The sequence below is a fragment of the Anolis sagrei genome, chromosome 7 (assembly GCF_037176765.1).
Source record: "Anolis sagrei isolate rAnoSag1 chromosome 7, rAnoSag1.mat, whole genome shotgun sequence".
Classification (NCBI taxonomy): Eukaryota; Metazoa; Chordata; class Lepidosauria; order Squamata; family Dactyloidae; genus Anolis; species Anolis sagrei.
In genome coordinates this window covers 27,988,973-28,274,313 of record NC_090027.1, presented here as the reverse complement: position 1 = coordinate 28,274,313, position 285,341 = coordinate 27,988,973, and the positions used below count along the sequence as shown (strand labels likewise).

The 285,341-nt window shown below is 41.5% G+C and overlaps 2 protein-coding genes and 1 pseudogene across 4 annotated transcripts; 2 read left to right on the top strand and 1 right to left on the bottom strand.

The window, feature by feature from the left end:
* The first annotated feature begins 57,676 nt into the window (after window positions 1–57,676).
* On the top strand, window positions 57,677–58,795 carry KCNJ1 (potassium inwardly rectifying channel subfamily J member 1). Its single transcript, XM_060787668.2, has one exon. It carries the CDS (start codon window positions 57,677–57,679, stop codon window positions 58,793–58,795), a length of 1,119 nt encoding a protein of 372 aa, XP_060643651.2.
* Window positions 58,796–60,235: 1,440 nt separating this feature from the next.
* Window positions 60,236–69,677, top strand: LOC137097529 (small ribosomal subunit protein eS4, X isoform-like; annotated as a pseudogene).
* A 10,868-nt stretch (window positions 69,678–80,545) lies between these two features.
* On the bottom strand, window positions 80,546–221,216 carry FLI1 (Fli-1 proto-oncogene, ETS transcription factor). Of its 3 annotated transcripts, none has more exons than XM_060787065.2 (10): window positions 220,843–221,216; window positions 216,544–216,646; window positions 132,104–132,315; window positions 117,500–117,657; window positions 111,165–111,368; window positions 103,581–103,649; window positions 85,176–85,241; window positions 84,659–84,721; window positions 83,859–83,906; window positions 80,546–82,175 (listed from the first exon to the last, which is right to left on the bottom strand). In XM_060787065.2, the coding sequence occupies exons 2-10, from the start codon at window positions 216,607–216,609 to the stop codon at window positions 81,646–81,648; spliced, it is 1,416 nt and encodes a 471-aa protein (XP_060643048.2). In that variant the 5' UTR covers window positions 216,610–216,646; window positions 220,843–221,216; the 3' UTR covers window positions 80,546–81,645. The 3 variants fall into 3 exon arrangements, with proteins under 3 accessions (XP_060643048.2, XP_060643049.2, XP_060643050.2); XM_060787066.2 differs by having other exon boundaries at window positions 216,571–216,646; XM_060787067.2 differs by lacking the exons at window positions 216,544–216,646; window positions 220,843–221,216 and adding an exon at window positions 187,999–188,588.
* Between the last annotated feature and the right edge of the window lie 64,125 nt (window positions 221,217–285,341).

The window sequence follows — 285,341 nt, the reverse complement described above, 5'->3', positions numbered from 1 at the left end:
TGTCATACAGAAGCTGAGGATGTGCACAGTATATGTGTGCATGTAAATGCTCTCTCCCCCCCCCCCCCCCGCTTTTACAAGTAAACACACAAATAAAGTAAAACCAAAATAAAAACAAACCTCCCAAAGGGTTTCTTTGGGATGGGAAGGTAAAGATAAAAACAGAGAAGCGGGGAAGCTGTCAGAACTAAAGTGACAGAAACCCATACAAAGCAGGAATTGTTAGGTTATGAAAGCAAAGCAGATTCCTTTTCATTTTTCTCTCTACATTAAGTATGAATGGATTGTTTATTGTACCAGCCATAGGCCACAACATCGCATAATATACAACCTTTAAAAGTACAATAAGCACTTAGAGTCATAGAATCATAGAGTTGGAAGAGACCTCATGGGCCATCCAGTCCAACCCTATTCTGCCAAGAAGCAGGAATATTGCATTCAAAGCACCCCTGACAGATGGCCATCCATCCTCTGTTTAAAAGCTTCCAAAGAAGGAGCCTCCACCACACTCCAAAGCAGAGAGTTCCACTGCTGAATGGCTCTCACAGTCAGGAAGTTCTTCCTAATGTTCAGATGGAATCTCCTTTCTTGTAGTTTGAATCCATTGTTCTGCGCCCTAGTCTCCAGGGCAGCAGAAAACAAGCTTTCTCCCTCCTCCCTGTGACTTCCTCTCACATATTTATACATGGCTTTCATATCTCCTCTCAGCCTTCTCTTCTTCAGGCTAAACATGCCCAGCTCCTTAAGCCACTCCTCATAGGGCTTGTTCTCTAGACCCTTGACCCAATTTGGTGTCGTCTACAAGCTTGATAATCATGCCTTCTAACCCTTTATCTAAGTCATTAATATAGATGTTGAACAGTACCAGGCCAATATAAATATTAAAACTTATTCCATATACTGGCTCTTTAAAATTATAGTAGCAGTGACATGATAGCAACAACAAATGTCTGATTTGTATCATCCCAAAATATCTCCATTTCCATTTCTAGCCTCCACTGTGGAGTTTACTAATTTAGCATGGACTTTTTGGGCTGCGACTGCAATGCAGACTCAGTCCTGAGCTTAGCTATTTTGATGCAAATAAAGACATACAACTCAAAGCACACACACAAGAAGCTCAATATTGTTTCTTGAAGACTTCAGCATTGTGCACCCGGTTGCCTGGTGAGGAATTCCCTTGAATTTGGTGGGCCTTACTTTAGAGTAAATATTCAGCTAGGAAAAGAGAGGTTGTCTTCCACCTGAAAGCCTTGATCCAAATTTAGTACTGGGTAACCAGTCATCCAGAATAATGGATAATGTGGATGCCTATTCGTAATGCTTTATTTATGTTATATATAAAATATATTCCTGTATTTTGTGTGTGCATGCGAAAATGTGGATATTATAATAGCTGACTCTATGGAAATGAAGGACTTTGGCTCAATAATTCCACAGAATCATGCTGAAGGACCTAGAGAATATCTAGAGAGAACACTATGACTATGTGCTGCTATTATTCTGTCAACAACATCAATATTCATAGTGATTTACAAGTCCCATGTTCAGAGATCTTCTCAGTCATCTAGAGCCCTGGTTTCTAATGAAGATGAAGCTCAGGCTCAAAGTCCTTGCTTAAGTTGGAGCTATCCAAGGTCCTGTTCCCAATTGATGTTGCCTTCTGAAATATAGCCGGTGTCTGCTTTGATAAGGCTGTACCCGCTTTGATCAGGCTGTAATTGGATCTTTCCTAGTGTGACCTGCCCCTGTTTCCTACTGGTTCATTTCCTGCCATGATCTGACTGCCATCAGATGCTACCAGCTTCCCCTGCAAACCTCAAATGATTACTGAATGGGATGCAATTCAAGTAAGAGGAAACAGCAGAAGGTGAAAGGATGGAGACAAAAGTTAAACAGTGACAGAATGTGTGCTATTTCAATTACAAATTATTTGGCTTAATTACAGTATAGTGCTGGGACTTTATGACTAGGGGATTGCAAAAGCTTTGAATGCATGGACATCTGCACAATACTCTCATGAATGCATAAAGGATTGGGTTTTTTAAAGTTGGTACACATAGAAATAGGGCACCCCAGTGGCGAGGTGGGTTAAAGCACTGAGCTGCTGAGCTTGTTGACTGAAAGGTTGCAGGTTCAATTCTGGGGAGCGGCGTGAGCTTCCGCTGTCAGCCCCAGCTACTGCCAACATAGCAGCTCAAAAACATGCAAATGTTAGTAGATCAATAGGTACCGCTCTGGTGGGAAGGTAATGACATTCAAAGAATCAAAGAATCAAAGAGTTGGAAGAGACCTCATGGGCCATCTAGACCAACCCCCTGCCAAGAAACAGGAATATTGCATTCAAATCACCCCTGACAGATGGCCATCCAGCCTCTGTTTAAAAGCTTCCAAAGAAGGAGCCTCCACCACACTCCGGGGCAGAGAGTTCCACTGCTGAACGGCTCTCACAGTCAGGAAGTTCTTCCTCATGTTCAGATGGAATCTCCTTTCTTGTAGTTTGAAGCCATTGTTCCATGTCCTAGTCTCCAAGGAAGAGAAAACAAGCTTGCTCCCTCCTCCCTGTGGCTTCCTTTCACATATTTATACATGGCTATCATATCTCCCCTCAGCCTTCTCTTCTTCAGGTTAAACATGCCCAGCTCCTTAAGCCGCTCCTCATAGAGCTTGTTCTCCAGACCCTTGATCCTTTTAGTCGCCCTTCTCTGGACACATTCCAGCTTGTCAATATCTCTCTTGAATTGTGGTGCCCAGAATTGGACACAATATTCCACGCGTGGTCTAACCAAAGCGGAATAGAGGGGTAGCATGACTTCCCTAGATCTAGACACTATGCTCCTATTGATGCAGGCCAAAATCCCATTGGCTTTTTTTGGCGCCACATCACATTGTTGGCTCATGTTTAACTTGTTGTCCACGAGGATTCCAAGATCTTTTTCACACATACTGCTCTCAAGCCAGGCATTGTTCCCCATTCTGTATCTTTGCATTTCGTTTTTCCTGCCAAAATGGAGTATCTTGCATTTGTCATTGTTGAACTTCATTTTGTTAGTTTTGGCCCATCTCTCTAATCTGTCAAGATCGTTTTGAATTCTGCTCCTGTCTCCTGGAGTATTGGATATCCCTCCCAATTTGGTGTCGTCTGCAAACTTGATGATCCTGCCTTCTAGCCCTTCATCTAAGTCATTTAAAAAGATGTTGAACAGGACCCAGCCCAGGACGGAACCCTGCGGCACTCCGCTCGTCACTTCTTTCCAAGATGAAGAGCATTAGTGAGCACCCTCTGGGTTCGTCCATTTAACCAATTACAGATTCACCTCACCGTAGTTTTGCCTAGTCCACATTGCATTCCATGTAGTCATGCCAGCCACATGAGATGTCTATGGACAACTCCAGTTCTTCGGCTTAGAAATGGAGATGAGCACCACACCCAGAGTCGAACACGACTGGACTTAATGTCAGGGGAAAAATACATAGAAATAGAAATTAAATGTTACAGTGTGGTGTTGTCCTTTTCAACGTGTCAACTCACCTTTAGTGTGTTTCATTCCATTCCTCCTCACATTGAGTTTTGCCTACCATTCAAACTATCAGACAGCATTTGTTGGACATAGAGTGTATTACTGAGTTGATTTTAATGATTTCTCTACTTATTTTTCCCTCCTCTTTTACAAGTGTTTATGTGTAGCACTTTGCAAATTTTGGGACTTCTCTCAACCCTGCTTGCATCCTGAAAATCAGAAGTAATAGGAATACTTAAACGAGGGGAAGGGGGTATCTAACACAGTTTTTTATGTCTCGTGATTCTAGTGTGGCTTCTGTTCATTTCTGGATCAGGCCATCTGAATTTTCTCCCCTGAAGGAATGCTTAATGGGTCGTGTTGTCACTCTTTATGTCCATGTTCATTTGCTTCATTAAAAGCAAATGAAAAATGACCTCCTCTAGGAGCCAGAGTTAAAGATGTGAACAGGAGCACTTTCATCAGTTCAGCCTTGAGCAACTCTGTGCATAATTAAGGATGATTTAAATGCAGTCTCCAAGCCAGGAATGTCTCCCAAGATCTGCCGGAGATTCTGACATGCACAGCCCAAGCCGCTTCTGTCTCAGATGGGAGGGAATTTAATGGGACTAGCAGAGAAACGTGTTTAGAGATGCCTTCTTTCCCACAACTGCATTTGCCTTACATATCTTTTATCTACTGCTAAAAGATAACAGAATGATCCAGAGTTGTTGTTGTTAGGTTCTTGTGGGTTTTTTCGGGCTATATGGTCATGCTCTAGAGGCATTTCTCCTGACGTTTCAACTGCATCTATGGCAAGCATCCTCAGAGGTGAGGATCACCTCTGAGGATACTTGCCATAGATGCAGGCGAAACGTCAGGAGAAATGCCTCTAGAGCATGGCCATATAGCCCGAAAAAACCCACAAGAACCTAGTGATTCCAGCCATGAAAGCCTTCGACAATACGTTGTTGTTGTTGTTGTTGTTGTTGTTGTTGATTTTGGAAAGCATCTACTATCTTTTTTTCTTTTAGGGAAAAGCTTACATATGCAGTACCAGTTACATTTGTTTCTATCCTATGTGTCCATCTCACAGTTCTGGTTGATTATGTAAATGAAAAACAATATCCTATATATTAGGAAGTAGCTCACAAGCTACGTATTTCTTTCAGATCATCATAACCAGAAACTAGAAAGGGTCATGACATTCATACTTTGGAAGATAATTCTGTAAAGTTTGGTTTTGTAAAGTTGCAAAAATTATTAAATGAGCAGAGTACAGTCTGACCTCCAAATCTGCAGAATCAATATACACAGTTTCACCCACTGCAGGCAGTTTCAGTCAATCACTTATTTATTTAGGGCCTCCTGTATAAACTACACCTTCATTCTTTGTTCCATTGGAAACAATAGGGTTCACATTTATCAGCAGTTTCCCATATCCACATGAAATCTGAAAATGTAAATCTGAGGGGTCATACTATATGGCTATTTAAAAGATGGTAGACAAAACTACCTGTTTCTTCTAATATTTGGCAACCTTTTACTGATGCAACATAGATACTATAGATTCCATAGTTCTGCCAATCTTTTTCTTTTTTGCTCCCCTTTTGCACTGTATAAATATCTCCCTCTCCTATAGTAAACATAAAGGTTTCCCCTTGACATCAAGTCTAGTCGAGTCCAACTCTGTGGGTGGATGGTCACCCCATTTCTAAGCCAAAGAGCCTGCGTTGTCTGTGGACGCCTTCAAGGTCATGTGGCCAGCATGACTGCGTGGAGCTCCATTACCTTTCTGCTGAAGTGGTACGTATTGATCTACTCACATTTGCATGTTTTGAGGCTGCTAAGTGGGCGGAAACTAGGGCTAGCAATAGGAGCTCACCCCATCCTGCACATTCGAACCACCGACCTTTGGGTCAGCAAGTTCTGTTTAGCGGTTTGACCCGCTGCACCACCGGGGCCCATATACAAATATTAGGTAGGAATTCTCTATGTTGTTTTGTGAGAATGCCATATGATGCTGACACTTGTCATCCTATTTGGTGATCTGCAATATGTTAATAAATAATAAGACCTAGAATTGAAGAAAGGACAATCATTTTTTTCAAATGTAGTTCTTGTTGGATTTTGCCAGCTGGACTCAGATGCTAGACATTTGGCATCTCCACTCTCTTCTCAGTTTTCCCTTGTGTTGCCTGCTTTACCCAGGTTTGTATTCTGCCAAACCTGTACTGGCAGCCAAAACCAGAATGTCTTCCTTTGTAAATAAGTGCTGTTTGTGCAGAGAATCATGATGCCATATGGAAAGGCATTGATCCAGATGCTAAAAAAATACAGTCTCAGTATGTCAACTGATGAAGAACAACCAATGTGCTTCAACACTTGCTCTTCTATAACTTTTTAGGGACCAGTGTTAAGTCTCATCATTTTTATACTGGGCACCGGGATTGTGGCACAGCTGGCTGAGTGTCAGTTGCATTAAGATCACTCTGACCAAAAGGTCATGAGTTCAAAGCCAACCCGGGTCAGAGTGGGCTTCCAAACAATTGTGTAGCCTGTTGTCAACCTTTGCAACCCGAAAGACAGTTGCATCTGTCAAGTAGGAAAACTAGGTACCACCTTGTGTGGGGAGGCTAAATTAACTAATTTATGAGGCCATAAAAAAAAGACTCCAGCAAAGCACTCCAGCAAAAGCATGAAGGGAATGCGGAAGTACTTCATCAGTGTTGCAGATGGACGATGAAAGCGACAGCTCCCCTGGCGGCCAGAAAAAGTTAAATAGCCTCTGTGTATGTCTGTATATGTTGTATGTCAAATCGGCATTGAATGTTTGCCATATATGTGTACACTGTAATCCGCACTGAGTCCCCTACAGGGTGAGAAAGGCGGAATATAAAAACTGTAAATAAATAAATAAATAAATAAATAAATAAATAAATAAATACTGTGACTTACAAAATTCTTTGTGGTGTCAAATGGCTTCAGGGTTAGTTGACCACAGGTGAAGTCTTATATATTACCATCCAAGTCAAGGTTGGAAAAGGTGTGTTCCTCCAAATGTTGTTGGATTGAAACTCTTGCAACTCCTATCAGCTTTATTCAGCATAGTCAAAAGTGGGAAATGCTGTGAATTAGAGTCCAACAACCTCAGAAGAGTCGTCTCTTCTTCACCCCTAATCTAAATATACAGAAAAATAAGACTCTGACTATAAATAGAAGGTCAGCTGCTGTCCTCCTTTTTGCCTTTTTTTTTTACTCGTGTTCTATCTTGAAATGGTCATATGACTGGTCAAATAAATAAATTAACAAATGCTATGTTCAGCAAAGGACAAGAGGGATCCTTTCACTTCTGCAGGAGTCTACCATATACCATGCAGCTGTGGACAAGTCTACATAGGGACCACCAAACGCAGCGCCCAGACACGCATCAAGGAACATGAAAGGCACTGCAGACTACTTCAACCAGAGAAGTCAGCCATAGCAGGGCATTTGATGAACCAAGCTGGACACAGCATATTATTTGAGAACACAGAAATGCTGGACCACTCTCACAACCACCATGTCAGACTACACAGAGAAGCCATTGAAATCCACAAGCATGTGGACAATTTCAACAGAAAGGAGGAAACCATGAAAATGAACAAAATCTGGCTACCAGTATTAAAAAACTCTAAAATTAAAACAGCAAAACAGCAGAGGGAAAACAATCAGGGACCTCTAATTACATCTCAACAAAAGATTGCTCCAGGCACTGCCAGGCCTTCAAATGCTAATCAAGGTGGTCAGTTGAAACATTCACCCCTAGCTCCAGCAGACAAGAGTTCTTTGCTCCACCCTGGTCTTTCCACAGATATATAAACCCACTTTCCTAGTTTCAACAGACCTCACTAGCTCTGAGGATGCTTGCCATAGATGCAGGCGAAATGTCAGGAGAGAATGCCTCTAAAACATGGCCATATAGCCCAAAAATACCTACAACAAACCATTATTATTATTGTTGATATTGTTATTGTTATTATTATTATTATTATTATTATTATTATTATTATTACAGGAGTGGATAAATCCATGTATGATATATCTACCATTTAAGTATTCACTTTATTGAATGTAGTGGTTTAATTTTTCAAGGCATAATTGTATTTTTTCAAATCATGCAGCTTCGAAACCATTGCTTAGGTGTATAAAACCACTGGGTCTGATTGACTTTGATTAATCATTCTCTCTTACATCACATAGTTACAAAAATAGGGGTTATCAGAGTAGAAAACGGTACCTCTTATGTATGCGGGCAAGCATCCTTTACCTTGACTTCCTTTGCTAAGTGGTTGCACAAAAGAACGGACATTATTGATATTATGAATGAGGAGGGACTTGATTTCACAATAAACAAGCACCAACTGCACTGAGTAGTTTGACTTTCCAATCCATATTATTGATTAAACCTTCCTGCAGCTAAGCACAGCTTTCCTGTCTATAACATCCTGTTGCCCTCTGGAGATGGGCTCTTTGCTACCTGTGAAATAGCTCACGAATCTTGATCTCAAAAGGGAGGAACACTGATATTATTGTCATTTATATATGTAATATCCATGAGACAACTGCTCATCCATAGCATTATTACTTTGTTTATTTATATCCCGCTTCTTCTCTCCACAAGAAGACTCAAAGAGGCTATATATTTGTCTGTAAATCGCTCAGAGCCAATTTCCTCCTCTTCTTCTTCCATATCAATAATAGTAACTGCATCAGTTTTGGAGCCTTTAACACTTACCACCACCATTTAATTCTTGCACTTTTTTCCTTTTAAATTTTAAATACATTAGTCAATTACCGGTTTCAGCCATCATTCTGTAAACGCCTCGTTCCACAGCCAAGATTTCACCTGCTTCCTAAAGGTCAGGAGGGAGGTGGCAGATTTAATTTCATTTGGGAGAGAGTTTCATAGCCGAGGGGCCACCACAGAGAAGGCCCTGTTTCTCGTCTCCACCAGGCGCGACTGCGAAGGTGGCGGGACCGAGAGCAGGGCTCTTCAGAAGATTTTAACGCCCTTGATGGTTTGTAGGGGAGAATACCATAGAATACCAGCCATAGTTTTTAAATGTGTTTTGTGCCACTGTTCAGTGTTTAGGCTATTTGTGTATGAGATTTATTTTAATTACTGGTATTTGTATTTTGCTTTGCATTGTAATAGTTATTGCTTGTATTGATGTATTGTGGGATCGGCCTCATGTAAGCCGCACCGAGTCCCTTGGGAGATGGTAGTGGGGTATAAATAAAGTATTATTATTATTATTATTATTATTATTATTATTACGTTCAGACAGGTAAACTGGAAAGAGAGAAGAGGTCTTCAAAGTTTTCCCTTATCAAACTTTCCTGCTGATTAATAAGTTGTACCAAATTTGCTATTCGTAAAACACTTTGGAAAAAATGACAATGTTATGTCCTCTCCTAGATTCAAGCACTTGTTGGGTTGCTGTTGTTGTTAATTTTCAACCCAAAGAACCCTGTTGGTAGTGAAGTTTAGTGTAAACCCATTTTGAATCATGGTGGAGTCTGACAAGCCGGCTGCCAGTTTTCAGAGGAAATCTAATTAACGGACTCATTAAATCCAACCTGTGAAATTAACAGCCTGGTCTCTTCAAAACAACCACTACCACCCCACTCCCAAAAAAAGAAAAGAAAAAGCAGGAATAGTAATGAAACACTCTGAGAGTTGAATGATTTGAGTGTTGAACACTGAAACACCGCATATAAGACCACAGTTCTGTGATGCTTCGGGAGTAGTAAAAATACCATGTGTAAAAGTGAAGGTAATAAGTGGGTTGGCTACAAGACTCTCTTGCTCTCACACAATGTTTTTAGATGGGGTGGACATATGGCTGATATTTACTCATAATGGACAAGAAGGTATGTTTTTTTCCTCTAGAAAGCCAAGACTGATCAAAGAATGCAAAAGTTAATACACTGGGAATGAAAGGCCAGAATCCTACATTGAAGAACTATAGTGTAATACTCCATGGATGGAGTCATGTATTGATAATGCCACAACACTTCAATGCTGCTGTTTTATATTTTATGTGTTATTAATTGTGCTTTTATCTGGTTTGTCGTATTTTATATTGTTATATTTTACTATAACCTTATTTTAATTGTGTTTTTGCTTTAATTGATTGTTCTGCATTTGTGTCTTGTGGGCATTTTGTCCCATATGTAAGCTGCCCCGAGTCCCTTTGGAGAGATGGTGGTGGGGTATAAGAATAAAGTTGTTGTTGTTGTTATTATTATTATTATTATTATTATATTATCAGTATTATTATCTGATACACAAACAGATTAGTACACAGAAAACAAGATCACATGTAGGACACTTCCCAAGTGTCTAGGACTGTGTGATATGTTGGCAAATAATGTGTGCAGATCCAAGTAGAGTGTCCTTTTGCAGCTGACAGATGTTAATTTTGTCAGCATCGATTGTTTTTAAGTGCAGACCAAGGTCTTTAGGCACTGCACCCAGTGTGCCTTTACTGGCTTGTGCCAGAGTCTTTGCAGTTTTAATCCTCATATCATGTATGCTTTTCCAGTTACTTCTCATAAATCCTGCTGTTGTCTGGAATTGCGACATTGATGATCCATACTTGTCCCCCCCCCCCCCCCCCCCACACACACACACTCACACACATTTGTGAGGTTAGGAGTCTTGTGCTCCAAAACTCTGTCAGTCTGAATACGGAAGTCCCAGAGTAGTTTGAAGTGCTCATTTTCCATAATAATAATAATAATAATAATAATAATTACATTTTTTGCACTGAATGGTAAATATCCAAAAAAAGAACATAACACTTAATGTGCAAAAGGGGATGTGCATGCAGCCATGTGTTTGCCTTGCTTCTGCATACATGATGGTGCTACTTGTGACCTCCATAAAACCTTGAAGGAAATGTGTGTATCTTGCATCTGGCAAAAAAAAATATGTCCAAATGCTTCTATACAGAGACGCAGCCCTTGTAAGACTCTCATAGAATTTGGAGTGTAGGCATGTGCCTGAGTTCACAACTCTTTCACATGCCTTGGGTATATCTTCATTGCACAGTACTACCACTTGCAGTTTGATACCACTGTAACTAGCATGGCTTCATCCTTAGATCTGTTGCTTAATGAGAGGCTATTTAGTCTTCTCTGCTGGACCAGAGAGTTCTAGTTCTCTCCCTTGAAGCACAGCACTAGAGGAGCTTTTGAGTAAAAAACTCAAAGTACATCAGCAAGTGACCAATCTCAAGATTTAGTAGGAGAGATCCATGACAACTGAAGTGTCTCAAACTGTTACATTAGTGTAATACATTACCAGTTGCTTCAAACTTTCTTTAGTTTTCTACTACTATCATTTCAGGTCGCTTCGTTGCTACTATTTTGAAACAATTAGGAATCAATCATTCTTGCTGATTGACTGCAAGCCCTAAAGAAACTAACTCACAGATCCATGGCATGAACTTAAATTGTACAAAATATAAATTGTCCTCAAACTTGGTCTCAAAATATTGAAAGCTGCCTTAGACACAACTGGAAAGTATTGGTTCCCATTCTGTATGCCGATTGACAGTAACTGTCAAGGAGTCAGACAGAGTGGATTTATCTCTAGAAAACGTTACAGGGGACTGACCTTCAGCTTTTTAGTATGCTGTGCACACTTTCTACTATCGAACTGTATGAATGGAACAGAATGCATATGGCTTGACACCATCTGTCAACTTGTGACGACCTCATGAATTTCATATAGTTTTCTTAGGAAATAAGTACTTGGAGATGGTATGCCAGTGCCTTCCTCTGAATGTAGCCTATAGCACTTGGTAATGGTATTCTCTCTGATGATCTTATGTCCAAGTACTAACCAGGACTGACTCTGTTTATCTTCTGAGAATAGACAACATCTGGGGCCTTCAGGATATTTGAACCGACTAAGCTATACAATTCTCCCTTTAAAACCGGGGTGTAAAATAGAAATGGGTTGCAATTTCCATCAGCATTAGCCAGCATAGCCAAGGATAAGGGATCATGGGAATTCCAGATGAAAAATACCAAAAGAACCCCTTGTTATCAGCCAAGCACATGACTCCATCTTGAAGCAATAAGCTGGTTTTCTCCAGCCAGTGTCCCTTAGATGTTTTAGACTGCAATATGTTGTTGTTAATTCGTTCAGTCATTTCCGACTCTTCATGACCTCATGAACCAGCCCACGCCAGAGCTCCCTGTCAGCCATCATGACCCCCAGCTCCTTCAAGGTCAATCCAGTCAGTTCAAGGATGCCATCCATACATCTTGCCCTTGGTCGGTCCCTCTTCCTTTTTCCTTCTACTTTCCCCAACATAATTGTCTTCTCCAAGCTTTCCTGTCTCCTCATTATGTGGCCAAAGTACTTCATCGTTGTCTCTTATATCCTTCCCTCCAATGACCAGTCAGCTTTTGTTTCCTGAAGTATGGACTGGTTGGATCTTCTCGCAGTCCAAGGCACTCTCAGAACTTTCCTCCAACACCACAGTTCAAAAGGATCTCTCTTCCATCGCTCAGCCTTCCCTATAGTCCAGCTCTCACATCCGTAGGTTACTACGGCGATTACCATTGATTTAACTATGCGGATCTTCATTGCCAGTGTGATGTCTCTACTCTTCATTATTTTATCAAGATTGGACATTGGTCTCCTCCCTAGAAGTAAGCATCTCCTGGTTTCCTGGCTGCAGTCTGCGTCTGCAGTAATCTTTGCACCAAGAGATACAAAGTCTGTCACTGCTTCTATGTTTCCCCCCTCTATTTCCCAGTTGTCAATCATTCTTGTGGATTGACTGCAATATACATCATCCTTATGCAGCAAAAGCTAACTACATTGACTGCAGATGACTGGAAGTATAACACTACGTATTTGAGTGCTGGCATGTCTGCTGTGGAGTATTTTCAAATGAGATGGTTAATAAATGTGAAAGAACAGGTGGGTATTTCTGATAAAATAGGCACATATATTCATTTCTGATCTTTCACAGTATAGCAGCCTCAATAATGCATATGACCTTAACACAGAGATTTAAATGCCATTCCTACATATTTGTTTAAAAATGTGTTACCTTAGATGTAAGCATCCTTCACATAACATACATAGAGGAAAGCCCTTTGTGGTTTTCTCCTCCAATATCCTGCCACACATTGATACAAAGGAGAGGGAGGGAGAAAGGGTTTGCTCATTTGAAAAACAAAACATATTTTTGTTATGTGACTTATATTAATTGTATTGCTTTGATTGTTTTGTTATTGCTTGTTTATTGATGTACTGTGGGCTTGGCCTCATGTAAGCTGCACCGAGTCCCTTGGGGAGATGGTAGCGGGGTACAAATAAAGTATTATTATTATTATTATTATTATTATTATTATTATTATTAAAAAGGCCTGCAAGTCACCTTTCTGTGAGCTCTTTTAGTTGCTGTTATTGTAAGTCAGCTTCCTTATATCCTTGAACTTTAAGCAGGGGCTGAATGTTGCTTATTCCTCCATTTTGGGTAAAGGACAAAACTGGATGCTGTTCCTGTAAATGCAGAAAAGGCAATACCACCTTCACACAAAGGCATCATGTTCCCCCTTGAAACCTCTTTAATAAGATTTGAAATGACTTTCAGTGTACAGAGAAACATTGACAGCAATGCAGAAGGAAAAATGCATGATGCAGATGGGGAAAGAAGGAAGGACACAGACAGGGGGAAAAAGTAATTTAGCCATACTCTCATCAGCAATCTCTCCCCTCCTCGGTATTCCAAAATCCAGACTTCTCAGGATGTTTTCAGACAGCATAATTCATGCATATAGTACCAAGAGGTAGCTGGAAGTTGGTATGTTTATGTACAGCTCTCACTTCATGTTGCTTTCCTCATTAAAGGCATATTTGCCTACAGAAAATGCAGAAATAGTTACTCTCAATCATGCCAAAGGGTTGCTAACCCCTGTAGCAAAGCATAAAACTTCCAATGGTAGTAGAGTTTTGGTCTTCCAGGAAGGCTCATTATTGCATGTAATTGTTTTTCTCTTGTATGGATCACATACTCTCTCTAACCCCTTTAAACCTTTGTTTTGCAGTTTGATCTTTATTTACCTGAGTTTCCCAAAGGAAGTTAAGCCTTACAGCAGTAAAATCACTAGAACAGCTCACCCCCCAACCCTCCCCACCCCTTTAATTCCTACCATTGCCTTCCTTGTGCCCAACTTTCCTGTTTCTCCTGCTACACCGAGGCAGTTTGGCCAACCTGTGATTCTCTATTGTCCTTGAACCATAACTCTCATGATCTGCTACTGCTGCTATGTCATGACACAGCGAAATCAACCACAACTGGATGTTGCCCATTGAAAGAAAGAATCCAAAACATTCCCAGTAAACACAGAACATGTAGTGAGCAAATAATAATAATAATAATAATAATAATAATAATAATAATCTTTATTTATACCCCGCCACCATCTCCCTGATGGGGACTCGAGGCAGCTTACTTGAGGTCAAGCCCAAACAACAAATTACAGCAAAATAAAACCAAAAATGAAAACAATAAACAACATAATTACATAAAACATATGAAATAGTCATCAGCTTTGAGGGTCATGGGACAGAAAGCCTGATAAAATGGAATGTAGTATCCTGGAAGACCGTATAGTATAGGGGGATTGGAGAACCTTAGCTTCCGATCTCTCTTGTTATTGGCTTTCCAGTGCCCCTTCCATACTTTTGCATAAAATCATCATCATCATCATCATCATCATCATCATCATCATCATCATATTTAATTACTTATTAATTGCCCTCCATCCAAGAATGCTCTAGGCGATTTACAGCTAAATTGTAAAAGATAAAATACATACATACAGAAATTAAAAATTAACAGAGATCGAATGCTCTAGTAAAAAGCCAGGTCTTAAGTGCTAGAGTAAAAGGTCCTAAGTCACGCATGGCTCTCATATAGGGTGGCAAGGAATTCCATAAGGCAGGGGCAGAAATAGAAAAAGCCCATCTGCGTCTGGTCCTTTCCAAGTGCACTTCTCTAGGACCCGGTATATAGAGTAAGTCACGTTGGGCTGGTCGTTGCGACCTCCAATGATGGGAGGAGAGACGGTCCCTAAGGTACGATGGACCCTGGCCATAAAGAATTTTAAAGGTCAGAACTAACATCTTATACAAGCCACAGTACTCAGTTAGAAGCCAATGTAAATGTTGCAGCACTAGTGTTATATGGCATTTCATGGGCGTTCTTGAAAAATCACACATTATCTGCTTTGAAGAGATTATATGGCAGTGTGGGCTCAGATAACCCAGTTTAAAGCAAATATTGTGGATTATCTGCTTTGATATTGTGAATTGTATGGCTGTGTGGAAGGGCCCTAGCATTTGATTACACTGAGGAGCATTGGGAAATTCTCGCTTCTTATGGGGTGGCAAAATAAGGACATTTCATTTGGGGGTCTAAAAATTATGGGGTTTCTTTTTTTGGTAAGTTAATAAACTTACATTTTCTTCCAAATTTTCTAATGATTTTGCAGGCTTTCTGATGATTAACACTTTTACTGCCATCTGCTGGGACACAAGATGTTAACATCTTGCTCTTAACTACGTATTGGGTCCATCATTTTTAAACATCCTGTATTTTGAAGAGCAATGCATTCAATCAGTATCAAATCCTCAAGTTACAGTGTTTACTATTTACACCTGGTGGATTAATTGCCTAAGCGACAGAAAGGCATGAGGTTGCTTTATGAAAGCAGATTTGATTTATAGTATATCTGAAGCACAAGGGAAGAAGATCTGTTATGCATGAACAATGTGTATAGAATAATGTGTCTTTGTGGAAATGCTCAGGTTTCCTATTGATGTATGGCAGTGGTTCCCAACCTGTGGTCCATGGACCACCAGTGGTCTTCAAGAACAAAAATATGGCCTATGGCTTCACCGTTACTACTACATTGTTGCAACAAAAGTGATTGATCTTATAATGTCGAGGCAATGGGGATGTTGGGAGGGGAGAGGCTGATTACCCACAAAAGGTGGGACAACAAGCCTCCTGACTGCGGCTTCTCCTCCTCCCTCCTCCTGAGCAGAGCCATTCCATGTGGTGTCTGGAAGTGGGGGTGTCTTGGTGTCTTTGTTTTTAGGCCTGTTCCTCAGATTATTTAGGGTGCTGATCCAGAAAATTGTATTGGATAGACTACATCAGCTCTAGATTATTAAATATAGTTTTCTGTGGGTGAGCAGATGGCAACTACTGGATGGCATATGTTCTGTATCTTTTTTTAAAAATTTTTTTTAACAATACAAAAAACCAAGAAAACAAACACATATTGTGCACAGACAAAACATTTACAATTCCCACCACCAACATGAGAATTGTTTTCTTTTACATTTTCATTCTTTCGAGACAATTGTTATATCTTTATCTTTATACATTTCCACCCTGTATACTATATAACATTTGTATCTTATTTCTTATGGCTTGATCTCCAGAAAGATTCATAATATACCGTATATACTCGAGTATAAGCCGACCCGAGTATAAGCCGAGGCACCTAATATTACCACAAAAAAACAGGGAAAACGTATTGACTCGAGTATAAGCCAAGGGTGGGAAATGCAGCAGCTACTGGTAAATTCCAAAATAAAAATAGATACCAATAAAATTGCATTAATTGAGGCATCGGTAGGTTAAATGTTTTTGAATAAAACTGTAAGTTAAGATAAGACTGTCCTCTGATTAAAGCATTATTTAAACCTTCTTCAGTGTAAATGTGTTTACATATCCTTCCAATAATAATAGAGTAAAATAATAAATATAATAATAATAGAGTAAAATAATGGAAATGTAATAATAACAGTAATAATAGAGTAAAACAATAAATGTAATAATAACAGTAATAATAGAGTAAAACAATAAATGTAATAATAATAATAATAATAATAATAATAATAAAGAATAAAATAATAAATGTAATAATAATAATAATAATAATAATAGATGAAAATAATAAAAAACCTTGACTCGAGTATAAGCTGAGGGAGGCTTTTTCAGCCTAAAAAAAGGACTGAAAAACTAGGCTTATACTCGAGTATATACAGTAGTTCTTTACCCTTGTCCATCTTTCTTCAATTTCTCTCATTCTATTTTCCTTAATTTTAAAATAATTTAATTTCACATTCATAATTTCAAATTCCATTTGCTCCACCATATATTGGTACCATTTATTTACTATCCATTTTGATTTATCTTTCCACCCTAATACTATTAGTGCTTGTGCACATTCTATTGTCACTTCTTTTATTTCCCGTTTCCTCTCTTTCCCCTATATGTTCTGTATCAGAAACTAGAGCTGATGTGGTCTTTCCAATGCAATTTTCTGAATGAGCACCACAAATAACCAAACCGAATCTAAAGTTGACCAAAAACTAATTTGAAACCCTTTTGGTACTAATGTTGGAGACTGGTTCCTGGTCAAAATGGTCCCTGGTCAAAAAAGTGTTGGGAGTCACTGATGTATGATGGCCCCATGAATTACACCGTTTTTAAAGTCAAGGAATACTCAGGGCCCTTTCACACATCCATATAATCCAGAATATCAAGGCAGATAATCCACAATATCTCCTCTGAACTATATATATATTTTTGCTGAACTGAAGTTGGTAATATACTAGCATAATTTAATGTTTTCTAGTTGTCTTAAGAAAGATATCAGTGCAATTTGTATGATAGAGCTTAGATTTGTTTGTCTATATATTTTTATTTCAATGATCACTTGAAAAAACTAGAATTTGAAAAAAATGACCTGAAAAATTAAAAGAAGTTTGCACAAGCAATAATCAAATCTATTAATGAAATTCTATTGAGTGTATGTGGATGATCATCAAAGTACAAGGCTTTAAAAGGGAATGAGGCAAATCAAAGGTGGATAAGTCTACTTCTGATATTAGTTGCTAGGGAACAGCAAGTGGAGAAGGCAGTTGTCCTTGTGTCCTGTTTTTGGACTTCCTGGAAGCATCTGGTCAAGCATTGCGGGAGACAGGATGTTGGACGAGATACGTTTTTGGTCTGAACTACCAAAGCTCTCCTTATGTTCTGATGTCCCAGTGCCAAAGCCAATAGAAAATTGGCTACTTTCAAGAACAAGTCTCTTTTATCTGAAAATGTGTTCCAATATCTCTGTGTACTTTTACGTCTGAATCAGCTGCATCAGATCAAAGTCCACAAACAGAGCTTTCATACTACTTGATTTTAACTCAATCATACAATTTTTCGATAATGGCAACTCACAACATCATACAAAAGCTAAATGGCACAACCTGGGGATCACAACCAGATACAGTGAAGACATCTGCCCTTGTGCTTTGCTACTCTGCTGCTGGGTATACATGCCCAGTGTGGAACACATCTCACCATGCTTAAACGGTGGATGTGGCTCTTAATGAGACATGCTGCATTATCACAGGATGTCTACGCCCTACACCACTGGAGAAATTACAGTTTAGCAGATATCACACCACCTGACATCTGCTGACAAGTAGCAGCCAATAATGAAAGGACCAAAGCAGTGGCATCTTTGGCCCCTCTCCTGTTTGGATAGCAGTCAGGATGCCAACATCTTAAATCAATAAATAGTTTTCTAAGATCTACAGAGATACTTGCAGGAACACCTCAGCAAGCGAGAGTCAAAAAGTGGCAGACTCAAACCCAGAACTTCAAGCCATGGCTGATACCAAATGAGATACTCCCTCCTGAGCACACAGAATGCTGAGGAACTTGGAAGGCACTGAACAGGCTGTGCTCTGGCACCACGAGATGCGGAGCCAACTTAAGAAATGGGGCCACAAAATGGAATCCATGATATGCAAGTGTGGAGAAGAGCAAACCACAGACCACCTATTACACTTCAGTCTGAGCCCTGCCACATGCACAATGGAGGACCTTCTTAAAGCAATACCAGAGGCATTCCAAGTGGCCAACTACTGGTCAAAGGACATTTATTATAATGCCAAGTTTTTAAACTTTGTGCATTTCAAATACATTACAATTATACCCTCGGTTCGCTACTGATATGATAAATAAAAATCTGCTGGGTGAGCTTAAAATCAACACGACTGTTTTAGACTCTTCTGCTGCATCTCCTATGGTATGGCTGCTTCTGATGGATTAGGACTCTTTAGGATGCATCACACACATAGTTGAGGTAACAGCTTTGAAATGAAAAGCATTTGAGAAGGTTTCCTTCATTGGAAGATACTATATTGAGATTATTTGAATGTGCCATGTTCCTCTCAATATTCCCTGACACTGGCTAGGCTATGATATCATAGTCAGGCCTATAGCGAGGGGGTGGTTTTAGGGGTTCAACCCCCCCCCCCCCCCAGAAATGTTTCAGATTTTTTTAAAAAACCTGGTTTACTCATGAATTTTAACTGGTTAACCAAATCCCCCTGCTAAGTCTATGAGATGCAAAAAATTAAGAGTCCCTCCAGAACTGTAAGCAGTATCTCAAGCAAATATTGACAATTTATTCACACTGTCATTACTTACAGCAATAGCCGATGTAGTGAAGCAACCAAGTTGGGGGGGGGGGGTGTTGAATGCTCTCATTAAGGAGGCCAGACTTGGTGGAGGTGGTTGACAGGGGCAGAGTTGTAGGCTATTGAAGGCTGCTCTGCCCCCTGCTGTGCTCTTTGCTTCAGCGTGAGCTAGGAGGCAGGTTTCAACCCCCCCCCCTGAATTTTTCAACCCTCCCCGAAATTTTCAACCCCCCCCCCCCCAAAATTGTCAACCCTCCCGGAAATTTTTTTCTGGCTACGGCCCTGATCATAGTTATTGTTGTAAGTAGATGGAGTTACTTGGGGACAGAGGTTAAGAGTGCATTTTGAGCGAATTTGCCCATTGGATTATTAGATGAGACCCATATCTTTTGGCATAGTCTGTGCTGTCTGCAATAGAGTTGGCATTGAGTAGTACCCTACCATTGTCCTATCTCCCAAGGGCTATCAAGCATTTGTATATAAGCCACCCAGTTCAACCAGAACAGGCTGTCCTTGAGCATTTACTATCCAGAAAGACATGAATGAGTTTCTCTCTCTATAGAAGCCACTGGTGACAAGAACCATATCTTACTCTGAGTCAGCTCTGTGTTTCTTTAAGCTTTTCTTCCATAGCAAGATGGAAAGTCAAAGGCAGTGCCTCCAGGCAGCATTTTAATTTGGTATGCATGTTTGTTTCAAGGATGAGAGATGTCATCTCCTGTTTGTCAGCAGCATGGAGTGGGGCATCAGCATCCAGGAAAGCCTGTTTTGTCTACAAACAATCCTCTTGAAGAGGCAAAGTAAACCAGGACTGAGATTGTGAATGAAAATCATAGCTAAACATGTGGGCTTAATTCAGTGCTTACTCTAGATATTTGACTGGCATAGAACCTAATGTAAACTTGGATTGTTAATGCCAACACTTAAAAAAAAAGGTCTGGTAGTAGTTGTTGTGACTCAGCTGGAATCACAGAGTGATGGTGTCAATGATTCTGATGGGGATGATGAGATTCAGAGTCAGGTGCAAAGCAAGGATGTTCCTGTGTTAGACAAGGAAGACCAGGACGCAGAAGTTCAGTTGTTTCCTACAGCAAGGATTGACGCTGAGGAAAGTGAAACTATTGAGAGTGAGAGCCAGGTGCCTGATGAAGGAAGGGAGGATGCAGGAAGGGAGGATAGTTCTCAGCCAGCTAACGAGGGATTTGACCTTGATGGGGCCGGTGGTTTAGGTCGAGCTGATCGGTTGGAATTGAAAGTGCGAAGGAGTGTCAAGATCGCCAGGAGGCAAGAGAGAGAGGCCCAGGGCCATAGGAATGCCTTCATGTTGTCCGAAGAATATTAAACAGACTGTTTGAATATGCCTCAGTGTCAGAGCAACTTCCTGCTTCAACCAAGAGACTTTGGCTTTATCTTGCAGCTTTTCATACTCATGTGTCAGGACTTTGTCATGTTCTCATGGGACTGGAGAACAAGCCCTATGAGGAGCGGCTTAAGGAGCTGGGCATGTTTAGCCTGAAGAAGAGAAGGCTGAGAGGGGATATGATAGCCATGTATAAATATGTGAGAGGAAGCCACAGGGAGGAGGGAGCAAGCTTGTTTTCTGCTTCCCTGGAGACTAGGACGCGGAACAATGGCTTCAAACTACAAGAGAGGAGATTCCATCTGAACATGAGGAAGAACTTCCTGACTGTGAGAGCCGTTCAGCAGTGGAACTCTCTGCCCCGGAGTGTGGTGGAGGCTCCTTCTTTGGAAGCTTTTAAACAGAGGCTGGATGGCCATCTGTCAGGGGTGATTTGAATGCAATATTCCTGCTTCTTGGCAGGTGGTTGGACTGGATGGCCCATGAGGTCTCTTCCAACTCTTTGATTCTATGATTCTATGATTCTGTGACTTTGCATTGCCTATGCCTTCATGGATCTTGTTTGCCTATGTTAGCTTGGATTGATCTTTTGAAAAATACTTTTGCTTTTTGAACTTTTTATCTTTTCTTTTAATAAAACTATAAAGACTACTGCTGGTGTGTTCTTTGGTGTCGTAAGCAAGGTGGTTCTACTTTGAGGTGTGACAGTACTGTTGAGACATCAATCAGGTTTATTCTCTATCATAAGCTTAGTGTCCAAGGCTATCCTTTGATGTCAACAATGGTTTGATTAGAAGCTATTATTTGTTGCTGGTTTACAAACTCTGGTTTATTTAAACTATGGTCTCAGAGGTACGGCTTGTCCCCAGATTATTTCCCCATTTGGGCTTCATAAAACGGGAGCTGAAAAAAGAAAGCTGACGTAAGAACAGGGAAGAAATGGGGGAAATCATGGGGTACAGGATATGCTTTAAAAGATGCATAAGATGGCATGGCAATGACCACACCAATGTAAGTCACCACTGGGTTGGAGGCCACTGATCCTTATATATATATATGGCTCCGGCCCAGCGTACCTGTCCAAACGTATCTCCTTCTATGTCCCACCTCAGAGTTTAAGATCTTCTGGGGAGGCCCTGTCTTGGTCCCGCCTCTATCACAAGTGAGGCTGGTAGGACGAGGGACAGGGTCTTCTCAGTGGTGGACCCTCGCCTGTGGAATTCACTCCCCGTGGAAATTAGGTCATCAACATCCCTCCTCTCCTTCAGAAGGAAGCTAAAAACATGGATATGGGACTAATTCTTTGGGTAATCTGGCAGACTGACAAGGTAATGATGACCAGAATCTGGAAAGGACTATGGTAATGCTGAATGGACTTACGGATTTTAGAACTCGGTGAACGTTGGCCACTAGATTGGCTTTTAGCTGTTATTGTACTAATTGAATGTTTTAACTATTGTGGTTATTGCTGTTATGTATTTTATCTGTTGAATTGTTGGCATCGAATTGTGCCAGTTGTAAGCTGCCCTGAGTCCCCCCTAGGGGGTTGAGAAGGGCCGGGTAGAAGTGCCCAAAATAAATTATATTTATTAAACCACTGAGCTGCTGAACTTCCTGACCAAAAGGTCACCAGTTCAAATCCGGGGAGTGGTGGGAGCTCCCGCTGCCAACTTAGCAGTTAGAAAACATGCAAATGTGAGTAGATCTATAGGCATTGCTCCAGCCGGAAGGTGACAGTGCTCCATGCACTCATGCCAGCCACATGATCTTGGAGGTGTCTGTGGACAACACCAGCTCTTTGGCTTAGAAATGCAGATGAGCACCAACCCCCAGGATCAGACAGGACTGGACTTAATGTCAGGGGAAAACCTTTACCATATATATATTGGTTAAAAAGTCTGTCCTGAAAGGCATTCCATTTCTGCTGCCTGACGGTAAGTCTCAATTTCACTTGAAGTTTTCTGTCTCTGGCTGAACTTGCAATGTAGAGAAACTTCAGTCATGGACTAAGAGGTTTCTGCAGGGATTCCTATGAGCTAAGGCTCTTGGCATTGCATTCACTCCCACTAAATTAATAATGGGACAGAGTTCCAATTTAAAAATCCTTTGATGTGTTAATTCAAGGCAGGGGTTGGGGACAGGGATGAAAGACATTTCCCTCAAGGGTAAGTAGATCCTTTTGCTTAATAGGAATCCAGGCCAGTCAGCTTAGGGACCACATTTGCAGTCTTTCCCCGATGTGTGTATTCCTTGGGCTAATGGGATAGTTCTTTAGGTTTCCAAAAGATGGAAGACATTGAAAAGAATGTACTAGAAGCCATAAACACTAATTGGTTCTATTGATTTTTCAGTTGTTTCACTTGTTGATGACAACACAAAAATGATTTCTTCTTTTGTTTTCATGTTGTGCCTGTGGGCTTCTTAGAAACATCATGTAGCTACTGTCGAAAACGAATGGATTTAATTTCAGATCCTACAATTAGAAAGTGTGAGATGATTGCTTCAAAAGGCAGATCCTGGGCAAGGAGGTAGCAGTGACATTTTCCCAGATGTTCCTCCTTGTTGTCCCTCTTTGGATGTCACACACTGGATATCATCCTGCATGGTGCTCATGGAGCATACATTTTTTAACTTTTTAAATGATTCTGTGTTTTAGCAATGTTGTAACCCACCTCCAGCCATGAGGAGAGGCAGGTAAGAAATAAAATTGTTGTGGTTGCTGTTGTCTTTGTTATGCTGTGAAGAGTCCTTATATAGTGCCTTGTCGTCTTCTGCTCAGAGAAGGAAGCCTTCCGTGTCTTACAATGCCCTCCTGACCATTTTCAGAGTGTCTGAGAAGCTTTTAGGACAGTGTTTTGCAACCTGGGGGTTGGGACCCCTGATAGGGGTTGTGAGGAGGGTGTCAGAGGGGTCACCAAAGATTATCATGGGGGTTCTGTGTGGAAAATTTGGCCCAATTCTATCATTGGTGGGGTTCAAAGAATGCTCTTTGATTGTAGGTGAACTATAAATCTCAGCAACTACAACTCCCAAATCTCAAGGTCTATTTTCCCCAAACTCCACCACATTTGGGCATATTGAGTATTCATGCCAAGTTTGGTCCAGATCCATCATTGTTTGAGTCCACAGTGCTCTCTGGATGTAGGTGAACTACAACTCCAAAATTCAAAGTCAATGCCCACCAAGCCCTTCCATTATTTTCTGTTGGTCATGGGAGTTCTGTGTGCCAAGTTTGGTTCATTTTCATTGGTGGTGGAGTTCAGAATGCTCTTTGATTGTAGGTGAACTATAAATCCCGGCAACTCCCAAACAACAAAATCAAAAACCACCCCCAACCCCACCAGCATTCAAATGTGGGTGTATGGGTATTTCATCCAGTGAATGAAAATGCTTCCTGCATATCAGATATTTACAATATAATTCATAACAATAGCAAAATTGCAGTTATGAAGTAGTAACAAAAATAATGTTATGGTTGGGAGTCACCACAACATGAAGAACTGTATTAAGGAGTTGCGGCATTAAGAAGGTTGAGAAACACTGTTCTAGGAGAAAAGAAGAGATATTACTCTCCCAAATATCTAATGAGTAACATCAAAATGCATCTCTAATGGCTTAGCTGATGATAGTAAAAGCTTTAAATATCATACTCTGGCATTTTGGTTTGTATCTTTTTGCCTTTGGTCCCACTGGTTACTGGAATTTGGTCTACCAGAATCTCTCTGGGGCTAAAGATGCTCCTTGCATCTTTAGCCTCCTTGTAGTTAGATCTTAGCTTGTTTCACCTAGATGAAGTTCTTTGCTTATGGAGAGTGCCAGTTGGGATTTTTTTTTTGTCAATCGAGCAAAGAATCAGTTCTGGGTTTTGGTCCAGGTTTTAACGGAGCTCTCCAAGGTGCTAAATCTATTTGGGAAGCTAGGGTTCAGCACTTTGGCAAGCTTCTAATGGACAGTATGCTTCCTGTCTTTACCTCCTGCTCATCTTCTTTGACTAAAGTGTGCCAAATATGCTCTGATTCTTCTTTCTCTGCTCAATGTAATGTGATTGAATTTTCAACTATTCTTATGCATGAGATAAAGGGCAGGCAGGGAGGAAAAAACAGACCAAAGCAAGATGCTTGTCTTGTGTTTTGTTTTATTGTTTGCTATACTAGCAGTTTTAACGGTGGCATTTGACGACCTTAATCTGCCAGAAGCAAAATCATGCTGACATTTCTGCTGGTGCAATAGAGACCTGATCCAACAAAGACCATGCCCTCAATTACGTACAGACGTTACCACTGGCATTAATGGGAAGTAAGACTGGGACCTCCATAAAAAGTCACCTCCCCAAAGATGGAGGTTTATGAAAGCTTCAGAATACATCCTTGCCCTCTATGACCGGTAGTGTTTTTTCAACTCCGATTTAAAGAAATCTGTTTGAAAAGAAAGCCTTTACAGATGGTTGCTGATCTCTTGACCTGTGTTTCACAAGAATAGGAGAGCAAAGTCTAGTACTGCTCCTCTTGTAGTCTCGTCTGGTAGCTTGCCAGTCTGGACTAATATCAGGAATACAATATCAGTGCATCAAGAACTAGATTGATCTGTAACTACATGTATCCACATCCATCCCTTGAGAACCTTTGATATTCCACTTTCTTATCTCTTTTCACTTCCTTCCATATTATTGTATTTTAGCATGTAAGTAACCTGTGGCAAGGCCGTTTTTTCCTGGCAATTTTGTACATTTACAGGTATCATAATGTTATACTATGTGATGATAAGATGTGGACATAAAATGAGCCGGTCTTCAATTGCTTTGCAAGGACAAAGGTGAGGAATCCTGGAAGCTCTAGTCCAACAAAATAACAATACAGGTACATTTAAGAGCATGGTCTATATATATATATTTTAAAAATATTCTTTATTGAAATTTTCATGTTACACAATAATTAAAATAGGAAAAGAATGGGGTGAAAAAGAAAAGGGGATAGTGGAGAAGGTAAATAATAGGGTGGGAAGCAGGGGGTTTGGGGAAATGGGAAAAGGTATGGGAAAGGAAAGCGTAGGTGGGTAGGATAAGAGAAAGCAAAGTATAGATTTAAAAGAAAAGATTCAAGAAGATTCTTTTTCTTTCCGTTTGACTTCCAGGATTCTTCGAGGTTGGTCTCTTCCTTTTCTTTCTCTCCTTCTTCTCTCTTCATCTCGTTGAATGTTTCCAAAAGGTAAAACCTGAATTCTGACTAGTATATGTTTTATATTTGTACTAAAATCTATCCAGACCTATCTGTCTGTTTTTTTATCTCTTTGATCTTGTTTGTTCTTATTTATTCTTGTTTATTTTAGATACTCTTTAAATACTGTCCAATCTGTACCTGTCTCTGCTATTCCTTTGCTCCTTTGTAGTAGGTAGCTTAAGCTAGCCATGTTTCTAACGTCCATTATTTTTCTTTTCCATTCCTCAATTTTTTGTAATTCTTTCTTCCTCCACAATTTAGCAAAGCAAATCCTGGCTGCCGTTGTGGAGAGAAAACTCAATTTATCTGTGTTTTTATCAATTTTCATATTTGTGATACTCAATAAGAATAGTTCCGGTTTAAGGGGTATTCAAATTTTCATTTTTTTTTTGTATTATGTTCTGGATTTCCTTCCAGTAACCTTTAGCTTTTTTACACTGCCACTACATGTGATATAGTGTTCCTTCTGCTGCACCACATTTCCAGCATTTAGGATTCAGGTTTTTATAACATTTACTCAATTTATATGATATCATGTACCATCTATAGAATATTTTTGACCAGTTTTCCTGCATGTCGTATGCTTTTAAATACTTTTTTTTCCAAATTGTTTCCCATTCATCTAGTCCTATCGATCTGCCCACATTTTTTGCCCATTTTACCATACATTCTTTTACTCTTTCTTCTTCTTCCGTACTCCACCTTAACAATTCTCTGTATATTTTGGATATTTTTTTCTTCCCTGCTTCCCAGATTCTATCCCATGTATTTCCCTTTGTCTCAAATCCTATTTTTTTGTCCTTCCCATAAAATTCTTGGATCTGTCTGTATTGTAGCCAAGTCATATTTGGGTAATCTTTTTTTACTTCTGGTAGGGGTCTCAACATTATTTCTTTTTTCTTCTTCTTTTATCAACTCCTTGTAATTTGGCCATTTAATCCACCCTAATTCCTTTCTTTGACAGGATTCCAACGGTGACACCCATGTTGGAGTTTTATTGTACATCCTTTTCTTATATTTATTCCATGTTTTGATAATTGTGGCTCTAATAAAATGATTTCCAAAATTCTTTTCTAATTTTGTTTTATCATACCCGATGTATGCATGCCAACTCCTTCGTAGATCAAAGCCCTCCAGATTCAAGAGTTTTTCCTTCTTTAATTTTATCCATTCCGTGGACCAAAGAGCATGGTCTATTATTGACCATGCTTTTAAATGTACCTGTTTCATGATTAGTTGTTCTATGATTTCATTTTGATATTTAATTTCATTTTATTAGTAAATGCTGTTATTATTCCATATTATGTACAGAATGGGTGACGCCTGGCTCGAGAGCAGTACGTGTGAAAAAGATCTTGGAGTCCTCGTGGACAACAAGTTAAACATGAGCCAACAATGTGATGTGGAGGCAAAAAAAGCCAATGGGATTTTGGCCTGCATCAATAGGAGCATAGTGTCTAGATCTAGGGAAGTAATGCTACCCCTCTATTCTGCTTTGGTTAGACCACACCTGGAATATTGTGTCCAATTCTGGGCACCACAATTCAAGAGAGATATTGACAAGCTGGAATGTGTCCAGAGGAGGGCGACTAAAATGATCAAGGGTCTGGAGAACAAACCCTATGAGGAGCGGCTTAGGGAACTGGGCATGTTTAGCCTGAAGAAGAGAAGGCTGAGAGGAGATATGATAACCATGTATAAATATGTGAGAGGAAGCCACAGGGAGGAGGGAGCAAGCTTGTTTTCTGCTTCCTTGGAGACTAGGACGCGGAACAATGGCTTCAAACTACAAGAGAGGACATTCCATCTGAACATTAGGAAGAACTTCCTGACTGTGAGAGCCGTTCAGCAGTGGAACTCTCTGCCCCGGAGTGTGGTGGAGGCTCCTTCTTTGAAAGCTTTTAAGCAGAGGCTGGATGGCCATTTGTCAGGGGTAATTTGAATGCAATATTCCTGCTTCTTGGCAGGGGGTTGGACTGGATGGCCCATGAGGTCTCTTCCAACTCTTTGATTCTATGATTCTATGTTTATTGCTGTAATGTTTTGGTATATGCTGGGCATTGACTATTTGCCTTTGTATGTGAAAATGGCTAACATAATGGTCCTTTTGCTGCATTCTTCTATCCATCACAGGACTGGCCTAATTCAGTCCAGGTCCAACCCAGTATGTTTGAAGCTAATATGATTTATAGAGCCAAGTCCTAAACATTCACAATGAGTCTGACTTTTGGAAATCAATCCATCGTAATATAATTTTGTTTCAGTGATCTTTTATTTTCTTTATACAATTATCGGTATTAGCTGAGTTTGACTTTATGAAACATAACATCTTGTCAGCTGCTTGAGACAAACAAAACAAACATTTCAGAGAGATGTTAGTTTTCATTTCTTATGTATTTTCAAAACTTTCCACAATGAAGACAACTTAACAAAACAATGAACTGAGTTTTATAACATAGATATTGGTTCATTCCCACACCTGTTTGTTTTTATACTATGCGCTTTATAATATGTACTATGTCCACAAATAAAAGAAAAATGGAAAAGTGTTGCTTATTATTTGGTTGTTATTTTTGCTGTAACAGCTTATGATGAACAGATTTTTAAACTGTATGTCTATGTCATTTCATATACGTATATTTATTTTGCATGTATTTATTTATTTTGGAACTGAATGTGATGTATAGTATATCCATTGGAATCATGGGATTTGCTGTTTGGTGAGGTTCCAGCACTTCTTGGCAGAGAAGGCTAAAGACTTTGTAAAACTACAGCTTTCGTAATTCCATAGCAATGAGCTGTGGTAGTTAAATTGGTATCAAATTGAATTAATTCTACAGTGGAGATGTACCTTAGAAAAATTTTAACAACAGCAGAAAAGGTTGGTTGACAGAGTATTAATGATTGTCAAATTTGGACATTTGGAGGGTATGTGGCAGCCTTCTTCAGACTAGGATGTCGCCATGCAGATTTCCAGATGCTGAATTACCTTAAAAGCCAATCGAGTTCTACACTGCTCTGAAAATAAATTAAGTTCCAATCTCTTGAGTGTGCAGGAGAGAGGGAGGAAGAGAAGCTGGTTGGAGATCTTGTCAAAGTATATTTCTGGTCCAAGATTTCAGATACGCCTCTGATTTTGATTAGCTCTCAATTCTCTCTCTCTCTCTGTCTCTTTCTGGAGCTGATAGAGGGTGTCCAGAAGACATATGACAATAGAAGGGCAGACAAACATGCTAGAAAGCAACCAATTTGAGGACAGAAGGGAAGTGAATAAGGTGCCTGATCGATAGTCTGATCAGTGGGTTGTTATAAGTTTTTTTGGGCTATATGACCATGTTCTAGAGGCATTTTCACCTGACGTTTTGCCTGCATCTATGGCAAGCATCCTCAGAGGTAGTGAGGTCTATTGGAACTAGGAAAATGGGTTTATATATCTGTGGAATGACCAAGGTGGAGCAAAGAACTCTTGTCTGTTGCAGCTAAGTGTGAATATTTCAACTGGCCACCTTGATTAGCATTTGATGGCCGTGCAGTGCCTGGGGCAATCTTTTGTTGAGAGGTGATTAGATGTGCCTGATTGTTTCCCCTCTGTTTTTTGCTGTTGTAATTTTAATACTGGTAGCCAGATTTTGTTCATTTTCATGGTTTCCTCCTTTCTGTTGAAATTGTCCAAATGCTTGTGGATTTCAATGGCTTCTCTGTGTAGTCTGACATGGTGGTTGTTAGAGTGGTCCAGCATTTCTGTGTTCTCAAATAATATGCTGTGTCCAGGTTGGTTCATCATGTGCTCTGCTATGGCTGACTTCTCTGGTTGAAGTAGTCTGCAGCGCCTTTCATGTTCCTTGATTCGTGTTTGGGCAACGCTGCGTTTGATGGTTCCTATGTAGACTTGTCCACAGCTGCATGGTATATGGTAGACTCCTGCAGAAGTGAGAGGATCCCTCTTGTCCTTTGCTGAACGTAGCATTTGTTGGATTTTCTGATCGGATCAGTGTTCCACAATCACAGTGTTGTTCTGTGTGTTAAATGATGCTCATGCACAAGAACAAAAAAAAAAAAAGGGGGGGGGGGATTCTACCTAACAGACTTCTCTCAAAACTGTATGTTCATTAGAAGTTGTGGCATTGCAAGGTAAATCTTGATTAACATATTTCTGATCAAACCTGCTGTATCTTCATGGGCTCTTTGTCTTGGCTGGCATCCAGGCATGCTTTGGGTGCCAAGACACCTGGTTCCTCATCTGTTGGCACATCTGTACATCTTATTCTTGGCATATTGAGATCTACAGTACTCAAATGCCCTTGATAACAATTTCACTTGTATACTTTTATTATACAGGGTTAGTCAAAATGCATAGGCCAATCTGCCATTCAATTGAATGGCTTATTGGCCTATGCATTTTGACTAACCCTGTACAAGTAGGAAGGCTGAGCCAAGGAAGATCGATGCTTTTCAACTGTGGTGTTGGAGGAAAGTTCTGAGAGTGCCTTGGACCGTGAGAAGGTCCAACCAGTCCATACTTCAGGAAATAAAGCCCGACTGCTCATTGGAGGGAAGGATAGTCGAGGCCAAGATGAAGCACTTTGACCACATCATGAGAAAGCTTAGAGAAGACAATTATGCTGGGGAAAATGGAAAGAAAAAGGAAGAGGGGCCAACCAAGGGCAAGATGGAAAGATGGTATTTTTGAATTGACTGGCTTCACTCTGAAGGAGCTGGGGGTGGTGACGGCCAACAGGGCACTCTGGCGTGGGCTGGTCCAGGAGGTCATGAAGAGCAACTGAATGAATAAACAACAACATACTTTTATTCCAATGTATGCAGGCATTGGTCTGCCTTTGATATGTGTTGTGCCACATTACTATTCTGCATGTTGGTCATGCAGTGCTTACTGCAGTTGCATGTATCTGTTGGAGAGGATTTACACTACGTTGGATTTAGGCCCTTGCGTGCTTACCTAGACTATTTGCAAATGATGCATGGTTCCTTCTTAGCTGAGAAATGGGAAGGATTGTCCTGTATCAGCTAAAATGAACTTCCTTGAGAGCTAGGGGCACTTTCCTGCTTATTGGCAGCAAAATATTACAATAATAGTTGGCCCAGGAATAATGCTCATGACCTCAGGAGAATGTTCTTCATTATTAGTAACCTTGTCTGTCAATGGCTCTTTCTTTCATTGGAATGATAAGCAAATTACCCACTGGCTTTTGCTCTCGGGATGGCAGCAGGGGAGCTTTTAAATTTTAATGGCAATCAGCTAACTGACAATCCTATGCGGCACGAAGCCTAAACGCGAGGTAAACGAAGGAGATGATTTTATATGACCTCCAGATGATGGGAGGAATGATGTTAAATTTGAGCCAAATGAAGCCACTGAGTACAGTCCCCATTTCTAATTTTCTCACAAAAAGCTTTTTTTAAAAAAAAGGAAGTACAATGTCCTCCTAAAAAGAAATTACTCTTTTCCAGTTCTGGCATCCTTATTCTTAGAAAAGAACATGGATATTTTTGGACCAAATAAAATTGCCCTTTTGAATAGCCTGCAATATATTTTGAATCTTCAAAATCATGGACATGTTTTTCACAAATACCATTGTTTAAAAATGTGTACAATTGGGAAAAAGCACTGTAATTCAATTGGAGAAATGTGAGCAAAAATGTATATGGTGGAAAGAGTACAGAAATAAGGGCTCCATTAAAGAAAATGTATGCCATTTTTTCCATGAAGGAAAAAAAGCAACATCTCGCAACCTAACATGGGTTAGAATGGGAAAGGAGGGAGGTTTTGGAAAAATCATCATAATCAACATTATGTGATATAAATCAAGTGCTAGTTCAAACTAAAGTACATTGACAATCTCAATAGGAACTTTGAATTCTGCAAGTTCCATCAGTTCTAATTGGGAGCAGCAATTGGTTTTAGGCTTGAGAGTTTTTCACAGCCGAGCTGGAATCCTCTATAGTGATCTGTGTTGAATATCTTTATATACAGTATAGTCTTGCTTTTTTTTAAAAAAAAATTTTTTTAAAAGGTAATACACCGACCAAATACATTGCAGACATATACACATACACAGACAACCCGCCACCCACAGTACAGTTATCCCTCAACCCACCCCCAGTGATACCCACCACCTTGGCTCTGGTTTCTCTTCGGATCATATAAATATTTCGCCTTTTACAATACAGTCTTGCTTATCCAACATAAATGGGCAACAGAACGTTGGATAAACCAAAATGGATAAACTCCTGGACCTCCCAAGGTACCTCTTGTCTGCAAAGACAACATAATACAATGACAAATGGGATGGCCCTCGATTATGATTTGGATTGCATTATTTTATTTGATGTTTTAATTTTTGACATTTTTACTGTTTGGATTTTAATGTATTTGTTCATTTTATTGATATGTATATGTGTGGCATTGAATTGTTGCCTTTTGTAAGGCCGCTCTGGGTCCCCTTCGGGTTGAGAAGGGGAGGGGTACAAATGTGGTAAATAAATATCATCTTTCTGTATCCAGCTGCTGGGAATAGGTATCCAGTGCCTGACCACTCTTCCTACATTTTCCCTTTAACATTATTCCCTGGGACCAGATATCTAAGGCTAGCAGAGAGGGAAAGAAGCATCAGAGTTTTCTACTCAGAGTATAATCTAAGTTCTCAGCCATCATTTCAGAAAACACAATATTCTGTTATAATCCTATAACTCTAAGTTCGCTTGCTGTCCCAGTATTCTGTTGAAACTCATGTTCTATCTTCATCAAATAATACATCAAAAATTAGATCACCACTCCTGCAAAGTAAAAGGTCATATCTCTCTTAGAATCTTGTTTTTGCAATATAAAAACTCAATTTCTCTATAAACCTTTCATTTTTCCTTTCTACCTGTGCTTGTGTTTTTATCAAATTGGTAAATTTGGATAAATCGACCATGTTCCAAAACGCCAACTATTATACAGCTCTAGATGTTAGATTAACTCTTTTCTATGTATAATTAATAGACTTGCCTGCTGCAGTTAACAGGTGTATTACCATCTTAATACCATTTGGTGCCACTATTCCCTTAACATATCAAATGAAAATAACATGATTGGCTGTAAGTTACATCCCAGAGTATTTTTTTTAATCCAGTTTTTACAGGAATCTAGTAATGTTTAGTCCTGGGACAAAGTAAAAAGAGATGGAAAATATTGGCTCTACAATACTTCCATTACTGTTTCATTCTTTTTCCATCCATTTGTTTCAATTGCTACACTAATGCAATGGAGTTGTAAGTTGTTTTCTCATGCATTTAACCTTGGAGTTCTCCCTCAACACCATCAAATCTATTTCAGACAGATTGCATAACATCTTCTCATTTTTTGTAACCCACAAGTGGTGTATATGTATGATACTGCCTACGTTTATTTCTCATATGAGCAAGTGTTCATGTTATGTCCTTTGCAAAGCAATTTAAAATCCCTGCTTCCCTGAACAATGATTCCTGGCTGTATCAATTCGCTAAGCAATACAGTGCACTGCCTTTTCACTATTATAGGATTCTGTTATTTGAGAAATGAATGGGGAAAACACAACCCATGTGCTTTTGTTCCAGTCTCTATTATTATGCATGCTATCCATATAATAAATGGAAGTTGTATTTGTTTTGTTTCTATGTTTATTTTAGAGCACTTCTCATTTCTAAGGAAAATACTTGATTGTTTTACTATCTCCTTGGTATTACAGTGGGTTCATAGTACTAACCTGGGGATCACAACCAGACACAGTGAAGACATCTGCCCTTGCACTACGCTACTCTGCTGCTGAGTATGCATGCCCAGTGTGGAACACATCTCACCACACTAAAACAGTGGATGTGGCTCTTAATGAGACATCTGCATTATCATGGCGTGTCTGCGCCCTACACCACTGGAGAAATTACACTGTCAAGCCGGTATTGCACCACCTGACATCTGCCGGGAAGTAGCAGCCAATAGTGAAAGGACCAAGGCAGTGACATCTCCAGCTCATCCCCTGTTTGGGTATCAGCCAGCACGTCAATGACTTAAATCTAGAAATAGTTTTCTAAGATCTACAGAGACACTCGCTAGAACACCTCAGCAAGCGAGAGCCCAAAAGTGGCAGGCTCAAACCCAGAACCTCAATCAATGGCTGATACCAAATGAGAGACTTCCCCCCTGGGCACACAGAGGACTGGGCAACTTGGAAGGCACTGAACAGACTGCGCTCTGGCACCACAAGATGCAGAGCCAACCTTCAGAAATGGGGCTACAAAGTGGAATCCTCGACATGCGAGTGTGGAGAAGAGCAAACCACTGACCACCTGCTGCAATGCAACCTGAGCCCTGCCACATGCACAATGGAGGACCTTCTTGCAGCAACACCAGAAGCACTCCAAGTGGCCAGATACTGGTCAAAGGACATTTAATCATCTACCAAACTCACAAATTTTGTATTTTGTCTGTTTGTTTGCTTTGTTTCTGTTAGAAATGTAATACAACTGTCTGGTTGCCCCTGACACAATAAATAAAAAAATAGTATCTTCTGGCATTTGATTCAGGGACATCACCTGTGGATGTTCAAGTCCTATAGTATGCAATAGAGTTGTGTGTAGAATTTGTTTCTACCATTTCATCCATTCTTTTCTCTTTGGGAGCACATAACAAGAGGCCTCCTCCCAGCAGAGAAATCAACTCGACATGAAAGTAAGCAGGAGCCAATAATCGTCTCCCCCTCAGTTTTCGTGATCACATGGCGCTCCTAACTCAACTGAGCTCCAGATCATCAGTTCTTCCTTCCCTGGGCCTCCTTGAAATGCCTCTTGGAGAGCTGTGTGGCTTTTGGTGCTGTTGAGAGAAAGCAGGCACAACTGCCTCTCCTTTAAACAGCTTTAAGAAGCATTAAATCCAGTCTCTCTACAAATAAAAGGTAAAGGATCCAGAAAGAGTGGTAACTCTGATGCTTTTAAAAATACAGTTCTTAATGGATAAGGACAAACAATCCCAGAAAGAGGGGTATCTTCAACCTTCCCAGGTCTGACCTCCTCCTCCTCCACCACCACTATGGAAAACTTTAGCAGCAGCAACAGCAACCAGGCATTTGGCAGCGTGCCCATTTTCAGGAGGCACTGGAAAACTAATATGGGGGCTTCTAGTTTCAACAAACAGAAACAAATAGCAATTCTACACAAATGCATAACCCTAGTATACAATGGCATAGTGAAATGGTGTCCCTTATATAAAATGGCAAACTCGGGGTTTCCTTCTTGGATTAAAAAAAAATCTTTGTGATGTAGATGGTGGAATCCATGGATGCAGAATCTGTGTATATGGAGGTCGACTGTTTTAGACCAAGAGTAGATAGCTCCATTGGCAACAGGATTGTGCACCCACTCCAGGTATTCATTGAAATTGTGAGTGTGTTGTCCATGGTGCTGAGCTGTATCATCAATGGTTCAGCACCTGGAACAGCTTCATTATAGATCTGCATCAAGGGTTGAGAGGATCCCTAGCTTCACTTATGCTGGAGTCACCAACTTCCACTGAAAGTAGACCACTAGATGTGATAGGAGTCAAACTCTGAAACTTCCAGCATTTTCAGCTAGCAGTCAGACAAGATGGGAGTTGTAATCCAATGAAAACCCACAGAGCCAAATATTTCCCACACCTGCAACTATGGAAAGCTGGGAGGCAACACATTAGTCACCTTAGCAGACCTCAGAGGGCCAAGCATCCCAACACACTGTACTTGCAGTCACACAAAATGCTCCCAAACTCACCAAAATACCATCCAGGAAACAGGGAATAGTATATATACTGCCTTGCCATATTAAAAGACTTCTTTTCAGCCATAAAGTAAGTCATTGTCCAAAAAGAATCCCTCACAAATTTAATCTAGAAAGGAACAGAGATCTCTCAACTAAATATGGACTCATATCTTATTGTGTGGCTCGTAGACAAATATAGCCTACGAACCACACAATAAGATTATGAGTAAACTGTATGTACATATATACAGTTTACAGTCCACAAACCCATCAGTGAACAAACAGTTGTTAATAAATTCTCCCATCTCAGGAGAAGTTCATTGTCCAAGATTAATATTTTGTTGTTGTTGTTATTGTTGTTTATCCATTCAGTCACTCTTCATGACCTCATGGACCAAGATTAACATATATGATTTCAAATAATATCCCTATCCGAGGGTAGTTTCTTTCTACACCTGTCAATTTGAAAGAGGTGATCTGATGCAGGTGCAATCAGATGGCCTTGCAAGACCTATTTATAGTAGTTATATTGAAGTGGAAACATGATCCACAATGCTGCCACAAACACTGGGATTTGACCCTTTGTTGTACTTTTTGTCATTCTGAAAAAATAAACTAAGTACAGAGGTTTTCAGTTTGATGTTATACTTAGAATGAACCTCACCCTGCTCTTTTAACTGAAGTATCATCTCCAGGTGAATTCCGGAAACTATATTTTTCCAAGCTCTGCATTTGATCTTGCCTATAAATGCCACCAAGAGTAGGATATTTGAAGCTTTATTTTAGTAGTCTAAGTCCTGTTTCAAATGAAATTGATTTAGAACTTCAAAAGGGAGTCCTCTCTCCACTTGGCACTACAAAGCACTTATTTTCTTGAGGGATTAGTGGGTGTGGATACATTTCCATAAATGTTTGTAGCACACTGCAATAAAGAAAGATTGGAGCTTAGCTGTCCGAACGCATCTCCCCTTATGAACCATCTAGGATGTTAAGATTATCTGGGGGGGGGGGGGTGCTCTCAATCCTGCCTGTCTCAGAAATACATTTGGCGGGATGAGAGACAGGGCCTTCTCAGTGGTGGCCCCTCGGCTATAGAATGCCATTCCTAGAGACATTCGATTGGCTCCCTCCCTTTTAACATTCTGGAAGAAAGTCAAGACTTGGCTTTTTGAGCAAGTGTTTGAAAATGCAGTGTAACAGACATAGGAATATGGAACAACTGGATGATAAGATTGGACAACGTTTTAACTAGGGGATGCAAATAATTTATGTCTTATTGATCTTGTTATGGTTTTATATTATATGTTAATGTTTTTAAATGTTTTTTATGGTGTCTTATTGATCTTGTTTTGGTTTTATATTATATGTTAATGTTTTTATGGTGTTATTGGGCATTGGATTCTTGCCTCTGTAAACCGCCTTAAGTCGCCTGCGGGCTGAGAAGGGTGGTATACAAATATAGTAAATAATACATAAATAAATAAATAAATAAACCAGAGTCCATGTGATGTTGTGGATAGAGTCCTGGACTGGGACTCCAAATGACAGTATCCATTTAGATACTAGTTTTCATTTAGATACTCTTTTAAGTTAGAGCATAAGATAGTCACTTTTTCCTTAATGTGACTTATGATGCCGGGCTACTATGAAGAAAAAAATGGGAAGAAGAGCCATATATATTGCTTTTAGGAAGATGAATGCCTAACTAATAAGCCAAATAAACAAACCAGGTTACCTTCTGGACAGGTCTTCTGGGTTTTCCCCCTTTAGAACTGCTTGACACCTTTGCTGTATCTAAACCCATTAAGGTAGCCACTCCCCATCCCTTTCAAAAAAATTACAGAATAAACTGTGCTCCTAATAGTGCCATTGCATATAGATGAGCTGGCAACCAGTTTGAACTAACACTTTGATTCATAAATACCAAGGAGGTCTTGAGCGGCTTTTCATTGGATGGAGAAAGCCGGTGTTCAAATCAGCACAGGGATTAAAGTTACAGCTTCCTAGGTACCAAAGGCTAGATCAGTAAAGTCAAAAGCAGGACGGTGGTGTCTCTTCCTTTCCTTGTAGAATTCCTTCTTGTTTGGTGACGAAGGTAAGAGAAGAAATTATCCGCTGATTCTTGATCTTACAGATTAGTCTTGGCACCACTCTCAGACAGGACGGGTCTTTTCGGAAGCTTCTGTTATCTCTTGCGCATAGACTGCACTTTGGATAAGTGGTTTTCTTAACTGCTTAAAATCTTTTTTAGATAAGGACTATGAAATGGGCAAATGGGTGGCCCAAAGATTGGGGAAGTTGCAGTTTTGGAATCTCCTTGCTAAGCTACTTTACAAAAGTGTCTTTTCCAAGCTTTGGGGTACAGAGTCATAACAATGTGTTGTACCTTGCTGTAGGGGTACATTCATTCATGTACAGACACAAATTTCATATGCAACATTGGGTCAATCCATCATATAAGGATGCTGCATGAATCAAACAGATGTCTTATCCAGAGGCTGGATGGCCATCTGTCAGGGTGCTTTGAATGCAATATTCCTGCTTTATGGCAGGGGACTGGACTGGATGGCCCATGAGATCTCTTCCAACTCTATGATTCTATGATTCTATGAATAATTCTCTAAATTGCTTGCATGCAAGTATGGGACATAAAACAATGTCAGATGATATGATATTTTTAAATCTAATTATTGGACCTTTTAAAAATTAATGTCTTTTGTAGTGATCATTCTGTATGAAACTGGAATTGAAGTATTTTATAAAAAAAATCAATCCTAGAGAGTTCCGTTTATATGTATTTTCTTCTATGTGTGGCTCAATGGAAACACAACTCCCAATTCTTTAAGACTTATAAGCAAGTTTGAGAAATTAATTTTTAAAAATGATTCACATTATTTATTATTGAACTAGCCGTCCCCTGCCATGTGTTGCTGTGGCCCACATGGGGGTTCTGTGTGGGAGGTTTGGCCCAATTCTATCGTCGGTGGGATTCAGAATGCTCTTGGACTGTAGGTGAACTATAAATCCCAGCAACTAAAACTCCCAAATGCCAAGATTCTATTTTCCCCAAACTCCACCAGTGTTCACATTTGGGCATATTGAGTATTCTTGTATAGTTTGGTCCAGATCCATCATTGTTTGAGTCCACAGTCGTCTTTGGGTATAGGTGAACAAAAACTCCTAAACCAAAGGACACTGCCCACCAAACCCTTCCAGTATTTTCTGTTGGTCATGGGAGAACTGTGTGCCAAGTTTGGTTCAATTCCATCGTTGGTGGGGTTCAGAATGTTCTTTGATTTTAGCTGAACTATAAATCCCAGCCACTACAACTCCCAAATGTCAAGATTCTATTTTCCCCAAACTCCACCAGTGTTCACATTTGGCCATACTGAGTATTCTTGTATAGTTTGGTCCAGATCCATCATTGTTTGAGTCCACAGTCATCTTTGGATGTAGGTGAACTACAATTCCAAAACCAAAGGACACTGCCCACCAAACCTTTCCAGTATTTTCTGTTGTTCATGGGAGAACTGTGTGCCAAGTTTGGTTCAATTAAATCATTGGTGGGGTTCAAAATGTTCTTTGATTGTAGGTGAACTATAAATCCCAGCAACTACAACTCCCAAATGACAAAATCAATTTTTTTAGTGAAGGACATACATTGGATTGTTAGGTGTCTTGTGTCCAAATTTGGTGTCAATTCGTCCAGTGGTTTTTTGAGTTCTGTTAATCCCACAAACGAACATTACATTTTTATTTATATAGATTACAATTTTTGCTTTTAGCCTAAATTCATTAAGCTGCTTTTAAAATGGGCCTTCATTATGTTCTATTTCCCCATGCCAAAAAAAGGCAACAAAACATTTTCTCAGCTTCAGAGTGCCCTTCCACACTGCCCTATATCCCAGAATATCAAGGCAGAAAATCCCACAATATCTGTTTTGAACTGAGTTATCTGAGTCCACACTTGGATAATGTGGGATTTTCTGCCTTGATATTCTGGGATATAGAGCTGTATGGAAGGGCCCAGAGAAAGGCAGTGGCAAACACAAGCAAACCAATCTTGCCAATACAACCCTGTTTGCCTTAAGGTCACCATAAAGAGTCAATGAGGGCAGATAATACTAAAATCAGAGAAAATACATCCAAGCCAGGACAATGAAAACAATACAGTTTTTCCATCTTTAAACAAAGCAGACCAAATGCAAACAGGTTCTGGCTGCAGTTTTTGTTTATGAGACTTTCAAGACTGACTGACCTCCAGCATTTAGGAAAGGTAAGATAATTTAGTGTCCTGTTTAAGGCCCAAGTCCAGAGCTGTGTTTGCAGTCTCAGCCATTCCATTCAATCAACTATTTGCTTCAAAGGTCAGATTACTGCAGACCGCTCCTTAGTCAAATCAAGGCAAAGTTGTTTTATTTGGTTATTTATTTATTTATTTATTTATTTATTTATTTATTGCACTTATTGACCGCCCCTCTCAGCCCGAAGGCGACTCGGGGCGGTGAACAATAACAAAGAAGACAGTGTACAGCGAGTCTAGACATACAAACCAGACAAATACAACACAACATATACTTATACTAAAATCCGCTTCGTCAAGTCCTGGGGTCATAGCCAAAATTCGTAGTCCTAATTCATTCCAGTGTCAATTAACTATACTCAATTGAAGGCCTGCTCGAAGAGCCATGTTTTTAGGCCCCTACGGAAGGCCATCAAGGAGGGCGCCTGTCTAACTTCAGCAGGGAGAGTGTTCCACAGCCGGGGGGCCACCACCGAGAAGGCCCGCTCCCTCGTCCCCGCCAGACGTGCCTGTGAGGCGGGCGGGACCGAGAGAAGGGCCTCCCCGGATGATCTCAAGGCCCTCGTGGGCTCGTAGGCCGAGATGCGGTTTGCAAGGTATTTTGGGCCGGAACCGTTTAGGGCTTTGTAGGATAAAACCAGCACCTTAAATTGGGCCCGGTAGCAAATCGGCAGCCAGTGGAGTTGGGACAGCAGAGGCGTTGTATGCTCTCTGCGTCCAGCTCCCGTTAACAACATGGCTGCCGCGCGCTGGACTAGCTGAAGCTTCCGGGCCGTCTTCAAGGGCAGCCCCACGTAGAGAGCGTTGCAGTAGTCGAGGCGGGATGTGACCAAAGCGTGTACCACCGTGGCCAAGTCAGACTTCCCAAGATACGGGCGCAGCTGGCGCACGAGCCTAAGCTGTGCAAATGCTCCCCTGGTCACCGCTGAAACCTGGGGCTCCAGGCTCAGCGATGAGTCCAGGGTCACACCCAAGCTGCGAACCTGCGCCTTCAAGGGGAGTGCGACCCCGTCCAGCACAGGCTGTAACCCTATACCCTGTTCGGCCTTGCGACTGACCAGGAGTACCTCTGTCTTGTCTGGATTTAGTTTCAGTTTGTTCGCCCTCATCCAGACCATTACAGCGGCCAGGCACCGGTTCAGGACTTCGACGGCCTCCTTAGTAGCAGGTGGGAAGGAGTGACAGAGTTGGACGTCATCTGCGTACAGGTGACACCGCACCCCGAAACTCCGGATGATCTCACCCAGCGGCTTCATGTAGATGTTAAACAACAAGGGGGACAAGATGGAACCCTGAGGAACGCCACAGGTCAACGGCTGCGGCGTTGAACAGGAGTCCCCCAATAACACCTTCTGAGTGCGACCCTCCAGGAATGACCGGAGCCACTGCAGAGCAGAGCCCCCAAGGCCCATCCCTGCAAGGCGCCCCAGAAGAATACCGTGGTCGACGGTATCGAAGGCTGCTGAGAGGTCCAGGAGCACCAACAGGGACACACTCCCCCTGTCTAGCTCCCGGCGCAGATCATCCACTAAGGCGACCAAGACCGTCTCGGTACCATGTCCCGGTCTGAAACCAGACTGTGCCGGATCCAGATAATCTGTGTCTCCCAAGAATACCTGGAGTTGTGAGGCCACCACGCTTTCCATGACTTTGCCCAAAAAGGGGAGATTGGAAACAGGCCGAAAGTTGTCCAATTTAGTGGGGTCAAGTGATGGTTTCTTCAACAGCGGCTTTATAATAGCCTGTTTTAGGCTCGCTGGAATCTTGCCCTCCCGAAGGGAGGCATTAACCACCACCGTTACCCACTGGGCCAATCCCCCTCTGGCCTCCTTAAGAAGCCAGGATGGGCAGGGGTCTAGGATGGACGTGGTGGGCCTCATTCCTCCAAGTATCTTGTCCACATCCTCGGGTTTCACAAACTGAAAAGAATCCAACAAAAACTGACAAGCAGGTGCTTGTGTCACATCCACGGAGACTGCATCTAAAGTGGCGTCCAGCTCAGAGCTATTGTGGCATTAGATCTGGCATCTCTAAAGTGATTGGGACTTTCTCATTTCTTAGACTCTAAATAATACAGTATACCTTTCTCTCTTAATAGAGAAGTCAGGGATGGTGAAAGCCACCATAACCTTCAAATGTACTGATTGGGCAGGGACAGTCCCAATAAAAAGTTACCACATTTGTCAGGTGCTTTTAAAATGTACTTGGGTCCTTCCATACAGCCACATATCCCAGAATATCAAGGCAGAAAATCCCACAATATCTGCATTGATGTCCCAGGTCTCAGCAGTGGCCGGGAGAGCTTTTGCACAATTAAAACTTGTGCGCCAGCTGTGCCCATTCCTTGGGAAATCTGACTTGGCCACAGTGGTCCACACTCTTGTTACATCCCGAATAGACTACTGCAACGCACTCTACATGGGGCTGCCTTTGAAGACTGCCCAGAAGCTTCAACGATTGGCAGCCAGGTTGCCGATCAGCTTCCGAGCACAATTCAAAGTGCTGGTTTTAACCTTTAAAGCGCTAGAAATAATATCATATGAAAGCTGACTGGCACAACCTGGGGATCACAACCAGACACAGTGAAGACATCTGCCCTTGCGCTGTGCTACTCTGCTGCAGAGTATGCATGCCCAGTGTGGAACACATCTCACCATGCTAAAACAGTGGATGTGGCTCTTAATGAAACATGGGGTGTCTGCGCCCTACACCACTGGAGAAATTACACTGTTTAGAAGGTATTGCACCACCTGACATCCACCGGGAAGTAGCAACCAATAGTGAAAGGACCAAGGCAGTGACATCTCCAGCTCATCCCTGTTTGGATATCAGCCAGCACACCAATGACTTAAATCAAGAAATAGTTTTCTACAATCTACAGAGACACTCGCTGGAACACCTCAGCAAGCGAGACTCCAAAAGTGGCAGGCTCAAACCCAGAACCTCAATCAATGGCTGATACCAAATGAGAGACTCCCCACTGGGCACACAGAAGACTGGGCGACTTGGAGGGCTCTGAACAGACTGTGCTCTGGCACCACGAGATGCAGAACCAACCTTCAGAAATGGGGCTACAAAGTGGAATCCACGACATGCGAGCTTGGAGAAGAGCAAACTACAGACCACCTGCTGCAATGCGACCTGAGCCCTGCCACATGCACAATGGAGGACTTTCTTGCAGCAACATTAGAGGCACTCCAAGTGGCCAGCTACTGGTCAAAGGACATTTAATCAACTACCAAGCTTCCAAACTTTGTGTTTTGTTTGTTTGTTTAAAAACGCAATGCAACTGTTTGGTCTGCCCCTAACATGATAAACAAATAACCTTTAAAGCCCTAAATAGTTCTGGCCCAGACTACCTGTCCGAACGTATCTCCTGCCATGAACCATCACGAAGTTTAAGATCTTCTGGAGAGGCCCTGCTCTCAATCCCACCAATATCGCAAACACGGTTGGTGGGGTCAAAAGACAAGGCCTTCTCGACAGTGCCCCCCGTCTGTGCAACTCTCTCCCCAGGAACATCAGGTTGGCCACCTCCCTCCTGTCCTTGAGAAGACATGTGAAGACTTGGCTCTGGGACCAAGCGTTTGATTAATGGATAGCGGCAACTGAAAAGAAGACTTAGGATATTCACGACATTGAATCTGCCTAGACTTGGATTTGGTTTTACTTGCATGTTCAGTCTACTGCCTAATGAATTATATAATGTGTTTAATGGTTTTTAATGCTTTAATTGTACTTCGAATTGTTTACTTGTTGACAGCATCGTATGGTGCTTGTGTGAAGCCGCCCTGAGTCCCCCTTCAGGGGGAGAACAGTGGGGTAAAAGTGCATGACATAAATAAATAAATTTGAACTGGGTTATCTAAGGGCCTTTCCACACAGCCCTATATCCCAGAATATCGAGCCATAAAATCCCACATTATCTGAGTGTGGATTCAGATATCCCAGTTCAAAGCAGATATTGTGGGATTTTCTCCCTTGATATTTGGGGTTATATGTCTGTGTGAAAGGGCCCTGAGTCCACACTGCCACATATTCCAGTTCAAAGCAGATAATGTTGGATTTCATTAAGCTGCGTGGAAGGGGCCCTTGTTTCTGTCTTCCCTTCCCACTTTCCCCCTTTTCCTTCACAGCTTACTTCAATTGTTTTAAATTATTTCAAAGTGCCAGATTAGTTCTTGCTCAATTAAATCAGCAGGATGCAGAGGTCAGGAAGGCAAACCTTGCTCCTTGGGTAAAAGCAAACTACTGCAGCCTCTCCAAGCTTACTGTTTTTTCCTATCTAACAACATTTGCCAGCTTGACCACACTGTAATGTTGCTTGACCACACCTGTCCTGGTTTATAATCTGTGAAGTATGAGCCATCAGTTTCATTTTCTCCTTCAGTTATTTCCTTAAAATCTTAAATAATGTCTTTCTATCCCAACCATGAAGAGTCTTTCCAAATCAAGTGTATGCAACATGTATTGGACTACAATTGTCATTTCCAACCTGCCTGGAGGTAATGGAGAAGATTGTAGCCCAGCATAAATGGAAGGGACCTGACCAGAGAACTTTGCCAAACTTTTAGTTTTGTAAATCATCTCATCCATTCCTATCCTTTACCCTCGTATATATGTGCATATGTATGCACATGCTTGTTTTGTATTTCTAATATCTTCTGCAAGCATAACTGATTTGCAAAACATTACCGATTTTCAAGCTACATTGAATGAGTTATTGACCTATTAAATGGGTCGCTCGTGTGAAGTGGCACATAAGCAAAAGAAATGTGAAAAGTTACTTTGCATTTGTGATTACAAATGGAGCCATTAATAATTTTGTACACAATGTACCAAGAGCCTCGAGTGGTTTGAATTTAAACAGATTAGACTAAATGCACCCGTAGTGGAATTTGGAAGGGGAAGGACTACTAATTTTTGCCCTTTTTGCCCTCAGTCCTTTCACATTGTTTGGAATACCCAAGCATGCTAACTATTTATTTATTTATTTGCAACATTTATATCCCAGACAAAAATTATCAATATAATTCCAGGAGGGGGTGGAAATATTTAAAGTGCTCCATCAGAAGGTCAAAACTTAATGGATTGGATCTAAATACCCCTAGCTGTGAATACAAGGAATGTCCAATTGTAGAAGGCACTCAAGTCTATCAATGCAACACTACCAAGGATGTTCTGGAATTATTTCCCAACATTTCTAAAGCTGTCCTCCAATTGTGAGGAAGAATTCTTGTGAAAGGATAGTTGCTAGAGCCGTGCAACTTGACATGTTTGAGCACTATAGCAAAACCTAGTGTTCTGATTTCTAAGGGGCATTTATTTATTTATTTATTTATTTGATTTTTGCTGAAATTTCAAAGTTGCTTTTTCAAAGAAAAACTACACAGCAGCAGAATTGAGGGAAGGCAGAAAAAGTAGTAGAGAGTAGAGACATCACACTGGCAACCAAGATCCACATAGTTAAAGCAGTGGTATTCCCCGTAGTCACCTATGGATGTGAGAGCTGGACCACAGGGAAGGCTGAGCGAAGGAAGATAGATGCTTTTGAACTGTGGTGTTGGAGGAAAGTTCTGAGAGTGCCTTGGACTGCGAGAAGATCCAACCGGTCCATACTTCAGGAAATAAGGTCTGACTGCTCATTGGAGGGAAGGATATGAGAGGCAAAGATGAAGTACCATATATTCTGGCGTATAAGACTACTTTTTAACCCAATAAAATCTTCTCAAAAGTCAGGGGTCATCTTATATGCGGGAGTCATCTTATACACCGGGAGTCGTCTTATAGAGTGGGTGCTGAAACTTCGAATCTGAAGAATTGGAGAATCTGTGGTTTCATGCATATTGTGGGGGGAGTTCAAAAATGGCAGTGGCCACATCCCTGCCATATGCAGTGACTGTATGAAAGCATTAAGGGCAATGCTGTACAAGTATGTTAGAAGAAAATCCATTCATCAGGATTAGTGGACTTAATGCGGTCCCGATGGTGAGGTGAACGGGCGCCTCACCGAAAAGGTGTAAGTGAAGGGCGGAGCAAGCTGCAGGTGCTTGGGGTATGGAAAAAAGAGATAGAGTGGTCAGGGCTCAGAAAAACACACCTCTTTTACCTGTCTGGCCCACCCTTGTATCCTATTACAGTACCTCCTCCTCTGCCTATCAGATCTCGCTCATGAAGACTGCAATGAAGCAGCACAGGCACCCATGTGTGAGATCTGACAGGCAGAGGAGGAGGTACAGTAATAGGAAATTTACCATATTGAAATCAAATCTGATGCTTTTTAAATTTTATTTGGTGTGCGTTGGAAGAGGGGTAGTCTTATATGGTGAGTATATCTCAAACTCTATATTTTAACTGGAAAAGTTGGGGGTCGTCTTATATGCCCAGTCAGCTTATATGCCAGAATATATGATACTTTGGTCACATAATGAGGAGACAGGAAAGCTTGAAGAAGAGAATGATGCAGGGGAAAAAGAAAGGAAAAAGGAAGAGGGGCCGACCAAGGGCATGATGAATGGATGGCATCCTTGAAGTGACTGGCTTGACTCTGATGGAGCTGGGGGTGGTGATGGCCGACAAGGAGCTCTGGCATGGGCTGGTCCATGAGGTCATGAAGAGTCGGAAGCGATTGAACGAATAAACAACAACAACAGAAAAAGAAGCCAGCTGGAAGTATAGCTATTGGATCACAACTGCAGAGATGTCTGATAGTGAGGGTGATCATCCTGGTTTGTGCTGCTATCCATGATCACGTGACTCCTGTGGGATAGTGGCTTCATGCAATAAAGTACCACGTTGGTTTAGGGTTCTGTGACCTGCTGAAACTTACGCAATCTCTGAGAGTATAATTCAGGAAGCTAAAGACTTTGTCTTCCATGGCCTTATGGAAGAGTCTGAGGGCCCTTCCAGACAGCCCTATATCCCAGAATATCAAGTCAGAAAACCACACATTATCTGAGTGTGGAATCAGATAAGGCAGTTCAAAGCAGATATTGTGGGATTTTCTTCCTTGATATTCTGGGATATAGGGCTGTGTGGAAGGGCCCTGAGTTAAATGCAAAAGCAGTGATAAAACAGAGGCTTCAAATAGATAGTTTCAGAAGGGATGAGGAATCACAATTGGATTTTATGTAACCAGTTGAGTTTTCTGCAGCAGAGCCCTAGTAATAATTCACTGCAATTTTAAAATACATAATGTTTGCCTTATTCAAGATCTGCAGTTTGGCAAAACATTTCATCATCTCCATGTCACCGGCACAAAAATATTTATTTTCAGGACCTACCACTAGGTTGTGAGACCTGCAAATTATACTTTCTTTGCTCTGAATTAATTTCATTTCACTCTTCCAATATAGCTGCATGACTGCAAAACTTCTTTGGGCCACATGGGAGGTCAAATGTGGTCTGTGGGCTGTATGTTGATTTATCATTGAAAATTTGCTAGGATGGGATATGGACACTTCTCCCCGGCCTTTTTTCACCAATCATGTCTAAAGAATAATGAGAAATTTTCTTGGTGACTAGCACACAGTGCCCTTCTTTCGGGGGCTCTGCTATTGACTATCTAGTCAAGATGGGATTTTTTGATGTGCTTGGAAAAAGTGCAGCGGTCACAAAGGCAAAACAGTGACTCACCTTTGCAGAAGACGTTCTGAGAAATTTGATGACACTCATTTGACAGATGCATCCTTGATTTGCATAGTATAATGCAGACTCATGAATTTACATGGTTGTGGAATGGAAAATTACAGGAATGTAAAGAAGGAAAACAAGATGTTTCCCCCAATTTCTTCTATAGATCAGTGATCTATGCATCTATTTCAGCTGTTGACTGTTGGAGAAGGATCAGATGTAGCATTTTTCATTTCAACTGCATGAATACTCCTCAGATTGGTACAAATGTCTTCACACCCTGAAGTGAATTCGGAACTCCATGTCTGGAGTTCAACCTTCTGACTAATAATAATACATATGAGAAAAAGAAATTCAAGCATAAATTTTACCAGTTAGTCTCAAAGGTGTTTTTAAGTTTCAGTGGTGGCCAGGGGAGCTTCTGCGCAATTGTGCAGTTGCGCCCGTACCTTGGGAAGTCTGATTTGGCCATGTTGGTCCACACTCTTGTTACATCAAGAATAGATTACTGCAACATGCTCTACATAGGGTTGCCTTTGAAGACTGTTTAGAAGTTTCAAATGGTCCAGTGGGTGGCAGCCAGGTTTCTCACCGGAGCGGCATACAGAGGGCACACAATTCCTCTGTTATGCCAGCTCCACTGGCTGCCAGTCTGCTACCGAGCACAATTCAAATGCTGGCTTTAGCCTATAAAGCCCTAAACAGTTCCGGTCCAGTTTACTTCTCTGAACGTATCTCCTTCTATTAACCATCATAGAGGTTAAGATCTGGGGAGGCCCTGCTCTCATTCCCACCTGCTTCGCAAGTGTGGTTGGTGGAGATGAGAGATGGGGCCTTCTCAGTGGTGACTCCTTGGCTTTGGAACTCTCTCCCGAGTGAGATTAGATCAGTGCCCTCCCTCCTGGCCTTTAGATGGAAAACAAAGACATGATTATGGAACCAAGCTTTTGACTAGTAAAGTAACACAGTACAAGAAGCAAATATGGAATATGTGCAATCAGCATTTGGAGTGGCCCAATCTATGTGCTTGGATCATGTGATTGTAATGTTTTTATTAGGTGTTTTAATTCTTATATTTCATGTTTTAAATGTCCTTTTACCTTATGAAGAATTGTCTTATTGATTTTATCCTTAGTTATATGGTGTTGATTGTGATTTGGTATACATATGTAAGGCATTGAATTTTGCCACTAGTTCTGTGTATTATTTATTTATTTATTTATTTACTGTATTTGTATACTGCCCTTCTCAGCCCTCAGGTGATTCAGGGTAAACAGTGTAAACTGTTTTGAGTCCCTCCAGGGGTGAGAAAAGCGGTATATAAATATTGTGTGTGTGTATATATATATACACACACACATATATATGTCTTCTAATGCTGAAATAGACTAGCACAGCTACAAATCATGCTTATTCTAACTGAGGAAAGCACTTGACCATTGTGGGAAAGGTATCTCCTAGCTTTTGGAGAATAGTTTCCCTTACTTCTGCTTTACCCATACACTTCTATTAGTGTTTGGTATTCTTTATTCACTTCTGGGGGTTTCAAATGCATTGAAGATTCCAAATTGAAAGAAGTGGACATTTCCAGGACTGGGAAATTTTCCCCAGTAAATGAAATGAGGGAAAAAAAAAGATTTTCAAGAAAGTGATCCAAACTAATACAAACTCATAAGTCTTTATCTCCCCACACTTTGTTTTCCAAATAACCTTTGTATGGGGGTGAGTTGCAGAGACACTGAGTGCTTTACAAGAGGCTGGGATCTGTTAATTTGTTACACTTCTTGATTAAACGTTTTAATCTCTTCCGTGCAAATAGCACTGTTACACAAAGATATGGATCAATGAATCAGGAGCAGGTTAGTGTGGTGGTGGGGGGTTTGGACTGGGATTTGGCAGATCCAGTTCCTAGCCCTAGCTGAGCCATGAAACTCAGTGTGTGGCCTCGTGCTACTCTTTCTCCCTTCCTCTTTCTCAACCGGATTTCTTTTTCAGGGTTGCTTTGTGGATCGATTGGAATGAAAAAGAGCCATTTACATCATCAGCCGGAAACAAATGTTAGGGTTCACCAGTGCTTATGACTCATGATGTCAGAATACAGTGATGCAAAAAAGCATATCAGACAAAACTAAAGTGGGAGCAGGGAAGAGGAACATGGGCACACGGGTGACTGCCTGCCGGAAACCAGCTGTACATGCTCTTAGATTGCCTTTTCCATGGTTCATCCCTTGCTAATGAGATGCATTTAGTTATTCATTATATCCTTGCTAATCTCCTTGAACAAACTGCTCTCTCTCTCAGTCTCTCTCTCTCTTTTCTTTTACTTCTGGCAATTCATCGGGACCTGTGAAGTTAATTATATAAAGAGCTAGACTTTTGTGGGTGTTCAAGTCTGTGTTAAAGTCAGGTGGTGCTAACAGAGCTTCTGCTCCAACAAGAGAAGACTTCATACTTCCTAGGGCTGTCAAGACAAACAGATGGTACCTAGAAAGTATGTGAGCAATTGCATTTATTTACTATCTAAGGACAGAAACCAGAGATCCCATGTCCAGCTACGTCAGCTCATCTCTACACTGTGGCAACACTGAAGCATCTTAATTCTCCAGTTGTTTGTGACACTGGTAGTAAGTAGGTACAGGAGGGATATTATTACTTTCCTGATACGATACTTATATTGTTGTAGCCTAGAATTGGATTGATTTTTAAAGCTGCCGTCCTACTGATTTATATTCCGTTTGAGCTTTCCTAAAACTCCTAGATCAGTGTTTCTCAACCTGTGGGGGTCATGAGGGGGTGTCAGAGGGGTCGCCAAAGAGCATCAGAAAACATAGTATTTTCTTTTGGTCATGGGGGTTTTGTGTGGAAAGTTTGGTCCAGTTCTATCAGTGGGGTTCAGAATGCTATTTCATTGAGGGTGAACTATAAATCCCAATAACTACAGTTCCCAAATGGCAAGGTCTATTTTCTCCAAACTCTACCAGTGTTCACATTTGGGCATATTGAGTATTTGTGCCAAGTTTGATCCAGATCCATCATTGTTTGAGTCCACAGTGTTCTCTGGATGTAGGTGAACTACAACTCCAAAAACCCAAAGTCAATGTCCATCAGACCTTCCCAGTATTTTCTCTTGGTCATGAGAATTCTGTGTGCCAAGTTTGATTCAGTTCCATCATTGGTGGAGTTCAGAAGGCTCTTTGATTTTAGGTGAACTATAAATCCTAGCAACTCCAGCATTACCAAATGACAAAATCAATCACCTCCAACCCCACCAGTATTCACATTTGGGCGTATCGGGTATTTGTGCCAAATTTGGTCCAGTGACTGAAAATACATCCTGCATATCAGATATTTACATTACGATTCATAACAGTAGCAAAATTACAGTTATAAAGTAGCAATGAAAATAACGTTATGGTTGGGGGTCACCACAACATGAGGACCTGTACTGAGGGCTCACGGCATTAGGAAGGTTGAGAACCACTGTTCTAGATCTTTTCACATGAGCTGTTGTAAAGCCATCCTATAATCTGAGTATTTCATTTTTTCTGCCTACAGTTACTGGAAAAAGATAGCAGCATACTTGATTGTGCCTATTAAATATCAAAGTCTGAAGTGGTTCCAACACTCCCTGTGGAGAGAACCCATCACAGTAGAATATGCTGGAAAATTTCCAGCTTTAATTATAAGCAATAGTCAGCTAACTGACCAATAGTCAGGCATAAAATAAGGCATTTTCTTGCATATCCTTATCAAGCAAGTTGGTATGTCAAAGGACACAAATAGGGAATTCCTGCTCCATATATGAGCAAAGGATATACAGTCGGCATGGTTAGGTTCGATCGGAATCTTCTTAATTCGGAATAAATTCGGAAAGATTTGCTTTTTGAAGAAGTTTTTAAGTTTTTAAGGAAACTGGAAGTCCCTTTGCCCTTCTGAAGCTTTTCCTGCCATTTTTGTTACAAAGTAGTAAGTGAGTCCAAAATGATTCAGCTTTTCCCCACTTCTGATCCCCGGCCTCAGCTCAAGCCAGAGAAGCCTTTTAAACCAGTGTGTATGAATTTTGTCCCTTTCCTCCCCCTGCTTGTGTCTTAAGCCAGAGAAGCCTTTTAAACCAGTGTGGATGAATTTCCTCCCTTTCCTCCCCCCCCCCCTGTGTCTCAAGCCTGGGAAGCCATTTTAAACCAGAGTGGATGAATTTCCTCCCTTTGCTCCCCCCCCCCCCCCGGCTTCTGGAGTAAAACAACTACTTTCAAGTAAAGACAACCCAGTGAAACAGGAAATAACACTATCAAACCATTAAGGAAGGATTCAGAAGTCTCTGAAGTTTCCAAAAGTTTTGAACAATTTTTTTCTGTGAAAATCATAATTGACTTTAGAATCAAACCACCAGCACACTCTACATCCAAAACGAATTTTGAACCCTTTTTTTAAAAAAAATATATCAAACAATCCTAATAAACGGATTTATTTTTATAGAGAAGTGATAATGGGTGACATTTAGCTAAACACTAATTATTTGAAAGAGAGAAGATGCCAAGGGGCACTCCTTTAAAACCAATGAATTGCAAGGTCAGTGAGACACTTTGTGCCCCCTTCTATCCAAGCAATTAATAGATATCTCAGAAAATCCCCTCCATGATGGCGAAGGAGGTTAAACTGCTAAGCTGCAGAACTTGCTGACTGGAAGGGCTGCAGTTCGAATCTGCAGGACAGGGTGAGCTCCCATTGCTAGCCCCAGCTTCTGCCAACCTAGCAGTTCAAAAACATGCAAATGTGAGTAGATCAATAGGTATCACTTCGGCGGGAAAGTAATGGCACTCCATGCAGTCATGCTGGCCACATGACCTTGGAGACGTCCATGGACAATGCTGGCTCTTGGGTTTAGAAATAGATGAGCACCACCCCCCAGAGGGTAGACTTAATATCAAGGGAAAACCTTTATCTTTTATAGAAAATGAAATATGACACGTGTGGGTTACTGTTTGCTGGCTGAAAATGAACAATAATCTTTACCAAGATTATATAACATGAGTTACACAACCTCTTTCTCAAAAGAGGACCGAAAACATCACATATAAACTGTAATGCTAATCTTAAGAAGGTTTTGAATTTATTCAAATCCTACTGATGTGAAGTAAGAAACATATCTAATTTTTGCCCCTATAATAGCTATATTTTCTGAAAGAGAGAAGAAGGGTGTTTGTATTTTCAACAGCAATGTTGCTAATCCCTTTCTGTCTTTGCCAGTGTTTCTGTCAACTGATAGCATTCTGTCTCCTGATAATACACTGGAGGAGCAGAAGCATTATGTGTTGGATTTAGTCATAAAAGATTCAGGCTTGATGTCACAATGGATGGGATTTGCCACGTTACTTTATCAGTCTTGCTCTAAGAGATCAAAGATTTCCTCTAGAAGGACAACACAAATACAAATCCCTGCAAGCAGAACACTAGTAAAGGGTAGTGTAAGCCTAGGCTAAAATTAGTTTCCTCTCCCTCTTCTGCTTGTTTTTCATTTGCAAGGAGTTGTTACATGAAAAGAATATTCTGCAATGACATCCTTATCCAGAGTTGAGTGAAAAACTCCATCCTGTCGTTCTGCTCCATGGATAGCATACCGAAGGAAGACATCTCAAACCCTCTGTTGTGACTCTGCATTGAAAGGGAAGATGGGGAAACGGGACAGTTTGTCATTCAGCAATTATTGCTAGTTGAAGGACACTTGATATATTATTTATTTATTTATTTATTTATGACATTTATATGCCGCCCTTCTCACCCCGAAGGGGACTCAGAGCAGCTCACAAGATATATATACTTTCCCCAAGAAATACCAGGCATTCTTCTGGATCAACAACAACAACAACAACACTTTATTTATATTCTGCCCTTCTCACTCCAAAGGGGACTCAGGGCGGATCACAAGTACACATACACGGCAAACGTCCAGTGCCATTTGTATAGACAGTACATAGACAGACAGCACAGAAGGAGGAAGTCACAGGGAGGAGGGAGCAAGCTTGTTTTCTGCTGCCCTGGAGACTAGGATGCGGAGCAATGGCTTCAAACTACAAGAAAGGAGATTCCATCTGAACATTAGGAAGAACTTCCTGACTGTGAGAGCCGTTCAGCAGTGGAACTCTCTGCCCCGGAGTGTGGTGGAGGCTCCTTCTTTGGAAGCTTTTAAACAGAGGCTGAATGGCCATCTGTCAGGGGTGCTTTGAATGCAATATTCCTGCTTCTTGGCAGGGGGTTGGACTGGATGGCCCATGAGGTCTCTTCCAACTCTATGATTCTTGGTGTTGTTTTGATGCCATGGACGGTTGGGCTCGAGTCCACAGGAGGTGCTGTCACTCCATCCTCTATGACAAAGAGCCATCAGGACTTCCTCATTCTAGCATTTTCTAATCTTTTTCTTTATGACATTGTAAGACACCTCCCCCGCTTTTAGCGGTACCTAATTTTTCTAATTACAGCTAAAGCTGTTTTCGAACTGTTTAGGTAAACAGTGAGCAGGGCTGACCATCCTGCTCATGCCGACCCAGGGCTTTGAACTTGCAACCTTTCAGTTGATAGATCTTATAGTTGCTGAGGATTTACCAGCAGTGCTAAACCTCTGACCCATCCACCCATCCAGTTAAAGATCCATCCAGTCCAGCTGAAAAGCAGGTGTCAAGGCTGCTAGATTTCTCTCCGCAAAAGTTGCAAATTGAATACCACTCTGCTGTGGCACAAATTGTTCAACGACCCAAACATTAAATCGTCAAAACCTCTCTAGATCCTTACTTATCACAGCTAGCAACCTTCCGGCATCATTGTTGTGTGCTTCCAAATCACTTTTGACTTAAGGTGGCTCTGAGAAGAACATCTCTGGGTTTTCTTGTCAATATTTTTTTATGTTTGGGGGGAGTGCCTTTACCTATCTCTGAGGATGAGAGAATGTGACATGCCGAAAGTCACCCAGTGGGTTTTCACGGCTGAGTGGGAATTCAGAGTTTGTATCACACTGAAACCACCGCACCATGCTGGCTCTCTCCCTAAAACGTGCAGCCATTTGTGCATTTCATGGTTCAAGCACTTGTGAGCTGCTGCTGTCCCCCTAGAATTGCTTGTGAGACACATTCTCTTTTTTTGTAGGGTGGGAAATAGGCTTCATCCTCTTCCTATGGCCACATACCTGTTTAAAGTTTAACTGGACCCTCTCACCTTAGTCCTCAGCAGTAGCATAAGGTCAGAACAAAAATGGCTGTAGGGCTTTTCCTAGCTGACAAGGAACACGAAAAGCTGCATAACTGGGCAACTTAAAAAGTAATACTCTGATGTGCAGTCAAATAATAAATTCTGGACCTGTTTCTCTCCTGGGCTTTAGCTGCATGTTTCAGGTGACTCTAAATTCTAACCAATTTGCTCCAAAGACAGCTTATTAAGTGTACCTGTTCCTAGGGGAATGGTTTCTCCAACCGGAAATGTGGCAGCAGTTGCAGGAATAGCGTGGAAAAATTGGGATGGGTTCCTATATTGCAAAAAAATAAATAAATAGAGCAATTCAATATGTTTATGTGTACATGTACGAGGGTTGGGTTGAATGAAAAATAATGCCTTCACCTTCATAACTCCTCAACAGATGACAGTACTGGTATGCAGCAGGAACTGGCTTGTTCAGTAGAGTCTCCTCTACAGTTCCATTTTGGTGGGAAGTCTTAGCATTGAATGGTTGTGTTGTTAAAGTGCAAAGTATGGAATCCTGCACAGATGGTCGGTCAATGTGACTTAAGTAACATGCAGTCATTGAATTCTTGACAGCAGAAGGTGTCGCCCCAAAGGGGATTCATCAGAGAATGCAAGCTGTTTATGGTGATTGTGTTGATGTGAGTCCTGTGCATTCTTGGGTGAGTAAGTTTAAAGATGTTGAGGTGGGAACATCTGATTTGCGTGACAAAGAAAGAGTTGGACGTCCTGTGACAGCAACCACCGAGTTTCACAAGCAAAAGAATTAGAGATTGATTCAGGATTATCGTCATATCACTCAGAGAGAAATTTCAAGCATAGTCGGCATCTCACAAGAATGTGTGGGTCACATTATTGCTTTGCTTGGCTATCAGAAGATCTGTGCACGATGGGTACCCAGGATGAGAGAACTGTGAGACGCTGGTTGCGGAAACAGAGTGTTGACTTCTTCTGTGACAGCTTCAGAAAGCTTGTTCATCATTGGCAGAAATGTATGCAATTGTCTGGAGGTTATATGGGAAAGTGAATAGTAGTAGTAGTTAAAGAGCACATTCGAAGGATTATTTCTGCGTTTGATTTATTAAAATATTCCCATCCAAACTCAAGTAATGAAGGTGGAGGCATTACTTTTCATTCAACCCTCACGCACGTGTGTGTGTGTGTGTGTGTGAAATAAAACAACTAGGTTAGAGAAATCTCACATAACTAAGCAAAGACATTTGGGACCTTTTAGGAATCCTAAGGTGAACTATTCTGGGTAAGAGTTGTTCAAGGAGGATTTGCCTTCCTATGAGGCTGAGAGTATGTGACTTGCCCGAAGTGCATTAACCCTGGGCTCCCAGAGTCATGGGCTGAAACCACTGCAATATGTCATTTTCTCTCTTTTTGCTTTCTGTTAATGCTAAGTAAGAAATTCTGGGGGTTGCTGCTTCTTACCTTGCTTGTCTTGGTAGATACACATGACAATAGTAGTATTCATTAGAATATAATCCCATTTATTCCCAACTGAAGCTGTATTATATATATTTTTAAATTTCAGACACACTGCTGGAATCCAGCATTAAAATCTATGTTTCTCCAGTTCTCCTTCACCATCTTCCTAATGCTAATGCTAACACCAACGCTAACGCTAATAACAATAATAATAATAATAATACAATAAACGTTGACAAAATCACCATCTATCAACTGCAAAAGACCACCTTACTTGGATCTGCGCACATCATTTGAAAATACATCTCACAGTTCTAGACACTTGGGAAGTGTTCGACTTGTGATTTTTTTCATACGAAATCCAGCATATAGATCTCGTTTGCTGTGACATACTGTTTTTTTGTGTCAGTAAAATAATAATAATCCTTTTAACTAATGGGTGGGGTGTTTGACATTCATTAAAAAGACTTTGTAAGAAGGAGCCTTTTGGTCAGAGGCTTTGTTAATTGCAATATGCTTGTACCACTTTGATAATTCTTTAGTTCAACACTAAATGTAAACATAAGGCTTCTCAGAAAAACATGTTCCCTGATGAGTCACAACAATCTCCAAAGCTATGACAGCATCTTGGAGACCATGGAAATTGATGCATAAACATAATATTATCAAAAAGGTGGGATTTCTATACATTAAGGTTCTGAAATAGGGATGGGGGGGGGGGAAGCATGAGGAAAAAACCAACATTAAAACATAGAAATGGTTTGCCACAAAAGGAGAGCTTTTGGTCTGTACGTGGGAAGGAAGCAAATGACCTTCCTCCTCTTCCTGTGACCACATGTTTGTTTAACATTTAACTAGACCTCCCTCCATACCTCTGAGCCATAATGTCAGTTCAGAACAAAAATGGCTGTAGGGCTTTTACTAGCTGACTAGGAACATAGGACACAGAATAATTGGGTAAATGAAATAGTAATATCCCTGTCTGGATCCAAATAAGACGTTCCGGATTTGTTTCATTCCTGGCCTTCAGCCATGTCTTTAAGGTTGCCATGTGTTCTGAAGGATCACGTTGCCATTCTTTGGGTTCAGCACTACATTAAAGCATTGGACCCCTCTCTGGGATGACTCAGAGGCCATTCTAAGTCTATGAGAACATTACAGAGTCCAACACATCACCTGCATCATTCATCGCCCTCACGTGATGGCTTGCATGACCAATTGGGTCCTTACAGATATAATGCATGTCATAGATCAAATATTTACACTGCCAGTGCTTATCATCAGAGATAATCCAGCACTTCACCTCTGCCATCATCTTCAAGCATATACTATAATAACTGAGAGCAAAGCATGCCATTATGTGACCTTCTTTTGACTTTTCTTTGTTTCTGCATAAAGTGGATCATAATGCATAACTTAGCTCCTTTGCAGTGGGGTCTTGAGGTTGATGTTATTCACATTTCTGTACCTTCCTGAGCTAAGTACCACTATGGAATGCTCCCTCGGGCTATTTTGCATTTGTTTCTTTATGTAGCTACTGGAATGCTTTCTGAATGGTCAAGCTCCTATTTGTGTAAAATATAAATACACACAAATATAACTGCAGGCATTCCTGATGTATGCTCTCTGTTATTTCTCTTTTACCTAGAGTGGTTTGTGGAGATGTTTAAATTCTTGCAGAAGAATTTTGCCCGTCATATGGCAGGGCACAAGAGAAGGCGATCACGGCTTGTATCAAAAGATGGAAGGTGCAACATAGAGTTTGGAAATGTAGAGGAACAGTCAAGGCTCGTCTTCTTGGTTGACATCTGGACTACTGTCTTGGATCTCCGGTGGAGGTACAAAATGACTATCTTCATTTCTGCATTCTTAGGGAGCTGGTTCCTCTTTGGCCTCCTGTGGTACGTAGTGGCATACATGCACAACGACTTGCCAGAGTTCAGACCTTCAAAGAACCACACTCCCTGTGTAGACAACATCAATGGCTTGACTTCTGCTTTCTTGTTCTCCTTGGAGACCCAGGTCACAATTGGTTATGGCTTCAGGTGTGTTACAGAACAGTGTGCCACTGCGATTTTTCTCTTGATTTTCCAGTCTATCCTAGGAGTTATCATAAACTCCTTTATGTGTGGGGCTATCTTGGCCAAGATCTCTAGACCCAAAAAAAGGGCAAAAACCATAACATTCAGTAAGAACGCCGTCATCAGCAAACGTGCAGGGAAACTGTGTCTCCTCATTAGAGTGGCCAATCTCAGAAAAAGTCTTCTGATTGGGAGTCACATCTATGGAAAACTCTTGAAAACCACCATCACACCCGAAGGAGAGACTATAATCCTGGATCAAGTCAACACAGACTTTGTTGTTGATACTGGTAATGAGAACCTGTTTTTCATCTGTCCCTTGACAATTTACCATATCATCGACAAGCATAGTCCCTTCTTTGACATGACAGCAGACACCATCCATCAGCATGACTTTGAGCTGGTGGTATTTCTAGATGGGACAGTGGAATCTACCAGTGCAACATGCCAAGTGAGGACATCATATATTGCTGAAGAGGTGCTATGGGGCTACCGTTTTGCCCCCATTGTTTCCAAGACCAAAGAAGGGAAGTATAGGGTGGATTTCCACAACTTTGGCAAACCTGTGCCGGTAGAAACACCACACTGTGCCTTTTGCCTCTACAATGAGAAAGATGCGAAAGCCAAAGCGAAGATGGGATACGTTAATCATGGCTTTATGTTGCAAGAAATCAATGAAACCAGTGACACAAAAATGTAACAGATTCAAGTTCTTACTTTTTGAAATAATTGTTATTTGGCCAAAATCTGGATTGTATTCTTAATTTTTGCACAGAAGAATCTTATGGTTTGGATGCCAAAGTAGTCTTGACCTAACCAGAGTTAGTTACATAGCAGGCAATTTCCTGGATGCTGGACATCGTGTTATATTCACTGGATGTATAAACACATGTGTTTATATTTATTGGAATGATACATTCAATGCAGATTTTCTAGAATTTTCAATCAAATGAATCAGGTCTGATAGTTTTCTATTTCTAAAAGGTTTATATCACTTGAGTAATTAGAAAAAAGGAGATTTTGGTATTGAGAATGATTAACAGATCGATTGATTATTGAGCAGCAATTATTATAATGGTGTATCATGACCTTATGGTAAAATGTTTTGTTAATTAGAAGACTATCCAAAATTAACAAGTACACATGCTGCCTTCTCAAATACTGTCTCATAGAACAATGAGGGAAAACAAACACCAGTATACTTCAGTTAGTAAAGTGGATATGTTCCTGTGTATTACTTCTTTAACAGACAGGATGATACTACAGGCAGTCCTTGAGTTATAAACATCTGACTTACAAACAACTCATAGTTAAGATCGGGGTGAGACAACGGGAAGTTAGATAAATCTACCCCTCAAAAGGAAAGGAAATTCAATCCTGAAATAGTTATCATAGGGAAAATGTATCTCAACTGAAGCTTTCTCAGCAATCCTTGTTTCCACAATGAGCCAAATTTTTCAAAATCCAATGATCACAGGGACAGAAAATGAGGTGAAATCTTCTGAGCGGGGGCACCAACAGCAACACAAACACTATAGGCAGGCCCGTAGCCAGGATTTTGATTCGGGGGGCTGAGTTTGATTCGGGGGGGGGAGGGGGGGCTGAGTCTGAGTGAAAGAGGGTCTACCCTAGCAAACCTTTTGTATTGTTACCCCAATACCCCCATGCATATGGGATGTATTGAGCATGGTCATCAGATCATGATATGAATAAACATAACAGTTTAAATAATGTACCAGTAAGGCCTTTTCGCAGACCACCATGAGAATTGGGGGGGGGGGGGCTGAAGCCCCCTAATCCCCCCCCCCCCCCCGGCTACATGCCTGACTACGGGGGTGTTAACCTTTCTCTATGCTATCCAAAGATGGGACTGCCTGTATTAGCAGAAATAACTCTTTTGCTCACTATCTGGTCCATTTGTTGAGGTGGTTCTCATATCTGTTGTAAGTTTTGTCTGGTGAAGTGGATCCAGGGGCGGTTTTTCCATTACGCTAGGTAAGCGACCGCTGAATAGTTTTTTTTTTTGCCAGAGGCACAAGGGCGCCTTTATAAATGCCCCCTCCCCTCGGCAACCTTTCTCTGCCTCCCTCTCCCTCTTGAAGGCTACACAGAGTCCGCAGCCTCCCTTCTGGCTCTGCGCATGCGCCCCACAGTTGAACAGGAAAGGCGGGCTCGTGTGTTTCCCTCCACTCTGTGCCTGTGTGCCTGCGTGCAGGAGGAGGCGAGAGCAGCTGTGTGCGAGGAGGCGCCCCCGTGCCTCCAGTTATTCAAGATGGGGAGGAGCAGGAGGGGCTCAAGGCCAGGTCAGTTCTAGTCACCTGCTTACAAGGAAAGGGCCTGTGGCTGCGAGGAATAGTGGGAGTTGGAGTCTTCCCCTCTGCATCCAAGAACTTCCTGGCCCCACTTACTGTTATTGTTATTATATTATTATTATTATTATTATCATTATTTTATTATATGGGGCAGAAAGGATGAGGGAACCTGGTATAACTTTGACTTGCTGTTGTTTGTGGGTTTGTTGTTGTTTTTGTTGTTGTTGTTATATGGGGCAGAAAGTTGTATTGGATCACACGTGGGACACTTCACAAGTATCTAGGACTGTGTGATGTATAGGTGAATAATGCATGCAGATCCCAGTAAGGTCGCCTTCTGCAGCTGGCAGGCAGATCATGATTTTGTCAGTGCTGATTGTGTTTAAGTGCAGGCCAAGGTCTTTAGGGACTGCACCCAGTGTGCCAATCACCACTGGGACCATTTTCACTGGCTTGTGCCAGAGTCTTTGCAGTTCAATCTTTAAATCCTCATATTCCAGGTTTTCTGTTTATCCCAGATTATCTGGCAGTGCGGACTCATATAATCCAGTTCAAAGCAGATAACCTGGGATCGGATCTTGGGTTATAAGGACAGTGTAGAAGGGGGCTAGGGACCCTTCCAGACAGGCCCTATATCCCAAGATCTGATCCCAGGTTTTCTGTTTATCCCAGATTATCTGGCAGTGTGGACTCATATAATCCAGTTCAAAGCAGATAATCTGGGATCGGATCTTGGGTTATAAGGACAGTGTAGAAGGGGTCTAGGGGCCCTTCCAGACAGGCCCTATATCCCAAGATCTGATCCCAGGTTTTCTGTTTATCCCAGATTATCCAGCAGTGTGGACTCATATAATCCAGTTCAAAGCAGATAACCAGGGATCGGATCTTGGGTTATAAGGACAGTGTAGAAGGGGTCTAGGGGCCCTTCCAGACAGGCCCTATATCCCAAGATCTGATTCCAGGTTTTCTGTTTATCCCAGATTATCTGGCAGTGCAGACTCATATAATCCAATTCAAAGCATATAACCTGGGATCGGATCTTGGGTTATAAGGTCAGTGTAGAAGGGGTCTAGGGGCCTTTCCAGACAGGCCCTATATCCCAAGATCTGATCCCAGGTTTTCTGTTTATCCCAGATTATCTGGCAGTGTGGACTCATATAATCCAGTTCAAAGCAGATAACCTGGGATCGGATCTTGGGTTATAAGGACAGTGTAGAAGGGGTCTAGGGGCCCTTCCAGACAGGCCCTATATCCCAAGATCTGATCCCAGGTTTTCTGTTTATCCCAGATTATCTGGCAGTGTGGACTCATATAATCCAGTTCAAAGCAGATAACCTGGGATCGGATCTTGGGTTATAAGGACAGTGTAGAAGGGGTCGAGGGACCCTTCCAGACAGGCCCTATATCCTAAGATCTGATCCCAGGTTTTCTGTTTATCCCAGATTATCTGGCAGTGCGGACTCATATAATCCAGTTCAAAGCAGATAACCTGGGATCGGATCTTGGGTTATAAGGACAGTGTAGAAGGGGTCTAGGGACCCTTCCAGACAGGCCCTATATCCCAAGATCTGATCCCAGGTTTTCTGTTTATCCCAGATTATCTGGCAGTGTGGACTCATATAATCCAGTTCAAAGCAGATAATCTGGGATCGGATCTTGGGTTATAAGGACAGTGTAGAAGGGGTCTAGGGGCCCTTCCAGACAGGCCCTATATCCCAAGATCTGATCCCAGGTTTTCTGTTTATCCCAGATTATCTGGCAGTGTGGACTCATATAATCCAGTTCAAAGCAGATAACCTGGGATCGGATCTTGGGTTATAAGGACAGTGTAGAAGGGGTCTAGGGGCCCTTCCAGACAGGCCCTATATCCCAAGATCTGATCTCAGGTTTTCTGTTTATCCCAGATTATCTGGCAGTGTGGACTCATATAATCCAGTTCAAAGCAGATAACCTGGGATCGGATCTTGGGTTATAAGGACAGTGTAGAAGGGGTCTAGGGGCCCTTCCAGACAGGCCCTATATCCCAAGATCTGATTCCAGGTTTTCTGTTTATCCCAGATTATCTGGCAGTGCGGACTCATATAATCCAATTCAAAGCATATAACCTGGGATCGGATCTTGGGTTATAAGGTCAGTGTAGAAGGGGTCTAGGGGCCCTTCCAGACAGGCCCTATATCCCAAGATCTGATCCCAGGTTTTCTGTTTATCCCAGATTATCTGGCAGTGTGGACTCATATAATCCAGTTCAAAGCAGATAACCTGGGATCGGATCTTGGGTTATAAGGACAGTGTAGAAGGGGTCTAGGGGCCCTTCCAGACAGGCCCTATATCCCAAGATCTGATCCCAGGTTTTCTGTTTATCCCAGATTATCTGCCAGTGTGGACTCATATAATCCGGTTCAAAGCAGATAATCTGGGATCGGATCTTGGGTTATAAGGACAGTGTAGAAGGGGTCGAGGGACCCTTCCAGACAGGCCCTATATCCCAAGATCTGATCCCAGGTTTTCTGTTTATCCCAGATTATCCGGCAGTGTGGACTCATATAATCCAGTTCAAAGCAGATAACCTGGGATCGGATCTTGGGTTATAAGGACAGTGTAGAAGGGGTCTAGGGACCCTTCCAGACAGGCCCTATATCCCAAGATCTGATCCCAGTATGATATTTCAAGCCTTGGGAAAAGTTTGAATGAAACAGAATTGAAGAATGCCTGTCAACACCTTCAAACTATTTTGGCTGATAGTGAAGACTGTGATGTGAATGGTGATGATCTGTTTGAAGAGCTACAAATATTTGCAACCATGCTGCCCCCTGGAAGTCATCCAGCTAAAGCGTTGTCTTTCATAACCAAACGTGGTTATGTGGATACTTTCCCAAATGTTTATCTTGCATTGAGAATTCTGTTAACACTTCCAGTATCTGTGGCCAGCGGTGAAAGGAGTTTTTCAAAATTAAAACTTATAAAAACGTACTTAAGATCAACTTTGAGTCAAGAGCGCTTGAGTGGACTAGCAACCTTGGCCATTGAAAATGGCTTGTTGGATGAAATGGAAACAGATATAATAGTACACGAGTTTTCAAAATTGAAAGCCAGAAAAATATCTTTTTAATTTTAGAAGTGTTCAAGTTTATTTATGTTAAAAAAAAACTGGATGTTAAAATATCCAGTCAAGTGAAGGGGCCAGATGCTGGCTGTGTTGCCACACCCATTGCAATGGTCCAGGCTGGCATGGCACTTTTGAAGGACAAGAGTTCGCTTTCTTAAAAAGGAGGTGTCTATTCTCCTAGGGCTGTGTTCTCCAAAACAAATCTGATTTACAGACCCAACAAGCATGGGTTTGAGTTCTCTGTTATTAGCAAGACCCTAATCTGAAAAATCTTTTGAAGAGACAGCATGACCAATAAACCTTTGTGTAGTACTTGTAGACCAAAAATAACAACAAAAACTTAAAATTGTTGCTAAGTTTAATAAAATATTTGCATTCTAAAAAAAGTTAATTTGTGTTAATTCTAGGTAATGTAACTATATGAACATAATGTTGTAAGTAAATTTCTGGTTTGTAAGGTAACTCTTTTATTCACCTCTACCTTCTATGTTTTATTTTTCAGTGATTGGTTGAGGGGGGGGGGGGGCGCCAAAATAATGTTTGCTTACCTTTGAAAATTACCTAGGGCCGCCTCTGAGTGGATCTCATTCTTTGAACGTTTATACCGAATAAAGCTTGCTAGTCTTTAGGGTGCCATAAGACTCTTTGTTATTTTTAGGTTCAATTTCAAGCCATGAGACAGTTTCCAATATTGACAACATTGTTATCAATGTTCAATCTGTTTCCTCCCCCCCACCCCCAAGATACATTCTTTTTATCTGCAAGGAAGAAGTGCCCATTCTGAAGTAAGTATATTTGTCATGAGTGAATAGAAACAAGCCTTGTTTTATTCCTGTGGTCATGGTGATGCTATGGTTTCAGTGACTCTGAAATGCTGAAACCTTCACTCACAGAGTGTTTCTTGGGCTATTTCTCTTTTTGTATAAAAAAGGTGGTGTAGTGGCAGGAGAAGAGATACATTAATTGTTAACTATGTGCTTCACCTGGAAGGAAGGTATTTGCAACTTGCAAGCAACTGTTGGGGAATCTGAGCTGTTAGGCTCAAAATAACCCTCAGTTGGGGTTATTCCTCCATAAATATATCAGAGTACCAGAAGTCATTTCTGATGTCACGAAGAGTCAGAAACGACTGAATGAATGAACAACAACAACAACAACCAGAAGTAAACTTCACAACCAGCATAAACTTACATGTGGTGAAACTGGGATAAGCTTCTATTCTTAAGATGGCACAAGATTGCAGAGTCAGAATTTTAGACTCAAAAATATTTATTGAAGTAAAAGAAATACATTCTAGATAGAAAACTAGCTAACTCACTTACTAAATCTTATCTTCTAAAGAAATGTAAAAGGGTAAAAAGTAAAAAAAAAAAAATCCATGCAGCTACATTTTGCCTAAAGAGAGAGCCAAAATGTGTCTGCACTGGAGGGAAGAAAAGGCAGAAGATACAATGGAGGATGGCTACATGGCCAGTCCAGGGCCAGCCCAGGGCAATAAAAATACCTTTTAAAAGGAAGTTCCCTCACAGAGATTCTTTTGCTACATCTTCAAAGGTGGAGGAGACAGTGGCTGGCAGGAAGAGAGAAAACAAAGCCCTATTGGGAAAACATGCATAGGAATGTGAGGGAGGAATCCCTCACCCTAATCCTATCTCTAATCTAACTACTCATTGAGGTCTGGAAGATTGATGACACAAGATACTTGTGCAGTTCAGGGATGAAACCTAACAGCAAGAAATGAATTATGCTTTGTAAATTATAGCGAAATATACTTTCTGTGCTCGATTATAATTGTACAAGCCCTTTTTTTTCTTACCTGGAAATTAGCTTTTCCAAATTAAAGCATTAACACCCTAGTCTCCTTCCTGAAAGTAACCCTCAAAATCTAGATCTGACATCATAATGAGACAGAACGGAAATGTACAGGAACTGGAAAGGGATGCAAATGATTGAAACAGATTGTATAACTGGAAAATTAAAAACTTTTACAGCAATCCGATTACAACCACTGATTATATTCCGCATGCGCAATCGGTGTTGAGTGTAATAACTGGAAAGGAAGCACTTGCTTAGCTCTGATGGGTGTTTACCATGACCTTGCTAATTAGATTATCCTTTGAATTTGAATAGGTTGATGCTTAAAGAAGGAAACCACCCTTAATAGCATTATTTCTTTATTTCCCTTTCTCGTTCCTTTTGCTATGACAAGACAGAAATGGCTGGGTTAACACTCCCCACCGCTGTAATAGTATTGTTGTAATTATGATACATTGGGTAAGCTTGATCTGGACTTGCCTTAAAAACTTCTTTTTACATTGCAGAAAACAGTCACATTTCTGCCCTGCTGTAACAGACTTGTGATTTTTAGTGCAGAGGAAGCCCTTTTCAGATCAGAAAGGGTCATGACACAATTTCCAAAGTTTTTAATCTAGGACTAAAGGCATAACTATGGCCATTTTAAAAATGTGTTACATAAATACACAACTGTCAAGGAGGGGGAGAGGTGTTAGCTATATCACCTTTTTGCAGGAAAAAAACACCAATAAACTTACCTCTCAACAAAAGTTTGCCCCAGGCACAGTCAGGCCATTGTATGCTAATCAAGGTGGTCAGTTGAAACATTCATACCTAGCTCCAGCAGACAAGAGTCCTTTGTCTCACCCTGGTCATTCCACAGATATATAAACCCTTTTGCCTAGTTCCAACAGACCTCACTACCTCTGAGGATGCTTGCCACAGATGCAGGCGAAACATCAGGAAAGAATGCCTCTAGACCATGGCCATTTAGTCCGAAAAAAACTACAACAACCTAGTGATTCCGGCCATGAAGACATACGACAATACACCAATAAATTCGTTATTCTTACATGCTTTCAAGACAATTCTGACTTATGAAGATCTTAAGGCAAACTTATTGCCACGTTTTCTTGGGAGAATTCGTTCACAGGCAATTTGCTCTTACTTTCCTCTGGGGATCTGATCCCAGGTTTTCTTTTTATCCCGGATTATCTGGAAGTGTGGACTCATATAATCCAGATTAAAGCAAAAAACCTGGGACCAGATCCTGAGATATAGGGCCAGTTTGGAAGGGCCCTGAGAGTGGGAAAGAAAGACTTATGGCCCAGAAGAAGCCCTTAGTGGGGCAGTCGGTTAAACCGCTGAGCTGTTGAACTTACTGACAAAAGGATTGGCAGTTCGAATCTGGGGAGCAGGGTGAGCTCTCGCTTTTAGGCCCAGCTTTTGCCAACCGAGCAGTTCAAAAACATGCAAATGTGAGTCATTAGGTGCCACTTCTGTAGGAAGGTAATGGCACTCCATGCAGTCATGCTGGCCACATGACCTTGGAGGTGTCTACGAACAACGCTGGCTCTTCAGCCTAGAAATGGAGATGAGTACTACCCCTCAGAGTTGTACACGATTAGCCTTAATGTCAGGGAAAACCTTTGCTTTTACTATGGCCAAGAAGTGTTTGAATCCTAACTCCCAGTGTCCAAATCCAACACGCAAATCATATCATACTGTCTCTCTTTGAAACATGTGTCACTTGGAAAACTATCTTCCTGAAGCCTAAATATGTAGCTTTATGCATACTTGATGCAAACCCTTTAAATGAATTGTAAGAATGCATCATAGGACACTAACAGGAGTGTGTTGATGCACATTAGGCTTCTGTGTGTCTGGGAGCCAAGCTGTGAATTACAGGTGTGCACTAATCTGTTCTTTAGGTTTGGTTCATCATGAATGCAGTGCTGTTCTGAGCTAGAAAAAAATATTAATGGCTACCAAACAGGCCCGTAGATTCGGGGGAGGGGGTGGGGCTGAGTCTGAGTGAAAGAGGGTCTACCCTAGCAAACCTTTTGTATCGTTACCCCAATACCCCCATGCATATGGGATATATTGAGTATGGTGATCAGATCATGATATGAATAAACATAACAGTTTAAATAATGCACCAGTAAGGCCTTCTTGCGGACCACCATGAGAATTTGGTGGGGGGGGGGGGCTGAAGCCCCTCAAGCCCCCCCCCCCCCCCCAGCTACATGCCTGCTACCAAGTAAACTAGGAAGAAACGCAACCTCTTCCCATGGGGGTCCTGTTGATTGCTCCTGCAGGAAATGCCTGCCAGTTCCAGCATGACTGTGGTGGACCAGAGAGCGGGGAGATAGCACATTCGAGGCAGAGCCCAACGGCCCAAGAACAATGAATGGGATTTCCTCTCCATCCAGAGCAAGCTCTTTGTTAGCAGTGAGATAAAAGTCCCAGGTCAGGAAAGAGAGTCTATCAGGGAAACACAGAATCCTGGAGGAAATCTATTCTGAGCTTGTCATGCCATGGCCATCAAGCGAAAGTTCACAGTTAGGAAGATGAAAATAATCGTAATCTTCCTGAACAGGCACGTTGGGATCAAGCCCGGTGGCCTGTGCCTTTCCGATCTCCCAGCTGGATGTTTTCTCTGTTGAATTCTATCAGTTGTAGGAGCTTTGAAGAAAATGTTCATTTCATATAGTAGAGACTGATGGCTTTTTACCAGTGGCAGCAAATGATTCCACTCAGGGTTTCAGTCCAAACTTTAAATGAGGTCCCCAAAATAATTTCAGCTACTTCCACAGACATTTAAAAGTCGGACTATAATCAAAGCAGACTCATCATTCTATTTGTGATGGATCCAAAAGTTATATGATTGAGCAAAGCCACTGTTGTAAATTAGGGATGGGCAACTGCAGGGGTCCAGGGATCAATCTCCCTTCCTCAATCCTCCTGCTGGCTGCACCCTCCCATTGGTGCTCCCAAATACTTCCTTTTTGTTCTGCTTCCTTCCCAAAATGGTGACTGGAAGTGATGAGGCATCATATCTTGTTGCCATTGCAGTCTTATAGGTCTTTTTGTCTGGAGTTTGGGCATTTTGAGGGGGCTCTGTGTAATTTTCAGACAAAAACCACTCAAATTCATATCAAAACAATAATTATTTGTAATTTTTTAAGGAGACTAGGTGGGTTTGGTGATTGCATGTAGTTTTGAACTATAATTTATTCAGATGTTTTAAAGACATGTAGATAGATTAATATGTGATATCACAACATAAACTTAACCATTTATACTCCAGGGATATATATTCTTTTAACTTGTAGGATCTGTTATCTGTTGTTGCTTGGTGAATACTGTTAATAAGGTTTCCACGTGGTGTATGGCACTAAGGGAGCTTTGCAGTTCACCGGATTATGCCAGAAGAGGTCAAGTACAAGCTATGCAAGGTCAGAAAGATCTTTGTGGGAACCAAGGGCATTCTGTACCTGGTCACACACGACACCTGGAGTATCCGCTACCTGGACCCCCTCATCAAGGTGAATAACAGATCGACCTGGAGTTGGGCAAGATCACAGACTTCATCAAGTTTGACACAGGCAACCTCTGTGTGGTGACTGGTGGAGCCTACTTGGCCCGCATCGGGGTCATCACCAACAGAGAGCAGCACCCTGGCTCCTTTGATGTGGTCCACGTGAAGGATGCCAACTATTATTATTATTATTATTATTATTATTAACTTTATTTGTACCCCGCTAGCATCTCCCGAAGGACTCGATGTGGCTTACAAAGGCCAAGGCCTCAATACACAACATAACAATAAAAAACCTAAAGCAAATTAAAAACAATTAAAGCAATATTAAACAACAAAACCACAAACAATAAACAATACACCAAAACACAATAAAACTGGGCCAGGCCAGAGTAATGGGTAAAGAATTAAAAGTGCTGATGTCACAGGTGGTACATAAGGCTTATAGGGTAAGTGCAGTGTGCGGCAATCTTAGTTCTAATAAAGTGCTTCTGGGACTTGGTATTGGAGATTTCCTATTCAGGGAAGGCACATCGGAACAGCCAGGTCTTCAAGTTCTTTCTAAAGACTGCCAATGTAGGGGCCTGTCTAAGATCTTTGGGGAGGGTGTTCCAGAGTGGGGGGGCCACCACAGAAAAGGCCCTGTCTTGTGTCCCCACCAAATGCGTTTGGAAATAGCTTTGAGACCCGGTTGTCCAACATCTTTGTCATTGGAAAGGCAACAAGCCGTAGATCTCCCTGCCCCATGGGAAGGGTATCTGCCTCACCATTGCCGAAGAGAGAGACAAGAGGCTGGCAGCCAAGCAGAGCAGTGGCTGAGTCCCCAAGCACAGGTTACAACCTTCCCAGAGCTTCCTCTTTGGCAAATAAAACCTTTTCAAAACTTGAAAGAAAAAGGTTTGTGATTAAATAAGATTTATTGTTATTTTTACTTTATCACTGAGGTCCATTATTATTATTATTTAAAAGACTGCAGACAATGACCTATTGCATTCCAGAATCTGGAAAACTTTTTCTGAACTGAGGGCGCTTCCAGACAGCACTCAATAATGGGTTTCAAACAGAGGCAAAAATCCCGAGACTTCAGAAGAGGTCCATGACACCAAATTGGGAGGGATAGCCAATACTCCAGAGGACAGGAGCAGAATTCAAAATGATCTTGACAGATTAGAGAGATGGGCCAAAACTAACAAAATGAAGTTCACTGCATACCAGATAATTCACCACCAAACTCTATATGAACTGCTATAGATCTAAGCACAAAGATAATAGAATTGCACAAAGTGGTACTCAAAGACCCTGGTTGATACTCTTACTATACATGTGAAGCACATCTAGACTAAGAAGAGAAGCAATTAGTGCAGGCTTGGCAGACTGCCTTTAAAAAAATCTTTCTATTTCAGTTGCCATTGATACAACTATGAAAAGTCAGAAATTCTTTGTAAATTTACAATAGTACAGTGCCTTCTAGAGGCCCTTTAATCAGAGATAAAATAGATTTAATGCCTGGGAGGGATAAAATGGTCTTTGATTGAAATCTGTCAATGTTTGGGGAAGTACTTTTTGGGACTTCAGTTTCAGTCCCATCTGTACTGCCATATAATATAGTTTAACTGAATAGAACTGGAGCCTATGCCGACTCAAACTGTGTTATATGATAGTGTCAATGGAAACTCCAAGAATTCCTCATATTGACAACATATTAAGAAGGGAGAATCAGTGAGCATGGAAGACCACAAAGAGGTGCTACAGGACTGGATAACATGACCGACTGGCTGTTTTTCCAGGATGAAACGGCCACCAGATGGCATATTGGTTTCTCTCAATAGCCATCTTTATTTATTTCATTTATTTCTTAGCTGCATTTCTATACTGCTTTTCTCACCCCTGGAGGGACTCAAAGCGGTTTATTACAACATAATAAATGGCAAATTAAGTGCCTCATATATATATATATATATATATATATATATATATATATATATATATCACATATCTAAATCAATAACATATAACTAGATTAAAATCATTAAAAACATCAAACATAGACATAAGCATGAAATGTATTGGGTTGTTGTAGCTTTTTCCGGGCTATATGACCATGTTCTGGAGGCAATTTTTCTCCTGACATTTCGCCTGCATCTATGGCAAGCATCCTCAGAGGTAGTGAGGTCTGTTGGAAATAGGAGGGGAAACAAACAGGCACATAAAATCACTCTCAATAAAAGATTCCCCCCAGGCGCTTCCAAGCCATTGAATGCAAATCAAGGTGATCAGCTGAAACATTCACACCTAGCCCCAACAGACAAAAGTCCTTTGTCTCACCCTGGTTATTCCACAGATATATAAACCCATTTTTCCTACTTCCAGCAGACCTCACTACCTCTGAGGATGCTTGTCACAGATGCAGGCGAAACGTCAGGAGAGAATGCCTCCAGAACATGGCCATATAGCCCGGAAAAACTTACAACAACCCAGTGATTCCGGCCATGAAAGCCTTCGACAATACATGCAACGTATTATTGCTGCAATTAACAACATAGACCCCTTCTCTCTCACCCGCCCCCCTTTCCCATCTCTCTCTCCATAGTGTTTCAGGTATCAATATCTTTAGCTACATGCATCTAGATACTCACTATGGAGGCATTTCGAAGCAAACTTTACTATAATTTATTTATTTCGAACGTTTTTACCCTGCCCTTCTCAAACCCTAGGGGGACTCAGGGCGGCTTCCAATTGGCAATAATTCAATGCTGCATCATAAAATACAAAATAGCAAATATAACAATTAAAAACATGAACATTAATAAATAAAAATTAAACAGTATACTTATGATCCATTTAGCTATTGCCAGTCTGGTGGCTATTTATCTAGCCATATGCTAATGATTACTCCGCTTAACTGATCCAAATCCACTAAGTCTTTTCTTATAAAAGCATAGTGTCTAGATCTAGGGAAGTAATGCTACCCCTCTATTCTGCCTGGAATATTGTGTCCAATTCTGGGCACCACAATTGAAGAGAGATATTGACAAGCTGGAATGTGCCCAGAGGAGGGCGACTCAAATGATCAAGGGTCTGGAGAACAAGCCCTATGAGGAGCAGCTTAAGGAGCTGGGCATGTTTAGCCTGAAGAAGAGAAGGCTGAGAGGAGATATGATAGCCATATATAAATATGTGAGAGGAAGCCACAGGAAGGAGGGAGCAAGCTTGTTTTCTGCTTCCCTGGAGACTAGGACGTGTATATCTTCAAACTACAAGAAAGGAGATTCCATCTGAACATGAGGAAGAACTTCCTGACTGTGAGAGACATTCAGCAGTGGAAGTCTCTGCCTCGGAGTGTGGTGGAGGCTCCTTCTTTGGAAGCTATTAAACAGAGGCTGGATGGCCATCTGTGAGGGTTGCTTTGAATGCAATATTCCTGCTTCTTGGCAGGGGGTTGGACTGGATGGCCCAGGAGGTCTCTTCCAAGTCTTTGATTCTATGATTCTAAATCTTCTCTGTCCCTTCCTTTGCCTTTATATTTCATGAGATCATTGCAGTATGTATCGCAGACAGGCTGGGAACTATCCCTAAGCAGAAGTTGAATCTTTCCCAGAGGGATAAACCAAGATTTCAACATTTGTGTTTTTTTTATTGTTTCCACTATACTGTGTAATTTTATGTTGTTTGTGGCTTGTGTGTCCTGTCATAATGCAGCACATGTATTTGTGTAAACAGAAGGAATTTAGCCTCCTGTGTTGTTATTTTGCAAACTGATATTAATTTTGTAGTATACCCTGTATGAATAAACATCAATAAGGCTAAAAATGTTCAAGCACCAACAACAACCACAACAAAACTTTATTTATATACCGCTCTACCTCCCTGAGGGGACTCAGAACGGTTTCCAAGTAACAGCATCAATACATACAAAGTAAACAACATAAACATAAAACCAACAAGGCAATATAAGCATAAAAATCACAAATATTTAAAATAATCCTGCCCGTTCAAGGAAATTTAAAAGTCTGGGCTGAGGCTAGTGCAATTTGTAGAGGGCCCGGGAAATTAGGTAGAGGCTATGGCTGTTTGTTTCTGGGGCCTAATAGGAGGAAGTAACCTGGGTAATTGGCAGAAAAAGATATGGCCATATTCAACGGTATCTGGGGCTGAGCTAGAACTAGGCGTTCTCAAAGGCTTGTTTAAACCACCAGGTCTTCAGACTCTTATGAAAGGAGGGGAGGGATGGGGTCTGTCTTATTTCTATAGGAAGGGCATTCCAGAGGCGGGGGGTCGCCACCGAGAAGGCCCTCTCTCTCGTCCCCACCAAATGTGCTTGTGACGGTGGTGGGAGCGAAAGGAAGGCCTCTCTGGAAGATCTTAAAGATCTTAAAGAAATTTAGGTGCCATAAATTTAGATTTATGGCTAATATTCTGAGCACCATTACATTACACACTCCCTTTAGCCCAGATTTTCTGTTTTAGGTTTACAAACTGTCAACCAGTGTATTCTGGGGGCTTATCCATAACATAAAATCATAGAGTTAGAAGAGACTGCAAAGCTCAATGTAGTCCAATACTTTGCCATGCATAAATAACCCCATCTCTGAGGTCATACATTCATGGGAGTTGCAACTTTAAAATGGTTTAAGCCTTCTCTGTCGAAGTGTGCTGGTGCCTCATGAAACTAGAAACCCCAGGATCCCAGAGCATTGAAACTTGAATTAATCCCAAGCTGCATCAATTCTACAGTGTAGATGCACCATGGAGTAAATCAATGAGTGGTGACAGCTAGATGATCTTCAGTGGTCCCCTCACCTGGTCAAGAGCAGGAGAGGGGACAATTACATGAGTGTGGTGCAGAGGCTAATATAACCCCTTAGTGCAGTGGTTCTCAACCTGTAGGTCCCCAGGTGTTTTGGCCTACAACTCCTAGAAATACCAGCCAGTTTGCCAGCTGTTAGGATTTCTGGGAGTTGAAGGCCAAAACATCTGGGGATCCAACTGCTAATACTTGGCAGTTGCCCACTCCTATCCTATAACTTCAAGGGTTTTATATATCAAGGAGCCCCCGGTGGCGCAGTGGGTTAAACCCCTGTGCCGGCAGGACTGAAGACCGACCGGTCACAGGTTCAAATCTGAGGAGAGGCAGATGAGCTCCCTCTATCAGCTCCAGCTCCTCATGCGGGGACATGAGAGAAGCCTCCCACAGGGATGACAAAAACATCAAAATCATCTGGGCGTCCCCTGGGCAACGTCCTTGCAGATGGCCAATTCTCTCATACCAGAAGTGACTTGCAGTTTCTCAAGTCGCTCCTGACACGACAAAAAATAATATGTCAAGGAAAGAAAGTAAGGAAGACATCTCTCAGCCACTTTTGCTAGATTCCCCAGGTGAACGTTTTTCATCCCATTAGTCTTGATACAAGTTCTAGCACCAGACACTGGATTTAGTTTAAAATCTTTAGCTAAAAGAAAGATTTAGTCCCTTCCCCTGTTATATAATGGTGGGAAATGCCTGAAGACCTGCTGGCTCTCAGTCTAGCTTACAGAAGGCGAACCTTGCGTTCAAGGAAGTCTTGAGCTGGCTATTTTCCCAACTGGCTAGCATTCCACTCTAGTGGCATCAGGCCTGATGGAATTGTTTAAGGTGGTTAAGAGTACAATATACATTTAATATTTCCTTCCCCTTTTCTCTCCTTTGCTAATGTGAAAACAAGAATGTGCTAAGACAGGAAAAGCCTTAACATTTAAAAAGTCCACAAAAGCCAGGAAGTTCATTGTCAGAACTGGGATGGGGGAGTCATTCCTCGATGCATAAATGTTAGACTACAAGCCCGCCGAGTCCCATATTGGCGCTTTGATGACGGCTAATGCTGGATGCTTGTGGAAAAAAATGTGTTATTACAGGCATATTTATTTGATCAACTGGTACGGGGAAAGAAAGGGGAGGGATGGAGCTCAGCTTTAGTAGAGCATGTGGTTTGCATGCAAAAGGTCCCAGGTTCAATCCCTGGCATTTCCAGTTAGGGTTGGCAAAGATTCTGATCTGCTAAATTGAGGAGCATTTGGCAATCAATACAGACAGGATTAAGGGACCAACTTCCAATCCCTGGAACCCATTACAGCCCACACATATTTTAATGCACTCAAATTGTCTCTATTTGGCACAGATAGTCTGGATTAATGCTCTGCCTTCCCACTATGTTATCAGCTAATAAAACGTCCCAGTTTCTTCCCATTCCTCCCACCTTCTGCCTTTGACTTCAGCTTCCTCATGACCATCTCATGCAAGTATCTCCCTGCCCTTTCCACACACTTCCCAAACAGTTCATAGATGAAGTACCACAGAGCTCATCATATGATGCAAACAGATACCTGTCTGTCATCCATGATGTTTTGTCAGTGAAGTATTTATTTACTGTATTTGTATACCGCCCCTCTCAGCCTTCCGGCAACTTGAGGCGGTTTACAATGCAAAATTCAATGCCATCAAAAATACAATTACAATATAAAAACATTAATATCAATAAAAACATAACAGCTGTAATAAAACATAATTCAATAAATACTCATTAAAACAATGTCCAATCCCATCTTGTAGTTGTTTCGTTCTTGTGTCTGTTACTCAGTATTCGCAAATGCCTGCTTGAATAGCCATGTCTTGGGTTTTTTCCAAAATGCTAAAAGCAAAGAAGCCAATCTAATCTCCATAGGAAGGGTGTTCCATAGCCGAGGGGCCACCACTGAGAAGGCCCCACCAGCAGTGATTGTGATGATGGCGGGACCAAGAGCAGGGCTTCTCCAGACAATCTTAAAGTCCTTGTAGGTTCATAAGGGGAGATGCGTTCAGACAGGTAAGTAGGGCCAGAACTGTTTAGGGCTTTATAGGCCAAAGCCAGCACTTTGAATTGTGCCCGGTGGCAGCCTGGCAGCCAGTGGAGCTGGTGCAACAGGGAGGTTGTATGCTCCCTGAGAGCCGCTCCAGTTAGCAACCTGGCTGCCATCCGTTGGACCAGTTGAAGATTCCGGACAGTCTTCAAAGGCAACCCCAAGTAGAGAGCGTTGCTGTAGTCTATACAGGATGTAACAAGAGTGTGGACTACCATGGCCAAGTTAGACTTCCCAAGGTACTAATGATGAGCCCCTCCCCTCATTTCAGTGATGTGGAGGAATTGCTGTACATAAGAATGGTGCCTTGAGTCTCCTCTAGAGTAACAGGATTGGGAGAAAAAGTAAAGAAGTCAATAGAAGTGGTATCTGTCTTAAGAATGGTGCCTTGGGTCTCTTCTAAGTGGATGGTTGAGGTGTAGGGAAGCAATCAGTGTGATGGGGGTAAGTAACTTCTCCATCTTTGTTAAAGTCAGAATCCCATGCAATGAAGACGATTCTACACACAAGAAGACAATTTCCCCACTTTACTCATTTTCCCCAAGCTTTATCTCATTGCTTCAAATGTAGTTTGCGCACAATTAACTCAAGAAGAGGGAAAGAAAAGGATTGAGTCTTGTTCATTCCCATAGGTTCAGGCAAAGGCAATATGCTGCAGCCTCTCCAAGTTCATTAATTTCCCCCCCTCCTCTTTATTACCTTTGACCATTTTGAATATACTCTTGGGTTGGTTGGGCACATGTGTTCCAGTTGGGCATTGTGTGGGAGAGTGTACATCCCATTTATGATATTCACGGGCAAATTGAGGAAAGATGTTAACGCTAATGGTAAACCTTTGTTTGAAATGAGTTTTCCTGCGTCATTGAAGAACTACCTGTTCGAATGTATCTCCTGCCACGAACCATCATGAAGTTTAAGACCTTGCGGAGAGGTCCTGCTCTTGATCCCACCACTATTGCAAACACGGTTGATGGGGATGAGAGACAGGGCCTTCTCAGCAGTGGCCCCCCACCTATGGAACACCCTTCCTAGAGTTATCAGATTGGTCACCTCCCTCTTGCCTTTTAGAAGGAAAATCAAGACCTGGTTATGGGACTAAGCGTTTAATCAGTGAGCAGCAAGTGGAAGAAGAACACACAACTTGTGACAGTGAATTGACCCGGACTGGTTTTTGGATTTCGATTTTAATGGATGTGTTCTAATTAATTGTTTTAATTTTTAATGTTTTGATTGTACTGTGGTTGTTTTTATGATGCTTTTGTTAGGTCGTCCTGAGTCCCCTTTCAGGGGGAGAAGGGCAGGGCATAAATATAGGAAATAAATAAACAAATAAATAACTTCTGTAGCAAACTGGAAAAAAATAAGTCCTTTAAAACAATCAATGCTCAATGCTATGGAATCCTGATGTTTGTTGTTTGGTGAGGCACTAGCAAGAAAGCTAAAGACTTTGGAAAACTACAACTCCCATGATTCCATACCAGTCATGATAATTACAGTGGTGTCAAACTGCATTAATTCTACAGTGTAGTTGTAGAAGGCATGTCGTCAAACTTGGGATTCTCTTTGATACAAACCATATGCTTTTGGAAGATGGCCATACAGCCTGGAAAACTCACAACAACCCAATGAGACCAGCTATGAAAGCCTTCGACAATACATGCTCTTACACTGAGGTTCAGTCCTTCAGTAATCTTCCTCTCAAAATAATTCCTGATAAGCTCTTAACTTTACAGATCCCTAAAATACAGTTTGAAGACAGCCACCTGGAATTTAATCACTTTGTCAATGAACTTGAATTAGCTAAGGAGACAGGGACATGCCTCTAGTGTAGAAATGATGGATGCTTATTTACATGATAAAAGTTTGTGATGTTTTAAACTCTGGAATCCTAGAATAAACATATGTGGGTGAGAACGCTATGCATTTTGGCTACAGCTGGGAATCTCCTCTCCCCCTTTTTAGAGACAATCACAGCCTATTGATATGTGTAGCGAGATCAAAATTGTGTGATCCCAGGAAACATTGTGCCAGTTTTGGAAAAGCAAATTTTAAGTGCTTCAAGAAAGGGAATATGGGTCACCTCACACTGGGATCCAACTTTATTTAATGGCATATGTTCTTATTTTATATATTTTTCATATCTTTTGGATTTTATTACCAACTAGCGGTCACCTGCCACGCGTTGCTGTGGCCCAGTCTGGTGATCTGAAAAATATAGTAACGAGAAAGTCTTGGTTTCTAATATATGTAATGTCGTCATGCTTGTGGCTAAACAGTATTTCTTGCTGTTTCTTTGCCAGTGTTGATGTGGAGATTGGCTGGTTTGCCTACTCTAGAACATGCAACATATCATTGTCCTTCTTTCAGTGTCTCTTTCAAATCTTTGAAACTGCATATGTGTGTGAATGGCTGGATGACCCTTTGTCAGGAGGGCTTTGATTATGTGTTCTTGCCCTGGTGAAGGGAGTTGGACTGGATGGCCATAAGACAGCATTTCTCAACCTGGGAAGTCAAGTCGCCGGGGGGGGGGGGGGGGTTCAGAAGGGTGACCAAAGACCACAAGAAAACACAGTATTTTCTGTTGGTCATGGGGGTCCTGTGTGGGAAGTTTGGCCCAATTCCATCGTTGGTTGGGTTCAGAATGCTCCTTGATTGTAGGTGAACTATAAATCCCAGTAACTACAACTCCCAAATGTCAAGGTCTATTTTCCCCAAACTCCATCTGTGTTTATATTTGGGCATACTGAGTATTCGTGCCAAGTTTGGTCCAGATCCATCACTGTTTGAGTCCACAGTGCTCTCTGAATGTAGGTGAACTACAACTCCAAAACTCATGGTCAATGCCCACCAAACCCTTCTAGTGTTTTCGGTTGGTCATGGGAGTCCTGTGTGCCAAGATTGGTTCAATTCCATTATTGGTGGAGTTCAAAATGCTCTTTGATTGTAGGTGAACTATAAATCCCAGCAACTACAACTCCCAAATGACAAACTCAATTTTTTTGAGTGAAGGACATACATTGGGTGTTTAGGTGTCTTGTGTCCAAATTTGGTGTCAATTCGTCCAGTGGTTTTTGAGTTCTGTTAATCCCACAAACGAACATTACATTTTTATTTATATCGATATGTGGTAACAATGATAAAGAATAAAGTTAAATGGAAGCAAAATGTATATAAATTTCCCAGTGAGACAGTTGTAATGGGACAATGCTACCCTACAATCCTAAATATAGTGAATGAGCATTTCTTTTCCCTGGAGAACACTGGATTTGTATTTGTGCAAAAAATAGATAAGATTATAAATCTTCTATACACATAATAAAAGTGAAAATACATACGTGTGTATGTGGCTGGGGTGTCCACTTCCACAGACAGGCTCCCCACTTCCACCAACAGCTTTAACCCACAGTGCTGAGGAGCCACCAAAAACCCTTACTCCAATGACATTTCAGCTTATAGCAAGCACCATGAACATGTAGCCCAATCCCTGCCCTTGTCCTCCCCAAACACCATACTGCCCACCATCCAATGAATGCTTTCATTTGGGGACTATTTCCTCCTAGATTTTACATGTTTCCTCCACCACAGACATCCCAGTGTTTCTTTCTCTCTCCATTAGCATGGAATTTGCATGATCCCGCATGCTGTCTCTCCCTTAACTCTTTCCTACTCTTTTCAACTCTGTCTGCACAACAAATGGAGCAGAACTAATCAGCAATTAAACATATTGGAGAGTTTGGAGGATTGACTCCGCATTATGGAAGTTGTAGTTCACCCTAGAATCATAGAATCAAAGAGTTGGAAGAAACCTCATGGGCCATCCAGTCCAACCCCCTGCCAAGAAACAGGAATATTACATTCAAAGCACCCCTGACAGATGGTCATCTGTTTAAAAGCTTCCAAAGAAGGAGCCTCCACCACACTCCGGGGCAGAGAGTTCCACTGCTGAACGGCTCAAGTTAAAGTATGGTGACCCTCACTGACAATGGACCTGGGCCACATTTGGCACACAGAAACCCCATGATCTAAGAAAATTACTGGAGCGGTTTGGGGGGAATTTATAGCTGTTATAGATATGGGATTTATAGTTCACCTGCAATCAAAGAGTACTCTGGACCCCACCAATGTTAGCCCTGAACCACACTTGGCACACAGAACTCCCATGGCCAACAAAAAATACAGGAGGGCTTTGGAGGAAATGCAACTTGTTCTATAGGAATTATAGTTCACCTACACCCAGAGAGCACTGTGGACACAAACAAGGATGGATCTGCACCAAATTTGGCACACATACTTGATATGCCAAAATTTGAATGCTGGTGGGTTTTGAGGGAAATTGGTCTTGACATTTGTTAGTTGTAGGTACTGGGATTTATAGTTCGCATGAAATCAAAGAGTACTCTGCACCCCATAATGATGGACTTGGACCTAAATTGACACACAGAACTGCTATGCCCAACTGAACGTATTGGAGGGATTTGATGGGACTGACCCACCATAGTGGGAATTGTAATTCATCCTGTGGCCAGAGAGCACAGTGAACCACGCTGATGATGCATCTAGAGCAAACTTGCACATTGATGGAGTTTTGGAGGGTTAATCTGTCATGGTGTGAGTTGTAGTACCCTCACAACCTTATGTATTTTGTAAAATAAAAAAAAGATTTCTTCTAACCCAGGCAATGCCGGGTACACAAGCTAGTAATCTAATAAAGTAAAGAATATTTTAATAAGATATAATTATATTTTAAGCAGAAGTTTCCCGTTTATGAAATTTCAATTCTCAGAATTCTTCCATTCTTCACTCCCAGGAGACACATCACATACATTTTCCTTCATTTAAGTTTATTTTTAGCAAAACAAATTACAAAGCTGTACCCCAAATGTACAGATTGAAAAGATGTACAAATTACATTTTTTTTTTAAAAAAAGAACAACAAATGATGGATTTGGTAGTTAAAAAAACACTGCATTTGTGACCGAGGTCAACTCGTTTCAGTTTTTTTTTTACTTTCAATACTGTGAGATATAGGTAAAAACATAACTCTGCATAATTTATACAGTAAGTTGCCCTCTGACTTGGTTGACCCTCTGAACACGGTCTGACAAACGCACAGCGTTTGTGAATCAGTTATGATTTTGCAACCCCCCAAATTCTGGTAAATCTTGGGGGATTGCTGTCATTTATATTAATTCCCCTTTGCATTCATAAGAATATCTGTCCTTGATGCATTACATCTTTTTTCCTTGTCTTGAATGTTTCTGCAGATCATACTAAAACCAGGTAACATAATGCATATTCTCAAAAGGTCCTTTCAATGCCCTTAATTAACCTAAAATATACATATATGTGTATAGGAATATATATTCATTTATTTCTTTTTTCCAGTTGAGAGAAAAAAAGACAAGCCGCCATTGGCTTCAAAGCTAAGATTCCAGTTGGTATCTCCAAACAAGGTCCTCATAATATCTGAATTTTCTCTTTCTCCCCCAAAACTTGAGCTGGGGAAGATACCGTTGACATTAGATCTGAAATGATCAAACAAACAAACATTTATCATCTAAGACTCAAAGGTCTTGGTCTTCCATTGCTTTCCAAAAAACTTGGATTTGATAACACGTTGTCTAAGAGCTGGACTGAAATATTTAACCGAGTCCTATAGAGCATATTAGGATTAGAACCAAACAAAATATATAATACTGGCCCATCGGAGAATCCATTTGCCCATCTGAGAGACAAGAAGCAGAACTACAAAAATAAAAAAGTCTTCTCCAATAATATTTATAATAAAATATTAATAACAATAATAATATCCAGTTTTCAGCTTTCTTCCTGACTAAACGGAGAATGTCCATCTGTCCAGAGATATCCATGAATGGAAGAAAACATCCAGTCAGATGAGAAAGGCCACCAAAGGTGAAAAGCATTTAGTAGTAGCTGCCCAAGTGCGACGGCATATGGGAATTGGCATGGCGCGGTACATTGGGATTTGGGTAAATGCTTCCTGCAGGGGAAGTCCAATATGGCGACGCAGCTCCAAAGAAACTGGAGGAAGTGACGGGCATGGAGGAAGCGTGTGGAGGCACAAAGTTCACTTTCTGCTGGTGCGTGTGATATGAAGGCATATAGGAAAGATCCGAAGGATATTTGTACATGGACGACTCAGTCGGGTGAGGCTGAAGTGCCTGGGCAATGCCGTGGAAGTCAAATTTATAGGCATACCGCTTGCCATGAACTTTGGTCATAATGTTCTTGTCATAGTAATACCGGAGGGCTCGGCTCAACTTGTCGTAATTCATGTTGGGCTTGCTCTTGCGTTCTCCCCAGCGCCGGGCCACCTCATCAGGGTCAGTCATCTTGAATTCTCCATTGGTTCCTTCCCATGTGATGCAGCTGGCATTGGAGCTGTCTGATAGCAACTCGAGGAGAAACTGCCACAGCTGGATTTGTCCACTCCCTAAGAGAAAGTTAAGAAAAAGACTGTGAAATTCTAAGCCTGCGAGGAGACAGGTGTTGTTATTGTAGTTGTTGTTGATGCCATTATTATTACTATTATTATTCTGTATGCAAGTTAATTGTCAAGGGCCTTCTAACTGTTGAGCAACACAGCCAGGGACCTTTCGGTGATGATTGCATATCTCTGCAACAGTACTCAGAAGAACTAGTCATAAACAAATACTTATTTGCTATGCCTGGTTACCTGAAAGTAATCTTTTCCCCCCTAGAAATGAAGATGAAACCATGTTAAGCAAGTGTGTTTACACTTCCCCTTGGAACTGAATTCCATAGACAATTTTTTCAAAGGAAACGTGTTTAGAGTTTGGGTGTAAGTTTTCAGGGTGTAACTTTTCAAGACTTATGAACCTTGGCATGGATTTTGGAAAGCCGGAGCTAGCCAAAATATATATTCAACAGTTTTTCTCTTCCTTTCTCCAGGATGAACACAGATGCATACGAGATGAACACCCACTGACATACACACACACACACACACACACACACACACACACAACGCTTTAGCTATTAGGAGTGTCCACTGTATTAAAAACCAAGTCTCGTGAAACAAACAAAAATCACCCTTGATCCTAATATTTTGGAAATATTTCACTGAACTAAAATAGGGTGAGAATGGTAATTAGCAGACATAAGAAGAGGAATCCAATGTTATTTGCTTTTTTTCTGAAACACTCTATAATAATATATTCTAGGATAGTGCTCGGTAATAACATTACAAAAAAAGAGTGCATGGAAATTAAGATGCAGAAAAAACTACGGAAAACTTCAAATCAGCAAATAAACAAATCCAACATTAAAAACATATGCCACATTACACTATTGAGCCCCCGGTGGTGCAGTGGGTTAAACCCCTGTGCAGGCAGGACTAAAGACCGACAGGTCACAGGTTCGAATCCGGGGAGAGGCAGATGAGCTCCCTCTATCAGCTCCACCTCCTCATGCGGGGACATGAGAAAAGCCTCCCACAAGGATGAGAAAAACATGAAATCATCCAGGCGTCCACTGGGCAACGTCTTTGCAGACAGCCAATTCTCTCACACCAGAAGCGACTTGCAGTTTCTCAAGTCGCTCCTGACACGACAAAAAAAAATCTGTGTTACTTAGGAGGTGGTTCCTAGAAAGTCTCCCTGAAGATATTCTAGCCTTTAATGTACTGTTGTTGTTGTTGTTGTTGTTATTATCTTGCTTTATCTCTCCCAAAGGAAACTCTAGCACTGCCCTAGCCTTACTACTATACCTATTTATTTATTTATTTATTTATTTATTTATTTATGTGTGTATATATCTATACAGCACCATCACTATGCATGACTAGGTCCTAGGACTGTTCTAGGACCTTGATTAAACTGCCTCCTACACTATCTCCTTAAAGGTGATTTAGATTCCAGTTCTAAAGACTGTGTTTTTTAATACAAAGATTTTAGTGGATGTAGCAGGAGATCCTGGGGAATCAAGCCACTGTGTTTTGCAGTATTTTTAAGTAACTTTTATCAATATGAAAAATAATCTGAATTTTAATTTTTCTAATGGGATCTGGAGGGTTTGGTAAGCTGGTGAAAACTGCCGACTTCTGATCCAGAATCCTAATCACAGAGTTAGTTCATAAATTGGTCAACTGACTTACCTGGATTAGCTAACCGACTGCTGGTGGGTCCTAAAATCTGGTAGGGATCTAAAACAAACAAACAATGTTAAAGGAGAGGTAACAAATGCAAATTAATACTTTTATACCTACTACACATGTTCAGGCTAAAATAGTTGTCCCTTGGATTTCCCCCCTAAATTTGACAATTTGACTATATCAGATGAAATAAAGTTAACTAAACACCCAATTCTAGTACTGGAGGAAAGTCTTTATATCAAGTAGGAGATGTTTAGACCTTCGGATGTTTTTACTAGTGCTACCATAATCTCTTGGAGCCCTCAGTTTGTTGACCGAAACTTCGCAGGTTCAATTCCAGGGAGCGGCGTGAGCTTCCGCTGTCAGCCCTAGCTTCTGCCAACCTAGCAGTTCGAAAATATGCCAGTGTGAGTAGATCAATAGGTACCGCTCCGGTGGGAAGGTAACGGTGCTCCATGCAGTCATGCCGGCCACATGACCTTGGAGGTGTCTATGGACAATGTCGGCTCTTCAGCTTAGAAATGGAGATGAGCACCACACCCCAGAGTCGGACATGACTGGACTTAATGTCACGGGACAACCATAATCTTTACCATAATCTCTTACCATTGGCCATGTCAATAGCAAATGTTTGCCTAGCAATACAATTGACAAGAATGTTGCTCCTGAGCCATTTCACGTTCTGCTGGGTCCTGCTTGCCTTTTTCATCACATCCAGGTTTTGTAGCCCGCAAATATTAGTTGTATTCCCTTCCCTTCCAAGTCAGGACTAGTGCAATTGTGTAAACATACAGCACCATTACCTGGCTGAGTTCGCTGCTGCTCTACATTTTTGCTTGCATTTTGTGTCCCTCCCAAAGGAGGACCTAGAGGTAACAGAGAAAGGGAGAGATATTGAGATGTTAAGAGAAGTAAGATGCAAGTGAGTGACATTTATTGTCATGTAAAATAGTCCAAGTGTTGAAATTTCATCTTCTTAAATATTTGAGAAGGTGGTACAAGACACCCTTAGGTCACCATGCTCAACTATATAGGAGAGTTGTTCATGGTGATTCCCATAAATCTTCTTCAACTTGAGTATCATTTCATCCCATTCTCCTGCATCTGAACAACAGGAGATGCCATGAGACTATTCATCCCTTGATAAAGCAAGACCCAAAGGGCAATGAGATGTCTAAGGAATCAACTCTTTCCAAGATCTCTGCTGTCGTTTAATTTGTGGTGGAAAGAACACCTTGGCCTGAAAGGTGTCATTGGACATGGCTTTGTTAGAAAACATCTGCCCACCAATCAAGTAAAAGATCAAGGTTATCAACATACTTTTGTTATGGCTGGAGTTCATGTTATTGCCCCATCCAGGTCTCCTAACTGCATCATATGAGGTGTCTAATAATTAAAATGAAAAGAGAGAGAAAATGAACAATAGAAAAGAATGAAAATAATTATGTTCAGAATACAATGCTTTGGAAAAAAGTAAAGAATTACTAGCTCTTTTCAATGGCTGAAAAATACCCACAACAGATAAAATTGATCTTTTCACATGCATTTTTGTAAATTCTTATTTTTTTTGTGGGAGGGAGGGCAGTAACCCACATGGATACAGCAGGCCCTGGTGTATATGAAAATGTCCATACAAAGAAAAACAGAATAGATTACCACATGTTAATTTCCATGAACATAAACATGCATGCATTTTCTTTTCTTTTTTAGTTTTATTTTATTTAAGTAGACATACATTTGCGTTTGTTGCATACAGTGCAATACTTTCTATCTATGAATGTTCCATAATCATTTATCTGATAATATATTTCCTTTAAGGGGTCACAGTCTACTATCTAAATCAGTGTTTCTCAACCTGGGGGTCGGGACCCCTGAGGGGGTCGTGAGGGGGTGTCAAAGGGGTCGCCAAAGACCATCAGAAAACATAGTATTTTCTGGTGGCCATTGGGATTCTGTGTGGGAAGTTTGACCCAATTCTATTGTTGGTCGAGTTCAGAATGCTCCTTGATTATAGGTGAACTATTCATCCGAACAACTACAACTCCCAAATGTCAAGGTCTATTTTCCCCACACTCTACCAGTGTTCACATTTGGGCATACTGAGTATTTGTGCCAAGTTTGGTCCAGATCCATAATTGCATGAATCCACAGCGATCCTCTGGATATAGGTGAACTACAACTCCCAAACTCAAGGTCAATGCCCACAAAACCCTTCCAGTGTCTTCTGTTGGTCATGGGAGTTCTTTGTGCCAAGTTCGGTTTAAATCTATTGCTGGTGGAGTTCAGAATGCTTTTTGATTATAGGTGAACTATAAATCCCAGCAACTACAACTCCCAAATTACAAAATCAATCCTCCCCCGCCCCAACCCCACTAGCATTCACATTTGGGCACATTGGGTATTTGTGCTCAATTTAGTCCAGTGAATGAAAATATATCCTGCATATCAGATATTTACATTACGATTTATAACAGTAGTAAAATGACAGGTATCAAGTAGCAACAAAAACAATATTATGGTTGGGGGTCACCACAACATATGGAACGGCATTAAGGGGTCACGGCATTAGCAAGGTTGAGAACCACTGATCTAAATAATACATATAAAAATATCATAGATTCTTACTTTACATCTGCTTCCTTCTTGTCTACAATTTTATTTATTTACTTACTTACAGTATTTATATACAATCTTATAGGATCATCGATATATATTTTTAGTTTAATTTTACATTAAGGTGTTGAATCATTGGTTGCCATTCATTAACGAAGTTATCTAATAGTTCTCCACTTAATAATACAGTTATTTTGTCAATTATCAGCATGTCTATAATATATTTTTTCCTATTCTTCTAAAGGAGGTGTCTCTGGGGTTTTTCAATATCTAGCATATACTATTAGAGCTGCCGGTGTTGTGTAAAACAAAATCTTTCCAAATTTTCTTTCTAATTTTTCATCGCGCATATTCAAAAGGTATATCTTGAAAAAAATGTTAAACACAAATTTCAAAACATGCATGCAATTTTGCCCAGGATAGATGGTAGGATTTCTTTTTAAAATGGGATTGTTATAGAAAACCAAACAGACATATCTACTAGGCCTGGGTAACAACGGAAAAAATTGTTTCTAAAATCGATTCGTTTTTTGAGGTTTTTTGCGTTTTGATATTTAAAAGAATTCTGAATTTTTTTTTAAAAAAAGTTCGATATTTACGAAATTTCGTAAATGGTAAAAAAATTACAAAACAATAACGAAACAATAACGAATCAATTTGTTAATGGCGGACGCGACTGCGCAATACGCTAAAAAACCTCCAAATGGGACAGGGGGAACTTCTGAAGCTTCCCTCTCCCTCTGTTGTTGACTGTTGGTGTGATATTATAATTTTTTTTCACTAATTAAACAAAAAGCAACTATAAAACTTGTCCCAGACATGCGGAAATAATAACGAAACGACCTCAAACCAATAACGAAACGAATACATAACGAAATACGAAGCATTTACGAAACGAATTGAAAAATTCGTTTCGTTTTTAATCTGCTCCAGAATGGTTCGTTATCGCTTCGTTAACAAAAAAATAATGAATTTTTAACAAATTACGAATTAACGAAACGAAACCGCCCAGCCCTAATATCTACCATCCACTTCTCTAAAGTAAGCATGTATAGGATCTGAAAATCCAGCTCTGAAAACAGAATGTGTGCACCAGATGGATTTGATCTCTTCCAACCCAAAAGGTCCATGAAAAAACAACTAAGAATTTCCCTGATAAATAAACATGAATTTTCCCCACAGGGAAAAAAACACACATTTATGAATCATCTGAATCTAATAGTTATTCCTGAGGACTAATATCATGAGGAGTGACTGGATGAGCCAATGTCTTACTCAAATCAAATTCGGATAAAGCAAACCAGATCCCAACATTTTCCCCCCATGAATAGACAAGGCAGCACTGAGAATGGAATTTTAAACTTATCTTCCTCAAAAATCATATTTGGGATGCTTTGCTTTTCACTTAGTGAATGATGGACAAGACTACATTGCTTGCTATGGCCTTTGGTCCCTAAAGCCAGGCATTTGAGACAGTTTTAACTGTGTGAATATTTAAAATCACCTTTAAGGAGCCTCACTTCTAACTTTTCTCTCATTGCAGTGCACTGGCAACATTTATTCAGATCTTCAAGACAGATGCTATATCTGAAAGCCTATGCCTAACAGCACACACATATCTTTTTCTGAGGGTATTATAGATATTGTTGGTGTTGTTATTTTTGGTGTTGCTACAGATATTACTATTTATCCTTTTCTTCCTCTGAACTAAAGAGGTCTTTGCTACTCCAGTATTATCTTCAAAAGAGCCTTTTTATTTCATGTCACTAAAACAGTGGATGTAGCTCTTAATGAGACATGCCGCATTATCACGGGGTGTCTGCGCCCTACACCACTGGAGAAATTACACTGCTTAGCCGGTATTGCACCACCTGACATCCGCTGGGAAGTAGCAGCTAATAGTGAAAGGACCAAGGCAGAGACATCTCCAGCTCATCCCCTGTTTGCATATCAGCCAGCACGTCAACGACTTAAATCTAGAAATAGTTTTCTAAGATCTACAGAGACACTCGCTGGAACACCTCAGTAAGCGAGAGCCCAAAAGTGGCAGGCTCAAACCCAGAACCTCAACCAATGGCTGATACCAAATGAGAGACTCCCCCCTGGGCACACAGAGGACTGGGCGACTTGGAAGGCGCTGAACAGACTGCGCTCTGGCACCACGAGATGCAGAGCCAACCTTCAGCTACAAAGTGGAATCCTTGACATGCGCGTGTGGAGAGGAGCAAACCTCTGACCACCTGCTGCAATGCAACCTGAGCCCTGGCACATGCACAATGGAGGACCTTCTTGCAGCAACACCAGAAGCACTCCAAGTGGCCAGATACTGGTCAAAGGACATTTAATCAACTACCAAACTCACAAATTTTGTATTTTGTCTGTTTGTTTGCTTCGTTTCTGTTAGAAATATAATATAATTGACTAGTTGCCCTGACACAACAAGTAAATAAATTTCATGTCAAAAACATTGTATAAATAGGAATAAAACTAATTTAATAGAGGGAGCACAAGCGGCTAAATAATTTTAGATGGAAAACTAGCAATAGTGACTGCATTGTTTGTAGCTTTAAACAGTTCTTCCTCTGTGCATGAGGCAGGGCATTGTGGGCAAGCATATTGATGTGGAATTGTTTGTTCTGCTCCACAGTCACATAAGGTGGAGGATTCTTTTAAATAGTGCCATTTTGCCAGGTTGTATTTTGATCTGCTCAATCCACTTCTGAGTCTGTTTAGGGATTTACAAGTTGCCCATTCTTGGTTTGCCCCTGGAGGAGGACCCTCGGGGCGGGGGGGGGGGGGGGGGGGAGGAAGGATTCAATTGGGATTTCCAGCTTTAGCTGCCTAGGGATGCTCTTGCTGTTGCTGGGGGAACATTAAGCGGATTGGTGGTTCTCATGAAGCTTTCCTCTGATTTGAATCTACTGGGATGAGGCTGAGAGCCATACAGTGGTGGCTGTCACGGTGTTCAACATTATTTCTCTCACAGTTAGCAGCAATTTCCCATTGCACATTGGGGTTGGGGGGATGGCAGCTAGCTTATGGAGTCTATCAACAGATGTAGGTTTGAGACATCCTGTGGTTATTCTGCATGCTTTGTTCAGTGCTATATTCACCTGCATTGATAAGAAATAAAATCCACATCCATCCATGGCAGACCAGAGATGAAGCCTTCCCAGAACTCCTAATCCTTTGTTGCTGTTGTGTGCCTTCAAGGCATTTTCAGTTTACGATTGTCTCTACTGCAATCCTATCATGAGTTTTTTTCTGGGACTAAGAATGTGTCACTCACCCAAGATCACCCAATGGGTTTCTATGTTCATGTGGGAAATCAAACCCGTGTCCTTAGCATCAAAGTTCATTACTCAAACCACAATGCCATACTGGCCTCTACTTTTTTCCCCTTAATAACACAGCCCCCTAAAATTTTCTTGGGTTTCTTGGGTTTTAGGCCTATTCTTGGGATTGTTTGGAGCAATGATTCGGAAAATTGCATTAGACAGACCATATCTGCTCTAGTTTCCTAGATATAGTTATGATGATTTTCTATGGGAGAGCAGATGGTGACTGGCATGTGGCATATGTTTTGTATCTCAAAAGATGGAGCTGATGGGGGAAAATTGGTGCTATAACTGGTCTAACATTTGAGGCACCAAAATGTGTGTTGTCCAGTGTAATAGTAGTCATGGTGGTTCCATATCTACACAATTGGCTTACTGGAAGGCACACACAAACCCTACAGAAATGCACTCCAGAGCAAATAACCACATGCTTAAGAGGGCACAAACGTCAAGCAACCTATATCAAGAAAGGGAATGAGAGAGAGAGACGTTGTTCTGTAGAAAGAAACCACATATTCACCCTTTTTTTGTTTCAGGAAACAGCCCACTCCATTCTAAGATCTTTCTAAAGGCACAAACGTAACCCAGCCAGCTCATAACCCCCACACATGTGCAATAACACTGCCTGCCATGCACGAGAGGCATGGCGGGAGCAAGGAAGAGGGGGAGCCTGCTTATTTTGCTAGAGGGGGAAGGAAGGATAATGGTTACTTAGAAAGTGCTCCAGACAAGCTGTCAGGTTGAATTCAGGGAACTAGAGTCTAGCGTTGGGACAACATTGGCCTGACGTGATCCCCTGTGAGTAGGGTTTCCTGCCTGCTACAGCTCAGAGACAACGGAGCTTTGTTTCCAAAGAGTTTCTTTTTCTCTCTCCTTCTTTTTTCTCTTTCTCCTCCTTTTTTGGGGGTAAAGACACACACACACACACACACACAGCCGCCTCCAAGAGGGTCAGTGAGAAAGCAGACACAACACTAACTTGGGAATTTCAAAGGAAAACATTAAAAAAAACCCGCAAGAGCAAGCTACTGTCTCTCCTGGAATCATAACTCTCTTTGTCGAACCATGGGATCATAATAAAAACCAGAGAAAAGTCAAAATCTAAGCAAACATAAAACACCAGGTGTGGGACAACCAGCTACAAAAAGCTATATGCTAAAATGTACAAAATATTGTTTGAAGAATGGAAAGGTCAAAGGCAAACTCTTCTCTTACTAGCAAAAAGTCTTCCTAGGAGGATAGATAACTAAATGCATGACTTCTCTCCAGCTCCACCTTAAGGCAGATGTCTCAAAATGGCACCTTTGAAACTGAATAGTCAATGGCTCTTATTTCCAGGTTTCAGTTTCTCAGAATGAAACTTGAAAATGGGATGGATACTCCTAATGTGTAGAGTCAGGGACATGAGTAAGATGAGGGCAATGAGGCGAGTGTTATAGGCATGTAATGCTAGTTTATTCACAGCCTTCTAGATATTTCTCTTGGGCAGCACTGCTCTGAGAAATGGCCATTTTTTGGGTGCCACTCAACCTCTTCTGTGGCCTTTCAATTATCCATTGTCTTCTAGTCTTTAATGTGAGGTAAATAATGTAAAAACTGTTTTAGCCTTATGCTAAGGAAAGTTGGGGAATGCTCTGGAGTTTGGGCAAACTCTGGAACTGTCCTACACTTTAGGTTGGATCTGATGCAGACCGGTTCACACTGAGAGTACAGAAAAAGGGGAATAGATTGGAGAAGAAGGGAGAATTGCCCACAACAGCCATCTGAGTTAAAGATATTTATGTAGTGTGGTGGTTCCCAACCACTACACTACAAAAAAAAGGTCAAAAAAAGGTTTCCAACCTTTTTTCGACCACTTGACCAGGAACTACTTTGACCAGGGACCACCTGACCAGGGATCACTTTGCCCAGGGACCACTTGAACAGGGACTATTTTGATCAGGGACATTAGTACCAAAAAAATTACAAATCAGTTTTTGGTCAACTTTAGATTTGGTTTGGTTATTTCGGGTGCTGATTCAGAAAATTGCATTGGATAGACCACATCGGCTCTAGTTTCTGATACAGAACATATGTCATCCAGTAGTCACCATCTGCTGACCCACAGAAAACCATATTTAATAAGCATTGGCACTATTACAGGGTTTTGTGAGATCAGTCACTTTTGTTGCAATTATGTAGTAACAGTGAGGCCATTACCATATATTTTAGTTCTTGGGGACCACTGGTGGTCCATGGACCACAGATTGGGAATGACTGATGTAGAGGCTGACTATCCTACAATTTATTGTCGAAGGCTTTCATGGCTGGAATCACTAGGTTCTTGTGGGTTTTTTCGGGCTATAGGGCCATGTTCTAGAAGCATTTCTCCTGACGTTTCGCCTGCATCTATGGCAAGCATCCTCAGAGGTAGTGAGGTCTGTTGGAACTAGGACAATGGGTTTATATATCTGTGGAATGGCTGGGTGGGGCAAAGAGCTCTTCTCTGCTGGAGCTAGGTGTGAATGTTTCAACTGACCACCTTCATTAGCATTTGAAGGCCTGGCTGAGCCTGGGAAAATCTTTTGTTGAGAGGTGTTAAGATGTGCCTGGTTGTTTCCTCTCTGCTGTTTTGCTGTTGTAATTTTAGAGTTTTTTAATACTGGTAGCCAGATTTTGTTCAATTGTTTCTCTAGGTGTCCACTGGTTGGTACAGCAGGAACCCAGCCAGAAAGTCAGTGTTTCATTGTGTTTGTTTTAATTTTGGTGGCAAAGAAAACACATTTTAAAAAGGGATTTCTTGCCTCCATTTTTTGGAAATCTCTTCCACAGATTCTTACAATTTCTGAATTATCTAGGACCAAGGGCAGAAAACAAGTGCTCATGCAACGCACTCAAGATATCTATGCTCAACTGGACCTAGCAAGCATAGATAGGTCTTCTGCCACAAGGTTTTTAGCTTCCCACAAAAGGAATATCAATTCAGAACACTATCTGACTATTCCACTTCCGCTACCCTTAAGAATATATACTAAGGCTAAGTTTGAACAACTTGGTATTATGATGCAAACCGGGTGTTACTGTAACATCCCAAGAAGTGAGAGATTCTGCGTATGAGGAGAAAAAATAGTGGAAGATATTGAACATTTCTTAATTGACTGTCCAGCATATACTGAACTGCGATAAAAATATCTACATCCAATATTACCCAACTGCAGGACCCCCAACAGAAATGATCTTCTGGCATTTATCTTGCAAGGACAGGAAAAATCCACCATAATCAGAGTTAAGCCTTTTTATTCTGAAAGCTATCAAGAAAAGAGCACATTTTCTGAAAGAAGAACCAGGGAAATAAGATTCTGACTGTAAATAGACCGTCAGCTGCTGTCCTCTCCTTCTTGCCTTGTCTTTTATTCGTGTTGTATTTTGAAATGGTCATATGACTGGTCAAATTTATTATTATTATTATTATTATTATTATTATGTATTTTAAAAAGAGATTTCTTGCCTCCATTTTTTGGAAGTCTCTTCCACAGATTCTTAAAAATAAGGATATAGTTTTCTGAGGTAATCCTCTGGTTTAAATAATATAGCTTCTTTCTTGTTTATTGTCCTTGTCATCAGAGTAGTGGTTCCCAAACTGTGGCCTACAACTCCCAGAAATCCCAGTCAGTTTACCAGCTGTTAGGATTTCTGGGAATTGAAAGCCAAAACATCTGGGTACCCACAGGTTGAGAACCACTGCATTTGCGCAATAGTGCAAGTATGCTATTTCTCTGATTTGTTGATGCAGTAGAGCACTATAACTCTAAAAGAGAAGGGGGAAAAAAGAAAAAGAAAAAGTGGAGAAGAAGTTGAAATAAGTGTGCACAAATGTGGGAATAAAAGGTTACAGCCAATAGTGTGAATTGTCAGAAATACAGACATTGTAGGAGAACAAGGAAGAGGAGAGAAGAGGAGAGCATTGCAGTATTGACTACTGCAACACTCTCTATGTGGGGTTGCCTCTGAAGACTGCCCGGAAGCTGCAATTAGTCCAACATTCGGCAGCCAGATTACTAACGGGAATGGGGTACAGGGAGCACAGAACTCCTTTTTTGCGCCAGCTCCACTGGCTGCCAATTAGCTTCCGAACACAATTCAAAGTGCTGGTTTTAACCTGCAAAACCCTATATTGTTCCGGCCCGGTTTACCTGTCCGAATGTATTCTCCCCTATAAACCACCAAGACAATTAAGATCTTCTGGTGGGGCCCTGCTCTTGCAATCGCGTCTGGAAGAATGAGAGACAGGGCCTTTTCTGTGGTGGCCCCTCGGCTATGGAACTCTCTCCCGATTGAGATCATATCTGCTCCGTCCTTCCTGACCTTCAGGAGGCTGGTGAAATCCTGGCTATGGAAGGAAGCATTCCCAGAGTAATGGTTGGAACCGGCTACAGAACAAAGTTATTGACCACACATACGGACTGAGTTGGACATGATTTTATCTTGGCGATTTGGCTTATTTGTAATTTTAATCTATATGTATTTTAACTCGTTATTGTATGATGTTTTTAGATTGCACTGTTAGCAGTGAATCCTTGCTGTAAGCCAGTCTGAGTCCCTCTACAGAGGTTGAGAAGATCAGGATATAAAAGTTTTAAATAAATAAATAAATAAATTGTTTGGGACAGCATACGTTGAATATCCAGCTCGATCAAAGCTGGGGAGTTGAAGCAGAGTACAGCAGCACACTGAGTTATACTCACACGAAACACACTGTTTCAATTCATTTTTGTATGAAATTTGTGTTGAGCACATGCAGCAAGGAATGTGTTTTCAGATACTACTTGGACAATACTGAACCTTTGGCCCTGCATGGACAGCCCTTGCAATTTCTCTCCTCTTCCTTGTTCTCCTAAAATGTCTTTAATGTCCAAACTGAGATGCTGTAAAAATTGAACCAGACTCCTTTCTATTAAAACAGAATAGGCCGATAGTCTCAAATCATTCTTCTTAGAGATGAGAGGAGGCTCATTTCATTTACAAGAAAATTGTCCCTCAGCCAGGAAAGCCGGATGATTCTCATTAGAACAATTTAGGTCTCCAAGGCAGCTGAAGACAATTTGTACCAAGGACACTAAATACCGTACATTTGAAAAGTTGGGATGCTTGCTAATGTGAAATCTCAGCCAATGTCCAGAGGAGGTTGGGCTCGATCCAGGAGGAACCTGCCACATGAACCACAAGGCAGACTGACATGGAGGCAGCCAGGGACAACTTAAGCATGTTCCTGAGTAATCCCACAGCTCCATGTGATACTGTTCAAAGCCATATGTTGCTTTGCTTAGTGGGCTGGATGCAAAGGGTGAATACTGATTAATGGCTAATGAAAGCCAGCCAGGAACACACACCACACTGACCTGCTCCAAGAAGAGGCTGGAGTTCAGTGCATACTAGTATGGCCGGGGGTCAAGTGCCCCAAAGAAAGAAGGCCAAACTGTTCACACGTCTGGAAGCCAGGCCCTATGAGGTACATCTTAGGGAGCTAGGTGTGTTCAGTTTGGGAAAGAGAAGGTTGAGAGACGACATGATAGCTGGGCTTAGATATGTGAAACGAAATGCAAAGAGACAGAATGGGGGACGCCTGGCTTGAGAGCAGTACGTGTGAAAAAGATCTTGAAGTCCTCATGGACAGCAAGTTAAACATGAGCCAACAATGTGATGTGGTGGCAAACAAAGCCAATGGGATTTTGGCCTGCATCAATAGGAGCATAGTGTCTAGATCTAGGGAAGTCATGCTACCCCTCTATTCTGCCTTGGTTAGACCACACCTGGAATATTGTGTCCAATTCTGGGCACCACAATTGAAGAGAGATATTGACAAGCTGGAATGTGTCCAGAGAAGGGTGACTAAAATGATCAAGGGTCTGGAGAACAAGCCCTATGAGGAGCGGCTCAAGGAGCTGGACACGTTTAGCCTGAAGAAGAGAAGGCTGAGAGGAGATATGATATACATGTATAAATATGTGAGAGCAAGTCATAGGGAGGAGGGAGCAAGCTTGTTTACTGCTTCCATGGAGATTAGGACAAGGAACAATGGCTTCAAACTACAATAAAGGAGATTCCATCTGAACATGAGAAATAACTTCCTGACTGTGAGAGCCATTCAGAATCATAGAATCATAGAATCAAAGAGTTGGAAGAGACCTCATGGGCCATCCAGTCCAACCCCCTGCCAAGAAGCAGGGATATTGCATTCAAATCACCCCAGACAGATGGCCATCCAGCCTCTGTTTAAAAGCTTCCAAAGAAGGAGCCTCCACCACACTCTGGGGCAGAGAGTTCCACTGCTGAACGGCTCTCACAGTTAGGAAGTTCTTCTTCACTATCTGCCCTGGAGTGTGGTGGAGGCTCCTTCTTTGGAAGCTCTTAAACAGAGGCTGGATGGCCATCTGTCAGGGGTGCTTTCAATGCAATATTCCTGCTTCTTGGCAGGAGGTTGGACTGGATGGCCCATGAGGTCTCTTCCAACTCTATGATTCTATGATTCTATATAGAGGAAGAGAAAAGCTTATTTTCTGCTGTTCTTTATATGAGGACATGGAGCAATGAATTCAAATGGCACAAAACAGATTCCACGGAAACATTAAGAACTTTTTAATAGTAAGAACTGTTTGACAGTGGAATATGCTTGGAGTGTGGTGGAGTCTTTATCTTTGGAGGTTTATAAGCAGAGGCTGGATGGTCACGCGTCAGGAGTGCTCTGCATGGCAGAATTGGGCCGGAGTGCCTGGCCTTTGTGGTCTCTTCCAACTTTGTGATTCTTTCACCCTGTTACAGTTGTTTCCTCATTTATAGTCTGTTCTGCTCCCCATTTCAGAACTTGCAAGAGTTACGTACTTTGTTGGACTTCCATCATCTCACAGTTTGCACTGCCAGCTGTGCTCATTCGGGGATTATGGGAAATGCAGTCAATTTATGTTTTGCCTGAGCATAGGTACACCTAATGCTATCTGTTGTGTTTTCTAGGAAATGTGACCCCAGTATATTAGAAACATCTCCTTCTGTGTTTTAATATATGTATATATCTGTGCCGTGATTGATGGTCCATGCACCTGAGAATGTGGGCAAAATTTTCTCTGGTGCATTGATTGGTTACTGAAAGTATGCAATTCAATACATTGGCAGAGACCGAGGAAAAGCACATTCCTCCAAACCATTTCAGCCAAGATGGAATTCATTTTCTCAGTTTTGGAAGACATAACTACTAGAAGTGACAGCCAAGTATTATTATTATTTTAATTATAGATCCTCTGGATTTAATTTAATGAAGTTTATGGGAGGATGTGGCAGGGTGGAGCAGGGAGATAGTATTGTTCTTTGTTAGTTTCTCAGAGGATAAGATAAGGGGTTTCTTGGCATCACCTTTTTCCTAGCTCTCTTAGCAGTAGTGTTGTAGGTTTCCTGGAAAAAGTAGATCTGGGAAATTTTCCATTATTTTTATTTTGTGTCAGGAGTGACTCGAGAAACTGCAAATCGCTTCTGGTGTGAGAGAATTGGCCACCTGCAAGGACATTGCCCAGGGGATGCCCGGATATTTTACCATCTTGTGGGAGGCTTATCTCGTGTCCCTGCATGGGAAGCTGGAGTTGACAGATGGGAGCTCACCCTGCTTCCTAGATTTGAACTGCCAACCATTCAGTCAGCAGTTCCTGCCGACACAAGGGTTTAACCCACTGTGCTACCAGGGCTCATTGTTAGAAGCAGGGGGGGATTCAATTTAACAATGCATGTACTTTACAAAAGCTTTTAGAGAAAGCTTTTAAATGATCAAGGGTCTGGAGAACAAGCCCTATGAGGAGTGGCTTAAGGAGCTGGGCATGTTTAGCCTGAAGAAGAGAAGGCTGAGAGAAGATATGATAGCCATGTATAAATATGTGAGAGGAAGCCACAGGGAGGAGGGAGCAAGCTTGTTTTCTGCTTCCCTGGAGACTAGGACGCGGAACAATGGCTTCAAACTACAAGGGAGGAGATTCCATCTGAACAGAAGGAAGAACTTCCTGACTGTGAGAGCCGTTCAGCAGTGGAACTCTCTGCCCCGGAGTGTGGTGGAGGCTCCTTCTTTGGAAGCTTTTAAACAGAGGCTGGATGGCCACCTGTCAGGGGTGCTTTGAATGCAATATTCCTGCTTCTTGGCAGGGGGTTGGACTGGATGGCCCATGAGGTCTCTTCCAACTCTTTGATTCTGTGATTCTATGTGTTTTTCTTAGAGTGCATTTACATAATAGAAATAATGTAGTTGAACACTACGTCAATGCTACATAACTAGTTTAATGCAGTAGAAAAAACAAAGACCTTGAAAATGACAACTATCATGATTCCATAACATTGAGCCATGGCAGTGCAAGTGGTGTCAAACAGCATTAATGCTGCGGTGTTGAGACATCCAAAAATACTTAACAGGAACCACTTTTGCTGAAGAACTACAAAACTTTTGCATGATAAGAGCTGCAATAAAAAAAGTGCAAGCAAGTCAATTTCACAGCTTGCACTCTTCCTCCCTTTCTCTCCCTCTGCTTTCCTTCCTGTATGTAAGCCATAGCACCTGTCCAAGTCCAGAGATGAGCACTTGGGTGAGACTTGCAGGCCTACATTTGCTCTTTGTTGACAGAGTCTCTGCGCACATGTGTTTGCTTTGTTCGATCCATCGTTTGAATTATTATTATTTTTTCAAGAAATAAGCATTCAGTTGCAGACAGGCAGGAGCATGATGGGCTTTGTTGCTACCTTACGAGAGTGTTTTCTCTGGAGGCAGCCATGGAGAGAGCGCAAGGCAGCTCAAGTGGGTGTCTGCTCGGCACACAAAGGCAGCACCTGCAAAAAGTGGCTTTAATCCTCTGAACATTGGCTGTGTGTGTAAATGTGTGTGTGTGTGCATTTCTTCTAGGGCAGATGGCTGAGGTTAAAGGCACAGCAGCAGAGCATCCTCCTCCAAGGCAAAAACTACGTATTACAGGAAACACAACGAGGATATCTCAAACAATGTCATGCCATGCTTTCTCCCTCCTGACTTCTCAAGGTGCAGCTTTGCTTTCTTGAGAAGTCACCTCATCATTGGGGATGCAGTTGTTTGCTGCAATGAGTCATTTTAACAATTTTGTTCCTACTGAGAGGACATTTGAAAACGGCACAATTTTTTAAGAATTTCTTTTCAGCTTGAGACCTATCCAAAATTCACCCTTTCTTTTACAACTGCAACTGTACGTGCCCAATAAAGCGGCAGTGCTACCAGGAGGTTTCTCCACTCCAGGTGCAACCAATATATTCCCCTAGCTCTGCAAGTCTTCCAAGCAAAGGCGATGTCACAACTACTCTATGGAGCACCCATTTGGTTAACCCCTGATAACAGTGCCATCAGATCTTTCCACTTGAAATTCCTCCACAAATTATTTGGTGTCCCAAACTGTGTCCCGTATGCAGTTCTATATCTAGAATCTGGTCAATATTCTATAGAGGCCACGATCTGGTTAAACATCATTAAATTTTGGTTATCTATCCACTACCAAAGGCTCAGCAACTATCTGACCCAATTCACCTTGAGGGAACTCCACCACTCAAAATGGTGCTCAACAGTTCTAGCAAAGATCGGGGAATTGGGCTATGATAGCGATTTCCTGAACTTGCTAACTTTCACCGAGATCTTTACCCTTATTAAAAGGAGGCTGCTAGAAAGGGACTATAACCAATTGTTGAGCTTGGCCAATAAATCCTGTTCACCTATTAACATGGCAATTCCATTCATACTGGGAAACCCAGCCTTTTATATTGCAGAGCTCACTAACTCCTCTTACAGAAGAGCCTACATGCTGGCTAGATTTAACATCATGCCATCTCTGCTCCATACAGGAAGACTCAATGGTCAAGATTTTAGCTGCTGCCTTTCAGTGGCAAGATTCCTGAATGAAGTCTGTAAACTGAATGTGTAGCAAATGTGAAGTTCCTTGTTCTATTATTTGCACTGTATTTTATACCTCTTTGCTATGTATATGTCAATAAAGGCTTATTGTATTGTATTGTATTGTATTGTAACTGCAACTGTGATTGATTAGTTTTTACAAACGTAGACAGACAGAGAGAGAGAGAGAGAGAGAGAGAGAGAGATGGAGAGGGAGGGAGGCTTCAATATGGTGCCCCCCTCCCACCCCCATTTTCTTAAACTAAACCCTTCAGCTCTCAGCATAGACTTGAGGTTAGCAAATGTTAAACTGAAACAGACCCTGCCTGCTTTTGCTGTCTGTGCAGAGGGTTAGGCCCATAAAGCCAGGGTGAAGCTGGGATTTAGATTAAGTGATTGCTAGGGGAAATGGAGTTAGCTGCTGCAGGATGTGGGAATCAGGCAGTAGGATGAGACACAGCTTTTTTGCTGAATTGCTATAATATAAAAATGCCTGCCTCATGCTGAAACAGATGGCACAAAGGCATGAGTTAGCTAAAGTCCAGAACCCCACTGCTGGAGCAAAGCAGGTGATGGTGGAGTGCTATGGATGGAAAGTCATACAAGGAATGTTTCACTTGTTGAAATCTGTTCCTTCCTTACAGCAAATCAAAGCCAAAGAGTAGTTACAGATGTAATCCAGATCTACTATCTGGTGTTCCTATATATGCTACACCATAATTCTCATCACATCCCAGTGGCTTAGCTAACTGGAGGGAGGGAGTCTGCAAGAAGATGATCCCCAACCTGTGGGAAAATGGAGTCTTAGGGCCCTTCCAAACAGAAGATGCAAGAAGATGATACCCAACCTGTGGGAAAATGAAGTCTTAGGCCCCTTCCAAACAAAAGATGCAAGAAGATGATCCGCAACCTGTGGGAAAATGGAGTCTTAGGTCCCTTCCAAACAGAAGATGCAAGAAGATGATACCCAACCTGTGGGAAAATGAAGTCTTAGGCCCCTTCCAAACAAAAGATGCAAGAAGATGATCCCCAACCTGTGGGAAAATGGAGTCTTAGGACCCTTCCAAACAGAGGATGCAAGAAGATGATCCCCAATCTGTGGGAAAATGAAGTCTTAGGACCCTTCCAAACACAGGATGTAAGAAGATGATCCCCAACCTGTGGGAAAATGAAGTCTTAGGGCCCTTCCAAATAGAAGATGCAAGAAGATGATCCCCAACCTGTGGGAAAATGAAGTCTTAGGTCCCTTCCAAACAGAAGATGCAAGAAGATGATCCCCAACCTGTGGGAAAATGAAGTCTTAGGGCCCTTCCAAATAGAAGATGCAAGAAGATGATCCCCAACCTGTGGGAAAATGAAGTCTTAGGTCCCTTCCAAACAGAAGATGCAAGAAGATGATCCCCAACCTGTGGGAAAATGAAGTCTTAGGGCCCTTCCGAATAGAAGATGCAAGAAGATGATCCCCAACCTGTGGGAAAATGAAGTCTTAGGGCCCTTCCAAACAGAAGATGCAAGAAGATGATCCCCAACCTGTGGGAAAATGGAGTCTTAGGGCCCTTCCAAACAGAGGATGCAAGAAGATGATCCCCAACCTGTGGGAAAATGGAGTCTTAGGGCCCTTCCAAACAGAAGATGCAAGAAGATGATCCCCAACCTGTGGGAAAATGGAGTCTTAGGTCCCTTCCAAACAGAAGATGCAAGAAGATGATCCCCAACCTGTGGGAAAATGGAGTCTTAGGTCCCTTCCAAACAGAAGATGCAAGAAGATGATCCCCAACCTGTGGGAAAATGGAGTCTTAGGGCCCTTCCAAACAGAGGATGCAAGAAAATGATCCCCAACCTGTGGGAAAATTACGTCTTAGGGCCCTTCCACACAGTTGATTAAAATCCCACATTATCTGCTTTGAACTGGAATATATGGCAGTATGGACTCAATTAACCCAGTTCAAAGCACTGTGGGATTTTCTGCCTTGATATTCTGGATTATATGGATGTGTGGAAGAGCCCTTGGAAGGAGTGCCACATTTGCTGATTCCTCCCCTCAATTTTCTTGGGAATGATCTAGAACGGGGGTCCTCAAACTTTTTAAAAAGAAGGCCAGGTCACAGACCCTCAAACTGTTGGAGGGCTAGATTATAATAAAAAACATAAATGAATTCCTATGCACACTGCACATATCTTATTTGTAGTGCAAAAACACTTTAAAACAATATAATAATTAAAATGAAGAACAATTTTAACAAATATAAGCTTATTAGTATTTCAGTGGGAAGTGTGGGCTTTTGGCTGATGAGATAGGATTGTTGTTGTTGTTGTTGTTGTTGTTGTTGTTGTGTGCTTTCAAGTCATTTCAGCCAGGTTGACCCTGAGTGAGGGCCGGGTAAATGACTTTGGAGGGCCGTATCCGCCCCTTGGGCCGTAGTTTGAGGACCTTTGATCTAGGAATTCTTCATTATGACTTCTGGGATCAGCAGTACCTTCTACACAAAGTATCAAAAGATGCAAGAAATCTAGCACTCAAATCCAAAGCCTCTAATGACCTCACCCAGTGGCTTCATATATGAATTAAAGAGCAGTAGGGTGAGATGGTACTGCTTGCTTCAGCTTCATCACACAGTGAAACCACTACAGAGGAAAGGAGGGAGAGCAATGAAAAGGAAATGACATAATTTTGGTGGCAGTATATCCAGTAGGGACTAGTATCTGACCAGTCAATGGGATGACGCATCTGTTCCAAGTTTAGTCTGAGCTTGGAAAGAACTCTCCAAGGAGGCTATTTCCAGGTAAGGCTCAGCACCTTGGACAGCTCCTTTGGAATCAAGAGTGGATTCACAGCCCTACCAAGATGGGAGCCACAAGGATGTTTTCATTAATATGCTTATATCCCACCTCACTCTAAATATTAAAGTGGCAGCGGATAACCTTGGGAAAGCAAGACTTTCTTAGCCTCAGGGAAAAACAAAACAAAGGACAACCCATATGAACAAATGTTGCCCAGAAAACCCCATGACTGGAAATGACTTGAAGGCACATAACAACATCCTAAAGTTTAAAATGAAAACACTGTTTTTATTGGGGGGGGGGGGGAGAGGGGGGAGGAGGAGGGGGGAAAGGAGGGGAAAAATACGGGAGAGGGGGGTCAGTTTCTTCCGTTCCTCTTAACAATGGGTTTTAGCTTCCCTTTGTATTTATCATTCTTCTTCTTTTGGGTCTTTTACTTTCTAGACGTGGTCTAGAATGAATTTTTGTATTATTATTTCTTTTCACCTTTCCCCACGATCTTTCCCCAATCCCCCCTATCTCTTCTTTTATGTAAAGGATAAAAATTTTCAATAAAAACTATTTTTAAAAAATGAAAGTCATACAAGGAATGTTTCACTTAAAATAAGATGATTTTTCAATTATTCACTATAACAAATAATGCAATAAGCTTATAAATGAATTAAAGCTCAATTTAAAGATAAAGTGCCATTAGAAAGAATCTCTTACAAAGAGCACTATAGAAGCAAAATGAGGAGGGACACGGGTCACTTGATCACTCTCCTGTACCCTGATGAAACCTTTTTTTGTATTGCTTTGTAAGCATTAAAATATTAGTAGTCCTCTCTAAATTTGAAGCAAAATCTAGAAGTAAGCATGTGGAGATCCATATATACTCTTTTGGTCCTACACTTCCTAACCTCTCAAACTATCAGCCATTTATGAGGACTTTTGGGGAGCAGTAGAAGTACAAGCTTAATTTGATACTCCCTCTCCACTCCAACTGAGCTCCAGACCTGTTTTTATTTGGTAGTTTCACATTAAAGATATTAGATAAACAATTAATAAGATACATTTCACAATGAAGAGAAATTGTCTCACCTTCTTTGGCACTGATTCGAGAGGATGGCTCCGTATGGGTTGTTGTATTGTAAGAAAGCAATGAGCTACCTGGGAGGAAAAAGAAGAAGAGATTTATTGCAATACAAGCAAAACACAAATCAACAAAACCATAAGAATAGTAACTGAAAAACTCAATTCCAACACAAAGAAAAACTGCTTTTTTGTCAGGAAATAATACAGGACTGAATGAATGTGCTCATATGTGAGAAATACCTCTAGATTTACTGTGTAAGAGAAATTTCCAAAGTTCTTCTGGTCATTCCTGCATTTGTAGTGCCAAAGAATACACACAATTTCAAGACTGCTCTAAGGCATTTTTCTGCCTTACATGAAAAAATACTTCTTTTCATTCCATGTATAGAAACCAGATCGAGTGATTCTGGAATTCCTCTCAAATACCTATGTGCTCATCCTGTATCTCTGTAAATGAAAGGATCATAGTAGAAGGCATCATAGTTTTGTTTTGTTTTCCATTCTAACAAATATTGACCATAGAAGTAGATTAGATTGTTAGAGCCACTCTACATACTCCAAATATTTATATCACAATAATTCTCGAGGGGATGTACACTTCAGAACACGGTAAGCAGAGCACATATTTCAGTACTCCAGCATGAAAAAAGAAATCTCTCAGCTGTGGAAAGCCAATATATCAGGAAGAGTTTCTATTAGCAAGAGTTTTTCTCTGATGCTCTGGTTTTCTTTGAATATAGTGTGCAAACTTGGAAAAAACATAATTTTAAATGACAATTTCCAGGATTCCTAGAATTGTGGAAATTGCAATCCAAAAGAAGGAAGTTTCTCAAGCTCTTGACAGATTTCTGCTTTGTTTAGAGTGAAGAAGCACTAAAATAATTTAAATGCCTCAGTTTGGCACGGACATTCAAATATCCCAGTTTCTATCTTTTCTTCCAACTTCCTCCTTGTCCTCAGCTTACTTCCAACAGCTCTTAACTGAGATCAGATTGCAAAATTAAATTAAATCAAGAGAAAGAAGAGAGGAGGACATGGAACCTAAATCTTCCCAGTAAGCTCAGGGAATAGCAAACTGCTGCACTCTCTCCTAGCTTGTTCGTCCTTTTCACTCATAACGTTTGCCATCTTGACCATTCTCTGATGTTACTTGACCACAGCTGTCCTGGATTTCATCTGTGAAATGTTGGGCAGTTTTTGTTTTTGTCATGTCAGGAGCGACTTGAGAAACTGCAAGTCGCTTCTGGTGTGAGAGAATTGGCCATCTGCAAGGACATTGCCCAGGGGATGCCTGGATGATTTGATGTTTTTATCATCCTTGTGGGAAGCTTCTCTCATGTCCCCGCAAGAGGAGCTGGAGCTGATAGAAGGAGCTCATCCACCTCTCCTCGGATTCAAACCTGCGACCTGTCGGTCTTCAGTCCTGCCAGCACAAAGGTTTAACCCATTGCGCCACTGGTTTAAATGTTGGCAGTGAAATACAGAGATTTCTGTGCCCATGTTTGATAATTAGGCAGTCACATGAGATTTGCATCATTGGGTCTTTCTAACTGTCTAGATGACCTCTCATTGCATTGCATCAAACAGTCCTAACCAAATCTTTCACATCTTGAAATTATAATAGATGCATTATGACAGGAATCTTTGCAGGTTGCACACAATTTATCTCAACCTTATCCATTAGTAGGGTAAAAATAACATCAGAAAGGGAAAACACCATAGAGCTACAGCTGATAGGGCCCACTTCTCAAACTGGCCTTCGAAATGAATGGGCACCAGTTCGGAATAATGTGTGCATATATCCTTGGTGTCTGGCCTGCTTTGTTTTTGTTCCTCTCAAATGTCGGGTGAGGAAATACTTTATGTCTGACACATTTTTCTGGCATACTGGCAATGGATCCTGATTTCAAAGCTCAGCATGAGGAACACCAGCCAGGCAGGGAAGTGCCAGGGGACGAGGTTTCCACTGGTTAAACAGACTGCCTATGCAGCTCAGTTGCTGACTGGTGCCGTGAACTGTCCTGGGAAAGAGAGGAAAAGAGGCAGGAAAAAAGAGGAGAGGCAAAAATGTCATTTGATTGAACTGGGGAGATGAAGGAGAGGGCCACTTTTTGCCGAAAAAACACAGGCCCAGCCTCCAAGAGGGTAAGAGCTGCCTAGGTTTATTGCTCCAAGTCCTCACCTTTGCCCGGCAGTCTGAGGTTTCTGGTGGGAACACCAGAAAAAGAAGCAAAATGTGTTTTCTATTAAGAAAGCTTAAATGAAAAAGGGAGGGGAAGCGAGGAGACATATGGTGTGTGTGTGTGTGTGTGGGGGGGGGGGGGGTAGTGCAGAGAACAGAGATGGCAAAAGTTAATGGCATGGAGAAAAACAGGAAAAAAAATAGGAGGTAGAAGGAGCAATGTTGAGATGCAAGCCTGTTTGCGGCTAAATGACTTCCCAATTGAGATGCAAGTGTCCACCCTCTTGAACTAACTGTCCTGGGAAAGGGAGGAAAAGAGGCAGGAAAGAAGAGGAGAGGCAAAAATGTCATTTGATTGAACTAACTGAAGTCCACATATGTGGGGTTCACCAGGAAACCATGAATATTCTGACCACTATGTGCTATGTCTTGGCATATTATGAGTGGGGAAAGGTGAAAGTTTAGCCCAACACTAGAGAACCTAAAAGGATCTAAAAGAAAAAGTTCGGCCCAACCCCAGAGAACCTTAAAGAACCTGAAAGGACCTAAAAGAAAATGTTTAGCCCATCCTCAGAGAACTTAAAAGAAGAAGAAGCAACTCCTTGGAGCCCCAGGTGGCACAATTGGTTAAACCCTTGTGTCAGCGGGACTGAAGACAGACAGGTTGGAGGTTCGAATCCGGGGAGAGTGTGGATGAGCTCCCTCTGTCAGTTCCGTCTCCCCAAGTGGGGACATGAGAGAAGCCCCCCACAAGGATGGTAAAACATCAAAACATCAGGGCATCCCCTGGGCAATGTCCTTGCAGACGGCCAATTCTCTCACAGCAGAAGTGACTTGCGGTTTCTCAAGTCGCTCCTGACATGGAAAAAAAAAACACAACTCCTTGGTGTTCCCCTTCAGAGGAGCATGAGAAAGTACTGTCTAAGGGGGTGTCAATGCTTCTTTTAGGTTTTCATAGGATGGAGAAAGCTCTTACCTTTCACCACTCAACTAAGAGAAGAGGAAAGTTCTTTTCTTTTGCAATTCTGTATCTTAACTTTTATTTAAAAAGGAACTATCCAATTCTCTGAACAGAGTGTCGAGAGGTATCTTTGGATGTCTGCATGGGAAAACAGTGGCAGAGACAGCAACTAGGGTTTGTCCGCTAAGGCAGTGGTAGTTCCTTACACTTTAAATGATCTTCTGGCCACCACAATTCAAGAGAGATATTGACAAGCTGGAATGTGTCCAGAGGAGGGCGACTAAAATGATCAAGGGTCTAGAGAACAAGCCCTATGAGGAGCGGCTTAAGGAGCTGGGCATGTTTAGCCTGAAGAAGAGAAGGCTGAGAGGAGATATGATAGCCATGTATACATATGTGAGAGGAAGCCACAGGGAGGAGGGAGCAAGCTTGTTTTCTGCTTCCCTGGAGACTAGGACACGGAACAATGGCTCCAAACTACAAGAAAGGAGATTCCATCTGAACATTAGGAAGAACTTACTGACTGTGAGAGCCGTTCAGCAGTGGAACTCTCTGCCCCGGAGTGTGGTGGAGGCTCCTTCTTTGGAAGCTTTTAAACAGAGGCTGGATGGCCATCTGTCAGGGGTGATTTGAATGCAATATTCCTGTTTCTTGGCAGAATGGGGTTGGACTGGATGGCCCATGAGTTCTCTTCCAACTCTTTGATTCTATGATTCCATTTTTCAAAATTCATGTTTTTGGCTCCAAAACCTGCCTCGACTTATACATGAGGTCAAACCAATGCATAATATATATGGTATGCCTCATCCATACATCAGCGTTTTAAAAGGTACACTCAAAAGCAACAACAAGCATCAAGTGTACACCCCAAACTGCAATGCATAAATCAGTCATTAGAAGCTTCTGAACGGTGCCTCTGAAATTAGCAGCACTTAAAACTGCAAAGCAGCCACTAGACTTCTTTGGATGGTGCATCCAAAATAAGCAGCACTTGAAATAGAGGGACTGTTCTCTGAAAAGTAGGCTACATGGCTATCCCAAAACTATAGCTGCAGCTTTTCAGCATTTTATTTTTAACATCAAACTATTGCTGGCCATGCCCAACCACTGTGAAGTAGTTCTTGCCATAACCCAGTGGCAAAGTGCCAGTACAAACACACCCATGCTATCCAACACACAGCTTGTGCTCTCACAACTGGCATAAGGAATCTCTGTAGGGTTGCTGTCAGTCATTGCAACATATAAACACACCCTTATTGGCTTCCCAGTCTTGGGGAGAGAGCCAAAATTACAAGGGTCTCTGAAGGCAAACAAAGGAAGCGTTTGATCCCCGTGTCTGAAATCCGGCCATGATTCTTGGTCCTTGCCTCAAAAAGTGCTACTCACTTGTAGCCAGTAGATCACTATGTCCCTATCAGGCTCTGTAATGGGGGAATGGGAAGCCATCCAGCAGAATGCTTTTTTGTACTTCAGAAACTCAGCACTAAACAGTCCCTGGAAATTAAGTCTGGAAAAACAATAAATTCCCTTCAAAAAGGCGTTGCGCCACAAGGGAGTTACCCAGAAATCTAGAAACCAGACTGTCATTAGGCCTACGTAAGAGCCCCTGCTTGGAAAAGACCCATCTCCAGTAGCCTGTTTGGCCCATGAGTCTACTTTAATGAGGACAAAACTTTTATATATTTGTCAAAGCCTCCCAAATTATAGCCAAGGATGCCAGAAGGGAGAGGGCGATGGACAAGCAACTGGTGTTTTCACCCTATGGGCCACTGGTGCAAAGCGTGGGGAGGAGATTCAGAACTTGTTTGGAAGTCATCCCATTGTGACAAGACCAGAAAATACCAGAGTGGCAATGTGAATGCCACCATCCTGGTGCCAAGTCAGATGTGGGAGAAAAAAAAAGGACTTGGCAGGAAATATTTAACATTTATGATTTAAAAGATAGTTGACTCAGGCAAAATATACATGGGGCAAGTAAACGGGAAGGATTACAAACAAATATGAGACCAGTTGCCTCATTGCAACTGAAGATAAAACAATGGGAATTGATGTCTTCCTTGCCAGTGGAGAAATGATTTTGCTTTGGATTTTAATTCAGACTTTAGAGAAGTGGTTTCCAACCTGTGGTTCGTGGACCCCCAGTGGTCCGCAAGAACTAAAATATGGTCTGAGACCTCACTGTTACTATATTGTTGCAACGAGAGTGAGTGATCTAGCAAAACCCTATTATAGTGCCGAGGCAACAGGGATGTCGGGAGGGAAGAGGCTGATTACCCATGTAAGCCGCAACAACAAGCCTCCTGACTGCTGCTTTTCCTCTTCCTCCCTCCCTCTGAGCAGAGCCATTCTATGTGGTGCCTGGAAGTGGGGGCACCTTGGCGTCTTCATTTTTAGGCCTGCTCCTGGGGTTATTTGGGGAGCTGATTCAGAGAATTGCATTGGATAGACCACATCAGCTCTAGATTATTAAATATGGTTTTCTGTGGGCAAGAAGATGATGATTACTGGATGGCATATGTTATGTATCAGAAACTAGAGCTGATGTGGTCTATCCAGTGCAATTTTCTGAATCAGCACCCAAAATAACCAGACCAAATCTAAAGCTGACCAAAAGCCGATTCGTAACCCTTTCGGTACGATTCCATCAGCGCTGCCTCCAGAAAATCCTGCAAATCTATTGGGAAGACAGGCGGACAAAGGTCAGCGTGCTGGAAGAAGCAAAGACCACTAGCATTGAAGCAATGGTCCTTCGCCATCAGCTCCACTGGACTGGCCATGTTGTTCGGATGCCCAACCACCGTCTCCCAAAGCAGTTGCTCTACTCCAAACTCAAGAACAAAAAATGAAATGTTGGTGGACAGGAAAAGAGATTTAAAGATGGGCTCAAAGCCAACCTTAAAAACTCTGGCATAGACTCTGAGAACTGGGAAGCCCTGGCCCTTGAGCGCTCCAGCTGGAGGTCAGCTGTTACCAGCATTGCTGCAGAATTTGAAGAGGCATGAATGGAGGGCGAAAGAGAGAAACGTGCCAAGAGGAAGGCGCATCAAGTCAACCCCGACCGAGGCCGCCTTCCACCTGGAAACCAATGCCCTCACTGCAGGAGAAGTTGCAGATCAAGAATAGGGCCACCTACGCACCCACCAGAACACTGATCCTGGAAGACTACCCTACTTGGCCAACGAGGGATCGCCTAAGTAAGTAAGGTACTAATCTTGGAGAGTGGTCCCTGGTCACAGTGGTCCTTGGTAAAAAAAAAAAAAAGGTTGAGAGCCATTGCTTTAGAGCAGTGGTTCTCAACCTCGGATCCCCAGATGTTTTTGGCCTTCAACTCCCAGAAATCCTAACAGCTGGTAAACTGGCTGGGATTTCTGGGAATTGTAGGCCGAAAACATCTGGGGGCCCCAGGTTGAGAACCACTATTTTAGAGGAACCATCCTTGTCTTCAGACTAGATTTGGCTGCTAGAATACCTCCATTAAAGTTTCAACTAAAACCCAGAATGGATTCGCTGACATGGAAAGCATCAGATATCATTATTGAGAATTATTCACAACTTTTCAAGAGAAAAATATGAACAAAAAAAAACTTAACTTATATAGGGATTGGGGTTCTCTCATACCAATGTATTTTGTTCTCTGGATGGTTTTCTTTCCCCTTATTCCCTGCTAAACCAATCTCCTTCCAGTCCTATCTGTATGTACATCTAGTAGGGATGGGAAAATCTATTCTTTTGCATATTTGTGTTCTTTCCTTCATGAATATAGGAAATTTGTGAACTTCAGTAAACGTTTTTGTAATGTCGTAATATACAACTTCTCCATCTACAATGGCAAATTTCAGGAGCTACAGATATTACAGATGTTGTGCATGTATATATATGTGGTAAAGCTGGGAGGCCTTTCAGATAAAAACATTGGCAATTCTAAACTAACACAATTGAACATACATGGTATTCAAACAAAGGTTTTTGAGCATAAAAACTGAGAGCTCAGGGCCTGAATGGATGAATCAGATCTTTCCCATATTAGCATTTATTTTCAAATCTTAAATTCCTTCCATCTTGAACATGTGGAAATTAGAAAAAAGTTAGCATGAACTGAAACAAAATCCTCCCTTAATCCTATATATACACAATACAGCTCAATGTATAATAACATTGATGAAAAGTTTGATGAAAATTCACAATAAAACTATGTGATCCAACACAGCATAAATGCAACAGACACATAAGAATCAACATGAAATGTGAATAAGAAACTAAAGTAATCTCCAGATGCAAGAGTCCAATCTGCATTGTAGAAATTCAATAAAAGAAGATCTGAAATGCAGGACATGCTCAAATGCTTCAAAAACACTCAGCCCTGTGCCTAAAGGATGGCAGACCTAGGACTTCCATCATCCGTTGAATACATGCCGACTGTAGATGGGAAAGCAAAACAAGTACGTACTTTCCCTGAGGTAATTGAGGTGAGATACCAGAACTTCGGTGTTGTAGAGGGAAGTGGTCCGGAGGAAATCGTCCTTGTTCATCTTGCACAGTTCTTTGCCATCCATATTTTGGAAGAGGCTGGTGTCAATCTCCATTAAACCATACTCTTTTATTGCCCACTCCAACCATTGGCGTACATGGTCCTGGGTCCATAATGTGGGATCTATTGGAAGAAAAGGAGATGAAATGACACACTGTGATAATTCAAAGGAAAAGTGAAAGCGTCCAATTTATCTTCTCTGCTTCATAGGACAGTGGTTCTCAACCTTCCTAATGTCCCTTAATACAGTCCCTCGTGTTATGGTGACCCCCAACCATAACATTGTTTTTGTTGCTACTTCATAACAGTCATTTTACTACTGTTATAAATCATAATGTAAATATTAGATATGCAAGATGTATTTTCATTCACTGGACCAAACTGGGCACCAATACCCAATGCACCCACATGTAAATGCTAGTGGGGTTGGGGGAGGATTGATTTTGTAATTTGGGAGTTGTAGTTGCTGGGATTTATAGTTCACATATAACCAAAGAGCATTCTGAACTCCACCAGTGATGGATTTGAACCTAATTTGCCACACAGAACTCCCATGTCCAATGGAAAACTTTTGGAAGGGTTTGGTGGGTATTGACCTTGAGTTTGGGAGTTGTAGTTCACCTATATCCAGAGAGCACTGTGGACTCACGCAATGGTGGATCTGGGCCAAACTTGGCATAAATACTCAATATGCGCAAATGTGAACACTGGTGGAGCCTGGGGAAAATAGACCCTGATTTTTGGGAGTTGTAGTTGCTGGGATTTATAGTTCATTACAATCAAAGAACATTCTGAACTCCACCAACTATAGATTTGGCTCAAACTTCTCACATGGAATCCCCATGACCATCAGAAAATACTGTGTTTTCTGATGGTCTTTAGCAACCCCTCTGACACCCCTTCATGACCCCCTCAGGGGTCCCGACCTCCAGGTTGAGAAACACTGTCATAGGAGAAGAGATAAGTGGGGTGGCCAGGAGAAGCACTGGCTCATCCACACAGTGGCTAAACCATGATTTGATGTTACACTGGCTGGGATATATTTACTGGGATGACCCTGGTTTTGACCTATAAAACTCTATACGGTTCTGGCCCGGCTTACTTGTCTGAACACATCTGCCCCTACGTCCCACCTCGTAATTTAAGATCATCCGAGGAGGCCCTGCTCTCACTCCTGTCAATAGCGCAAATGCATCTGGCGGATATGAGGAGCAGGGCCTTCTCGGCTGTGCTCCTCACCAAAGGAGGTAAGATCTGTTCCCTCGCTCCTGACTTTTAGAAAAAAAATTGAAATTTTGGTTCTGGGACCAGGCCTTCGGACAATAGATCTAAGCAGCTTTTAGTGGTACAAGGACTGGAATGGCGACTCGACTGTTGAGATTGTTTTACGGTTTTAATAACTGTTTTTGATATTTCGTGATGTACTGTGTTAATATGAACCAACTAGGACATTAAGATCATCTGGGGAGGCCCTGCTCTCAGTCCCACCTGCATCACAGGCACGCCTGGCGGGGACGAGAGACAGGGCCTTCTCAGTGGTGGCCCCTCGGCTGTGGAAAGCCCTTCCTACAGATATCAGATCGGCCCCCTCCCTGTTGGCGTTTCGGAGGAAAGTGAAGACCTGGCTGTTCGCACAAGCATTTGATTAAGCAGTGTAATTGAATATAGGAATACGGACTAATGGATGATGAGATTGGATTCTGATTTTACTGATGAAACGCTAATGATTGTTATATTGATGTTTAATCGTTGATGATGCTACTGTTTTTAACTGTCCCATATTCATTTTGTGATGTTTTTGCATTGAATTTTGCTGTTGTTAACCGCTTTGAGTCGCCTGAGGGCTGAGAAAAGCATTATAGAAATGAAGTAAGTAAGTAAGTAAGTAAATAAATAATATGATTTATGTCTAATGTGTGGTTTTATTATTGTAGTTGTACAGCATTGAATTTTGCCATTATCTATGTGTAAAGCACTTTGAGTCTCCCTCGGGGTGAGAAAAGCGGTATAGAAATACTGTAAACAAACAAACAAACAAACAAACAAACAAATACCAGAGCTTTCAAAACTGTATGTTGTGGAAATGTATGTTATCTTGCGTATCATATATTTTTCAAAAATATAAATGAACCGTCTTCATTAGATACATTGTGTCCTAATACATTTTGTTATTACAATTTGTGCATGTGTCTGTATCTCTTATAAGGGGTTGGTTTGACCTCCGACAGAAAATTGGCCCTGCGACCCACCACAGTTGCCTTCCCTTGAAATAGGTTTGCCACATACGTTCTAAAAATCACTACCAAGGAGAAAAAAGTTTTCCATTTCGGTTTTAATTTGCAGCTGGCAGCAACACAGACACCGAGCGGTGCAATGAACCCAGGTTCCCTCCTCTCCCCATCTGTGTTGACTCTGCAGGACGAACCGAAGCAAGAAAAGAGTGAGTGGGCGGGAGTTAGAAGTTTGTTTTTGTCGGTCCAGTCTGGAAATATGACTCAGACATATAAAGCAAACTTGTCTGAGTGAGGAGAGGTCATTTTCATAGAATTTACTACTTTCTGGACCACAGTAATAAACATCCCTCCAATTTTTTTTAATAAGCATCTGTACAAACTTTGGAATGGGCCGAAAGGAGGGCCAAATGGTTTTGACTGCCAGGTTGGGACTGTCTAACTCCCATAGACTTGCAAGAGGGGAATTATAGTCTTACTTTTGAGGAAAGAGAGATCAATAAGGAGGTGGTGAATGAGTTTAGAGAAGTCCAGACTAGAGGATGCCAGTAGAATCATTGTTGTTACTAGAGCCCTAAGATTCACCCGAGGGAGGTGGAAAAGACATGCCCTTCCAATTAAACAACAAAGTGACCTCTATGGACATTATGTGCTTGGGATTTTGCTTTCAGTGCCAGAGGGGAACTAAATCCACAATCCTTTTTATATAAAAGTTCATTCCTAGTTGTGTGTGTCTTCAAATCACGTCTGACCTATGGCACCCTGAGGCAAAATTATCGTATAAGTTTCTAAGCAATGACAATGCTGACAATTGGCTTGAAAATGGATTATGGATAAGTTAAATGGAGTACTCAGTCGTAGAATTCGGCTAGATCATGGCCACCAGACTGGTAATAGCTTAGTAGATTGTAAGTATATTGTTTTAATGTTTTAATGTTTTTAACTATTATAATTATTGGTGGTTTGCATTTTATTATGTGGTATACAATTGTTGCCAATTGGAAGCTGCTCTGAGTCCCCCCCCCCCCGGGGGGGGGGTCGAGAAGGGTGGGGTACAAGTGTTCAAAATAAATAAGTAAAGAGGGACTACCATTATCTTCCATTGAGGGTGAGACCAGAGGTGGCCCTAGGCAATTTTCAACGGTAAGCAAGCAGTATTTTGCCCCTCCCCCCAACCAATCACTGATATATATTTTCTGTTCATCGTGGGAGTTCTGTGTGCCATATTTGGTTCAATTCCATCATTGGTGGAGTTCAGAATGCTCTTTGATTGTAGGTGAACTATACATCCCAGTAACTACAACTCGCATATGTCAAGGTCTATTTTCCCCCAAGAGCGCCCCTGTGCAAAATCAACTATACTGCAAATGTTACTTTGCATAATGGGTTGAGTCGCCCCTGGGTGAGACAGTGTGACTTGCCCAGTGGGTTTCCATGGCCAAACTGGGATTCAAACTATGGTTTTCCAGAGTCCAAGCCGTGTACTTAAACCACAACATCATCCTTTTGGTTATCCCAGGATATTTTCAGTTCACCGAAGAGAGAGCTGGCTCCCCACACCCCAATGTTCCCAGCATAATCAGAGATTCTCTGATGGGAAATATGTCATCTCTTTGCTCTTTTAAGCATAAGTCTCTGCATTAATTACAAGATATTCTGCTTTCAAAAGTTTAGAGCACTTTATACATTTCATATTGCAATTCTTACAATAAGATTGGAATTAGCATTTCTGCCATGACATATTCTACCATTAGGCAGAGTGTGCCATCACACCCAGACCCTATAAAAATAAAACTAAGATGTGCTTCTCTCTTTGTCTGGGCGGACCGCGGGGGTCTTTCTTTAGAAGATTGAGATTCCCAGCAACTGAGGCTACTACAGGCTTTGAACATCAAAACAGAATATTTATTTCTCAAAGTCCTTGCACACTTGGCACAGCTTGTTAAAGTTACAAACAAAACTCTGTGAAACCACAGAGATGTTCTTCCTTTTCTTTTTCCTCTAGTCGCTGAGCTGCCTTCATCCAAATGGTAGAAAAAATCCTGAGATCTTTTTACCCCAACCCTGAGCCACTATTTTTTAGAAAGTGTAGGCCTTCCCTATTCCAGCCCAAGGTTGGTTTGGGAGATGAAGCAAATCGTCTTCAATAACTATTTCTCAATAACTCAATATCTATCTATAACTCAATAGCTCAATTACTCAATTGCTATTCTATCTATCTATATCTATCTATCTATCTCAATTAGCTTCTTTATCTATATAACTCAATCTCAATCTATAGTATCTCAATCTTCCTACCTAGTTCTCAGTCTCAATCTATAGTATCTCAATCATTCTTACAATGGTTTTTTCAGAGTTACCTGCCTGACCAACAGCACATCTGAAGCTTTCTTTCGCTACTGAAGGAGGCAGAGGAGATTCAAAAATGGAAAACTCAACCCAGGAAAAAGGGCCGTCTCTAAACTCAAAGAGATACTTTCTGAACCAATAGCTGCAAAAGGGGCCTGCAGGCTGGCTTTCTAGCCTTTAATGCTGTTAACTTTCAGAGTGCAGCTGAGATTGTAGCAACCCTGGGGAAATGCAAAGGAACACTATCCCATGCAACTAAAAGGTAATGCAAACTATGCTCCTGGAAGACGGAACACAGAGCAAGGCAATTGCCTCAGGTGGTACATGACTGAAGTGGCAATGGCAGCCTACTCATCTGAATGCCGCAGATGTTTCCCTCTGTAACAGAAATTGACCTGGGTCAATTTCTGTTGCAGAGGGAAGAGATTTTTATACCTCAGGTATATTGGAGGATGTAATGGTCTAAAAACTCTGAAGGCATCTTGGAAGCTAAGCTGAATCAACTTGGGCTTGGAGGCCACCAACAAAGGTGCTGTAGACTAATTTCTGGGAAAGGATTTGTAAAACTACATCTGAGCCTTGTCTAAGAAAACCCTAAGAAAATCATGAGGTTGCATTAGCTGACAGGCACACTGAAAAAAACATACACAGAGAAACAAACATTTCTTCAGTCTGTCACCTTGCACTACAACTCACGTTCTGGAGGTATATGGGAGTTGTAGACAAAACCAGCTCTAAGATTTTGGGTTGCTTAGGATTTTTCTAATGCTTTCCAATATTGTATCTTCTCTCCTCCCTTTTCATACAATATTATTGTTTTTAATATATAATGCAAATACAAATATCAAGGATGACTGTATATTTAGCCTTTAACAAGTATCTACAAAAAAGCAAATCTGCTGTGCCTCTGTAAAAACTGTAAAATATTACATTTCACAGAGCTACATATCATTCTATTCCAGCACTTTTATCTGCATCCTGTGGTATTTTTCTCTGACTCTTATCAGAAATGCAAAGCATCATGCACAAAAATAGTCCTAATTGAAGTCATTCTGCACCACTCTTCATTTTCCTCCTGCATTTGCTCAATTTCTACCCAATGGATAATGCTTATAATTGTAATTCATCTCCTTCATTTACCAAAAGTATTCTCTTTGACGTTATGGGAAAGAGAAGGAAAGGGAGGAGAGCTAATTGGGGCAAAGAGCAAGAGCAAAGAAAACAGTAGTACTGGAACTTTTTCAATTGGGAGCATTAACTAAACTCCCCATTAAACTAATAATGACTATAACCTGCCTTTTAGAAGATAAAAGTCCTGATGTGGAACAAGCTTTGCTACAGTTTCTGGACCACATTTATCTCATTCCTTTCAGTGTTTCACAATAAAAAATTGAGACATTAAATGGCCACTTCTCTCTCTCTCTCTCTCCTTTGATATAGCAGACTAATTCTCGCATTCTTATTTCATGAAGGATTTGACATCTGTTTGCTTCCTTTCCCAACTCAAAAATCAATAACTTTTAGTAGCAAAGGCATTTTTTAGAAAATAAAAAAGTTGATTAAAAGTTTGATTTGGTTCCACATCTGGTTTATGAGCAATTTTATTTCATTCGGCTAAAGAATTAGTTTTGTCAGATCTTAAGATCCATGCTCAGGAAACAAGTGGCCTCTTACCTGCTGGAACGATGACCCTTCTCTCATTGGTTGTCATGTTGGGTGGAGGAGGACCATTCTTCTCGTCCATGTAGGTGCCATAGTTCAAGGAGTTAGGTTCTGTCCCAGCAGGAACCAGTTTGTTGCATTTACTAACACTGCAGTCCACTGGGGATTCCCTGAAATTAAGGGATAAACATCAGATAACCAGTTTGCAAAAAACACAGGGATCTTTCCTGTCCACTCTCAAAAGTTGAATTATAATGGTGAGGAATGATGCCTTTCATATGTGACTCACAGTAACCTTGTCCATCTATAGCAGTGGTTCTCAACCCATGGGTCCCCAGATATTTTGGTCTTCAACTCCCAGAAATCCTAACTGCTGGTAAACTGGCTGGGATGTCTGGGAGTTGTAGGCCAAAACACCTGGGGACCCACAAATTGAGAACCACTGATCTATAGACTCAAAGGAAAAAAAATAGATGAATGTTCACTAGTCTCTGTAAGAACAGTCATCTACACAAAGGAGCTGTGCACATCAAGATCACGTCCAGAGCATCATGGTTTTCTACATGATGTTCTTCCATGAACAATCTATCTTATATGGTTTTCCATCCTAAAACCTCTTGACCTTTGATGTTCTCTTGCTCTGAGCATGATCAATAATAAATAGGCATCCTGTGGTTTTCTTCTTCTTTTTTGGAGAACTGGAAATCTTAGGTTTACCCTGATCTTGCTAATATTTCCTGCTTTTGTACAGGTATCATTTCGTTTTCACAAAAGCTGGCATGTGGTGAATTAATTCCTTATTAATTTCATAGGAGTGTGATGATGATGATCATTATATGCTTTGTGTTTTCTAGATGAAGGATGATACAGGCAATCCTCCTAGGCTTATCAGGAAAAAGGGTGGTCTCTAGACCAAAAGGATATTTTTTTAAACCAATAACAGCAAGAGGCTTGCAGGCTAGCTTCCAGCCCCTTTAATGTTTAACTTTCAGGGTGCTGCTGAGACTGTAGCAACCCTGGGGGAAAATGCAAAGGAATGCTATTTTATGCAATTAAGGGGCAATGCAAACCACGCTCCTGCAAGACGGAACAGTGATTTTGTCTGCTGTGGGCTCATCTTGTTGTGTTTCAAAAAAATATTAATAATAAACTTTATTTGTATCCTGCTCCATATCCCCAAGGGACTCGGGGTGGCTCACAACATGAATAAATATAGTACAATACATAAAAATAGAACAAACAAATAATAATACATCAAATCAACATGATGACGAAGAAGATAAACCAGAGCCCAAGTAAACAGCATTAACAATAAAAATTATAAAACATTGGTTAAAACATCATCATTCCTATGAGTTAAAAGGGAAAGTAACCCTCACCCCCCTCCCCCCAAAAAGGAAGTTTGAAGTGACCATCGTTCAAGAAAAAAAGAAAGTAAGAAAGAGAAACAAAAGGTGACAAACTTCTTTGAATGAACCAGCCCCATTCAGTGTGAAGGGAATATGTTGACTATACATTATACTCCCATCTGGAGAAGAAGCCTGAAGGATTTTCCAACTGAGAAACACTGAATAGGTTTGTTAAGGCACAGAGGCAGAATTACTCTACGGCAGTTATCATGGCGGGGAGATAAACATTCCACTAAGATATTACGAAGCAGATGGTAATTTTTTCCTCATGTCTTTTTGGGGAGAAATGCTGCTTTGGAAATGGAAATAAGATGTATAACTTACACATGTTAGAATTTAAGGTTGTACTATTTCGCCTACTGTTTTTCCAGGCACTGAACCAAAGTCAGTCTTCAGAGAGGCAAATTGCTGACATTTTAATGTCCTCATGGCAGTTAGAGAAAGGGTTTGAGCAACTGCAGGTAGGCTGGCTAGCCTTGCAGAGAAGGTATGTGTATGTGTGAGAGAGAGAGGGACACAGAAAGAGACTGAATCCTTCTCACCGGCAGCAGAAATTCTTAGTGTCAGGTGTTAAAAGCACTAAGTATTTGGAGATCAAAATGTCTGGCAGTCTGCAGACATTTTGCTCAGAGGAATTACACTTTTTTCTGAAGATAATTTGGGTTGCAGAAGGCCTTTAAGAAGAGACCCTAATTGAAGACAAATTGCAGGCTTACATATATATGAATGAAAGCTGCCCAGATGATTCCACATATCAGCAATGTATTGTCGAAGGCTTTCATGGCTGGAATCACTGGGTTGTTGAAGGTTTTTCGGGCTATATGGCCATGTTCTAGAAGCATTCTCTCCTGACATTTTGCCTACATCTATGGCAAGCACCCTCAGAGGTTGTGAGGTCATTATTTATTATTATTATTATTATTATTATTATTAACTTTATTTGTACCCCGCTAGCATCTCCCGAAGGACTCGATGCGGCTTACAAAGGCCAAGGCCTCAAAACATAGCATAAACAATACACAACTGAAAACAAATCAAAACAATTAAAGCAATATTAAAACAACAAAACAATAAAAGCAATACACCAAAACACAGTAAAAACTGGGGCTGAGCCAAAGTAATGGATACAGATTAAAAGTGCTGATGTGACAGGTGGTATGTCGGATTTCAGGGCAAGTGCAGTGTGCCAGCAATCTTAAGTTCTTAAGTTCTACTAAAGTGCTTCTGGGACTTGTTGGAGTTTTCCTATTCTGGAAAGGCGCATCGGAACAGCCAGGACTTCAAATTCTTCCTGAAGACTGCCAATATAGGGGCCTGTCTAATATCTTTGGGGAGGGTGTTCCAGAGTTGGGGGACCACCACAGAAAAGGCCCTGTCTCGCGTCCCCACCAGACGCGCCTGCGACGCAGGCAGAATCGCGAGCAGGGCCTCTCCAGATGAACGAAGCGAACGCGTGGGTTCATAAACGGAGATGCGGTCACGCAGGTAGGATGGTCCCAAACTGTTAGGTCATCAATGGCTATCATCACTATACTTGATGGAAGAAGTAGCCCAACAAGATCTAGATGGCCATAGTCTGCCCAAATCTTTACTAAGGGGTCAGACTTATGGGATTTTTTTTTAAAAAAAGGAATCATGTCTGGTGGTATTTGATGAAAAGAAGCTAAACAAAGACATGAAAGGAAGAGGCAAGAATTATGATACGCAAGGCCCATTTCATCTTGTTACACCTTGGTTTCACCCCTTGATTAACAAATATGCACATATAGACTACTGCAACGCGCTCTACGTGGGGTTGACTTTGAAGACTGTACAGAAATTTCAAATGGTCCAACGAACAGCAGCCAGATTGCTAACAGTAGCGGCGCTCAGGGTGCATACATCTCCTCTGTTGTGCCAACTCCTTTGGCTGCTAGTTTGTTACTGGGCACAATTCAAAGTGCTGGCTTTAGCCTATAAAGCCCTAAACGGTTCTGGCCCAACTTACATTTCCAAACGCATCTCCCCTTATGAACCATCTAGGACCTTAAGATCATCTGGGAAGGCCCTGCTCTCGTTACCACCTTCATCACAGTACTTGTGACGAAGGCGGTAACGAGAGCAGGGCCTTCCCAGATGATCTTAAGGTCCTAGACGTACTGTTTGGCAGAGATGAGAGACAGATCCTTCTCGGTGGTGGCCCCTCAGCTGTGGAACACCCTCTCTATAGATATTAGCTTGGCCACCTCCCTTTTAACATTCCGGAAAAAAGTCAAGACGTGGCTTTTTGAACAAGCATTTCCAAATGCAGAGTAACTGACATAGGAAAATGGAACAATGACAATGAGAACAGACAACATTTTTAACAAGGAGACACCATGAATTTATATTTTGTTGATATGTTTAGTTTTTATTATATGTTATGTTTTTAATTGTATTTATGATTTTGTAAGTATTGAATTTTCCCCTGTTAACCGGAGTGAGTCGCCTACGGGCTGAGAAAGACAGTATACAAATATAGTAAGTAAATAAATAAATACCCATCCATACGTTAGATCACTGGCTGTACCACTTAAAAATCAAATCCCATTACACACAACTGCCATTCCTCCCAGCCTTCAACATGAGTGGCATTCATCTGCCAAGTCTGTAACTTGTGTTATATCTCTTCAAGAGAGTGCAAGGAATGTTTAAGAGGTCATTAGCACCTTATAAACCTGGGTAGTTGAGGAACATGAGAACCCTATGCAAACATCTCACCTGACACAATACACAACAGGAGGTTAATATGCCTGGTGAGCAATGAATGGATACAGAGGTACATTGTGTGTAAAATCCTATGAGCACTAGCCCTTAATAGAAAGAGGAAGCCACCTAAGGTAAGCACAGGAATGAAGGAATCTGCCTTATGCCGTGTCAAAATTCTTGGCCCATCCAGGTCAGTACTGTGTACACCAGTGATGCCCAACCTTTGGTTCTCCAGGTTTTTGAGGCTTCTAGAACCCCTGGCTAGCTTGTTCAATGGTCAGGAGGAATTCTGGGAGTTCTTCACTGCCATATAATCCAGATTATCAAAGCAGATAACCCATATTATCTTCTTTGAACTGATTCTGTACTGCCATATAATATAGTTCAAAGCAGATCATCTTGATTTTATATGGCAGGGTAGAAGGGGCCCAAAACACCTAGAAGGAGTTTTGAAGGTTGAACATCATTGGTCTACACACCATGTCTCTTCAGGGTCTAGTAGTCATTCTTAAGGCCCTACCACAGGACACTTATAGCAGTATGACTCCACTGAAATGGATGCATGTCATGGGATCCTTGGATCTGGAGTTTGGGGAGGTAAAGCTTCCTAAACTGCAAGGATCCCATAGGATGTTACCATGGCAGCTAAAGTGGAATCACAGTGCTATAATTCTGCAGTGTGAAAGGTCCCTCGGCTGTACTTGGTGTAACAGAGATTAAACATAGGCCCTTTTGCATGCAAAGAGTGTACTCTGCTGTGGCTTAAAGTGATGATCCCTCCTTAATAACAAGAAACTTGGGAAGCTCTTTTATGTCAAGTGTGATACCATTGGAGCCAGTAACTTAGCACTGACTCAGTGGACAGCTTGCCAGGATTTAGGGCACAGGCTGAAAACCTAGGCTGGTTCCAGACAGGACTTTAACGTGCACCCAATCAGGTTTAAAAACCCTAATTGAGCCTGTGTTACAATCCACACATGCCCCAGAAAGCTCATGCTTTTCTGGGGGGAGGGGTGTCCGGATGCCTTACCGGACCTTCTGGCAGGGCACCCGGACACAAAAGAACCCCCCCCCCCCCTAGAAAAGCTTTAAAAAGAAAAAAAACTGCTGGTCCTCTACTGACAGGTAGTAATGATGAGCACGGGGGGGGGGGGAGGAGGAGGAGGAATTTTCCTCCTCCCCACCCCTTCTCCTGATGCCTCATTTCTACATGCCAGGAGACGACTGACAGCAGGAAAATACCAGCCAGGTAAGTTATGTTTTCTTTTAAAGGTTTTTAAAATGGTTTTGGAAGGGAGTGGGGGCTGTCTTGGGTTTTTTGGGCTCCAGGAGCCTAATAATCCTGAGACAGCTGTACGGATTGGGACCGAAAGTTGCATAACACGATCCGCAGGCCCAATCCACATAGCGTCCACAACTGGAAAAATTTGGGTCTTCTGAAAAACTCAGGTCTTTCCAGCTATCAAATTACTTCGGCACAAAACAGGGTTTTCCTAATTAGTGCTGAAGGAATTCATTTTTACCCGAGGTGTTATTTGGCTGCCCCAGGAAAAAACACAGGAGGGCACACATTTTCCATCCTGTGTGGATGTGCCCCTAGAAACATTTTGTGCCTCCCTAGATCTCCAGGTGAGGAGGCAAGTCTCAAGGTGAACAACAGAATTGAAGGATATGCAAAAAGGCAAAGATTTACTGGAAGAGTATACAAGAGACAATACAGAAAATGCTTGGTATACATAATCATTTAAAACCCAATTTATTTCTGCTGGGAATGACGAAACAGAAAATGGAAAAAAATACAGACAAATTACTGTTTTTGCTAACAACAGCGGTGAGAATTTGTTATGCAAAATTATGGAAGATAGAAGAAATTCCAGATATAGAGGACTGGTTGCAAAAAGTGCTTGACATTAGAAATATGGACAGACTTACATACTTATTATCCAGAAGTATGTATACTCCGATAAAAGAGACAAATTGGGAAAAAGTCACTGACTACTTAAAAGGAAAAAAATACAAGACAATAATTTAAATTAATTTGAATAATCCCCTGAAGAGAGAAGGAGAGACGTTTTCTTAAATAAAGAAGAATAGAAGAAAGAGAAAAAGAGAACACCCCACCCCCATCACGATACTCAGGAAGTCATGGAGATCTTAAAATCTTTATTTTTATTATATATATATATATATATATATATATTCTCTTTTCTTTTTTTCTCTCTTCTCTGTTTCTCTTTTCCTTCTCTATATTTTTTCTCTTCTTTTATTTCTTGATTTTAAATTTGTTACAGAAAATTCAATAAAGATATTTTAAAAAAGGAATTGAAGGAGAGAAGCCTGAGTTCCCAAGATGCTATGCTAATAATGTAATATAATATAATGTAATATAATATATATACATATAATATTTATAATATTATAATGTAATGCAATAGAATACTAATAATAATATGATAGTATAATTATATATTTATATTACATGTAATATTACTAATAATATTACAATATATTGGTATAGTACAATATAGTAATATTTAATACTGATATTGTACTATGCTAATAACATAATATATTGTATGTATATATATCTTGTAAGCTGCTCTGAGTCCCCTTCGGGATGAGAAGGGCAGCATATAAATGCCGTAAATAAACAAATAAATAAATAAATAAATAAATTTCCAGAATTCTGTAGCCCAGTCAGATGGCTTAACCCACCTATCCTATCACTAGTTATGAAGTAGCATTCAAATGTTCTTCCAACTTCACTTTGTACATAGAATGGGGGAAGGGGACACTATTTTGCTCTTTGTCTCTCTTACAAAACCTCTTCAGCTGCCCTTGGCTGAGCTGCTGAAATATTTCCCGATCCTCTATTTTGCTTTGCTTACATAAAGATGGCACACTTTTTTGATTCTCTTGAAAAAAAATGGTGCGTATGGTAGACTACAGCTTCACATTTGAATTCAGAACACAGGTGTAGTGGGAAAGAAAGGTTTTCCCCCCTAAAGAGGCAGCTGGAACCCTATCAAGAGAAAGCATGATACTGGGGTGGGGAATAGATTAACAAGGGAGAAAAAAAAAGAAATGGGGAATGGAGAGAATAGGTTATGTTGACTATTCCAAATGCAATTCCAGTTCTATTATTATATATTGAAACTTGACACATGGAGGGTCTCAGCTTTGCCAGGCAGCTGATAGACAGAGGAGACGAGGGAACAAGGCCTGATGCAACTCATTTTAAGGGGGAAAGAAAGAGTCAATCCTCTGCATTATTTGTGGGAAGCGGGTGAGGCCTTTCTGTAGAGAGGAGAGCTGGGTATTGCATTTAATTTTTTCTGATGAGGATGCTTGGACTAAAAAGGTTATCAAGTCTGAAGACTACTTCATTTTCATTACCAGCCTTGCCTTGCCTTTGCAAAATGAAGAGCGCTCAGCATAATTTTAGCAGGTTTTTTCCCCCACCCCTTGCCAAGATTGCGACAATTTACACTGCTTTTTCAAGGGCCCTTCGTCTCCTGGAGACTGAAGGAAAGGGAGGCATAATAGCCAAGGTAACAATGTGAGCCAGCCTTAAAAGCCTGAAAGGTTCTTTTCAGGGATGCAGTTGATATAAGCAGGGATTCTCCTTGGATCATTCTGGCATTGTTAATGAATTAAGCCAGGCAGAAAGGTGAATATTAAGGACCTTGATGTGTCAGAGAAAGATAAAGAAAGGAAGGGCAAGGGGAGGGAGGGAGAATATGAATAGGACAGAAGATCCAGGAACAAAATGCAGCATAGTCCGTGCTCATCTGAGGTATTGGCCCAGAATATTCCCAAATCATTGAGATAAATTAGACACAACAATATTTCAAAAGGCTACACATGGGCACACACATAGAGGAGTGTACAGTGATATATATTTTGTATGGATGCCATTTATTTCCTCTGCCAAAAATGGATTTCCTAACAGTCAGAAAACCTATGCAATAACACAGAATCAATACTTTTGCACAGTGTTTGTCTATTTGTAAAACCTCTGGAGTATGAGGAAATAATTCTGCATAGAATCAATACTTTTGCACAGTTTTTGTCTATTTGTACAACCTCTGGAGTATGAGGAAATAATTCTGCATAGAATCAATACTTTTGCACAGTTTTTGTCTATTTGTACAACCTCTGGAGTATGAGGAAATAATTCTGCATAGAATCAATACTTTTGCACAGTTTTTGTCTATTTGTAAAACCTGTGGAGTCTGAGGAAATAATTCTGCATGGAATCAATACTTTTGCACAGTTTTTGTCTATTTGTAAAACTTGTGGAGTCTGAGGAAATAATTCTGCATGGAATCAATACTTTTGCACAGTTTTTGTCTATTTGTAAAACCTGTGGAGTATGAGGAAATAAATTCTGCATAGAATCAATACTTTTGCACAGTTTTTCTCTATTTGTAAAACTTGTGGAGTATCAGGAAATAATTCTGCAAAGAAGAAACAGTGAGGTTGCACAAAAATATGTTTCTACATTTTTTGTAGTAAACCTTACATTTCTTTGTGAAAGCAGTGTTTTCATACACATAATTTCAGGCAGAATAATTTCATGTATATATTCTCTTCTATTCATATAGAAACAATAGAACATGTGCTCCCCCAGTGCCAATTCTACAGGGATATCCATGCCAGGCTTATCTTACTTGTGATATACAAGAGCTCAGGCCATTCAAGACAATTTTACACCTCCCTACTACTTGTAGATACTAATTCAGCTACAACCCACAATGTTGCACAGTTTTGTGCAGCAGCATACAAAATCTGTCAGGGATGACTGGTCCCAAACGTTAACTGTGTATCCAGTAATCTTCCTTAATTCTATAATTTGCTGATAGACCTGTGCATTGTATATTTTTACCCTTTTCCCTTTCTGCTCCTTCAATATTCATATTTACATTGTAAATGTACTAAATGTACCAAGTTTGTATGAAACTGTGACTTTTATTTCCTGTGCTGGTCTACGACTGAAATAAATGATTTGATTTGATATTTCTGCTATATGTTAATTTGTGTTTGGTGTATGTTCATATATGTGTGTGTGTGTTTATATATTTTATTGTATGCATTTTGTATTGCAAGTCGTTTCTTCATAAATACAATACGAATGCCCAGTGTGGACATCTCACCATGCTGAAACAGTGGACATGGCTCTTAATGAGACATGCCACATTATCACAGGATGTTTACACCCTACACCACTGGAGAAATTATACTTAGCCGGTTTTGCACCACCTGACATCCACTGAGAAGTAGCAGCCAATAATGAAAGGACCAAGGCATGGACATCCCTGGCCCATCCTCTGTTCAGATATCAGATAGCAAACCAATCCTTTAAATCAAGAAATAGTTTCCTAAGATCTACAGAGATACTTGCAGGAACATCTCAGCAAGCGAGAGTCCAAAAGTGGCAGGGAAAAACTCGAAACCTCAATCAGTGGCTGATTCCAGATGAGAAACAACCCCCTGTGCACACAGAAGACTGGGCAATATGGAAGGCACTAAACAGACTGCTCTCTGGCCCCATGAGATGCAGAGCTAACCTTAAGAAATGGGACTACAAGTGGAGTCCACGACACATGAGTGCGGAGAAGAGCAAACTACAGACCACTTACTACAATGCAGTCTGAACCCTGCCACATGCACAATGGAAGACCTTCTTATAGCAACACCAGAGGCACTCTAAGTGGCCTGACACAATAAATAAATACATTGTGTGCATTTTATGTTCATATGTTTTGACTTTGCTGTACCCTGCCTCAAGTCATGAGGTAATAATAATAATAATAATAATAATAATAATAATTCATTCTATCAGCTTTCTCCAAGCAAGGGTCTAAGGCAGCTCACAAAATGTAAACTAGAAATTGGCTGACATGTATGTTGCAAATTCTTTAAACCAAAAGAAAACAAGAAAAGTAACAATACCAATAAAACAGGTAAAAACAATGTATTGTCGAAGGCTTTAATAGCCGGAATCACTGGGTTGTTGTAGGGTTTTTTGGGCTCTATGGCCATGTTCTAGAGGCATTCTCTCCTGACGTTTCACCTGCATCTATGGCAAGCATCCTCAGAGGTAGTGAGGTCTGTTGGAACTAGGAAAATGGGTTTATATATCTGTGGAATGACCAGGGTGGGACAAAGGACTCTTGTTTGTTGGAGCTAGGTGTGAATGCTTCAACTGACCACCTTGATGGCCTGGCAGTGCCTGGGGCAATCTTTTGTTGAGAGGTGATTAGATGTCCCTGATTGTTTTTACTCTGTTGGTTTGCTGTTGTAATTTTAGAGTTTTTAAATACTGGTAGCCAGATTTTGTTCATTTTCATGGTTTGCTTCTTTCTGTTGAAATTATCCACATGCTTGTGGATTTCGATGGCTTATCTGTGTAGTCTGACATGGTGGCTGTTAGAGTGGTCCAGCATTTCTGTGTTCTCCAATAATATGCTGTGTCCAGGTTGGTTCATCATTTTACAATATATTTAAAACAGTTATAAATATAATGAAAACTCAGCAGTGGAACTCACAGCCTCGGAATGTAGTAGAAGCTTCATCTTTGGAGGCTTCTAAGCAGAGGCTGGATGGCCATCTGTCAGAAGTACTCTGTGGTTTTCCTGCATGGTAGAGAGTTGGACTAGATGACCCATGTGGTCTCTTTCGGCTCTGTGGATCTATGATTCATCTCAGCACTATCAACATTATTCTACAAAAAGTATTACATTAATTGAAAAGTGTATCAAATTCCCACCTATATCAGGAAGTCTTAGCCTGCAGGCAAAACAACAGCAGGAATGAGGCTAATCAAACCTATGATGGAAGGGAGCCGCACAGCCTGAGAGCATAGGGATGTGCAAATACCAGACAAAAACTAAGTAAAAACATTTCTTTAGACAAGGATGACATGGTTGAATATTTCACCTCTGCTATCCATGATGGCTTACAAAAGCATAGTTGCTCTATTCTGACAGTGAATCCATCACATGACATGTTCTCCTGCTCAGGTTACAGAAGGGTCATTGAAGCCACGGGCTCTATCCAAACCCTGGAGTATCAATTATGGTACTTTTATAAATTTGGACAGAGAAGTGCATAATCACAGGGATATGTGGCTATGAATAAGCACTGCGTATTGAGCAACACATTCCCTAGTCCATAGCATGATCTTTGGATCTCTTCCACCAGAAATATATTGAAAGCACAATATTATTGGGTTGTTGTAGGTTTTTCCGGGCTATATGGCCATGTTCTGGAGGCAATTTTTCTCCTGACGTTTCGCCTGCATCTATGGCAAGATGCTTGCCATAGATGCAGGCGAAATGTCAGGAGAAAATTTGCCTCCAGAACATGGCCATATGGCCCGGAAAAACCTACAACAACCCAGTGATTCCGGCCATGAAAGCCTTCGACAACACAATATTATTATTAAACAAAATTACAGAATCAACAAATTTATGAGAATTCAATAGGTAATCCATATTTTGGAAACCATAATTAACTGTACAAGTAGATTTAATTTACTGTAAATGCCTTTCTCTGAAAGCGACAGTAATAACGACACCAATATTTTCCCCTGCAGAGTACTTTTGACAGGGATGGGAAGAATTTAAAATACCACTTAATAGAAAGGTCCTTCTGTGGATGGCATCTAATTTAGCCCTTGACAAACAGATAGTGAAAGCAGGGCAAAATTCCAAGACCATCTCCTGGGGTTGCATTGGCTTCCATTCAGGCACTTTGAAGCAATTAATTTATCCACCACCCATGCCACCTTTTTCATGGTGGTTTCTCACATGTCGGTCTCGAAATTTCCATCTTTACAAGCTTCATAACTTGTTGGATACCAACTACTCAGCCTCAAAATGAAAGAGTCAGGCATTTCTCCCTGAAGCAAACTGTCCTACTTGAAGACATATTTGTGAAACAATAACAGCTGCTAATCTAGTACAGACACGGCACTAGAAAATATTTATCTGGTTCTTGCTGGGAGGATAAAGTGACTTGGCTTGTGGAGCCTCACATATTGTCCCCATTTCTCTTGGAGCATGAGAGTCTTCTGAGTGCTGCAGTATTCCTCTTTAAATGTTTTTTAAAAATGCTGCCTCTAGGCACTGCTTCTGAATGTTCTCCTATCGGGCAAAACACATGGAAATCCATCAAAACAGTGATGTCATGCAGGGAGGATAAATGGCAAAGCAGGGTGGGGCGGTGCCCAGTAACTGACCATGGGTAAAAGGGTCAGAAGTGCATAACTTCGTCTGCTGTCATGGAAAGCCTAGATATTGGTATTGCCAAATGCTTCCTCTATTTGTATATCTTTCCAACGACACTGCCAAGGGTAACAAAGGCACCAACTTTGTGTTACTGAAAGTGTGGTGGAGAAAGGAGAGAATCATACAGTACAGAATCAGTGAGAGCTTGTGAAGTTACTCCTTAGTAATAGTTAGTTACCATGAGAGTGGTTAGTAGTTAGTTACTTAGTAGGAACCTCCGGTGGTGTAATGGGTTGAACCCTTGTGCTGACAGGACTGCTGACCAAAAGATTGGTGTACGTATCTCCTGCTATGAACCATCACGAAGCTTAAGATCATCAGGAGAGGCCCTTCTCTCGATCCCACCACTCCCACAAACGCGGTTGGTGGGGACGAGAGACAGCCTTCTCAGCAGTACCCCCCCCCCCCGTCTGTGGAACTCTCTCCCTAAGGACATCAGGTTAGCCACCTCCCTCTTGTCCTTTAGAAGACAACTGAAGACCTGGCACTGGGGCCAGGCGTTTAATTAGAGGCCAGTGGCAATAGGAAAAGGAAATTTGGATTTTGGCTACATGGATTCTCCTGGCTTGTCTTGGTTTTTACTGGCACATTAATCTATTAATTTATTGTTAAATTTTACTGATGATGTACAATGTTTTAAAATGATTTTATTGTGAATTGTAATTTTATCCTCTGATGCTCATGTGAGGCTGCGCTGAGTCCCCCTTGTGGGGAGAAGGGCGGGATATAAATATGTGAAATAAATAAATAAATAAATCTGGGGAGCGGGGTGAGCTCCCATCTGTCATCTCCAGCTTCTCATGTGGGGACATGAGAGAAACCTCCCACAGGATGGTAAAACATCTGGGTGTCCATTGGGCAACATCCTTACAGACAGCCAATGCTCTCACACCAGAAGCAACTTGCAGTTTCTCAAGTCACTCCTGACATGTAAAAAAACCATGCTAGTTTCAAGCCAATGCTGGGGATACTCCTAAATTTTCTCTGCACTTGACTATTCCCTATGAGAGCCAGGTAGGGACTCAATATGCTATAATTGGCTACTTTTTCTAGGTCTAGGACTGAAAGCTCTTGTCTCTAAAGGTGAGTGTCATGAGGTATCACCCTTCTTTCTAAAGCCATGTCAAACAGGAAGTGCCAGGTGGAGAACCTTTGAAATTTTCTGAGAACCTTTCTTTTTCAGACTTGCAGTTTTGGGCGCTGCGTTTGGTGGTCCCTATGTAGACTTGTCCACAGCTGCATGGTATACGGTAGACTCTTGCAGAGGTGAGCAAAGGACGTTCAGCAAAGGACAAGAGGGATCCTCTCACCTCTGCAGGAGTCTACCGTATACCATGCAGCTGTGGACAAGTCTACATAGGGACCACCAAACGCAGCATTGCCCAAACACGAATCAAGGAACATGAAAGGCACTGCAGACTACTGCAACCAGAGAAGTCAGCCATAGCAGAGCACCTGATGAACCAGCCTGGACACAGCATATTATTTGAGAACACAGAAATGCTGGACCACACCAACAACCACCATGTCAGACTACACAGAGAAGCCATTGAAATCCACAAGCATGTGGACAATTTCAACAGAAAGGAAGAGACCATGAAAATGAACAAAATCTGGCTCTAAAATTACAACAGCAAAACAGCAGAGAGGAAACAACCAGGCACATCTTAACACCTCTCAACAAAAGATTTTCCCAGGCTCAGGTAGGCCTTCAAATGCTAATGAAGGTGGTCAGTTGAAACATTCACACCTAGCTCTAGCAGAGAAGAGCTCTTTGTCCCATCCCAGCCATTCCACAGATATATAAACCTATTGTCCTATTTCCAACAGACCTCACTACCTCTGAGGATGCTTGCCATAGATGCAGGCGAAACGTCAGGAGAAATGCCTCTAGAACATGGCCCTATAGCCCGAAAAAACCCACAAGAACCTAAATAGGTCTACTTTTCCAGTGTTGAGAATGTGCCTAGACAGGCACATCAACTGTTGCAATGTTTTAAGAAGAACAATGAAGTGGAGGACACCTGAAGTGATCCATATTTATGTTAACCATGTAGGATTGCCTAACTTGGTCTCCCAAAACCCCTCAATATTTTCTGCATGTATATCTCAGATACAGTCATCTGAAACTACAAGAACAACATTCCAGATTGTCATCAAAAAGCATGGATCCAGGTCTTCCTCACCTGGATCCATTCATATGGTCATATTCTCTCTTAACGTTGACACGGACAGGCTGATTGATCCACTCCTGCTGGGGAGGTAAAGGGTTGATTTTGTGCGGTTGCCCATAATCAGGGTTCCCTGAGGCTGTCATGTCCGCTTTGGGAAGATGAGCAGCAGCTCCGTAGGTAGAATCGAAGAGGGACTGATCCTCACTCACCACCGAGAGAGCCTCCTATGTAGGCCAAAGAAAAAGAACAAAAATTAGAATAGAAACTCTACAAACATTCCTTCATTTGAGTAGGTAAACAATAGTCCTTCAGACTATCTCAAACTGATATTAGCCTCATAGTTGCAAGAAAGAACTTCTCATACTTTCATCCAACCATTATACACAAAGTGCAAGTGTTTCTTATGCTTTTTTGGATGAATCTGAAGCAGAAAACCTATAGGACACTAAAGGAAACTAGGTAAAGGTAAAGGTTTTCCCTTGACATTAAGTCTAGTCGTGTCTGACTCTGGGGGTTGGTTCTCATCTCCATTTCTAAGCCGAAGAGCAAGCATTGTCCGTAGACACCTCCAAGGTCATAACTGACATAACTGCATAGAGCGCTGTTACCCTCCTGTCGGAGTGGTACCTATTGATCTACTCACATTTGCATGTTTTTGAACTGATAGGTTGGCAGAAGCTGGGGCTAACAGTGGGAGCTCATGCTGCTCCCCGGATTCAAACCTGTGACATTTCAGTAAGCAAGGTCAGCAGCTCAGTGCTGTAACCCACTGTGTCACTGGGGGCTCTGTATTTCGTCAATTTATTACATTTGGAATATCTAATAAGTGAAACACAGTAGAAAATCAGGACAAAGCTGTATAAGTCAAGAACAGCTTGGGGATATAATTCCCTGCTAAATTTTTTTTGAAGGAAGAATTCAATGATTTTAACAATATTCCTCTTGCTACATAAAAGTTTTCAAAAACTGAAATATTGAAATACAGTTCGCAGTTTGATATATATTATGCAGAAAATTCACACAGAATATTTTTTTCACAGAAAACAGCATTTTCTAGGCAGTATTGCTTTCTTTTGTGTTGGAAGACTTCAACATTTCTAAAGAGGTGTTCCATCAAATTAAAAAAAACAACTTTTGTATTTCCAGTTTTTCACATTTGTGGCGGTCTTGTGCCTTATATTTTGTGGTACTTGTAGATATATATTCTCAATGAAAAAGAAAGTGAAGGGGAGGCATGGAATCTAACAGAATGCTTAATATATTGATTTTATCATGCATTTTTGCAGGCTTCAATGTCCTTCTTCAGATGGGCCACAAAAATAAAGATCCTCATATTGAAATAAAACCATTCTATTAAATACTGCTAAGCTCCCCTAGATATTCCTTTGCTTCTGTGGTGTAACTGAGTCACACATCTACTTCTCTTGAAAACATAAGTTTCAAATATTCACAACATCTGGGATAGTCAGTGTTCATGCACCAAATTACAGCATTCAGGAAATCCAGTCTTTCCTTGTTACATATACGTGAAAGGAGAATTAACTGCTAAAGTAATTACGATGACTTAAAAATCCTCCATGCTATCTTTTCTTATGAATGTTGGACTTTCTTTGAAATCTATAGCAGCACAGCAGTTGAGTTCCAGGGGCAAGAAGAGCACTATCTGTATCACCCAATTGCAAAAGCTGCAGCCCATGGGACTTTCTTCTTCCCCATTCAACTGCCCGTCTTGGTTTTTGTCACATTGGCCAGACTGAATTTGAGACATAGGCCTTGTGTTTATATATCTTATGTGATATTGTCCTTGGTCGACTGCCAACTCTAGTTCTCTCTCCCCAACCCCATTTTAAAGCTACATTCCTGGCATCTTGCTGAGGGTTCAGTCTGTGAGTGAGTACAGCCCAGGTTCTTCATCTCCATTGACAAAACCCAGCCTCCTCCCTCCTCAAGGCAGCACCAGACTAGGGAAGGCATAACTTCTGCGCTTGTAGCTGCATCTGCTACTGAAATGATGGCACAGCATTGTTAAGAACTTATGCTACCAACTTTGTTCCCACAATTAGTATCTAACGAACTAGATCCCTTTGCATACTGATATTCTCTACTAACACAGCTATGTCTTTGAATTATGTTTTCCAGAGCAATATCAATATCAGGCATTATGTGGATCACAAGGCTAGTGCTAGGTGAGGACAAGATGGGGACCACAGTATAGTATGTGTGAGTTTGTATTTGCATATAAAAGAGAAGAGCTATATTTCTATAAAAATTGGCTTAAAAACCATCTCTGAGCATTCTTCCCGCAGCTGTACATTGTGTACTTTGTGATTTTCTTTTGTTTGGGGGGGCATATCTCGATCATCAAACTAATCCTGGATTCTGATAGGCTGGTTGAAGCTAAGTAACTTCAAACATTCACCTCCCAAGCCTGGTCAGCTCTGGTTAGCTTGGGAGACTGCCAATAAATACCTGTGCTGTGGACTATATTTTAGAAGAAGAAAGCCAAATCTTAGGATTTCTTGCCTAAGAAAACCCATTGAAATCTGCGGAATTACCATTGGACCATTTGAACACAAACAAAGCCTGTAGATATCTATTTGAGCACATGAATGTTCATTCATAAATGAAGTAGAAGATCACCTTTCAGATGTGACTCGTGTGTCATTCATTCAGAAGACACCTCCCCCCCCCCCCCCAAAAAAAAAAGCATCCTGGATATACTTTTCCAATGCGATAGATAGATAGATAGATAGATAGATGGATGGATGGATGGATGGATGGATGGACGGACGGACGGACCTTACTTTAAAAAGATAGATAGATAGATAGATAGATAGATAGATAGATAGATACGAGGGGTATTTTTTAAGTAAGGTCCGTTTGAACATAAGTACACAACGAAAGTTTATTTCAAAAAAGTAAATTTATTTTCAGAAAGTACATATTCACTATATTTTTCGACATAGTTGCCAAGTTTGTTCAAACACTTATCATACCTCTGAACCAATTTTAAAATACCCTCTTCATAAAAACCTGCCGCCTGCTCCGATAACCAAGAGTTCACTGCCGTTTTCACATCGTCGTCATCATGGACATTGTCACAGCCATTTTTGAATTGTCGTACCCACTTACTCACTTTGCTTTCACTCATAACAGTATCACGGTCCACTTCACAAATCTGTCGATGAATTTCTGCAGCAGGCAGGTTCCTTGCTGACAAAAACCATATCACTGAACGAACCTCACATGCGGAGGGTGAGTTGATAGTCTTATACATTTTTAAAGCACAGAACAGAACCTTACAGGTTAGCTACAGAGCGGAAACTGAGCACAATTATTCCCGAGGCATGCCGGTACACGACGCACGCACTCGTTGCGGTATGCGCGCGAACTACTAGTGTCTACAACAAAACGGACCTTACTTAAAAAATACCCCTCGTAGATAGTGGGATACCTTGTCAAACATATGGATTTTGTGGAATGTGTCAGAATATATCTAAGAGAATTATCAGATATTGAGGAGACAATTCAGTTACTTTGATATCCCATCTTTGAAATCTCATACCAATTACGGCTACCCATTTGTCAGCATGGATATTCTGTGTCAATTACAAATCAAAACAAAGAATAAATTCTATAGACAAGCAATTTCTTCTAAGAAATCACTCAAAATTATCTTCTGGGAATCACTTCAGAATTCTTTTCCAACTCTTCCAGTACAATCTTGGAATGACTCTAGATGTCCTAATATTTACTCAAACATCTTAGCAGACAGAGTAGCAGAAGGATATCACCCAATCTTTGTATACATTTCCTCCGATCCACTACGAACAAGCTTCTGCATAATGGCAGCGTAATAAATAGAGTGATTTGATACACATGAAATGCTAAAGTGAAGTTCAGTGTTACAAAAATGATCATCACACATTTTCGCTCCCCCTTTAATTTTAATTAACCATAGTTAATGTACTGTCGAAGGCTTTCATGGCTGGAATCACTGGGTTGTTGTAGGTTTTTCCGGGCTATATGGCCATGTTCTAGAGGCATTTTCTCCAGACATTTCGCCTGCATCTATGGCAAGCATCCTCAGAGGTAGTGAGGTCTGTTGGAAGTAGGAGAATGGGTTTATATATCTGTGGAATGACCAGGGTGGGACAAAGGACTTTTGTCTGCTGGAGCTAGGTGTGAATGTTTCAACTGACCACCTTGATTAGCATTTAATGGCTTGGAAGTGCCTGGGGGGAATCTTTTGTTGAGAGTGATTTGATGTGCCTGATTGTTTACTCTCTGTTGTTTGCCATTAAATGCATCCTCTGAGGATGCTTGCCATAAATGCAGGTGAAACGTCAGGAGAAAATGCCTCTAGAACATGGCCATATAGTCCGGAAAAACCTACAATAACCATAGTTAGTTTAGTATCCAGGCATCCCCTGGGCAAAGTCCTTACAGGCAGCCAATTCTCTCACACCAGAAGTGACTTGCAGTATCTCAAGTCACTCCTGACACGAAAAAAAAATAGTATTATGTTGAAATCTTTAACCATGGGTAATTTCTAGGCCTGGGCGGTTTCGTTTCGTTAATTCGTAATTCGTTAATAATTCGTTAATTTTTTCAATTACAAAACGATAACGAACCATTCTGGAGCAATTATTTTAAAAAATGAATTTTTAAATACGTTTTGTAAATGCTTCGTATTTTGTTATTGTGTTCGTTTCGTTATTGTTTTGAGGTCGTTTCGTTATTATTTCCGCATGTCTGGGCCAGTTTTATGGTTTAATTAGTGAAAAAAATTATAATATCACACCAACAGTCAACAACAGAGGGAGAGGGAAGCTTCAGAAGTTTTTGGAGGTTTTTTAGCGTATTTCGCGGTCGCGTCCGCCATTAACGAATCGATTCGTTATTGTTTCGGAAATCGATTTGTTAATTTTTTACCATTTACGAAATTTTGTAAATATCGAACTTTTTTAAGGGAACATTTTGTAATTATTTTAAATATCGAAAGAAAAAAAAACCCCAAATACAAATCGATTTTAGAAACAAATTTTTCCGTTGTTACCCAGGCCTAGTAATTTCAGCTCTGACAAATGGAAACAAATTATTGACTTCATAAACCATCGTTTGAAAATCACATGTTTCCAGTAAGCATAGTTAAAAGATTAAACATGGCTTGTCCCTGTTTTGACAATATCTCAAATCATAATTAAAGTACAGTGAAATCTTGTAAATGCTTCCTTGCCATATCACGTCTAAAGAAGATTTATGATATGATCTCAACTATACTATACAGTAGCCCATTGTCAGTATTTCATTACATGTGTAAAGCACCAAATAAAGAAAACGGTAGTGCAGAATGAAATCACTGAATTACTGGAAATCAGAGTCAGGGGATTTAAATTTGTTTCTCTTTCATCTCTGGGTAAAGAAAAATCATGTGGATGCCAGGGGAGTGCTTATCTTGATTAAACAGAATTGGGTGGAGTAAAGATTCCCTAAACAAATCCAAATGACTTGAGAATGACTCAAGACAACCGACCATGGGATGTTGCTGGTACACCCTATTCATTGGGAAAGGATGGTGATTTCAAGATAATTTGGAAGCAGCAATCGTTGAACTCAACAGCGCAAAATAAGCCTCATGAATGGTGAGATCAGTGGAAACAGCCTGACCCTTTTTTCTTTAATATTGAATTACAGTAACTATTTGAAAGATATTCACAAAACAGATGATATGACCTGAAGGTGAAGTCCTTAAAATGGTAGACATGAACATACAAGCTAATCAAAAGGCAGAGGGCCATACTAGGAAAACTGAACATCCTCGTGTACAGTAAGTTAAACATGAGCCAACAATGTCATGTGGCGGCAAAAAAAGCCAATGGGATTTTGGCCTGCATCAATAGGAGCACAGTGTCTAGATTGTGGGAAGTCATGCTACCCCTCTATTCTGCCTTGGTTAGACCACACCTGGAATATTGTGTCCAATTCTGGAAAGTGTGAAAGAGAGATATTGACAAGCTGGAATGTGTCCAGATGAGGGCGACTAAAATGATCAAAGGTCTGGAGAACAAGCCCTATGAAGAGTGGCTTAAAGAGCTGGGCATGTTTATCCTGAAGAAGAGAAGGCTGAGAGGAGATATGATAGCCATGTATAAATATGTCAGAGGAAGTCACAGGGAGGAGGGAGCAAGCTTGTTTTCTGCTTCCCTGGAGACTAGGACGCGGAACAATGGCTTCAAACTCCATATTAGATTCTACTATATGCCAGTCTGGACACAGTAATACCATATGTTGAATGCATTTATAGAATCAAAGAGTTGGAAGAGACCTCATGAGCCATCCAGTCCAACCCCCTGCCAAGAAGCAGGAATATTGCATTCAAATTACCCCTGACAGATGGCCATCCAGCCCCTGTTTAAAAGCTTCCAAAGAAGGAGCCTCCACCACACTCCGGGGCAGAGAGTTCCACTGCTGAACGGCTTTCACAGTCAGGAAGTTCTTCCTCACGTTCAGATGGAATCTCCTTTCTTATAGTTTGAAGCCATTGTTTCGTGTCCTAGTCTCCAGGGAAGCAGAAAACAAGCTTGCTCCCTCCTCCCTGTGGCTTCCTTTCAGAGTTGAATTTGACTAGACTTAATGTCAGGGGAAACCTTTACCTTAATGCCATTGTAACTGCCATAACTCAATGCTGTGGAGTCATGGGATTTATAGTTTGGTGAGGCACCAGCACTTGTTGGTAGAAAGACTAAAGGCTTTGTAAAATTACAGTTCCACCATGTTCACTATATATATATAGTGAAGGTTCGCAGCTTGGGAGTCCTCTTGGACTTATCACTGAGCCTGGGTCCTCAGGTTGCAGCGATGGCCAGGGGGGCTTTTGCACAATTAAAACTTGTGTGCCAGTTGCGCCCGGACCTTGGGAAGCCAGACTTGGCCACAGTGGTCCACACTCTCTTTGCATCCAGGATGGACTGCTGTGGTGTGCTCTCTGTGGGGCTGCCTATTAGGATGGTTCGGAGGTTTCAAATAGTCCAACTAGAGGCAGCCAGGTTAATAACTGGGGCGGCATACAGGGAACACACAACTTCCATGTTACGTCAGCTCCACTGGCTGCCTGTTTGCTACCGGGCACAATTCAGGGTGCTGGCTTTGGCCTATGGGGCTCTGAACGGCCCCAGCCCAGTTTGCCTATCTGAGCGCATCTCCGTTTACGAACCACTGCGGAAACTAAGATCTTCTGGGGAGGCTCTGCTCTCGGTCCCGCCACCATCTGAGGTGCGTTTGGCGGGGACGAGAGACGGGGCCTTCTTAGTGGTTACTCCCTTCCTGGCAGTATTAGATCAACCCCCTCCCTCCTGTCCTTCAGAAGGACGTTGAAGACCTGGCTGTGGGACTAAGCCTTGGGGGCAGTGCAATGAGGCAAAATGATGTCCTGAGATGGTTTTAAAGCAACTTTTAATGTGAATATAAGTTATTTTAATGTTTGTATATATTTATGGTTTTATGTCCCAGCATTGAATGTTTGCTGTATATATGTTGTGCTCCGCCCTGAGTCCCCTGCAGGGTGAGAAGGGCGGATTATAAATGTTTTAAATAAATTTAAATAATACACATATATATATAGCCAGAATTCTTCCGAATCCAAATTTGCCATGTATTCATCACATTTCCTTTCTTCTCTCCTTGGATCCTGTTAAAAGTAGGATCAGATTTTTTTTAAAAAAAGCAGGAAAACTTTGTGTAATGTCCAAAAGGGAACTTCTGCTTTGTCACATGTAAGGCAACAGTTGAACACAGGTTTGAAACTAGCATCTTAACTTTATTATCCTTGTCCAAAACAGGGGGCTCATTCACATTGCACAAATGTAGCACTATTGTTCTAATTTAACTGAAGTGGCTGCATACGATGGATTCATGGGACATGTAGTTTGGTAAGGCCTTGGAACTCTTTGGTGATGATCCTAAATCCTGAAAATTCCAATATTCGACAGAAGGGAACAGTTAAAGTGGGATCCTAGTGCTATTGTTGGCTCATGTGAAAGACCCTCCAAGCTAAACACAAATCTTACCACCTATCAGTAATATCCCCAATTTCCTCTTCGTTTGACTGCAATGTCAAAAATAGTGGATTTTCCAAGTATCAAACACAATTCTGGAACAGAGCTTGGAAAATTATTTTTTTAAGTAATTCATTTCTGCTATTTATCGTCACAGTGTTGATAAGTCATTGCTATCGTCGGTGTTTAAAAAGTCACTAATATCGCTAAACCCATTTTCCTTCTGTGACCATGCCATTTTCCGAAAGCTTTCAAATCCATCCTTGCAGGTCTCGCTCCTTGCCCAGATGCTATGTGTATTATCATGGGAATGAAGCAAAGGCTGAAGAATGAATGCAGCACGGTTCAAAGACAAATGAAGTACAATAAAATAATACCAGGCCTTCTGGATTCTGTTCCCAGTTTGGAGCAGAACTATCCCAGCCAAAAACGCTGCAGCTGATTTGGCAGCCAGGCTAAACTTGTCATGCTAATCCCAATAAGAACCATCTGGGCCTGGTGGATTGATCCGAGCTGGCAAATCAATTCAAGATTTGGAGCATTGCCTCTTACCAAATATGCCCCACTTTCCCCTTAATGCTTGCTTACATCTGGTATGTACATAACAATTTACAGCACCACTCAATTGCCTACAGACTGTGCCTGGGGAGACATGTTCCCTCTTTAAGCTTACATACATTGATTCGTTTTTCCTCCCTCTCTCTTTCTTCTCTCTCTCTCTCTCCCTGGTTGTTGCCTTCATTTTCTTGGGAAATAATTAGGCATCCCTATTTGTCAGCATTGACCCAGGGCTATAAATACACAGGCGCATATTGCAGGCAGAGTTGTAAATATTGTTTTAGCAGGTTTTATGGTCTTTTCAGCTGGAGATGCTTGGGGCCTGGGAGAAGATGGTTGCAGGAACTGGCTACTTAGCAAACCAAACCGCTTCCCCAAAATGGATAAATAAATGAACCACGTTGCATTTTGAAACACTGCCGTGGCCTTTACTTTGCCTCTTTGACAAGCTGGAATTTTAAAGGAGATGTCTGTTGTAAGACAAGGATGGAAGGAATGTAATAGTTCTAATGGATCTCAAACAGAAATAGAAAGGATGGTGACAACGCGTATTAATTATTATTTACATGGTTTTTACACAGTATGAAAGGGTCAGAGTTTGCACACTGGGAGCATACAGTATAAAAATCTGAGAGTGACAACAAACAAAGAGGATGGAATCAGAAGCAGGAGGAAAATGAAATCAACCATACATAGGATGCATGGGAATTATTAATTGATGGTTACAGACTGACACCACTTGGCTTGTTGTTGTTGTTCATTCGTTCAGTCAGCTACCTGTCTGGCGTGGGCTGGTCCATGAGGTCACGAAGAGTCGGAGATGACTGAATGAATGAACAACATAAACATAGAGCATTCTGAATCCCACAAACGACAGAATGTTGCATATTCCAGAGTAGGCAAACCAAACAATCTCCACATCAACACTGACAAAGAAACAACAAGAAATACTGTTACCCACAAGCATAAAGAAATTACTTATATTAAAAACCCACACTTTCTCATTAGTTTATATTCCAGATCACCAGACTGGGCCACAGCAGCGCGGGGCAGGGGACGGCTAGTCTATATAAATAAAAATGTAATGTTAGTTTGTGGGATTAACAAAACTCAAAAACCACTGGACGAATTGACACCAAATCTGGACACAATATACCTATCAGACCAACGAGTGACCATCACTCACAAAAACACAGCAGAAGGGACTTAAAAAGCAAAAGAAGCAAAAAGATGCTACAGCGCATGCGCAAAAATGACTCCCCTGGCAAACAACACACACAATAGCATATCCACACTCTCTTCTGGACTATAGCTCCCAGCATCTCCTAGACCAGACCCTTTAGGAGAGGAGGATGATCCAAATGCACTGCTTCGATGCTGCAAGCTTTCTTCTCCTTGGATTTCTTTTAGAGCCTCCCAATCCATACATATTTCCAATTTCCTCTTCCTGGACTGCAACTCCCAGCAGTCCTCCAGATAGATAAGGTAGATAGATTAGATAGAGATAGGTAGGTAGCTAGGTAAATAGACTGATCAGGAGTTGCAGTCCAAAATAGGTAGAGAAGGAAGGAAGGGGAGAAAGGGGAAGGGAAAGAAAGGGGTGGGAAGGAACAGAAAGAGGAAGAGAAGGAAGGAAGGATGGAAGGAGAGAAGGAAAGAAAAAAAGGAAGGAAGGAAGGAAGGAAGAAAAGAGAGGGGGAAGGAAGGAGAGAAAGAGGGAGGGAAAGTTGGCCACAGCAACGTGTGGTGGGTACAGCTAGTCCTATCATAAGAATTCTAGGATACTCCTAGGAAGATCCACAGAAAGCTCTATAGGAAGAAATGTTCCTCCATTAGTAGTATTTGGAAGGCAGTAATAAGGGGAACAAGATAAGATGAGGGCTGTGTAAAAGCACCTGATGATCCAGCCCCCAAATCCACAAGCAACATGGCTTCTGATAAGAGAGAGTAGGCAAAGTTCAGGAAATGGTTCATTTCACCCAGTTCCCATCATGACCACCACAGAAGGCATCACAACTAAAGGACCTGTGACTTTCTAATGTAAATGCTCCATTCACAGTGGAATGATAACCCTTGGATTGGGAAAACTAACACATTGCATAAGGAGTATTTTCATGCCCTCTGATTCAATTATTTTGAAGTTGTAATGTATGCAAAGAACTGAGTTTGTTTGTTCCCCCATACAATTTCTCCTTAGGGTGACTGGATCCCAGAAAGAGTGGTTCCCTGGATTGAATAGTTAGGTAGAAAAGAGAATGGCAAGAGGTACAACTTCCCTCTTTGTCCACATTGGCATTGCACCATCCTGTCCTTATCTCTCACAGAATTATTGTGGCCACCCTAAATCTAAAATGTCACCTAGTGCACATACAGAGCAAAACACTGCACTTGGAGTTACATCTTTCTTGGTCTGCAGTGGAGACCCTTTCACTTTTCCAGTTCAAAGCAAGGTTAATGGACACTAGAGATGAAAGAAAGTTTTGCACAGTATTTTTTTACTGTGTAAGAACAAAATATATGTTTTCAAGAATATACGAAGTTTTGATTCAGTCGTAATGATGTTACTTTTCAAAACTAATTATTCAGGTAACTCATTAGAAAACTATAGAAAAGCAGTTTTGTTGTTGCTGACATGACCTCTGGTGTCACAGCAGGTTAAACTGCTGAGCTGCTGAACTGCCTGACCAAAGGGCTGGTGGTTTGAATCCAGGGAGGTGGGTGAGCTCCTGCTGTTAGGGCCAGCTTCTGCCAAATTTGAAAACATGCAAATGTGAATAGATTTATAGGTACTGTATAATAACTACGCAGATGGCAATATGATCAATCCCACCATCTGACACCAATTATAATAACTCCTTTATGGCTGTCTGGACAGGGGGCCAACAGATCCCACCAACTGTCCCTCCAATATAAAGGATTTACGCCACTGGCACCTATGTAACTGTTATGAGGGAATTGCCTCCCTATTTAAACTTTCGCTGCCACCATACACTAAATGAACAGGAACCCTCTAGCTGGTTAAACTAGTAACAAAAAAGGCTTTTTAGACCACCAAGTACTGTGTCTTTTAAAAAGGCTTCTTTGAAGGAAAACAGATGAGGTTGCTTTAAAAGGAAAAGGGACTAAATCCACAAATGTACACTGGACTCAGGCTTTTAAGTTTCAAAAATAACAAGTAACGTTTATTGATAGAGGTACAGAATGAAGTGAATGCAGTTCAATAGGCTTGGCTGTTACAGATAAAATGTTTTTGAAAAGCGTAGCGGTTGCATGAGAATGGTTCTGTCTTTGTTACAGTTTCTACTACAAAACCCAGCTATTTCTTCCCTAAATAGCTGTACCAAGTTTGCCACAGCTCACTTGGCTGGCAAACTTCAGGCAAACTGCCTATTCTAAACTTGAACTCCTAAAACTGTAATCCTGCTCTAACTCTAACATCAACCAGACTGACTCTGACTAAAGAAGCTGCTTTCTTTCCCTCCAAACAGTCCAACTCCGCCCCCCTTTTACAAACCAATCCTGGCTGCTCCAAGGCTGGCTCAGGCCTAGGCCACTCCCCCTCTCTGAACTGGAGTTTTCCCCAAACTAAGATGGCTCCTGCTGCCCTCTGCCAGGCCTTCTAAGGCTGAAACTAACTAGCCTGCCTCTCCTAGGCCCTGCCACCCTGGCTGGCAAGGTAAGGGATCTTCACATACTGCTTCTGCAGGAAGGCAATGGCACTCCATGCAATCATGCTGGCCACATGACTTTGGAGGTGTCTATAGACAACACCAGCTCTTCAGCTTTGAAATGGAGATAAGCATCACCTTCCAGAGTCCGACATGACTAGACTTAATGTCAGGGGAAACCTTTACCTTTACCATGACCAAAAATCCCCCATAAATTGATACATTTGCATGTAACACTTCATATACCTCACTATATTGTCATTATGATTGTTCACTGCATTCTTAAGTTTTGTGTATATTGCTTATTGTTTTTGTATTTTACTATGTTGTTGTTTGCGTTTTGGTTTTTATTTTATTGTATTTTATTTCACTGTAATATGTTGTTTGGGCTTGGCCCCGTGTAAGCCGCCCCAAGTCCCCGTTGGGGGAGATGGTGGCGGGATATAAATAAAGATGATGATGATGATGATGATTACTATTGTGTTAGTTTTTGTTAGTTTAAAAATCCAGTTTTAGGACTGATAACTTTAAAGTCATTAAACTTGCTAAACTCTCATCAAATGCCACTTGGGGACTTTCAGTACCTTGAAAGTACCTTAAAAAACCCATATATCCAAACATTAAACACATCCATATCTTTGTGTATAAAAACACAGCCTCATTCTTCCCTTTTCTTATTTTCCTTTTGAAATATCACTTCATGGTGTCTTTGTTTCAGACCCAAAAAGTGATTTACTTATTTAAGAATTCTGCTGCCCCAACGGAATCTTCTTTCCGTCTCTAAAATTTCTAGCACTGCAGTAATTTAAAACTTCTGCTGAGTATTTGGAAAATCGAGGCATCCAAAGAAAAGGGACACACAAAGTGACCACAGGGAGGTGAACATAAAAAACAGAAGAGTTCTAGGTATGAATGGTTTTCAGTGTTTTACTCTCTGGAATTACAGAAATTGGCGGGCTGAAAAATATTACACTACGGGGCAGGATTTTTATTTGGGGAGATTGTGCCCCCATTCTGCACCCCTGTTGCTGCATCCCTGCTTGAAATTCACTTGTAATTTATTTCTCACAAGCCACAGCATGAACATTTGTATTTGCATTAAATTTATATTGCTTATATTTCCATTACAAATGTGACTGTAAAATACTGATGGAAATTCCCTCTTGCTTGATCTGGAATTTTGACCCAAATCAGTTTGTCTAATTTCCATATTCTTTTCCTTCCCAAAGTTTCCCTTTTATTCCTGCAACAAGAAAAGTTAAAAACAGTCCTGATGATGTTCGTAACAGGAGCAAAAAAACAAGAGTCTCTTCGTCTGGCTGGCCTGATGTTTCGTTTCCCTGTCCCAGAAGGACAAATAAATATGGTTCTAATATGAAAAGACAATCTTTTTGGCAATTAATTATCTGCTTTCATTAAGCTGCTTTCATCAGAAATAGATGCAGAACTACACAATATAATTCATATGCAACTTTTCTTAGAACAAAAATCAGGAGTTTTTTAAACATCCTGCCTTCAAGAAGCCACGTTTTATATGTCAGGAGCAACTTGAGAACTTGCAAGTCACTTCTGGTGTGAGAGAATTGGCCATCTGCAAGGACATTGCCCAGGGGATGCCTGGATGTTTTACCATCCTGTGGAAGGCTTCTCTCATGTCCCCACATGGGAAGCTGGAGCTGACAGATGGGAGCTCATCCCACTCCCCAGATTTGAACCACCAACCTTTTGGTCAGCAGTCCTGCTAGAATAAGGATTTAACCTATTGCACCACCAAGAGCTCCAAAAACACCACATGAGTTTATTATACATTTGCTATGGATATATTCTCAAATTGCCTTGAGTTGGTAGGGACAGTTCTACTTAATCATCTGCCATCTCACCTTCTCAGAAGTTATGAAAATGTCCCAGTTGTATTCATTCCACCTATCTCCCCCCAAAAAAATGACGTACAATATTTATTTATTTAAAGCTTTTATAGAACGATCTTCTCACCTTTGTAGAGGGACTTAGACCGGCTTAAAGCAAGGATTCAATGCTACTAATACAAGTAAAAACATCATACAAGATCAAAATACATATAGATAAAATACATATATACTAAATCGCCAAGGTAAAATCATGTTCAACTCAGTCCGCATATGTGGTCACTCACTTTGGTCTGTAACCAGTCTCAGCCATTATTCTGGGAATGCTTCATTCCACAACCAAGATTTCACTAGCCTCCTGAAGGACAACAGGGAAGGGGCAGATCTAATCTCACTCAGGAAAGAGTTCCATAGCTGAGGGGCCACAACAGAGAAGGCCCTGTCTCTCATTCCCACCAAACGCGCTTGTGAAGGTGGTGGAACCGAGAGCAGGGCCTCTCCGGAAGATCTTAACATCCTTGATGTTCATAGGTGAGAATATGTTTGGATTGTAACTAAGATAATATTTACAAAGGTTGTTTTATTTATTTGTTTGTTTGTTTACAGTATTTATATTCTGCCCTTCTCACCCCGCAAGGGACTCAGGGTGGATTATAAAGTACATATACATGGCAAACATTCAATGCCATAGACACACAACATAGATAGATACAATCTAATTTAGGCTTGAATTTAAATTAGTCAAAACACATCAATAACATCTTTTTTAAAGCTATTAAAAGCCTCTGCCACAACAAATTGAAAGTCAAATGCCTACATGAATACAAAAGTATTTTACCTATTGGTGGAAATGGAGCTGAAAGGGAGCAAACACTCTATTGGCTAGATTGTAGGCCAAAAACAACCCCAAACGGTGCAAAACTGTCCCCAGAGATTACAGTTTTGCTTCCCACATCTGCCAAGGTCCTGCACCCTTCACCCAAACTAATCAGGGGAAAATAAAAGCAGATGTTGCATCTGTGAACGTCTGGTTCATGACAATTGTATCCATACAATCCACTGGGGATGCACAGAGATGAACATTGCCTGGTGGAATTGCCCACAGCTGTGCTATGGTCAGGGAAAAGACTGCATGCTTCTGCGCTTGAGTAGCCAATCTGAAGATTGCATATCGTCTCTGGTGCTTCTCAATGCCATGGGATTATAGACTACTATAATCACACTCATTTTCCTTTACTGCTTGGTGATCAACAATTGGCTGAGAAGTGGGAGGAATTGATATCTGCATTCCAACAGACTTCAAGGCCATTTTTTGGGACTATACATTTACACCACTTAAAGGATTTCCAATGCAGCCAGAGTTGCCATGTTTCTATAAGTGGGACAAAGGAGGGATATTGTGTATTTGCACCACCCACTCCTGGATTTGAAAACTAGCATTATGAAGTCATCTGAGTTTTGGACAAAAACTTTGGAAACCCACTGGGTGACCTTAGTCAAGTCACACTTTTTCAGCATTAGAGGAAGGCAAAGCTCTAACAAATCTTGCCAGGAAAACCTCATTATTATGGCAACCATATCCTAGGGTGATCCTCAGGATGAATTGAGAACATCCCTTACTGTTGCAACTCAGAGTAAGCTTCACCTTGCTTCCAAACACCACCCAAGAGCTGGAGTTTGATAGTTTATTAAGGAAAAAGTCCAAGTCAAAATAAAGAATAAGCATTGCAAAGTTCCAAAGAGTTTGGTTAAAAGCAGAATACAGTTCCAAAGATCTTCAGGTAAAAACAAGAGGCACAATCCTTTAGGCAAAGTTCAAAACAGAGTCCGTGGTATAAACAGTGAAACAATTGCCCCAAGAATCACAATGCAAAAAATCCCAAGTGTGCTGCTTTCCAGCTAAGATTATCCCACGGAGCTTCCAGGCTATCAAGCTACATTGAACTGACACTTTCACTCCGTTTGCAAGAAGCCTAAATACCTTTCTAACATGAAAACATTATGCTCTCACCAACATGAAAGCATTGCGGTGACCTTTCCCTGAGCTGGCTTCTCATCTGCTGGCCAGGCGAGAACTCTGCCTGACCCACAAATCAAGATGAGCTTGTCGGGTCAGATCACTATCAAGGCTGTCTGCACTTTCGGTATCAGCGTGGGAAGGCTTCTCCACCTGTTCGCTATCTACTTCGTTATTGACATTCCTTTCTTCTGAGAACCGCTGTGCTGACTCCTCACTGTCTATGGGAGCCTCAGAAAAAGACCTAGAAACAGGCCCAGAGATCTGAGGCACAGAAAAAGAGCCAGGAATCTGAATCCCATCATCTTCATCATCAGAGAACATCTCAGCCACAACACTTACAACTAATACAATATTTATCCATGGTTGGCCACTATGAGTGATGTTCAAACTTTCTGGCAGGGCAGCTCATCCATACTGACTGATCTTCTCATTGAGGAACTTCATCATTGCGACTGATTTTGGAGGCCTCAAAACAACTCAATGAGAGAAGAAGCACAATGAGACCCTCCCACACACTGGAATATTGACCTGCCACCCATAATCACTGTCTATTCATCATCATTATTTTAACCAACCCACTACAATGTTATTCCAGCTACATTCATAATCATTGTGTGGTTACATCCTGTTTTGTTAATCCAGCTTTGCTTCCAGAACAATTGTCGGAAGTCCATTTGGAAACATTCACAAAATGTTGATAGTGTCTTGTACAAAGACCAAAATGTTCACTTCCAGCCTGAGATGCCTTACTGAAGATGAAGGAAGAGAACAATGGACAGGGTAAGCACAAAGGGGGGGGGGGGGAGGCAGTGAAAAACAAGAAAAACACTAAAATATTCTTTTAAAGTGTTATGCTTTTTCCCCCCTTTCACACAAGTTAGGCTTTATTCTGAAAAACAAAATGGCAGCTGAGAATACATGAATGAGCACAGTGCACTCCAGAATGTGGGCATATTCATCTTAGAGTTATTCACAAAGTCAAGTTAACATAGTAAATGAGACCTAATTTTGTCGTGTCTCCCTTGTTTTTGAGTAAACATATCTGTGCCCTGGTTTCTTTACCTTTAGCTAGATATAGGATTGTGGACACTGGTATATGGACACATGTTCTTTCCACGTCAGAACATTGATGAACCTAGTCTACTTCTGTTTATACTTGTGGTTGAGAACATTTGGTCCTACAGTAGTTTGGTACTATTAGTCTTCACAACCCCCTACTACTGGTGGCTTATAAATAAAGTTATTTATTTATTTATTTATTTATTTATTTATTTATTATTTACTGGCTATGTTGATTGGGGTCAATAGTTATGCATTGTTGGCCTTTAGGGAATGGGAATAACTCTATGAAGAACATTTCTGATATGGTCCAACCCTTCTTGGAAATGCTCGTGATTGAACCTAACCCTTTTACCACTGAACTATGGCCCATCTCTGAAGTAGATGTGCCACATCTACTTCAGTATGCAATCACATTGAGATGTTTTTGTTGGAATGCCACAGGAAGACATGTTGGTAAAAGAAATCTATGCTCCCCCAATAGGCGTGTGCAGAGGAAAGCTGGTCAGTATGGAGCCAGAGGTTGGGCTGGGTGTGTAAAGAAAACACAAGTGCATGCCAGCCCATATATAACCTGCTTTGAAAGCAGTTACCACTGATAACTGTCTGGAAATCTCAAGTTCTGTTAGGGTCAATAGCACCATTGTACCAGTGCTCTAGCACATTCATTGGTTTCTTTTTACCTACTGGATACTGTTCAGTGCTATGGGTTTTCATGGATGATACATCTGAAAAGTGAATGGAGGATAACTGTTTTGATGGATCATGCCTATTCACATCTATTATCCTTTGGATTAAAAAAAAAGATTTAAAATTTTCTGAAGCACCAGATTAAGCACCATTACTAGAGACAAGCATGTGCACAACATGGAATGGGATGCCTTTTAGAAAAAAATCAAGGATCTCATCCTCACAGACCTTGGAAATGTTATAGTTTTGAACCAACGTTCATAGATTCCCCTATTCAGAATGGGCTAGGTAATTTCTAGGATTTGTGGTCCCGGCTTAAAGAGTTGGACATGTTTAGTCTGAAGAAGAGAAGGCTTAGAGGAGACATGATAGCCATATATAAATATGTGAGAGGAAGTGACAGTGAGGAGAGAGCAAGCTTGTTTTTTGCTGCCCTGGAGACTAGGGCACGGAACAATGGCTTCAAACTACAAGAAAAGAGATTCCATCTGAACTTTAGGAAGAACTGTGAGAGCCATTCAGCAGTGGAACTCTCTGCCCCAGAGTGTGGTGGAGGCTCCTTCTTTGGAAGATTTTAAACAGAGGCTGGATGGCCATCTGTCAGGGATGTTTTGAATACAATATTCCTGCTTCTTGGCAGGGGGTTGGACTGGATGGCCCATGAGGTCTCTTCCAACTCTATGATTCTATGATTCTAAAATAAGAACATTCTTTGGCAATCCAAGTACCTCTAGAAGTATGACCTTCCCTTGAACTTTTCTGTGTCTTGCCTCTCACTGGTCCCCACATTTGGCTGCATCACACAAAACAGCCGCCCCCACTGGGCTGGCATGTACTTGTGTTTTCTTTACACACCCAGCCCAACCTCTGGCTCCATACTGACCAGCTTGCCTCTGCACACGCCTATCGGGGGAGCATAGATTTCTTTTACCAACACGTCTTCCTGTGGCATTCCAACAAAAACATCTCAATGCGATTACATCAAGATATTTTCTTTGTCAGTTGTAGTCGCAGTCGCACTATGGGGGTGGCTTTTAACTGCAGAAAGAGCTCTGGGGTGGCTCCACTGACTTCACTTTCTTCAAACATTTAAGAATGTTTCAGTCTCTGAAAGAACAGGGGGTGCTATTTCCAGGGCTTTGTGGGACATTTGGGGGGGGGGGGGATATTGCTTAAGAGATCTTACCACACTCTGCTAAGAGCCACAGGTGACAGAACTATGTAGGCTTTCAGAATGAAAAACAAGGCCCTTCTCAGAAGGCAACCACTTCTGAGCTACATCTCATTGTGGCACCATTGCCATATACCTTGCAACATTTTACATCAGAAAGCAGGGACCCATGTGGTCACATTGTTCTAGGATGAATAAAATGTAACTTGTCTAAGGTCACCAACTCATTTCCATGCCTGAAAATGGATCCAAATCCTGGTTACTAGTCCAAACCACTACATTAGACTGGCTTACATCTGATATATCTATATAAATAAAAATGTAATGTTTGTTTGTGGTATTCACAGAACTCAAAAACCACTTGACGAATTGACACCAAATTTGGACACAAGACACCTAACAACCCAATGTATGGACTCCAAATAATTGATTTTGTCATTTGGGAGTTGTAGTTGCTGGGATTTATAGTTCACCTAAATTCAAAGAGCATTCTGAACTCCACCAACGATGGAATTGAACCAAACTTGGCACACAGTTCTTCCATGACCAACAGAGAATACTGGAATGGTTTGGTGGGCAGTGTCCTTAGGTTTTGGAGTTGTAGTTCACCTACATCCAGAGATCACTGTGGACTCAAACAATGATAGATCTGGACCAAACTCTACACGAATACTCAATATGCCCAAATGTGAACACTGGTGGAGTTTGGGGAACATAGAATCTTGACATTTGGGAGTTGTAGTTGTATATATAGTATATAATATATTTCATTTACAAGACAATATTTCATTTACAAGACAACATATGAACATAAAGTGAAACTACATTGAAACTTAGGGGTTTTTTTCTGTTTTAGCTCCTGATCTTGAATTCTGGAAAAACTGAAACATAAAACTCCTGCTATACTTAGCATTAGATACCAGACTATCAGAATTAACAGAGAAAACATTGAAAAAGAAATACAGATTAACCCTTAATCCTAAGGATTTCTCAATGCAGAATGCTTATCCACCCTATCTCCACATCAAGCCTGACTTATTGGTCAATTGAGTTGTTTCTTGTTTTGAACAGTAGATGTTTGTAGAGTTTAAAGGACATGGACTAGAATGGCAATACTAGTGTATTGAATATAGGAACATGGAACAACGGATTATGAGATTGGATCTTGATTCTACCTATGAGACGCTAATGAGATATTATAGTTATGTTTAACTGATTGTTTATTATATCATTGTTTTAACTGTTTTTAAACTCTTTTTATGATGTTGAGCATTGAATTTTGCTATTGTTAACCGCTTTGAGTCGCCCAAGGGATGAGAAAAGCGGTATATAAATGAAGTAAATAAATAAATAAATAAACATAAGAGATACATCTTTAGTTCACACATAGCTTTATTCCTGGTGAAATGGTATTGGTAGAGAGGTAAATGTTGTTATGTAAATCAGGAACAATATTCTTCTGGGTGTTTAGATAAAAGAAAAATAGTGGGGAAGCCCCTAATGCAAATCTCTGCATGCAGGGTTTGTTCACCTTTTTAGCTTCAAGGGATAGAAACCAGGTGGATGCCAATGAACTCTTCATTCAGCAACAGCTTGTCAGTAGTGGGGTGAATTCATTTTCAACTCTTGTCAAAATATTCAAGGAGCTATCCAAAGTGCTGAACTTACTTAGGGCACAAGGTTTAGATAAGTTCCTTAAAATTCAGACTTAAATCCAGATAGGAGTCATCATCCCACTAAAGTGGAACCTGCCACAAGTTACAACACTATTAAAGTATTTTGTTCTCAACCATATCTGATTTAGAACCAGGAGAAGCTGTGCAGTATATACAGTTGTGCTCATCGACATGGGTTAGAACGTGAAAGCAGTAGAGAGATGCCACATCAATGGAAGTACAATATGACCTTCCATATCAACAGTATTTGTGGCTTCATTTATCCGTATCTAACAAGATATTCCCTTTCTAGACTTTTTCTATGTCCTCCAGCATCTATATAAATAAAAATGTAATGTTCGTTTGTGGTATTCACAGAACTCAAAAACCACTGGACGAATTGACACCAAATTTCGACACAAGACACCTAACAGTCCAATGTATGTCCTTCTCTCAAAAAATTGATTTTGTCATTTGGAAGTTGTAGTTTCTGGGATTTGTCATTTATGTAAAATCAAAGAGCATTCTGAACCCCGCCAACAATGGAATTGAACCAAACTTGGCACACAGGACTCCCATGTCCAACAGAAAATACTGGAAGGGTTTGGTGGGCAGTGTCCTTTGGTTTTGGAGTTGTAGTTCACCTACATCCAGAGAGCACTGTGAACTCAAACAATGATGGATTTGGACCAAACCCTACCGGAATACTCAATATGCCCAAATGTGAACACTGGTGGAGTTTGGGGAAAATAGAATCTTGACATTTGGGAGTTGTAGTTCCTGGGATTTGTAGTTCACATACAATCACAGAGCATTCTGAACCCCACTAACGATGGAATTGGGCCAAAACTCCCACACAGATCACCCATGTGGGCCACAGCAACGCGTGGCAGGGGACGGCTAGTGATTCTATAATATTCTTGGGTTAAAAATCCTTCATTTCAATGGTGTTTGCTATATTCAGGCACTGCCCGAGTAACAAACATATGACCTACAAATGACTCATATTTAAGAATGAGGTAAGACAACAGGAAATGAGGGAAACCTATTCCTTAGAAGGAAAATTAACTCCTGGAAGAATTATCAAGGGGAAAAGGTGTCTCTATTGTTTATCACCAATCCTTGTTCTCACAAGAAGCCAATTTTTGACAGCAAAACAAACACCACAAGGGTGTTAACCCATGCTTATGTTATCCAAAGCTAATATAAAGGCAGTCCACAAGTTACGAACAAGATAGGTTCTGTAGATGTGTTCTTAGGTTGAATGTGTATGTAAGTCAGAACAGGTACATTTTTAAAGTGTAACTCCAGCTATACATGCATATGTGTGTGTGTGTGTGTGTGTGTGTGTGTGTGTGTATATATATATATATATATATATATATATATATATATATATATATTCCTGGTGAAATGGTATTGGTAGAGAAGTAAATTTTGTTATGTAAATCAGGAACAATATACTTCTGGGTGTTTAGATAAAAAAAAATAGTGAGGAAGCCCCTAATGCAAATCTCTGCATGCAGGGATATATGCTTTTTTGAGGAGCCCCCAGTGACGCAGTGGATTAATCTGCTGAGTTTCTGAACTTACTAACAGAAAGGTGGCAGGTTCAAATTTGGGGAGCGGCATGAACTCCCGCTGTTAGCCGCAGCTTCTGCTAACCTAGCAGGTAAAAGCATGCAAATGGAAGTAGATCAATAGGTACCGCTCCGGCGGCAAGGTAACGGCGCTCCATGCATTCATGCTAGCCACATGACTTTGGAGGTGTCTATGGACAACACCATTCTTCGACTTAGAAGTGGAGATGAGCACCAACTCCCAGAGTCAGACACAACTGGACTTAATATCAAGGGGAAAACCTTTACCTTTTTACTATGCATGCTTTGGATAGCATAGGGAAGGGATAACAGTCATGTAGTGTTTGCTTTGCTGTCTGTGCTTCTGTTCAGAAGATTTCACCTAACTTCCTGTCCCAATTTTGAAAAAATGGATTTGTGAAAATAATGATTGTTGATAAAGCTTCAGCTGAGACATCTCCCCCCTTTCCCCCTAAGATGCTTTCAGGAGTCTATTTCCCTTCTAAGGGTAGATTTCACTTCCTGTTGTCTCACCCCCATTGTTGACGATAAGTTATTTGTACGTCAGATATTTGTAACACAGGGGCTGATTGCATATATATATAGGCTGGAGTTACACTTTAAAAATGTGACTATTCCGATTTGCATACAAATTCAAGTTAAGAATAAACCTACAGAACCCATCTTTTTAGTAACTTGGGTACTGCTTGTAATCTGAAGTTTTGCATATTCACACAAAGGCTGGGAATGTCTCCCCAATTGATATGGGGGTCCTACTATACAAAAAATAAATTAAAAGTTCTCTATAAAATTGTCTACTTTCTGTTTGTATTCTCCATTTAGATTTGTTTCACAAAAAGGCAAAAGTTAGAAGAGATGCAGCCATAAAAGCTATGAAAAAATGTACTAGACAGAGTCTCTAACATCTTGCAGCCTGCTTTCTAGATAGTTCTTCAATTGTGACGTGTGCCACAGTTGTATGAGTCTTACCCACAGAGCTTGTGGGGGTGTATTAGGATCAAGATAGAGGAATATGGTGGGGATAGAGAAGCTGTCTCTTAGCCTTGCTCCTTCCTGCTATCTCCCAGTGTCAAAAGATCTACTTAGAAAAATAAGTCACATTGATCTCAATTATATAAGAACTTGTATATGGTATGAAGAGACAAATATTCCAAGATATTCAAACTGGTTGAGAAACATGCTCTTTAATATTGGGAAATCCTTTCTTGAAAATCTTCATCGTTTGGGATGTATTCTGTGCAAAATTAACATTTCATTTTTTGCGCACAAAACTTCAATTCCTGTAAAGAAACCAATAGTTCTGCAAACAAATATTCAGCTCTTAATGGGTTTTGCACAAAATAACCCCCAAAAGGCGAATATTTGCTGAGAATTGCATAGCTTTTAAATGCTTTCTCACAGTGGGGCGAAATAACTAAAAATACCCATTATTGCCTTCAAGAATGGAATTAGCAAACACAATGCATTTATAATGGATTGCTGTGAGTTTTCCGGGCTGTATGGCCATCTTTCAGAAGCATTCTCTCCTGACATTTTGCCTGCATCTATGGCAGATGTCCTCAGAAGTTGTGAGGTCTGTTGGAAGCTAAGCAAGGGGGGAGGGGGTTATATACCTGTGGAATGATGTCCAGGGTGGGAGAAAGAACTCTTGTCTGCTAGAGCTGAGCATGTTTAGCCTGAAGAAGAGAAGGCTGAGAGGAGATATGATAGCCATGTATAAATATGTGAGAGGAAGCCACAGGGAGGAGGGAGCAAGCTTGTTTACTGCTTCCTTGGAGACTAGGATGCAGAACAATGGCTTCAAACTACAGGAGAGGAGACTCCATCTGAACATGAGGAAGAACTTCCTGACTGTGAGAGCCGTTCAGCAGTGGAACTCTCTGCCCCGGAGTGTGGTGGAGGCTCCTTCTTTGGAAGCTTTTAAACAGGGGCTGGATGGCCATCTGTCAGGGGTGATTTGAATGCAATATTCCTGCTTCTTGGCAGGGGGTTGGACTGGATGGCCCATGAGGTCTCTTCCAACTCTTTGATTCTATGATTCTATGATTCTATGATTCTATGATTCTAGAGGTATGTGTGAATGTTGCAAGGGGCTACCTTGATTAGCACTGAATGGCCTTGCAGCTTCTAAACCTGGCTGCTCCCTGCCTGGAGGAATCAGTGAGGGCCAGCTAACACCTTCCAACAAAGGATCTCCTGGGCATGGAGCAGAATGACCCATAATAACCCATAATAATAGCTTCGAATCTTGGCTGCTTCCTGCCTGGGGGAATCCTTTGTTGAGTTGGTCCTGATTGTGTCTTGTCTGGATTTCCCCTGTTTTTGAGTGTTCTTTATTTCCTGTCCTGATTTTAGAGTTTTTAATTCTGGTAGCCAGATTGTGTTCATTTTCACGGTTTCCTCCTTTCTATTGAAATTGTCCACATGGTTGTGGATTTCAATGGCTTCTCTGTCTAGTTGTTAGTTATTAGAGTGGTCCAGCATTTCTTTGTTCTCAAATAATAAGATGGGTCCAGGTTAGTTCCTCAAGTGCTCTGCTATGGATGGCTTCTCAGGTTTAATTAGTCTGCAGTGCCATTCATTTGCTTTGATACGTGTTTGGGCATTTCTGCGTTTGGTGGTCCATATGTAGACTTGTCCACAGCTGCACAATATATGGTATACTCCTGCAGAGGTGAGAGGAACCTTTTTGTTCTTTGCTAAATGTAGCATTTGCATTACCAATCTTTGGCAAAAAAATCTATTTAGCAGGGATGGGCAAAGGTAAGGCAGTGGTTCCCAACCTGGGATCCCCAGATGTTTTTGGCCTTCAACTCCCAGAAATCCTAACAGCTGGTAAACTGGCTGGGATTTCTGGGAGTTGTAGTCTGAAAACATCTGGGGACCCCAGTTTGAGAACCACTGAGGTAAGGGGTTTGCAACAGACAATATGGCCTACAAACCTGGTATTCATTGGTGGTCTCCCATCCTAGTACTAGGCAAGGGCAACTTTGCTTAACTTCCAAGATCAGAAAGGATCTGGTGCCTTTATATTGTTTAAGATTTTCCATTTTATCATCATGTAAAAGAGGGAATGCTTGTCACCTGACAAAATTTCATCTTCTACTGAACTGTCAATGGTATAGTAGTTTTTTCCCCCCTTTGGCAACTCTATAGGGAACTTCTTTTCAAAAGTCAGTGGTAAAAGTCTGGTGTCAAAGCACTCAGATCTGTACCCAAAACACTCAAGTTCAGATTGCAGCCATGCTATTCGGAGCAGCCAAAACATGTCAAAGATTAGAAACAGAACATGTAATTAGTTTTATGTGTTATGAACAAACAATTTAGGGAACTGAACATTCATTTCATTCTTTTATAGTTCTGGGGTTATTGTGGCTTACAGTCTTGAGAAACAAATTACTCACTTAACTAGCTATGCCACCAACTGATTTCCAGCACAATCGTATGCATATTCAAGAGTGATTTCCACCGTATTCAGTAGGGTTTACAATGAAGTAGGTGCATTCATTATCCCTGTACATTTTGTCCCTAACTCACTCTCTCTCTCTCAATATCAGTTCCCCTTCTGGAAAATGTGAATAAGTTGGTTTAGACTTTCACAAGACATGAGGCAATATACTGTCTCCAACAGCTTTTCGCTGTACAATCAATTTTATCTACATTGCCGGGTTTAAAGTGGTATAGACATCACATTTCTTTTCCTTTAAAAATCATTATATATCTCAAAACTTGTGCGTGTGTGGGGTGTGGGGTGTCTGTGAACAGAACACAAAAACAGACATTTTTTGCATCCCTGCTACTTGAAAAATGGAATGTAAGTACATTTTTTTTCAAGGATCGTTAGAATCAAAAGGGTCTATGACCTTAAAAGGTTAAAAACCACTAGTTTAAGCACTTTGCAGCTTTTGAACCGAGTACATCAACAATATCTTCTCCTCCTTATGCAACACTAAAAAAGAGGAAATGCCTCACTGTCAACAAGAGAGAAGAGACAACCATGGACAGAGAGCTATATAAAACTTGCATGCATTTATTTACACAAATAGAGGCCAGTTTAACATTAAGGCTGAGAACTTACATTGTGGAGGGGAAGCTTACGTTTCTACTCAATGAGTAAGGCACTATCCTATTAATGCATCACAACACGAAATTACAAAATGTGCAATCAATCAAAACTTGTGCACCAGCTGTACTTTGGGAAGTCAGACTTGCCCATAGTAGTCCACACTCTGGTTACATCCCGTATAGACTACTGCAATGCACCCTATGTGGGGTTGCCTTTGAAGACTGTTTGGAAGATTCAAATAGTCCAAGGGGTGGCAGCCAGATTGCTCACTGGAGGGGTGTTCCGGGAACATTCAGCTCCATTGTCTTCTATTTGTGCCACTTTAGCTCCTAGATTGGGAAAAGTGGCGTGGATAACTAGATGGATAGATTATATAGATCAGTGGTTCCTAACCTTCCGAATGATATGATCCCTACATACGGTTCATGTTGTGGTGTCCCCCAACCATAACATTATTTCCGTTGCTCTTTCATAACTGTAATTATGCTACTTTTATGAAGTGTAATGTAAATATCTGATATGCAGGATGTATTTTCATTCAGTGAACTAAACTGGGCACAAATAGCTGATAATGGGCAAATTTGGATACTGGTGGGGTTTGGGTGGGATTGATTTTTTTTCATTTGGGAATTGCAGTTGTTGGGATTTATCGTTCACCTACAATCAAAGAGCATTCTGAATTTCACCATCAATGGAATTGAACCAAACTTGGCACACAGAACTCCCATAACCAACAGAAAATACTGAAAGGGATTGTTGGGCATTGACCTTGAGTTTTGGAGTTGTAGTTCACCTACATCCAGAGACCAATGTGGACTCAGACAATGATGGATCTGGACCAAACTTGGTATGAATCCTCAATATGCCCAAAAGTGAACACTGATGGAGTTTGAGGAAACAGAGCTTGACACCTGGGAGCTGTACTTGCTGTGATTTATAGTTTTCCCACAATCAAAGAGCATTATGAACCCCACCAATGATAGAATTGGGCCAAACTCCCATGAACAACAGAAAATATTGTGTTTTCTGATGGTATTTGGTGACCCCTCTGACATCCCTTTGCAACTCCCCTTCAGGGGTCCCGACCCCCAGGTTGAGAAACGGTAATATAGATTATACATAAATAGATGATATAGATCAGGGGTCCTCAAACTTTTTATACCGAGGGCCAGGTCACAGTCCCTCAAACTGTTGGAGGGCTGGATTATAATTTGGGAAAAAAATGAATGAATTCCTATGCACACTGCACATATCTAATTTGTAGTGCAAAAAAAGCCCCACTTAAAACAATACAATAATTAAAAAGAAGAACAATTTTAACAAATTTAAACTTATTAGTATTTCAATGGGAAGTGTGGCCCTGCTTTTAGCTGATATGATTGTTGTTGTCGATGTTGTTGTTGTGTGCTTTCAAGACATTTCAGACTTAGGTTGACCCTGAGCGAGGGCTGGGTAAATGACCTTGGAGGGCCGTTTTCAGCCCTCGGGCCTTAGTTTGAGGACCCCTGACATAGATGATACATAGATAGACAGAAAGATAGATAGATACTATTTATACCAGAGCTGAATGGTGGAAAGCCCATCAAAAAGAGGGATGCCATCTGTAAAAATTTTCACATGGATATATCTTCATTAAAACCAGATCTTGGGAATAAAAATCCTCCAGCAAGTATAGTCAGAGTACCCACTATCAGGGAAATTCTGGAGGTTGTCATCTTGAAAAGTAACATTCCCAAGTTCTGATGAAATCTATCCTTTGGCGCCACAATTGACCCTGGGGCAAATGAGGCTGGGGCAGAACTAGGTGGCGACTGCCTTTGCTCTCTTCTAACAGGGTTTTGCTCCTCTTCCCCAAGAAGAACACCCTGTCAAAAGAACTGAACAATCGGCTAACCTTTCCACGCAATTAAAGGCCACATCTGTCTCCCAGGCCTGCTTCTCCTCCTCTGGCGAGGCACAGACATGAACTAAACAGGCCGTCTTGTTGATTTGGTCAGGGAACAAAGGCCCCCATTCATTGCGCACTCGCTCGGGCCACGTGTGGGTGTGCAAAACTAACTTTGCTCAGGGGGTGGGTGGACAGTCATTGCTGGAAGCTCAGTCCTGCCTTTCCCCCTCCCTGCATCCCAGTACACCCAATGATATAAATCAATCCACTTCCCTTGCCCAATGAGGTGAACTTCTTTCTACTGAGTGTTGAGCAATAAAGAAACATTGTGCTGGGAAAGGGATTTCAATCATTGGACTTTTCATACATCTGATAGTCAATGTAACCAGGGATCCTGTCTCTTTTAGGGATAACCAAATGTCCTTGGGTGGGTTGATCAAAATCAGGGGGTAAATGCAGTAGGTAGTAGGCTGCTAATTCCTCACTTTGGCTTGCTGAAATCTCACCATCCTGTATGCCATCTGATTAAAGAAACCTTTAAAACGAGCAGTATGAAAAGAAACACCAAACTGGCAACCCAGTATCTAAAGCAGATTTAAAAGGCACCCCAAACCATTTTTCAGACACAAGCAGGGGAAGTATAGCTGAGATTTAACTGTCCCATTCTGTACATTTCACCCAAAATAAGCCTCACTAAGCTCAAATATGAGGGTTGAATGAAAAGTAACGCCTCCACCTTCGTTTGGGTTTGGATGGGCATATTTTAATAAATTAAATGTAGAAATAATCCTCAGAATGTGCTCTTTAACTATCATTATTTACTTTTCCACACAATCACCAGACAATTGGATCCATTTCTGCCAACGATGACCAAGTTTTCTGAAGCCATCAAGGAAGAAGTCGATGCTCTCTTTCCACAACCAGCATCTCACAATTCTCTCAACGTCTTCATCAGAAGCATAATGATGTCCCCTCAGATCTTCTTTTGTTATCGGGAACAGATGGAAGTCAGATGGTGCTAAATCTGAACTGCATGGAGGATGTTGTACGGTGGTGAGATCCCGTCTCTGAAGTTTCAAGTCTGTGCGCTTTCATTTCAGGTGTCAGCATCCTGGGTACCCATCGTGCACAGATCTTCTTATAGCCAAGCAAAGCAATAATGTGACCCACACGTTCTTGTGAAATGCCGATTATGCTTGAAATTTCTCTCTGAGTGATACAATGATCGCCCTGAATCAGTCAACCTTTTGCTTGTGAAACTCAGTGGTTGCTGTCACAGGACGTCCAGCTCTTTGTTTGTCATGCAAGTCAGATGTTCCCACCTCAACATCTTTAAACTTTCTTTCCCAATGACATACAGTACTCACATCAACACAATCACCATAAACAGCTTGCATTCTCTTTGAGTCGCCTGACACCGCTTTGAGTCACCTGAGGGCTGAGAAAAGTTGTATATAAATAAATAAATAAATAAATAAATAAATAAATCTCCTTTGGGGTGACACCTTCTGCTGTCCAGAATTCAATGACTGCACATTGCTTAAGTCGCATTGACCGACCGTCTGTGCAGGGTTCCATACTTTGCACTTTAACAACACAACCATTTAATGCTAAGGCTTCCTGCCAAAATGGAACTGTAGAGGAGAGTCTACTGAACAAGCCAGTACCTGCTGCATAGCAGTACTGCCATCTGTTGAGGAGTTATGAAGGTGGAGGCATTACTTTTCATTCAACCCTCGTAAATGCTCAAATACTCCTCAGATAAATGGGATGGGGAATCAACGAAATGAAATTTGGAAAACAAAGTTGTAAGTGGTGCTATATTAAACACTCCTCTCTCCTTGAATCATTTTCAGATGATTAACATGCTTATTCAGTCTGGCATCACAGGCAACACTTTGATCTAAGAGTACAACCTCATAGCACCTCAAGTGAGTGCCCATACTAGGATTTAAACTAAATTATTTCCCAGACTAAGTCTGGGGACTTATTTAACTTCTCTCTCAAAAATATACCTGTTATATTTTGATTGACTAATCTCTTTAAAATACACAAAAGGAGTGCTGAAAAAAGACTTGCCATGAATATTGAACTGGCACTTTGATAAAATATGAAGCGCAATTACCATATATACTCAAGTATAAGCTGACCCGAATATAAGCCGAGGCACCTAATTTTATCACAGAAAACTGGGAAAACGTATTGACTTGAGTATAAGCCGAGGATGGGAAATGCAGCATCTACTGGTAAATTTCAAAATAAAAATAGACACCTAAAAAATTACATTAATTGAGGCATCAGTAGATTAAATATTACATAAACCTGTAATTTAAGATAAGACTGCCCAACTCTGATCAAACCATTATTCTAACCTTCTTCAATGTAAATGTGCTTACGTATCCTTCCAATAATAATAAAGAGAGTAAAATAATAAATGTAATAAATAATAATAATAATAATAATGGAAATGTAATAATACCAGTAATAATATCGTAAAATAATACACGTAATAACAATAATAGAGTAAAATAATTAAAATAATAATAATAATCTAATAATAATAACAGAAATGTAATAATACCAGTAATAATATCGTAAAATAATACATGTAATAACAATAATAAATAGAGTAAAATAATTAAAATAATAATAATAATCTAATAATAATAACGGAAATGTAATAATACCAGTACTAATATTGTAAAATAATACATGTAATAACAATAATAAATAGAGTAAAATAATTAAAATAATAATAATAATCTAATAATAATAACGGAAATGTAATAATACCAGTAATAATATTGTAAAATAATACATGCAATAACAATAATAAAATAGAGTAAAATAATAAATGTAATAATAATAATAATAATCTAATAATTATAATGGAAATGTAATAATACCAGTAATAATATCGTAAAATAATACATGTAATAACAATAATAAATAGAGTAAAATAATAATAATAATAATAATAATAATAATAATAATAGAAATGTAATAATACCAGTAATAATATCATAAAATAATATATGTAATAACAATAATAAATAGAGTAAAATAATAAATGTAATAATAATAATAATAATAATAATAATAATAATAATAATAATAGAGTAAAATTATAAATGTAATAAAAAATAGTAACAGAGGAAAATAATAAACAACCTTGACTCGAGTATAAGCCGAGGGGGACTTTTTCAGCCAAAAATAAGGGCTGAAAAACTAGGCTTATACTCGAGTATATACAGTAATAGTCGGGTACTCTTCCCAAGAATAACCAAAATCCCATTTGAAGTAACCCAGCCAATAAGGGAGATGTGGGAATTCTCAAAATATAGTATGCCAGCCACAGTGCCAGCATAAGATCGTAAACCATGGCATTATACTGATATTGTAGGATAACTCTGACAGCCCACGTTTTTGGAATGAAGTGCTTCTAAATGGATTGATGTCATGAGGACCAACAGCCTGGTCTGATTCTTTCAAGTCTCCTTGCAGTGTTGCCACCCACAATGCTACTATTTGAAGCATGCCAAATCCTAGGTGAGTTGCCAGCAAAGAAATATTTTTTGGGCTTTTACCATGCACTTTCACTGCTTATGGAGAACTGCAAAAGCAGATGTATGTTCCAATGCATAGATAGGAACACACATTTCTCTAAAAGGAGCAGATCTGGAACCCTTTCTCACAATACAATCATAATGCTGTTTTCATTAGGAGTGCTACAGTTCTAGCTTATGGAATCTTGTGAGTTATGGTTTGGGGAGAAGTATCTAGAATCCTACCCTGAGAGCTCTAGTGCATCACTAAACTATATAAATAAAAATGTTCTGTTTGTTTGTGGGATTAACAGAACTCAAAAACCACTGGACGAATTGACATCAAATTTGGACACAAGACACCTAACAACCCAATGTATGTCCTTCACTCAAAAAAAATGATTTTGTCATTTGGGAGTTGTAGTTTCTATTGATAATGTTGTGTATTTTATTGTCTATGTTTTTTAAATGCTTGCATTGCTGTTATTATTGCTTGTATTGTTGTGTTTGGGCTCGGCCTCATGTAAGCTGCACCGAGTCCCTTGGGGAGATGGTAGCGGGGTGTTATAATAATAATAATAATAATAATAATTATTATTATTATTATTAGTTTCTGGGATTTATAGTGCACCTACAATCAAAAAGCATTCTGAACCTCACCAATGATGGAATTGAACCAAACTTGGCACACAGTTCTCCCATGACCAACAGAAAATACTGGAAGGAAGGATGTCCTTTGGTTTTGGAGTTGTAGTTCACCTACATCCAGAGATCACTGTGCACTCAAACAATGATGGATCTGGACCAAACTCTACATGAATACTCCATATGCCCAAATGTGAACACTGGTGTAGTTTGGGGGAAATAGAATCTTGACATTTGGGAGTTGTCGTTGTTGGGATTTATAGTTCACCTACAATCACAGAGCATTCTGAACCCCATCAACGAAAGAATTGGGCCAAACCTCCCACACAGAACCCCCATGTGGGCCACAGCAACGTGTGGCAGGGGACGGCTAGTGGAGCTATAATTTTAAAGTGTGAAACAGCTTCAGGTCATTTTGTAAAAAGTTGCCAAGAGTAGCTGGTCTAGTGATTAAACAGATGATAAATACAATTTAAATCAATTGAGTAATTTACGTGCAGTTTATCCTGGCCCTGCAAATTGTGTGTGGATATAAGTGCACATTTATAAAACCAAGAGCAGGCAGATTCTTCCCAAAGATACAACTGCATTCATCTAATGAATATATATTATATGTCATGTTGAATAACCTTCTGCCAAAATGGGAATTAAAATGTGGGTTGAAAGCACATATAATTTACCAAATATTTCAAGCCACATTGTCGAAGACGCATGAAGTGGGGAGGATAGTTAGTGGATGTGTCACGGCACAGACTACAGACACACCCTCGCCATGGCTCAAACACTTCACAAGCTGCAGTAAGAACAACAGGAAACAGGCCAGAGTATTTATAGCGGTATAGTGTTTATCCCAAAGTGACATTCTGAAGAGATTATGATGCACATTGAGAAATAAAAATAAAAATTGGAGACCAGGAAAGGATATAATGATGATAGCTGCAAAGTGCCCCAACTTCCAAATGTCAGAATTAGGGCTGGATAGTTTTTTCACACTACACATTTATAACACTACTATAGTGTTGCTGTGGCCCACATGGGAGTCCTGTGTGGGAGGTTTGGCCCAATTCTATTGTTGGTGGGTTCAGAATGCTCTGTGATTGTAGGTGAACTATAAATCCCAGCAACTACAACTCCTAAATGTCAAGATTCTATTTTCCCCAAACTTTAACAGTGTTCACATTTGGGCATATTGAATATTCATGTAGAGTTTGGTCCAGATCCATCATTGTTTGAGTCCACAGTGATCTCTGGATGTAGGTGAACTACAACTCCAAAACCAAAGGACACTGCCCACCAAACCCTTCCAGTATTTTCTGTTGGTCATAGGAGAACTGTATGCCCTGGTTAGTTCAATTCTATCATGCTATTTAATTGTAGGTGAACTATAAATCCCAGCAACTACAACTCCCTATCTATCTATCTATCTATCTATCTATCTATCTATATCTATGGCTGGATGACTCTTTATCAGGAGGACTTTGATTACGTTTTCTGGTCCTGATGAAGGGAGTTGGACTGGATGGCCTTAAGTATTTTCTGTTGGTCATGGGGGTTCTGTGTGGGAAGTTTGCCCCGATTCTGTCATTCGTGGGATTCAGAATGCTCTTTGATTGTAGGTGAACTGTGAATCCCAGTGACTACAACTCCCAAATGTCAAGATCTATTTCCTCTGAACTCCATCTGTGTTCATATTTGGGTGTATTGAGTGCTTGTGCCAAGTTTGGTCCAAATCCATCATTGTTTGAGTCCACAGTGATCTCTGGATGTAGGTGAACTACAACTCCAAAACCAAAGGACACTGCCCACCAAACCCTTCCAGTATTTTTTGTTCGTCATGGGAGTTCTGTGTGCCAAGTTTGGTTCAATTCCATCGTTGATGGAGTTCAGAATGCTCTTTGATTGTAGGTGAACTATAAATCCCAGCAACTACAACTCCCAAATGACGAAATCATAATTTTTTGAGTGATGGTCACTCCTTGTCTTGTGAGACGTCTTGTTGCCAAATTTAGTGTGATTTCATTCATTGGTTCTTTTGTTTTTAAGGTACTCATTACGCGCAGAGCATATTTATATATATAGATAGATGATTATACTACACTAGCTGTACACGCCATGCGTTGCTGTGGCCAATCTTGCCTCCCTCTTTTTCTCCTCGCTTCCTTCCCTTTCTTTCCTTCCTTTCGTTTTTTTTCTTTCATTCTCTCCTTTCTTCCTTCCTTCCTTCTCTTCCTCTTCCCTTCCCCCCCCCCAACCTTTCTTTCCCTTCCTCTTTCTCCGCTTTCTTCTTTCTTTACCTATTCTTGGACTGCAACTCCCAGAGGTCCTCCTGATCCATCTACCTACCTACCTATCTCTATCTAATCTATCTATCTGGAGGATTTATAGGAGCTGCAGACCAATAGGAAATTGGAAATATGCCGGGATTGGGATGCTCTCAAAGAAATCCAAGGAGAAGAAAGTGTAGGTATGCTATTGTGTGTTTTACTTGCCAGGGGAAGTAATTTTGTGCCTATGCTATAGCATCTTTTTGCTTTTTTGGATTTTAAGTCTCTTCTGCTGTGTTTTTCAGTGTTTTTATGAGTAATTGTCATATTCAGCATTGCCAGAATTCTGCATATTTTAATGGTTTTGCATAATTGATTTGGGTTGTAATGAGGCAGGCAGGCACTTCTGGAGGATGGAGGAGCCCCACCTGTAACCACTGGAAATCTTTTTCAATGCCAGAGATGTCAAGCCACAAGGCACTGCCCACAGTTTAAAGTGTATTTTGGAAGTGTTTTCAGCACACACACACACATGAGCTCAGATTCTCAGAAAGTTCAGTTCTCTGTACAAAAATACTATGTTCTTTCTACCTACTTTTTTGGCAGAATCGCAACATACATTGCTGTACTACTAAATGACCTGAGCAGAAGGGAAGATCATTGTTTTCTAGTTCCTATCCTACCCCTGTGTAATATGTTGGACTTTGTTCCTTGTGGGGAGGAGATGCCACAAGAACACTTGGGACCTATTCAGACTCGCCCCTTTTCCCAATAAAGAAGCAGCGTGTGTGCCATCACTATACTACCAAGATTATAGTCTTGCCTTTCACACTTCAGTGTTGCCATTGTGATTGTGGAGCTAATGTGGTGTATTGGCTTGAGCGTTGGACCACAGCGCTGAAGATCTGGAGAACAAGCTCTATGAGGAGTAGCTTAAAGAGCTGGGCATGTTTAGCCTGAAGAAGAGAAGGCTGAGAGGAGATAATAGCCATGTATAAATATGTGAGAGGAAATGATAGGGAGGAGGGAGCAAGTTTGTTTTCTGCTTCCTTGGAGACTAGGACATGGAACAATGGCTTCAAACTACAAGAAAGGAGATTCCATCTGAACATTAGGAAGATCTTCCTGACTGTGAGAGCCGTTCAGCAGTGGAACTCTCTGCCCTGGAGTGTGGTGGAGGCTCCTTCTTTGGAAGCTTTTAAACAGAGGCTGGATGGCCATCTGTCGGTGGTGCTTTGAATGCAATTTTCCTGTTTCTTGGCAGTGGGTTGGACTGGATGGCCCATGAGGTCTCTTCCAACTCTAGGATTCTATGATCAGGGTTCAAATCTCTACTCAGAGAATAAACTTGAGCAAGTCACATTCCATCAGCCCCGGAGGAAGACCTTCTCTGTACAATACTTACCAACCCTTAAGAAAACCTTTCATATGAAAGGTTTTCTTTAGGGTGGGCAAACACACTATTATTCCTTTTGTCCAGCTCTTTCTATCCTCTGGAGACAACCAAGCCTGTGCCTTTTTCCTCTGGGAATCTGAAGTAGCATAGTCACCAAAGAAACCATGTTCACTATGATCTTTTGCTCAAAGTATGAACTGGGACAAGAAATGTGCCAGAAGAGCTTCCAGAGATACCAATCAATTTAGTTTCAGGGCTAGAAGAAACTGAATAATGGCAAGTCAAGGAAGAGATAGAAAAAGAGAGAAATGAGTTGTGTTTTTGGCAATGCAAGGGAAATAAAAGACAGAGCATATATCGACCATCGAAACATACTTGGAGGATCGAAAAATGAGGCATACGCTTGCTTGCTTTCTCTCCTCTTCAGCATATCAATAGGAACCCCCACTTGCACAATGGGTTAAATCCCTATGCTGTCAGGACTGCTGACCGAAAGGTTGGCGGTTCGAATCCAAGGAGCGGGGCGAGCTCCCATCTGTCAGCTCCAGCTTCCCATGCGGGGACATGAGAGAAGCCTCCCACGGGATGGTAAAACATCCAGGCATCCCCTGGGCAACGTCCTTGCAAACAGCCAATTATCTTGCACCAGAAGCGACCTGCAGTTTCTCAAGTTATATACGGTCCTGGCACAATTTACCTGTCCATATGTATTCTCCCCTATGAACCATCAAGGAAATTAAGATATTTCAGAGAGGCCCTGCTCTCGGTCCCACCACCTTCGCAACCGCATTTGGTGGGAACGAAAGACAGGGCCTTCTCTGTGGTGGCCCCTCGGCTATGGAACTCTCTCCCAAGTGAGATTAGATCACTTGTCCTTCAGGAGGCTAGTGTAATCCTGGTTTTGGAACAAAGCATTCCAAGAATAATGGCTGAGACTGGTTACAGACCAAAGTGAGTGACCACATATGCGGACTGAGTTGAACATGATTTTACCTTGGCGATTTGGTATATATGTATTTTATCTATATGTATTTTAATCTTGTATTGTTGTATGATGTTTTAACTTGTATTAGTAGCATTGAATCCTTGCTGTAAGCCGCTCTGAGGCCTTCTACGGAGGTGAGAAGATCGGGATATAAAAGTTTTAAATAAATAAATAAGTCGCTCCTGACACACACAAAAAGCACATCAATTTCACTTCCCTGTTTAATGCTAACCAAACATTGCTGTAAAATCCATATTGGCACATGATAGTTTCTTCTTGCTCCTTTGTATCCACAAAAGGGAGTTAAGATCTTGCAGTGGATCAATAACACAAATATTTGCAACATCTCTGCCCAATTAAGATTTCATAATCTCATCTGTATTATCTGTAGTCATATCTCCATTTGCATCACAAATGCCATTTTGTGGCACAGAATGCCCTAAAATTTCTTATAAAAGCTGGTTTAAATCATTATCTGATGCAACTAGGCTTGGAGCTGGAATCACTCATATGATTTTCAGGCCTTTTAGTAAACCCCGATACTGCTATATATGAGCAGCAATAATTTCTCTGCCATTGAAGCATTCAGGAAGAGAATTTTGCATTCTGCCTATCTGCAGAATATATCAGTACTCTCCGAGCCCAGCCTTCGCAGAGACGATAGAAAGCCCCTCTCTTTATTCATTTATTTAACGAAAACCAACAGCAACGACAACAAAAAGGCATTACAGAGTCTTTTTTGTTTTGTTTTTTTGTTGGCCGATGCTGCCCTTTTCTTTACTGATACATTAATTAATGCAATTGAATCAATATCCAAGCCTGGCCCCATTTAAAGAGGAAACTATTCAGGAACATTATTATGTCTATTAGTCTTCATTATGGGAGTGCTGATCAAGGCCAGATCCCCTGGGCTGATTTGCATTGTGTTTTGGCAGGTGCTAGCCCAGGTGTCCCATTGGCATTCAGAGAAGATGCACACAGAAGACAATACCATCCCCAAACATCATTTGCATAAAAGGAAAATATGGAGACAGATCAAAAAGAGAAAGGCTAATGAGTCCTCTGCTGGGGTTGATTCTCATAACCCCTGGGCACGTGGCTGGCGGCCTTGTGCTCCCCCTGTCCACAATGACATTTACATCCACTTAGACTCTGATGGGAGGCCACACAAAGCTGACCTTCCATGAAGCAATACAAGATGGGTTGGCCTCAGGTAACAGAAACTGCAGCAGCAACAAGGTAGTGGAATCATAGAATCAAAGACAGAGGCGGCCCTAGGTAATTTTCAATGGTAAGTAAACAGTATTTTGCATCCCCCACCCCAACCCAATCAATCATTGATATATATTTTCTGTTCGTCATGCGAGTTCTGTGTGCCATATCTGGTTCAATTCCATCACTGGTGGAGTTCAGAATGCTCTTTGATTGTAGGTGAACTATACATCCCAGTAACTACAACTCGCATATATCAATGTCTATTTTGCCCCATGAGCGCCTCAAAAGCGCCCCGGGCAAAATCAACTATACTGCAAATGCTTACTTTGCGTAATAGGTTGAGCCGCCCCTGATCATAGAATCAAAGAGTTGGAAGAGACCTCATGGGCCATCCAGTCCAACCCCCTGCCAAGAAGCAGGAATATTGCATTCAAATCACCCCTGACAGATGGCCATCCAGCCTCTGTTTAAAAGCTTCCAAAGAAGGAGCCTCCACCACACTCCGGGGCAGAGAGTTCCACTGCTGAACAGCTCTCACAGTCAGGAAGTTCTTCCTCGTGTTCAGATGGAATCTCCTCTCTTGTAGTTTGAAGCCATTGTTCTGCATCCTAGTCTCCAGGGAAGCAGAAAACAAGCTTGCTCCTTCCTCCCTGTGACTTCCTCTCACATATTTACACATGGCTATCATATCTCCTCTCAGCCTTCTCTTCTTCGGGCTAAACATGCCCAGCTCCTTAAGCCGCTCCTCACAGGGCTTGTTCTCCAGACCCTTGATCATTTTAGTCGCCCTCCTCTGGACACATTCCAGCTTCTCAATATCTCTCTTGAATTTTGTGGTGCCCAGAAATGGACACAATATTCCAGGTATGGTCTAACCAAAGCACAATAGAGGGGTAGCATTACTTCCCTAGATCTAGACACTATGCTCCTATTGATGCTCCACTGGCTTTTTTTGCTGCCACATCACATTGTTGGCTCATGTTTAACTTGTGGTCCATGAGGACTCCAAGATCTTTTTCACACGTACTGCTCTCGAGCCAGGCATTGTCCCCCATTGCCTGGCTCGAGAGGCAAACTGAAGTGCCTGTCAGTCTGATTTGTCCAGGGCCACATCTTCACTGCCATATAATGAAACTGCATCATATGGTTAGTATATAGACTCATATAATGTAGGTTTTTTTCCATGTCAGAAGTGATTTGAGAAACTGCAAGTTGCTTCTGGTGTGAGAGATATGGCCGTCTGCAAGGACAATGCCCAGGGAATGCCTGGATGTTTTACCACATGGGAAGCTGGAGCTGACAGACAGGAGTTCACCCCATCTCATGGATTCAAACTGCCGACCTTCAGATCAGCAGTTCATCCAACACAAGGGTTTAACCCATTGTGCCACAGCAGCTCCTCAGAATGCAGTAAAACTAGATCACATGAAACTACACCAACCATATAATACAGTGTGAAACTGCACTATATGGTGCTGTAGATGTGACACAGGTGTGCTGGACAACGGGGGAAAATGGGGAGCCAAATTGAATCAAATCCTTTTATGCTCATACTAGCTGTCCCCTGCCACGCGTTGCTGTGACCCACATGGGGGTTCTGTGTGGGAGGTTTGGCCCAATTTTATTGTTGGTGGGGTTCAGAATACTCTGTGATTGTAGGGGAACTATAAATTCCAGAAACTACAACTCCCAAATGTCAATATTCTATTTTCCCCAAACTCCACCAGTGTTCATATTTGGGCATATGGAATATTCGTGTAGAGTTCGGTTCAGATCCATCATTGTTTGAGTCCACAGTGATCTCTGGATGTAGGTGAACTGCAACTCCAAAACCAAAAGGACGCTGTCCACCAAACCCTTCCAGTATTTTCTGTTGGTCATGGGAGAACTGTGTGCCAAGTTTGGTTCAATTCCATCGTTGGTGGAGTTCAGATTGCTCTTTGATTGTAGGTGAACTATAAATACATTGGTTTGTTAGGTGTTTTGTGTCCAAATTTGGTGTCAATTCATCCAGTGGTTTTTTAGTTCTGTTAATCCCACAAATGAACATTACATTTTTATTTATATAGATTAGCCAACCAGTTGCCTATTGGAAAAATACAAATAAGATATAAATATTACTACAGCCTTAATTCTGTTTTCCCAAGCAACAGAGGCACCAAATTATAATCAGAGTAGAAACAGTATATCTTGAATAGCATCCATTGGTGACTCCAGTTTCCATAAATTTCTCCAGTTCCACTTTAAAGCTATTTAAATTGGCAGCCACTGCTACATCTTGTGAAATAAGTTCCACAGTTTAATTATGCACTGTATGAAGAAATACTTCCTTTTATCTATTCTGAATCTCCCAGCATTCATCTTCAGTGGGTAACTGTGATAAAGATATTATCACCCCCAGAACGGAAGCAAAGATGACATTTTCCCATGTAGAAATGAAACTTCTAAATGGGAAAAAGAGAGAAGTACATCTCCCTCTCAGTTTGTTGAATGTATTGGTGAGGATATACTCAGGATAGCTCATACATCCCAACGAAAACCATGCCAAGCCAAAAACCATTGTATTTAATGATAATGATAATGGGCTTGATTCTGGCAGCACAAGAACAAGCCATTAGAACAAATGCCATCAAAGCCAGAATTGAAAAGTCGATGACAGATCCCAAGTGTAGACTCTGCAAGGAAGCAGATGAAACAATAGATCACATCCTCAGCTGCTGCAAGAAGACCACGCAGACAGACTACAAGCAGAGGCATAACACCATTGCTCAGATGATTCATTGGAACTTGTACCACAAATACTATCTGCCTGTGACAGAGAACTGGTGGGATTACAAGCTGGAAAAAGTTACAGAGAATGAACATGTCAAGCTACTCTGGGACTTCTGAATTCAGACAGACAAGAGTTTTGGAGCACAATACTCCTGGCCTCACGATCGTGTTAAAAAACAAAATATGGATTGCCGATGTTGCAAGCCCAGGTGACAGCAGGATGGAAGAGAAACAACTGGAATAGCTGACATGATATGAGGATTTAAAGATCGAACTGCAAAGACTCTGGCACAAGCCAGTCAAGGTGGTCCCAGTGGTGATCGGCACACTGGGTGCAGTGCCTAAAGACCTTGGCCTGCACTTAAACACAATCGGCACTGACAAGATTACTGTCTGCCAGCTGCAGAAGGCCACCTTACTGGGATCTGCATGCATTATTTGCCAATACATCACACAGTTCTAGACATTTGGTAAGTGTCCGACGTGTGATCCAATACAACAGCCAGCAGAGTGTCTGCTGTGGACTCATCTTGTTGTAATAATAATGATGATGATATGATGATGATGTATTTCTACCATTTCTTTCATGTCTTTTGGAAGCATGAAACAGGAAGCCCACTCCCCACACAAAAATCTGCTCACCATGAAAGCCTGCTTTTGTGTGCATCTGAACTTGCCTCCTTGCTTTGGAAAGCGAGTGTGTGTATGGCGGGGCGTGCAAGCAGGCAGGCCCAGAGTTCGGCTGCAGGTGCTGCCACATACACACTTTCAGAGAGTGTGGTGGGGCATGTGTGGCAGCACTTGCAGCCGGGCCTGGAGTGTGTCTGCAGCTGAGCACCTCTTACTCTAGAGTAAGAGATGGTTGGTTGCAGGTACTGGCAGGTGCACATGCTTTCCAGGCCTGCCTGCACGCTCCACGTGCACACACTCTTTCCAAGGAGAGTGCATGTGTGGTGGGGTGTGCAGGCAGGTCCAGCAAATCCCAGCAAATATTTCTAAAGGTCCAGCTTTATGCAAAAAATAAATAAATAGCAATTGCTGTTTTGGTGACACCCCACTTGCAGTTGTGCAATATTCCTGACCACGTATAAACATCACATTTGTTTCATTTCAACGTTGAATTTTTCTTTTGAGAGATAAGTGTTAGACACTGCTTGAGACATTGGAATAATTGTTTAGCTTTGTTTACGGACATTCTCAAAATACTGTCACATTATTCATGGCATTAGTTATGTACTCCTCTATACCATGCATATAACCCTCAAACATCCCAATTTGGCAAGGACTGTTCTGATTAATCCTTTGCTGTCCCATGTGTTCAGATGCTTTTAAAATGCCCCGATTTCTTTCTCCTCTGTCCACTTTCTCCTATTGTCCTCAGCTTACTTAAATAGTTACATTTTGACCACAACTCCTGCATGGCTTGTCAAGCCACGTCCCCTTTCTGTTTCTGAAATGCTGAATGGTATGGATGCAGGTGGATTCCCTCCCCCCCCCCCCCCCAACTGGCCTTTGTATTCTAAAGTGTATACACAACTCAAAAATGAAGGATTTTTTTTCCTTTCCCCTCTCTTACTTAAAAAAAGTTCAGAACAGCACTGAAAATGAAAAACATACAGGGCAGTGCTCAGACATCCTATTTTACCAAAAAAAAAAAAAAAAAACCTTAAAAAGAAAAGAAAGGGAACTAATGTTCAATGCAAACATTATGTGAAGCTCCCTGGGAGAGTTGGAACAGGAGCAGCCGAGGAGTTATAGCTTCCTTTGTTCTGTCAAAAGGGAAAAAGGAAACACATCAGGAAGCCAGGCCGCCGAGCACAGGAAGTCTCTCTTGGCCTGATAAAAAGCACTGATGCAAGATCGGTTCGGATGCAGTTATAAGTCAATCAAATTTGGAAGAAGGAGAAGAAGCTGTGTTTGGGGAGCAGTTGGGGGGAATCTAAATTTACACACAAAGAGGCACAAAGTTGGCATGTTAATTCATCCTCACAATCAAAACCATATCTATTTAGTTGGTTAAAGGAAGAACTGCCTATTAATCCATCCAACAGGTTCCCATACTCCTGTTTGCTTTAGAACAGTGGTTCTCAACCTTCCTAATGCTGAGACCCCTTAATACAATTCCTCATGTTGTGGTGACCCCCAACCATAAAATTATTTCCGTTGCTATTTATTAACTGTAGTTTTGCTACTGTTATGAATTGTAATGTAAATGTCTGATATGCAGGATGTATTTTCATTCACTGGGCTAAATGTGGCACAAATACCTGATATGCCAAAATTTGAATACTTGTGGAATTAAGGAGGGATTTATTTTATCATTTGGGAGTTGTAATTGCTGGGATACCTGCTATAGATGTGGATGAAACATCAGGAGAGAATGCTTCTGGTACATGGCCATACAGCCCAGAAAACTCACAGTAACCCAAGTCCTTGATTGATTCTATCTACCTTTAATGTGGTCTTGATTTTTTTTTTTAAACTTCTACCTTGTTAAGTACCATTGTCTTTGTTCAGTAACATTGCCTGCAAGACGTGGACTGTCTACAGATATCACATGCAACTCCTGGAACGATTCCATCAGAGTTGCCTCCGAAAAATCCTGCAAATCTCTTGGGAAGACAAGCAGACAAATGTCAGCTTGCTGGAAGAAGCAAAGGCCACCAGCATTGAAGTGATGGTTCTCCATCATCAACTCCACTGGACCGGCCACATTGTCCGGATGCCCGACCACCATCTCCCAAAGCAGTTGCTTTACTCCGAACTCAAGAATGGAAAATGGAATTTTGGTGGGCAGGAAAAGAGATTTAAGGATGGGCTCAAAGCCAATCTTAAAAACTCTGGCATATACACTGAGAACTGGGAAGCCCCGGCCCTTGAGTACTCCAGCTGGATTTCAGCTGTGACCAACAGTGCTGTAGAATTTGAAGAGGCACATATGGAGAGCAAAAGAGAGAAACGTTCCAAGAGGAAGGCGCATCAAGCCAACCCTGACTGGGACCGCCTTCCACCTGGAAACCAATGCCCTCACTGCAAGAGAACATGCAGATCAAGAAGAGGGCTCCACAATCACCTATGGACCCACCGCCAGTATACCGATCTTGGAAGACAATCCTACTCAGACAACGAGGGATCGCCTAAGTACCATTTTCTTTTCTCATGAGATGACTTCCCATAATATGATTGAAGTACAATAGTCTCGGTTTAGCCATCACTGTTTCTAGGGAGAGCTCTAGCTTGATTTGCACTATTCATTTGTCTTTTTGGCAGTTCATGGTGTTCACAAAACTCTCCCCCAGTACATTTAAATTGGTTGATTCTCTTCCCATTAGCTGCCTTCATTATCCAGCTTTCACAAAAAATATATATACTATGCCATGAACAATCCTGACTTTAACATTCAGCAATACTATATATTTTTTACAATGAAGGATACTGCCTAGTTTCTTCATAGTAAAGTAAAGATTTCCCCTAACATTAAGTCTAGTTGTGTCCAACTCTGGGGGGTGGTACTAATCTCCATTTCTGAGCTGAAGAACCGGCATTGTCCATACACACCTCCAAGGTGATGTGGCTGAAATAACCGCATGGAGCACCATTACCTTCCCGCCAAAGCGGTACCTATTGATCTAATCACATTTGCATGTTTTTTTGAACTGCTAGGTTGGCAGAAGCTGGGGCTAATAGTGGGAGCTCACCCTGCTCCCTGGATATGAACGGCTGACCTTTTAGTCAGCAAGTTCAGCAGCTCAGTGGTTTATCCTGCTGCTCCACCAGATGCTACTAGCTTCTTCATATCTTCCTTTATAAGTTTCTTGACTGCAGTTTTCACAGAGAAAATATGATTACTCCAGACATGGGCAAACTTTGGCCCTCCAAATGTTTTGGTCTTCAACTCCCATAATTCCTAACAGCTGCTAGGCGGTTAGGAATTGTGGGAGTTGAAGTCCAAAACACCTGGAGGGCCAAAATTTGCCCATGCCTGAGTTAGATCTTGTTTAACAAGTGAACTTAAAGTACTGTATATCAGAATCTTTCCATTTCAATTAAGACCTTCACCTTCCTTGTTCAAGGAGTCACCAACCTCAGTGGAAGGCCTACCAAGACATTTTCCAACCAGAGATGAACACAATGGCAAAACCTTTTACCCATTCCATTTGCAAAACTTGACTGGAGTGACAACTGAATCTTTCTTCAACACTGACAACAGAAGGACATATTCCACCACAAACAGACACTGTGCTCTTCTCAGAAAGTTTGTTGTCACTTTCAAATGTCTTTGGAGCTGGTTCCATTCCCGTACAATCCTAAGTACAGACAGTCCCTGAGTTACAAACATCCAACATACAAATGGCTCATAATCTACCTCTTGGAAGGGAAATCCAAGAGTTATCATGGGGAAAAGGTGTCTCCACTGAAGCTTTATCACCAATCCTTGTTTCCGCAACAAGCCAATTTTTTCAAAATTCAATTATCACAGAGACAGAAAGTGAGGTGAAATCTCCTGAACTGGGGCACAGACAACAAAACGAACACCACAGAGGTGTTACCCCTCCCTTATGCTATCCAAAGCTACAACAAGGCCAAGGCCATCCTTGCTTTCCTTCTAGCAACAGAAACAGAAAATCCATATTTCATCACCCAATGGAAGGTTTTAATTTTGTATAATTTTGATGACTTATATTAAAATCATAGAGTTCAAGAGACCACACGGGCCATCCATTCCAATGCCTTGCCATGCAGGAAAAACACAATGAAAGTACTTCTGACAGATGACCACCCAGCCTCTGTTTTAAAACCTCTAAAGAAGGGGCCTCCACTGAGGCAGAGAGTTCCACTGTTGAAACCTCTTATGATCAGGAAGTTCTTCCTAACGTTCAGGTGGGATCTTCTTTGTATCTGTATGATACTGTATCTCAGTGGATTTTATTTTGTATCTTAATGAATTTTAGGTAGGTTTCACCATACAAATTGTTTAATTGTATATTTGACGGTTTTAATCTGAAGTGGTTTTAATCATGAAGTTCAACAGTAACAAATACAAAATCCTCCACTTAGGCAGAAAAAATGAAATGCAAAGATACAGAATAGGGGACGCATGGCTCAAGAGCAGTACGTGTGAAAAAGATCTTGGAGTCCTCATGGACAAAAAGGTGAACATGAGCCAACAATGTGATGTGATGACAAAAAAAGCCAATGGGATTTTGGCCTGCATCAATAGGAGTATAGTGTCTAGATCTAGGGAAGTCATGCTACCCCTCTATTCCGCCTTGGTTAGACCACACCTTGAATATTGTGTCCAATTCTGGGCACCACAATTGAAGAGAGATATTGACAAGCTGGAATGTGTCCAGAGGAGGACGACTAAAATGATCAAGGGTCTGGAGAACAAGGCCTATGAGGAGCGTCTTAAAGAGCTGGGCATGTTTAGTCTGGAGAAGAGAAGGCTGAGAGGAGACATGATACTACAAGAAAGGAGATTCCATCTGAACATGAGGAAGAACTTCCTGATTGTAAGGAGATCTGTTCAGCAGTGGAATTCTCTGCCCCAGAATGTGGTAGACGTTTCTTCTTTGGAAGCTTTTAAATAGAGGCTGGATGGCCATTTGTTGGGGGTGCTTTGAATGCAATTTTCCTGCTTCTTGGCAGGGAAATGGACTGGATGGCCCATGATGTCTTTTTCAATTCTTTGGTTCTATGATTCTATATATAAACCATCTTGAGTCCCATTAGAAGTACTACTACTGTCACTAATATATTTAAAGTATGTCTGTAACTTCAAGATTCCTATACAAACTAAAATGTGCTCAGGACAGGTGTATAAATAGAAGGATCCATCAATAGGACTCATGTACAAAAAGGAGAGTTTATTAATTTCAGTCCCGGGGGATTATACACTGCCAAAGAATCATAGGCATCCCTTAAAGTACAAATATATGGAAATGATGCCTCTAATGTATAATAGATTGACTCCATGTGAAGACTGCAATATCATGGGCAGTATTTTGATTAAAACCATGTGGAAAGAGGCTGCTTGAATAAAGCTGCTTCACAGAACCAAATCGTTTTAGAAAAATTATTTTGGCCAAGAATTGCATAGTTTCGTTGGTAGACTTTTGTAGACCCCATTAGATTTTTGCGGGTCATATTTTAGAGCTAAATGCACAGCTGAAGATAAGATATTGACACAAATAGATTCATCACTCCAGTCTAATGTAGGGCTCAGAAAAGCTCCTGCAGAAGTGGAGATGGGATCCAAGTCTATACGCCAAAGTTATTTGTGTTTCATAGACACCTTGCACGCATAATCTTACAGAATATTTTAAATAATGTTGTTTATGAAACAAAATTTGTGTATTGTCAAAGGCTTTCATAGCAGGAATCACCGGGTTGCTGTGAGTTTTCTGGGCTGTATGCCCATGTTTCAGAAGCATTCTCTCCTGATGTTTTGCCTACATCTATGGCAGGCATCCTCAGAGGTTGTGAGGTTTGTTGGAATATCGGCAAGTGAGGTTCATATATCTGTGGCGTGTCCAGGGTGGGAGAAAGAACTCTTGTCTGTTCGAGGCAGGTGTGAATGTTGCAATTGGCCACCTTAGCATTGAATGGCCTTGCAGCTTCAAAGCCTGACTGCTCCCTACCTGGGGGGTCCTTTGTTGGGAGGTGTTTGCTGTCCATGATTCTTCCATGTAGAATCATAGAATCCTAGTTGGAAGAGACCTCATGAGCCATCCAGTCCAACCCCCTGCCAAGAAGCAGGAAAATTGCATTCAAAGCACTCCCGACAGATGGCCATCCAGCCTCTGTTTAAAAGCTTCCAAAGAAGGAGCCTCTATCACACTCCGGGGTAGAGAGTTCCACTGCTGAATGGCTCTCTAGAATTCCTCAGTTTTCTGAGTGTTGTTCTTTATTTACTGTCCAGATTTAAGAAGGTTTTTTTAAAAAAAAATACAGGTAGCCAGATTTTGTTTGTTTGCATGGTTTCCTCCTTTCAACAGGCTTTCCGTGGCTTCTCTGTGTAGTCTGACATGGTGGTTGTTAGAGTGGTCCAGCATTTCTGTGTTCTCCAATAATATGCTGTGTCCAGGTTGGTTCATCAGGTGCTCTACTATGGCTGACTTCTCTAGCTAACCTAGTCTTCAGTGCCTTTCATGTTCCTTGATTCATGTCTAAGCAATGCTGCTTTTAGTGGTCCCTGTGTACACTTGTGCACAGCTGCATGGTATACGGTAGACTTCTGCAAAGGTGAAAGGATCCCTCTTGTCCTTTGTCATATCTATGAGCAGGTCCCATCCCAATGAAAAAGACTTTTTATTTATTTATTTATTTACCTTACTTATATACCGCTGTTCTCAGCCCGAAGGCGACTCACAGCGGTTCACAACAAATACGAACAGCAAAAATTCAGTGCTACAGTATAAAAACAGTTAACAACCTAACACATTACACAATTAATAAACAGTTACTACAATACCCATTCACTGTCGTCTCGTCATCAAAAACATGTTCCAGATTCATCATCCATTGTTCCATTCCAGTGTTCATTAACCAATCATTGCACTAATTATTCGAACGCCTGCTCAAACAGCCAGGTCTTCACTTTTTTGCGGAATACCATTAGAGATGGTGCTAGTCTAATGTCCGCAGGGAGGGCGTTCCACAGCCGAGGAGCCACCACCGAGAAGGCCCTATCTCTCGTCCCTGCCAGCCGTGCTTGAGAAGCAGGTGGGATCGAGAGCAGGGCCTCCCCGGAAGATCTCAAAGTCCTGGTGGGTTCATAGGCAGAGATGCGGTCGGATAGGTAGCTTTTTAAACAATCTGCCTTAGACCAGTTTAAATTATCTGTCTTGAGTATTGTTTATTCTAGCAGGATGACCTCTCCAGGGTCTTGAAAAGAGAAAGGACGTTTCAATCAGCTTCTACCTGATTCTTAGTGGTAGTGGTGGTGGGAGGGAGTAGATACATCAGTGATTCTCCATAAGGAGACACTTTTGTACTTAGGACACATGCTCTACCACTGAGTTGCAACATCACATAGAATAATAATAATAATAATAATAATAACTTTATTTATACCCCGCCACCATCTCCCCAAGGGGACTCGGAGCGGCTTACATGAGGCCAAGCCCGACAACACATCAATAAAACAAAAAACAATACTATTAATATAACTCACATATAAACAGTAACATGCAAGGATTTAAAAAACCTATGGCCTGGCCAAATGTAATAGTTTAAAATTTAAAAAATAAACACTGGGCATGAACAGAGGTGGGATGTATCCGATAGGAGAGTTTTAAAAGAAATGAAGGGAGAGCAGCCCAATGAGTAGTTAAAGTGCTTCTGAGGATATTTTGCTGGGGATTATTTCCTTATTCAAGGAAGGCACACTGGAACAGCCACGTTTTCAGACTCCTCCTAAAGACTGCCAATGTGGGGGCTTGCTTGATATCTTTAGGAAGTGAGTTCCAGAGTTGGGGGGCTACCACAGAGAAGGCTCTCTCCCTCATCCCACCTGCGAAGAGGGCGGGAGTGAGAGCTGGGCCTCTCCAGATGATCTAAGAGAGGACCACTTAGTACACACTAGTTCTGTCTTCTCTGTTCTAATTATGGCCACTTTCCCTGTGTATTTAAAATACAAGCGGATCATGAAAAGCAGGCCACAAACGTTCAAAAGCACCCTACTCTTTCCAAATGCAGAATTTCTTGATATTTGGTCCTCCAGATGTTATGGACATCAACTTCCAGAAGCTCCAATGGTCAGGGATTTGGACATCTGAAGGACCAAAAGTTGAAGATCTCCATTCTAGATGACCTCTGTGTAATCCATGCACATCGTGACTCTTGTATTTTGGACGCCAGAAACAGATGCAGACTTGCAGCACATGAGGCCAGCTTCTGCTTTGAAGATGGACAAATCGAGGCTTGTGGGCAGCTGTTCGTTCCTTTTTAGGCTTCACAAATAGCTCCTGGTCTGTCCTTTCAATGATCTTTCCACCTCCATCTGTTATATTGTGGCAAACTGAAATTTTAAGCAAAGCGGCACCAGCTGTACAAAAATGCCAGTTACCGTTAGGACTTTGCCAGGTGCAGTAATAGTTACCTCTATGATTCCTGTTCAATGGGGAACTGCTGCCATCATATCTCACTGAATGCCACATTTTGGATGCTAAGCAAGATTAGACCTGGTTGATACATGGATGATTTTTTTTGTCGTGTCAGGAGAGACTTGAGAAACTGCAAGTTGCTTCTGGTGTGAGAGAATTGGCCATCTGCAAGGACGTTGCCCAGGGGACGCCCGAATGATTTGGTATTTTATCATCCTTGTGGGAGGCTTCCCTCATGTCCCCGCATGAGGAGCTGGAGCTGGTAGAGGGAGCTCATCCGCCTCTCCCCGGATTCGAAACTGCGACCTGTCAGTCTTTAGTCTTGGTGGCACAGGATGGATGACCTAGGAATATTAAGTCTTTTCAGGTTTTACTAAGGGAGACTTATATCCAACCATAGATACCTGCTTAATTTTACTCATATCATTGTGTCCATCTCCTAGTGGGTCCTTGTTGTTGTTGTTGTTGTTTGTTGATGTTATGTATCAATTCAAAGGGTTTTCTTTTTGGGTGGTTGGGTTTTTGAAAACCTTTGGCTGGAGCTCTTAGTAAATGATCAGCTGCATCGATGTTACAATATATCCCCATATTATTTCTTAGCAGTATATCAGTCATTTCCTGGATTAAGTCAGTAGATGGATGGGGTAGTTTGGAAAGAATTGCTTTAGGTTCTGAATGATGAGTTGTAGAGTGAGCGCTGATGAGGAGAACATGTAAGTAGTATATAAATCCATCTCTTGTCATTTTCTCTGTCTTGCATACTTTGGCAGACTTGGTCTGGGGAATCCTTTTCACTTGAAGTCCTCTCTTATTCCCTCTCTCCATATCAATATCCTTCAGACTTTTGGAGTCATCTGCAGCTAGTATACCAATCCTCACTTTCATCTCACATCTATTTGAATATCAAACAACCAGACAACAAAAACAGTTGTGTTGTTGTAGGTTTTTTCAGGCTCTATGGCCATGTCCTGACGGTTTCGCCTGCATCTATGGCAAGCATCCTCAGAAGTTTTGAGGACGGAAGGAAGGAAGGAAGGAAGGAAGGAAGGAAGGAAGGAAAGAGAAAGAGAAGGGAGGGAAGGAGGAAGGAGGACAAAGAAGAAGAGAAAGAGGAGAAGGAGATGGGGTAGAAGAGGAGGAGGAGCAGAAAAAGAAGGAAGAGAGAGAAAGGAAGGAAGTCGAAGGAAAGGAAGAAAGGAGGAGGACAAGGAAGAGGAGAAAAAGGAGAAAGAGAAGGAAAGTTGATGGAAGAGGTGGAGGAAAAGGAGGAGGAGCAGCAGAAAGAAGGAAGAGAATGAGAAAGGAAGGAGAAAGAGAAGGGAGGGAAGGAGGACAAAGAAGAGGAGAAAGGGAAGGAGGAGATGGGGTGGAAGAGGAGGAGGAAGAGCAGAAAAAGAAGGTGGAGGAAGAGGAAGGAAGGAAGGAAGGAAGGAAGGAAGGAGAAAGAGAAGGGAGGGAAGGAGGACAAAGAAGAAGAGAAAGAGGAGAAGGAGATGTGGTAGAAGAGGGCGAGGAGTAGAAAAAGAAGGAAGAGAGAGAAAAGAAGGAAGTTGAAGGAAAGGAAGAAAGAAGGAGGACAAGAGGAGAAAGAGGAGAAAGAAGGAAAATTGATAGAAGAGGAGGAGGAAAAGGAGGAGGAGGAGCAGAAAAAGAAGGAAGAGAAGAAGGAAGGAAGGAAGGAAGGAAGGAAGGAAGGAAGGAAGGAGGAAGGAGGAAGGAAGGGAAGGGAAGAAGGAAGGAGGACAAAGAAGAGAAGAGGAGAAGGAGATGGGGTGGAAGAGAAGGAGGAAGAGGAGGCAAAGGAGGAGGAGAAGAAAAAGAAGAAAAAGAAGGAGAAATGAAGGAAGGAAGGAGAAGGGAGGAAAGAGAAGGAAGGAGGACAAGGAAGAGGAGAAAGAGAAGAAGGAGAAGGAAAGGTGGTGGAATAGGAGGAGGAAAAGGAGGAAGAGCAGAAAAAGAAGGCAGAGGAGGAGAAAGGAAAAGAAGGGGAAGGGGAAGTGAGGATGGGAAGAAGGAAAGAGGACACGGAATAGGAGAAGGGGGATTGGAGGTTGAAGAGGAGGAGGAAGAAAGAGCAGGAGTAAAGAAAAAGGAGCAGGTTGCCCTCCAGGAGATGATGTTAGGAGACAAAATAGCAGGAGACTTGACCCCTGTCCTGACTTGACAGGTTAGCCTCTCCTGCCTGTGGTATCTTCATTGCCCTCCCCTTGGCCAAATTCTATCCTTGGTGCGTTCAGAATGTTCTTTGATTGCAGGTGAACTATAAATCCCAGCAACTACAACTCTCAAACATCAAGGTCTCAGCCACAGAGAAAAACAAAATCAAATCCCGTCCAAACAAATAATGGCAAGAAAATCCCATGATAAGTCACCATAAGGTTCCCATAAATTGGAAATGACTCTAAAACATGCAACAACAACTTATCACCTTTACAAATTAATTTTCTAAAGCAGCATTTCTCAACCTGGGGGTCGGGACCTTTGCAAGGTGTATTTTTAGAGGGGTCACCAATGACCATCAGAAAACACACACAGTATTTCTGATGGTCTTAGGAACCCCTTTGGCAGCAACTGCAACTCCCAAATGACAAAATCAGCCCCCCCCCCCCCAATCCCACTCCCAATCCCACCAGTATTCAAATTTGGGCGTAACAGGTTTTTGTGCCAAATTCCAGTTCACAGTGCTCTCTGGAAGTATGTGAGCTACATCTCCCCTAAATCACTGCTCCTCCCAAATCCCTCCAGTATTTTCTATTGGTCATGGGGGTTCTATGTGGGAAATTTGGCCCAATCCTGTCATTGGTGGGGTTCAGATTGTTATTTGATTGTAGGTGAACTATAAATCCCAGCAACTACAACTCTAAAATATAAAGATCTATTTTCCCCAAACTCATATAGAGGAGGGAGCAAGCTTGTTTTCTGCTGTCCTGGAGACTAGAACGCAATGGAACAATGGCTTCAAACTACAAGAAAGGAGATTCCATCTGAACATTAGGAAGAACTTCCTGACTGTGAGAGCCGTTCAGCAGTGGAACTCTCTGCCCTGGAGTGTGGGGGAGGCTCCTTCTTTGGAAGCTTTTAAATAGAGGCTGGATGGTCATCTGTCAGGGGGTGCTTTGAATGGAATTTTCCTGCTTCTTGGCAGGGGGTTGGACTGGATGGCCCATGAGGTCTCTTCCAACTCTATGATTCTATGACTGCAGAAGTCTCTAGCCCTCAATGAGTAGTTAGCCTAGATAGAACAGAGTGAGGGATTCCTTCCCCACATACATCCTGCATATCAGATTCATAACAGTAGCGCAATTACAGTTATGAAGTAGCAACAAAAATAATTTTATGGTTGGGGGTCACCACAACATGAAGAACTATATTAAGGGGTTGATGCATTATTAGGAAGGTTGAGAAACACTGTCCTCTAATAGAGTGGAAGTGAAGGGGTCGACACTCCGCCTGTCAGTCAAAGGCCTTTGGTCCTTCTTCCTAATCCTGGCCAAGTCAAACAGGCCCCCGCCCATCCCTTCGGTCCTTCTTCACCTTGTTGGACACAACCACAACTTCCCAGATATAATACTATATTAGTAGTAGTCGATGAAGCTTGAGCAGAAATTTGAGCCTTGGAGAGTGACTCTGGAAGTCAGGTTTCAGTCCCTGGATGGGCCTGGAGCACATCACACTCTCTCAGCCTCAAGGAGGAATGGAAATGCTGCAAATCGGGAAAGCAGGAAGGTGCGCAGACAGGAAAGTGTGAAAGAGAGATATTGACAAGCTGGAATGTGTCCAGAGGAGGACACATTCCAGCTTGTCAATGGTCTGGAGATCAAGGGTCTGGAGAACAAACCCTATGAGGAGTGGCATAAAGAACTGGACATGTTATGCCTGAAGAAGAGAAGGCTGAGAGGAGATATGATAGCCATGTATAAATATGTGAGGGGAAGTCACAGGGAGGAGGGAGCAAGCTTGTTTTCTGCTTCCCTGGAGACTAGGATGCGGAACAATGGCTTCAAACTACAAGAAAGGAGATTTCATCTGAACATTAGGAAGAACTTCCTGACTGTGAGAGTCATTCAGCAGTGGAACTCTCTGCCCAGGAGTATGGTGGTGCCTCCTTCTTTGGAAGCTTTTAAACAGAGGTTGGATGGCCATCTGTCAGGGGTGCTTTGAATACAATATTCCTGCTTCTTGGCAGGGGGTTGGACTGGATTGCCCATGAGGTCTCTTCCAACTCTATGATTCTGTTTCTATGACTGCACAGGTCTCTAGCCCTCAATGAGTAGTTAGCCTAGATAGAACATAGTGAGGGATTCATTCCTCACATACATCCTTCATATCAGATGTTTACATTACAATTCATAACAGTAGCACAATTAGGAAGAACTTCCTGACCCCTCATTCACACTCCCCCCCCCTCATCCCTCTATTTCTTATATATATATGATAACTATAGATATTATCCTTTCCTCTTCTTCCCCCACCTCCACATGCATACCCAGTACTTTTCCCTATTATATGTATACCCTGTAAAACTTTTTTTTTTAAAAAAGGAAGAACTTCCTGACTGTGAGAGCCGTTCAGTAGTGGAACTCTCTGCCCCGGAGTGTGGTGGAGGCTCCTTCTTTGGAAGCTTTTAAACAGAGGCTGGATGGCCATCTATCGGGGGTGCTTTGAATGCAATTTTCCTGCTTCTTGGCAGAATGGGGTTGGATTGGATGGCCCAACTCTATGCTTCTATGATTAGGAAGAACTTCCTGTGAGAGCCGTTCAACAGTGGAACTCTCTGCCCCGGAGTGTGGTGGAGGCTCCTTCTTTGGAAGCTTTTAAACAGGGGCTGGATAGCCATCTGTCAGGGGTGCTTTGAATACAATATTCCTGTTTCTAGGCAGGGGGTTGGACTGGATGGCCCATGAGGTCTCTTCCAACTCTATGATTCTATGATCTGACATAGGCCAGAGATCAGCATCCATTGCCTACTAGATTTCAGAAAGGAGATTTCATCTGAACATGAGGAAGAACTTCCTGACTGTGAGAGCCGTTCAGTAGTGGAACTCTCTGCCCCGGAGTATGGTGAAGGCTCCTTCTTTGGAGGCTTTTAAAAAGAGGCTGAATGGTCATCTATCGGGGGTGCTTTGAATGCAATTTTCCTGCTTCTTGGCAGAATGGGGTTGGATTGGATGGCCCAATTCTATGATTCTATGATCCTAAACTGAGCCTGGAGGATGTCACACTCTCTCAGCTTCAAGGAGGAATGGAAAGACCGCAAAATCTGGAAAGCTGGAAGGCGCGCAAACAAGAAAGTGTGGAAGGGAGTGACAATAAAAGAAGTTGTGGTCCAGACGGAGCGAGCACACTCCCTTCAGAAAACACAGCCATCCCAAGGAAGGAGAGGCAATCCACACTTTCAACCCAGGAGGACACTCCGTCGGGCGCTTCGGAGGGAAATACTCCGAAATACTCAATGTAGACGCGCCCCAACTCTCCCATAACGAAAGCTCTGCCTTGGACCACGAGAAAGCGGGAAAGAAGAGCCTTTTTTTCGGTCCTAAAAGGAGATAGAGATACGCGTTTGGAAGGGAGAGAAAGTCACGTCGGAATAACAATGGAAGCTCCGGATTCGGGGACTTTGGAGGCGCGCTTTCGCCCTCCATCCCGAAATGAGAGAGCCAGGCAGATACAGGCTGCTTACCTTAATGGTCCCGTCCATGGCTTGCCCGCCGACCGCGCCAATATCCCATACATTGGAGCCGAAGGAGCTGGCCCTCGCCTCGCCTCTTCCTCCTCCTCGCCCTGCCTTGCTCTCCTCTTCCTCCTCCTCCTCCTCTTCTTCTTCTTCCTCCTCCTCCTTTTCTTCTTCCTCCCCAAACGCTGACGCAAAGCGAGAGAAAGAAAGAAAGAAACGCGCGGCCGTCTGGAACCGGATGAAACTCTTTTCTTTCTTGTCCTTCCCTCTTCCTCCTCCTCCTCTTCCTCCGGCTAATTTTGGGAAGTGAAGTCACTCGGGGAGGAAACGTCCTGCCTCCGGGATCCAAAGCGGAGTAAGAACGGCAACAGTGCGGCCCCGAGATAAGGCGAGGAAGAGAGGGATTCGGACCAAACCCGAGTCCGAGAAGCAGGAATGGAAAGGCTTGAAATGACGAGGTCCTTCCAAGTCGGGTTTTTTTTTTTCCCTTTCCCTTTTCCTGCAACGTTTTGATTTGACGGAGCGCTCTGCCTTCAAACTGACTCTTTTCCTTGGAACTTTCGGATTTGTTGACTGCCTGAAATGGTTGGATCGACACTGCCCTCTATTTTGGATCGGATTATAGGACTCTACACTGCCAAGATAATCCGAGATATGAATCCTGAGATATAGGGCAATGTGGATCCCGCCCAAATCGACTCTTTTCCTTGCAATTTTTGGATTCGTTGATGTGCCTGAAAAGGCTGCATCCACACTGCCCTCTATCCCAGGACCTCATCCTAGATTGTCTATTTTGAACTGGATTATAGGACTCTACACTGCCCAGATAATCCGAGACAGAAATCCTGGGATATAGGGAAATGTGGATCCCGCTCAAATAGACTCTTTTCCTTGGAACTTTTGGATTCGTTGATGTGCTTGAAAAGGCTGGATCCATGCTGCCCTCTATCCCAGGACCTCATCCCAGATTGTCTATTTTGAACAGGATTATAGGTGTTTCCACTGCCAAAATAATCCGAGATAGAAATCCTGGGGTATAGGGCAATGCAGATCCCGTCCAAATCGACTCTTTTACTTGCAACTTTTGGATTCGTTGATTGACTAGTTTGAACCGGATTATAGGAGCCTACATTGCCCGGATAATCTGTGATAGAAATCCTGGGATAGAGGGCAGTGTAGATCCCTCCCAAATCGACTCTTTTCCTTGCAATTTTTGGATTCGTTGATTGTCTAGTTTGAACCGGATTATAGGAGCCTACACTGTCCAGATAATCTGGGATAGAAATCCTGGGATTGAGGGCAGTGTGGATCCCGCCCAAATAGACTTTTTTCCTTGCAACTTTTGGATTCGTTGATTGTCTAGTTTGAATCGGATTATAGGAGCCTACACTGCCCAGATAATCTGGGATAGAAATCCTGGGATAGAGGGCAGTGTGGATCCCGCCCAAATAGACTCTTTTCCTTGCAACTTTTGGATTCGTTGATGTGCCTGAAAAGGCTGGATCCACACTGCCCTCTATCCCAAGACCTCATCCCAGATTGTCTATTTTGAAACGGATTATAGGTGTTTCCACTGGCAAAATAATCCGAGATAGAAATCCTGTGATATAGGGAAATGTGGATCCCGCCCAAATAGACTCTTATCCTTGCAACTTTTGGATTCGTGGATGTTCCTGAAAAGGCTGGATTTCTACACTGCCCTCTATCCCAGGATCTGATTCCAGATTGTTTACTTTGAACCGGATTATAGAAGTCTACACTGCCAAGATAATCTGGAATAAAAAAATCCTGGGCTATAGGGCAGTGTGGATCCCGCCCAAATCGACTCTTTCCCCTGAAACTTTTGGATTTGTTGCAGTGTCTTCAAATCGACTTTTTTCGTGCCATTTTTGAAATTGTGGTTATTCGTTGCAGTGGCTTTTCCTTGAGTCAGATTTGTTTACCCTGATTCGATTTCGTAGGCTTCCGGCTGAGAGAGTGTGACTTTCCCCAAAGTCAGAATCCAGCCTTAAGCTAAGGGGCAATTGCCCATGCATTTCGTAGGGTTTTTCTTCGACAATGCGTTCCCAGAGGAGACTTGGACATTTTCTTCCTTTAAAATACACCCTACTGTATTTGGGATTTATTGGCGGCCTCCCATCCAAGTGTCGACCAGGGCTGACCCTGCTTAGCTTCCAAAAATCAGGCAGGATCTTTGGACAGTATTGAGGCTTTTGGGGCATTTTCTTCCTTCAAAAGACACCCTACAGCACTTGGGACTTATTGGCGGCCTCCCATCCAAGTGTCGACCAGGGCTGACCTGCTTAGCAACCAAAAATCAGGCAGGATCTTTGCTTCAAAAGACACCCTACAGCACTTGGGATTTATTGGCGGCCTCCCATCCAAGTGTCGACCAAGGCTGACCCTGCTTAGAAACCAAAAATCACTCAGAATCTTTGCTTAGGCTTCTTGGGCATTTTCTTCCTTCAAAAGATACCCTACAGCACTTGGGATTTATTGGTGGTCTCCCCTCCAAGTGTCAGCCAGGATGGCCCTTCTTAGCTTCCAAAACCAGGCAGGATTTTTGGGCGGTGTTGAGGCCTTTTGGGCAATTTCTTCCTTCAAAAGACACCCTACAGCACTTGAAATTTATTGGCGGCCTCCCATCCAAGTGTCGACCAGGGCTGACCCTGCTTAGCAACCAAAAATCACTCAAAATCTTTGCTTCCAAAGATTTTGAGTGATTTATTGGCGGCCTCCCATCCAAGTGTCGACCAGGGCTGACCCTGCTTAGCAACCAAAAATCACTCAAAATCTTTGCTTAGGCTTCTTGGGCATTTTCTTTCTTCAAAAGATACCCTACAGCGCTTGGGATTTATTGGCGGCTTCCCATCCAAGTGTCGACCAGGGCTGACCCTGCTTAGCAACCAAAAATCACTCAAAATCTTTGCTTAGGCTTCTTGGGCATTTTCTTCCTTCAAAAGATACCCTACAGCGCTTGGGATTTATTGGCGGCTTCCCATCCAAGTGTCGACCTGGGCTGACCCTGCTTAGCAACCAAAAATCACTCAAAATCTTTGCTTAGGCTTCTTGGGCATTTTCTTCCTTCAAAAGATACCCTACAGCGCTTGGGATTTATTGGCGGCTTCCCATCCAAGTGTCGACCAGGGCTGACCCTGCTTAACTTCCAAAATCAAGCAGGATCATTGGGCAGCGTTGAGGCTTTTGGGGCATTTTCTTCCTTCAAAAGACACCCTACAGCACTTGAAATTTATTGGCGGCCTCCCATCCAGGGCCGTTCCTTGCTTAGCAACCAAAAATCACTCAGAAACTTTGCTTCAAAAGATACCCTACAGCACTTGGGATTTATTGGCGGCCTCCCATCCAAGTGTCGACCAGGGCTGACCCTGCTTAGCTTCCAAAATGAGACAGGATCTATGTCCACTGTTTAGGCTGGTGTTAGTTTACTTGAGACACCCCTAAGCTCCCCTGCGGCTGGGCATTTGGGTCTGAATATATATCCACAGATGCTCATTTGGAAATGGAAAAGAATCCAGTTTCCATTTCAGTCCCCACATGGTTCGAATCCAAATTATGACCACCATCATCATTATTGTGATTATTAATAATTATTATTAATTATTATTATTTATTAATTATTTATTAATAATTATTAATTAATCATTAATATTATTGTTGTGATTATTATTATTATTATTTCTTCTCCAAGGAAAGCCACATTTCAGGAGAGAGAAGAATCCTAATGGATGCGACCCTGTTGCTCACAGCTGGAGGGGCCTTTAAAGGAGGGCTTTGTTTCCTTCTCTCTTTTGTCAAAGAGAATGAATCGCAAAGCGAACTTTAGGGAAGGAAAGGAACCCCTTTACTGCCTGTGTTTTGCGTGAAAACGTTCCAGTTTCGTGGGGCCAAATGCGGCACAAAAAGGAGGGATAGAACCGCTTGAAAGAAGCATTGGGTCCCTTCTAGTCCAGTCTTTCAACTCTCTTTATACTCAATGGAAGATTCGTTATTGTTGTTGGTCAGAGGCGTTCCGTGTCTATTGTTCGCATCCAATTCCGACTTCAGGCCTTCTCTTGGCAAGATTTGTTCCTGAGGCTGAGAGCGTGTGACTTGCCCTTTCCATGGTCTTTTATGAGGAACCCTTGTTGTCAAGCAAGTTGGTATCTTGACAGAAATAGACTCCAGGAGAAAAGAGGAAAGGCATCCCGATTCCCATCCATTTCAGCCCTTTCCCCTTGAAATAAAGAACGGAACTGGTTCCATTTCCCCAAACAACACCAATAATAATAGTAATAATAATAATAATAGTAATAATAAGAATAATAATAATGGCCGTCCGGCCTCTAAAAGCCTCCAAAGTAGGGGCCTCCACACATTCCCAGGGCAGAGAATTCAACTGCTGAACAGTTATATTATTATTATTATTATTATTAATAATAATAATAATAATAATAATAATGGCCATCCAGCCTCTGCTTAAAAGCCTCCAAAGTAGGAGCCTCCACCACATTCCCGGGACAGAGAATTCCACTGCTGAACAGCAATAACAACAACAACAACAACAACACAACAGCCAGCAGAGTGTCTGCTGTGGCCTCATCTTGTTGTGTTTCAAATAATAATAATAATAATAATAATAATAATAATAATAATAATAATAATAATAATAATAATAATATCATAGTATCACAGAGTTGGAAGACACCTCGTGGGACATCCAGTCTAACCCCCTGCCAAGAAGCAGGAAAATCACATTCAAAGCACCCCCGACAGATGGCCATCCAGTCTCTAAAAGCCTCCAAAGTAGGAGCCTCCACCACATTTCCGGGGCAGAGAATTCCACTGCTGAACAGCAATAATAATAATAATAATAATAATAATAATAATAATAGTAATAGTAATAATGGCCATCCAGCCTCTGTTTAAAAGCTTCCAAAGTAGGATCCTCCACCACATTCCCGGGGCAGAGAATTCCACTGCTGAACAGCTCTAATAATAATAATAATAATAATAATAATAATAATAATAATAATAATAAGTGTACGAAATCCAGCATATAGATCTCGTTTGCTGTGACATACAGTGCTTTTGTGATGATGATGATGATGATACAACAGCCAGCAGTGTCTGCTGTGGACTCGTTGTGTTTCAAATAATGATAATGATAATAATAATAATAATAATAATAATAATAATATTTTTGGGAAGTCCGAAATGCTGCACTTTTGGTTTTTGGTGGGTCGCTGTGAGTTTTCCGGGCAGCCTGGCCATGTTCCAGAAGCATCCTCTCCTGACGTTTCTCCCACATCTATGGCAGCCATCCTCAGAGGTTGTGAGGCTTTGTCAAGGTCGGGCACCTTCGTAAATCTTGGGTTTTGAACCTTGTCTCATTCTTAAGGTGAGACTCAAAGATTCCCAAATTCGGATTAAAAAACAAACAAACAAGGCGCATCTCTGCTACCGAATGAATGCAGTTCGGCCCAGCTTTGGGCACAATCCTATGGAATCATGGGAACGACCGCGAGGAGTCCATAGCAGGGCGTTGGGGTAGTTAAAAGTGGAGCCAGATTGCAATAAATCGACAATGTAGATGCAGCGTCAGCCTTTTAATCCCAACCCAGACTTTGGCGGGAGAGACATCAAGACGGGCAAAAATGCAACAGGTTTGGGGAGATTTCTAGAGGAAAGGAAGAAAGAAAAGGGAAAGGGGGACAGGAAGGAAGGAAAGGAAAGAAAGGGAAGGGAAGGAAGGAAGGAAGGGAAAAGAAGGGAAGGGATGGAAGGACAGGAAGGAAGGAAAGAAAGAAAGGGAAGGGATGAAGGAAAGAGGAAAGGAAGGGAAGGAAGGAAAGAAAGCAAGGAAGAAAGGGAAGGGAAGGTAGGAGGGACAGGAAGGAAGGAAGGAAGGAAGGAAGGAAGGAAGGAAGGAAGGAAGGAAGGAAGGGAAGAGAAGGAACGGATGGAGGGACAGGAAGGGAAGGAAAGAAAAAGAAACAAAGGGAAGGGAAGGGAAGAAAGGAAAGAAAGGGAAGGAAGGAAGGAAAGGGAAGGAGAGGAAGGAAGGAAAGGAAGGAAGGAAGGAAAGAAAGGGAAGGAAAAAGAAAGGGAAGGAAGGTAGGAAAGGAAGGCGAGACAAGGAGAAAAGGAAGGAAGGAAGGAAGGAAGGGAAAGGAAGAGAAGGAACGGATGGAGGGATAGGAAGGGAAAAAAGGAAGAAAAGAAAGAAATAAAGGGGATGAGGAAGGAAAGAACGAAAGAAAGGGAAGGAAGGTAGGAAAAGAAGGAAGGAAGGGAAGAAAGAAAGAAAGAAAGAACGAAAGAAAAAAGGACGGAAGGAAGGGAAAGGAAGAAAGGGAAGGAACGGATGGAGGGACAGGAAGGAAGGAAGGAAGGAAAGAAAGGGGAGGAAAGGGAGGAAGGAAGGAAAAGAAGAAAAGAAATGAAAGAAAGAGAGAGAAGGAAAGGAAGAAATAAAAGGAAGGAAAGAAAGAAATAACGAAAGAAAGAAAACAGGAAGGAAGGAAGAAAAAGAAAGAGATAACGGAGAAGAAACTCTCTCCCCTTTCCCTCCAAGTTATTTTTCTTCTTCTTCATCATCACAATCATCATCACCGGTTACCTTCTCCAAGAGGCAGCCTTTCCTCCCTTCCTTTGTGGCTGGATTGGTCTTTCTACACCATCCAGTGGGGAGGAGAGTGAGGGGAAGGCTCCTTCCAAGAGACTTGACAGGCCTTTGACTCTTCACCCTCCTCCCCTTCGACCAGGGATCAAACATATATAGATAGAGACCTACAGAAGGGATTCAGGAGTCGGCTGAAGCCAAAAGAAGAGAGGCTTGCGGAGGGAGGGGAACGGCCACGGACTACTACTATCCCCCCCCCCCTTTCTTTCACCCTTTGAGAGCAGACACAGCCATGAAAGCCGGAGACCCCCAATCTAGAGGAAATCGCCCCTTGTTTCTCAATGAAAGCTTCCTTTTCTTGGACGGCAAGGACAGTGTGAAGTCTTTCCACCCCTTCAAAAAAAAAAGTAACGTTTCCAATGCCTAGGAAACATCAGATATGTTGAGAGGGAAGGAAAGGAGGAGGAAGGAGGGAGAGTGAAGTCGGGAACAGCCCACCTTTCCTCCTGGACCCACCCTCGTCTCTCTCTCTTTCTCTCTCCCATCGAGGCCCCGCCCACTCGTTGGCCACGCCCCTTCTCCCCCCTCTCCCCCTCCTCCTCCTGTCTGGCCTCTTTTTCCAGCCGCCGGGTCCCGGGAGACCCCTTCCCACATCTGGAGGCCGCTCAGCCAGGTCAGGTCCCCGTCTGCCTGGGGCCACTGCCTTGGAAATGCCTTTAACCCTTGGCAGGCCCCTTGGAAAGGCCTCTCGGGGGTCTTTGGGATTAAGGATGCTGGGAGGGGACTGGGAATGTCTCCACTCCCTTCTTTGTATTGTCCTGGCTGGCCCTTGGGGTCTCTTCCAACTCAAGGATGCCACCATCCCCAGGTGGTGCAAATGTCACAATTTCTGTGCATAGCAAAGTTCCTTTTGGGGGGGGGGGGGGGAGAAAGGCTTCTGACTTCCCCAGCAAATGTGAGACTTATGTGTGCTTGGGAAAGTTACTTTTGTTTTGTTTTGGAAGGAGAGGTCCCTGAATGTGCCTCCCTTTGGGAAGCAATGGTCCCAAAAAGGAGCCAGGAAAGGAGTCTCTTCTCCAGCTTCTAGGAAAGCGCACACATTTATTTATTTTTATTTATTTCCAGTAGGGCTGGGCAGTTTCATTTGTTAATTTCGTAATTCGTTATTAATTCGTATTTAAATTAGCTTACGATCCGATATTGAGCCATTTTGTAATAGTGTGAGGAGTTAAATAGATTCGAAACAATTTTTTCAATTTATTTTGTAATTGTTTCGAAATTGTTTCAAAATTGTTTCGCAATTATTTTCGCTTGCCTGCTGCAAGTTTTATAGTTGTTGTTTGTTTTATCACACCAACAGTCAACAACAGAGGGAGAGGGAAGCTTCAGACGTTCCCCCTGTCCCATTTGGAGGTTTTTTCAGCATATTTTTAGCATATTTGGAAGTTTTTTTAGCATATTTCGCAATCGCTAATGGCGTCCGCCATTAACGAATCGATTCGAAACTTTCAAATTTTCGTATATTTTGAAATTTTTAAAAGGAAAATTTCGGAATTCTTTAAAGAAACAAAACGTGATGGACCCCTTAAAAACGAATCGAGTTTAGAAACAAATTTTTCCGTGGTTACCCAGCCCTAATTTCCAGTACTTCTCAAACTCCAGAAAGGGACTCAGGACAGCTTACATTTATTATTATTTACTAGCCGCCCCCTGCCACGCGTTGCAGTGGCCCAGTCTGTGTATATGTGTTTTGTGTGTAAAGATAAAGATTTCCCCTGACATTAAGTCTAGTCATGCCTGACTTGGAGGGGGAGGGTGCTTATCTCCATTTCTAAGCCGAAGAGCCAGCGTTGACCATAGACATTTCCTAAATGGTGACTGCCATTGAAATGTGCCACTGAATTCTAAAGTTGGAAAAGGACAGAGCTGAAGAGAAAGATCTGAAATGGACAAGATGTAGGGACTTTCTTCTGACAAGAGGCTGCTGAAAGAGAAGGAAGGACTTATTAGAAGGGAGTCAATTGCTCTTTCTGGTCACTTCTGATACCCCCTGTTTGGGTATCAGCCAGCACGACAACGACTTAAATCAAGAAATAGTTTTCTTGAAATAGAAGACACTCGCTGGAACACCCCAGCAAGCGAGAGTCCAAAAGTGGCAGGCTCAAACCCAGAACCTCAATCAATGGCTGGTACCAAATGAGAGACTCCCCCCTGGGCACATGGAAAACTGGGTGACTTGGAAGGCGCTGAACAGACTGTGCTCTGGCACCACGAGATGCAGAGCCAACCTTAAAAATGGGGCCACAAAGTGAAATCCACAACATGCGAGTGTGGAGAAGAGCAAACCACAGACCACCTACTGCAAAGCAACCTGTGCCCTGCCACATGCACAATGGAAGACCTTCTTGCAGCCAAGTGGCCAGCTACTGGTCAAAGGACATTTAATACTATACCAAGCCTGCAAACTTTGTGTTTTTTTTGTTTGTTTTTAATGCAATACAACTGTTTTGGTTTGCTCCTGACATGATAAATAAATAAATTGCTCTTTTTTCTGTCTCATAATTCCAATAAAATCCACTGCCATCAGTTCCTGGATTCCTCTGCCTTTTCACATTTATTCACTGATCTCTGTATTTCTTATTTCCCCTTTGAATGTAAATTCAAACACAACCAAGGGCAAGTGAAATACACAGAGCACAACACAGCAATGAAATGGGGATAATGCTACTAAGTCAAAGAAGGACAAAGCTTGGAATGCAGAAGATCTCTTTGCTTACTGCAAGAATTTTCCATCTCCTCATAAAAGAAAACATGCCTTTACTATTATCAAGCAAACCAGGGTTTTATAAAGGTATTTCAGCTGTGCTTCTCGGATGCAAGGATTATTTTCCCTCCTCAATCTTTCCTGGTCTAAAAGCCAGGGAGTCCCTAGTATCTGAAAGTCCCAAAGATAGGACTATCATGAAGATATTAGCACACTGGCTGAACAAAGCCAGAGATTTGGTTGCTAAATGATATCATTATGTCTGGTTAAGAAGGAAGTGTTAAGGTATTGTCAAAGGCTTTCATGGCCGGAATCACTGGGTTGTTGTAGGTTTTTTCGGGCTATATGGTCATGTTCTAGAGGCATTCTCTCCTGATGTTTCGCCTGTATCTATGGCGAGCATCCTCAGAGGTAGTGACTTCAGAGGTAGTGAGGTGTTAAGGATTTGTGCATCCATAATATACAGCAAGTAGCTAATCTTGAATTATTATCTAGTAGGGCTGTGTGATCAATAAAAATGTTTCAAAAGGAATTACAAAATTAGGGGGCATCAACATTTCATTTCTAAAGTGTTTCTAAAGTATCATTAATGAAAATTTTGTTACTATAACAAAATTAACAAAATCTGTGCAAGGGGGTAAACTTCAGGGGCTCTTTTCTCCCTCACTTTTACAGCTCTTGGAGTGAAACTTACAATACTTGTAGAACACATGTACCACTGTTAGCCCATCAAGTTTCAGAACATTTCACATATCCACAGATTTTTGGAGAATTTTCAAACTTTTTGTAACTAACTTACAAGTGCTACCTCCTTTAGTTTTCTATACAATGACACAATATAACAGGGGTGTATCCCTCCCAACTTTCAGAAATAGTCATACATTTACTGATTTTAGGGATTTTTTTTAAAAAATGACAAAAACATTTTTAAGCCACAACAGCTATCTCATTGAATGTCTCTCATACTGACCATTAGAACTTCCATTTAGGGATTTTTTCCCCCAGCCCAGCACAGAGATTTACTTATTGGAAGTATCAGTCAGCCCTCCTCTTTGCAGATTCAACAATTTATTGGAACTTTGGCTGGCTGCTGCTACAGAGAGACAAATATCTGCCCTATCCTGATTGAGGCTTTGAACTGTGGTGTTGTAGGAAAATTCTGAGTGCCTTGGCCCACAAGAAGATCAAACCAGTCCATACTCCAGGAAATAAAGCCCGACTGCTCACTGGAGGGAAGGATATTAAAGGCAAAGAGGAAGTACTTTGGATACATAATGAGAAGACAGGATACCTTGGAGAAGATAATGATGCTGGGGAAAATGGAAGGAAAAAGGAAGGGGGCCGACCAAGGGCAAGATGGATGGATGTTATCCTTGAAGTGACTGACTCGACCTTGAAGGAGCTGGGGATGGTGACCATGGCCAACAGGAAGCTCTGGTATAGGCTGGTCCATGAGGTCACAAAGAGTAGAAAGCTACTGAACAAATAAACAACACAATCCTAAGCAGAATTTCAGGAAATGTAGTTGAGGGCAGGGCCTTTTGAATTCTTTGGCATAGGACTCATCGCCTTCCCAAACTACATTAATCAGAATTCTATGCTTTCTCAGTATCTCCCAACGAACTCTGTTTTTTCTCTGTTGCTTCCTTCTGCTAATGGTGAGAGGCCATTAATTTAAAGAGGAAAGGCAGCCTTTTTGGCTTTGCTTTGCTTCCTTGCCATAAAAATGAAACAGGCTTTGGTAGGCTTCTGAGATTTACAAAATGCAAATGAAAAAGTATTGGCTAAGTTTCAATTCTTAAGCTTTTGACATGGGACATGTCTGCGCATTGGATATCATGCCATAAGTACGAACTTAATACAATGACTAACAAAAAAAATTGCACACCCCTATTATCTAGACATCATGCAACTGCCAAACAATGGTGGGAATGATATGTAATACCTTTTGCATGCAAATAGTGTTGATAATGTGTGTGTAAGCAAACTACTTGGCAAATATTTTATGATGCCTCTAATGAGCTTGGGTAAAGATTGGGAAAAAACATGGAATATAAACAAAAATATCATCATCATCATCATCATCATCATCATCATCATCATCATCTAGGACCAGTATGTTTCTGCATGGCAGTGAGTTGAACGGAATGGTCTGTTTGGTCTTCTCTGACTCTATGATTATATGATAATAATGATTTGATTTCATTTGCCTCCCTCAAAACTCTGCCAAGAAAGATGGAAATTGCATGTAAATAGTTTCGATTGTGTGTGTGTGGATTACTTGGCAAATATTTTATGATGTCTCTAATGAACTTGGGCTAAATTTGGGGGAAAGGTGAAATATAAACAACAATATCATCACCATCATTAATAGTCAACTGTCAGGATTATCCTGATTGAATTTTTCTGCATGGCAGGGAGTTGGACTGAATGGCCCTTTTGGTCTCTTCCAGCTCTATGACTATAAGACAATGATGATTTGATTCATTTTTTTCTCAAAGAAGCATGGAATCCACACCCCAATATTTCATTTTGGGATTGAGCCATTTTTGTAACCACTGCCCATCCCTATGAATCAACCTAGTTCTCTTTTACCTGTTTCCTTTTCCCCTGCACCCAAATATTGAATAGCTGAAAGGGAAAAGTTTGGGTGGAGGAGTGAGTGGAAGGAGAAGGAAGGAGGGGGGCAAAGTCGGCCCCCAAAACCAGACTGCTGCGCAGCAGCTCCAAAAGTCTGGCCTCTCGCTTCAGGCCATAATTAATTTGAGATTTATTTTTATTGGAGAACCCAGTCTCGTCTGACCTTAGCCAAACAAGACTCCAGCTCGAGCCTTGATGCGCTTGAATGAAACGGAATATTTCTCTCCAACTTCTCTTCAGGCATCCGTGCCTGCTTTGAATTTGTTCCTCAGACTTCATATATTTGGAGATTTGAAGGAAAGATTTAAGGCTTCCCCCGCCCGCACCCCCTTCCTCCCCTACAGAGATGGCAATGGGGGGGGGGGAGCAGGCCTTGAGAAGTGGCACAGCAAACCCATAGGGCCCCAAGTCTGTTTTCTTAAAGGGGTACTTTACCAAAAGCCCCCCAAATAATGGAACCTTTGGAAGGTCAGCTGAGTTACTGAATTAACGGGAGGGGATTTAGTTACTTGGATTCTGGTGTCTGGAAAAGAAGGTGGTTTGCAATGTTGCTTTTTAAAAGGCTTATCCCTTGTACTTTTTTGCACCCATAGCTGTTTTCCTTTTTGCAGCTCCAGTAGGCTGAATTTTCCAGGATAAATAAAGTATAAATTCCTAGCAATATCTTTAAGGCAGACTGAAGAAGAGGAGGAAAAGAATGTACTGTCATTCCCCTTTAGAAGAAACTGGAGAGGAGACTATTCATATTGAATAGTGACCGCATTTCAGTGTACGAACCCACACGACCCCTTCGATCATCTGGAGAGGCCCTGCTTACGATCCCACTGGCATCACAGGCACGATTGGTGGGGACAAGGGATAGGGCTTTCTTGGTAGTGGCCCCTTGACTCTGGAACTCTCTCCCTAAGGACATCAGGCAGGCCCTGTCGGTAGCAATCTTTAGGAGGAGCTTGAAAACATGGATGTTCCAGTGTGCCTTTCCAGAATAAGGAAACTCCTAGCATTATGTCCCAAAGCACTTTATTCAGAAATCTAGGATATCTGCATGCCCACCCCCCTTCAAACACCCCACCTGACATGCTCAGCACTTTTAATTTTAATTATTACATTTGGCCCGGTCATTTTTTTAACTGTGTCATTGCATGTTGTTAATGTTATTGCTTGTTTTTGCTTTATTTTGCTGTATTATTGTTGTTGTTGTTTTATTGTTGTTTTTGGGCTCGGCCTCGTGTAAGTTGCACCGAGTCCTTCGGGAGATGGTAGCGGGGTACAAATAAAGGATTATTATTATTATTATTATTATTATTATTATTATTGAAAAGCAAATCTGTAAAAATAATTTGTTTAAATTTTTTTAAGACTAAAAGATTAAGGATTTCAGGTACAATTTTTTTTAAAAAAAAACCCTAAGCATCAAGCTCCATTAATGTACAACTCTACTGTTTTTACTGGATCTTACTCCCTGGTAAATGGCCATAGCTTGATGCTACTACACTAAGAATGCATGCAGTTTTAGGCACCTTTTCTTAAGGAGGATATTTGCAGGTATTCTTTACACGTCTATGTTTGCATGTCACCATGGAACAGAGAAATGATAAGAGAGGCATCAGGGTTCGACAGTAGCGTCAATGTTTTTGGTGCAGATGTCAGTGTTTTGAACTATCAACACCCCCTCTCCATTTATAAGACTTCTCAAACTTTCCAGTCAGGGTGATGCTAAGAACAAGCCAAATATTGTTTCCAATGATTCTAGCTCAATTCCCTCTATGAATATACTTCTTTGTGTAGCACCAAAAACATTATGACTGGATGAAAATCCTCCCCAAAGGAAGACATTATAAACTGAGCTATGATTCCCTTCTTTTCATCTCATTTCCAAGCTTTGTAACATACCCAAAAAGAAACCATCTTTGGATAGTTTTTAAAAATAAGGGAACTCCATATTTATAAAATAATTGATTACTAGACTGTCTTTTTATTAATTTGCTGACCTTCATCTAACATAACTGTGATCCTGCATTTGTTGTTGTCCTTTATCTCCTAGAATCATAGAATCAAAGAGTTGGAAGAGACCTCATGGGCCATCCAGTCCAACCCCCTGCCAAGAAGCAGGAACATTTTGCATTCAAATCACCCCTGACAGATGGCCATCCAGCCTCTGTTTAAAAGCTTCCAAAGAAGGAGCGTCCACTACACTCAGGGGCAGAGAGTTCCACTGCTGAACAGCTCTCACAGTCAGGAAGTTCTTCCTCATGTTCATGTCAGCCTTAGCAGGTGAAGGACTATGTAGGAGAGTTGTAGTTAAAAAAAATCACAAATGTTTGTCCATCCTTGTGCTACAGAATCATTCTTGCCCTTGTGGTTGAACCAAAGTCATCCATTTTTGCCACCGCCTGCATTCTTAGCATTAGTTATCTAATTTATAGACTCGCTTCCAGCCTTTGGATTTTAGTCTGAGCTGTCAAATGTGTTCAGCACCTTGGGCAGATCTTTGTAAACTCATTGAAAACCAGAGCAGAATTACTGCACCAACATCAGGGAAGGCCCAAATCAACATTGGGAGTAAGGCTATCTTTGCATATCCATTGTTGTTGTTCATTCGTTCAGTCGTTTCCGACTCTTCGTAAGTTCATGGACCAGTCCATGCCTGAGGTCTCTGTCAGTCCTCACCACCTCCAGCTCCTTCAAGGTCAATCCAGTCACTTCAAGGATACCATCAACCCATCTATCCTTGGTCGGCCCCTCTTCCTTTTTCTTTCAATTTTCCCCAGCATCATTGTCTTCTCTAAGCTTTCCTTTCTTCTCATGATGTGGCCAAAATACTTCATCTTAGCCTCTACTATTCTTCCCTCCAATGAGCAGTCAGGCTTTATTTCTTGAAGTATGGACTAGTTGGATCTTCTTGCTGTCCAAGGCACTCTCAGAACTTTCCTCCAGCACCACATATCCATAGAGATCAGTAAATTTGGCCTTGTTTCTTTCAATCTCATGGCTACTTTTGCTTATGGGCAGCCAAAAATCCAACCCATTTCACTCTATTTCCATATTAGTCTGCTGTTTGTTTGTTTTCTAAATTAATGTAAGTAATTGTATCAAAACATGGATCTTAACAATAGTTTTAATATTTGTCTCTAAACAACATATCTGGAACTATTGCTTTTTTATTACTGCCTACCTGAGGATTCTGAGAGTTATAGTCCATAACACTGCTTTCTCAAAGTTCTGAAAAACATTTTGAATGTATTTAGATTTTTTTTTTGAGCAGCAGATTATGTCAGAATAATAGGGAATTGTAAGGCAGGGTGGGTAATTAAGCTGTGGGCCACATATTGGCCTGAAAGATGCAGATTTGATCAGTTTGCATTGGAGTCTGTAAAGGGCAAATCCCTTCAGCATTCTTGGGATCTGCAACATTGCTGATTCAAACTTTGAAAACAGTCAAGCAAGCCAAGAAGTGCATGACTTCCCTCGAAAAGTATGGCATTTGCGAGCCAAAATAGCCATTGCACAAATATTGAGTGCCACATTTTCCAGTTTAAAAACCCAACACAAATGCTGGATATGGAATAGCTTGTCCAAACTCTGGATATTTGAGTGAGTCAGAAGAGTTAGTCTAAATATAAAATATTGAATTCAAAAATGCAAATGTCAACATCAAAGACTAATCAGTTTCACTCTAAATATGTGGCTGTTTATTCTTGTGATTAACTGACAATTAGATTAACCTAAATAATTCCAAATGTATTAATTGACAATTCAGTTCATTAGCTGTTACCACATTAATTCCTTCTGACCTTTCAAAGACCTTCTGGCCTTTCACATGGATTTTACAAAAGTACATCGAAGTTGTGACACTAGCCTTAGAGAGTTCTTTAAGGATGCCAGTAAGCATGTGGATAATCTGATCTGGTAACCCTTCTTTGCATTTCTTTAATTGTTTGCCTTATGGATACCATATATCAACATTGCTGGAGGCACACCACCATCACCACATTCTCATTTATTAAAACATTGCAATAAATACAGCGTTTTTTCCAGCTCAAAAATACAAGTGATCCCTTGATCAGCTCATGAATAATGAACAAGTCCATTAATTCATGGCTAAAATGACAAAGGCCTCCCTGGTGGTGCAGTGGATTAAACCACTGAGCTGCTGAACTTGCTGACCGAAATATTGGTGGTTCAAAGCCAGGGAGCGGGGTGAGCACCCACTGTTAGGCACAGCTTCTGCCAACCTAGTGGTTTGAAAACATGCAAACCAATTGGAAGGTGTACGATGACTACATGAAAAGTGAAAACTTAAATAGATGTTAGAAACATAAACTACGCAAGGGAAAACCCATGAATTCAAGCACATCTGGATATCCATTAAAGAGAGAAAATAGAAAATCAAATATATTAACATAACTAAATGAACAGTTCCAGAAGGATAAGCGGAAGTCTGCAAACTTGGTGTGTTTAACTAGACTTTATCTTGATGCTATATTGGGCTCCTGGGTGTCTGAGTAGGGTTTTGTTGGGTTTTTATTATTATTTATATTTTATTTTATTGTATTTTTGACTGGTTCTTCGAGGCTGCTACCCTTTCCTATTTTGTTTTCCTCCTTCACAATATTCCACCTCTTTCCATGTACCCCCTGAGATCTTTTTATTTTAACCCCTTCAATAAAATTTAATAATAATAAAAAAGAAAACATGCAAATGTGAGTATATCAATAGGTATTGCTTTTGTGGGAAGGTAATGGTGCTCCATGCAGTCATGCTGGCCACATGAACTTGGAGGTGTCTACGAACAACGTCAGCTCTTTGGCTTAGAAATGGAAATGAGCACTATCCCCCAGAGTCAGACACGACTATACTTAATGTCAGGGGAAACATTTACCTTTACACTAAAATGGCAGAGCAGTAAAAGCTACTTCTACATCTAATTTGAGGAATGGTTTGTAAACACCGAGCCTTCCTGGTTATTGTGCAGTAATTCTGTTCTGGTTTTTAATCAGAGTTTTCCAAAGAACTCTCCAAGGTACTGAACAGTTTTGGTACCTCAGGCCCTTCCGCACAGCTGAATAAAATCCCACACTTTCTGCTTCGAACTGGAATATATGGCAGTGTGGACTCAGATAACCCAGTCCAAAGCAGATATTGTGGGATTTTCTGCCTTGATATTCTGGGTTGTATGGCTATGAGGAAGGGCCCAACATCAACTGCAATTGCTCTACTACACATTTTGATTAAGATTTGTTCCAAGCCCTAAAGAAGCAGTGTGTCTTTGTTTTGAATTTGGGAAACTCAAATTGAGCTGACTTTAGGGTTCAGTTCATTAATATTGAAAAGGAATTTGCCTTTATATTCTGGGATATAGGGCTGTGTGGATGGGCCCTCAGACTAAAACTCAGAGGTTTTCACTATATCACTGGAATAAAAGCCAGTAGCTGCTTTTTGCTGTCCAATGTTCAATATTAACATGAGATTTAGTGGGCCGTTCTGTTGTCTTCAGTAGGTGAAATAGGAAGGAGTGCTATCTTAATCATCGGAAACAAAAAACAAAAAACAACCCATTGTGCGCCTGCATGGATGAAATCAAGTATTAAAAATTGAAACTGAAAATAAAAGTGATATTCAACTAAATTGACTCCAAATTTAGAAAATCAAAACCAACAGGGATAATCCAGTTTGCAAGAAAACCCCAAAACACACACACCCCGAAAACCAAAACCAAAAACAGTGCTAGACTGCACCTGAATGTCTGTATGTGAAAGTCAGATTTCCACCACTGCTGAAAATGGCTCTGATCATGGTGTTACCACATAAAAGCAACATACAAATACAAAGGCCATGGTGAGTTAAAATGGATGCAGTCCAGACTGCGTACAGTGGTGAGATGCAAACAGTTGTTCTCTTGAGTTTAGTGTTTGAATATAGCTATTTTTTTAAAAAAAGAATCTTCCAAATGCTTTAGCACACATTTTTTTGAAGTTAACTCTTGTCTCCAGAAGCCATGTCCATGGGGTTCTGTTGTTTAAGAAACACAAGCCTTCCCCCCAGCTCTTCCTCTCTTCCCCTCTCTATTTGAGCACATGGAACTAGTTACACTGTCCACTGGAACTTGGCCAAGAAGTAGTTATAATATTTTATCTGTACAAGAGAGGGATGACAACATGTCGGCCAGATTAAATTCACATATTAATCCCAAAGGTCTTCCTAAAATATCATCATATTTAAGCATTGAAATTGCACTTTTAGAGTGTTCCCATACATTGTCTCCATTCATGTTTGTGTCAAAACCTAGACCATCATAGATATGTAGCCAATTCTGTCTCGCTGGAAAACTATACAAACCTAAACTTCTGTAAATTATGGTTGAACATGGCAGTTTCATGCAGTATGGAAATCAAATTTGTAACCTGATAGCGCCATTCCATAAAATGTAAAAAGTGAATCCCAAGACAAGATACAGTAAGAAAGGATATAAATTTGGCCTATGTTTACATACTGCTCTGGAAGTCAAAGATGACAGCCAAGTCGCAAGTTTGCCTGAATCTGGCAGGAGATATGAAATATTGGACTACAATTCCCCAAATCTTTCAATCAACATGACCACTGATTATTCTGGCACAAGTATTCTGTGACATATATTTAAAAGAAATCTCTTCCAAATTTTGATGTGAATTCTGAATAATTTTCTAAATCAGGGAGTTGAATACTCCAGATCAATGGTTGCCAACCTTTTTTTGACCAGGGACCACTTTGACCAGGGATCACTCTCCAACATTAGTACCAAAAGGGTTACGAATCAGTTTTCAGTCAACTTTAGATGGAGTTTGGTTATTTAGAATACTGATTCAAAAATTGCATTGGATAGACCACAATAACTCTAGTTTCTCATCCAGAACGTATGCCATCCAGCAGATGCCATCTGCTCAGCCACAAAAAAATTCATATTTAATAATAAGCCTCAGCACTAGAAAAAATGTTTCATGAGACCAGTCACTCTCATTGCGATGGTGTAGCGATGGTGAGGCTGTGGACCATATTTTAGTTCTTGCAGACCACTGGTGGTCCACATGTTGGGAACCACTGCTCCAGATGCTGCTGAACTGAATTCAATGGGATTACTTCTGGCTGTTGACCATACTGGATGAGAAATTGAATCCAATATCTTCCAGGGGATCAGAAGTTTCACACTCAAGCTCTAAGCTTTTAAGCTAATGGGCTGACTCCAGCTTCAGAGAAGATCCTTGGAGTTGCAGTTGCCAAAAGGAGCAGGACCCAAAATAAGAGCCCATATTAGCCTCAATCTCTGTTACTGCAGCCCTCCAGCATTTCATGGATCAAAACTGGGGTGAGACACCACCAAAATATGGTCAAGATGGCACAAGTTACTAATGAGAATAAAACATGCAACTTAGGAGAGGCTGCAGCAGTTGGCTTTTGTTTGAACTTATTGGGAAGGACAAGATTTCACTCTTTCTTCTGTTTTTCTCCCAGTTCAGTTTTTTTTGTCATGTCAGGAGCGACTTGAGAAACTGCAAGTCGCTTCTGGTGTGAGAGAATTGGCCGTCTGCAAGGACGTTGCCCAGGGGACGCCCAGAAGATTTTTGATGTTTTTATCATCCTTGTGAGAGGCTTCTCTCATGTCCCCGCATGAGGAGCTGGAGCTGATAGAGGGAGCTCATCTGCCTCTCCCTGGATTTGAACCTGCAACCTGTCGGTCTTCAGTCCTGCCGGCACAGGATTTTAACCCACTGTGCCACTGGGGGGGGGGGGGGGGGAGAGCTCCTCCCAGTTCAGTGAATTGATTGGAAACTTCTGCAGTTTGAATTCATTTTGCAGTAACCAAGTAGGCTGAGGACAAGGAAGGAAATGAATGGAAGAGGCTTTAAAAAAAGCAACAGAGGCTTTTAAAAAAGCAACAGAAAAAGTGGAAGGACAGAGGATTAATCTGGACTGCCTTGGTCAAACTGGGAGAATTGGAGGGTATATGCTACTAACTGCAAAAAAGTGCTTAAAACTACTAAATGGGGCAGAGGGTCTCTGGAGAAACTGAAAGATCAGGATGAGATCTAGAAAGGTCAGAGTTAGCAAAGAACTACAGCCCCCCAACCTTGGTTTGTTTAGTAAAAGGTTTATATCTTCGCTCTATCAATAATCTTTGGATGTATGGGAGATACCATTAAATCAATTTTAAAAAACCATAAAACTCTTAACACCCTTAAACAATAAAAATTAATTACAGTCTACAAATATATAAACTACACAGCAACTGTTAAAGCGTTTAAAAGTACATATGTGGATGCAATCATTAGAACTTCAAAGCTTTAATAAAAACCCAGGCCAGTACTCTGTAGTAACTACTTATTTAATGTCCAGTAAAGCAAAGAAGATTTTGGGCAGGAAGGTTCAGTGTCACAATTGTGACCAATAAGCAGCTCTGAATAAGGAAGAGTTACCTAGATATACTTATCTGTAACTCTTTCATTTTCATGGTTGCTCTTCAGCCATTGTTGTGGAGCCCCCGGTGGCGCAGTGGGTTAAACCCCTGTGCTGGCAGGACTGAAGACTAACAGGTCGCAGGTTCGAATCCGGGGAGAGCACGGATGAGCTCCCTCTATCAGTTCCAGCTCCTCATGCGGGGACATGAGAGAAGCCTCCCACAAGGATGGTAAAACATCAAAAACATCCGGGCGTCCCCTGGGCAACGTCCTTGCAGACGGCCAATTCTCTCACACCAGAAGTGACATGCAGTTTCTCAAGTCGCTCCTGACATGACCAAAAAAAAAAGCCATTGTTGTGATGTGACTGCCACGATCATAACACACCCACAAATACTACAAACTAGCTTTACCTATCATCAGCTTCATTGAAATAAGGTGGTTGTTGGTGACTGGAGCATGGATAAATGACATTTCCACCCGGGTTTTTTGAGGGGTCTGGGGTTAGGGTATGAAATGTTATTTAAGTACACTCTAAAAAGGTAGAGGATGTCTTTAAATATTATCAAAATTGCCTTGAATTTAGATAGTAGTAGCTTTCTGTGGTTTCAAAATCCCCGTGTCACAGAAATGCCAAGCAATGAATCCAGGACCTTTTGCATGCAAACATGGGCTCCACCACTGAACAAAACCTTTCCCATATTCACTCCATTTCTACTTCAAGATTATCCTCAGTGTGTATGTGTGTTCATCATTATACGAGTCATTTAACTCCCATCCCACTGACATAGTGAAAACAGACCTGATCTGAAAGGACTCCCCGCTGAAATAAACAACCCACTCTTTATTGATTATGATGACTGAGTATGATTGCATGGGAAAAGTTTACAGACGCCATACTTTGGAACCGGGCCCATCTGATGCACTTAAACATCCCATTTTGAATGTTTTGAACAGCAAGGACTCATTTGTACTATAATTGAATTCAGTAAGGGGTTTTGTGGTTGATTTCTTTGTTGTTGTTTTTGCCATTGACTTGAGATCAGCAAGAAAGAACGCTAGTCTATGAGCCATAAACTGTCGGATACCCATCATGTAAATGTGAGTTATTCTACCCCCCATACTGTTTAATAAGACATAATGTGGGATGAAGCAGTGATTTCAGGTAGGAGATTTGGGGTGGCATTTCAGAAAGGGGCAAATTGCCACATTATCATGTTCATTGTATTGGTAGCAGTAGAAGCAACCATTTTCACCTTTGATGTCAAATATCTCAGGTAGTCCACTCTTTACCACTCTTTGTTACACAGAAAATACAATGCAATAGCTATCATTGGTGGTTAAAGTTCAGATAAGTCAACATTCCAACTGGTGAAGCTGTGCTGAATCAAATCCCTTCCTAGTTAGGGAAGCATAGTCTGACTGTTTAGACTAGGCATCTAAAAGACCAGGATCAGGATCTCCATTATACTATGGAAAACCAGTGGGTGATCTTGATCTTATCCTCAGAGGAAGGCAATAGAAAATTCCCTGTGAACAAAATGAAGAAAACCCTCTAACAGGTGGTTTTAGGGTTTCCAAAAGTCAGAAATAGCTTAGAAGGACACTGCAACAAACTGTAAATCCAAGACTCCATACATTACTTAGGACGCATCAAACATTTATTATTAAACTAGCCGCCCCCTGCCATGCATTGCTGTGGTCCACATGGGGGTTCTGTGTGGGAGGTTTGGCCCAATTCTATCGTTGGTGGGGTTCAGAATGCTCTGTGATTGTAGCTGAACTATAAATCCCAGCAACTACAACTCCCAAATGTCAAGATTCTATTTTCCCCAAACTCCACCAGTGTTCACATTTGGGCATATTGAGTATTCGTGGCAAGTTTGGTCCAGATCCATCATTGCTGGAGTCCACAGTGCTCTCTGGATGTAGGTGAACTACAACTCCCAAACCAAAGGACACTGCCCACCAAACCCTTCCAGTATTTTCTGTTGGTTATGGGAGAACTGTGTGCCAAGTTTGGTTCAATCCCATCGTTGGTGGGGTTCAGAGTGCTCTTTGATTGTTGTTGAACTATAAATCCCAGCAACTACAACTCCCAAATGACAAAATCAATTTTTTTGAGTGAAGGACATACTTCGGGTTGTCAGGTGTCTTGTGTCCAAATTTGGTGTCAATTCATCCAGTGGTTTTTGAGTTCTGTTAATCCCACAAACAAACATTACATTTTTATTTATATAGATTGTGGGTGGGGGGACTCAAGCATATAAGAATGGTTTTGTACTGTTACGCTCAGAAATCCCATTGTAGTCAGAAACTAAATTGCCTTAGCCTTTTCTGTTTTATACATCTATAACGCAGACTTGAATTTTCCTCCTTCCTGAGCTTAATCATCAGGGTTGCTTCCCCACCCCCTAAAACTGGGATTTTTGGCATTCCATCAAATTGTGAAGCTTGTTACAGACTTAACCCTTCCACATTGCCTCCAAAAAAAGCTACATTTATTTGAGTTCCCTGGGGCAAGGGAAGGACTATTGAACTAGTTTAATTCAATCGTGTAAATACATACTTCATTTCAGCAGGAAGTTGCTTTCTAAACAATTGACAGCATTAAGGATGACATCTTATGCATGTTTAAAAATTGGCCTCGGTATGAATATAGGAATCTGCCATGAGCTGAGTCAGGAAAAATACAACTAGTTGAGCAAAGATACAGGATTAGAGCATGATGCTCAGCCTTTAAAATGACCATGTAAGCTTTTTTTTTTTTTTTTGCAACACCCATGATGTGTCTCTGACTGCAAGCTAAATATACATTATCGGTTTTGCAAAAAGGAGCTTAAATACCCATGCTATGTTTCATGCTATGTTTTTGACTTTCTCAATTATTCTCCTTTCTCCCTTCTACTAAGCCAGTAGTTCTCAACCTTCCTAATGGTGTGACTCCTTAACACAGTTCCTCAGGTTGTGGTGACCCCCAAACATAAAATTATTTTTGTTGCTACCTTGTAAGTGTAATTTTGCTACTGTTATGAATTGTAATGTAAATATCTGATATGCACGATGCACCAAATTTGGCACAAATACCCCATATGCCGAAATCTAAATACTGATGGGGTTTGGGGTGAGGATTGATTTTTGTCATTTGGGAATTGTAGTTGCTGGGATTTATAGTTCACCTGCAATCAAAGAGCATTCTGAACTCCACCAACAATGGAATTGAGCTTGGCACTCAGAACTCACATGACCAACAGAAAATACTGGAAGGGTTTGGTGGCATTGACCTTGAGTTTTCAAGCTGTAGTCCACCTATATTCAGAGAGCACTGTGGACTCAAAAAATGCTGAATCTGAACCAAACTTGGCATGAATACTCAGTATGCCCATGTGAACACTGGTGGAGTTTGGGGAAAATAGACCTTGACATTTGGGAGTTGTAGTTGCTGGGATTTATAGTTCACCTACAATCAAAGAGCTTTCTGAACCTCACCAACAATAGAATTAGGCTGAATTTCCCACACAGAACCCCCATGACCAACAGAAAATACTGTGTTTTCTGATGGTCTTTGGTGACTCCTCTGAAACCTTCCCACAACCACCCCCCCCGGCCGGGGTCCTGACCACCAGGTTGAAAAATGTTGTACTAAAGCCATCTCTCAGGTCTCATTACTGGATGCCTTACAGCTAGTCTACTTGAGATCCAAAGATAATGATAGGACGTACCCCCAGGCATGTAGCCAGTGGGAGGGGGCTTGAAGGGCTTCACCCCCCCCCCAAAATTCTCATGGTGGTTCGCGAAAAGGCCTTAATGGTGCATTATTTAAACTGTTATGTTTATTCATATAATGATCTTATCACCATACTCAATATATCCCATATGCATGATGGTATTGGGGTAATGATACAAAAGGTTTGCTAGGCTAGACCCTCTTTCATTCAGACTCAGCCCCCTCTGAAACTCAGCCCCACCGAACCCCCCCCCCCCCCCCGAATCAAAATTCTGGCTACGGGCCTGCGTACCCCCATCAATTCTTGGAATATGGATCATCAACAAAGCAACTATTTTCAAGATTTTAGGGGAATGATTCAGTGATTTATATAAAGTTCAGATCTTGATGATCTGCATTCAACCTCAGTACAGATCTGATGATTTGAGCATAATAGATCACAATGAACTGACTTGAGTCCTCTTCAGCGTTGAGAAGGATAGTGTACAAATACCGCAAATACTAAATAAACAAGGACGATTCTTAAGATTACATCAGCCACTGCAAACTAAATTCAAATAGTTTGCCTTCAACTCAACAAGAGGGAGAGAAAGGAGAAGTCAGGCTAGGTCATGATTCTGGGCACCACAACTGAAGAGAGATATTGACAAGCTGGAATGTGTTCAGAGGAGGGTGACTAAAATGATCAAGGATCTGGAGAACAAGCCCCATGAGGGGCGGCTTAAAGAGCTGGGCATGTTTAGCCTGAAGAAAGCTGAGAGGAGACATGATAGCCATGTTTAAGTATGTGAGAGGAAGTCATAGTGAGGAGGGAGCAAGCTTGTTTTCTGCTGCCCTGGAGACTAGGGCGTGAAACAATGGCTTCAAACTACAAGAAAGGAGATTCCATCTGAACATTAGGAAGAACTTCCTGACTGTGAGAGCCATTCAGCAGTGGAACTCTCTGCCCCGGAGTGTGGTGGAGGCTCCCTTTTTGGAAGCTTTTAAACAGAGGCTGGATGGCCATCTGTCAGGGGTGATTTGAATGCAATATTCCTGCTTCTTGGCAGGGGGTTGAACTGGATGGCCCATGAGGTCTCTTCCAACTCTTTGATTCTATGATTCTATAAGACTATTCCGAAACTACACTGAAATTTCAGTAATAAGAACTGAAACTAGTACAGGAATGAGAGAAACTCTTTGTGATGCTAGAGGAGTGTATGCTCTTGTGATAACATTAGGTATGATACAATAAGCATCAACCATAGTTATTTAAAATATTCTATTGAAAAAAATAAAGTCTAATTAATTAGAAACTTACACAGAGAGAGTCACACATCTTTCAAGCTATTGCTCCCAGCCTGAGATTCTGCTCCTTGAGGCCCAGAAAAGAGTGTCCAAGCTCAGAGTCTCATCTGAGATTTGGGGACTCTGACCTAGAACCCATTGTTGACCTCAAAGAACCTTCTGACTTTCTCCCTTTCCCATAGATTAAAAAAGTTATCTTTTTATTATTACAGCCCCCCTCCTCCCCCCATTTCCTTTCTGGCTATAGAAAATTCTAGCAGTGTTATTGAAAGCTCTGGATCTATCATGGGAGGTAATTAACTGCCATGTTTATAAAGACTTGTCATATGAAAACCGAAGTCTAGTCTGATGGAAAGGATCCAGCTACACATAATGCATGGATTTTATCACACCTTCCTCAACTTTTTTTCAGATAGAGAAAGTAGCAGCTGTCTGCATTTTAAATTCTTGAAAGTGTTGTAGTCTGATTTAAAATGTGTAATCCAGATGTTCCAGGCCTGGTTTGTTTACATTCCTGAGAACTGTTGTGGGGAAGGGAAAAACCATATATATATATATATATATATATATACACACACACACACACACACACACACACATACACAAACACACATACATACACACACACACATACATACACACTAAACACACACACACACACACACACACACACACACTATATATATATACCTATATAAATAAAAATGTAATGTTCGTTTGTGGGATTAGCATAACTCAAAAACCACTGGACAAATTGACACCAAATTTGGACACAATAACCTAACAGTCCAACGAGTGTCCATCACCCTTAAACACGCAGACACACAAAACCCCAACAGAACAGACTTAAAACCCCCAAAAATACACCATATATCCATATACACATACACTCATATACATATGCACATGCACACATACATATATACATATACACATGCACACAAATATATATCCACATACATAAATATATACAGACAAATATAAATATAGACGAGCACACACATATACACAATATGCATGCACACATATAAGCACACAAATATATAAGTATATATATACACACACACACACACACACATATATGCAAACACACATATATATACACAAATATATACATACATATACACACATATATGCACATGCAAAATACATATACAACGCATGGCAGCAGGCATGTAGCTGGGGGGAGGGGGCTTTGGGGGCTTCAGCCCCCCTCCCCCCAAATTCTCATGGTGGTCTGCGAAAAGGCCTTACTGGTACATTATTTAGACTGTTATGTTTATTCATATCATGATCTGATCACCATGCTTAGTATAGCTCATATGCATGGGGGTTTTGGGGTAATGATACAAAAGGTTTGCTAGGGTAGACCCTCTTTCACTTAGACTCAGCCCGCTCCCCCCTGCCCCCTGAATCAAAATCCTGGCTACGGGCCTGTGTGGCAGGGGACAGCTAGTGTGTGTGTGTGTTGTGTATAATCATCTGATATAATATCAGGCTCACATGCACATTAAAAAGGCATACCAGTTGAGAACACAGACATTAACAGCTTAGATCTCTCATTACATAGCAACCACTTAAGGTCCAGAAAAACCGACCTGTTAAGATTCAAATGACAGCTATGCCCCAAATTTCCACTGTACAGTCCAGCAACACACAAACTCAACTACATATGGAAAGTGTTTGGAGTAGTTACAACTCTTGGAATTCCATTGACATTGTGGCCCATGGCTATGGGATATGGGAAACAATCGTCTGGGGCCCCTTCCATGCTGTCCTATATTCCAGGATCTGATCCCAGTTTATCTGCTTTAAACTGGGTTATATGTGTCCCCACTGCCAGATAACCTGGGATGGGTTAACAATGGACTGTGTGAGAGAGATCCCAGTGCCATTGAGGCCCCTTCTACACAACCCTATATCCCAAGATCTGATCCCGACTGCCAGATAACCTGGGTCTGGGTCTATCTTAAGAGGTAATCATGAGACAGAAGAACATGATTGTTTGAAATGAAACTTAGACAATTTTGCATGCTCAACCTTGAAAAGGTTTACCAAAATCCAGGCATTTATCCTTTAAAAAGAAAGAAAAAAAAGAAAGAATAGAAGGTTCAAGGGAGCTAAACCAGAGGACTCATTCATCTGCTGTATTCCAAATAATCCCAAACATCATCTCAAAATCCACTTCTGCCATAAAGTCTTCTATTTAATATTATTTTTCACCCCCTGTTGCTGAAACTGAGGGGCTCATTCCATGTACACTTTTCTTGGGATCAGTTTTCCATCAATATACCATCTATGATGAGGTCAAGAAAGGCAAGGGATGAGAAATAAAAGGGAAAGGAAAAGAAATGTAGATTGACTGATAAGAATTTGAAATTATCATTTGGGTTATTATATAACAAACACATGTACATGTCATGAACGAGTTGTGTCTAAAGGGAAATTCAATGGAATAAAATTACTGGTCCTTAATACAAATGGGAGGAATATTTTAAAAATCCAAAAGAATCAACAAAATGTTCTCAAGGAAGCCTGGTGAAAAGAACCAAAGAATGGTGATAATTATCATCATTTGAATGTTATTTTATGCAAAATTTGCAAATTATCAGGGTTGATTTTTTTTGCAGGAAATAGCTTTTTTTTTCCCTGCAAGCAGAAAATAACGTTTCTGTGCAGAAAACAGAATTTTCTGTACAGAAGATAGCATTGTCTGTGCAAAATAAGCAGCTGACTTCTTCACCACAGGTAATTCTTTGTGCAAAATACGTCTGACATTGAGGTTAGTCTTTGGATATTGTAGTTTTCAAAGATTTTCATGCACTGCGAAGAAAAAGTGGTAAAATTGCTGCTCCTCTCCCCATTGGCTAAATTTCAATCCTTATATAAAACAAGCCATAAGATATATAAACGTTTTAGCTTGGAAAACACCAATAGTTCCATTCAATTCACATAGAATACAAGTGCTTTTAAAACACAATATTTTAAATTATTATTTCAAGTTTATCTCAAGAAACATCTTTAAACTTTGACAAATTAGCTGTTGAATATATGAGGATTTTTAAATGTTTGACATTACCTGTTTAAAGATGCTGTCATGTCTTACCTTGACGTAAGACGAAGTATCTGGGACTGTCTGGAACATCCTCACATGTAAATAAAGGCCTGAAAGAGCACAGGGCCTGAAAGAATGGTTTTGAAAAGAAATTAATGGGAAACATAATAAAAATACACATATATGCAGCATTTATCATCAAAACCATTCAATGTTAATTTCAATGTCTGAAGGGGAAAATATGAAAGGAATCCCATGGAATACTATTCTTTCTTCCATTAGAAGTAATTAAGTTTGACACCACTTTAACTGACATGGCTCAATGCTGTGAAATCCTGAGCTATATAGTTTGGTGAGGTACCAGCACTCTTTAGCAGAGAAGGCTAAATACTTTGTAAAACTGCAACTCCTACCATCCATAGCATTGAGCAGTGGTGACTAAAGTGGTGTCAAATTGCATCAGTTCTACAGTGTAGGTGCACCCCTTGTTAGCCTTATCCTCCAATAATGTACCTAATTTACTTTGAAAGCCATAATAATAATAATAATAATAATAATAATAATAAGCCTTTATTTATACCCCACTACCATCTCCCGAAGGACTCGGTGCAGCTTACAAGAGGCTGAGCCCAAGTACATCAGTAAAAACAGCAACAACAGCAATACAGACAGTAAATAAACTCATAAACAAAGCAATAAACAGTAACAATAACACCACGATGCATTAAAAATCTATGGCTGGGCCAAATGTAATATTTATTTTTTTAAAAAAATGCTGGGCATGACAAGGTGACATATAACTAGGATAGGTATTTGGAGAGAGATGGAGCGAGCAGACAATCCTAGATCATTAGTAAAGTGTGATTAGGGACATGTTGCTTAGGGTTTCCTTATTCTGGGAAGGCACACTGGAACAACCATGTTTTCAGGCTCCTCTTAAAGACTGCCAGAGTTGGGGCATGCCTAGGGTCCTTGGGGAGCGAGTTCCAGAGTCGAGGGGCCACCACCAAGAAGGTCCCCATCCAAGTAAATGGTCACCAATACATTTTTGTGGTAACAAGCAAATCCCATGATTTAAGTATGGTTTGTTGAAAAAGCACTTGTCTCAATCTGTTACTATTCAGCTTCATTGGAAAATTCTGTAGACTATGAGTGCATCTACACTGGACAATTAATGCAGTTGGACAACACTATGATTCCATGCTATGGAATCCTAGGTGCTGTAGTTTGTTCGTTTTTCCATGTCAGGAGCAACTTGAGAAACTCCAAGTCGCTTCTAGTTTGATAGAACTGGCTGTCTGCAAGGACATTGTTCAGGGGATGCCCATATGTTTTGCCATCCTATGGGAGGCTTCTCTCATGTTCCCGCATGAGAAGCTAGAGCTGACAAATGGGGGCTCACCCTGCTCCCTGGAATCGAACCACTGACCTTTTGGTCAGCAGTACTGCCAGGACAAGGGTTTAACCCACTGCACTACTGGGGGCTCCCATAGTTTGATGAGGCACCAACACTCTTTAGCAGAGAAGGTGAAAGACCTTGTAAAACTGCAACTCCAATGAGTCCATAGCCAACATACCCAATAATGATGGTCAGCTCTAACTAGAAATGTGTGATTCAATAAATTGTTGAATGGTAAGTATCCATAGATAAATCCAATTGCTCAAGGTTTCACTGCAGTTGGCACCAACGACAGGATGCAAACTAGTGATGACACACACTCCTTATCGCTGAGAGGTTCAAATGGCCCTGAAAAGTATTTCTGTGCAGTTAGAATAGTGAAGACTCCTATACCCACCTTAAAGACAAACAAATGTATGTTAACCCAAGCTTTAATGGACAACTTGATCAGAAGCATGAAATACTATCCAGATTGATGGGCACTGAGGATGGTTTGGTTGTGAATGCAAAGAGCAAACATAGAAATATACAGTTTCAATTATTTCATATACACCATTCACTAAACTGTTATTGATACAATCAGCCGGTCAAGTCTTGCTATGGAGCATTTAATCCAGGGGTCCTCAAACTAAGGCCCGAGGGCTGAATGACCCTCCAAGGTCATTTACCCAGCACTCGCTTAGGGTCAACCTAAGTCTGTAATGACTTGAAAGCACACAACAACAACAACAACAACAACAATCTCATCAGTCAAAAGCAGGCCCACACTTCCCATTGAAATACTAATAAATTTATATTTTTAAAATTGTTCTTCATTTTAATTATTGTAGTGTTTTTAAGTGTTTTTGCACTACAAATAAGATATGTGCACTGTGCACATTCATTCATGTTGTTTTTTTTTCCAAATTATAATCCGGCCCTCCAACACTTTGAGGGACTGTGACCTGGCCCTCCGTTTAAAAAGTTTGAGGGCCCCTGATTTAATCCATGAGATGTGTTATATACATCACCAGTAACCCCAGAGATGTCTAGAAGTAGTGATATGCACAACCTTCATGCTGTGTTAACTTGCACTACCACCAGTGAGGACCTTCCTTTGCCAAAGTGATATTTGGTCACTGAAATGCTCCACAGCAGTTGCAACCACTGCTGGATTTGGTCATGTAAACACTTCTGGACAGGAGTTATCAACAACACCGGAGGCAACACAGCCAGTGTTGCATTTGCTGTCAAAATAATGGTTGTTTTATAGCACTACTTTCCCTGAAACTTAACTGTGTGGCAGTACCGAGACCTTACTGTGAATTTATTATTATTATTATTTTAAATCCAAGCAAAGATTGCTTAGAGTGAGTTGTAATCTTCCACATGCTTACTTATGGATAGAAATCTTACTGAAGCTCTTTGTGACTTTAAAAATGTATACAATGACAATGTAAGAAATATGTGGAATTACAGAAGGAAGGCATAAAATTTTGTCAGTGCCTCATGCTTTAGTTTATTAAATATCACTTTATGACAGTCTTATTGATTTCAAGTGATAGTTCTTCAAATATATTCTGCATTGGAGTGTTCGTCTATATTTGCAAAGCACCTTGCAAGTTAGGAATGCTATATAATAATTATTAATAATATGATGGATTCATCTCACACATATGCAATTTTCTCCAGATGGGAGAGGATTGATTATTTTCACAAACTGAGTTAATATTACTCATTCATACATCTCTGAATAAATCAAAAACTTTTGCCTTCCACTTACTGACCAACCAATCCAAAGCATGTTTACTCTGAAGTAGATCCCGTAAAATTAAATGAAACCTTCTTCCTTCTTAGTATAATATATGTTTAGCAAATACTTCCTGGACATTTGCCAATTGCAGGAGTAAAAATTGACTCTGGGAACTCTGTGCCAAGTTTAGACTTTTGGGAGAATGTATACTGCTTTCTTGCAACTTGCCCTTCTTAGAAACCCCAATTCTAGCTTCTATTTAGAGACGTGCAAATGTCTCATTTCCTATTTTGTACATTTTTGGCTAAGAACATGGTCTATTTCACTTAAATCTGAACTAGATTGCTTTTGTTGATACCAAACACCCATCTAACACTTTGGGAGTGAAAAACCAAGGAAGCTATCCACTGAAACAAGGGGCATACAGGTAAGAAAGTGAGCATATGGTTTCCTGCAAAATGGGGGAAAAAAACTTTCAAAAGGAAGGTATCTTCCATTAACTTATCTTAACCCTATCTCATGCTGTTCCTGAAGATACACAAATTATTTTTCCAATTTCTTGACATGTTCCCAAATCATCTACTATTATTTTTCTTTTTAAAAAGTAATAAGTAAATGCTGCATATTACTAACTTTTTGCTTAACAGGATACATTCACTGCCTGGCCCAGCTTATTAATTCTTGACTTCTTATGATTTTCCACCTTGTGTAACACTTTCTAGGAAATTCCTATCTCCTTCACATGTTTTGAATATTTTGACAGAGAAATGTTTGGCATTTTAGGGACCAAAAATCTCTTTCTTAGGACCAAGTTTCTTTTCCTTGGACAATATGATGTTAGGAATCGGCATGGGATTTAATGTCCTCTGATTATTTTCCGCTCACCTTCCTCTAAATAAGGAATCTTTATTCCTTGTTCAGACTATCCACTGTGAACAGAAAGTACTTTCTGAGTAACTACTCTGAAAAGTCACAGTCAAATAATTATGCTGAAACAGGAATATTCACATATAAACACACTGAGAGTCCTCCATCCCATCCATCACTGAACTTAAGAGCAAGTCCCCCCCTTAACTCAATGGGACTTACTTACTCCTGAGTAGACCTATCTGAGTACTATGAATGACAAATCAGGCTCTTAAATAATGCTCCCTTCACAGTGTTGGCTGGCTTTTGCTCTTTAGGGACTCACCTTTTTCTTTCCTTTCTTTTCTCCTAGGCACTTTCACTGGAGCCAGTAGGGTGAACAAGTTGTAAAGATCCAGAATGATAAGGGAGATGAAAAATTAAGGCAAACCTCTAACTGTCTGGTAGCAGAAGAAGGTCAACATAGCCCTTTGCAATTACATGGAACTTCTTTATCTGCAAGATTAACCTGAGCGTTGCAAGCGAGACAGATGTGGATCTGAAAAGAGAAGTCTCCCAGTTCTTTCCATCCAGACAGACTGCATCAGCTCTCACATATCCTCAGGCTTTTTTTTTTGTCTTTCCTCCCTTCCCCTGGTAATGCTGTCGGTCTAACGTCCTCTTCCTTTCTGCTCTCAGGCCCCTTTTCTCAATTCAGCTCCTCTCATTGGATTTCCTTTACTCTTCCCCCTCCTTTTCCTTCTTTTTTTTCCTTATCAATATTTCAACCGCTCCTTTGATAAATCACCCTAATATGACATCTTTGCCTCTGCCACCTCTGCTCAGTGACTTTGCTCTTTGGCAAGAATGGCTTTCATCTTCCAGAAGCCCTATAAAAATGCAAGAATATACAAGTTTGGGAAGAAATATACACACAAAGAGACAGAAAGGGGAGAATAGGAGTCTATCCAAACAGTGACACTGTGTGGAGCTCAAGGGCTGCTTTAAACCCTTTGCTTTAAAATAAAGATGTTTCAAATATCTACTTTTAAATAATCCTTTTACAAAATAATCATCAATATACATTTTATTTTGTTGCTTGGTGGAGCAGACCCGTTGAATCCACATGTTGCCCTAGACCATTCAGTGGCAGCCGCCAGAATTAATCCAGTCTCTGCCTGATTTCGATGGGGAAGTTCTGGTTCCGTCTGCCACTGTTAAAAGCCTTGGGATTGTGTTGGACTCATCGCTGACGATGGAGGCCCAGATCACTGCCATAAGTAAGCAGGCCTTTTTTCATCTTCACCAGGCAAGGAAATTGGTATCCTACCTTTCGGTAGAAACATTGGCAACGGTAATCCACGCAACAGTCACTACTAGGTTGAACTATTGCAACACCTTATATGCCAGCCTTCCCAAGTCAACAACCCAGAAGATTCAGATGGTCCAAAATGCGGCAGCCAGGCTGCTAGCGGGATCATCTATAAGATCCCATATTACACCGATTCAAACAACTGCATTGGCTACCAATAGAACATCGGATCTCTTACAAGATACTGATCCTGACATTTAGAGCTCAAAATGGCCAAGGACCTTTATATCTTAGGGACCGCCTCTTTCCTTTTCCCCATCAGTGGTCACCTCAATCCACCCAGGAAAATGTCCTGTACATACTGGGCCCTAGGGAGGTACACCTGGAAGCTACAAGGTGTAGAGCTTTTTCGACCTATGCTCCAATTCTGTGGAACTCATTGCCTCCATACGTTAGAGCAATGTCAGAGTTGCAACCTTTTGTAAAAGCGCTTAAGACTTGGCTGTTTGGTTGTGCATTTCAGTAATCAGATCTAATTTGCCAAATAGTCACTGCTAAAGGTTTTTATGTTGAATGTTTTATATTGTGAAATTCTATTTTAAATTGTAAGTCACTCAGAGCACCTTGGTGGAGAGAGACTAATTAAGAAATAAAGTGAAGTGAAGTGAATGGTTCTAGTCTTGTTGGAACTAACCAACAGAGTGCCATTGTTGTAGTTGTCAGTTGAGATTCTGCATCACAGTCTATGTTTCCTAACTTTATGAATCTTTAGATATATTGCGGGAATGCTATGAAACCCTGAGAGTGAATTGCGAATATGTGTTAGGTAATAGGCAATAATTCTGCAATCCACATCTGTTGTGCACTGGCTCTTCTGCTGCATGTTGAATGTGTTCTCCTATTGTGATCCATTGAGTAATCCCCTATATTGTGCACATAGAGAATGCCCAATGTACATCAATGCTCATCGGGCCATGGCACATCAGTCACATCACTGGTTGCCATTGCACAATAGTTGTCCATATGCTGCAATATCACAACCACTCATACATGAATGTGAATGTAGTTAAATTATTCCATTCAATCTTCTATACCTGTAGGGTTGCTTAAGTGGATGTAAGTCTAATACTGAATGTCCTCCCCTTCCCTATTTCCAGGGAAATATTTATTCCCTCCTCCAACTGGTCCCTTCCTCCAGTTCCAGATGTGAGAGCACTGGTTATGCTGACTTTGGATAAGATGAAAGAACTCTGCACATCATCAGAGGTGCTCTTCTCTCTTTTAGCAGGTAAAGGTAAAGTTTTCACCTTGACATTAGGTCTAGTCAAGTCTGACTCTGGGAGGTGATGCTCATCTCCATTTCTAAGCTGAAGAACTGGTGTTGTCCATAGGCACCTCCTAGGTCATGTGACCAGCATGACTGCATGAAGTGCTGTTACCTTCGCATTGAAGTGGTACCTATTGATCTCACATTTGAACTGCTAGGTTGGCAGAAGCTGGGGCTAACAACGGGAGCTCACCCCACCCTGCGGATTCCAGTCAGCAAGCTCTGCAGCTTAGCGGTTTAACCTGTTGTGCCAAACTTAATTTACCAAACTGCAATCTCCAGGGTCCCACTGAATGTTATAATGCAATTAAACTGGATTCATAGTGCTATAATTCTGTAGTGTAAGTAAGAGCCAGAACTTGCAATCCAACAGTATCTTGAAAACTGTATAATTTGCATTCCTGTACTAGAGCTTTCTAGCAGAAAATTCAAAGGAACTCACCAAACTACAAATTCCAGGATTCTGTAGGATACAACCAATGGAGTTAACACACAACTTTGTAATATCAACACGTCCTTGGTTACCTGAATGAATGAACAGCTTCAGAACTGTGAAATGTGATTAAGTTTGGTAACAACTGTTCCAGAGATGTATATTTTTATTTGCTGCTACAATGACCAAGTAAATCAGTAGTTGTCTATGAGAGAGACCTGACCTCCCCCCCCCCCCCCCCTCATATATTCATGAAGTGATAGCTGCAAATGAAACAATGCATGCAACAGCCATGAGCCATTTCTAGTCTAACACACATGCTCTGGTCATTTTTCACATCTGTGATTCATCAAGGACTAGTCTACCTATAAATGCTTGTCACTTGATAACTGTAGCTGCAGTGCAAAGTGATCAGCTTACAGGCCATGTGTGAATGAACCCCTATGGATGCCACGCTACAGACAGATGCTTCATATCCCAGCAAACCTAGTGGTTTTTAAGGGACCCAGTTCACATATCCAGGAAGGTAGCCATACACAATTCATGTGTGAACTATTGCCATTGCAGCCAGCTTCATTGTTGCAGTATGATTCCTTTAATTAAAATAGCTACATTATGAAATTCTGGGATTTTTAGAAGCTCTTTAGCCTTTTCTGCCCAAAAGTGATGGCACTTCGCCAAATTACAACTCCTAGGATTCCATAGTATTGAGCAGAGGCAGTTAAAGTGCTGAATTAATTCTACAGTGAAGATCAGGCATGGGCAAACTTTTCTTGCCTTGGAGCCATTGTGGGCCTGGACAGGAGGAAGGAGAGCTTGGCACATGCTGAATGGGGTGGCCCCAGGAGAAGACAGGGCCAGGAAGGGCCAGGGCTGGGCCCAAGTCATCCTCAGGTTGTCCTCGCAGCCAAAGGACAAAACTGCTTGCCCCATCCTTATGCCAGGAGGAAGACGGGACACGCGGCGACTGTCTCAATCCTCCTCTTCCAATCCATGGGCTGTCCTCTTGGCATTATGCCTGGAGGAGGGCAAGGCAGGCGGTGGCTGAGAGTGCTCTGGGGGGCTTTCAGCCACCATGTGCTTTCCCCAAGCCAAACCATCCTCTCGGCAGAAGGATGGGGCTGCTTGCACCATGTCCTTATGTCAAAAGGATGTGGGAGGAAGGGCCCTAGCAGCTGAGAGCCCTCTGGAGCACTCTCAGCCACCTTGCGTCTTGCCCTCCTCCCGGCATCTCAGCTGCTACGGCCCTTCCTCCCACATGTTTTTGGCATAAGGACATGTTGGGCCACTGTGTTCTTTTCCCAAGAGAACAGGGAAAATTAGGACGGCCTGACACAAGCACCCAGGGGGCCACATCTGGCCTCTGGGCCATAGTTTGCCTATGCTTGATGTAGATGCACCTGGAGTGTCCCTCCCTAAACTAATAATAATAATAATAATAATAATAATAATAATCTGGCTACTAGTATTAAAAATTCTAAACTTGCAACAGCAAAAACAGCAGAGAGAAAAACAGGCAGGGACATCTAATCACCTTTCAAGAAGAGTTTGCTCCAGGCACAGTCAGCCCATTGTATGCTAATCAAGGTGGTCAGTTGAAAGATTCACACCTAGCCCAACTTACAAAAGCCCTTTGTCTCACCCTGGTCATTCCACAGATATATAAACCCCCTTTTCCCCAGTTCCAACAGACCTCACTAACTCTGAGGATGCTTGCCATAGATGCAGGCGAAACGTCAGGAGAAATGCCTCTAGAACATGGCCATATAGCCCAAAAAAACCCACAAGAACTGAGTGATTCCAGCCATGAAAGCCTTCGACAATACAATAATAATAATAATTGAAAAGTCAACAACAGATCCCAAGTGTAGACTCTGCAAGGAAGCAGATGAAACAATAGATCACATCCTCAGCTGCTGCAAGAAGATTGCACAGACAGACCTCAAGCAGAGGCATAACACCATTACTCAGATGATTCATTAGAACTTGTGCCACAAATACCATCTGCCTGCGACAAAGAACTGGTGAGATCACAAGCCTGAAAAAGTTACAGAAAATGAACACGTCAAGCTACTCTGGGACTTCCAGATACAGACAGACAGAGTTTTGGAGCACAATACTCCTGACCTCATGATTGTGTTAAAAAACAAAGTATGTATGGTCGATGTTGCAATCCCAGGTGACAGCAGGATTGAAGAGAAACACCTGGAAAAGCTGACACGATATGAGGATTTAAAGATCGAACTGCAAAGACTCAGGCACAAGCCAGTAAAGGTGGTCCCAGTGGTGATCGGCACACTGGGTGCAGTGCCTAAAGACCTTGGCCTGCACTTAAACACAATCGGTGCAGACAAGATTACCATCTGCCAGCTGCAAAAGGCTATCTTACTGGGATCTGCACGCATTGTTCACCACAGTCCTAGACACTTGGGAAGTGTCCGACGTGTGATCCAATACAACAGCCAGCAGAGTGTCTGCTGTGGACTCATCTTGTTGTGTTTCAAATAATAATAATCATCATAATCATAATCATAGTCATAATCATAATCATAATACAATTATAATAATATAATTATAATAATAGTAGAGGCAAAGATGAAGTACTTTGGCCATATCATGAGAAGATAGGAAAGCTTAGAGAAGACAATTATGCTGGGGAAAATGGAAGAAAAAAGGAAGAGGGGACGACCAAGGGCAAGATAGATGGATGGGATCCTTGAAGTGATTGGATTGATCTTGAAGGAGCTGGGGGTGGTGATGGCTAACAGGGAGCTCTGGCGTGGGCTGGTCCATGAGGTCACAAAGAGTCAGAAACGACTGAACGAATGAACCACCACCACCACCCCCATCATCATCATCATCATCATCATCATCATCATCATCATCATCATCTTTATTTGTATTCTGCCCTATCTCCCCAAAGAGACTCAGGACAGATTCCAATAAAAAAAAATTGGCAAACATTCAATGCCATGGTACATTCATAAATACAAGTACAAATAACGAACCAACCAGATCCCAAAAATAAACCAACATCTAAGACAAAATTATAACCAGAAATTAATAAAAACATAATCAAAGAATTCCACAGGAAAGAGTCATGGCAAAGTGAAACCATCATATTACAATTGCATTTAACTCCCCTCCCTTTTGAAGCAAAGCTCAATAAACATCCTCCTCCTTCTCTTGTTCCTTACATTGCCAGTGAAACTATAAACACCCAAACTGAGCTCTTCAACACATTTCCCCTATTTTCTAAACAATTCTTTGCCCCCTGATCTTGTGGACAAAGATGGAGTTATACTGTCGCAGAAGTTGAAAAACCCTGATGTGGACTGGGATGATCTTTCTGCACATTTAAGATTTGAATAATGTAAATTTCCCACCTTTTTAAAAATAGTACTGCATGGCAGCATAAGGAGAATTGCTATGCATGATTTAACAAAGGCATAGTAATTAAACCCTGTCTCGTTGTTATGCCCTGAATATAACATGAAACTGTAATATAAACAGTTCCTCCTGCCCCAAGTATTTCGAACACCCCCTCCAACACTTCTTGTCTCTCCCTCCGGTTTATCCCCAAGTCTAACATATTGAAACATTTTCCTCCTTAATATATATGTATAAAGTGACAGGGTGAAAGGGCAACCCTGGAGTCGTGTCTATATACAATTTACTCTCCGCCAGACAAAATTCCTGACAATTCCTAAAGAAAACAAGGCAGCTGAGGAGATGCATATTCTGGAGCTAGCAAAGGCATTTTTGAATGTCAGCGTTCTTGGGATTTTGTTTTATTTGGGGTGGGGGTCCTCATGAATGTCAGCTTTGCAAGCAAGAGAAACTTCATCGCAAGGAAAACAACAACACAGTTTTGTGGGTGTCAGGAATGCCAGAGGCCTGCTGGCTTGAACAACGTCACATTCATCCACAAGCCCTACTGTTTCAGGACATTGCGTTGGAAGTGGTTGTGTCTTTTGGATTAGGACTTAAGTTTATTTATTTTCTTGTCAGGAGTGACCTGAGAAACTGCAAGTCCCTTCTGGTGTGAGAGAATTGGCCATCTGCAAGGACATTGCCCAGGGGACGCCCAGATGATTCTGATGTTTTATCATCCTAGTGGGAGGCTTCTCTCATGTCCCCGCATGAGGAGCTGGAACTGATAGAGGGAGCTCATCCGCCTCTCCCTGGATTCGAACCTGTGACCTGTCAGTTTAACCCACTGTGCCACCGGGGGCTCCTAGGACTTAAGTGATACAATAAGCGAAGTTTCTGAAGTGTGTGTGTGTGTATGTATATGTGTTGTGCAGTGGTAAGATGAGCAACAAAACAAAGATTCATCCAGTCTAAAGTGAAAGAGATGTCTACTTAAAACCCTGATGCACTTCCGAAAAGCCAAACATTATGTAATTTGGTATGTAACTGGGGAAAAGATATAATTTTATGCATGGGAAACTGCATTGAACTCAGTATAGCATTTTTCCAAGTAAACGTCTATAAAGTTGGGCATTCAACTATGAAAGGTAGAAATACTAAAGAAATGCTTCCCTAGCCCAGTATTATGATATATGGAACAATCCCAAATATTTCTAATCTAGTCTACCTGCGTTCACTGCAGAATGAATGCAGTTCAATGACACTTTAGCTGCCATGGCTCAATGCTGTGAAATTACAGGATGGTCTTTATCCTTCTCTGCCAAAGAATGCTGGAGCCTCACCAAACTACAAATCCAAGGATTCCACAACACCGAGCCATTGTAGTTATATTAGTATGAAACTGTGTCAGCTCTACTGTGTAGATCAGTGGTTCCTAACCCATGGGCCGCGAAACTTAAAATAAGGTCTGTGGCCAGGGGTACGTGCCACCATTGGAGGACAACAAGAGAAAGGAGAGGGAGAGAAAGAAGGAAGGAAGGAGGTCAGCACCATTGCCCTCACCCTCTCACGGCTTCCCCACCACCCATCATTGTAAGAGAGTGAGAGAGAGAGAAGGAGAGGGAGAGAAGGGAGGAAAGGGGCCAGCACTGTTGCCCTCACTTTTTCGTGGCTTCCTCAGTGCCATTGGAGGAGAAAGAGAGACAAGGAGAGTCCCCCAAAGTAATTATTAATTATTATTATTATTAGCTCCCATTGCTAAACACATCAGTTGTAATGGGAAAGCAGCCCTTTGTAAGACCCTGTTTAATCCATAAAAGTTGTTATTATTATTTGAAACACAACAAGATGAATCCACAGCAGACACTATGCTGGCTGTTGAATTGGATCACACGTCGGACACTTCCCAAGTGTCTAGGACTGTGTGATGTATCGGCGAATAATGCGTGCAGATCCCAGTAAGGTGGCCTTCTGCAGCTGGCAGATGATAATTTTGTCAGCACCAATTGTGTTTAAGTACAGGCCAAGGTCTTTAGGCACTGCACCCAGTGTGCCGATATTATTATTATTATTATTATTATTATTATTATTATTATTTCCCATTGCCAAACACAAGAGTTATAATGGGAAAGCAGCCCTTTGTAAGACACTGTTTAGTCCCCCAAAGTAGCAGTAGAAGTAGTAGCAATAATAATGATAATGGGTTGTTGTAGGTTTTTTCGGGCTATATGGCTATGGCCTAGAGGCATTCTCTCCTGACGTTTCGCCTGCATCTATGGCAAACATCTTCAGAGGTAGTGAGGTCTGTTGGAATAATGATAATATCCATTAGATTTTTTGTTATTATTAAGGCTGTTAGGTTTTTCAACCTCAGCTCCCTCCTCTTCTTTTTTTTAACATAAGCGTTAACAAAATCCACGGATAATAACACAGTCCAACCAAAAAAGCTTGTTGTCTTCATTTTTGGCCCTGTTTCTGGGTTTATTTGAGGTGCTAGTTCAGAAAATTGCACTGGATAGACCACATCAGCTCTAGATTATTAAATATGGTTTTCTGTGGGCGATTAGATGGATGGCATAAGTTCTGTATCAGAAACTAGACTACTGGATGGCATATGTTTTGTATCAGAAACTAGAGCTGATGAGGTCTATCCAATACCATTTTCTGAATCAGCCCCCCAGACACCAAACCAAATCTAATTACCAAAAACTAATTCGTAATCCTTTTGGTACTTATGTTGGAGAGTGGTCCCTGGTCAAAGTGTCCCTGGTGAAAAGAAGGTTGGGAACCACTGGTGTAGCTGCATCCTAAGACTCATAGGTGGGTAAATATCAGGCACAACCTAAATCAAATTCCTGCTGCAATCTATGGCGCATATACAGCCCCTTAAAAATCAGTGCAAGCCAGCTGTTAGATCCTAAACATGTCTGCAAGATTTGACATAATAGGCAATTGTATTTTGATCTAGGTTAGTTTCTGTTTTGCCTGCTAGACCCATTCTTCCTCTGTATGTGTAAACCAAAAGGCATAAGCTCCTTTCAGCTTTTGCTCACTCTTTTAAGAGCTTTAAAAATATGTACCTTTATTTGCTGAGGTCAAAATAAACAGATGCCATGCATTAAAAGTGAGCTGAATCTGGTAAGAAAATGTTCAGAACTTCAATTCTGATTCAATATTTGATTTTCCTTCAAGAAACTAAAACCCCACTTTTTCTGTTTTCTGTCTGTCTGTCTCTCTCTCTGACTTTTTTTTGTAAGAAGTGACTGTTTTTATTATCTCAATACATTTTTAATAATCACAGACTAATGGCTAGTCTACAAATCCACCCCGAATCCTGGTACCCGAGGAACTGTATCAATTTGGAAGACTGGAAAGTGTGTCCAATATGTATCAAAGCTTTGTCCTGTTTTCTTTGTGTATTTTAAAATAGGTCCCTTTCTTAAAGCATTCAGTCTTTCTGTCTTTGTAATCAAACCTCATGGCTGAGTCCAGATACCCCATGAGGCTAGTTTAAGTCATCTCCAGAGCTTTAGTAGCCCAGAAGAAAATTGCAGGCAAATTGGAAACATCTGCAGCCCCAGAAACAAAACAAGGAGAGAGGGAAAAGAAAAATCACCCGGAGCAGCAGAAAAAGTTAACAGGAGCTTTGTTTACACAGAAAGAGTTCCACATTCAACCTGCTTTCTCAAGGGTTCATTGGTAAACTATAAGTGACTTGTGTGTAAGCAACTTTTCAACATTCCCATCGTCGGCTTTCCATGGAATTTTGAACTGAAAACCCAAATGTGCTTCTTTGCGAATCCGAATGCTGCTATAGCCAAGAGAACAGGCAATTTTGGAAGTTGTGTGCATGTGTGTAGCTTATGTACCTGTTGTTGCCTGGGTATGCATTTTCCACTATTTATTAGAAATTTTCATTGTTATCTTTATGATTTTATGAATTGTCCCATTCATAATGAGAGCTTTTATAAAATTATATAGGTGATGGGTGGGAGTTGCCATTATCCCAAGATCTGGTGAGGATGGAATTCCCATCAGTCCTAGATCTAATTGGTTGCAAATCCCATCAGGCTCAGATCTGGGTAGGTTGAAACTGGCAATGATGTGGCTGGACCACAACTCCCATAATCCTCTGTCATTCTCTCCTAAACCCCAACATTATTTTATGTTGAATAATGAAGTGTATATGTACCAAGTTTAGTGCAGATCGATTGTGGGTGGGATTCACACGGCTCTCTGGATATAAGTGGAGTCCAACTCCCATTATTTTCTATCACAGTGGTTCTCAACCTGTGAGTCCACAGATGTTTTGGGCTTCAATTTCCAGAAATCCTTCCAGCTGGTAAACTGGCTGGTAAACAGGGGCGGCTCAACGCAAAGTAAGCATTTGCAGTATAGTTGATTTTGCCCAGGAGTGCTCTTGAGGTGCTCTTGGGGGGAAATAGACCTTGACATATGTGAGTTGTAGTTACTGGGATGTATAGTTCACCTACAATCAAAGAGCATTCTGAACTTCACCAATGATGGAATTGAACCAAATATGGCACACAGAACTCCCAAGACAAACAGAAAGTATATATCAGTGATTGGTTTGGGGGGGGGGGGGGCACCAAAATACTGTTTGCTTACCGTTGAAAATTACCTAGGTACGCCTCTGCTGGTGAATTTTCTGGGATTTGTAGGCCAAAACACCTGGGGACCCACAGGTTGAGAACCACTGCTCTATCAAGTCTTACCTCCGAACACTGCCACTATTTCAAGTTGGATCATTAAAGGTATTTGTACCAAGTTTGGTCAGATTCAACTTGGTTCTGATTCACACGGGTCTGGATATGGTTGGACTACAACTCCCATTATTCTCAATCAGTACTCCCCTCCCCAAACCCAGCAGTGTTTTAAGTTGGATTATGATAGGTAAGTTTGATCCAGATCCATCAAGCCATGTGAGAATCTTTTATGGTAGAAACCAACTCACCCATCAACCAGCCAACATACTTTGAGACAGATAGACTGATAGATAAGCTTTAGAACTCAAATTAAATTACTTTCTCTTCGCCTATCCTACCTTACAAGGTAAGGTAGGATAGATCCCTGGAGGGAAGTAGGATATAACTCATCAATACCATGACTGGAACTGGGCTAGCCAGAAAACTGGCAAAATTGTACCTTAAAACCTCCAAATAATATTCCTGAGAACTTCTTGATAGCAGCCAGAATGTCCTTGGTGTCATGCTGCAGACATATTAAAATGAATGGATCAGCTGGACCCTCTTTTTAAAAGGCTATTGTACATGGCTTTTTCCATTTATTAGAAACCTTAAGAGAAAACAGATCCAAGCAAACCTGAGCTCCAGGCAGAAAAAAATGGAAGAAGCAGGGGCAAGGTCTAATAGCTGCAGCTGTATTTCATTAAAGCCATCGGGAGGACGGCTAAAGCAAAGGGTTACCTGATATGCCAGCCCTGAGGTTGCTTTAGTATGAATTATAAACACAAATAGGTCAATATAAAATTAACAGTTTATGGGTTGAGCAAGAGCTATAAAAGTTAGCATCAAACCCAAACAAGCAGACCGATTTTCTGCATGCAAGAAATAGCATGTTACAGGTCAAGCATCCCTTTTCCAGAAATTCAAAATGTGAAATACTCCAAAAACCGAAACATGTCCATATGGGTGGCTAAGATAGTGATGGCTTAGTTTTCCGATGGCTCAGCATAAATAAGCTTTGTTTCAAGCACTAAGTTATTTTTAAAATAATATCTCCATCAAGTATATTGTCTTGTTCCAGGCAAGACTTGTCTTGTTGCAGCATGAACTTGGGAAGTCTGATCTGGCCACAGTGGTCCACGCTCTTGTTACATCCCGAATAGATTACTGCAATGCACTCTACATGGGGTTGCCTTTGAAGACTGTTCGGAAACTTCCATTAGTCCAGTGGGAGGCAGCCAGATTACTCACCGGAGCGTCATACAGGGATCATACCACCCCTCTGTTATGTCAGCTCCACTGGCTGCCGATCCAGTTCCGAGCACAATTCAAAGTGCTGGTTTTGACCTACAAAACCCTATACGGTTCCGGCCCAGCGTATCTGCCCAAACGTATTTCCCTCTACGTCCTGCCTCGGAGTTTAAGATCTTCTGGGGAGGTCCTGCTCTCGGCCCCACCTTTATCACAAGCGAGACTGGTGGGGACGAGGGACAGGGCCTTCTCGGTGGTGTCCCCTCGCCTGTGGAATTCACTCCCCAGGGAAATTAGGTCATCGACATCCCTCCTCTCTTTTAGAAGGAAATTAAAAACATGGTTATGGGACCAGGCTTTTGAGTAATCTGGCAGATAGACAAAGGACAATTGACGACTAGAATTGATAGGATTTGACAATGTGGAATGAATTTACGGACTCTGAGCTGGCAAACATTGAGCACTAGATTGGTTTTATTGATTATGATGTATAATTGATTGCTTTAATTGTTTTTAATTGCTGTTTATATATGTTTTATCTTATTGTTTGTGTTGCCATCGAATTGTGCCTTTTGTAAGCCGCCCTGAGTCCCCCTTTGGGGGTTGAGAAGGGCGGGGTAGAAGTGTGCGAAATAAATAAATAAATAAACATAATAGTTTAGGATGATTCAAAGAGAAGGTCCATTGGAACCTGGATCTCAAAACTAGATCTAGTAACATTGATGGAAGGTGAGAGTGGGCATTAACAGAGACATAGCTCTCAGTCTCTTCCCCATTTCAAGATCTACATATAGATTACTATACTTGGGCTCAATTTCTTTCTTTCACTGAGATCATCTTCAGCTTCTCCCATCAGTTACCTACAGATGTGGATACAAAACAGAACTTCCTCAATGGCCAACTTACACACATGGAGACCAGCCTCAGAGCTTCTGTAACCACAATATCTACTTTATCTTTGAATACATTTCCTGAAGTAAGAAACATAATATTTTATTTTTACCAGTGAAGAAAAAAATAGAGTCCCATAAAATATTTTCCAACTGTTGATGAAACCTCTCTTCCCTTATAGCTTAATTCTTAAGCTCTTATCTTGACAGCAAGAGCTAGAGAAGAGCGTACAAGCTTTGTCATCCAGATGTTGTTGGACTTTATCTACCTCCCATCATCTCTGTACTAGAAGGTAGGTAAAAATACACAGAGTGAGAAGGGATTGACAAACAGAACAGGGAAATATAGCATGAGCAAAATGTTTCATCAATCACAAAGTAGCAACAAGAGAATGTGGAAACTAAAATATTTTGCTCATGTCATATTTATTAAATGCATACGTCTGAGATTCAGAAATTTTTTTTGGGGGGGGGAAGTGCTGTTGGTTTGCTTTTTAATCTCTCCCTCTCTATATTTCCCTCTCTCACTCACTCTCTTTGTCACACAAACACATGTGATTAAAAAGCAAACCAATGACACTTCTCCATATATATCACAGAAAAAAGAAAGTTGCAACATACAACATATATACATACATGCACCTATTCTTGGTTGAAAATGAATCAATGACTCTCTCTCTCTGTGTGTGTGTGTTTCTGCTCTATGCAGGAAGTAGTGTCATGACAAAGAGTCATGCATTCCTGGTAGGCTCAGATGTTCTGTGGCCTTGTTGTCTATAGCCTGGTTTCCTGAACTTATCTCTCCAGACAGATTTCCCTTCCAGGCTTGCAAGCTTTCACTCCCACAGGCCTGCACACCTTCAATATCCATTTGAAAAGTTCATCTAGGTTCACAGCTTGTCCCAAGTGTATGGAACAAAAGATACCTAGAGATAAGCAGCTGGGCCACATTAGTGTTTCCCAGCTTCTTCTACTGGAGATAATATAGTTTCCAACCTGAAAATGCTCTGTTTAAGGGATGGGTGGGGATCATGTTTCCCTCTAGATCAGTGGTTCTCAAGCTGTGGGTCCCCAGATGTTTTGGCCTTCAACTCCCAGAAATCCTAACAGCTAGTAAACTGGCTGGGATTTCTGGGAGTTATAGGCCAAAACACCTGGGGACCCACAGGTTGAGAACCACTGCTCTAGATCAATGGTGTCCAATCTTTGGCTCTTCACATATCTCATCTCCCAGAATTCCTGAGTATTGGTCAAGCTGGTCAGGGCTTCTGAGAGATCGAGTCCCAAACATCTGGAGGACCAAATGTTGGATCCCTTTGCTTTGGAACAGTAGTTCTCAACCTGTGGGTCCCCGGGTGTTTTGGCCTACAACTCCCAGAAATCCCAGCCAATTTACCAGCTGTTTGGATTTCTGGGAGCTGAAGGTCAAAACATCTGGGGACCCACAGGTTGAGAACCACTGCTCTACAATATCTTGAACTGAAGTTCTCAGCATTTCCTATTTAGTTCTGCTGGCTGCTGGGAACTGCAATCAAATAACATCTGGAGAGCAACATGATTCCTGCATTTGGCATAAGATAAAGAAGATCCATGCCCATATGTGTGGTTGGATTACTGACATGCTGAAGAGTAGAAAGAAGATTTATGTGTTGAAGATCTATTGGAAACAGAACAAGAAGCTATGAAGGAAGCTCAGTAGAGTATGAAAAGAGAACAAGAAAAGTTTTGAGAGATCTAAAATTAATATTCTGGTGTCATGTAGATTTGTGCTTCTTGGGGTATATAATGTGGAGAGCTAGTTATCTTTTTCTTCCTAATTTACCTGGAACTGGTATTATATATGTGCCCATTGGCTACAGCTGCTCCTGTATCAATAGCTTCTGGACAGACAGCAATCCAGGTCCTCCTGCTTTGAGTGGCCACTATATTTTTCATTCATATGATGGACCAATATTGAACAGTTCAGGTGATGGAGAGAAGTGTACATAATATACACAGGAATACTAACACATTTGTGGCAATTCTGAGTGAAACTCATTCAGCAGCTTTCAAGTCACCAGACTCTAGATCAGGGGTCCTCAAACTTTTTAAACAGAGGGCCACACCATAGTGCCTCAAACTGTTGGAGGGCCGGATTATAATTTGAAAAAAAGCATGAATGAATCCCTATGCACACTGCGCATATCTTATTTGTAGTGCAGAAACCACTCAAAACAATACAAATATTAAAATGAAGAACAATTTTAACAAATATAAATTTGTAAGTATTTCAATGGGAAGTGTGGGCCTGCTTTTGGCTGATGAGATAGGATTGTTGTTGTTGTTGTTGTTGTTGTTGTTGTTGTTGTTGTATGCTTTTGAGTTGTTACAGACTTAGGTTGACCCTGAGTGAGGGCCAGGTAAATGACCTTGGAGGGCCGCATCCGGCCCCCGGGCCTTAGTTTGAGGACCCCTGCTCTAGATAAACTCATGCCAGTGATACAGTTAGGTCATTTTAGACTTTATTTGTTTTACTTGTATTTCATAGATGGAAAAATGCATTGTTTTAAATGTGATAAAATAACCCTTTTGCATTTCAGAGCCTTCTGTTCAGTCAACTAACTGATCCCTTGACATCTATTCCCAAATTCTACCCCTGGAAGTACTATACAGTACTAACTCTTGAACTTTGCACTGTAGTGAATCCAGCATCCAAAAACATAGGAAACTGCCTCATCTGGGGCCCCTTCCAGATTTTCTGTTTATCCCAGATTATCTGGCAGTGCGTACTCATATAATCCAGTTTAAAGCAGAAAACCTGGGATCAGATCCTGGAATATAGGGCCTGTCTGGAAGGGCCCTGAGTCAGACTATTAGTTTTATTAACTCAGAGTGCATTTACACTCTAGAATTAATGCAGTTTGACACCGCTTTAAGTACAATGACTCAATGCTATGGGAAAATGGAAGTTGTCATTTTACTAAGTCTTTCACCTTCTCACTAAATATTTGCTACATTTTTCCACTTCACAGAACGTAACTATCTTTTCCCCTTAGTCACATCATCTCATGACATGTCCAAAGTATCAAATCAAATCAAATCATTTATTTTGGTCATTGACCAGCACAGGAAATAGAGTCACATTTCCATACAAACCTGGCATGTTTGGTACATTAAAAATATAAACATAACTACTAAAAGCACAATATGGGTGAGGGAGCAGAAGGGGAAACAGGGTAAAAGTAGGATAGGCTCTGTTTAGTCATCTTGGATTCTATTGGATGGTCAATAGACTTTCTCTGAGATTTTTGTCTTTTTAAAATTTGTCTTTTTAGTAAGACATTGTATCCAACGAACTTGCTTCCAGCACCACATTTCAAAGGAGATGATTTCCTTCCTCTCAGCATTCTTCACTGCTTTCATATATTTTAGTTTCAGATAGAAAATGAAAAGTTATATTAAATGATTGCAAGCAAGTCATAGCTAGTCACAGCAAGTGCCAGGGTGCATGCATTTAGAATACTCTTTTGTTATGCCACATCTTATTTTAAATCAAGTTGTTTGTAGGCGTGTCTTCCACTACTGGACCTATTTCCTGCCCTTGCTACTCTTTCATTTGTATGGACCAGCCACCCATGACATCCTAGGGAAATGAGAGCAAATCCAAACATTCCCTCTGACAGGAAGGCAGGAGATAAAATCATTTTGTTTAAGATGAGGTCCAGTTTTCTCCCATTATTGTCCATACTGGTCAGCTCATAAATGCTAATTTTAATTAAGTGATGCAAAACACAATTATTTACACAGTAATCTTGCAAGACATTATATATATATATTTCCTTATGTGCAACAGATGTTGTTGTTTTTCCAAGTAGCAAAGTTTGTGGTGTGTGCGTGAGATAGATAGAGATCATGTAAATCCAATGTGTTTCCTTTTGGTTTTGGCTACAGGCATGAGAACCTTTATAGATTTTGGGTGCATCCATACTGTAGCTGGGCACCACTTTAACTTCCCTGTCTGGATGCTATGGAATTCTGGGATTTGTAGTTTGTTGAGGCGCCAGCACTCTTTGGAAGATACTAAAGACCTCTTGAAACTACAGCTCCCATGATTCGATAGCACTGCACCATTGCAAATAAAATGGTACAAACTGCACAGTGTTGATGCACACAAAGCTGTAGTTAATTTATTAGTGAATGACCAACTCTAGCTTGTAAGGCTCAATACGATGAATGGGAAATGTGGATCTCCCTAGAAGCCTAGTGTTTTCTTTCAGTTGTGTGTATCATGCTTACTCAAAGGAGTAGGTGCTCTCTTCATGCCAATACTGAAGTTAAGTGTCAACTAAAATTTAAAAAAATGGGGGGAAAGAGATCACTTGGTGCAATGCTTCAGTCAATTTAATGCTGTGGACTGACCTGGCAGAAAACAGAAGTGGAATTCATCAAACATCTTCTCTCTCATCTGTAAACTGATAACAGGTAGACACTCTGGGAGCCCATTTGCTTCAGAGGAACAAAGAGCATGGGAGTCTGCTAAAGGTGTGACTCTAATCTAAAGGTGGCAACTCCTTTAGCACATCTTTCTCTGTATCCTGGTTAGTTCAAGCTAGTCTAGACCCAATGAAGTATTGGGATTTACCTAGATACTGACTTACTGTCCTGTGATGCTACCTTAAAGTACTACTGTCCTTTAGAAGGCTACCAATCCACTATTAAACTACACCCTTCTTGTCTATTATCTACTCCCTGATTAGACTTCATTCAGCCTTTATCTCAGTCAGTTCGAGACATTACTAGCCTGCCAGGCATGTAGCGGGGGGGGGGGGGGGTGTTGAGGGGCTTCAGTCGTCCCCCCCCCAAATTCTCAGGGTGGCCCACGAGAAGGCCATACTGGTATGTGGCATGGTGACATCCTTGTCCACGGCTGGGATTCGGTGCACTCTCTTTCCTTTTCGGTGCCCCTAGTTTCAGCCTTTGGTGCCGGAAGAGGAAGGGGAGTATGCTGACAGCCCAGATGCCAAAGAGGATGGCACCGCACCACAGACCATTTGGAGGCTGCAATAGGCCTTCACACCTGTGCATTGACGTCTCGCCACACTCGTGGCAGAAGAGTGGAGTGTGTTGAGCCCATCGGCTGCCTTCGGGGAATCCCTGGATCCAGGTAAACAACAACTCCCATTTGAAAAAGGGCAATCATTCCCCAATCCCTGTCTCTATGCACAGTTGAGCACATTGGCTCTATGTGCCAAGTTTAGTCCAAATCCAGTGTTGGCTTGGTTCAATGCCCTCTGGATAAGAGCGCACTGCAACTCCCATGATCTGTTCACCATGCTCAATATATGCCATATGCATGGGGGTATTGGGATAACAATACAAAAGGTTTGCTAGGTTAGATCCTCTCTCACTCAGATTCACCCCCCCCCCCCCCCCGCCGAATCAAAATCCTGGCTATGGGCCTCTAGCCTGCCATTTCTGGAGGATATGATCTGGTGGGTCAGAAATAACCTTTCCTCTGCATTGCTGAACCACTTGGCAGAAGAAAGAAGCTGGAAGTTTCCACTGAATGTAACCTAGATTGGCCATTCTTACAATCCTCAGAATGAATCTGAGCAGGAAATGGGAATGGCCCAGACTGGAATGGCTGTTTTGTTTGACTTGGACCTCTACCTAGGTTGCTTCTTGGGGGAAAAAACTTTTCTTTTTTGAGAGCTGGGCAACTAAACAGACAGCTCTTTGGCTGCTGGGATGCACCACCAGAGAACCATTACACTGGGCTGAAAATACATCCATATAATATTTCCCACCCTTTTTTATATTTCCCTCTTTGGTCTCCCTTCCAGCCTCCCAGAAAGAATTGGCTTCCAAGCTCAGCATCTGTCATCAGCCCCGAGCTCCACCTCAGGCCCTGATGATTCATCCCCTCTGGCTAAAAGGCTGAAAATTAGAAATAAGTTGCTATCATAGCAGCTGCTAGAGCACACATGCACCTTCTTGTGGAATTATGAGCGTTGGCAGCAAACCTGGCCAGCTTGAGTTTGAACAGATTACTCTGCTTGGAATGCAACTCCCAGAATCCGCCACCTAGTTCACATGACCCCAGAAACTATGGGGCAAAAATTACTCTAAAGTTGGTAAATGACCCTGCATGGGAGGTTTTACAAGTAGTGGATAACTAAACATGTCTAAAACTGCATTGCCCAGTGTATTTTGAGGTGCATTGCTGAGATTGCAGACAGAGACCGTAGCTTTCTTATGGCCAAAGTGATATAGCTGAAATGGGGCAGTTTTCATTCATTAATAAGTTAACTGGTCCATCACAGATTTGCAGCAATGAATCGTGGTCTCAGGAGAAAATTGTTGTTATCATCAGTTACTGAGAACTTTTCTTTCACCTGTATATTAAACCTGGGACTTTTTATGGCCTAAGTCTATGTATTCTTCCAAAAAATAATGCTCCATCTTTAGAATTTTCTCTAGTGGAAGACAACTAGCTTTCAGTTGTGCTTCATTATGCAATACAATTTATGTTCCTGAGTTATAAATATCATTTCCCTATTAGTTCTGTCAAGTTACCTATCCGAACGTATCTCTGCCTATCAGCCCGCCAGGACTCTGAGATCTTCTGGGGAGGCCCTGCTCTCTATCCCGCCTGCTTCACAGGTGCGGCTGGCGGGGACGAGAAACAGGGCCTTTTCTGTGGTGGCCCCTCGGCTGTGGAACACCCTTCCCATGGAGGTAAGATCAGCCCCCTCGCTAATGGTGTTCCGAAGAAGATTAAAAACTTGGATGTTCAAACAGGCATTTGGTTAATCAGTGCAATGAATGTGACGATTACAGGAATGGAAATATGGACGACGAATTTGGATCATGACTCTAGTGATGAGAAGCATTGTGTTGTTATTGTTGTGTAATACTGTATATTGTGCATTTGTGTTTTAATGGTCATATTGTGACTGATTTTACCCTTGTTGTAAACCGCGTTGAGTCGCCAGTTAGGCTGAGAAACTGCGGTATACAAGTAAAGTAAATAAATAAATAAATAAATAAAAACATGGGAAAAGTTTATTAAACTACAAAAACTTTGTTTTTGTGGGACATTCTGGAACACATTTTGCTATTGTTTCTCAATGAATCTATATAAATAAAAATGTAACATTCATTTGTGGGATTAACATAACTCAAAAACCACTAGGTGAATTGACTCCAAATTTGGACACAATACACCTATCAGGACGAGTGACCATCACACATAAAAACACTGAAAAACACAGCAGAAGAGACTTAAAAAGCCAAAAAAACAAAAATTACATTACAACGCATGCACAAAACCACACATATATACACAAACACATATACACAAATATACATACATATATACGCATATATACACATACAAAACACATATAAACAGACTGGGCCACAGAAACACATGGCAGGGGACAGCTAGTCACTCATAAAAACACTGAAAAATACAGTGGAAAAGACTTTAAAAGCCAAAAAAATAAAAATGACATTATAACCCATGTGCATAACCACATAAATATACATACACACACACACAGATATATATACACACGCACACATATATACACACAGAAAACACATATACACAGACTGGGCCACAGCAACATGTGGTGGGGAACAGCTAGTATGTTATATACGTGTCTGACTCTGGGGTGTGGTGCTCATCTCCATTTCTAAGCCGAAGAGCCGGCGTTGTCCGTAGACACCTCCAAGGTCATGTGGCTGGCATGACTGTATGGAGCACTGTTACCTTCCCACCAGAGCGGTACCTATTGATCTATTCACATTTGCATGCTTTCGAACTTCTAGGTTGGCAGAAGCTGGGGCTGACAGTAGAAGCTCATGCCGCTCCCCGGATTCGAACCTGCGACCTTTCGGTCAACAAGCTCAGCAGCTCAGCGCTGTAACCCACTGTGCCACCGGGGGCTCCTATCCTATATAGTAGTAGTAGTAAATTGTATTGATTAGCCCTTAGGCCATATCACAATACCAAACCAAACAAAAAGGCTTGATAAAACTTGATTACATTCTATATAATAAGTTAAGTAAAACATAACAATAAGGTAAATAAAAATGATAAAACTGAATATAGAATATCTTCTATACTATGCTCATACTATCTCATCATACTGGAGAATGAATCTACTTTAAATCCAGTCTCTGCCTCCTGCAGAATTCTGGGGTTTGTAGTTTAGTGAGGCTGTTAAAGGCTCCTCCCTAAACTACAAACCCCAGAATTCTGCAGGAGGCAGCAACCAGATGTAAAGTGGATTCATTTTCTAGTGTGATGAGGTTTGTGGTCTCAACCAATTCAACATAGATTGTAGCAGCCAGAAAAATGAACTTTTTTGACTATAACAACTGCTTTCAAAGTAAGTACCACACAGTTAAACAGAAAATGACACTTTCAAAGCAGGAACAGAAAATATTTCAAATTTTGTTACATAGTGTAATTGGGAACATTTGAACTATAATTTCCCCTTGGCAAGGCTGCCTGTTGCAGAAGAGAGTTTGTTAACATCTGATGGGTCAGAGTTTTCAGTCCTGGCTCAGACCCTAGGATTTTCATACAGATTAAATAAGAAATTCAACTCTCCTAGAAATTCATCGGCACGACCATCATAAACAGTCCATGGCTTTCTTGACAGTTTGGTGCTTGTTTTACCTGGTTGGGCTAGCAGTTCTGGGGCTGGCCTTTCTGTAATATGCTTTTCTATCATTTGATTAGCACCAAAACCACAGAAAAGGAAGGAGGGAAAGAGGATCTATTTTTATACCTCATCTTATCCAAAGAATCCAGATGTACCCAAATGCTTCCTGTTACCCAGCCAATACGTGACATGATCTGAGCCCAGCTTCTTTGCTCCTTACTTGAAGATGCCAGCAAAAGAATGAATTATTTGTTTGCCTCTCGCCATGCTTGGGATCCAGAAGAATCAAATGCAGGAAGTAGCAACAGTCATGCAAGAGACAGCATTGGCAAGAACAGGACTGGCAAGACTTGAGGCCATAGTGATATTTTTGCTGTTGCTACTCATCAAGGCCAAATTATGGTGCAATGGAGCCATCTTGATAGCAGGGACAATGACTTCCCCATGCCTCCCCCATTCAACCTTCTTTATTTCTTCTGAGTTTAGCCACAATTTTGCAGCTGCTGGAAATGAATAGATATCCCCAATAACAGCTATTTCTATAGTAATGCAATATGTTTAAGGATAACTTGGTCTTTAATGCGCAGCCAAGATCCATTAGCTTTACAAAAGCGTGCACAAAACTGAAAACTAATAGCCTAGAACTGTTTTACTATCTTTGAAATAAAATATTTTCCCCTGGTTCTAGAAAAAGAAACTGCTGGTGTTCTGTCTCCCAGGAGCCTGATTTGCCTCACTTTGAAGTTGCTTGAAGTTGCTTTCTCTTGCATTTTCCCCCAGGGCTGCTGCATCTTTGCAAAGAGTCCTAAAGGTTAATAGTATCAGAGTCTTCAGGCCTCTTTGCAACTATTGGCTTAGAGAGCAGCTCTTTGAGTTTAGGGACCGCCTTTTCTCCCAGGGAAAGATCTCCATTTTAGATTATCCCCTGCCTTTTCAGTTTGAGAAAAGATTTCAGATGTGCTGATGGCTAAGCAGTTAGCTCTGGGAGAACCATTGCAAAAACTATACTCTTTAGATAAGTATTAAGCTAAACTGAGTAAGCTATATTGAGATAATATAGATAGTATATTGTGTTTTGAGCTGTTTTTGAGGTATTATAGACAGATAAGCTTAGTTGAGAAGATTGAGTTATATAGTTATAGAGAGTCATGACAGCTTTGTCTCCAGGACTGATCTTAAGTTATAGATAGGGAAAAAGCCTGCCTTTTTCTAAACCACAACAGCTTTAGGTTAGGGTGTTAAGATTCCAGAATCTTATCTGCCATCTGGAGAAAGGGCTGCCTCTGTAACTATAGAAAAGAAAGAATATTTTTGTAGCTTCATCTATTGACTGTTTGTTTGCAACTGTATGAACTGTGCCAAGTCTTCAAGGACTTTGTGTAAATAAATATTCTATTTTGATGTTTAAAACCAGTACTAGTCTCAGTTGCTTAGTATCTTAAGTTTTCAAGATAGACAACTGCAGTTCACTCAGCTATAGAGAGAAGCACGTCGCACAGGGGCGGCTCAACCCATTACGCAAAGTAGGCATTTGCAGTATAGTTGATTTTGCCCAGGGCGCTCTTGAGGCGCTCTTGGGGGAAAATAGACTTTGACATATGCGAGTTGTAGTTACTGGGATGTATAGTTCACCTACAATCAAAAAGCATTCTGAACTCCACCAATGATGGAATTGAACCATATATGGCACACAGAACTCCCACGATGAACAGAAAATATATATCAGTGATTGGTTGGGGGGGGGGGGGCGCCAAAATACTATTTGCTTACCGTTGAAAATTACCTAGGGCCACCTCTGATGTCGCAGTCTTATTTTTTATAGTGTCTGGGCGGATGGCACAGCTGGGAATATTGAGCTGGTGATCTTATTCCATCTGTGGATACATCATTGCCTCATGCGATCTTAGTTCCCCCTAACCAGGATCCCAAATGCGAATTCCTTACACTGCTAATGGATGAAACACTTTGGTTTGTGCTTCTCTGTTGTACATAGAGGTAACCAAAGTGATACAAATATGGATCAACATAAAGTGGTTTGCATTTCTGGATTCTCCTGGGGTGTGTGTGTGCATATGTGTGTGAAGGCTATGGAGAGTATCATGATGGGTGCCTCCATTCCAAAATCGAATACCAAATCACTGATGGTGAAACTATTCCTTGCAAGATCCTGTGGAAATAACTGCAAAATACTTTGAGGGAAGAAGAAGAAGAGATGCAGGCAAAGAAGAAGGAGCTACAACTATTGCATCAAATTCCTCTTATCTGTGGAGAATGTTGCTATCAGTTACAAAGATCATATATATCTCTCCAGACCAAAGATTGTGGCAAAGCCACAGTCACGATGCTTCTAGACCTCTATTGAACCTCAGAAATGTCACAAGACCTGTGATTTTTATCTCACATACTGCGCTCTTGTGATAATACCTAGCAGTCCATCCTTGTTTCTCTTCCAGTTTGAGTTAATTATTCTCTGCTCACTCCATTGGCCACATAATATTTAGATGAGTTATTTCACTGCATCTGTTATTTTGCTCCCCATGATGAACATGCATTTCCTTTCCTTGACATAGAGTTGTATTATAATTATTATATGAAACAGATTGTCATTCAGGAGTACAGCAGAAGGCTTCAGGTTCAAACCACAGCTCAGAAATCATAACAACTAAGTTTGTAGCAACATTATAAATCTACAGCCACAATGAGGCATAAGCTTCTATGGCATAGGGAGGAGGGAGCAAGCTTGTTTTCTGCTGCAATGGCTTCAAACTACAAGAAAGGAGATTCCATCTGAACATGAGGAAGAACTTCCTAACTGTGAGAGCCATTCATCAGTGGGACTCTTTGCCCTGGAGTGTGGTGGAGGCTCCTTCTTTGGAAGCTTTTAAACAGAGGCTGGATGGCCATCTGTTGGGGATGCTTTGAATTTGATTTTCCTGCTTCTTGGCAGGGGGTTGGACTGGATGGCCAATGAGGTCTCTTCCAACTCTATGATTCTGTGATTCTATGATTCTCTGGTTGCCAGAGAAGCTATCATGATACAGTGAATGGAGGGTGGGATTATGATTCTGGAGAACAGGGTTCGATTCAGTGCTTGGCCATGGAAACACACTGGATGAACTTGGGAAAATCACTCTTTCCCAACCTCCGTCGAAAGCAAAGGCAAATCAATGTATTGTTGAAGGCTTTTCAGGCTGTATGGCCATGTTCCGGAAGCATTATCCCCTGACATTTCACCTGTATCTATGGCAAGCATCCTCAGAGGTTGTGAGGCCCTCACAATCTCTTAGACCTCAAAACCTTTGAGGGTGCCTGCTATAAATGCAGGCTAAACATCAGGAGAGAATTCTTCTGGAACATGGCCATACAGCCCAAAAAACTTACAGCAACCCAAAGGTAAACCCCTTCTGAACAGGTAGATAACTGAAATGCTTCCCCAGGTAGGAAGACAAAGCTCAGAGCTGGATGAAGCAGTTTAGTTTATGAGGTTACTATAGGATTCATCTTCATTCATTCCAACATTTCTTTCTCTAGCACGCCAAGGGGAGAAAACCGAAGTGTTGGGTATGGCTGGGTCTGGATTGAATCAGCTGTTCTGAATGGACAGCAATGCAGTGAAATGCCTCTAGGTAGCTAAAGAACGTTGGCTTGTGGTCATGTCCAAAATGTTCCCAGTGTTTATAAAAAGCTGCTAAAAACAATTTGTTGACAAACAGCATGGAAGATCATTGTGGTTGAATGTATTGAAAACAGCATTGATCTGAACAAAGATGATGAAGGCAAGAGAAGACTCTTCCCTTTGAAAATGTAATTTTTGACTATAATTCCATGAGCACTCCAACTATCATGGTCACTGACTCATGGGAGGGAGTTTTCTTGTAATAATAATAAAAATGAATGTTTGCACATTCTGGCCCAAGGGAAACTTTAAATTTCATCCATCTCTTGTGACAAACCTGGAAAGGGTTAAGGAGATTTCGAAAGTGAGGAGGCGGTGAGGGTGTCAAAGTGCAGCCATGAATCAAATGGCTAAGCCTTACATCCCAGGAGGTGCTTCGTCCAATTCAGCCTCTCGCAGATTGGATAGCCTCATTTAGACCCTATCGGAAGATCAGGGAAGTATTAGGAGCTTAGAGGAATTATCCAGGCTTGTTATCCCTGTGTAGGGATGGCAGGAGGTCTGATGGATATCTGCACGACTCTGTAATCATATCCTCCTTCCTTCCTTCTGTAGATGGGGAGAGGAGAAAGGGAGTAAACTAGACCAGCCAGGACCCCAATCTCTTTCTGAGCCTCATGTACAAGGTAGTTACAGCAAGGGCCGTTGTTTGACTCAATAAACCTTTATTTAAAAGGCAGAATGGTGGTCCTCTAGCTGATTTGGGGCAATTAAATCCCACCAGACTTTACCAGAGTACCAATGGGAAGGGATGATGGAAGATGAAGTCCAATGGCATAGGAAGGTCCCAAGTTGCTTGCTCCTGCTATATAAATTGATCAAAGAGAAACCTCATTGAACAGGGCAGGGCTTCATTCTCCATAAATAGGCGTAGAAATGAACTGTGATTAAATTAATTAAATTTGGACACACATACACACACTGCTCCTAACAAAATATAGGACATTTGTTTTGTTTTCAGACGCTACACAGCCATAGTTTATGAAACAGCATTATTTTTCCTAATCAAACACAGAATGGGGGACATTACTAAAGAACTTAATTGTCTCAGAATTTATTGGATGATTATTTCATAGAATCATAGAATCAAAGAGTTGGAAGAGACCTCATGGGCCATCCAGTCCAACCCCCTGCCAAGAAGCAGGAAAATTGCATTCAAAGCACCCTCGACAGATGGCCATCCAGGCTCTGTATAAAAGTTTCCCAAGAAGGAGCCTCCACCACACTCTGGGGCAGAGAGTTCCACAGATGAACGGCTCTCACAGTCAGGAAGTTCTTCCTAATGTTCAGATGGAATCTCCTTTCTTGTAGTTTGAAACCACTGTTCTGCATCCTAGTATCCAGGGAAGCAGAAAACAAGCTTGCTCCCTCCTCCCTGTGACTTCCTCTCACGTATGGCTATCATGGCTATCATATCTCCTCTCAGCCTTCTCTTCTTCAGTCTAAACATGCCCAGCTCCTTAAGCTGCTCCTCATAGGGCTTGTTCTCCAGACCCTTGATCATTTTAGTCGCCCTCCTCTGGACACTTTCCAGCTTGTCAATATCTCTCTTCAATTGTGGTGCCCAGAAATGGACACAATATTCCAGGTGCGGTCTAACCAAGGCAGAATAGAGGGATAGCATGACTTCCCTGGTATGAAGCTGCTATAACTGTGCAGTGTGGACATACCCAGTACATCTTTCCCCCTTTTTAAAACAATAGTCCCAGTCTCACACTCATACCTTTGCTGCCAACATCACCTATCCTAGCCATGGCCACAAGGAGCTGAATGCAATAGTATGTAATCTAGCAAATATCAGCTTCCCCATCCTGGCTGGGCACGTTTTTCTTAAAACCTAGAGAAGCTGAAACTCCAGTAGTCCAGACAGTGAACTTCCCTTCCCCTCCACATGCCCTTTCATCTTTCCTGTCAGCAACAGGAGCAGAATTGTGCAAGCCAAGCAAATATACACAGATTGGCATTATTTGTATAGTTTCTTAGGATTTCGTTTTCCTTGGCCGAAAAATCAAGTCAGATTGTTGCCAGAGTTTCATTTTCATTTTCTCCCCCACCCTTCCCTCCCAGTGTACACAAAGCCTTCTATATTATTTTATCAATGGAATAAAATACCAGTGGTGTTATTTCTCCATCTATGGGGGGCTTTGGATAATGCATCAAAAGGATCTGGTTCTGGGCTCGCTTACAACTCAAGCCCAAGGAAGACGAGGTGCAGTTTCATAACACATCTTCTGGCCCCGATCCAATAACAATAGATAATATCCCTCCAACCCATCCAGCTGTTCATAACAGAACAATTATGATTTCAGTAGACCATTTTGCATGAAGCAATATCCTTCCATGGAAAGTGAGTTTTGCCAAGGAATGATACAGAAATAATTCTTGTGGACAATTCCAACAGAAAGGACAAAACCATGAAAATGAACAAAATTTGGCTACCAGTATAAAGAACTCTAAAATCAGGACAGCAAATAAAGAATAACCTTTAAAAAATAGGGGAATTCCAGACAGGAATAAACCAGAGCCAGCTAACACCTCCCAACAAAGGATCCCCCAGACAGCAAGCAGCCAGGCTTTGAAGCTGCAAGGCCATTAAATTTATTTATTTATTTATTTACAGTATTTATATTCCACCCTTCTCACCCCACAGGGGACTCAGGGCAGATTACAATGTACATATACATGGCAAACATTCAATGCCATAGACATACAACATATATAGACAGACACTCAGAGGCTATTAACTTTCCAGCTTCTGGCCACCAGGGGAGCTGTCGCTTCCTTATTCTTTGCATGCTTGCATACTTCCTGGAGATTTTTTTTTATGGCCTCGTAAATCAGTTAATTTAGCCTCCACACAAAATGGTACCTAATTTTCCTACTTGACAGATGCAACTGTCTTTCGGGTTGCAAAGGTCAACAACAAGCTACACAATTTTGGTCGGGAGCTCACTCCGACCCGGGTTGGCTTTGAACTCATGACCTTTCGGTCAGTAGTGATCTTAATGCATCTGACTCCCAGCCAGCTGCACCATAGTCCCAGTTGTATGTATATATATATATATAACATATCACCCGCACCTTTATGGTCAGTATATTATTATTGATATAATAACATTATCGTCGTCATCACTACCACCATCTTTATGGTCTCTCTCTCTCTCTCTAATTATTATTATTATTCCGTGTCAGGAGTGACTTGAGAAACTGTAAGGCGCATCTGATGTGAGAGAATTGGCCGTCTGCAAGGACTTTGCCCAGGGGATGCCCGGATGTGTTACCATCCTGTGGGAGGCTTCTCTCATGTGAAGCTGGAGCTCACAGATGGGAGCTCACCCTGCTTCCTGGATTCGAACTGCCGACCTTTCTGTCAGCAGTCCTGCCAGCATAAGGGCTTAATTATTATTATTAATATCATTATCATCACCATCACCTTTAAGGTCATTATATTATTATATAATTATTATATCATTATTATATTATATGGGGGACTGCTGGGCTTTGTAGTGTGGTGGTTGCAGTGATGAATTGCACATGAGAGATAATCAATCAAGGTGGCCAATTGCAACATTCACACTTGCTTCAAGCAGAGAAGAGTTCTTTCTCCCATCCTGGACATTCCACAGATTTATAAACCTCACTTGCCTAGATTCCAACTGACCTCAAAACCTGTGATGTCTGTCATAGATGTGGGTGAAATGTCAGGAGAGAATGCTTCTGGAAAATAGCCACACCACCTGGAAAACTCACAGCAACCCAGTGATTCTGGCCATTAAGGCTTTCAATAACAAATTATCCAGACATTTTATCACACACAGAACAATTACAGAAATCCAATGGTTAGTGCCAACTAGAATAGGTCCTACAGCAATGGCATTACCTTTTTAACTTGAAGTGAGTGAACTAAAATTGACAGAAATGGGACATTTTCAGTGCATTTTACTGAGGAAATGAAAATCAAATAAATTGAGTTGTATTAATAGTGAGGAGAGAATGTCATGCAAAGTTTGGCTGACTATTCAGGGAAAACCCATCAATAAATACAATATTTCAAAGTAGACTTCCCTTTTGTGGTGTTATAATATCTTGCTGATCTTCTTCAGCAAACCATCAAGAGCTATTCTAGTAAATCCAAATCTACCTCTTTTCCCATAGTTTGTGAAAGTTACATTTTTTACTACAATTCCCAGTGGCCATTTTGATTTAAGGCAGTGGTTCCCAACCTTCCTAATGCTGCAATGCCTTAATACAGTTCCTCATGTTGTGGTGACCCCCAACCATGAAATTATTTTTGTTGCTACTTCGTAATTGTAATTTTGCTACTGTTATGAATTGTAATGTAAATATCTGATATTCAGGATATATTTTTATTCATTGGATGAAATTTGGCACAAATACCCGATTTGCCCAAATTTGAATACTGTTGGAGGGTGGGGTGGGGGGTGGGGGTTGATTTTGTCATTTGGGAGTTGTAGTTGCTGGGATTTATAGTTAACCTACAATCAAAGAGCATTCTGAACTCCACCAATGATGGAATTGAACCAAACTTGGCACACAGTTCTCCCATGACCAATAGAAAATATTGAAAGGGTTTATCGGGCATTGACCTTGAGTTTTGGAGTTGTAGTTCACCTACATCCAGAGAGCACTGTGGACTCAAAGAATGATGGATCTGCACCAAATTTGGCACGAATACTCAATATACCCAAATGTGAACACTGGTGGAGTTTGGGAAAAATAGACTTTTACATTTGGGAGTTGTAGTTGCTGGGATTTATAGTTCACTTACAATCAGAGAGCATTCTGAACTCCACCAATGGTAGAATTGGGCCAAACTTCCCACACAGAACTCCCATGACCAACAGAAAATACCATGTGTTCTGATGGTCTTTGGTGACCCCTAGGACACCCCTTTGTGCCCCCCCAGGGGCCCCAATTCCAGATTGAGAACCACTTAGTTAAGGGATTCTGAGACTTTCAATACAAAACAGTAATATTTCTAAGTCCTAATCTTGTCTATGTCTGTGGTAACATATGAAGCTTTTCCTTCTTCCTAGCATATATACTTTGAGATAACCATGAACTTGAATCTGTAATTTCATCAAATATAGATTACTTGGATTTCCTCCTGAGGAAATATGTAGTCGCACTAAGCCACTTATGCAGAATTGAGGTAAAGCTGTGTACTTAAAACTGTTTAGTATTGATTTTCCCCACAAAACCATTGTAGTTGAAGTTATCAGCTGCTGTTTGCTATTTTATGTGGGTGAGCATTTGCAAAAGCCTTGATGTTATTTCTTTATTGTCAACAAAAGCAAGCTACAATTTCAGAAAAGATTGAAGGCAGTTCCAGGGCTTACTCTTTGTTAGAAGTCTGATACTCAAGTGAGTTGAACGAGCCCGAGTTTTGCAAATGTATCACTTTCTAATATTTAGCTCTCACCATTGAGGTATATATAAGAAGTGTTCTGAAACACTGCCACCTCGTGTTAGCTGCGGAGCAGAAGATTCAGACTATTGCAGGGATTTAGGCAAGTCCCAAAATGTAACTTTGCGCCCAGAATGCAGAAAAGTACAGAAGCGAGAGATTTCTACCAGAAATTTCTCAGTGGTTTTGCTCAAGTATAATAATAATAACAACAACAACAACAGAGAATGAACATGTCAAGCTACTCTGAGACTTCCGAATTCCAACAGACAGAGTTTTGGAGCACAATACTCCTGACCTCACGATTGTGTTAAAAAAAGTATGGATTGTCAATGTTGCAATCCCAGGTGACAACAGGATTGAAGAGAAATAACTGGAAAGGCTGACACGATGTGAGGATTTAAAGATTGAACTGCAAAGACTCTGGCACAAACCAGTAAAGGTGGTCCCAGTGGTGATCGGCACACTGGGTGTAGTGCCTAAAGACCTTTGAATTGTGCCCGGTAGCAAACTGGCAGCCAGTGGAGCTGGCGCAACAAAGGACTTGTATGCTACTTGAGCGCCGCTCCTGTTGGTAACCTGGCTGTCGACCGATGGACCATTTGAAGCTTCTGGACCATCTTCAAAGGCAACCCCACGTAGAGAGTGTTGCAGTAGTCTATATGGGTCCCAATTTGGCATGCCTTCCCTGGCACATTTCAGTGGATCTCCGTAAAGCATCTCAGCTTCATTCAAGTCCATTTGCTGCCATTTTCTTTGGACATGAGGCATATTGAAGCAGATGGACTACATGAAACCTTCAGCATGTCTCCATCAGGACAACCCTCTTTAAATTCCTTTCTCTGGCCTTAAGCTGGCATATTGCCTGGACTTTCTTTGGTATTTGTTTAAATAGCTCCACAAATCTCACGGGATGTTATGTAAAGGGGAAATGCCATGGACTCCACCTCCACCGCACAAATCCATAAACCTGCGCCATTACTCAGAGACATTTGTGCTTCTCAAAAATACTGCTGGAGTCGCTTTTTCTCTCTGCTCTGTCTGTATTGAAAGGAGGCCAGCTGGCAATCATCCAAGATCCCTATCTTCATCAGACACCAAATAAGTAAAAATGATTTAGATGGAAAGAAAATGTAAAGCAGAGTGGGGTGTCTTCAAGTCCTCTTCCTGCTGACAGTGACTTAGTCCATCTGCCCGGATTCACAAATCCACCATCCCTTTCCTAAGTCAGCCCAAATGTGTGTGAATGGCAATGTGGACTTACCTGAAGTTCAATTTAACAGAGGCATTTAAAATCCTATCACAGTGTAACCGTAACCTTTCATTACTAACATCACTACAAGACTGAGGTTTCATCAATGGTGTAGTAACTATTTAATCATTTTTTGTAACAAGGAAAGCAAACAGTTACTTTTTAGAAAGGCAACAGCCTATTTCCAGACACATTGTAACTATAATGTCGCTATTAATTACCTTTGAGCAACAACAACAACAACAACAACAACAACAATAATAAACCCAGACGACAGCAGAATTGATGAGAAGCAAATGGAAAAGCTGACACTATATGAGGATTTAAAGATCGAACTGCAAAGACTCTGGCACAAACCAGTTACAGTGGTCCCAGTGGTGATCAGCACATGGGGTGCAGTGCCTAAAGACCTTGGCCTGCACTGATAAACAACTGGTGCTGGCAAAATTGACGATGGAACGGGTGAGGATTTGAACGAGAGAACATAGCTTTTAAATTTTTTTATTATTCATTGTTTTTATGTCTCTAAATGTACTGTAATGTTTCTTTTTTGCTTTTTATCAATGTATGTATTTTATATATGGCATTGTTCCGTCTTCCAGGAGCTTGGTTTGCATTGCCCCTTAGTTGCTTGAAATAGCATCCCTTTGCATTTCCCCCAGGGTTGCTACAGTCTTAGCAGCACCCTAATAGTCAAACATTAACAGAGGCTGGAAGCCAGCCTGCAAGCTTTTTGCAGCTATTGGCTTAAAAAGTATCTCTTTGGTCCAGAGACCGCCCTTTTTCCTGGGGATGAGATCTCCATTTTGGAGAAGCTCTCCTGCTTTCTTCAGTATAGAAAAAGCCTCAGATGTGCTGGTGGCCAAGCTAGGCAGCTCGGACAGGCCATCATGAGTATGATTACCCTCTTGCCTTGGAAATTGGTGATGAGCTCAGATAGGGGAAGACCTGATCTTTCTAAAAGATAGCAGCTCAGCACTGGGGCAGAGAATATCTCAGGATTTCTCTGCCATTGGGAGAGGCTCCCTTACTTCATCCCCAAACTAACCTTGAGCTTGGATAGGGGAAGACCTCTCTTTCTAAATGATAGAAGTTCAGGGTTAGGGTAAAAGATCCCAGGATTTTTCTACCGCTGGGGAAAGTTAACTAGACAGCTGAAGGAAAAAGGAAAGAAAAAACATCTATATGGTTTCACAAGTTGACTGTTTGTGTTTGTAACTTCATCAAGCTGTGCCAAGTCTGTCAAGGATTTTGAGAAATAAATGTTCTGTTTGATGTTCAAATATGGACTGGCTTCAGTTGCTGGAAATTCTAAGCTTCTAAGTACGGCACTTGCAGTTCACTTGGATAAAGAGAGAAGCACATCTTAGTTTTAACTTTATAGTGTCTGGGTGTGACGGCACAGGCATCGGATTATGCCGACTTTGTATGCTGCCCTGAGTCGCCTTTGGGTTGATATGGGCAGGATAGAAATAGTGTAAATAAATAAAATAAATAATAAATTAATATCTGTCAGCTGTAAAAGGCCACTCTACTCTGTCTGGCACGCATTATTCACCGATACATCACACAGTCCTAGACACTTGGGAAGTGTCTGACATGTGATTGAATACAAAATCCAGCATAAACTTGTTTGCTGTGTACCAGTCTTGTTGCGTATCAAATTATAATAATACTTTATCTATACCCTGTCACCGTCTCCCATAGGGACTCGTGACAGCTTACAAAATAGCACACAAAAATGTCATACATAAAATACATAATACATAAAATATTATCAACATAAAAACATTAATACATTACATAAACCAGTTATATACAATGGATAAAACAATCTCTATTAAAATAGAATGAGTTAAAAGACCTATGTAACTAATATAGCAATAGCTTTCCAGACTGCGAATCTCAGGTGTGACATCTCTCCCTTGTATCAAGCAAAAGGCAATTCATTCCCATGAAAACATTATATTCTGCTGGATTAATGAAATGTACTTTGCCCCTGTCCAAGGGCCTCTTCTTTGATAGCATCATTTTTGTGAAGAAAGGGTTGTAAATTCTTTTCAACACACACACACACACACATATATATATATCCTAGGACAAGTTAAAAATTTCAACATATGCATGAAGAGCTGCTGTTGTTTGATAAATATATTGCTGTGTGCTGTCGAGTCAGTTTGAGTGTATGGTGACCCTAAAGCAACCCCATCACAGGGAATTCTTGGCATGATTTGTTTTGAGGGGAGTTGCCACTATCTGGTGGAGGCTCCTTCTTTGGAAGCTTTTAAACAGAGGCTGGATGGCCATCTGTCAGGGGTGATTTGAATGCAGTATTCCTGCTTCTTGGCAGGGGGTTGGACTGGATGGCCCATGAGGTCTCTTCCAATTCTTTGATTCTATGATTCTATGATTCTATCTTCTGAGGCTGAGAGTGTGTGCCATGCCCAGAATCACCCACGGAATTCCCATGCCTGAGCAAGAATTCAATCCACAAGCCACTACCCATGTTGGCTCCCAGACACATCAATTTATATCAGTGAACAATGTAAGACATGGGATTAAGAGCATGAGAGGCATGAGCTATCATCTATCATTCACACATCAATGCAACATTGAACTGCATTCAAGATAAGTATAGTGATCATTCGCAAGAGCAGCAGTGGTGATAACATAATCTCCCTTGCTTTGCTATGCTAATAAAACACCTATGATGGGAGGTGAAGCGAATGTCTGGAGCAAATGCTGCAGGGAATTGTCTGGTATATTCCTCTTCAGCAATTTCACATGAAGTTGTTTGGATGAAGGGTCTGATAATCTCTGGATCCAATTAAACCTGGGCTGTAATGTGACCCAAGTGTTACTCATGTGCCGAAGCAGAAGTGAGCCTTAGCCAAACACGATGTGCTTGAGCTATCCCAAATCTCTGATGTCCATCTATTGTCAGTGTATTGGCCAGTGAGGGCACAGGGAGGTGACCTCACTAAGTTCACTTTCAGCTGCTGTCCAGTCCAAGATCTCTTTCATGCTAATTCATCAAAATCTGCCAGAAAACTCTAGTACATCACTAAAAATCCCAGAGTTGCATCAGATGCATTCATGTCAGCTAAAGTGGAATAATAGCACTGTGAATGTGTAGTATGAAAGAGATCCAAAACTAAAGAACTGCAAAACCACAGGCCTTGGACGTGCTCATGAACAGTTTAAAAAGTGATACTTGGAGGTAGGATGCCCAGAACCTAGGGAATACAAAATATTAGAGCCACATACAATATGCAGGCCACACATTGCCCACTCTTAATTTGGATTCACAATGGGTTAGCACAGCTGGTAAATCGCCAGCAACTATAAGATCTATCAACCGAAAGGTTGCAAGTCTGAAGCCCCGGGTCAGCATGAGCAGCCAGCCGTCAGCCCTGCTCACTGTTTACCTAAGCAGTCGAAAACAGCTTTAGCTGTAATTAGAGAATTTAGGTACCGCTAAAAGCAGGAGAGGTGTTTTATGACATCATAAAGAAAGAAAATTGGAAAATGCTGGGTGACCAAATGGAAGGAGGAAGTCCTGACGGCTCTTCATCATAGAGGATGGAGTGACAGCACCCCCTGTGGCTGGACTTGAGCCCAACCGTCCACGGCACCAAAACAGCTGGAGCCCCCGGTGGCGCAGTGGGTTAAAGCCCTGTGCTGGCAGGATTGAAGACCGACAGGTCGCAGGTTTGAATCCGGGGAGAGGCGGATGAGCTCCCTCTATCAGCTCCAGCTCCTCATGTGAGGACATGAAAGAAGCCTCCCACAAGGATGATAAAAACATCAAATCATCCGGGCGTCCCCTGGGCAACGTCCTTGCAGACGGCCAATTCTCTCACAACAGGAGCAACTCCTGACACGACAACCCCCCCCCCCAAAAAAAACCCAAAACAGCTGCACATGGAGTCGAAACAAACCACCTCCTTCTGTTCTGCTTGTTTGTGTATTGCCTATACAAAGCGGCATTGAATGTTTGCCATGTATGTGTACTGTGATCTGCCCTGACTCCCCTTCAGGGTGAGAAGGGCGGAATATAAATAAAGTGTTATTATTATATTATTATTACATGTAAGGGGTAAGGAACATGAAGTCCAAAAATATAGTTTTGGCAACCATCACTGAAGGCAGCAGAGTCTATCCAATCTTGGAAAATAAGAAGGATCAGCCCTGGTTAGTACTTCGATATTTATTTATTATTTACTTACCATACTTGTATCCTACCTTTCTCAACCCCGAAGGGGACTCAAAGGTGTTACAAAGACAACAATTCAATGCCTCATGTATACATAAATCAATGAATAAACAAAAACTTTGAAACCAACCAATTAAAATATAAAATTGAAACAACAATTAAAAACACACAATCCAGGTCATATTCCAGGACCAGTCCATCACTAAATTGATTAATAATCTCTTAGTGCCTTGCTCCCATTATTGACCAAAAGCCTGATCCCAGGGTCATATTTTTATTTATTTTTTCCCTAAAGGCCAGGAGGTAGGGACCAATTTAATTTCAATGGGGAGAGAATTCCATAGACGAGAGGCCACCAATGAGAAGGCCCTGTCTCTCGTCTCCATCAATCATGGTTGCAAGGGGGTGGGACTGAGGGAATCAGATACCAGACTGCCAATAAATACTAGATTTTCTAGGCTATATTTCTAAGGAAGGAACTTCCAAAATATTTCTGAGTATTCCTTGTTATAAAATTAATGGGATTGCCACAAATCAAGATGCAACTTGGAGGCACGCACACCAAAGGTTCCCTCATCCCAACCTTTTTCTTAGTATCAATGAAGAAAGCAGATGAGGGGAAAATCAGTTCAGCTGAAATATGACTCCAGAGGACAAATCTCTGGATGGAATGGACCAAAATATTTATTATTTATTTAATTACAGTATTTATATACCACCTTTCTCACCTCTAGGGGGGACTCAAATATGTCTGAGAGCAAGTGCCACCTTATATTATATTATATTATATTATATTATATTATATTATATTCTGTCCCTCTCAGCCCGCAGACGACTCAGGGCGGTTTACGGTTGGTGTGGAGACCATTTTTCTTTTTGGTTTACAGTTGGTACCAAGACCATAAAATACAATTTCAATATAATAAAAACAATTGGATAATAAAACCATAGCAAATCAATAAAAACATGCACCATTAGGGTCTCCTTGTTAAAAACACTGTCCTATCACATCTTCCAACCATTCCGTTTTCCTATGTCTGTTACACTGTATTTGCAAATGCCTGCTCAAAAAGCCAAGTCTTGACTCTCTTCTGAAATGTTAAAAGGGAGGGGACCGATCTGATATCCTTAGGGAGGGCATTCCATAGCCGAGGGGACACCACTGAGAAGGCTCTGTCTCTCATCCCCACAAGCCGTGCTTGTGACAAAGGAGGGGCCGAGAGCAGGGCCTCCCCAGATGATCTTAAAGTCCTGGAAGGTTCATAAGGAGAGATGCGTTCAGACAGAAGTAAAGAGGAGTCTCAACTTAAAAGTTAAAAGGTAAAGATTATTTCCCTCATTATGATGCATTACATAGGTAGCACACAAAAATGGGAGAAATGCAGAAGACCCTGTCCTTTTCTTGACTTTGAAATTTGTAATCGCATTTAATTCTTTTTATCCTGGGAGGAAAGAGCATCTGAGAACCTATGAACTTTATAATGGTTATCGACTTTTAGAAAAACATAATTCTAGTAAATCTGTCCACAGATTGCTCAATTGCAGACATTGGCCATCAGAGGGCTCTCTGTCATGTATTACAATCATATGCACGTAATTTTAGCTTAAAGGGAAAATGCTGTGAAAAGTTTTAAAGTACCTATTCCTTAAAAATAAAGATAGCCAGAATATAGGCACATCTCCCTTCAGACATTGGGACTGGAGAACCTTCTGGCTGACTGTGTCTCGAGGTAAACCCTACCGTTAGGTAGAATGCATCAGTCAATTTAGACAATGGATTTGGGGGTATCATAAAATGCCATGATTCACTATTTACTTTGTCTTATTTATTGTATTTGTACTGTTAGGGAAAGGGACAGATGCCTATAGGGGTTTTTGTCTCATGTTCAAAGCTATTTCAGCAAGCTTTATAAACATATTATTTATACTCTTATTATGCCATTCTGCTCCAGCAATAAACAGCAAAATGTTTTCCACTTAAAACTCAATATATCTTCTGAAGGGCAGGATGGTGCAATTATATTCCAGCGATGAGTTCCAAACACAGAAGCAGGGAAATTCTACCTGAACTCTAGTGATGGGACTGTAGTTAGTTAGTTATGTTTTATTGATTGGCCTATTGGCCGTATCAAAACATTTAATGGGACTGTAGTTGGTATCTAGAACTTTTCTCCTGTTTTCCACATGTCACATGAATTTGATAGAACATCACAATGAAAGGCTTCCTGTAGGGGGTGCAGATGAGCTTCCTTAGAAACAAGCCCTCTTCACCAAGGCAAGGACAAAACCCAAAGGAGCCCTCAGAGAGTGACATTCAAAAATATCCAAGAGATTCTTCCTGTTCATTGCACACACACAAAAAAGACCAAACAAAGGCCGGCGACAGGTTAGAAATATGGGAAATAATTAATAAATAAATATTCTGAAAAAAGATGACAGTCTGTAGACTGTTCTGCTTGCCACAGTTGTGAATTTATTTATTTATCGTGTCAGGAGCAAACCAAAACAGTTGTATTGCATTAAAAACAAACAAACAAACAAAACACAAAGTTTGCAGACTTGGTATTCTATTAAATGTCCTTTGACCAGTAGCTGGCCACTTGGTGTGCCTCTGGTGTTGCTGCAAGAAGGTCCTCCATTGTGCATGTGGCAGGGCTCAGGTTGCATTGCAGTACGTGGTCTGTAGTTTGCTCTTCTCCACACTCGCATGTCATGGATTCCACTTTGTGTCCCCATTTCTTAAGCTTGGCTCTGCATCTCGTGATGCCAGAGTGCAGTCTGTTCAGCGCCTTCCAAGTCGCCCAGTCTTCTGTGTGCCCAGGGGGGAGTGTCTCATCTGGTATCAGCCATTGATTGATCCTCTGGGTTTGAGCCTGCCACTTTTGGACTCTCGCTTCCTGAGGTGTTCCAGTGAGCGTCTCTGTAGATCTTAGAAAACTATTTCTTGATTTAAGTCGTTGGCATGCTGGCTGATACCCAAACAAGGGGTGGACCAGACATGTCTCTGCCTTGGTCCTTTCACTATTGATTGGTACTCCCTGGTGGATGTCAGGTGGTGCAATATCGGCTAAACAGTGTAAGTTTTCGAGTGGTGCCACAGACACCCCGTGATAATGCGGCATGTCTCATTAAAAGCCACATCCATTGTTTTAGCGTGGTGAGATGTGTTCCACACTGGGCATGCATACTCAGCAGCAGAGTAGCATAGCGCAAGGGCAGACGTCTTCACTGTATCTGGTTGTGATCCCCAGGTTGTGCCACTCACCTCTTCTCAGTGGTGGCCCCTTGGCTGTGGAATGCCCTTCCTACAGATATTAGATCAGCCCCCTCCCTGTTGACATTTCGGAGGAAAGTGAAGACCTGGTTGTTCGAGCAGACATTTGAATAGGCAGTATAACGAACATAGGACTATCGAACATTTGGATGATGAGACTGGATTTTGATTTTAACTATGAGACACTAATGAGATGTTTTATTGATTTATATTGACTGTTTATTATGCTACTGTTTTAATTGTTGTGACGGCGCAAGTGGCGCCACTTATGTGTAGAACTGTTAGTTGCAAGATTTAAAGTGTTGTATCATGTTTAATCCTGCCTTTTTACCCTGCTTATGTATAGTTGTATGGATTGGTTACTTATAGCTGTCAATCAGTACTGTTTGGCTCCACCTCTTCCTGCAGGAGGGGAGTGATTCCTTTTTTTTCCATTCTGCCATCAGAGTTTCTACCAGATGGACGTGAGTAAGAGACTTGATTCTAAAAGACCCTGATTTAAATTACCTCTTAGCACCAGTTCTGAGGTTTTTTACCCTTGAGACTTGTGCTTCATGTTCAGACCAACCTGAACGATGTTGGAAGTCTCAAGTTCCTTCAAACTTGTTCTTTTGGCACCAGAGGAAGATCCTGAGTCTTCAAACATAGGCCATCTGAACTGGGGTTGTGGTTTGCTCCAGCATTCACAGCCATTGAGGAAAGAGGAAACTTGGAAAAGCTACTCAGCTTCAAACACCTTGGACCCAGGACTAACTGAGACTGTAACATATATTTTTCTTCACCCCTCTGAAGTTTCCAGCTCATTGCTTTAAAGAAATAACTCTTTGTGATCAATAAAACTTATTTTGAGTTATTTAAAGCGTTTTGGGTTTTTGAGAGTTCCAGTTTCCTATAGGAGGGCAAGAAGCAATCCCCTGGGGAAAGATGCCACGTCCATGCCCCCTTCATTAAGAATTATAGCCCCCAGGCACAACAGCACAATTATTTGTAACAGTTTTATGATGTTTTTGAGCATTGAATTTTGCTATGCAAATACAGTAAATAAATAAATAAATACATTCAATTGGGATCTATTCACCCATGATATGGCTAGATAAATCTACATGTACACAAGTTACCATTGGTATATTCTTACACATTCCAATGTATGGCATCCACCCCCAATTATTCCTCTTGGTCAATAGGAGAGGTTTGCATGAAAAGAGCCATGGGGATTTGGTGAGGTGATTGTTACCTGGTTTGTAATCTCTGGTGACACAAAACCCACTTCTTGTCTGACTTAAAGCTGAGATGCTTAGAGTTTCCTTTTTGTGATTTCACTGAAAATGGTCAAATACATTCCGAGCATCTAGCAAAGACAAAGGGGACTGTGGTATGGGAGGTGGCTGGGCTGAAGAAAGAGCTCCCTTGGGTGAGAGGGCACAGCTCAGTTTAAAACAAACACAGTCTGCAGACAAGTGTTATTGCAGCTTTCTGTGTAACTCCGGGGCTGCATCCGCTAGAGAAGAGGCCTGGCAGTGAACAGTGCAACCAGTAACAACAATTAATGGCATCTAATTGCTTTTTCCTTTGTCTTTTATTTAGCAAATGGGCTCTGCCCAGGAAACCTTGGCTTCCACTCTTGGAGTGTTTTGACTCTGCAATTGTAAACTCACTGATTTCTTAGACAAACACAATCCCTATTGGTACTGTCCTCCTCAATTCATTTAACACAATAGGTTGTGTGAGAGAGATCCCACTGCCAATGAGACCACTTCCACACTGCCCCTATATCCCAGGATCTGATCCCAGATTATCTGATGGATTATATGAGTCTCCACTGCCAGATAATCTGGGATCAGATCCTGGAATACAGGGGCAGTGTGGAAGTGGCCTGAGATATATATTTCAATAGATTTACCATTCAAGTCAGTGGTTGGAAACTATGGGGGCAATGCGACACTCTTGTTGGATTGATGGGTTGTTAGGGACTTCTGATCTGTGGATTGATCTAATAGTGTCTGATTTTAACAGTTTCACGAGTTGGGGGTGTGGAATAAGAAACATAAATGGTAGGATTTATATGCTGATCTGCTGAGCTTGGTTCGAATCCGGGGAGCGGGGTGAGCTCCCACTGTTATCCCCAGTTTCTGCCAACCTAGCAGTTTGAAAACATGCAAATGTGAATAGATCAATAGGTACTGCTTCTGCGGGAAGGTAACAGTGCTCCATGCAGTCATGCTTGCCATATGACCTTGGAGGTGTCTATGGACAACGCTGGCTCTTTGGCTTAACAATGGAGATGAGCATAACCCCCAGAGTTGGGTACGACTAGGCTTAATGTCAGGGAAAACCTTTGCCTAATTTTAAAAACAATTTTATATGAGATGAAGAGACTCTACGGAGTAGCAAAGGCCACAAAGCAAAGTCTCCATTGTCTCATGGGGCCAGCTGATTGTGTTTTCTCATTAAGCATCATTGTTAGAAAACTCACAGTAATCAATCCACATTCGAACCCAATATAGAGTTTCAGTCGATCATAGTATTCTGGCAAATGTACCAATCATGGCATTCATTTCTTCAAAGATATGTCAATGTCATCCTCAATGTCTTGGTGGTCTCCAGGAATGTTGGGCTACGGGTTTGTTTGTTTGTCATGTCAGGAGCGACTTGAGAAACTACAAGTCGCTTCTGGTGTGAGAGAATTGGCCGTCTGCAAGGATGTTGCCCAGGGGACGCCTAGATGTTTTGATGTGTTACCATCCTTATGGGAGGCTTCTCCTATGTCCCTGCATGGGGAGCTGGAGCCCATCTACACAGATTCGAACCTGCGACCTGTCGGTCTTCAGTCCTGCCAGCACAGGGGTTTAACCCAGTGCACCACCGGGGACTCCTGGGCTATGGAAAAAAATGGATAAACTTGGCAATTTCAATTTCTTTAGTTTCTCAGTTTTGTACAATTGGGCCCACCTCAAATTCTAAGAATTTTCTAGCCCATCCAAAGCTTCAATTTCACATAAAAATTGGCATCCATTTTATGTATATTTTCCTTAAAATTTGTCTGTGTTTCTCCTGAGTGGTGCACATGCCTTGCATAACATAATGTGATAGATGAAGAAGGATTCCATTTTAGTTGGGCAAGCTCAATGTGCTGGATATTGCTAATTGTTGTACTGGTGTGTATTTAATGACATATGAGCTCCTGATGAGATGAATTTAGAGAGCGAAACCAGCTGTGGGAGCTGAGGAAAGGATTCTTGAATGAGGAAACTCATGGAGGAAAAAATAGTATACCTCCAGCACAGGAACTCTGAGATAAAGCCCTTCTCCTCAGAAAGCCTGACTTTGGGCTGATAAGGACCTTTACAAGCTGTAATAGGAGAGCTGTCTGCCTGCTTCCTCACAAAAGTCATGACTCGGGGATAATCATGCCCGTATCTTCAAAACATGGCCAGGCTGTTAAAAATACAGCTGGAGAGAAAAAAGATATAGGTAAGGGAAAAAAGGAATTAATGAATGGAGGAATGAGCAATGTCATGAGGGAGAGGAAGCAGTTTGATGGATTGCTAGAGGCCCCAAGAGGAGAGAGAAAGTGGACACAGGTGAGGAGGCAGGAATACAGATACTAAACTGCTGTGAAATCATATCATGTACACATACAGCCAGCAAAACTATGAAGTAATCCATTCCAAATAAATATTACTTACATTTCTTCAAGCACTAAGACATAAATAAGTTATATTGTAATCACTCCATAGGTAAAAAGGTAAAGGTTTTCCCCTGACATTAAGTCCAGTCGTATCCGACTCTGGGGTGTGGTTCTCATCTCCATTTCTAAGCCAAAGAGCCAGCATTGTCCATAGACATCTCCAAGATCATGTGGCCAGCATGACTGCATGGAACGTTGTTACCTTCCCGCCGGAACGGTACCTATTAATCTACTCACATTTGCATGTTTTTGAACTGCTAGGTTTTTATTAGGGCTGGGCGGTTTCGTTTCGTTAATTCGTAATTCGTTAATAATTCGTTAATTTTTTCAATTACAAAACGATAACGAACCATTCTGGAGCAATTATTAAAAAAAACGAATTTTCAAAAATGTTTTGTAAATGCTTCGTATTTCGATATTGTATTCGTTTCGTTATTGTTTTGAGGTCGTTTCGTTATTATTTCCGCATGTCTGGGCCAGTTTTATGGTTTAATTAGTGAAAAAAAATTATAATATCACACCAACAGTCAACAACAGAGGGAGAGGGAAGCTTCAGAAGGTTTTGGAGGTTTTTTAGCGTATTTCGCGGTCGCGTCCGCCATTAACGAATCGATTCGTTATTGTTTCGGAAATCGATTCGTTAATTTTTTACCATTTACGAAATTTCGTAAATATCGAACTTTTTAAAAGGAAAATTTTGTAATTATTTTAAATATCGAAACAAAAAAAAACCCCAAATACAAATCGATTTTAGAAACAAATTTTTCCATTGTTACCCAGGCCTAGTTATTATTATTATTATTATTATTATTATTATTATTATTATCTTTATTTGTACCCCACTAACATCTTCCGAAGGACTCGGTAGGGCTTACAAAGGTCAAGGCCCTCAATAAAACAACAGCATAACAAATACAACAATAAAACTCATAAAGCAAACCAATAAACATTGAAGCAATAACAGTAAAATATCAAAAACAATAGATCTTGACACATTTAAAACTAGGGCTGGGCCAAATGTAATGAATAAATTAAAAATGCTGGACATGACTGGTGAAATATAAGGATTTTAGGGTAGGTGCGATGTGCAGGCAATCTTAAATCTCTGAAAAAGTGCATTTGGGACATGATGCTGGGAGTTTCCTATTCTGGAAAGGCACACTGGAAAAGCCAGGTCTTCAAGCTCTTCCTAAAGACTGCCAATGTTGGGGCTTGTCTGATGTCCTTGGGGAGAGAGTTCCAGAGTCAGGGGGCTACCACAGAGAAGACCCTGTCCCTCGTCCCCACCAAACGCACTTGCGACGCAGGTGAGATCGTGAGCACGGCCTCTCCAGATGAATGGAGGGATCATGTGGGTTCATATACGGAGATATGGTCACACAGGTAGGCAGGTCCCAAACCGTTTAGGGCTTTGTAGGTGAGCACCTGCACCTTGAATTGGGACCGGAAAATTAACGGCAGAAGCTGAGGCTGAGAGCAGAAGCTTACACCACTCCCCGAATTCAGATCACTCCATAGTGAGGGACAATTCACTCCTTTTGGGGGGCAACAGTGCCCCATCGTCATTATGTTATAGGGTAAAGTGTCTTGCGGGTCTTATGAAAACCTTGGCTCGGCCTATGTGGTTCTTCACTCACCTCTAACTTCTTCATATTCTGTGATATAGAGCAGGATGTCCATATTTTAATAAACAATATAAATTAGTTTTCTGCAATCAGGAGGGCTAACAACTAAAACCTTGCTTCTGGTGGAGCTGAAAACCATTACAAATGGTTGCTTGCTTTTGACATGAAGTATTATTCCCTGACATTGAGAAAAGAGGCTCCTGGGAAATTATGAGCAGACTGTCAGATGTTTTTGGCAAGAATCCTCTTGATGACTTCTGGTACCGTAACTGGGGTTATGTCAGCTGAAGAATTTTAGAGTATTCAGCACAAGGAGACTTCTAGGACCTCCGTGTACAAGATTTTACCATAGACTGTGCAAAGGTAACTGGATGGCAAAGAGTGCAACTCCATCCCGCTGCTGACCGTGACGTATATTTACTAGTGCAGGGACACTGGGAGAGCTTCAACTTGCAATTCTTCCATGATCAAATCAGTTTCTCATTCTCTCACTCTTCTAAAACTGTGCTACGACAACTCCCAGAAATGCCAGCCGGTTTATTACCTGTTAGGATTTCTGGGAGTTGAAGGCCAAAACATCTGGGGACCCACAGGTTGAGAACCAATGCACTAAAGGTTTATGTTCCAGTGCCAAAAAGAATTCAGTCAATGTGCTTCTCTCTTTTAATTTCTAATTCAATCTTGGGTGTCTAATGTGTTAAACCCAACACTGCTCTGTTATTTTAATATGAGTCTTAACCCTATGCAGCTGCTCTATGTATTGTCTCTGCATATACATTCCGGGAGGTTCTCCATATGTTTTGTTTGGGGCTAAATTCTAGTTATGTCTTGCATTTCAGGGATCTGCTCTCCCATCTTGTGCCAGGCTTCATCTGTGGTTTAGCTCTTTTTTGAGTCCATTGGGCTTGCGTTGTCTCTTCGCCAGCAAAGTGCCCAACCCTTTGTCACACATTATAGCATGGCGTGTGTTCCACATCTCTAGACTTCTAGGGGTCAGCAGGTTTGGATGGAGTGCAATCCCCCTGATGACGAACAGGAAGCAAGATTGGATCAGTCTCCGTCACAGACCTTGAACCTAAACGCCCTTGACAAAGGCCCCAGGGAAGAAGTGGGTATTTCATCCAACAAGCCATTTTTAGCATTTGCTCAGCAGACAATCTTTTGATTGTGTTTGTTGGTTTGAAGTCTTCCCAGCTACACCGTCACTGCATCCTATGACTTGGCAGGAAACAGTTACGGGGAGGTACTTGTTCCAAGAAGTCCAAGAAGAAGTGTGATCACAGCAGAAACTTTGGAAGAGAGCACCACAGACACAGGCTAGAACTCAGGGAAGTCTATGCCAAAATTAAAGTCAAGGGCCCAATTGTTTCCCTGCAGATGCTGGCAGAAAGCATCCGGATCAAAAGAATATACATGGCTCTCAGGCGTCTATGCTTCAAAACTGAATGAGGGAGGGTGCCAGATGTGCTGTGGCTGTTTCTGAAGCTGTACAGATGTGAATCCCTCCAGTTGTGTCTGAGACAGCCTGAACTCTCTCCTCCTAAAAAAGGCACTCCAGAATGCTCAGATGCGCCACAGAGTGGCTTGACCTGAAAACAATGACTAGAATGTTGCTTGTGACCTATTATATTCAAACCAACGATTGCAAATGTCAAATCCTGACTCTGGTTACCTAAGTAGAGTTCCACTGATACAATCACTATCCAAGTCCTTTTACTTTTCAAGGTATTGTGCAAATGTGTCCCCTAGCAGCTTTTGATAGGATCTACTCAACTATGATCCAAACCTGAACGGTTTGGGATCCGACTACCTACATGATCCCATCTCTGTATACGAACCTACACAATCCCTTCGATCTTCCGGAGAGGCCCTGCTCTCAATCACACCAGCATCGCAGGCGAATTTGGTGGGGACGAGGGAGAGGGCCTTTTCGGTGGTGGCCCCTCAACTCTGGAACTCACTCCCTAAAGACATCAGACAGGCCCCAACCCTGGCAGTCTTCAGGAGGAGCTTGAAGACATGGCTGTCCCAGTGTGCCTTCCTGGAATAATGAATCCCATAGCACTTTGTCCTCCAAAGCACTTTACATTTCCCTGAGTCTGCTTGTATGCCCTCCACAAACACTAGTATCACCTTTCGTTCATGGCCCAGCACTATTTCCAATTTTAACTCTACATTTGGCCTTTCCACTGTTTTAATTATGTGTTGCTTTTTTTGATAATGTTGTGTATTTTATTGTCTATGTTTTTTAATTGCTTGTATTGATGTTTTATTGCTTTTGTTGTTGTATTTGAGCTCGGCCTCATGTAAGCTGCACCGAGTCCCTTGGGGAGATGGTAGCGGGGTACAAATAAAGATAATAATAATAATAATAATAATAATAATAATAATAATAATATGTGCTGATAGGATATATTGTGTGTTTCATAAGCGGGGAAGCGAGACAAGGCCTTCTCGGTGGTGGCTCCCCACCTATGGAACACACTCCTGATTGAGGTAAACTTGGCTCCCTCCTTCCTGGCTTTCTGAAAGAAATTAAAATCATGGCTTTCAGACAATAGATGCAAGCAGCACTTTAGAAGGACATTGACTGGAATGGCAATACGGCTGATGAGATTGTTTTATGGTTTTAATGATTGCTTATGTATTGTTTTTAACTATGACTTATGTTCAATTGTGGTTTCAATTGTGTAATCGCTATGTAGTGGCATTGTAACAGTGCCCATTGTAAGCCATCCTGAGTCCCCCTTCGGGGGTTGAGAAGTGACGGAATAGAAATACAGTAAATATATAAATAGGATATATTTTTCATGGCTTGATTGTACAGCACTGCAACCTGATCAACAGGTGTCATGGTATGCCCAAGGCATCACTGCATTGGGATAGTTTTACCCAATGCAACACTTCTATTGGATCTTGCCTAAGGATAGATTCACACCTCAGCTCATCAGAGACAGAACTAATCTTGAACTTAATGTTTTCTGATGGAGTCAGTTTACTCACTCAAACAGAAGTGTGATTGGCCTTATATGTGTGAAAGCAGATATTTGCTATGAGTGTCAAGCTCAGCTCAGTGACTTAGTGTTTATTGAGTAGCTGGTTAAGAGTCCAAGGATTTGCAGTCAGCAACATCTAGTTCCATTTCCAAGTTACTAAGGTATTACAATTGCAACTTGACAACTTGACAAGGCAGAACTGGACTCGGCAAATAATGATATTTTCAATCAGTTGCAGTTGTTGAGAAGGGAAAGACTGGACAGAGTTCATTTTGTACCATAGGTCAATGGTTTGTAGCACCCAAATATCTTTTCAAGCCATTTTTGTAACTATGTTATCTTTGAGGAAAATGAAGTTTTAAATGTATAATAGGCATCTAGAATTGCAGTCAGTTTCTGGCATTTATTTATTTATTTATTTATTTACAGTATTTATATACCGCTTTTCTCACTCCTAGGGGGACTCAAAGCGGTTTACACATAGATAATGGCAAAAATTCAATGCCTCACAATAGTAAACCCACACTTTAAACATAAATCATATTAAAAACAGTACATCACCAAATATCAAAAGTTATTAAAACCATAAAACAATCTCATCAGTCGAGTCGCCTTTCCAGTCCACCAAAAGCTGCATACATCTATTGTCTGAAGGCCTGGTCCCAGAACCATGATTTTAATTTTTTTTCTAAAGGTCAGGAGCGAGGGAGCAGATCTTACCTCTTTTGGGAGTGTGTTCCATAGGTGGGAGGCCACAGCCGAGAAGGCCCTGCTCCTCGTTCTTGCCAGCTGCATTTGCGCTGTTGATGGGAGCGAGAGCAGGGCCTCCCAGGATGATCTTAAATTGTGAGGTGGGACATAGGGGCAGATGCGTTCAGACAAGTATGCTGGGTCCGAACCGCATAGAGCTTTATAGGTCAAATCCAGTGCTTTGAATTGGGCTCGGAGATGGATCGGCAGTCAGTGGAGCTGGCATAACAGGGGGGTGGTGTGCTCCCTGTGTGCCGTCCCAGTTAATAATCTGGCTGTCACCCGTTGAACTAACTGAAGTTTACGAACTATCTTCAAAGGCAGCCCCATGTAGAATGCGTTGCGGTAATCTATTCGGGATGTAACCAGAGTGTGGATCACCATGGCCAGATCAGACTTCCCAAGATATGGGCGCAGCTGGTGCATGGGTTTTAACTGTGCTCCCCTGGCCACCACCGAAACCTGAGGTTCCAGGCTCAGCTATGAGTCCAGGATCACTCCCAAGCTGAGAACCTGCGTCTTCAGGGGAAGTGTAACCCCATCCAACACAGGCTGTAACCCTATGTCTTTCGACTGACCAGGAGGACCTCTGTCTTGTCTGGATTCAATTTCAATTTGTTAGCCCTCATCCAATCCGACACAGCAGCCAAGCACCGTTTCAAGGTCTGAACAGCCTCCTTAGTGACAGGTGGGAAGGAGTAACAGATTTGGACATCATCTGCATACAGGTACACCTTACTCCGAAACTACAGATGATCTCCCCCAGCGGCTTCATGTAGATGTTAAATAACATCAGGGACAGTACTGAATCCTGAAGGACTCCACAAGACAATGGTTGTGGAGTTGAACAGATGTCACCCAGTAACACCCATTGAGACCAACCTTCTACTGCAGAACAGTACCTCCAAGTCCCATTCTGCGAGGTGTCCCAGAAGGATACCATGGTAGATGGTATCGAAGGCCGCTGAGATGCTACTTAGCTATGCATTATAACTAAGCAGTCAGTGTAGTATGTTGGCATGTAACCACTTGGGGAGCTTGGTTGGAATATTAACTGTATCTAAAGTATGTCCCCAAGTTCTGGCTAAGCTTCCATCATGCCAACATTCAAAACTGTTGTGGATTAAATGTCCAGGTGAAGAGAAGCTCTCCGAGCCTGACCATTTGCTCAACTATGTGCAAGATGATTCAACATCTCCTCTTTGCTATTTCTGTCACAATTGTATTCCTATTCTCAAAGGAAAGCCTCTTTATTCCCCTGCCTCACACACACTTCAAAAATGAGGCATTGTTGTTGCCTTTCTTTGATTCAATGTCCAAAAACAGTTATAGGAAACTGTTCAGCAGATGTTGTACAGTATGGAGTTCTGGGAGGGGGGAAGTGTCTGGATTTTCGTTGGATGTTCTATATTTAGACCAAGGCTTCCTCTGATTGAAGGTTTGTGCTGGCAAAGGAGTGACAAGGGAATTCAAGTGTTTGATTGTAATATTTGCTTTCTGTTGTTATTTTTATGTAGACGCACAAAGAACGAGTGAGTTTGAGAATAATATTAAAATTACTGGCTGCCCAAGTTAATGAGGCATATTCCTTGGGGAGGAATCGGATATTTCTGCGTCATTAAATCATATTGTACACTTTCACAGATGCTGAGAAGAGGGAAGTTTATACAATTCCCCTGATCATTGTATTCTAGTTGGTGATCTTAGATCAGCATGTGCTTGCCCACTGACGCATGGCATTGCTATGCAGAGCCAATGATGGGGGCTGGGATCAAAGCAGAAGTAAAAATAAATCATGGCTTAAAACTTCCTTCATATTTTTCAGAGCTTTAAAATAACACATTATTAGACTGCTCATAGGATGGTCCAAATGGTTCTGAAATTACAGTATATGGAAGCCCGACTATAGCTGTGTCCCATTTGATTGGTAAACCCTGTGTGATTCTCATGCCATTATTCACAATGCCAGCCATGTAATTCAGACATTTCCTGGTAATATTGAGGGATTTGGGTCTGGGAAAACTTGTTCAGTGACGTGCATGTTCCATGACATTCTTCTAGATTATTCTTAATCAGTTTTTCCTGTAAAGCAGAGGTTCTCAACCTTCCTAATGCCATGACCCCTTAATACACTTCCTCATGTTATGGTGACCCCCAACCATAAAATTAGTTTTGTTGCTACTTCATAACTGTCATTTTGCTGCTGTTGTGAATAGTAATGTAAATATCTGGTATGCAGGATGTATTTTCATACACTGGAACAAATTTGGCACAAATACCTGATACGCCCAAATTTGAATACTGGTGGGATGAGGGGGGGGGGTTGATTTCGTCCTGTGGGAGTTGTAGTTGCTGGGATTTATAGTTCACCTACAATCAAAGAGCATTCTGAACCCCACCAATGATGGAAATGAACCAAACTTGGCACACAGAACTCCCATGACCAACAGTAAATACTGGAAGGGTTTGGTGGGCATTGACCTTGAGTTTGGGAATTGTAGTTCACCTACATCCAGAGAGCACTGTAGACTCAAGCAATGATGGATCTGGACCAAACTTGACGCAAATACTCAACATGCCCAAATGTGAACACTGGTGGAGTTTGGGGTAAATAGATCTTGACATTTGGGAGTTGTAATTGCTGAGATTTATTGTTTGCCTACAATCAAAGAGCATTCTGAACCCTACCAACAATTGAATTGGGACAAACATCCCACACAGAACCTCTATGATCAACAGAAAATACTATGGATTATTGTAGGTTTTTTCGGGCTATATGGCCATGTTCTAGAGGCATTTTCTCCTGACATTTCGCCTGCATCTATGGCAAGCATCCTCAGAGGTAGAGAGGTCTGTTATAACTAGGAAAATGGATTTATATATCTGTGGAATAACCAGGGTGGGACCAGGCCCATAGCCAGGATTTCGTTTGGGGGGGGGGGGGCTAAAAAAATTTCAGGGGGGGGGTTCGGGGGGGGGGGCTGAGTCTGAGTGAAAGAGGGTCTAGCCTAGCAAACGTTTTGTATCATTACCCCAATACCCCCATGCATATGGGATATATTGAATATGATGATCAGATCATGATATGAATAAACATAACAGTTTAAATAATGCACCAGTTAGGCCTTTTCGCGAACCACCATGAGAATTGGGGGGGGGCTGAAGCCCCCCGAGGCCCCCCGCTACATGCCTGGGTGGGACAAAGGACTGTTGGAGCTAGGTGTGAATGTTTCAACTGACCACCTTGATTAGCATTTGATGGCCTGGCACTGCCTGGAGCAATCTTTTGTTGAGAGGTGATTAGATGTCCTTGTTTGTTTCCTCTCTGTTGTTGTGCTGTTCTAATTTTAGAGTTTTTTAAAATACTGGTAGCCAGATTTTGTTCATTTTCATGGTTTCCTATGTATACTATGTTTTCTGATGGTCTTTGGCGACCCCTCTGACACTCCTTTGTGACCCCTCCAGGGGTCCCAACCCCCAGGTTGAGAAACACTGCTGTAAAGTAACCCTCTCAATAGCTCAAATCCCCCTCATTCATACACATACACACACACACCTTGATTCAGCCCACATTTCCACTCTCTGCTGGATCGTTTCTTTCTGGCTTAGTGGATACTGTGATGCTGCTAAGCATGACAAACATTGTATACTGGGCTTGTATGTGATGCTTCCTCTTCAAGCTGATATTATTTTGCCATCATAGAGATGTAGAGTCATCATTGAGATCTCCCTTGAGAGCAAGTTTGAGATCCTGGGAAGATCTCTCTTGAGTAGCCCTCAAATGAGCTTCTTGGGGTAGTGGCAATGAGAGAAAAAACTTTTCCCAAAACATCTCAAAGACCAGGCAAGCTTCTAGGCATGTACAATCCATGGTTCTAAATGGTTCTAAAGTACTTACAAAACTAAAGTTCAGGTGGGGAAAACAAGGAGGTGCTGGTGCTTTGCTTCTACAGTGTTGCTAAAGTTCTGGTGGTGAAAATTTCAGAACTCTAACAAAATTTTCAAAATTTCATCATAAATTGTTTTTGTTCATTCGTTCAGTCATTTCTGACTCTTCGTGACTTCATGGACCAGTCCACACCAGAGCTCCCTGTCGGTCATCACCACCCCCAGCTCCTTCAAGTAAATCCAGTCACTTCAAGGATACCATCCATCCATCTTGCCCTTGGCTGGACCCTCTTCCTTTTTCCTTCCACTTTCCCCAGCATAATTGTCTTCTCTAAGCTTTCCTTTCTTCTCATGATGTGGCCAAAGTATTTCAGCTTGGCCTATTCATCATAAATGGCAGTTACTAATTGATTCTGTCATAAAAATCATCAATAATGAAATAATAATGAAATTTTGAAAGTTTTGTTAGAGTTCTGAAATTTTCACCACCAGAACTTTAGCAACACTGTAGAAGCAAAGCACCAGTGCCCCCTAGTTTTCACCACCAGAGTTTTAGTTTTGTAAGTGCTTTAGAACCATTTAGAAGCATGGGTTGCACATGCCTACAAGCAGGGGCGGCTCAACCCATTACGCAAAGTAAGCATTTGCAGTATAGTTGATTTTGCCCAGGGGCACTCTTGGGGGAAAATAGACCTTTACATATGCGAGTTGTAGTTACTGAGATGTATAGTTCACTTACAATCAAAGAGCATTCTGAACTCCACCAATGATGGAATTGAACCAAATATGGCATATAGAACTCCCACGATGAACAGAAAATATATAGCAGTGACTGTTTGGGGGGGGGGGGGCAAAATACTGTTTGCTTAACGTTGAAAATTACCTAGGGCCGCCTCTTCTATTGGAGAAAATGGTCCTGCAGATGAACTAGATCAATAACTCCCTTACCTTTTGTAGTACCACCAGCCCAATTTTTCTGAAGTTTGTAAATGGTTTAAGAATGGGAAATCAATAGACATGATGCATGATTTTTAGAGACCAACTGCTATCTCCCCAATAATTTAAACACTCTCCTGTAGCAAACCAGTTCAAAGCATTCAGTATCTATCTTGATAACCCTGTGAGTTCCGTGAGCTGCCAATCAGTGGCCAAAACAGTAGAAAGGGTTAAGGGTATGGAAAAAAAAGACCGGCTGATTCATAAATATGAAGCTTCAGCTCATCCTCTGTGGCAGTCATTCAGAATTGTTCTTATGCAAGATTTAAGATGTATGGCTTAAGGAATTATATTTTACAGATGCTAAAATAACTAGGTTAAGAATGCCAGTAAAGAAGAATGTATTGCAAGTCCTTCCCTGTTTATTTCAATTCGATCGTAACTGTCTCATTGTGATATTAACCATGACTGTTCTTTCTCTGGAAAACAATAAGCGCTGGATATTTTTATAGCATGTTGATTGTGATATCGGTATTGGAGGTCATTTACAAACTGAAATATTTGACAATGCAACAATCTCTTAGTTCTTTCCTGTTTACCCCAGTTCAGAATCCACATTTTTACATGAAGGTTTTGGCTTAGTTCCTTTCCTTCCAATGTCTTGCTGAAACGAATGCAGCTGGTGGTTCTAGTGGGCAATGATATTCAGTTTGGGCTTCAGTCTAAACTATCTATGAGTACTATCCATGATGCTGCCTCTAATCCTCCAAACAGAGGCTCCTTTAAAGCTCAGACTAAAACCCAGAGCGGGTTCAGCACTCCACTGGGTTGGGACATTACCCAGTGTTCAGGGGCCTCATGTATCTCATACTGCAGTGGTTCTCAACCTTCCTAATGCTGCAACCATTTAATACAGTTCCTCATGTTGTGGTGAACCCCAACCATAAAATTATTTTCGTGGCTACTTCATAACTTCATAGGACCTACCATAATTGGGTCTATCATTAAAATATAGGGAAAGTTTACTAAATTGCCAAAACTCCTGTTATAGCACATTTTGCTCTAGTTTTTCCATGAATATCTCATAGAGTCTTAATCAAGTCACACTAAAAAAATTAAAAAATGCATATTTTCATTAAAGAAAACAATAAGAAAAAAAATGAAGTTTCTGGAGTAGAACAACTTTCAAAGTAAGGACCACAACATTAAACAGGGAATACCAGGAACAGAAAACATCTTAATCATAGAATCGTAGAATCAAAGAGTTGGAAGAGACCTCATGGGCCATCCAGTCCAACCCCCTGCCAAGAAGCAGGAATGTTGCATTCAAATCACCCCTACAGATGGCTATCTAGCCTCTGTTTAAAAGCTTTTTTTGACATAGTGTAATTTTATTATTATTATTATTATTATTATTAATAATAATAATAATAATAATAATAATCAGTCCCTTTTCCTGCACTGCTTCAATGCTCTGGGACCCTGGGTGCAGCCTCTTCCTTCTTTCCTTCATTCCTTCATGCCTTCCATCTTTCTTTCCTTCCTCCCTCCCTCCTTGGGCAGAGAAGGCTGGTGGCCTTACAGGGCTATAACTCCCACACTTGAGGCAGGGTGCTTCGGGGCCCAAACAGCATCTATTCCACAAAGATGTGCCACCCTTTGCAAAACAGAGGCTTTGTTTGTGCTTTTTCTGCATGAAGGCAGGCAGAAAGGGGCTGGACTGGATAGCCTTCGAGGAGGTCTCTTCCAACTCTGGGATCCCATCATTCTATGGTTTTGAGATCGATTCAGAGTTCCCCCACAACACAGAAGGAAGAATAAGGGTCCCTTAGTCTTGCCTCCCTTGGGATCACCAGGCCTCTCTTGGGCTCTTACTCCTTCTCCTCCTCCCAACTTCTGGCCACCCCTGCCTTGCTCCATCCAGCACACAGTGAAGGTCCAGCAGAAAGAGAGGGAGGGAAGAGCGTGTTGCCTGGAGCAGTGTTGTGGTTCCTAGTACCATAGGGAATATGTGTATTCTGATGGTCTTAGGCGCCCCTGTGAAAGGGTTGTTTGACCCCCAAAGGGGTTGCAACCCACAAGTTGAGAACTGCAGCCATATTGAGTATGTCAACATCTCCCTACCACTGCACTTCAGGATTTTCTGGTCTACACAATTTTCCCCACTCAAAGATGGTGAATATTGTGGAGCTGTTCAAATATTGTTGGATTGCAACTCCCAGAAGCCAGCAGCATCCAGTGAGAAATCCTGACAGTTGCCTTCCAACCACATCTGGAGGGTCAAAAGACATCCAGCTCTGCAGGCTTGCAGCTTGGATGTGATCCTGGACTCATCGCAGAGCCTGGAACCCCAGGTTTTGGTGGTGACCAAGGGAGCATTTGCACAGTTAAAACTATTGCGCCAGCTGTACCCGTACCTCGGGAAGTCTGACCTGGCCATGGTAGTCCATGCTCTGGTTACATCCTGTAGAGACTACTGCAACACGCTCTATGTGGGGTTGCCTTTGAAGACTGTCCAGAAGCTTCAAATTGTCCAACAAATGGCAGCCAAATTGCTAACAGGAGCGGTGCTCAGGGAGCGTACAACTCCTCTGTTACACCAGCTTCACTGGCTGCCAGTTTGCTACCGGGCACAATTCAAAGTGCTGGCTTCAGCCTATAAAGCCCTAAATGGTTCCGTCCCAACTTACATGTCCAAACGCATCTCCCCTTATGAGCCATCTAGGACAGGGGTCCTCAAACTAAGGCCCGGGAGCCGGATGCGGCCCTCCAAAGTCATTTACCCAGCCCTCGTTCAGGGTCAACCTAAGTCTGAAATGACTTGAAAGCACATAACAACAACAACAACCCTATCTCATCAGCCAAAAGCAGGTCCACATTTCCCAATGAAATACTAATAAGTTTATATTTGTTAACATTGTTCCTCATTTTAATTATTGTATTGTTTTTAAGTGTTTATTACAGTACAAATAAGATATGTGCAGCGTGCACAGGAATTCATGTTTTATTTTTCAAATTATAATCCGGCCCTCCAACAGTTTGAGGAACTGTGACCTGGCCCTCTGTTTAAAAAGTTTGTGGACCCCTGATCTAGGACCTTAAAATTGTCTGAGGAGGCCCTGCTCTCGTTACTACCTTAGTCACAAGTATATCTGGCGGAGACGGGAGACAGGGCCTTCTCGGTGGTGGCCCCTCGGCTGTGAAACACCCTCCCTAGAGATATTCGATCGGCCACCTCCCTTTTAACATTCCGGAAAAAAGTCAAGATGTGGCTTTTTGCACAAGCATTTGCAAATGCAGAGTAACTGACACAGGAAAATGGAATAATTAGACAATGAGTCCGGACAATGTTTTTAACAAGGAGACACTATGAATTTATATTTTATTGATTTGTTTAGTTTTTATTATAATTATATTTAGGACATTGTAAGCATTGAAATTTGCCCTGTTAACTGCCTTGAGCCGCCTACGGCTGAGAAAGGCGGTATACAAATACAGTAAATAAATAAACGAGTCTCCTCCTTTGAACCAGTTAGGACATTAAGATCGTCTGGGGAGATCCTGCTCTCGATCCCGCCGGCTTCACAAGCACGCCTGGCGGGGACGAGAGACAGGGCCTTCTCAGTGGTGGCCCCTCGGCTGTGGAACGCCCTTCCTGCAGATATTAGATCGACCCCCTCCTTGCTGGCATTCCGGAGGAAAGTAAAGACCTGGCTGTTTGAACAGGCATTTGACTAAGCAGTGATTGACTATCGGAACACGGAATATCGTATAACGAGTTTGGATTCTGATTTCATTGATGAGACCTGATGGATTTGTTATATTGATGTTTAATGATTTGTGATGCTATTGCTTTTAAATGCTTAATGATTTTGTATTGTGTATACCTAAAGTGTTGTAAACCGCTCTGAGTCGCCTAAGGGCTGAGAAGAGCGGTACACAAATAAAGTAAATAAAGTAAATAAATAAATAAATAAACAAATAAACAAATAAATAAATCTTTACCCCATAGGAGTGAATTCTGTTTCAGGGATGGTATCCACAGGGATGGTGCTTTGGGCGAATCAAATAAACCTTTAGCATCTGTCTGACTCTCCTTATGGATTTCAGCATCATGCATGGAGGTTTTTTGATGCCACTCATCCTCCTTATTAGCCTTGTAGCATTCGGCACCTGAGGAGATGAGACAAGACCTAATGAGTCCAAATCAATTAAGTTATTGATACAGTTAGACATTCTCTAATGAAAGGGGACAACTTAATGAAATGTGTTTTACAATTAAACTGATTGACCTAAGACGGAATTTCAACATTAATTCCAGAATTAAATTCTTAATTAATAGAATGGTAAATAGGGCTTTAAAAAGCCAACAGTTTAAATATATTCTTTAGCCAGACCCTAGCTCTCTTGGATATTTGCAAAAGTAGTTATTGTTGTTGTTAGTCACTGTAGGCTTGGGAAATTACAAGATGTAGGTCACAAGAGCCAAAGCATTTGCTCAAGAATAATTCTAGTGGAATGAAGTGTTTTAAGTGTTTTTGAGGTTAGCACGGCCCTCCTCTGCCTAAAAATAATAGTGGATCCATATTTCTGAAGCCAGATATTTACAAATGTAAATAACTGCTAAGTAAATATTTTCCTGCCTACAAAGCAACATAAGGGGGGGAGTTTAATTCAGTCATAATTGCAAACAGAGCCACTGTGTCTAGAAAGCTTATTAATGATAATCTGAAGACACTATTCCTTTTCTATTAATTTTGCTAAGGAGACAATACGGAAATCCTTTATTCCAGCATTTGTAGCAAGGAGGGCTTGGGGGATTTTAATGTCACATGCCCTCCTTTATTTCTCCTTAGCACAGAAGGAGACAGTTTGCAATAGATGTGCACACAGTGGAGTCTAAGTGCCCTTTTGCTGAATAATGCATGGTGTTCTGGCAGACAGATACTGCTAAGTGGCCACTGAGAGAGCAAATGTCTCTGGAGGAGCAGTAATCCATGAAGTCCATATTAATACAAGCTTCTTCTGTGTGGCATCCTGGTGACGGTCTTAGCACATTCTCTACTATGATGAGCAATAAGGCTCAATTTCCTCGCATCTCCCACACATTTCCATTTCCGACTTAAAGTTCAGCCTTCCAATTAATAATGCAAGCAATCATTAAGGCATCTCCGTTATTATCAGCTATTATGTGGCATTGGCCGGTCACTGGCCTTTTAGAAAAGCTCTTCCCTCCTTCTCCTTTAAATTGAATTATTTCTAGAGAGATCCTATTATCCATGGTGACCTTTACTCCCATCTAGGGCAAGTCTTTCCATTCCCCTACTGAACTCCAGTTAATGTGCATGGACTTGGGTTGCTCAACCCTGTCATCATAACCGGAATTTGGGGAAAATACTTGTTTGGAGTACAGCTCCCAGAATCCTCCAGACAACATGGCCCAGTTCTGATCATAAGACCCTATGAAGTGAGTTATGCTGAGAATTATATGAATCAAAGGCATAAATCAGCACATGGCTGATTTTGGACCCTTTCACACTATAGTGGTCTGTCCCACTTCAGCTGTGAAATTCTGGGGTTTCCAGGCAGTCTCCGAGTTACAAACATCTGACTTACAAACAACTCATAGTTACAAACAGGGGTGAGACAACAGGAAGTGAGAAAAATCTACTGCTCGGGAGGGAAATCCACTCCTGATTGAGTTATTAACATGGGGAAAAGGTGTCTCCACTGAGGCTTTACCTCCAATCCTTGTTGCCACAAGCCATTCCCCCCCCCCCCCCCAAATCCAGTAATCACAGAAACAGAAAGTGAGGTGAAATCTTCTGAGGCACAGACAGCAAAACAAATACCACATGGGTGCTATCCAAAGCTTGCTCTCATGTGCGTGCGTGCGTGTATGTGTATGTATGTGTGTGTGTGTGTGTGTGTGTATATATATATATATGCTGTAACCTGCCATGCGTTGCTGTGACCAACCTTCCCTCCCTCTTTCTCTCCTTCTTTCTTTCTCTCCTTCCTTTCCTCCCTCTTTCCTTCCTTCCTTCTTTCCTTCCTTTTTTTCTTTCCTTCCTTCCAGCCTTCCTTCTCTTCCTCTTCCCTTCCTTCCCCCCCTTTTCTTACCCCTTTCTTCCTCCTCTTTCCCCATTCTCTACCTATTCTTGGACTGCAACTCCCAGCAGGCTTTCAGATTGATCAATCTACCTATTAGGGCTGGGCGGTTTCGTTTCGTTAATTCGTAATTCGTTAAAAATTCGTTTTTTTTTGTTAACGAAGCGATAATGAACCATTCTGGAGCAACTTAAAAACGAAACAATTTTTTCAATTCGTTTCGTAAATGCTTCGTATTTCGTTATGTATTCGTTTCGTTATTGGTTTGAGGTCGTTTCGTTATTATTTCCGCATGTCTGGGGCAAGTTTTATAGTTGTTTTTTGTTTAATTAGTGAAAAAAAAATATAATATCACACCAACAGTCAACAACAGAGGGAGAGGGAAACTTCAGAAGTTTTTTTAGCGTATTGCGCAATCGTGTCCGCCATTAACGAATCGATTCGTTATTGTTTCATTATTGTTTTGTAATTTTTTTACCATTTATGACATTTCGTAAATATTGAACTTTTTTTAAGGAAAATTTCGGAATTCTTTTAAATATCGAAACGCAAAAAAACCCAAAAAACGAATCAATTTTAGAAACAAATGTTTCCGTTGTTACCCAGGCCTACTACCTATCTCTATCTAATCTATCTTATCTATCTGGAAGATTGTTGGGAGTTGCAGTCAAGGAATAGGAAATTGGAAATATGCAAGGACTGGGATGCTCTCAAAAAATCCAAAGAGAAGAAAGCTTACAGCTTGGAATCAGTGCATTTGAATCATACTACTCTCCTAAAGGGCCTGATCTAGGGGATGCTGGGAGCTGTAGGCCAGAAGAGATGTGCTATTTTGTGTTTTGTTTGCCAGGGTGAGTCATTTTTTTGCATGCACTGTAGTCTCTTTTGGCTTTTTGGCTTTTTAAGTCCCTTCCGCTGTGTTTTTCAGTGTTTTTATGAGTGATGGTCACTTGTTGGCCTGATAGGTGTATTGTGTCTAAATTTGGTGTCAATCCATCCAGTGGTTTTTGAGTTATGTTAATCCCACAAATGAACATTACATTTTTATTTATATAGTTGTGTGTGTGTGTGTGTGTGTGTGTGTGTGAGAGAGAGAGAGAGAGTTGTGTTACACTTTAAAAGTGTCCCTTTTCTGACTTAAATCCAATTTAAGAACAAACCTACAGAACCAATCTTGTTTGTAAGTTGAGGACATGCCTGTATATTTGATGCTTTATCTGAAAATTCAAAGTGCACTTTCCTAATGCTATAACTGGGCAATGTGGTGGAATAAGGATCCAAACCCTAGTCTTCTAAGCTGAGGTCTGACAATAGTGGCTAGAACCACTGGTTCGTACTTAGGTATGCAGCTAAGCGTAGATCTTGCATTTCATTAAGATAAAATGTGAAGGATTTTGTTCTTCTCTGAAAGTCTGGCACACATCATCATAACGTAGCATATAGAATCAAAGAGTTGGAAGAGACCTCATGGGCCATCCAGTCCAATCCCCTGCCAAGAAGCAGGAATATTGCATTCAAATCACCCCTGACAGATAGCCATTCAGCCTCTGTTTAAAAGCTTCCAAAGAAGGAGCCTCCACAACACTCCGGGGCAGAGAGTTCCATTGCTGAATGGCTCTCACAGTCAGGAAGTTCTTTCTCATTTTCAGATGGAATCTCCTTTCTTGTAGTTTGAAGCCATTGTTTCGTGTCCTAGTCTCCAGGGAAGCAGAAAACAAGCTTGCTCCCTCCTCCCTGTGGCTTCTTCTCACATATTTATACATGGCTATCATATCTCCTCTCAGCCTTCTCTTCTTCAGGCTAAATATGCTCAGCTCCTTAAGCCGCTCCTCATAGGGCTTGTTCTTCAGACCCTTGATCATTTTAGTTGCCCACTCTCTCTCTGTGGTCTCTCTCTCTCTTACAGACACAAACACAGAACTATCAGTCCAAGAAGACTCCAGAAATGTGGGTAATTTATAGCATTGATCCATATCGAGAAAACTACCAGGAGTAGGTCTTTGGTAAAACAAATGTGTTACAAAACCATGCCATCCCAATATATTTTGCAGTATAATGGGGATACGCCCCACACTAAACTATGGCTTCTGAGAAAACGCATTTCTGCTTTCTTGGTCCCAACTAGTGAGAGGTGTGTGTGTTTTGGGGGGTGGGGGGTGGAAATAGGACTAACATTTGACATTCATCCTGGAGATCTAGGCTCCATTAAAACATCCTGATCATCATCTAGGCATTCATCTCCAAGACCCATGCCCCACCATGACTTGAAGATGACTTATGGCTTAGTTAGACCACTCAGTGATGGGGTCTATTTTCATAGGATCCAGCTCTCTAGGGCAGTGGTTCTCAGCCTTTCTAATGCCACGACCCCTTAATATGCTTCCTCGTGTTATGGTGACCCCCAACCATAAAATTAGTTTCATTGCTAGTTCATAACTGTCATTTTGCTGCTGTTATGAATAGTAATGTAAATATATGATATGCAGGATGTATTTTCATACACTGGACCAAATTTGGCACAAAGACCCAATCCACCCAAATTTAAATACTGGTGGGATTGGGGGAGGGTATTGATTTTGTCATTTGGGAGTTGTAGTTGCTGGGATTTATAGTTAACCTACAATCAAAGAGCATTCTGAACTCCACCAATGATGGAATTGAATCAAACTTGGCACCCAGAACTCCCATGACCAAGAGAAAATACTGGAAGGGTTTGGTGGCCATTGACCTTAAGTTTTGGGAGTTGTAGTTCACCTACATCCAGAGAGCACTGTGGACTCAAACAATGATGGATCTGGACCAAACTTGGCATGAATTCTCAATATGCCCAAATGTAAACACTAGTGGGGTTTGAGGAAAATAGACCTTGACATTTGGGAGTTATAGTTGCTGGGATTTATAGTTCACCTATAATCAAAGCGCATTCTGAACCCTGCCAACAATTTAATTGGGCCAAACGACCCACACAGAACCTCCATGACCAACAGAAAATACTGTGTATTTTGTGGTCTTTGGTGACTCCTCAGACACCCCCTCGCGACCCCTCCAGGGGTTCCGACCCCCAGGTTGAGAAACATTGCTCTAGGGTCTTGGGGAAGAGACCGCTCTCATCACCTAGCTGACCTCCATTGACTGAATTTGATGACTTATGTGAGCAGAAAATAGATGTTTTACCAGTAAGCATCCTATTCCTCCTTTGACTTGGGTGAGGGGATAATCTAACTCTGTAAATGGACAGTAGCACCTCCTCCAGGGAAATCGTTATGGTGATTATCAACAGAGAAGCAATTTCTGTTCACTTTGATAATTGCTGTGGGTAGGAGGAAGAAAGGCAGGATGTATTGCTGCCATATACTCAAGTTTCTATCTTGGGGATTGCAGGCAAATGGAGAGGCAGTAGCACCTGTAATCCAGATGTGGGGCCCAGCCTCTCAGAGAACAAACATCTGCACCCTGTGCCACATGCCAAATGCTTTGATTCTAAGCGGGATAGGAAGAAGGCTCTTCAGTAAGACCAGATAAGACTACAAGGAAATCTATTCTGTTGACTTTTCCCCCTGGTACTGAACTCCTTTAATGCTCTGCAGTGTTGATCCACCTATGAACTGGATTTGGTGGTTGGGTGCAGCTGTAGTTCAACAGGAAGAGCAGCAACACAAACCCTTCTGTGACATCAACAACAGTTGAAGTTTGTGTCCTATTCCTGGTTGAGTTTGCAGCTCTAAAAGGAGAAAAATGGTGGGAATACATTCCACACCCAAAACAAAACCAAAACAAACACAAAGCTTTCCTCTCTTACATTCTGAAATAACTATGTATTCTTAACAGGCTCATTATGTTTATTTTTCATGTCAGGAGCAAACCTAAAAGTTGTATTGCATTTTTTAACAAACAAACAAAACACGAAGTTTGCAAGCTTGGTAGTTGATTAAATGTCCTTTGACCAGTAGCTGGCCACTTGGAGTGCCTCTGGTGTTGCTGCAAGAAGGTCCTACATTGTGCATATGGCAGGGCTCAGGTTGCATTGCAGCAGGTGGTCTGTAGTTGGCTCTTCTCCACACTCGCATGTCATGGATTCCACTTTGTAGCCCCATTTCTTTAGGTTGGCTCTGCATCTCGTGGTGCCAGAGCGCAGTCTGTTCAGTGCCTTCCAAGTCGCCCAGTCCTCTGTGTGCCCAGGGGGGAGTCTCTCATTTGGTATCAGCCACTGATTGAGGTTCTGAGTTTTAGCCTGCTACTTTTGGACTCTTGCCTGCTGAGGTATTCCAGTAAGTGTCTTTGTAGGTCTTAGAAAACTATTTCTTGATTTAAGTCATTGACGTGCTGTCTGATACCCAAACAGGGGATGAGCTGGAGATGTCACTGCCTTGGTCCTTTCATTATTGGCTGCTACTTCCCGGCGGATGTCAGGTGGTGCAATACCGGCTAAACAGTGTAATATCTCCAGTGGTGTAGGGTGCAAACACCCTGTGATAATGTGGCATGTCTCATTAAGAGCCACATCTCCTGTTTTAGTGTGGTGAGATGTGTTCCACACTGGGCATGCATACTCAGCAGCAGAGTAGCATAGTGCAAGGGCAGATTCTTCACTGTGTCTGGTTGTGATCCCCAGGTTGTGCCAGTCAGCTTTTGTATTATATTGTTTCTAGCACCCACTTTTTGCTTGATATTCAGGCAGTGCTTCTTGTAGGTCAGAGCACGGTCCAGGGTAACTCCCAGGTATTTGGGTGTGCTGCAATGCTCCAGTGGGATTCCTTCCCAGGTAATCCCCAGAGCTCGGGATACTCATTATGTTGCTTCATTGCTTGAACAAAGCTCCTAATTAGGAACAGCTCGAGGCATTTTGTTGCCAAAGGCAAAGCAAAAATGGCACCCTTCCTCTACCCACCTCAGTCGTCACCAAGTTACTGCAGTGCCTAACACAGAAAAACCTTGAAGCACCTCCCTTTAGACATATCACTAACATTGCCTCTCTTTACAATGAGGAAGGGACAACTTGCTGTCAATTAAAAATCACTGCCTGGAGCAGCTAACTTGCCTTGCTATTTATAACACCA

Bases quoted from the DNA above. Each gene is read 5' to 3' on its own strand.
- FLI1 (XM_060787065.2), bottom strand. From the start codon at position 216,609: ATGTTCCAGACAGTCCCAGATACTTCGTCTTACGTCAAGGTAAGACAT. The intron at 84,722-85,175 runs GTATGTTGATAA...TGTTACCTCTAG, and splicing joins GAACTCCAGCCATAACAAAA to GTCCTCCTTTGGGAGGGACA. The intron at 82,176-83,858 runs GTAAGTCAGTTG...ACTTTCTCTTAG, and splicing joins CAGTCGGTTAGCTAATCCAG to GGAGTGGACAAATCCAGCTG.
- KCNJ1 (XM_060787668.2), top strand. From the start codon at position 57,677: ATGTTTAAATTCTTGCAGAAGAATTTTGCCCGTCATATGGCAGGGCAC.